This window comes from Dicentrarchus labrax, unplaced genomic scaffold, assembly GCF_905237075.1.
Source record: "Dicentrarchus labrax unplaced genomic scaffold, dlabrax2021, whole genome shotgun sequence".
Classification (NCBI taxonomy): domain Eukaryota; kingdom Metazoa; phylum Chordata; class Actinopteri; family Moronidae; genus Dicentrarchus; species Dicentrarchus labrax.
The window spans coordinates 8,805,313-9,093,670 of NW_026136724.1; the positions used below are offsets into that span (position 1 = coordinate 8,805,313).

Genomic DNA, 288,358 nt, shown 5'->3' on the forward strand with positions numbered 1-288,358 from the left:
TTTTAAAATAATTTAATACACAACAGTTCAGTCTAGGCACTTTAACAGTATGTTATTTCTGCCAGGGTCTTTCATCTCAAAACAGTAACAATAAACTTAGTTTGATGATGTGATGGAGTAATGTGGAATCATGGGAGTTGTTGTCTTTATTGTTAAACAACCAATGAAACCTGAAATCTGAAGTGACTCAGGCAGAAATCATGTTCACAAATGAGATAATGTATTAAAGTTTAATACACGTAACATTTAGTCGTATTAACTGACTTCCTTCTTCACTCTGACATATTCCGTGTTTCCCTGGACGTTTTAGCAACTAGAGGTGGTAAAAGGGTATGACACCATTGACATGCAACCAAATGAAATGCACCATTAACTTGAATCATTTTACAGATTTCTCTGGGTTTGAGCATTGTTGGAAACATTTGAGATTGAACTGAAGCGCTAGTTAGCATTACAATTATCCTGGAAACAGGAGTGGGTGGTTAGTTAGCTTTTAACATGTTGTTATCTAGCATGTTGTGAGCCGATAGGAAGGCAGGTAAATGAGAAAGATTTATTTGGTGGCTTCAGGCAGCATGCAAACAGGAGGTTACAACATGAGAGGTAATCAAATCAAATTTGTTTAATTTGTCAAACAAAGTACCCTCTATGGTACGCATTATGATGCCAGTTAGGAAAAAAGTGTGTTTTTATGTCTTAAAATAGACTAAATAAACATAATATTAAGAAATTTTATGAAAATTATACATTTTGGGGTTTGTTGCCTGTAGGCAACATTGTACCATTATGGTGCTAAAGTGAAAAAGAGAGTTGTTTTTTTTTAATTTGAACATAATTTATTTCATAAACATGTATAAAAGATTCAATAGCTTCAACAGGTCACAATACATGCCATTTTAAATTGAAAAATATTATAAAAGGAACTATTTTAAAGGGTTTCTTGTCTGAACGTTGCCTGTAGGCAACATTGTACCATTGTGGAACAACACACTGAAATGAATGTTTCGAAGAGCCCTAATTCTAAGCGTAAGCGTAATTTTTCAAACTTTAAATGAACTAATTATCAAAACAAAGATCATAACCATTTGCAAAACAAGAAACTTGTGTCAGATTCCAGTGTTTGATCATCACTCCTTAATTTCAATGCATGTTACCTCTCAGTCCCCTGTGTCTTTCCTGACATGCGTTGCCATCATTTGTGGTGTTGCTGCTCAATGCTTATGAAACTCCACAAAGCAGTTTTTTCAGGAGTGAAGCACAGCTCGGTGACACATTTTGTGCACTGCACTTCCACTATACCCTTACATCAGGGTATTTGCACCTGCCCTTTTTCTCCACCCAGATAGGTCAATGGTCAGTGTTGTCTTGACGCACAGGTGATGATGGCACTGCATTCTTTATCACTAATTAATTCTTATTCAACTTCACTATGCTCAACCTGAAGTGTGATTTCTACCCTCTACCTCCTTAAAGGGGTATAGAAGGAGGCTGAATTCATTCTGTAAATGGGGGAAAATGTGTGGAAATTATAAGCAAAGAAGACGAAGTTAAAAGGCTAAATAAGGCAAAGTTCACTATGGCCCACTTTGTTAAATTGTAAAGATCACATGCTTTTGAACATTATATATGCTTTTGAACATTATATATACCTAAACACACACTACCAAAATCTCATGCTGCCATGGTGATTCCATAATGGTTCACTGTTGCCTCAAGGCAATTATGCAATTGTCCATAATGGTACGTTGTTGCCTCTGGGCAACAGTTGCATTTTATCTAGTTTCCATTATTTAATTAGCAAAAAAAATGCATTCAACTATCAGAAATGAAGGGTTAGTCACCTATTAGTGTGAATATATGTTTTTCCAGCTGGAAAAGTTCCCGGAAATGATGTTTTCAGACCCTTTTTGTGGCGCAAAATTGCAAAGCTGTTTCCTTTGAAAATGTCTGCAAAAAAGGGTTTCAATATGGCTCCCTGAACTTCATGTGACAAATTAAAGCATTGTTATTGGTTCCCTATGGTCTTCCCTCTTTTCAAAAGTATAGTATCATTCAAAAAGATGCATTGTGGAGATTTGACAGGCTAAAAATGGGTGTGTTGCCTGAGGGCAACACGGTACCATAGAGGGTTAAAAAAAGAGTAGTGATTTTATGTGCAGGACTATTTTGTGACCTTTGTACAGGGCCATTTATGCTAAGCTAACAGCTATATGACCTCTTCCTGTTTTAGGTTCTTCTTTAACAGTAGAGGTAGAGGAGAGAAATTTGAATGCACAACTTTCAGGGTACATACAGTACAGTATAGTACAGTTTGACTCACTACAACACTCCATTTAAACAATTTTGCAGGAAACAAACAGACTGTACTGGCATTGCAGAGACAAACCGTAACATCACACTGTTGCCACTCTAAAATTGTCCCATTTAACAACCTACCTCTCTATGTGGACTTCTAAAACATTGAGCTATTATGCAGCATATCCTCCAATCTGCAGTCCCGGGATTGTGAATTGTGAACGGAGACACGAATGTCAATAATCCAAGCATGACAAAACTTAACAGCAGCTCCAACAAACTTCACAGCTCTTGTAAGATCATCTCTCATGCTATGAAAACTCCTGATAGCGGTCATTAATCATTGGAGTAATTACGAGACGAGAAAATAAACAGAGGGGGTGTGCAGCTCCTTTGCCCTGTTTTTCTTTCTGCCATTCACTTAATCTCTTGTCATTCCTTTGAATATCAGGTGCACAGGTTTTGCCTTCATCCCTTCTTCTTACTTCTTTAATTTTTTTGGCTCTTTCACTATCACTCTCTTATTCCCTCCATCTCCCGTTCTCTCTGTCTTGCCAGTGCATTGTTTCTGTGTTTGAGAGAAAGAGAAGCCATTGGCAGGTAATTTGAGCGAAAACAGCGCCTCTGTTCTATAGACTGATATGCCAACAGCAATACTCACCAACTCAACCTTCCCTAATTACTTTCCAGCCAGACGTAGACACTTTGTTGTTTACTTGTGTGTGTGTTTTTGTGAGCATCTCTGCTGCATTGTTTGCAGTTGGGCATTTTTCACTAGAATGGGACTTTGTCTCCAGAGCTCACTGGCTAGCTTTGAGCCCGGGCAGTAAAGCCCATTTGGGGGTATTATGGACTGAGCGGGAAAGGTACTGTGAATGGTGGAGTAGATTATGGAGCGATTCCCTTGTGCTCTCCTCCGCCTCTTCATATTACACAGCTAATACTCACATGGGCTCAGTGGCATTGCTTGTCCCTTGGATCAAACCCGATTTTTATTTAGTCAGCTGGGAGCCGGCCAATTCATGCTGCACTCAACACTGTGGCTCGGCAGTCTGTTTTGCCATGCATTTACATTTGTTTGGCTGTCAACCAATTTTGGTACAATATAAGAACAGGTTAGGACTTGGCAAGGTTAGGTTTTGCTGCACTCCAACGGAAATCACAAGGAAATGCTCGCACCCGCAAGCATTGTCGCACCTTTCCAATCGTTTCCACGTGTACTTGCATAAACAAGAAATACCCATCAAAATACCAATTCCTCCTGAATGCTTTCATCCCTCGAGTTTACAGTATATTGCTATTCTAGCTGACTGAGATTGTTAGATAGCTCAGACACATATCCCATATCCCCGGATCTCTTCCGGGGTTATTTTGTATTTAGCCTTCTAGTGGCTGGTCTCGCATGGCTGCACGAGCCTCTTGCTCAACGCTGCGCCGAGAATCCATAAAGCCACCCTGAGGATTCAGGCCTGTCAATTTGTGTTTTTTTCCAAGAATACTGATTTTTGCCCTTCATGCTTCTCCTCTATTCCTCAGTCATAGGGTTGAGGAAAAAGCGATGAAAAGAAAGACACAGAGTAGAATGTGCAAAAGACTGTGCCAAGGCCAGACTGGAGTGTACAGTATGAGTTGTAAAATGCATTTTGGAAGAGAGGCTGGGGTAGAGTTTGACCGAAAGAGAGGTCCTGGGGTTTGACAGAAAATATGAAAGGGTGTGAAGCGGAGGCCAGGGGCTGAGGGAGCGAGTAGAGGATATTAAAATGCTGGAGGGGAAATCTGGGAGCACCAGAATGGAAACAGCCTGAAGGGAATGTATAGTGTGGAGGAAAGAGTCGAGATAGAAGCGGGGCATCGAGGTTGGAAAAACAGTATGGAAAGGGAGTGAGGGAATGACTAAGCACAGTGGTCAGGGAAGTTAAAAAGTTTGCTCAGACTGGAGATGACGGCAAGGGAGAAAGAAGGAGAAGGGAAGGACTAAGGCATGGCTATGACTGGAGGAGAGATTAGACTGCTGCCTGCCTGTCTAGGATTGATCTAATACACAACAAGGTGGCTGTTGCTGATCGAATATGGACCATGAGCTAGCAGAACAGCCCAAAGCATGATAGGAAAATGAAATAGAAAAGCACTTCCTCTTCTCCACATGTAAATCTTTAGCCTCATATTTGTTTATGATCTAATTCATAAAGTTCTTAACCCATTTAGAAATCAATCATGTTTTCAAAAAGGGATTTGTTTTCACTGGGACACAGTCTTATTACAGCAAAACAATACCCGCCAGTTAAGCTTCTGTAAGGAGGCACAGTTTCCCCTTCTATAAATGGCCCTTTTATAGGCTTTAGACTGAGCCAGGCAGATTCAAACCAACGGGAAATTTACACACAATGGCTTTGATTAGAGCCTTGCTTCATGCTCACCTCCTATTCCCAGACTTCTGTTTCCAAGTATCTCGTAGCATTGCTTCCAAAAAGCTCATAAGGGATCATTTCAGATTCCCAGAGAAATATATTCATTACCATGCAAATTAGTTTGGGAGTCGTTGACTTAAAGCATTCGCCATACTTCATTTCAGAGTCTGTAAATGCAATTAATGGGACCTCGTTCACAAGAAAGAGAATTGCCTGCAGATAATTGTCATTGTCGGGATCCTATTAAAAAGTTTTTCCCCCCCGTAAAACATAGCATTGAGAAGAAACGTTAGCCATCACGTCACTCCGACATAGGCTCCATAATGGGATAATAAAACCTCTTTCATCTGCCATGAATAGAGCGATACTCACAACAAAGCAACACAAAATGATTTCCGACATGATTTCTGAGAGCACCCCTTTCAATTACCATTCTTGAACAATCTATGCAAATAGGCTACCTGCAGCGCCCAGCTGCGACTGATGCCGTGTGAAATCCTACTTAGCGGGGATTGGGGAGGAGAAATATTGAGGTGGGGGAGAGACAGAGGACATGTATGCAATTGGAGAAGAGAAGTAATTCAAAAAAGTGAGATGCTGTTACTCTTTTCAAAATACAGCTCGTTTCTGTGTCATAAAATAAGTAGCAAATCTTGAGGAGGAGGCGGCAGCAGAGAAGGAAGAGACAGAGGCTTTGTGTTTAAATCTGGGGCAACCATTCTATCACTATGGCGATAATCTATGATCCAGCATGATAGGGGTCAGAAGCAGGTGACGGACAAACAGCCCAGAGCAAATACAGATGGAGTCATTGGATGCATGTTGTGTATGCTCAAGCTCAGCAAATCTTTGTCATGGAGGGCAAACAGCACATGAGCTGTCATGTTTTTGAACTACTGGCTGGAAAGTTGACTCAGTTGAATTGTTTATGTCAGAACATGTGAAGCTTAAAGCTACAGTATTCTTCATATCATTACTAGACAAAGATTCATCACCTTCATCATCATCATCATCAACTCATTTAGCTCATTAATTTGGTTTTATATAGTACATTTGGTTTGGCCTCTTTTCTTTCAGCAACCCTAGTTTACAGCAGTAACACTGACTTTCTTTGCATAAAGAGTGGAAACAGGGAAGCTATCCTGGCTCTGTCCAAAGGTAAAAAAAGAAATCTGCCTACACTATGGTTTTTGTGTGGATTAAGCAAACAAGATAAAGCATATTAATTAGTGAGCTTTAGAGGTGCTGGTAGGCAGATTTTGTTACCTAAGGACAGAGTCAGGTTAGCTGGTTCCAGTGTTTGTGCTAAGCTAGGCTAACAGTCTGTAGTTTCATATATAACGGGCAGACAAGAGAGTGGTGTAAATCTTCTCCTCTAACTCTCATAAGAAAGACAATTTAAGGTATTTTCCAACATATCAAACTATTTGTTAAAACGATGATTTATTAAGGCTGTGTATTTGTCGGTTTGTTTTGGAGGTGGCCATAAATTGATTATTGCAGTTTTAAGGATTCTATTGTCAGTGTTGTAAGTGTTGATATTTCTATGTCTAAAATGAATTGCTTCAGGCATGAGTTTAACATGGAAAAGCCAATACTCCTAAAACATCATCCACCTATCTACTATGTTTGTATATAGTATTTGCTATAGCACATAGCTCATTTACATGCAGTTTGTTGTTTGTGTTTCCTGTTTTTCAGGGTTGTGCACCTTTTGCTCTGTGGTCTTTCTTTCTCCCTCCTAGGAATTTCAGTTGGGTTTTCACTTTACCTTTCACCTTGGTTTGCATTTATTCAGGTTGGCAATATAATATGTGATGGTAGTTTTAACTGTTGCAGAGGAAACAAGAAAAATCAGGATGCAAGTTGCAGCCAAAGTAATAATAATAAATAATAATAAAGTCTATATTATAAAATTTCCTATCCATACCCCAAAATACTGTCTTTGATCGTTTGGAATTAATTTATATTGTATGTGGCAAAATTTTAATTGTGTATCTGATTTTTAATCTAACTTACACTTTATTTCAATTACAAATGTGACGTTATGTGCTCCTCTTCTCTATTCAGTTTTGTTCTGGCTTTGGGCATGGTGCCAAGCCAGGAGGCAACACAAGCAAATGCACCTGTTATCCATTTGTAAATGACAGCAGAGAGATCGGTGTGTGGAACAGGTGGGTCACTCTGTTCCCACCATGTTGTTTACCTGGGATCAGCATTCACCCCTGCTGCTGGAAGGCATATTATCCCTTAGCTCTGTTTCCATTAGTCAAATGGCTGTGCTGAAATGTTCATTTGCTGCAAGAAGAGAACACTGGCGTCAAGGGGTTCACCAGCTACTGCACTCTGGTCAACTCAACTCATGCAATGTAAGGGGAGCGATGGAGGGTCAAGACATTTATCTCATGCGTATAATCATCACTGTCAGAATCATCATCTGTAATGGTAAAAAGTGATTATTTTCCACGTGTGAGACGATACATGCACATCATCACTCATGCACACGCATTTATCGTATGTGCCCATTCCCTGTGGGATCTCAGGTAATCAGAGATGTCAGCAGAAGGTCCAGGAATGGAACGTATTTTGATTGTAGTCGCACATCTCCATTAGCAGAGCGGATAATTACACTGTATCATCATATCATTTCATAGCTTGATGTTCTTTCGCTGCTGTTTGGGTTGTGGCCAGCTGACAGAAAATGTTAACACTAGATTGAAGAGTGGACAAATTATGTTTCAATTCCACATCATAAAGGCAGTGACGCATTACATGACAAAAATAATTAACGTTTTATTTTTCACAGATTGAGGCAGGATATTGAGTACTGGATTGAAAAGTTAAATTATGGCATTGGCCCCATGAACCATCTGCATGCATCACGCAGCAACACGGTAATAAATTGCACAAAAATATGATGCTGGGTTATTTTTCACATGTACAGTATAAATAGTACATCAGAAGTGGAGGCTGATGTGATATACTGGATTGTAATGTGTGACTTCATCAATGATTTAATATGTTTTCTCATCTCATGTCAACACAGAGATAGATCAGGCAATAAAAATATATTTTTTCTCAGTTATAGATAGGATATTGACATCCACAATGGCATGAGAGACATCATAAATTATTGATGAGTTTGACATCAGTGGGACATATAACATCTTCATTGCACTTTTACTGGCCAGCAAGTAAACACTGAAGGGCCACAGTAACTGCAGGAATTTAAAAGTAGTTTGTTGATACATTCTTTTTAAATACCCAAATGTTGTGCTTTTAAAATGTTTAGATACATTAAAAGATTTAAAGGACCAGTGTCTAACATTTAAGATGACCATTGGCAGAAATGGTTATGTTTTCATTAGTGTATAATCAGCTGATTATAGGACCTTTTGTGTTTTTGTCAACTTGAATGAGCCATTCTTATCTACAGATGCTGCAGGTCACCTTTCATGGAGTCTGCCATGTTGAACTGGCATGTTTCTACAGTAGCCCAGAACGGACAAACCAAACACTGGGTATAGATGGGGCCTTTTGCGAGTTTCGCAGCCACTGTAGTTCTTCACAGCCAGTTCTTATTCCTGGATTAACAAATACAGACGTGAGTGGTGTAAGGTTAGTTGCAATCTGCAACTTTAACGCTAGATGCCACTAAATACTAAGCACTGGCCTTTTCAAATGTTGTCCTAACTCTTTGTGTTAAATAAACCATTTAAGTCCACAATGATTGGATGCATTGCCATGGAATTTACATTCACGTTCACCATTAACCACCATCTACCATAATAAGCCCTAAAAATAAAGGAAAGGGAATGGCATCAGTAAGCTGGGAATAATAATACCCTGCATGTGCACATTACATATTGTTCAGATGGTATTTATGTGCAAAACTGGTCATGTTTGAGTTGTAATTCCAAGTCGGGATATCGGTCATTTCTGAAAGCTGCAATATCTCTTACTTGGTGAAAAACAGGCAATTAAATAAAATCAAATATTAAGAGTAACACAATCAATAATAATAAGCTAATTTATAAGCAGCCACACAGCCTGTTGTGTATCTGGTTTCAATTCTGGAACTGAGCAAAAGTAGCTTATTTGGGCTCTAAATGATGTAACCGCAAAGCTTGCAGTAGCTTGGAATAATTGGAGTCAGAACAATGGCTGGTTTTGATGTTGTTCCCATTCTAACCATTTTGCCTTAATGAACAAACATTGCCATGTTAGTACTGTCACTGTGAGCATGTTAGCACACTGACATTAGTATTTAGCTCAAAGAACTGCAGTGCCTATAAAGTACAGCCTCATAGAGCTGCTACCATGGCTGTGTAGACTCATAGTCTTATTGAAATAAAAATGCATTGTTTATGGAAGAAAATGCTGGGTATTGTGTTACTTGACTTGTTTGGAATTGCACTCGTTCCATTTAAATAAACAATGTCAGCTAGTTGTCAAAAAGCCCAAGACATATTGTATTTATCTGTTCTCAAGCTTTACTGTCACACTGATATTGTCACTGAAACCCAAAATGAGACAATGTTGTTGTTGCTGAGGGCCAAAATAAGCAATGTTACCATTATGCTGACATGTTATCAGCACCGAAATTAACTTGCTGTTTAGCTCCAGTATTAAGTCTGAGATCTCTTTCTTCCTCCTCTCCGTGGTGAACCGCTGTCTCGCAGATATTCAGAAAGCTGAAAAGGCTCTCGGTTTCTTCTTTCTCTTAATCCATGACAGTAAGAGAGAGCCTGCTGTGGCACCAATAAGAAGACTTTGTTCACTTAAATCACTGAGTGGCAAGCTAAGTTCAAAGCCCTCCTCGGTGGCCCAATAAAGAGGAAGTAGCTTGTGTCTGGACGGATCAAAGGGAAAAAGCACAGAGAAAGGTCAGGTCTCAGATGCTCCCACACTGAGAAGCTCAGTGCAGCTCTGAGAGAAGGAGAAGCTCCCCACTAGGTTTTCTATTACTGACACAATGGCTGCTGCTAGGCTCATGCTAGGTGATGTGTTGTTTTACATGTTGGGCCTAATTCATCATTGTTCAAACGAAAGAAAAATACAGTACTTAACAGCAGAGTCTTGGCTTCAAAGGTCCTCTTGATGAAACAAATGTCATTCTTTTTTTATTCTTATGTCAAAATATACAAGTCTCATCAGCCTACAGACCTCCTGTCCTGTTTAATTAGGACCTCAATGTTCACTTGTTTGAACAATGACTTTGTAGACAGCGAACACCCTGACCATCACTCTGCCGCTCATAGTCATACTCAATTTAATTAAGAGAGCAAGCATCATCTTGGAAATCCTCTTATGACATGATTTTAAGTGTATATTGTGTCTTGGCTATACTTGCTTAAGCATTTTTAGGCAATGCATGTTGTATCATCAAATTAAAGACTGATACCATTAAAGCAGATTATTAAAAACCATCAATCAGTCAGTGTCCTGCTCTGGTTCTATAACTTAACACTATACAACTGTGTAAAGATCTTCATGCTTTCTTTTGCCTTATTAAGGTTTTACTGACTTGTAAAATCCTTTCAAAATCAATAAAACATGGTGTTAATTACTGCTAACAATCAGTTACAGAGCTGTAGCAGGAGGGGCTTATCAATGAAAACAGGCCTGAAAACTAAGATGAAGATTGATGTATAGCATTAAAGTATGCAGCACCAAAGTGTTCAATACTGAATAATAAAGTCGAGCTTTAGGTGAATAAGTTGTGTAAAATATATAAATAATATATAAATGAACCAAGAAATTGTGAAATAATTTAACAATAGTTTTATTCTTTTATAATGACATTTTTCCAAAAGACACTTTAATTTCACGTCACCTTGTATTTCATAAGGTCGCTTTTCATGACAGTGGGGTTGTCACCAGTCACCGCCCCCCTCATCTTTCAGCCAACCACATGCCCCCTGCTTCCTTAAGGCAGTCTCAACAACTGCTACCAGATTCAGCCAGATAGCTTGCATTATCTAGAGCAACAATAATGTCAAAATCATTTTCAATCAACCAACTACAGGCTGCTGCTGTAAATAAACAAAGTACACAGCCAAAGCAGCTAACCCCTCCTTTTATTTAACATAACAAGGCTGCACAGGCAATCTCCTCAGCCAGCTAATACAAATAGGTTTTTAAGGAAACATAATGCTGTCCAGATTAAGTTTACTAGCCTTATAATGAGGAAATGTAAATGAATGTATCCAGTTAGCATAACATATGAACATCATTGTTGATACTGAACATATCAGTCACATGTTCATTGAAAATGTATATCTGTTGTGTTCAGCCAAAATATCCAATCTTGCAATAAATTATCCATTCGTAGTGAATACTGCTTTTTTATGGTTATGTTCAGGCATTTGGTTAAGGTTAGGCAAAGATAATTGTCTTGGTTTAATAAAATAATAAGTCCACACAGGGACTTTAATCATGAAACACAGCGTAATTATCCACATTTAATCAAAACCACCATCTTTCCACAACCTAAAAGGCTTTTGTTGCTTAAACCTAACCACAGGTCGCAAACATTGATCTCTTTCATGTACTCTGAACATCTCACAGAAAGCTTCTTTAACCACGCTCTCTGTGATGCCTTTCATGCAGACACCTGGAAAGATTTCACCTGAATTCAGCTGCTGTTGTCAGGTCAGCCAGCACTGATTTGACATCTAGGGGCACTTGAGAGAGCAAACAGGGCTCTTATTCTCCTCAAGAGATGTTCTCCAGGGTTGCTGTGGAGGCAGACCTGAGGACCTCAAGTGGAGGATGAGGACCTGACACCAGAGACACCAGAAATGTATTGTCTCTGTCAACAAATGCCAGGATGATGTTGACGAGACAGATGCAAAAAAGAGCAACAGCTTCTGCAGCTTCTTCTGCAATGTCCTCTCATAGGTCAGAATGAATTCTCAGAGGAGTGGTTAGCACTGTTGCCTCACAGGTCCTGGATTTATATGTCAGCTAGGGCAAGGCCTTTTCATTGTGGGTTTGCATGGGTTTCTTTCTTTGCTCCAGTTTCCCCCACCATCAAAGTCATGTATTCTAGTCTCCTGTTAGTGCCCTTGACCAAGGCACTGGCTTCAGAACCCCACCTTCTCCCTCTTTTTTCCACCTACCACCCTGAAGTGGACACAATCTGGGTAGGATCAGGGCCCCACAGCGGCTAGCACCAACCTCAAAGCAGAGGACTCCTGGCTTTCTATGTTCACTTTCCATGTTCACTTTGTGTCTATGTAAAAAGAAGAAGAAGAAGAGTCACAGGGTACAGTCTTTCAGGCTTTAGTCTTTACTGTCATCTTACACCATTTGTATACATCTCTCTGAATCTGACCCATCATATACTAGGAGCAATGGGCAGCCATGGGCAGCCAGGGAGCAAGTCCGTGTTCAATGTCCTTAAGGATACTTCAACACATGGACAGGGGAGCTTTGGGATCTCACCTCCAACCCTGCAGTTAATGGTCGACCCGTTTGACCCACGGATCCACGGCCGCCTGAAATTAGACTCTCTTTTAAAACCCACAGATGGTTAGTTTGGTTTTGCATAAAGACTTGGACGAGGGGAAAAATACAAGCCTGTCCAAAAGTATAAAAAAATAGGCCTATGAGACTTCCTTATCAACAAGGTACCATGTGTTTAATTTGCAAGAAATACGAAGTGTAAAAAACAACTATTTTTTGTTTTATGTTACATGCCGTACTACTCCTTGGCCAGGACTAGTTGCCAGACAACCAGTGAAGATCACAGGAAGTTCCTATTTATTTAACATTGAACATTTCAGGGCTGTATTAAGAGGGACTGATTGATGTTCACAATCCCGTAGCCAGAAGAAACTTCTTGGACGGGCATCTGATTTCCCCTGGGCGGGGATTTTTTTTTTTTAAAGCATTCATTAATCATTAAAAATTATAATGGGAAATAATGGAAATATTGTTGGATGGAATTCATGGAGGAATAGATTAAGTTAATTTAATTTTGTGAGAGGCTGTTGCATTTTCCAATGCAATGTGATTTTCTTAATTTAATTTGTGAGTTTGCCAATAAAACCACAGTGTTACAATTGGACTGAAATAGACTATTGTGTAAAAGACTTTCATAATGCCCTTGCAAGATGGTAAATGACACCATATGATGTTTGGTCAGCTAAACAATATGACATCGACATAGTCATGGTCATCACTCATGTTAAAACATTTTCTAAGCTCTGCGGTTGGTTGAAAGCTGCATTTGAACAATGTTTGTTTTGTGTTAGAAAGACTGTCTGAATTTGGTCCAAGGCTTCCCGCCACAACAGATCAATAGGCCTACAGACAACACAGGACAATATTCCAAATATTACAGGAAACCATCAGGAAGCTAGCAATAATTAAAACAAAAGATATCACAGGATGTAAAAACAATACACACAACATTCTCAGTGTCTGTGCACTGGTGGCTTCAGGTGTCTACATCACACTTAAGTGTAAGTTGCATACTGGACCAGGATTGATTTCCAAACTATTTATGATGTCACAAATCATACTCAAAGCCACTTCAAATCTGATTTTCAGTGAGCACTGAGAAACTTTCCACTTGGAGCAGATGAATGTGAAAACATCCCTCTAGTGTCAAACTCTGCACATACATCATTCTGCACAGTGAAGCTCAAACATCCAACTGTAGTAACAAAAATGAAAAACCTGTTCTTGAAAGGAAGGGGGGCCTTTAAGGGTTAAGTAAATAAAAAATAAAGGCACAAAATGCAAGTAAATGGTCAGGAAAACTAAAATAAAGTAAGAACTTAGAACCATAAACAAGAGGTTAGCAAATAATTAAAAAAGGCCATTGCATAACATTTTTGTCCATGGTAAATTCTAAGGTCTTGGAAATGACAAATGCCTGATTGCTCCTTATTTGTTTGTGTTTCTCTAAACTTGAATGCAGCTATTGATTAATATTAATTGGTTCACCTACTATTTAGATTGTTTTAGCCTGTGACTTTATTATTCAAGTTCAACTGAGTGACTGGTCCTGGACTAAACTCTCCCTTTTTTACTTTCCTAAATTGCACTAAGATTCATCTGGATTCCAAGGATAGACTGCTTGAACATAATTCTTACATATTTACAATCTGGATCACTGGAAGTACGGTACAGCTAGAAGGTAGAGCCTCAAAGGATTCTGACAAAGTTTATATTCTGTTTTTTCATGTTTTTCATTAATGTTACAGCGGGTTTTTTTCTGGCGCCCATGGGTCACTGTCTAAATGAGTTGGGGAACAATCATTATCTGACTGTACTCAATTGGAATTTCTGAAAAATGTAGGCTGTTTTTTCCCCTACTATTCTTTATTAAACCCCATCTTTTGATTTAATTTGCTGTGAGTACACATTCTGTAAACAGAGGTGGTACTTAATTCAAGCATGACTATTGCCTTTGGAAACAATATCTCTTCAAAAGCATCATTAAGTATCAAGTAAACAAAGAGCAACAGAGGTCCTGTTGTTGCTTTTTCATCTGTCTGTGTCACATTAGTTACAGGTATCATTCACTACTTCCTCTACAGTCAAATCTTCTTCTAGTCTCAGCTACAGAAGTCCTGAGCTTGCTGCTTAGGATCATATTTCTGCAAAAGGAATGTGTTATCTGATTTTTCAGAGCTGTTGCACTTCCAGCTTGTGGATGTTTCACTTGAAACCCTCATCTACTTTTTAAAACACAATTTAAACGCCACAGATATTTGACAAATCTATTTGAACTCCAACAGAGGCCAGACCCCAGTGCTAGGCACCAGCGAACACGCAGAGTCAACAGAAGCAGTGCCACAATGTTGATTCATGTTGAGAGAGAATAAGATAATATTTTATTATGGTTCAGAGCCAAAAGAATGAGTCAGCCAGTATCTTTTTGTTCAACTTTGAAGCTTTTGAAGGAGGGGGTAACATCGTCCAAAATAGCAATATCCGAGTCAGTGTTTTCATGCCTTGTGTGCTTCATTCTGTTTGGAGTTTTAGAAATGTTATGTAAAAGTGAAGGAGGGGGATAACATATGTAGGCCACGGCTCATGCATTATATCCAAGCTGAAAGCAAATGGCTGATTTTGTTGCAGTGAATGTGAGAGAGAAAAGCACAAATACAGCGGAAAACAGTGTATATGTGCTTAATTGCATCATTTCAATTGAAAAACTGTGTGTGTGTGTGTGTGTGTGTGTGTGTGTGTGTGTGTGTGTGTGTGTGTGTGTGTGTGTGTGTGTGTGTGTGTGTGTGTGTGTGTGCTTTCCAAGGAGACTTTGACCTTGCTGTACAGTTAGTGCAGGCGGCAACATGCCAGTGATTCCAACCAGGGCTTTAATTGACGATCTAGAATCAATTGCTTTTAAGATTGGCGCCACATTGGGGAAATGTAAAGAACACATAAAGAGAAAAAGGAGAGTGAAGAGGAGGAGAACAGATGATTTTTTGATTTAAAAAACTGTCCACTATTCCCTTTGTTTCTAATATAAGTTGCAGAATAGAGCAATTACATTCAAATTTAGAGGTTTACAAGGACTGATAGGGACACATACAGCAATTAACCATTTTATTACACCCAGTGTGCTTTACAGTCTGGTTTACAAGAGCTCCAGTCTAGTGCACATTTACTACAGCAAGGCTAAGCAGGGATAACTTGGAACCTCTATAAGGGAACTTGTTGGAAATGATAGACCAGCTGACAGACTATCTCTGTTAGCTTCAAAATAAAAGAGCAACAATTCTGGCTGAGTTATTCATGGCTATTTGTTCCCTAAGGACCAAAAAGATAGTGTGGGCACAGGCTTTAGGTTTCATATGCATGGCAGGGTACGTTGAGGTGAATGCGCAGAGGCCTCCAGAGCCTCACTGCCAGGCACAGCCAGCTCCAGCTTGACAGGAGCAGCCAGAGTGTGGAGCTATCAGTGGCGCTGTCCGTGGTGCTGAGGTTCAGGCACTGGCGCTGTCCACGGTACCGCAACACCATTGTGTCAGTCACGGGGGTGATCATCGGTCCCTGGCACTGTCCGTGGTACCAACTCTCTGTCGTGCTGTCCACAAGGACTGTCGCTGTCCATGGTACTGAAAATACATCGCTCACTGCACTGTCCATTGGGCTGTTATTCACTGGCGCTGTCCACGGTACCAACTCTTTACTGTGCTGTCCATGGAGCTGTCTGTAATGCTGTGGGACAGAGGAGTGGTGCTATTAATGTTACTGAAGCAGTGGGGGAAGAAGAATTTAGATCCTCTACAGAAGAACGATTAACAGCAGTACAATGTGAAATACTCATATATATTTTATTATATGAATAATATTTGAAATAAATCTTACTTAAACCACTGTGATTTATTTGGCAGCTTGGGGGCAGCGGAAACAGGCTGTGAACATTTCCACTGACATATTATCACCTTTTAGGTTGAACTTCTTAGCAAATATTAACACATTCAGCAGTTATGAAGCAACATTGTCAGTCATTTGGAGTTGTGTTTCTGGCCACCTGGTGAGTGTGAGTCTAAAATTCACTCCCTTTTGACTCTCTGTTTTTGGTCTTTGCCAACTCTTGATGGGGATATCTGGCTCTCTATCTGCTAAATGCTCCATTATGTTCGCCAGATAATAACTGTGTCTGTCTGCAGTTTGGTCGTGAGCAGTCTTTTTCACTGAAAACAACTGACTGCTGCCTTGAGGGTGAACCAAAACAGTAAAGTTTTGAGCTGGACAACTAAACAATTAGCTGAAAGTCACCAAATCTCTGACAAAAAGAGGGAAGCAGCTGATTTTGGTGATCATTTTCTGTAGTTTCATCACTAGGAGCGACCTCTTTAACATTGTTTCCACATTGTCATTTGATACATTGTTATTATAATAAATGTCGATTACAGCCACAGTAAGTATGGAAATAGTGTGTCCAATAAGAAATGAATAAAAAATTTATCCTAATGCAGAAATATTTCCCCTGTGAACTATAATTCCCACGACTTTATACTACTATGTCAGTTTAATCCATGATGTATGACAGTATGTGTTTTTTTGTAAGAATCTTAATATTAAAAAGTTACTAAACCTATTAGATAATTGTAGAGAAGACATACAAATATAAGTGACATGTAATGGAAGAAAGTAACAGTACCTCAGAACTCAGTTTAACTATATTCCACCGTTGTCCTGACATACTTTTAATATGGCATCTTTCTGAATTTTTAAAATAATCTTCCAGCATTCGAAAGAGCAATATTAGTAATAAAATATTCATAATTTAGTAACAAATGCGTGACCAACAGCTCAAGCTGGTGATGAAGTCCATTTAGAATTGAATTCAGCGCTCTTCATTATGATTTGAACTATTCAGTGGCATATATTCAGTATGCCTAACAACTCCTGTCCCTCAAAAATGAGCGCTGCGTGAAAACGCACATTACTCCGCTGAGGGGGGCAAACGTCTCTAAAAATAAACAAAAAAAATCACTATCCACACTAATTACCACACATGTGTATGTGTGAATTATATGTGTCTCTTATTAAAGGCATATATGGCTAGTGGGAAAACATCACTCAATCTTTATTGATTCGAAAATCAAACAAACATACACCATACACAACATATGCAATCAATAAAAACATTATACCCCGTGTGTCACACTGATTTTACGATTTATTTGGTGTGCAGCACCCAGCTGCTGTGGAGCCACTGTACACCGCGACCTCAAGTGGCATATTGCTGACGTCATATCGATTATCTGAATGTTTCACTTTGGACAAAATCACTTGGAGTCGCACAGTGCGCACTTTTCCTCTCGCTCTTTTCTCTCACAGTCTCTCTACCCATCCATTCTCCATCCTGCGTTTCCTCCTGCAAGCATGCTGTGAATCTTCATCTATACTTCGTGCCCAAACCGAGAGCTTAAAGGACTTTTTTTTGTCTTTTACGACCAACCCTCCTTCATCCATCCATCCATCCAGGCTTTCACTCCACGGATTATATAGGAGCCCGTTTATTTTTTCAAGCCGGTCTTTGGGCTATGCCGTCGGGGCTGGTGAGGCTGGAGAGAATCGAGGAAAACCTGCTACCACAGGTGAAAGGAGGCTTTACGACGCTGCGGTATAGATGATTGAACACTATTGAGCATTAACTCAACGCAGTCTTCAGGCACAGGCGCGCCGAGCTTCTTTTAATGATTTATTAGACGGAAATTGAGGTTTACACACTTTGGCACAACTAAAAGGGACGTTTACCAACTTGTGTTTCTGGACGAATATGAAAAATACTGCGTTATTTCCCAACTGGGATTGCTAAGGAAGATGTGACCTTTTCTTTTGCGCACCGGCAATCCGACTAACCCAAGGAGCAGATCCCTGCCTTTCCATCAGTTGCTCGATCCTGACATGTCTTTTTGTGGGATTACACGCGGAGATATGAGCATTGTAAGAGGCCGAGCTGGATTGTGAGATTACCACCTTTGCTTTTTATTCGTCTCGTCAAAAAAGGAAGTGCTCTGTTTGTTCAATGGCTTCGGTGTCAAGGTTGTCAAGGCGCAAAGATGCCAGCCGCTGGCCGAGGATGTCGTCAACTTTCTGGGCTGTGGTGCTTCTGACAGCGCTGCTGGTTCTGTACTGCGGTAAGTCCCGCGCTCGTTTCTGACCGCACATATCGGCATTTGGATGCGTTGGACGCAAAACGCTGGTGCGCAGCGGGTGACCGTGTCATGTGGGAACCCTTTGACTACAAAATTATGCAACTGGTTTTGGCAATCGCTCTTAGCCTATTGATCTCACTAGTTGTCGACGTGTCAATTTTTTTCTTCCCTTTTGCTTAACAGTTATTGGAAGACACGCATTTGGACTCACAGCTGCGCTCACACACACTGAAACCCACGTACTCTCTTTATCTTTTTCTCCCTGCATCTCACTCATGCGAACACAGACAGGCATGAGCATACACTTGTGCAGAAAGAGGGCTTAGAGAAGAGGGAGATGTGTCTTTCTGTCAGGTGAAAACACTTTCTTTGGAAAGGAGATTGAACTCAAGCGTCCCAGGGGCCTAATTAAGCCTCTCCTGACTGCCTTTAATTCTGTGTGTGTGTGTCCTGAGGGCTGTGTTGCTGTCAGACTGACTTACTGAGGTCAGACAGTCATGCATCTGTCACATTGTCTCTGGACTAAAGGCTGGTTTCGGGAGCATAAATAAAGAATTCACACGATACACACCGTATGAAAACAGATTTTTTAGTTGGACAAACAATAGGTCTTATTCCAGGCCATAATTCAACTATTGCCTGAGGATAACCTTATTAGGCAAATGTATGCAAGCACATACACACACACACACACACACACACACATGGCCACACAGCCCCACTCTCTTTCTCTCTAAGGCTACTTCTCTGGCCGAGGATGTCTTTTCAGTTCTTCCTCCCTGGCACCCTCACACCTTCCTCTTCTCCCTCTTGCTTCCCTCCTCTGTCTCAAACTGCATCTGACTCACTTGTGAGGAAGGAATCCAGCTGGCACACTGTGCTCCAGTCTGCTACGTGTGAAAAACGGAGGCTATGTGCAATAGCCATGGTAAGCGCATTTAAAAAAAAAAAAAAAAAAAACTGAGCTATTTCATTAGCCGCTGAGCTAATGATGAATAAAATCGTCTTGTCTTCCAGCATATTAGCTATGCTTACATGATCATTTTCTGGAGTTTTCCTTTTAGCTTCCGTAATGCCCCCCCGTTGCTTTCTCTCTCCTTCTGTTTTTCTTTTACAATGGACAGCAGATTGAGTTTGCTTTGTAATCACACCAGCCCCAGGTTAATCAATTGGGGTAGGGGGTGGAGGGGTGGGGGTGGTTGTTAATATGAGTGAAAAGCTTCTGGATAGGTGGGTCTTTTTCTTCTTTTACGGTGCCTTCGGCCATGTCGATTGATCTTCTGTTTGTGTCCAATCAATGGCGCTTGGATGTTTGTTACAGTCAGCAGTCTTTTAGGCCCCCACCCGAACCCCCCAATCCCACCCCTTCTTGGGTAGAAGGACCCCAACCTCCTACCCAGCAACACCTCACCCCCTCTGGAACTTAATAATCTGAGCAATAGTGATTCTTTGATTTCTTGTTCTCTTTTCTCTTCTCATAATCTTTTCACCCCATACTGCTCGGAATTGTTTGAAATGCTATTTCTGCAGCACAGAGGCTGAAATCATCAATCATCTTTTTTTCTTTAAGGGTATTTGAACTCTGGGACAAGCAAGAGTGGCCCAGAACACATAACTAATTTGTATCTTTCTTTTTTGTCACGACCAATATTTGTATATTAGACTAAAGCCCCAGAGCCTCCTTGGTTTCTCCTCTTGGCTCCTCTTTCTTGTCTTTCTTTCCCTGTAGCTTTTGCTTTTGTCTTAGCTTGTGGTCTTTTTGGCAGATAAACCCACAATCGTCTGAACTTGCAGCTCAGAAGATTTCTGTTTTAGCTTTGTCTTCTCATCCGTTTCCATCTTGTTTGACCTTCCTCATCTGTGCTGTCTTTCTGATTTTTTTTCTTTTTTTATATTTATCTCACCCTCTCCTCTACTTTGTTCTTGTGTCCTTCGGTGTCCCGGTCAGCTGTCCAGTCCAGTTCCCCTTCGTTGTGCCTCCTTGTTTTATTTTTTACATTTTTGTCTCCATTTTATGCTCAATTTTCTTCATATTTGATTCTCCTCTTTCTCTTTGTAGCAATTGGTCTTTCATTCTCTTCCTCTCTTTTTCATTTCTTGCACATCCTATCATTTCTGGGTCTCTTTTCTGCTGAAGGTCTGAGCTGAGCTTACCGCTGCAAGTTACTGTACGTTATTCTGACTGAGGTCTCTGCTCTCTCAGCAGTTTATTCCTGCCCCTCTCTCGTCATCTCTCACCTGTTCCACTGCTGACCTCTTCTCTTCTCTTTTAGAAACTAGTATTCCCAAGTCCAAGGAATTATACCAAACATATCCACATTTTTTATAGATGTACAACTTAATGACTATTTTTGTCCTTTTGTCCATTGAAAATTGACACAAAAAGAAAAATCTTCATGATCCAAGGTCTCTGTGTATGTCTTCAGGGCTGCAACTAAGAATTCTTTTCATTATTGATTAATCTGCTAATTATTTTCTCGTTTAAATTATTTGGTGTATAAAACATCAAAAAACAGCAGAAAGACTGGTAATGCCCGTGATTAATGTTATAGATCTGAAGGTGATGTCATTAAATGTCTAATTTTGTCCAACTAGCAGTCCAAAAGACAAAGATAGTTCATACTACATTACTGAATTAGTCTTTACATTCTGACCACTGAGTTGACTATAACATGCTCTATACATACGTACTGTACATGTATGGTGGTTATTCGTGCATATGGCTAGAGAATGGTCCAGAATGTGCAGGGTTTCATACATTTAGGTGCTTTTATGCAAATCTAAACAACTTACATACATTTGCTCTTTTCACTCGTCTGAATGACTCCTTTTCCTGAAGTATTTAAGTGTGTGAGAAAAAAAGTATTGTAAGTATTGTAGAAATTTACATGCATGGTGTTTACTGTAAGGCTATTGTTTGTACCAAGGGCAATTTTGCTTTGCAGTGCTGCTGTGTTGTGCAGCCAAAGAGAGTGGAGGGGGGACTGAGGGGAGCTCTGTGATTATGGCTATGACTCATATGGTGCCTGTCACCTAGAATCAACATCCAACTTCACACGATCTGCCGTCCTCACTCAGGCCCTTCTGAGAGGGAGAGATTGAAGAGGGAGAGGGAGAAATGTGGCGGAAGGAGGGACAGAAGTAGAGGCACTGAAAGAGGTGAGGGCAGGAGGTGGCTCGATATCCTCGCTAATGCTTCGATAAGAAAAGGGAGAGGTGAGGAGAGGAGGGGGAGGCAGGAGAGGAAGGGACTAATGACAGGGAGATTTAGAGGATAGACAGAGGGAAGCGAGAGGAGGACAGAGAGAGGTAGTGAAAGGAGATGGGTGAAAGAAATAGATGCCCTGCTGAGGGTGGAAAAGTGGAAGAAGAAAGTGAAAAGAATCAGAGAGACGGAGACAAACATAGGGCAGAGAGAGAGAGAAGCTCACAAGATAAATGGCAGCAGCTCAACAATTTAACTGCTCATACCGTGTTGGAAACTCTAATCACATGAGAATGCTTCAGTACCCTCTGATTATATTACAAAAGAAAAAATTAAAGCATTGTATTCTGTGCACTAGCTCCCTCCTCTGGAAGCTCTCAGCCATGCATTTGTTTGCCGACAGTGCTATTATGTATTCATGAGGCTGTAGCCCTGTGTGTGAGCCTGGAGGAAGATGCTAGCTAATCAGTATGCTAATCTTAGCTTGGGAGAGCAAAGGAATGAAGCCACGGCTGTGGTCCTGCACTGCGAACGCGGAGAAGGAGGAAGAGAGAGAGAGAGAGAGAGAGAGATAGGGATAGATAGACTAACAGTAAGTGAAAGGGGGAGGAGGAGAAGGTGGAGGAAGTGATTGAGGAAAAGAAGAGAGGTCATGTATAATACCTTTCTTATATCAAAATTCAAAAATATAGTGTTGGCTGTTTCATTCCAGCCTTCAGTATAACCCTGTACACAGACAGATGTAAGCACTCAAGGGCAAACACATACATTAGAGATATAATAGAGATATTAATGAACATAACATTAAAGCAGGCGCACACACACACACACACACACACACACACACACACACACATACATACAAGCAAGCATAATTGTATCAAAGCAGTTACTCTGGGTTATACGGAAAAATGCAAACACCCATGACCTACTTGCACATACATGGACGTCACCCTGCAAGGATTTTGAGAATGCAGAAAGGTCGGACACGTGCACGAACACACATTCCAATGCTGTCGGGGACAACAGCTCTCTGCTGCCGCTAAAAGCCAGTCCCATCAGATTTGTCTCTCAGCGTGGTCTCCTGTGTTTCCTCCTGCTTGTTTGTTTATGACTTGCTGCTGAATCGATGGATTGTTGACTGTTACTGGGAACTGCAGCTTGGGGGCATCCATGGAGAAAAGAGGCAGGCACCTCACCTCAAGAGCTCAAAACACATAATCACACATAGGTGGGGATATGACAGGGCTTGTATGTGTTCACATGACACACACACACACACACACACACACACACACACACAAAATGTCTGTCGTAGGTCGTCTGATTCACAAGCTGAGAAAATGGGACTGGGCTGACCCCGAAAAATGCATGGACTTGTGGGTTAGCGCGTGGACATATTTGAATATCTTATCTTATTTTCAGCATAGCCTCGAGCCTCTTCCTCTGCAGGGAGGGAGACGGAGAGAGGAGCCACAGTCAGGAAGCTGCAGAAAGGGCTGCCGATGGCTTGGGGACGTAGATTCATAAAGGGAGTCAACCTGTTGAGTTTTTCCACAGAGAAAGCAAAGAGCCACATTATGGACCCCCGGAAATGGGGCCAGAGACCGCATACATATTTGAACAGCTTTTTAGAAGGCAGCTTTGCAAAATTTAAAGACCATGATGAGTGTCATTTGAAAAGGGGGGGGGTTGCTTTTACCACATAATGAGTGTGCCACAAATGGAAAGCGTCAAATTTTGTAAGGCAAGGAAAGAATATTAAGAATTTTGCGACATACGTTATGAAATATTAAGCAGCAATGGGATCCTTTTCAGTGTGCGCAGGGACCCATTGACATTAAATGGGAGATGGCAGTGTGGCCACAGGCAGTGTGTTTTCCTCTGCAGCATGCACTCATGTGTCAGCTCGTAGTTGCTTTCTGTTGTCTGGCAGTGAGTGAATAGAACATTTTAGTATTAAGGGGATGCTTGTTGATAGGGATCTTCAGGCATATGGATGCTTCTCTTGGCCCTCTCTGTGAGGCAAAGGGCATCCATCACCCCAAAAATGTGTTGATGTTTGCACACTTTGGACTGTGGATAGGCAATTACATCAAACCAGGGACCCTTTTTGTTGTTTTTTTATAGTGACATAGTGCTAAAGTTGACAAGTAAATTGCTTCCTTTCTGAACAACATATCCCATTTTTTACAATGAACATCTGTTACTGCATAACGAGTTTGCTGACTGAAGTATCTGAACAACTATGGATGGGTTGTCATGAAATTTTGTGCAGACATTAATTGTACTCCAAAAGATGTAGCCTACGGACTTTGTTTATCCCCTGACATTACCTCTAGCACCACCAAAAGGTTGATACTTTAGTTTTTTGGGTAACATTTCTCAACAATGTTTGTACGGATTACCATGACATTTGCAGGCATTATTGCATCTCCCAGGATGAATCACCACATCTAAAGATGAATTTGTCTTACGTAATACTTTGGTTTACAACCAAATTCCTATTTCCTAAGCTAAGCGCGGTTGCATCACCAATCAAATGCACTTCAGTATGTACATCAGTAAGTGAATGCATCATTGCTCGTAGCTAGTCTATTCAGTCTTCAGGGCAGTGGTACATTCAGTCTTTTGCTAGTCTAAGCGACTACATTCACCTCAGTACCAGCCTATACAAGCACTGTAAGGTCAGTAGCTCAGCAGGCTAACAGTGCGTGGAGCTCAGCTGCTAAGAGCTGCTGACTCACTCAGTTACAATGGTGATTCAGTGTAGCGAGTTCAGTTTAAAGATTTGTTGTTAAATTGATTTGTTTGTACATGGACTGAATATATTTTTCTGTTAATTACCAAACAGTAGCAGTAGCAGCTAACAGTCTAAGATGATGAACCTGGTAAACCATGTACCCACTAAGCGGGTTAGCGTGCTGTCATTAGCTTTAGCTCAAAACACTGCAGTGCCACCTCACAGGGCCTAGCATAGCTGTAGGCCCTTAGTCTTGTTCATTAATGGGCCACAGTTACATTGAAGATAAGCAGCTGTGTTCTCTAAAAAGCTAAAAAGAACACTTGATTTACACCGAAACATAGAAGTCAAACAGGATGATTTTGAGATTACATTGACAAGGTGCATTGTTCTCTGCAGCCTCTCACCCAATTACTGAATGTTGGCCTTTTAGTTGACAAGCCTAATACACATAACACGTATAAATGCAGGTATGCAATCAATTATGGCCTCAGTGCTTCTAATTTCAATATTACCACCGTGTGTGTGTCTGTGTGTGTGTGTGTGTGCCTGCCTCTTGTTAAAGCTATTGATTTGAGGTAAGCACACAAGGAAAAAAACTTGCTTAATGAAAGAAGGATGTAATGCCATTTGTTGTGGCAAAGAGCATGTGCACTGCCCATCCTATACACAACCCTCTCTTGGCTAAAAGACAGCGGAGAGCGCTTTGAAAGTATAGCGGGATGTTTGCTGTAGCCACACTGAATCCAACAAGTCAGCTTCATGCCTGTGTTTAGCAGTTTTGTCATCACAGCTTCATCACAGCACACAGTGAAACAGCACACAGCCTGTTCCTCCACAGCTGCTCCATGGCCTCAGAACAGTTAACAGCTACAACAGTTGGTGCACTTGTTTACACTGAGATGCAGTAAAAGTTGCATTAAAGCCGCTTCTCTGTCTCACTGATTCCATTTTTGTCATCCCTTCACCCTCTCCTCCATTGTTTTCGTTTCTCTCTCTCATACTGGGTTTTTAAGCCGTCTCTACCTGCACCTTTGTAACCCGACCCTGCTGTGTAAAAAAAACAAAAAAGGACGCCATAATAGCATGCTAATATGCTGTGACATTTACTTAATGTGAAAACAAATTGTGAAGTGTTTGGTTTTGCAGTTAGGCAAAGTATCGTCGTAGCCGCCTCCATGGCTAATTGCACCTTAAATGCTCCGTGTCCCATCGTGAATTAATTTGGTGTCAGTGTGACTTTAATTACCATTAAAACGGCATGTATAATATTTACATATCATATTTTCAGTGGCGTATGACTGTGGGGCTCAACAGGTTACAGTCAAAGAAAGGCATCGGCCGTTATGGCATGCAAATGTCTGTGTTCAATGCTTTTCCAGCTCTATGATCACAATATAGTTCAGGATTTTCTTATTAAAATTAAAGCAGAAACACAAAATTTAAGATTCAGGAGCCTCATTTGGACCCTTTGACAAAGAAAAAGTGATTAATGTTAAGTCTTTGAAACCAGTCCTGTAAATTGTGCGAGACGGCTTAATTGTGTCGGAATCCGGACAGAGTCTTGCGGTGTGCTCCTGCCCCGAGAGGATTCACGGATGTGCACTTGTGCTTGTTTTGCCTAGGGCCAGTAAGCCCATTCAGAGAGAGATGCTAAAGCTACTCCCCCCTTTATTACTGCAAAAAGCAATTGCTTGGAAGAAAATGCCAGAATGGTGCTTTGAATTCCTGGAGGGGCCCATCACTGAGACGCGGCCCACGGAGCTGAGACAGCTAGCATCTGGAGCAAAGACATGGCGGTAAAGTGGAGAGAGAGAGAGCGGGAAGGAGGTGGGCGGAGAGAGGGAAAGAGGTATTGGGATGGCAGAGAGGCAATGAGAATGAGAGAGTAGGAGAGGGAAGAGAGACAGGACAGAGCACAGCCGAGGCAGAGAAAGAGAAGAGAGTGCGAGACGGGGAAAGGGGTTGACGAGGGAGCAGTAGAAAGAGCTTGAGAGAGAAAAAAGGACGGCGCAGGCAATGAGACAAAAGACAGACAGACGAGAACACTCAGACAGTCCACCAATTGACAGGCGGTTGGGGAATAAAGTCAGCTAACACAATGAAGCAGTCGGCAGACAGACTCGCCGCAGAGTAGCCGAGAGGCTCTCAGAAGTAGAAACAAATATTACATTAGAAGAGACAGAAGCCATTTGTCACAGTGGGAGACCTGAGAGGTAGTTAAGCTGCAGAATATAGGGACCCATGGCCTGGTTGATACATGTCGCTACGAGGAGGAAATTGTGCTGAAGTCAACTCCGTTCAATCAATTGTCTGGTGTCCTTCAATGACTCCGGCACTTAACAAGATAACGCCGGCACAAAGTTTCGCCAGCCCAACTCTCCAGAACTTGTTATGGGGCCTTGAGGGCCTCCCCTCATTCCCTCTCTCGATCCTTTCCTCCTTCTTTTCATCCTCCCTTCTCTTCCTTCCTGCCAGCATGTCAGCCGCACCACCTCCACATCAAGGCCTGGTGACATACATGTTGACAGCCACGATTCAATGTCAATGTTTCTGGAAGATAAATCTGCTGGACATTTATGGCCTAAATGACAGCTGCACTCTCTTTGCACCCAGATGTCAAAGGCGGTTGAGATTCTGAAGCTGTTTCAAGGATTGTTAGAGACAGGCAGACAGACAGACGGCCACCTGGTCAGTTTGCTTTTGGCTCCGTGCCACAAGGTGCATTACCTGGCCCTCAATTTTGGAATGTGCTTCATTAAATAATAGCCAGAGTAGAACAACAAAAGCATATATTTGATCTTTTCTTTCTTTTTCTTTCCTTTCCCTCTTTTTTTCCCCAAGTTAAGCTCCTGACACTATCTGTGATTGATATGGAAATTACAATGCGCTTGCCCTCATTTATCTTGCACTGGTGCTTGTTGCTGCTCCAACAACCATTTTGGGATGCAGGAACGATGAACTGATTTGTGGCTGCTGTTCGAGAGAGCAAAAGGGATATACTGTAAAGATTTGATTTGAGACCCTGCATAGCCCAGAGGATGAGGAAGGTTTCCTGTTTTAATGGAAAAACAACCAGCGTGCCTGCGAACAAGGCCGTAACTCCAATATTTCTAGAAGAACATATGGAGTCCCAGAAGCAACAAAAGTCACTAAACGGATGAGTCAAATGTATCTATGAATACATAAATAAGTAATACAATGCAGTTAAATAATTTAAATGTATGCATGTATGACTATAAAACCTCCTCATTTACCAAACATTTCCCAAAAAGTGATGCCTTTTTCCATTCTTCTATCTCCTCTTTTATGGGTCATAGCACAGGTTTAATCTATTTACTCATATTTCGTTGTTGTTGTTGTTGTTGTTGTATATATTATTACATATTTATCCATTACTTTTTTCATAATAGTTGAGCTACTTCATGGTACTCCTGGTTGGGAATTACTGACATTTCTGTTATTATAGTATGAATATATGTTTGTATAGTTCTAGTATGGAATATTCACCCCTGTATTTGTTCACCGTTAAAAGAAAAAATCTAATTATGAATTCCTTTTTTGATAAACATGTTGTATTGTTTGCCTGATAGCAATTAGCACTATCTCTAACTCCACTAATCCAACAGATGGTGATGCGACATAAGTTCACAGGTTCATAAGAGTATGGCAGGACCAGCTGTAATTGCTGCAACAAGTTTATTACGGCATCAAAGCTTAAAAACTCAGTAAAGTTACTCATGGAAGTTTCTTTTTTGCAGTGAGGATGTTGGAGGAGAAGTTAAGATTCAAAATCCCTGAACTGGATAAGCCTGATCTCACACTACAGCAGCAAAAAAACAAACTCTGACAGAAAACACTGGAGGAAAGAGACGAGGCAGTCAGATGTAATAAGTAGCTGATCTGAACTGTTGCAGCTTTAAGACACCAGGTTTTCTAATATTTTCGTAATATTGCTCGCCACCAGGCTGCTGTTGGTATCAGCTTCTGTGCATACTCTCTGCCCTTGACACTTTTCACACATTCTGCTAGCATGGCTGTAGACTCTTAGTCTTGTTCAATAATGGACCACAGTTATATTGAAGATAAGCAGCTACCCTGCGGTCTTAAACGTTTACATCAAAACATGGAAGTCAGACAGAATTATTTAGAATTTACAGTTATTTACTGGAAGATTATTCACAAGTAGAGTCAACATGATTTTCACAGCATGTAAAGTAAACACCCTCCATGATTTTATGAGTCATCAACTAAATGCAGGCTTCAACTAAATATTTTTGGAAGGACAGTGAAGCATAAATTGCTTTTCTCACAATAAGCCTTTTACCATGAGCCAAAAATGTCTGCATTGCTTAATTCTCCAAAAACCCGGAAAATCTGAAATGTTTGATATACTTAACAGTCTGGTTCAAACAGAGGCAACATAACACTCAAACTTCCCGGCACTGACTGGTTGTTGTGAAGCGTGTTTGCCCATGTTCAAGCTTTTTGTCAATCGTCACCTCTGGGGGTTTGTCTTGTAAAAGGGGGCGAAGCTGATCCCTGTCTGCTCTATTTCTCTTTACCCTCCTGACACAGTCTGAGGGAGAGAGGAACAACATGCAGGAAAAGAGGCAAGGCAGAGATGCAAGAAGAGGGGTGGCACAGAAGGTTAGCTCTGCTGCAAGGGAAACAGTGGCAAATGTACCCTGGAAGTGCTCAGCGAGCTGCAGCAGCGTAATTCCAGCTGATACTCCTCAACATGCTGAAACATGCCTCGGTTACGCATGCACGGCAAGCTGGAGGAGATTTTTTATTTTTTTTATTTTCTCTCATGCTCTCGTGCTATCTCTGTCTCTCGTTGTATACAGCGTTTCCTCCCTCCCCAATCTCCCCAGCGCATCCCGGCTCACACTCTCTCCCCCCAAGCCTTTGGCAGTGATAAACCCCTCCATTGTCACAGTGACAGCAGAACATGCGACTTATGCCTGCCTCTTCAGGGTTGAAGAGCTCATTACGACTTCTCAGCAGGGACCCTATAGGCAACAATATATGTGATGTGCATGTGATGCAATGAGTCAAATTCATGCAAATGCTCTCTGTTATCACTTATATTGTTGGATATTACACTTTGTGCTATACAACACTCATTATTGCTGGCAAAACTCATTTCATGTGGAGACAATTTCACAAAATCTATCTATCTCAGGAGCACTATGTTAAAAAGCCAAACGTGGTTTCTTTTGATTTCATGCCTTTCCCCACATTTTCTCCCCGTTCACATTTCATCTTGGAATATATGCTAATAGTATAAGTGGCTGATTGTAGGTGCCATTTGTGAAAATGACACATTTTTGTTTGATCTGATATTGGATTGTGTAATTTAAAAGAAAACACTATGCCACCTCTGGCATAAAACCAGAACATTATCTGTCTTACTCTCTGAAAAAGAAGCAATCTACATCATTTTAGTATGGTCTCAGACATGATAGACTCGATTATAAAAGCGATAATGAAGTAACTCTCTAGTGCTCAAATTCATATATGTATCTTGTTAAATATCACTTACTCTAAGCAGAAACTTTGAAGGTTCAGTTCACCCAAATGATTAAAACACATTGTTTTGGTTTTTATTTGCTTAGTTTGGGATTTTTCTAACATTGGAATGGAATCTGATTTTTAGTGCATCTACTTATACTGAAGAAAACTGTTGACAATGACATAGAGTAGCAGGGACATTTTTGGAAATGTTGTTGTTGAAATGTTTTTAAATGTCATTTTTGAATGCTTTGAGCACCACAAACAAAATTCTATTCGTCTCAATTCTGTTGGGGTGGTGGCAGAAATCTAAAAAAACTAGGGAAGTTAAAACTATCTGCACATAGATATGATTATAGGCAACCCTTTCTCCTAGAAATCACATCACTGAAGTGAATACTGGAGGAAATGTAATAAGCGGTTTTGATTAAACAGATCCTGTTTCGTGCTTCAAGTCAGCAGAGATATTTCCATTCTTAGAGACCATGATCTTTTCTCTACTTAACACTTAAACTCCGCTCCTTTAAAAGGGAAATATTGTACTTTACTCCACTAAATTCATCAAACACCTGCATTTACTAGTTACTTCACAAATTGACAAAATATATGAAATGTGATGCAGTCTTATAGATTAAACTACCCAACAGTTTATAAAATTAGAGCGAAATGATTAGTTGATTACTCCGCTGCCACAGAATAAATAAAACAATTTTAAATAACTGAGCAGCTCCAGTTTGTCCTTTGCCTTGTCTTACATTACAGTAAATTGAATAAGGTTTGTACGATTGGTTAAAAAAGGCCTCTGAAGATGTGACTTTGGCTCAAAGTCTGAGCGGCATTTCATATCCTTCAAAATCGGAGAAGAGACTGGATTGCATAAGAGGTTAATGAGAAAATGTGGGGTTTATTTGCCTTGATTGCCTTTAATCGATAGTGACAGCTGAAGAGTGACAGGAAAGGTGGGATGACACGTAGCAAAGGGCCACAGGTTGGATTCAAACCCTTGGCCGCTGCAGGAAGGACTCAGCCTTTGTACACTCTACGAGGTGAGCACCCCAAATGTGTTTTGTTATTCATAATTTGGGGGAATTGATCCTTTAAAGACTGGAACATTTGCACTGCAGAACATCTTGTGAACTCTTCATTGACCAGCGTTTGTTTTAACAACTGAAATATCAATGGTGAAATATTTCCACAGATTTTGTATCATGTCTTTCACACTAATTAACAAATAACAGCACATTTCTTGTAACGCCTCAAATTATGAATAGTTTTCATGGATAGAGTTGAACATGCACCAAATTGTTCATTATCGACTCAGCGATGCATTGAATTTTGTACATATTATTTCATTTATAATATAAAAGTGATTTCATTTTGATAAAGAATGATCTGTTATCACAGAAAGACGCATGTGTCACCAGCTCCCCAATTAAATCAGAAGCTCTCGGTAGCGAGCATTGGCTGATGAATCAATCCTACACACTCACATAAATGTAATTACTTCATTTGTCAATGTCTGGGGAGACCACATCGAGCTCCATGCACCCAAAGCTTCCAGCAGAGAAATGAATAGAGAGAACTCCTCGCCATTACGCCCTCCTCTTCATCTCCCGTAGGGTCTGTCCCGTACAACTTAATCACTGCTATAATCCTTCTGTAAGAGCAGAAGTTATCATTTCATCAATTCCCTTTGGCCCATGGAGGACATTACAAGCAGGATACGAGTTTCAAAGTAGATACTACACCCATTGACACACACACACAAATTATTGCTGTACAGTGCTCTCCTGGAGAAGGCCATGCATTATTCAACAACATGCTAACATCAATTAAAGAAGGATCACATAAAAACTGTGTCGTTTTTTACCTCTGGGCCATGGAGGTGGGGGCGGAGGGTGGTTGACATCTGTTGTTATGGGTGCTGTCGCGGATAGGTGATCAGATGATGGGCGTTATTTTTTTTTGTATTCTAATCCCATCTTGCATTGAGAGGACAGATGTTGGCAAGCTAATTAACAAATCCTCGGGCGATGTCGAAGTACGTCTCTGCATTCAGAGGTTCCAGGAGGGGAGGGAGATGTTTTGTTGGATCATACACAGTCAGCCTCTCAATACAAAAGCAGACACATATTACTAGTGTGTGTCCGTGTGTGTGTGTGTGTGTGTGTGTGTGTGTGTGTGTGTGTGTGTGTGTGTGTGTGTGTGTGTGTGTGTGTGTGTGTGCAAGCAGTAGCATTTGGTCTCTGCCTGCACTACAAACCACCACCTAATCCCCTGCTTTTGGAGTGCTACATGATTCTGACTGGAGGTGAAGCCAAAGTGAGAGACACAAAGCGGACAGAAGGTGGAGTGACTTATTTTCCATTTCCTGTTGACACACTGTGTCATCACCAGCCATCAACTGTTGCTATTTTTACGTGCGACGAGACAGAGGCATCATACTATTGCTTTTATAATTCAGATAAAAGTAACTTCTGAATATTCCAAATTTTTTATCATCAGAGGAGTACGTAATAATTATGAATCCCGTTTCTCAGCATTTTAATTGGAACATAATTGCAGATTGAGCATTTTTTTGTGCAATTATTTGTTCCTCTCTATTTATTTTATACTTGTTTTCAGTAGTTCTTTAAAGGGACACTAATGGGGAGAGCTATTGTGTGCAGTTTTGGGAAATGTAGGATCTAGCACTTTTGGAGCTGGACCCATACTGAATAGTAAAAAGTATAATTGGCTTCTGCTGCATCCATTTCAACTATTCTTTTTTGAATGTGTCGATTGCAAGCCTCCCGACTTAGCGGAAATGCAGCACTGCTTGCTTGCTGGAGTACCCTTTTGTCGCATTATTTGTTTTTTAATGGTTCTCTTAATTTTTCTTTTATAGTTGTTTTATTGTAGACTCTCAAAATGTGTCTCAAAATATGTATTTTATTATTACTGGCCAAAAGTTGACAATGAGTTTTGCAATTAACAAGGTAAGAAATACATTTAATACAAGGTTTAACACCTTTTCACTGGTTTCAACTATAAATCATGTAACTAAACTATAAATACTCAGTGTAGTTAGCACCAACCTGCATGTGTCATACAGCACACACTGTGTATCATTACACATTGATGTGAGCTATTATTCTCAGTCTTTAATGGGCTGTGTGTTCATGAATAGTTAACTTAAAACAACTTTTGTTTAATAATACAACTGAAAACATACATTGTCTCTTGAAATGCTCTCTCCCTCTCTCTCACTGTGTGTATGTGCTGATGACTTGACTTGTGGTGCCCTCTGGGCCTCTGGGTCAACACTCGCTTTTAAGCCTGCACTTTGGTTGACTCAGCCTTGAGCGCCTGATCAGAGGGCTGAACGTCCACTCACCCTCACCGGGAACTGGGGCTGCCCTTGTCATGGCGGCGGCTCCCAGGAATGCAGAGCAATAATGGTTAGGTTAGTACACAGGGCGACGGCTCACAGTGTGACAGTATGAGGCTCAAGTGTTTCTCTTGAACACCCACATGAAATACAGATGTATGCATTTATACACTTAATCATTTACACAATTCACCACATTTGCTGACACCCACTTGCTCTCTTCATCTCTTTTTCTCATTTTCACACACACAGAAGTGCACACACACACACATAAGCCTTCTGGTTCTTCTGAGGACATTGTTTGAAATTATATTAATATCCTGGAGGTTTACCTTAACCTGAACCTGAACCCACTTTTAACCCCAGCTACAGTCTTTGTCCTTACAAGTACAGCTAAACGCAACCACACACACACACACACACACACACACCCCGGCACACTCATCCATACACGCACAGTATGCAAATTCATAAGATAGTGGAGAGAGGGTACCAAATAATGAATCCTCTTCCTACTATTGCAGGGAGATGAATGGCCAGGAGGGTGGAAATAGAATTTCTCGATTTCATAACCCTGTTCTTTTGTTGTATTGTCATCCTTCGTAACGAGGTCACCTCAAATCGCTCCTCAGCCACTGGAAATCAGGGAACGGGAGTATGTTAAAAGAGAAAAGAGGAGTGAAAGAGGGCGAAATGTGATGTCAGAAATGTAGGTTTTTCTCAAGGGCCAATCTTAACCATGTAGATTTTGTAGCGAATGTGTTGACACCTTTGAAAAGCCGTGTTTTAACTTGCGTGCTCAGAATGAACAGGAATTGTGCTGCTGATTTCGAACGTCCATCTGGAGTGTGTGTGTGTGTGTGTGTGTGCGTGTGCGTGTGCGTGTGTGTGAAAGCAGATTTGTTAAGGCTTGCTGGTGTGCACTTGGAGACTGAAATGAATTATCAGAAGCTTGCAATTGGACACACCATTGAATACACATACAGGGCACGCACAAACAAGCTTTTGACTCCATCTTTTAACTGCTCTGTCTGTCCCATATAGACACACACACGTACCTCCTCCACCCTCCACCCTCCACCCTCCACCTACAGCTAGAGGAAGGGGCTCTACAAGTTCTTATCCTCTGGGAACCACCAGGAGAGATTAACGTGAAGTATTTGTCTCTCCACGGTGGTTCACTTCTGTAGTGCTGCTTATCTAATGCACACATTATTCAGCAGGGCCCTGCATCTATTAATGGAGACCACAGCCAGATTTATCGCCCAGGTTTAACTGTATGGCAAAATAGCGCATTAAGCAGATGATATCACGGCGTATATGAAATGATTATGCGGGCTAGCAGATAAAAAAAAGAAAGAGGCTGAGGGGACCTGCTTAATTAAATGCAAGGTCCACTGTTATACATCACTGGTTTTCTTGTGCGCAGACCACTTAATGTAAACTGCAAGGAAGGGAGCTGTTTTCCTTTTTGCTTCTCTTTTAATAGTAAAGAGCTGATCTGCAGTGTTTTATCCCTCCTCCGCCCTCTCCTCCTCCTCCTCCTTCTCCTCCTCCTTCTCCTCCTCTTTATTCCTCTCCTCTGCTGTGCCATCTCCAGAAGCCGCTGCGTCCCAAATTATGCCTCAAATTTCCTCCTGCTTTGCCGGATTTTCACAAAAAAGGGGCCAAATGGCTTCCCTCTGTGGCTCATTCCTGCAGCATCTGTAATCTCTTCTTCACCACAAGAGAACATTGTGCTTCAAATCCATTAAAACTCTAGAAATTTGTTGTTTGACATTGTCAAGTTAACAGTTTGTCTTCAGAAGAGCTAAAACTGACACATTATTGGCTAAATTGGAGTAACGAGTGCTCTTACTAGAAAGCTGTGACCTTTGCATAAGGACACACACTCCACCAACCCCTGCCACACTTGTGACGACCACCCGTCCCCTCTTCTAGCAGAAGCATGTAGACCTCAAAATTCAACAAGACATCCCAACAACCGGTGTGTCACTTAACAATGTACAATTTTCTCTGTAAAGCGCAGAAGCTGTTCCCTCATGGGCACGCAAAATTTAGGTCCGGTTTGGGAAAGAAGGATTCGAGCATGATGCAGCTGCCTTTAAATAAGCCATAGATTTCTTTTCTGTTCTTTTTTCAGGGTAAGCACACAAACCCTGGGATAATTCAGGCAGAATTGAATGCTCACTCTTTTTTTTTCTCCGTCCTGCTCCTCTGCGCTCCCAGGAAGTTTCTTTATTGAAAAGCCCTGGATGTTGTAAAGAGGAAAAGTGGGAAGGGACCACCAGTGCTGCCAAAAATGCAGCAGTGGCCCCAGGGTGAAGCAGTCAAAGTATCAGCGTCTGAAAGTGTGTGTGCACTGTAAGAGATGCAGTGCATACATTATATGGCCATGCTTTTTATTATATTATATGTAGAGCATATAGGCATTGTGCGTGAGCAGAAAGGGAATTGTATAAGTTTGATTGCTTGCAGTATATACTGTACTTTCTGTGAAATTTTGTGTAAAGATACACGCAAATTAGCCCCCCCCCCCAAAAAAAAAGAAACAGATGTCCTAGCAGAGAGTAAACAAATATATATCATACTTGGCGTAAATCATTTAATGGTGTTGTGTGTGAATTACATCTATTAAGACATATACACAAAGTGTCTGCTTGTAACAATAATGTGTGTCTGATATGATATTTTCACAAAAACTGTGTAATTTCCACATTAAAACCCTTACAAAGGCATCTACTCCTTCCATAAAAACTTCTGAATCTATGAATATGCTAATTTTGCTCATTTAAAAGGTTTTCCTGCTGGACACAAGATGTCTCCTACTTCACTGTAAAGTCACAAATCATACTCGTTGGCCCCTTAAAATCAGATTTCCAATGAGCACAGAGACAGAACACTTCCCACTCTCAGCAGATGAATGTGAAAACATCCTTCTAGTGTCAAACTCTGCACATACATCATTCTGCACAGTGAAGCTCAAACATCGAAAAAAAGAGAAAAACATATTTTTGAGTAGATGGGGAGTCTCTATATTTAGCATTTATTAGCAGTTTACAAATATTTGTTATAGTTATCAGCAGGTCATTTCAAGCGTTTATCAAAATACAGTGTCAAATATTATAAATGATATTTTCCGATAAAGACACTTCGTTAATAGCTAAATATGGGAGCATTAAGTACATTGATGCAATTCTTTTTCATTCTTTCACTGTGCAAAATTGATGTTAGTACTCATTCTAAAGCAATTAGGGGGTTGGTTTAACAGTGGGGTTAAGGAGAAACACCTAAATATAACTGCAAAGTGTTTCAGGAAACTGTGGACTATGTGATATTACTAAATTGTGAGCCAAAACCTTTTAATGGTTGCATCATAAAAAAAAATAGCAAAAAGGAAGCCTGATCCAAAGTAGACACCCCAGCTGTGAAGAGCCCTTTGAGCTAGCGGGAGACCTTGTGTTTGCTGGCTGTGCTCGTGCCAGGCAGCCCCTTGTGAGTGCTTAGCTGGTCTTTAACTGCTCTCTCTCTCACTCACACACACACACACACACACACACACACACACACACACACACACACACACACACACACACACACACACACACACATACCTTGACTGAAAATGACTGGGAATACAGCCATACATGTGAGCCTGCATTTATGCCGCAGAGGAAATGGAAGCATTTGCAGAAAGACAGACAGACATGACACAACCCCCCTCAACACAAATAACTTCCAGCATGCTTACAACTCCTCTGCAGTGTACACAGCACTATTTGCTCCCTTCAAGAAACACACACGTGTAAGTCACATCCAACACGCTTCATTGTATTAAATAAAAACACATAAGTGGTTCCCCTGGGAGAGTGTAGGTGGAATATATAGGGGGATTTCAAAAGCCCAAGGCACTCTATGTCACTGCACTCTTAGTCAACAGGCTCCTAATAGGCTTTGCCTGAACTCAGTGGGAGTGAGGTTTGAAGAAAAAAAAAAAGGGGTTATGGTGAAAAACAAATTCTCTAATAGCACCCAAGATAGTTTGTTGGCAAGGGACTAAACAGCCAGACTTTGTGAAATAAAAGCTGTAGTATTATAGGTGCTGTCCCCAGGGCTCGGCATATGTGAACAACTATTTGGTTTGTGGCGTTATCTTTAATTTTGTCAGTTACTTTTTACTTCTTTTACATTGGTCTTTTGTCTCCTCTCTTACCTTATCTCCCCCCTCCTATGCCTCGTATCTCTTGTGCTTTTCTTTGGATGTCCATTCTTCTTTTGCATTCCTTAACATATTCCTAACCTCAAGTTCCTCCATTCTTTCCACTTTCTTTTCCTTTTGTCTATGTCCATTCCTTTTCTACTGCTTAACAAGGCACCATCAGCAGTGGCAGAGCTGTGAAGTGCTTTAAGACTTCTGGCCCCAAACAACTCTTGGACAGTTTTGCCTAGTCATGCAGTTAAAATCTGTGTCACAATTGCTGTCCAAAACATCAGTTGCTGTCACAGGCAGCAATTTTGACGTGATTTAAATGGAGAGTAAATGTGTACAAAGGCCAGTTACCGCTGTTATTTTTTTCTTTCTGAAGAACCTCAGGCCTATTCCGTTTGTCTTCTTTGTCTCCATTTATCCCTTTATCCAAGAGGAAGAGGAAGAGGAGTGGAGTAGAGAGGGGAGCGATGGAAAGTGGCGTGGAAAGCAAAGGAAGGCATTGAAAGATAAAGTACTGGAGATGAGAGAATAGAAGAAAAGAGTTGGGACAATACAGCAGAGAGTAACTTTTTGGTTTAAAAAGGAACTTTATAGCTATTTTAATACACTGCAAATATACATGCTGACCAGGATCAGGATGAGCTCATTGAGTGTGGAAACATCATATGCTACACTGAGTTCATCCATGCCTGCAAGACACCATATGGTGATACTTTTGCAGTGTTTTCCAGAATTCACCATATTCTGCTCTCTCTGGTTTACTCACAACCTATATATATATTATGTGTGTAACGCAAAACAACTGTCTGTAGTCTGTTTATATCACAGAAATAACTTAGATGAATTTGGAAAATATTGGTAGTACACTTGGATTATGCCAGAAGTTGTTAGAGAAGTGTTGTTATTTTCTGCATGAAATTGTTTTCTGTTGCCATTTATATTCTGTCACACTTATATATATATAAGTTTAGCTGCCAACAAAATATTAGGATATTTTAACCATGTACCTGAAGAAATCAAATAATCCAACATGATTTGTTTTTCAATCTCAGTTTAGAAAAAGGGTAAGTCTAAACTGGGTCTAAAGTACAAAAGCTGTGTGAGTGTTAATGGTCCAAGGGGGAAACAGAACAGGAGATTAGTGTAAAACTGCAAGTCATAATTGCACTGGGCCAAATTGCACGGTTTTCTTCATAAACTGGAGGTTGTGGAAGTCTGAAAGTATATATGATGAAAGGTGAGAAAGCTACAGACAAAAACAGGGCACAATAGCTCATTTTAGCTCAAGAAGATTACATGTAAATGCAGTGGGAGGTGGTCCAGTTAAAAGTTGAATGTCTCCAGGCTTCAGTATCAGATCATGAGGTAAAAATAACCCCCAAATCAGTCAACCTTCACCCTGAACTTTCCAATAAATTTGGGAAAACAGATGAAAACTTATTAAGAATGAACCTCCCTGAAGGTTTGGATATTGATCTAAAAACTACCTAAACCTCTGTTTTAAACCCAACCTTTTTGCTACCTATCGGAATCTTAACAAGTCATGCTCTTTTGGCTGCTAGCACTCTGTCACCTAGTATGATTTCTAAATTAATTTATAAACATTTATCACTGATGGATCCTGACACCACTTTAAAGACTGAGTTTACGTGGTGAAATGTGTGTGGTTATAAACACAGGTAACATTTAAAAAAATGGTTAAACATTCATTCAAGAACTGGGACTTAATGGCACTTAATAATGTCATTCTGGCCATTCAGAAACTGTCCTTCAGCTGCCTGCCACAGACACAAAAACAATAAGGAATGTAGGGAAGGGAACTCAAATTCATCATCCCAATGTTCAAAAAGAGTACCGTCCTCCCTAAATATTTTGAGGTGTCCTGGCAGAGACTCAGATCTTAGGCGTTGCAAATCAGAGCTGGGCCTAAAGTCCTGGTGGCCTCCAAGTGTCCCAGTTTAACAAAGCCTGCCAAAAACAAAGACCAGGATGGCTGATGTCAGTGTCCCCGAGATAATGCAAGAGCTGAGGTACAGGACACAGGAGGACGGGGCAAGAGAGCACAAGAAAAGAGAAAAGGCTTCATTTTATGGTTTTTGCCTTGAGAGTGTCCTTGTGTGCTTTGCATATTTATGATGGTGAGGGGACAGGTAGAAAATGAGAGACAGGATTTAGAATAATTCCCAATTGACCCCCTTGGCAGTAAAATTGTAATAATCCAGAAGCCATTTGATATTCACAGGTATATTAACTTAGTGACTTCACTGTCTCTCGTCTCAATAGCTGACTGACCATGTTTGACTGTGCTATTGCAACTTTTACCCTTAGTGGAATATTTATTTTTACATATTTTATTTTATTTTATTTTGAGCTTAGAGCTGGTTTTGTTTCCTCCAACTCTAGGCAAATTAAGTTTTTTTTGTATAGAGCCTTTCAACTTCAAGGCAATTCAAAGTGCTTTACATGAGACAGAGAGGCATTTTTTTTAAAACACAAAGCAATAAAAAAAAAGGACAATATAAAAAGACAAACATAAATAGGATTTTAATAAAGTAAAACAAAATAAAAGAGAAGATAAAAAGTAAGCTAAAATAGAATAAACAAGAATAAGAATTATGGTGCAGTGCAGTGCAACATATGAATAAACAAACAGAAAAGTTTTAAGTTCTGATGTAAAAGAACTGAGAGTTGGAGAATATATCCAGTTTTCTGGGAGTTTGTTCCAGATACAGTATGTGGTGCATAAAAACTGAATGCTGCTTCTCAATGTTTAGTTTTGACAGTAAGCAGGCCTGTCCCAGACCATCTGAAAGGTCTGGACAGTACATAAAGCACCAGCAAATCAGAAGTGCATTTTGGCCTGACACCATTAGGTGCTTTATAAACAAACAGTAGTGTTTTACAATCAATCCTAGCAGCAGCATTCTGAATCAGGTGCAATTGATTGACTTGTAAAGTCAATAGTCAACCCTACTGAGGATAAACCCATGGATTTATAAATCCTGCTAAGACATGTAATTTAATCCTTGATATATTCTTAAAATGATAATTGGCTGATTTGAATGTCTTCCTGCAGATTTTAAAATGTAAGTCTCTCTAGTGGGAGCTTGTAGATGTCGAATAGAAGAAGACCGGGAATGGAGCCTTGGGGAACTCCATGTGTCATTTTCTACAAACAGCTATGTAATTACTGATGGACACTAAATAGTCCCTGTCCTTCAAATATGATGCAAGTTAAGCACTGTGGCAGAAAGTCCCACCTAGTTTTCCAGACTGTTTAGTAACATGTTGTGGTCGACCATGTCGAATGCAGCACTGACAAATAATAATACCAAGACGGAAACTTGTCCACTGTCTTGGTTTAAGTGGATTTCAGTCAAGAACAGTCTCAGTGCTATGGTGTGGTTGAAATGCTGACTGGAAAGCATCAAAACAATGATTTAGGGTGAAGCTAAGTTTACTTAAAAATAGGAGGTTTGATATGTAATTGTTCAATTAATGTAAGTATTATTTTTTAAGAGTGGCTTAATAACTGCAGTTTTGAGTGTTGCATGTTAGAAATAGCTTGACAGTAGAGAAGTGTTAATTATTTGCAGAAGATCTGATGCAATAGAGTTGAAACATTTTTGAACAATCCTGAATTTTGTCAGTAACAAATAAACAATAAAGTAAATTCATGGCATGACTTATAGCAAATATATGACATCACATTTCCCGAATTGTTGAGTGCATCCTGTTCATTTTACTACTTGTCAACAGTGACCTTGCTGGCTTTATCAGTCTCGTCAGCCCCGGCGGGAAAGAGCTGTTCTCTTTTTGTCATCTTCGTTATCAGAAAGGTTGGTGTTACAGAATGTGCTTGATTGGGGTGGAGGCAAACGACGTGGCAGTGACCGTGGGGTGAATTTAATGCCACCATTAACCAGCCCTTCTATTTTATCAGTGAATTCCAAAAGGGGTGAGTCAGGGGAGAGTGGAGAGAGTGAAGGGAGGAGGAATTAAGAGACTGATCCATGAGCTGGTTGTCAGCATGCTGACATTGAGGCTGTGGCGTTTTGTCTCTTTGAGGCCAAGCTGATGGGTGTCATGTGCTGAACCAAAACTGGTCCATCAGTATTTTAACTCCAGATCTGCTTGGCTGGATGCCATCTGCCCTGAAAAGATGCTTGCATGCCCGTAACAGATTGAAGTTATCAATGTAGTTGATCCCTTTAGAACCGCAGGTTTTGCTGAGCCATATGTTGAGTCCTACGAGCCTGGCAGTGGTCCACTAATAAAAAACTGGGCTTCCAAGTTTGCATAGACAGTTAAACTGCTTTAGCACTTCTGATTTCTCTCTGCAAACACCATTGACCCCCACATGTAGAATAATTTAATACATTTTGTGGTGTGCATTCATAAGTTGAAGAATTTTCTTTTTACCACAGCAGGTGGGTATGTTTTAATTGTTTTAATGCTTATGTTTATGATAGGGGATTCTCCCACAACCAGCTACAAGCTGAATTGTCTCTTTTGCTGAATTCTTTCCCCTTTGTTCCACAAGACATTTTTGCCCTTTTCTGTTGCCTGCGCTCTTCACAATACTCCCATGTCTAAACTTATCTCCACCTCTGTCTCATAGAGATTTATTGTTTTTCAGTTGTAATGTTGGGGTTGACTGTGGTCTGTGTTTATGCCCACCTTTGGCTTTCTGCCATTTTGCTCTCTGTGGGAGTACAGACATGCACTTCCAATCCAATCAGGTAGAAATCCCCTTCATTGCACATGAATTCACTGGTTTAATGTGAGTCTTTGGAAAGTCATATGGTAGTAAGTTAAAGGTCCAGTCTGTCAAATTTAGGAGGATCTATTGGCAGTTTGCCTTTGAACCTCCATGTTTCTACAGTACCTCAGAACGGATAAACCACTTGCTAGATACAGCCAATTTGCATTTTTCACATGTTGTGCGCCCCCCATAGTTTCTCCCCCATGCTTGGAAAGGTACTTCTCCAGTGCAAATACCCTTGTCTTCAGTATGGCAGTTGCTGCTTTGTTTGTGTTAACATTGTAGGTTGCAGAAGGCAGTTCTCGCAACCCACACTTGTCATCCCAGTGATTTAGTTGTTATACCTTCTTAAATGTGTTGTAGCTCGAAACAGGTAAGAAAAAGTAGCAAAAATAACTACAGTAAAAGAGTAAATCATAAGAGCATCTACACAGTGGCACAAAAGCTACAAGCAGGAAGCAGGGACGACTCTAAGCCCTTATGTGACATTACTGGGTCATGCTATTAATATACACCACAGGGGGCTTCATTGCCTCATTGTATTCTTCTTTTTAAATATTACTGTAATTCAAAGGATCCTATTTTTAAGTTAAGGTGCCAAAAGCTGTCTTTGTCAATGACCAGAATATGGGGAAGACACCCTTGCCTGATGGAGTGGGCCCATCTTTGACAGCTTATGTAACCCTGATAAATGTTTTCTGAATATATTTTTGTGCTACAGTCAAATAAAAGTAGCTGTGAACATTTGTTTTACATTTGTTTTACGCTATCGGAGCGGTATTTCATTTGAGAGGATCCTGAAGCTAAAATGCTCTCCAAAAGTCATTCAATCGTTATTTAAAAAAAAATATATAAAAAAAAAATTGAAACAGTCTGACACATTTACGTCACATCAACATCATTCCCTTGCCTCATCAAAATCCTCTTCAAACTAAGTCCCTCAGCAGGAACCTGTCAAGCAAACCACTGAGGAGTACAAAGTGCGTTGGAGAACCTCTTCCCTAGTACAGATCAATTTTCTTTGTGATCAGCCGAGCTTGATGAGATAAAAGTGTTTCGAAACGTTTTAAAGGCAAAGCTGTTTCCCTCTCTGTCTCCCCAGTCAGCCACTTTGAAGGCTTAGGGCTTTTTTCCCCTCTTTCTTCTTCTTTGTTGACTACACTGAGGGTGTAGAAGTGGGCTGCTAATTTTGCAGGCACTGCATGAAGCAACAAGGGGCCACCATGAAAAATATCATACTTAAGTCATTGTATCAGACGCAAGAATGGACGCCGTCTGATATTTTCATTATTAAACATTCAAACAGAAACCTGATCCACCATTTTCTTTTTGTTTACAAGGTTCAGGTCTTAAATCAAAGCACTGAATCACGAATTATATCCTCTCTAATTCAGACATAAATTTACTGTGAAGAGGGAAGAGGCTGGATTGTGGCATCACAATGTGCTTCAGGATTTAAACCTGCCCGGGTGGTGGAAGTCTGTGTAAGCGCCAGGCTGTGGTGTTAGCCACTGGTCCTGCCAAATGAGGCCCCGCCACATAAACAGGATTTCCCCCTTGGCGGGCAGGCTGGCATAGCAGGCCCCATGGCCCTTTGAAGTGACAGGCCCCCTCAGTCCCCTGGGAGAGGCTTGGGATCTGATCCCTCTGCTCACACACACTTGCCAAGACACAAATACACACATATTCGCATATTCACATTCATGTAGGCACATCCGCACGCACAAACACATAATCTGCTCTCGCTCAATCAAGCACCCAAAAAATATGATCTTCCCGCGTGTCCAGCAAATACACACAAGCTGCAACACACAAACCAGACTTGCATCTCTGTAGCCAGTGCTGATAAAGGGCAAGCAGGAAGCTCCCAGAGTGCACCTGGCTCTGTGTTGATAAAGGAGCAGGTCGCGGCTCCCAGCATGCATCCAGGGTTGGGCCAAGAAAAGAAGGATGAGGTTGACTGACAGAAGGGGAGGGGGATAAGAGCAAGAACAGATTAAAAAAACAACTTTATTTTATCCATTGTTTGTTTTTGGTTTTTGGTTTTTACTATTTTATTATCACTTCTATCACTGCGTCTCTACTATGTGTAATAATCATGACCCAATAGAAATGTCTGCATATTCCACCAATTACATTTTTATTTACTCAGAAAACATATCGAACTTCAAATGGTATCTAGTCATATAGTTTTAGTTTAGGAAATATCACTCATTCTCTGAATTGACCCTGTCATTGTAATTGGGAAAGCAGACATTTTCTGACTTTACTAAATAATTAAATAATTTCATCATGTTTCTACCTCACACCTTGGAGAAAGTAGCCTTCATGACATCCACTTATGGCAACTAAAGCATTTTACTTGCTTAAAGGGGGTGTGATAAATATTTAAATATTAACAGTGGGCCACATGAGTATGTGTAATGTGGAAGGGGTCACTAATAGTGGTAAACCCACAGAGAATTATCAGCAGACTCTACAACGCATTGTATTGCCTTTCAGCTCATTGTTTTTGTCTCACAGCCTACAACTTTACTGTTTTTTCACTGATTCCAGCAACCTTGTTTCCAGCCGCAGCAGCCAGCTGTTTTCAGTAAAAAATAAATTAAAAAACGACTCTAAATCCTGACAGTATATGAGCTGTTCACAACAAACATCTGAAGAGAAAGTTAGTCACTAGCTGTGTGAACATAGTGGTGCATTTAGCAGTTAAAGAGAAGTTTTTATGTGTGTATGTTGTTGTATGTGGCTCTGTATCTGCTGTATGTGTAAACGGACAACTTTTTGCTAACTTTAAAGTTGATAATATTGCAGTGTTGTCAGCACTGACAGTACTTAATTAGTGGACAGATCTTCTGGGTCTGTGTCTTAAACCTGCATTCTTTCTAATGGCTAACAGGGGGCAGCTTCATGGGCTGCTAAAAATAAGTTGGTTAGTATTGAGTCTTAAAGGGAAATTACCCTACTTCTAATTGATTTATTAGCTCAGTAAGTGGTTTTCTAATGAGTTTATGGTCTCAATTGCTAGTTTCAAGTCTTCTTCCATGGAACATGATGTTCATTTTGTAAATTACGGCCCAATTTAGAGTAAAATAGACAATAAAGCAGGGTATGCTTGGCTACCTTGTGACAAGTCATTCTCAGTGAGTCTATCCAGCACACCACATGAAATTCAGATCAAACTGTCAAACTGAGCAGTGCTGCTCAACGATGATTCAAGATTATGTCTGTCATTGCCCTCTTCTTGATCCATTTTTTTTCAGAAACATACTTTCAGTGTACTGTTTATCTGTAATACGGTACTCCAAAAACCAGTGGGTGACGTCACAATAGGTTCAGAGGTCATTTCCGCGGCCCAAATATTGGTTTAATGCTTAAAAGTAAACACTACTTTGTAACCATATTATCTGTAATCAAACAACACGTAAGAATCAAGATGTGAGTCACAGCTTTGTACTACCATCAACCCCGGCCTTTTTCCTATGACCTCTGTCTCTGAGTTTAACAATGTTACATTGAACATTGAGTGCACATAATCCAGAAACAAATGTAAATTTACATACTGTAGATTTAAAATGCATATTTATTCATTTTGACTTTATGATCATAATGTGATGGAGAATAATTTGCCTATGCTGCATCTGCAAATGCAAGCTGGGCTAAGCTCATATTCAAGCACCACACACAAAATATCCTTTCAACTAAAAATGTGCCAAATAAGTTGAAGAAATAGTTTAATTAATTGGCCCTCTCTGTCAAGTGTTTTCCTACATGATTTAAATACTTCTCTGCCTCAGAATGTGCAAATTGACAATTATAATCATTGGATTTTGCCATGGGGGGGAAGCTAATGATTTGAGCTCATTTTATTGGGATTAATTTCATTTATATTTTGAAGATCGTGTGTACTAATTGATTAGCTTTAATCTATCTAATTGTGGGAGTCACTTTGCTCATGGCAGTCTGGATTATGTCATGCTGCTGGGGCTTTGGTTGGGTTATTAGGCTACACACTTCCTCTAAATGTGTTGCATTACTCATCTGCCCACAAACTGATAGGTGTTTGTTATACACATCGGTGGTAGACTCTGAGATTGATTACAACGTGAATGGTTGAAAAGATTAAGAGAGAGGGGAAGACAGAGGACATAAATAAAGACAGAGCTGGGTGGGAAATACAATTGAAAGTGCAAGAGAGTTAAGCAGAAAGATGAAGGGAAAGAGAGAGAGAGAGAGAGGCCAGAAATCAAGAGATAATCAATGAATGGAGAGAGGCTATCAAAAGCTTTCAACTCAACACCGAGCTTTGAAAGGGACTTCATCAAAATTGCCCCCCTCCCCAGCTGCCACCTTTCCTTCTGTTGACTGTGGTGCGCTCCATCAGCCAGGGGCTTGGCAGAAGCGATGGTAATTGAGTTGCCCATTATCGATTAGCTCATGGCAGCCCTCTTTCATTCTATCTGTCACTATTAGCTCTGTGAGTGAGGGGACACTGGGAGTATGAAGGGAATGTAGGGTTTGGATGGTGAGATGTGCGGTATCTGCAGAAGAGAGGATGAGGAAGTAGAGAAATTATACCAAATATGCAATCTGCTTACTGCGTTAGATCCAAAGCTAATAAATTAACAGATTATATTAGTAATGTTCAAAACTGTAAACAGACACCAACTTGTGTCATTTCCCTGGTCAGCAACAAGTTGGCAACATGTGATTATAAACTTACATTACCGATGTTTGATCTCTTTTATATAATGCATCGCACAATGGAAGTAAATTAAATAAAAATATGGGCAAAAACAACAGAAACATCCCCTGCTTTCCCCCAAAAATCTGAATACCCTCACTTTAACAAAAACAAAAAATAAAAACAGGTAGTGATTATGGCAAAGGTTATGTTGGAATGGTGCCATTTTCCCTACATAGTTGATGAGCAGTTTCATTTTTACCTCTCCTTTTTTCTTTATTTTCCTGTCTCCTCAACATTTTCTCTCCTATTTTCCCCTTTTATCTCTTTTTTTTTGCTTTCCCTTCCTTTCTCCCTCTGTCCTCTCCTCTCCTGGCACTCGACAACCTGTCTCTATTCTCTATCTTCTCCTGCTTTGTCAGGTGATTGAGAGGCATGATGTGGAGGAAGAAACAGGAAGGAGGGGGTGGAGGTAATAAACCCAAAGATGAATCGGGGACCAGGCAGTGAAGCCTGCATCTTTTCTTTCTCTCTCTCTCTCTCTCTCTCTCTCTTCAGGCACAGAAGGGTGTGGTGATGAGGTTGGCAGGGTAATAGCAAGAACTGCTGAGGACTCACAAATCCTCGCACCTGTTTTTCTTTTTTTAAAGGCCCTCCACCGTTAAACGCATGTAAATAGTCGTGTCCTGTAAGCAGTCCAGATGACAGGCAGCAGATGTTTACCCCAGGGCTCGGTAAATCACTGGTTAGTTACTTTGATTATGGACCCTCGTCAGTTCCCGAGAGGAATAGCTTGACAGGCTTTAAGGCAAGCTTGTGGCATGAATTATAAACAACACAGTCAATTGGTTACTGCTCTTCGACGGCCGTTCAAGGAAACTGTAAAGGTATTTGCTCCAAGAAATAGAATCACTTTGAAGTAAAAGGTATAAATTTGATTAACTGATACTGTAAGGATATAATTCTTCCATGGGTTAAAACAAATGTCAAATATGTGTGTTTAGCAACACTGTTTCCTACAGAATTTATTTATATACCATTGATTTGTTCAGCTATGTGGCTGCATCAAAGTCATATAGAGGAGGTTGTGTAAGGAAACCCAATGTGTCCTATATTAGATTAATAAAATGTGAAAATAAATAATCAGATGACTAAATAGAGATAGACAATATGACAAGGAAAAAGGTGAAAGAATACAAGAAAATATCGTCTCATTTATAATTACCAGTGCTACTTTTCATCACAACTTTATAGGACAGAGACAGTTAATGTAATTAATTGTTTGTTCAATCAGACAGAAGCAACAGCCAATCACATAACTGGCCTTATGTGATTGGCTGTAAACTGTCTTAATGACGAGTAGAAGTATGAAAAAAAAGGAAATTGGGGTAAAATGCTGTCATGAAATGAAAAATAAATAATAATAATTTAAAAAAAAATTAAATAAAATTCCAATATTTTTAAGAAAAGCAGGATGACATAATATTTCTTAAAACTAGGCTAAGTTTTAAAAATATGTTGGGTTATTTTACAATTTCTTGCTTAAATTATAGATTATAATTTATTATTCATGTTATGACATTTTATTTATTTATCTATCTAATTTTTTAGCACTTTAGGTCTCCATAGTTTGGGTGGATGGTTGGGGGTCAACCAGGGGACTTAATGCTACTAAAATATTTGGTTATGACAAGGAAGAGATTATTTGTCCTGTCTAATGTTTACAATCAACATTGAGTTTTTCAATATTTAACCAAGATCGCAATCTTTCCCAAAGCTTAACCCAGAGCTTTATGCTGCTTAAACATAACGCATTATTTGCTAGGATACTGAAGGGAAAACAACTGAAATCATGAATTGCTGCAGAAATTTTCAGCATGAAGTTTTTGCATTGACTATGAATAATTAATTTCCATCCTTATTATGTTGGTTAAAAAATCTATCTGGATTGCATATAAATGTCATTTTTAAGAGACAGAGTTGGTGTACTAACACTACACTGAACAGAGACAAATGTACCACTTGATCATATATTTTCCAAACAGTCTTTCTGTGTTTGACATGAGACCCTTAGAGAAGCCAGTGTTTTCCTCCTCACAGAAGAGCTTTCCGCTCAATAGGTGGTAGCACATGAAGCCAGCACAAACTGCCCGTGTGTGTGTGTGTGTATGCGGCACTGTGTCTATGTGCATGGGTGTGTGGCAGCCAAGCAGGCAGTCAGGCATCATGCTGCCACTGTATCAAACAACAGCAGTGGATGCCAGCCACACTTCCGTTCCTCACATGAAAGGAGGCAGGATGGAAATGGTTGTGGTTAGGGGGAGAAAATGGGGGAGCAGAGGGTGGGTGAGTGGGGGCGGGGTTGGTCGGGTGGAAGCAGGGAGGGATGGATGGGGCGGATGGATGGCCGAGCGGCCTGAGGAGGCTGCCAGGCACCCAACTTCCCTGCACAGATGGAGCCCAACACTGCCCAGCACCAGCCAAGTAGTCCACAGACTGTGTGTGTGTGTGAAAGATGTATGTGTTGGGAATTTTAAGGTGTGTGGGCTAATGTGTGTTTATGAGCTTGTGTGTGTGAATATGAGATTTTCAGCTCAGCGTTTCTGTGTGCGAGTGTGTGTGCAGGGTTTGCTGAGATATGGGGAGGGGTTATTTGTACAGTACAGTAGGGAGGAGGGGGGGATAGTTGGAATGCAAATGCCCTTCCGAAAGAGAAAACTCAGGCCTCAGCTCATTTTTATGCATTTTTTTACGCTTACTGCGCTCGAATCAATCAATAAATAAAGCAAACGTGGGGGGTGGTGGGGGGAAAGAAGAAAACATGCAATTGTGGCCAGAAAATTGTTGGTGGATAAATATGTAAATGCTCAGTGCTGCTGTGAAACATCGCCATTGCCCTCTAAGCATTTTGGGCCTACTTTAGATGCAAACACATGAGTGATCAGCGTCAGAGCCTTGCTTGATATCGCTCCTTTCAAGGAAGCTTTCATGACGTGGACTCTCTTTCTTCTCCCTCTCTCCCTCTCTCTCTTCTTAATCAGTTTGCCCCTCTCACTTTCAATTAATCAACCTCTCTCTCTCCCTCTTTCGGTCTTCCTCTCTCGCTCTCAATCTGTTCCTCTCTACTTCTTTCATACATTTAATTAACAAACCTCTTTCTTTTTCGGCCTGCAGATTGTAGTCACTCTAACAGTATGTTGTTGTCATCACTCCTGTGGTTCATGTAAACCCTGCACTTTACTGTGTGTGTGTGTGTGTGTGTGTGTGTGTGTGTGTGTGTGTGTGTGTGTGTGTGTGTGTGTGTCTGTGTGTGTGCCATATCAAAGGAAACATTTGACTCCGTTTTGACTCCACCTTGACTCCTTCATGGATCAGTCCCCGCGGTGAAAGCAAGACCAGACATTTGTGCCCTTGGCGGCTACAAAGGGAGATGATTATCAGGGATTGAGGTGATGTGTTTGTGTGTGTGTGTGTGTGTGTGTGTGTGTGTGTGTGTGTGTGTGTGTGTGTGTGTGTGTGTGTCTATAAATACTGTATATACAGGTATGTGTGTAGGAGAGATGTGATGATGAATATGTTAGAGGCTGCCTTTGACTCATGCAGGATGCAACCTTGTGCTCCGCTGCGCCTGTACATCTGGGCGGGAGCGCTGATCTATAAATTCTCATGTGTGTGATAATTTTCTCCTTTTTTTTCCCCACACACACACACATGCAGAGAGATACAGGTTGCAGGGGAGGCAGGCCGGCGAGCAAACATGTGGCACTTGCCAACACCCTGCAAAACTAATCTCATATCTACTCTTGCTGCTGGGAGATTGTTTGTGTGATGGCCCTAAGGAGGACCGAGAAGGCAGAGAGGGGATAAAATCAAATCTAGCTCTTGTCACCAACTCAATTCTCCAAGTGATGTGTGTGTATATGTGTGCGAAGGCGACATATAGTGCATGTGGGAACGAACACGCATGTGTGTGCTCCCATTCCAACACTTTCACATTACTCCTGAGAAAACCAAGGGTTTTTTTTTTTTGTTTTCATTGGTATGCCAAAGTTAGAGAAGATTGTGAATAAGATTGCTGCTCGAAATGAGTGTCACCCGTTTCCGCTCTAGTTCTATTTGCCCTTCAACTAAAGAGCCTCTTGAGCCTATGAGAATGGGTGAGCTTCAATATACTGCGCAGGTGGTGCCATACCCTCTGTGCTGTGGAATAAGAGATGAAGATGGAGCCCTCACATCTCTATAGTCGGGGATAATGGGATTCCAGGCCATATTTTCACGGTGTAAAGAGACAAAGCCTGGTTGGAATCAGGGTTGATCCCCTGTCTTTCTAGTGCTGTCAGAGAGAGTTTGAGCCCTGCAGAGGCCAGAGGATGGGGCTCCATCTTTACAGTGTTTGTCTTCACTCTCATATATTTTCACTTTCTCTGTTATTGCTTTCATTCTCCTTTTTTCTGTCCATGTCTATCTGTTTAACCTTCCTCCATCTCATTGCTTTCTTTTTTGACTCTACCTCCCCCCTTCTCACTATATTCCATCACAGTCTTTTTCTCCCTGTTAGAAAATGTTTTAATGAATTGCCAAAATAACAGTCAACCAGTCAAAATAGGCCTCCATTTCAAGGACCATGCAAGGTTCAGCTCATTACAGTAACTGAAAATCATAGTTAATACACAGTGTTAGCTGATTATTTACCCATGCATGCTATAAAGTTAAAGATTTTTGGATGTATTTTCAACTTTGCGTGACATTAACAGATTTGTATCTTCCCTTTTAATAGAATACAAATCCCAAGCAAGTTGTTTTATGTACTTGCAAGGATAAATAATGTTGCATTGAATCGAATGGAATTACATTTGATATGAATTTAAATTAATGGATGCCTTGAATGGTAGAAAAAAATCCATTAAAATTTCTAAAGCACTGGAAAATAGCAAAATGTGGTTCACTAATGAATATTTTTATATTAACAATTGATCAAATGCAAGGAGTCACACACCAATAGAGAATTAACACACTCTGCAGTTCCTTTTCACCTCTACAAAACATTTTGGTTTTGGTTTTAGGGCTTACAACTTCACCCAGTTTCCAGTAACAGTAGTTGTTGTTTTAAGTGAAATAAACCCATTGTACACTACCTGCAAAGCACCAAATGGAAGACGGACAAAGTTAGCAACTAGCTGGTGAACATAGTGGAGCATTTAGCTGCTAAAGAGCCAAATATTTCCCTCAGGAGTGCAGACTAAAAGCATAGTTATTATTGGACATACATTTTGCTGGTGGCCAGGAACATAATTCCAAATGAATGATAATGTTGGAGAGTATCTATTGGATGTGTAAATAAGCAACTGTTTTGCAATTGCTTGTGGCGAGAAATCCGGTAATGTTGGTTTGAGTGTGTTTTACGTTAAATTGATTAGACTATAAATTACACGTTAAATATATCAACTATCCTCACAAACAACAAAATTGCCATTTAGCTGAATTTCATTTTACGTATGTTGCACTGCAGAGGCTCATTTGCAGGATGGTTGGCCTGTTATTAGCAAAGAAAACAGGCAACATAGTGTACAAGAATAAGCATAAAAAACAAGTGTATTAGTCCTCTTGTCACCATTTTATTGAGCCCACAGTGTGTGCCTTTATCCCAGAACAATCCCTCTGGCTGCTTAACTGAAGGCCATGTGTCTACAGTGAAGAACTGCAACTGAGCAAAGAGGCGGTATATGGATCCAATAATGTGTGTCCATCAGCAGCCTGTGGTGACAGACAGACTGTGTTAGAGTCTGATTCTCTGCTCAAGCGTTGCGACAAAATTGTGAATCATCTCACCCTTCATGTCACTCCATACACTTTACTCCCTGTCTTCCTCATGCCCCAAAAGACAAAAATTAGTTTTTCTGTGTCTGACCCCCCCCCCCCACACACACACACTTTTTCTTCTTCTACTGCTCTCTTGCTCCATTCTACCTCCTTTTTTTCTGTTTCTCCCTCTCTCTCTTCATCCCTTCATCTAATAATCATATTGTTTTTGAATGGCCTTTTCTTTCTTTTCCGCCCATATTAATGCAGACAAGCCAGGGTGAATCAAAGTTACAGCAATCCAGAGAGGAGACTGCTCTTTTCTGCTTCTTCTTCTTTTTTTAACCTTGTACCAGACATTGCTGGTACCAAATATTATCATCATCTGCTTTTGATTTTCACAATTGAATTTTGTTTTGGCCAGAGAGGCCACAGCCTCTCCTGCTTTAAAGCCATTGCTGCTTTTCAATTTCCGTTGTACAGCTTTTCATCTTGTAGCAGGTATACACAGTGCCTGCTGTACATCATTTATTTAGAATGGACTTCAAAGCTACGTTGAAATATATACAAATAGCGCAGTAAATGACCCGCCAAGTGTAAAAAATACAACACGTTTGACATATTTGTTTTAATGTTGAGATTTCACCTGTCAAATTAAGGTATCATCACATTGACTAGATGTACTAGAGAGCACATGAGCAGTTGTTACATATTGTCACTAACAAGTTGACATTTTAATCAACAATTCAGTAAGCAAAATCATGAGCAAATGTATATAGACATTATGGATTGGCTATTTAAAGGAATATGTTTATTCTGTAGAAACATCTATAGCTAGTGTTTGGTATGTCCGTTCTGGACTACTGTAGAAACATGGTGGTTCAACATGGTCGCCTCCATAGAAGGCGACCCTCTCCCTTTGTAGAAAAAAACGTCTCATTCTGGCGTAACGAAAACATAACATTATTTACAGGTGATTATACACTAATGAATACATACCTATGAATATTATATTGCATTTCTGCCAATAGATCCTCCTAAATGTTACACACTGGACCTTTTAAACCGACAATCTTCTCATCTAACAGCAAAACGATAAATAAACGTATTTCCAAAATGTTGAGCAATTGCTTTTTGTAACTTTTACGTTATTGTCCTGTTTATAAAGGAATATATGAAACTATATTTCAACAGTTCTACAGTATGAATCAAGGTACGTGTCAGTTTTCAAGGATCCTTTGCAGCACCTGAAATAGGACTCTTGTGTGTTTACACAAGGCAACCATTGAGCTGAATGTTTCATGACAGTCTTCACTTGACCCATTTTTATTGCTTTCATCGGGGCAAGAGACATGTCATTACCTGGATCAATGTCTCGCTTCTCTTTTCCTCCTTTCCCGCTGCATCCTTTCATTTCTCATTTGAATGCATATGTTTTCCTGCATGCCTTGTATGCACAAACTCTTGTTGCGTTCACCTGTTAGCTCGGAGAGAAGTTCTTCAGTATGCTGAGAGCTTATACGGAAAGGCCAAACATTCTTCTTAAAAGCTTTTTTCTTTGTATGTCTTCCCTCCCTCCCTCCCTCCCTCCCAGTGCTTTCTGAGGCAGCCAGTAGGAGATTTCGACCACATTTAACACCAGCGAGGATCCATACATAGAAGATTGGTATGAAAATTGAGACTCAGGTCAATTAACGCTCTCTCACTTGACTCGAAATAGAAACTGCGGTTCATTTAATGTTGATAGGTTATTGATTTTTAATTACTTCTTAACAGATTGAATATGACATCCCCATTACAAAAGTTAGTCAATATTTAAATGATGAAGTCAGCTTTCTTCCTCAATTGCTTGTATTGGAAGTGAACTGAGAGCCAGCCCTAGTGAGATTTCTATGTTGACACTGATGCAAGGTTGCTTTTGTGGACTCCATAATCAAGGCAATCTATCAGTGATGACAATTTTTGGGCAATAAAAGTAAAACAAAAGCAAAATCGTTAATAATAGTGTTTGTATTGCAATTTGCCTTGACATTAATTGGAAAACACTGCCATTTCATTGCTATATAAGGCATCATTAATATATTATGTACCACCACTTTAATTTAGTTTTCCATCTTATAAGGTTTTAATTTGTTAAGCATGTTGTCACTAAGTAAAATAACATTCACATTAGTCTAGTAAAAAATATAAGGGATTTAAGGTCTGTATTAATAGACTGAGAATATCTGAAGCTTACAGATATTACCTCATTTTCTGACCAGTTCAGGCTGCAAGATGTAAAATGGATTAAGGGGAAGGAGCACAAGCAATTTTTCATACCAACTCTGATTAAACAAACTTGTTTTGCAAAGATTGCAATCTCGAAGACGGCGTTTACGATCTTTACAAACCTGGGAAAGCAAGCGAGGATAAGAGGCAAGAGCAAATAGGCTTGGTTGGTTAAGTTTCCAGTTCATGTTTCATTGGGATTTTATTTTGTACATTTAGACAGTACTTTGTCCTCTGGGTCTCATTACCTACGTTTCTCCCTGAGGATGACTGAAACACTCAGCAGATAAACTTGTGTATGGTGTTGCTGAGACTTGGTTGTTAAATATTTAATTGTCATAGTTGTTCCTTTTTTTGTCTTTTGTCCATTGAGATGGTGATGGCATATAAACTGGCAGTCAGAAACTGCTGCACAGCAAGAGTAGATTTCTTTATTAGCTATCCATTTGAGGCCTTATTTCATCTGAGTGTTTTATTGTTATCTGTATAAAGTTTCCTTATTTGCAGAACAGTATGCAAAATATAGTGCATTCATTTAAGATGTACTGTAAAAATGAGAGTTCAGAAGACTAGACATTTTTAATGGCACAAACTTTAATTTTGAATTCTTTAAGTTAGAATTTAACTCAATCTATTAAGTTTTGCCTTTGAATTTATTCACCTTAGAAATTACCTGAAGTTGTACACATATTCCATCTTCACTACTCTGAATGTTCATTTCTGTTATATAGTTATAGTATAGTAATATAAGGTCCTCGTGTCTGTACATACATACTCACCTATTGTAGAGAATACTAATTTAACTGAGGGTGGGGTTTGCTTTATTAATTGCAAATGCAGTGTTATTGTTAAGTTAGTTATTGTTGTTTGGCCCACTCACCACCAGGGCGGTGCAGCAGCAGTGGCTGTGACACAGAGCTCATGGAGGCAATGAAGGTGACCCGACTGCTGCAATTTGCACTTGAAATCGTACTCGGTCTCTGAGTCATATCCAGTGACGTACTGCGAATGAAAAATGGCCTTGGACTTTTTGACTCAGACCAATCCGCTCGACTAGCAGTTGAACTTTATTGAGGATCTTGAGAAGGATGTGGGCTGCTGCATAATCAAAGTGGGCCGATGACGCATCTCTCTGGCTCTTTTTTTTCTTTTTGTAGAATTGACTGTACAGTTCAAGTGGCCCACAGGGCTGATGATCCATTCTGGGTGGCCCATAGTCGGGTGGCCCTTCTGGCATTTGTCCAATTTCCAGATCCGTGGCTAATCCGTCACCGGTCATATCTCAGTCAAATCTGAACATACAGACATGATACGAATATTTTTAGATTCAATGTCAGTGACACATACGCTTATCTCCGATGTTCGTCGTGAATAAACTATCTATACAATCTATAAATCTGTTAAAAAAGACACTCCTTATGACTCAAAGTCTTTATGTTTTTAACCAATATCATGGATTCACACTGTTGACAAAGCAGTTGTTTCCATACTTTATGTGATACTTGGCTGGTGAAAAGGAAATGAATAATTAATCAAGTAAACTTAAAACAGCCAATAATGCCAATGATTCATGGTGGTACTGTAGCACTTAACTGGTAACTAATGGAATCAGGCGAGGTGAGCCTTCAGTGCCCAGTAATGATGGATGAATAAAGATCAGGCAAATGGAGACTAAATGGAGAGGAAGCTCCCGGATGGGTGAATGTGGGTGCTTGTTTTCCTCCTGACTACAGGAAATATAAGAAGCTTAGTGGGAGACTCAGGAGGATGAGTCTATCACTAGTGTTTGCCAGCTCAATGTATTGCCTTTCCTTTAATAACTCTTAATTAACTGTGCATTGTGTGTGTACAGTAAGTAATTAATGATATAATAACTATGTTGCTTTAGTCAGTGTGAGTGACACTGCTCCCAATTAAAATGAGCTGGGTGTTGTTTAGATTAAACAGTTTGAATATGTCATCACCTGCATGAAATGAACAAAAATAACAACTTCCATATTCCACAACTCTTCTGTGGTTCAATAGAAAGACTGAAATCAAACTGCGTCTTCTGGACTAGGAGATGAAATTCTTTAAGAGGCAACACAAAGGAACAAAAATACACAGCTGAATACCATGCATCTCTGGATGATCACTCATTGGACAATACATATAGAAATTAGGCTAAAAACCCTTCATAATGCACATGTTCTACAAACTTTTTAGATTAGGTACAGTAAGGACCTCATGTTCCCTAAGAATAGAATAGAATAGAATAGAATTAATGTTAATAAAAGTCATTTGTTTTTTCTATAATAATAATAAGCCCTTTGTACAAATAAATGAGCTATAAATGACACTTTATATAAACTAAAAACACAAAAAACTATGTTTAAGCAGAACATTACCTGACATCCCAGCTAACAAATATTTCCTAAATACAAAGACATGAATGTGAAAGATGTCTGAGGTGACGTGTTTTTGATGGATTATTTCCTAGCAGACACTTTGTTTCTTTGCAGTGGTTGTCAGGTGATTGACAGTAAGCAAAAAGAAAAACAATGTGTGCCATATTAAGCACAAGGAAATACTGATTAAACAGAAAGCTTTACAATGCCAAATTAGTGCTTTGTGCTCTCCTGAAGTAAGACTGATCCACGGTATCTCTATGGTAGCTGAGTGCAGAATCTGATGGGGATGATGTAAAGCCACAGGACTGAGCTATCTTGTAGTTTTGTTGGACAGGTGTATTGACATCATGTGGGCCTGCAGTTTATTTCCCCATGTCTGCTTTTGTCTGTTAATGTACAGTGGCTATTGTTGGCTATAGTAAACACCAGTCAGCAGGATCAAAAAGAAAATATTTGATGCAGTAAATGCTTCTATTAGATATCATGAGGGTTACACATGGTAACTCACCTGTTAGAGCATGTGCCCCATAGAGTCCTTGCAGTGAAATCAATAGCATTGATGCTTAAAGTAGCTATAGTCTATATTTTATAATAACAATAGATCAAATTACAAAGTGTCATGTGAGAGGGATTACTCATACCGCAGGGAATTATCACCCTCAGCTCTTTTAGCACCTTTTAGCTCTTTGTTTTGATCTTCCCACCCGCAGCTGTTACTGTTCACTCTCACCTCTATCATCGTATCTTTCCAGCAGCTGCATCTGTTTTTAGTTAAATAACACTAAATAACAACTGTACACTTCCTGCCTAGCACCTCTTGGCAGACAGGAAAAGTTAGCAACTTTGCTAATTTTGCTTTGTATGTGTTGGATGTGTAATTAAGCAACTGTATGCAACTGTAAGTTGGCTTTATCAACTAAAACGGTGATAATATGTCGATGCTGTATTCACAGCTTGTTTCTGCTGCCCCCAAGTGGCTTAGTGGTTTAATGTTTCAGTACAGTCATGCATGTTATTAATGTTTTTTGCATTCTTCACTGTCCTTAACTAATATCTTTTTGTTGGTCAAATTTACTCAACTTTGTAATTTACTATACTTAATTGATAATTATAATTGATAATACAATTTTGAATAATCAGTTTGTTACACAATAATAAGATACATTAAAAGATGGAGGAATTTATTATATTATATATAATATAATAAACCTCATAAGATGTATCAGATGGTACGAAAAGAAGCACTCCCTAAAACGAGTGAGGATAAGATTTGATTGGATTACAAAAACTTTCTGATCCTTAATAAAGTTTAAAAAGTATATGCAAATTCTGTACAGCGTACAGTAATATCCTAACTACATTAAAAACCAAATGATTCTCCACTGTGCACTTTATGAAAGAAAGTCTGTTTTTCTCCAGCTATGGCAGTCCTCTAAATTGGTCAGATGTTTGCTAAAATACAGACACCAGGTAGTCACAAGAAAAACATTCCCACTTTTGGTATTGCGTTGTATAAAATCCTGACAGACATGTTGGACTATCCAGTCCTGTTGTGAAACTTGGATTCTTCATTGGCTAATTCATGGACTATGAAATGTTTATTCAATTATCTGTCTATTAGCTTCTTAAATTAATTTATTTAGAGTCAACCTCATCCCAGAGGCAGCCATTGTTTCCTGATAGACAGCACAAGTGTGTTTGTCTGCCCAAACAATAATGGCTCCACCTGTCAGAAGACAAAGTGGGTCACAAGGGAAACCATATTGGTGGCTGCCACCTCAACTTTTATCTCTGATTAAACTGTAAGAATCTCTGTGTTGGACACCCTACTGGACATGAGCCCTATGTTCCAGCTTTTCCCTCTGATTAAGCCCTCCTTCAAATTTATTGGCCATGGGAAATAATGGGAAACACAGCGAATGTAGAAGTTTTAGGCCATTACTCATGGCTTTTATTGGCATGGGCTCTGTCTGGCACACAGCCAGTGACCTGCACAGAGGACAAAGCAAGTAACGCCTCTCCTGGCTTCTGGCAAGGAAAAGCAGCGGTGTGGGGGTGGCAGTACAGAGGAGGAGAAAGTGAGAGAGGAGACGTAGCAGCAGTGTAGGTGGGTGGTGCGAGGAGAGAGGGGAAGGAAATGGTTTAATAATTTATGGGGAAAAAAATGAAAGAATTCCACAGTGCTCCTGAACTTATCTCAAAACATTTTTGCTATCCCCTTGTAATATAAAAGAGGGGTTAGAAAAAATGCAAACAAACATCTAACAGTGATTTTTAATAGTGTCTAGACAGAATAGTGGGTCCCCAAGACAGCAGTGCAAAACTTTGTGATAAAGTTCATAGATGAACGTGGGATATAAAATACTAACATACAAATATTGATATTTACACCAGATAGCACAAAATGTAATTGTTTTGGGTCCTGGAGACCCAAACCCCTCTTTAACAGCACAAAAAAATAGATTTGTATCAGCTTGATACCTCATGATTTTTCCTAATTTTAGGAGAAATGCTTATGTGATTTTGAACTGATGACATGTTTCAGACATCACACATGTAAACCTTTCTGGAGTCTAATTTGTCCCAAATACGAGTAACGTCACTCTGTAGGATGACATATTGTATATTTGTTGGTGTATGATTGACTTTATGGCAATCAAAAGGAATATATATGTGAATATATATATATATATATATATATATATATTTTTTCACACGTAGCCCAAATTACACATGCACACACTGCATTTGGTGTGACAATGCTTTATGGACATTTCCATATTTTGTCACCTCCATGATGTGCAAGCTCTGTGGCAACAATCATGGTTTTCACTTGAATCACTTTCTACATATTGAGTTTTAATAAGGTCAGAAGAAAAGGGATCAAATATTTAAAGGACCCCTTTTTTTTGTACACATGAAGTTCAGTTCTGATACCTGTAACCAAGCTTATAAAAACAGTTATTAAATATGTGTATAATCTCTTCTGTGGCTTTAAAGGGAGCTTTCCAAAGTTTAAAAGAAATAAACCTGATGATGTAATCAGAGTTATTAAAAGATACTGTTGAGATGGATGTGGAAATGTAGGATAAGCATTTTAAGAGCATGCCCCAAACCAGAGACTAACAGGATATGTCAGACTCTGGTGCTTCAACTTCTTTGGCTGTTTTTATTTTTAATATGCGTCTCTCAAGTCCTCCATATTCATGTCTTTAATAGTAAATGGCTGTAGTATCTGTGCAAAAGAAAACTGGCTGATTCTGCAGTTATTATTTTTCCACATACAACAATGCAGCAACAATGGAGCAGTAAAACCCAATGTAAAAAAACAGACAGGTTAAGGTCTTATAGCCCCTTACTATAACTCACTGAAGTGGACAGTTACAACTCGCTTTATTCAGCTTCATACACCACAAGAATGGAAAAATAACTTGCCTGGTTTGCTTTTGCTTTATTTTTGCTGAAAATACATGGTGACACATGACCTTTAAGGACTAAGCATGGACACGTAAATGGAGAAAAATTCCAGTAAGATTCACCCCGTTTTCTCTCCACATCCCAGTTTATATACTAAGCCATGGGTGCATTGCTTGTGGAGGTTGGGTCGTACTGAGTGAAGCTACAGCTGAAGAGAATGTTGATCCACAAATTCCTACTTTATAAATAGCTTAATTATTTGTAGGTGTAGAAGCTGCAAAGCTGCATCCTTTTCATGTTCTAAATATTTCCTCACAGTTACATAAATGGCTGTTGTCACCTTAAATTGGTGTTAAACATGACGTTCTAAACACTGTACATATGGTTTGGGTGTTTTAGGGTTATTTTACGGGTTCAAGTGCGTCAGGGAGGATGTCAGGACAAAAGCGCATAAAGATGGCAACCTTGTGAATAATTGCAGTTGGGTCCTCGGGCATATCAAAATGTATCATTCATGTCTCAGTGTTTCCAACTGTCTTAATTACGCTTTATGTTCGTGCAGAGTTATATTTAGTTTGCTGCTCTTCCGGTGAGTATAGAGCAGTAGGTATAGTCTCAGCAGATGACAGTGTTAGACATGCACACACACCCACGCAGTCACAAGCACACATACAGTCTGCCCACCCCAAATCCTTGTAGAGGTCAGGTCTCTGTTAATTGCTTTCCATGCAGTAGATGGATGGATCACAGCGTCAGAGAGGAGGCTGGGAGGTGTCAGAAAAAAAAAAAAAAAAAGGCCCTCCCCAACACACATACACTTGCACGCACACACACACGCACGTCCATGCAAACATGATATAAACACACAAACAAAATCCACACCATGCATACAAACACATACACAGTCTGGCATGCATGCCAGCCAACAGAGACTGTTATCAGCTAATTAGTCCTAGTAGCTGCAGGGGCCAGCCTTATTGACACTGCAATGACAGTTCTCTGGTTTGAGTGGCGCCGTCAGTCGTCAGACCATGTCATTCCGATTCAATTATAAATACACAGACGCTGGGATAAAACTCACAAGTACCCCCGAGGAGGAAATGTCGCTTTCAAATGCTGCGATCACTTGAGCAGCCATATGGGTTATTGTGTGCAAACTGACCAGCCTCTTCCAAACGACTGACTGACTTACTGGCTGAATAAATGAATGAATTAATATTTCAGCTTCTGTGTCTTGCTGCATCCCACATCATGTGGGGCTTAATCAGCATACAGATATACATAAAAAGGAAACAATGGCTGTGTTAACACTCAGTGGGAGAGGGGGATTACACAAGCTATTGTTTTGCTACTCAATATTGGTCCTCCTCCAGTGCATTTGCTTTCACTCACAGGATCAAGGTATGTATTTTAACAATCCAACTGAGAACAGAGCAGATGAGGCTTTTTAAGAATTTGCATTGGCATTAATTATTTATGTTTTTAATATGATGAAACTTTAGGCTACATGTGTAGTCTAATAGGTTTCAGGGGGTGTTGAATATTCTTGGAAAATGAGCCTCTGGCTAGGCTACCCAAAGCCTATTGCTTGTATCAATAACCAGGAGGCTTGGCTAATAGGGAGGTGCAGAATTTCCTCAGCACACGTTGTACATGTATTTTTGCAACATCTATGGATGAGGTGCAAGAAATCCACCTAAAAGAAGCAGTTTTTAAACAATACAGGGAGTAGAAGTTACCGCCTCCTTGGCTAGAAATAAGTCTTTATGACACAATTTCAATAAATTGAAGGTCAAAACTGAACATGGAGTACTCTCTCCAAGTTTGACTTATTTTGGTTAGTCTGTTTGGCATATGATGATCACCTGCAGCCCACATTTTGCTCACTTATTTATATCCTTTTATAGCCACACTATCTCATGCTTTGTAGCTGGAGGAGATTATTTGGGGGAGTTGTGACGTAACCTGGAGCTAAGCAGAGAGGGAAAACAGTCGATCCCCTACGAGGAACACACACAGGGATAGAGAGAGAGAGGCATGTGCAGCAATTCACGCCTGCAACTGTTTTGATCCTTATCGATTATCTGATGGGAGAACACACTAGATAGAAAGAACCTGCGCATGCATGGTCTTTGCTCAGTTTGATTTAATTTGCCTCCCAAAGAAAAGTCAGGGGAAATTCTTCCACAGTGCCTCTGGTTTGGGAACAAAAATGTTTTCATGAGCTACGACGCGCAGATGAAGAAGCACGGGGATTATCCAGGAGATGCATAGTTTATGAAACTGGCAGTTCTCGTGCGTAAATGGCAAGAGTTGCATTGGACTGAATCAATAGGGAGAGAGAGAGAGAGAGAGAGAGAGAGAGAGAGAGAGAGAGAGAGAGAGAGGAGAGAGCTGGGGGGACGCGACACCGAGAGGGAAAGTGACGGAACGACAGCAATATAGTGGAGAGAGAGAGAGAGAGAGAGAGAGAGAGAGAGAGAGAAGGAAACGAAACGAAACGAGAGAGAGAGAGAGAGAGGAGGGAGGGGGGCTGCGAGGCGACTTGGTTGGCAGTATTTGCCTCTGCCTCTCCAGCAGTGGGAGAGATGTGCGTAACATGCAGCGGAGAGCGGTGATCATCATCTGCGCGCCGCATCGCCGTGGACCGCCGTGCGCACTCGAAGACGGAGACACACCGAGGGGCGCAGCCCGCTCCGCCGAACCTGTCGCGTGTGAGACGCCCGAAAAGCCGACGACAGACCGTTGAAGGAAAAGAAAGGAAGAGGAGTGGAGTGCGAGGGAAGATGTCAGACCTTCAGACGGTGATTGGGGGTTAATCGCCCTCCAGTTTGGAGCCACTCTGACGCACCGGCGGCGAAGCAAGAGCGCATATTTTTATTCTTATACGGAGTCCCAGCCCTCTTTATCTCACCCAGAACGGACTATAAAGTGAGGATTTTGCGCGAAGGGGATGAATGTTGAATTCCATGGCCAGCAGAATATGAGTCAGTCATCTGTGAGCTGAGGTGGAGTGTGTCTCTCCCGCTGGACGGCTGTCTCGGTCCGCCACAAACCTTCCTACGCCAGGATGCAGCTGCTCAGAGTTGCGTGGGCACTGACCGGAGCGGCGATCTGCTGCTTTCTCATTCTCCTTATCCACTCCCGCCTGCTCAAAGAAGGTAATCACACAGAACTCCGCCTGATTACATGTCACTTTTAGACTGTTTGAATGCGCCGTCGCCTCCCGCGTAGTTCATATGAAGTTTTCCGCAACAGTAATTCCAATGCGCAGTATGTCCGTCGCTTCGGCGCAATCTGCAATCAAATATTTCTTTAAATAAAAATACAGTCAGAACCACTCCGAAGCAGACTAGTTTGCATGAAGCACAGATGGTATTGCTGAGCTGTGATATTCCTCGCCCGCAATTTTCCTTATCAACAAGTCATTCGCCAAAGGATGATCGATTGATCAATTCTATGAAAAAAGTTCAAGCTGTGCAAGGGGGGTGGAAATAAAGCAGCATTAAAAGCAGCAGTTCACTGTTTGTATAGAATACTGATTTGTTGTAAACGTTTTCAATAGATGGCACTAGAGTCTAGCTTTAGGGTAACATTGAGGTCAAGCGGCTCTAATGTCGTTCCATTTACCCTCTATTGGGTTTTCTGCCCCATATATGTTCAAGGCGGGATACGTTTCAATCCCGATCATCGGTCAGACACCTCACAGCGAGGCTGTGCCCCTAATGCACTGTCCACAATGTGTCTATCACCGCTGCCATGCTGTATGGGTGGCACAGCCTGCGGACGTGGCTGCATTGTGGCGAGTGGTGCAGCTTTTTTTTTTTTTTTTTTTTTTTTTGAGGGGGGGTAATTAATTGAGTTTCATTTGCTGACATTCAGCTGAGTGAATGAGGTGTGATTTAATGACTCTGGCAGTCATCAGAAACCAAATCCATCACAACTTAACTGATGTTTCAGCGTGGCAGATTATCCCTTGTAACAAGTCATTAATTCCACCTCCAATGTAGCATAATAAATACAAATCATACCTGTCTGTGGGGAGATCTTCATGCAGAGGTTGAGTACACTTACTGCTCAAACTCCTTATGAAAGTCAAATGGTGTATAACCCAGGGAATTACTGTACTGTATGAACCTGGCACAAAAAACAGCACTTAATATTCCCTTTATACATGTATACCCCGGGGCAGGCAGAGTCTGTTTGGCACTTACGAACTGTCATGGGTTTGCTTTGTGCCGTTTTTTCCGAGAAGCGTGGCTTGGAATGGCCTGCCATCCCCTCCCTGCCTCCGGCCCTGGGCAAATATTCAGGTCAAGCAGTGGCAAACACTCTATTCACCGTAGTGAGCCCATGACTACTGCAGGGTAGGAGAATGTCCAGCCATACTGAAGAGGGTAGCGAGAAAAAAAACTTGTTTGTCAGCCAAATGGGAGACAAGGGGAGTTCAGGATTTTGTACTGGCACATGTCCCGAAGTCTTCCTTTGGAGTTTTAATTTACTGTGGCATGCTAGCCTTTTCCACAGAGGTCAAAAAGAGGATTGTGTGTCCACCTAACAAAATGAAAAAAGTGCTGCTCATGGCTGTGTTAATGCGAGGGACTCTCATTAGATTCGGGCCATCAGCATTGTCGAGCTTGTTGACTGGCAAGGCAATATTTTTGACCTTCACCAGCCGAGTTGTTTGTCTGTATCATGTTGTGCTTTTACACCGAGGTGTTTTTCCCCTAAGCCTGCATTTTCTTCGCTTTCAAACTTGACACCGAATAGCTTTTAACTTTGGGAGGGGGGTGGACACTGCTGGTCACTCTGTGGCAAAAAGATGCAATGTATGGTTTATATGGTCCCTATTGATGGAGGGAGAGAGGCACACAAAAGGAGGGTTGAGACTGTGCTCACTTTAGGCTACCAGAATGGCCAAGGTCAAAGCCAGCTGTAAGGGCTAATAATACGAACTGATAAAATGAATTCAAAGGACTGCATTAGTGACAGTCTTTTGGGGATGAGGATAATGAAAGGCAAGCACAAGGGGCTTTAAAAAGAACAGACCCCTTTTAATCTTGTCTCACATGTTCCTTCATAAGAACATCAGGGTTGTGCAGCACAACCCTCTTCAATGTAAATTACAGAACAAAAGGACGAGGGAAAGAAATAAATGTATTTTTAGCCTCCTCTCTATCATGCCACGGATTGATTGTCTGTACCTGTGTTTACGTGTGTGTGTGTGTGTGTGTGTGTGTGCATGTGTGTGTGTGTTATTGCTGGTGGTGCAGATGTGTATGCAGGTGGTATGTTATCTGAAAGTAGCCCGCCACATATCCTGAGTTATTACCATACTAGTAAAGGTGAGCGTGCTAGCTAGCTAGAGATCTGGGATGGTGATTTTGGCAATGGGAATGCTGGCGAAGAAACAAAATGTCACCCCACTGCCAGCCCGTTGGATAGCCGAACATGCCAGCGAGTGTATTTTTGGGAGTTCTACACCTCATTGTGTCAGCCCTCTTGCATAATGTGACATGGGATCTCATGCAATGAGAAATGAGGATGCGGAGAGGGAGGATTGGGAATGGAAACATATTAAAACATTATGCATAGGGAATGTGGATGAATTTTGCGCCATAAATTTCTCACACTGTCCACTTCAATAATTCAGGCAATGGAGCAAATCCCATTTTGCTCTTCATTGGCCGAGATATTTGTCACATGGCAATAGAGAGTCTGACAGGTTCTTGAAGAGTTTTTGGTGAGGGAATTCCCTGGTGAATTTGATTTAATACAGGATAGGGTAAAATAATGACCAGTTTCATTCCAAAAATGAGACAGCCATATGTTTCTGACTGCTATAACATATTTTGTAGCATGAAATTGAGGCACCCTGTGGGTTACAATTAAAGTTATGAAGAGCAGCTTCTTTAAAACCTCAGTGGCCCATAGTTCTCTCTTTTAATACAGCAGTAAAATTGTGGAATTAGCATTAAAATTAGCATCAGGCAAGATTTCAAGATTTATTGTTAAATTGTTGAAATATAAGAACATTTTCCTCTCAATTAAGAAAAGTCTTTGTAGATAATTATCTTCTTAAGTGCTGTAAATCTTGAGGATGTTTTAGGGCCCATAGCTATATACGAGATAAATTAAATGATTGATCTGTTTCTTGATGCTCATGGCACCATGGCTATAGTGCCATGGCTGAAGTAGTAATCTTCTATCTATCTAAGATAGAATTATCTAGTAGCAATGAACTTTTTGTTTAAAAAAAAAGAAAAACAAAAAGGTGTTTTTGAATAAACACTTGAACACACATTAAACACACATAAATATCTGAGGAAACAGACTTTAAAAGACAGAATACACAATTAGATTTAAAGTAGATTTCAAATAAGCCAACCCTTTTAGACGTGGTGTTATGAAAAGAATCCCATTTTGCTAGTAGCTGTTTCCTACTTCAAAGAGAGGCATATTGCCTAAACTGTCTCTGTGGCAATGACAAGTTGAAGTGGAGTACCGTCGCATATTTTTCTTTTTATTCATTCATAAATCTGTGTGTCTGCTCACCCAAGTGGCCTCTCAATGTCCTCTACCTCCCCAATACAGGCCACCAGTCTGCCTGACGACCGCAGTTATTGATCCTCAGGTAAAACCACAGGGTGAGCCATAATGGGCAAAAGTGACAGAGATATGTGTATTCATACACTGCACCTGACATCAGGCAACCCAAATCAGTTTTCATTTACCACAGACAGACACGCAGTCCAGGGGATTCTCTTTTAAAATGATTCAAATGGCATTCTGTGGTGTGGCAGCTCTGCTTGGGAGCAGCCTCAGGCAGATTTGGGTCAAGCAGTGGCAAACGCTTCGTGTCATGCACGTACATGGCCCGTGGAGGAAGGGAAGCCCTGTCACGTCTTCAGACATGAGTTTAGAAAAGGAAGTCACCTCTGTCTTACACCAGTTCTTGTTTAGCCTGAGCTGTTGTCCCTAAAAAAATAACTAAATCCAATATTTCAAAAGGAAATCCTATAGTTTGTAGGTTTTGTACTTTAAAAGAATATTGTCAGCTTTGTATACACTCCATGATCGGCGATGCAGCTTGTACTGGTAGCCAGTCACACGAGAGGTCATCAGGTGGATTCTTTCTTGACGAGGTCCTTGTGGAACAATGCCTTATCACGTCACCTTTACAAAGCCCTTAACTGAAAGCTCAGGTCATTGCAAGAAAAGGCCAGTGCACTTAACAATGCCCCGAGTGTGGCATGCCCTCGATCGCAGCCTTTAAGATGTCACCCCATTGCCTGCCTATGACCAGTATATTTATCAAGCCTTGTTGGATGAATGAGACTAGTTCTGCAATGGCAAATTCATAGGATAGTTGGCTCTGTGCATCAGAGTTGTCAAACAGTCAATGGTTATGTAAGATACTGAAGGACTGCTACACAACTGTTGTTTATATTGACAGTTGTCAGTGTTTTTCCTCTTTATGCTATATGATTTTGTTTTCCAGTATTTTCTTATTGCAGAATTTTCAGTCCAAGTATTCAATTTCACTACGCCATCTGCAAAAGCTGTGTTTCATTTTTCGATCAGAATATTAATTTGCCCACCATCACCTGCATCTAAATACAAGATGTAGATTAGTTTAATTACAGTCAAGGCCAGAATGAACTGCAGCATGAGCTCTGACTTGAATATGACTTAGAGATACAGCAGCAGAGGTGTAGTCATTAAGTATTACTTCCTTTTTAAGCATGCATTATTAATCTGCCGAAAGGAGGGATTTTAGGGAACTTAGCCCTGAAGCACAGCTTTAGGCTCAATGACGTAAAGATAATATGCATGTATTTAAGGCCGCTGTAATACTCCTTTAGCATACAAAAGCAATGTCACAGTCACCATGTTTTACTTGGCAAATCCGCAGTGATGTCAAATCGCTCACAGCAATGGTGCCCAAAGGTAAGCAGAGCCTTCTTCTGCATATAATATGCTGTAAACTGATGTAAATTAAGCACAATTTATCTTTAATGGTCAGTATCATCTGCAATCCATATGGGTAATGCACAATAATCAATTGCTTAATTGATTCATTACTTAAATGGTTCGTTAATTAATTCACTTCAATGAATCAATCACCTTGCAGCAGGGACCTGTGGTGGTTTATCAAGGTAATCTAACCTTACTCCAAACGACCCCCCTGTGTCCTGTGTCCAGGGGCACTTTTCATCTGTGTGTGTGTGTGTGTGTGTGTGTGTGTGTGTGTGTGTGTGTGTGTGTGTGTGTGTGTGGAATCACCAATATTTACTCATGGCACTGTTTTTCACAGTCCCTATTGATTGTGGGACGGTAAAAAGTGTGCACTATTGCACCCAGTTTTCCTAAAGTCCTATTGATTGCATTTTGGCAGTGCTATGGGACAATAAAAAAAGGCAGTGGTTGGAGTTAGACTCTAATGAAAAGCTGGCTGTGAGGATCCTCTGTGGGTTCCAGTTTTTACTGGAGAGACTCATTGGCCTTTGGAAATAGTGTTGTCAGAAAGACATCGACCTGAACACACTTCATTCCTGCCCTTCCACCCATGAAGTGCCATCTAAAACTCCCCGAGGCCCTACCAATCCAAGCTTGAAGACATAGAATTGAGCTACTCTGTAAAACCTTGAATCAGCAAGGACATCCGATGCTACGTCTTACATCTTCGGGTGCATGAACGTAATACAGATGCTGGTGATAATATGGGTAACGCTTGCAGTAATTTGTGGCATAGATCAGCAAGCTAGCGCAGATTGCTAGATTGAGCTCTTCCTGGATGTAAGACGTGGGAAAATGCATAAAGCGTTGAGTGGTTTTAATAACTGAAGCTGTATCTTTAATTAAAACCTCATGCAGTTGCCAGGGAATGTGTTCTGATCAGTGTGATAGAGCTCAGCTCCATAAATTGGACATGTGAGTGTGTGTGTACACACACATATACAAGAGTGAATGAAGGAGGAGGAGTGTTTGGCAGATGACACACACACACACACACACACACACACACACACACACACACACACACACACACACACACACACACACACACAGTGAGCAGTAGGGCAAGAAGGAGGGCCAGTAGTTTGAGAGGTTAGAGACTAGCGAGGCCATTTGTCTATCGGCTTGTCAGTTTGTGGGAGAAAGATCCTCTCAGATCAGCATTTTCCTCCAAGGAAGGGCGGATTCTTCAGGGCCCATTCTTGCAACACTGGCAACATGTCCATCATGACCATCTCTCAAAGAGAACATTGTCCCTCCCCCTCGGATGATCTAACCCAAGCTTGTACTGTATTCATCAAGATATACAAGCTCAAAGACTGCTGATTTAGGGGAACTGAGCCAGACCCTCCGTCCATTTTATTCATAAGCTAACTCTCCAGACTATCGATTCCATGACCACCAGGGTGCTTCAGTGTGATACATCCACACATTCTGGAGGAAATGATGGGTGAGAAGTGTGCTTACCCTTCTGCGGTTTCAATTTGTGCTTTCCTGCTGTGTCAAAGGTAGAGATGAGGTCACTCCTCCGTTCGATCAATCTCTGTGTCTCTGTTCATCTAGCTGATCAATAGCTCCTTAAGAAGTTTGATCTTCTTTGTGCGTGAGATCACAGTCATTTGAATGGATTTAGGAACAAGAGTTTTCTGCCTTCACAACAGCTTGGCCCCTGAGGCCATTGTGACACAAATGTGGTGGTTTGTGATAACAGGCTTGGTCATGCTTTATGGATCCAGTGCGTTCGAAGCGTTTTTCTGTTTCCATCTGACAGAAATGTAGGTTTAATCTTGCATTAGGCTGGCTATAGTGCATTAGCTTTTTGTGTCAAAGGGGCAGAATATTACCGATGCTATGCTGCTCCACCGAAACAAATTGCATGTTACTCTTTAGAAAACTAATGGAGGCTTTATCGATTCGTACAAGGCCAGCCACTTGCTTTGTCTCGGCTGTCAGATTGTGTCTAAAGCAATTTCATAAAGATCATTATTTTCTTTCTCAGGATGTCTTGCAGCTAAACAAGATCCTCCTTCGCTCGTTCCTGCCTTTTGTACTGCTTACGGCGGCAGCTCTTATGGTCCAATTGAAAATGAATTAGAATAGAATGACACATAATGAAAATCACTACAAAACATTGGCACGTCACATCCCCTTAGCTTGTTGCACCCTTGAATAGATTGCTTGTGGGGTTCCAATTCCTATTCTCAATCCAACGCAGTAAGAGAAAATGGGTTTAGCTCACTGTAAAGGACAAGCCATAACATTATGGGTCATAACAAGCGGTGCCACTCATTTATCTTCTAATGCCATTATGGCGTGCAGAGGGAAAGGTGCTGACATGGATGTTAGTCATGCAACAAAGCGAGATAACTCAACACGTTTGCTGCACTTATGCTGATCATCATTGACATAATTGACGTAGCTGGCAAGCATTGCAGTGTCAAATTGTAATCCAACAGGTTGCTTGAATCACATTATTCAAATGGTTGCATGTTTTTATCTTGTTTACTCATTGGAACCTTTGTCTTATGAAGTTGTGAAGTTTTGTGAATGCAGAGTCTGTGATCCATGAAATTCAAAACACAGAAGTGGAACCTGCTATCACTCCCAAACTGATTGATGTGTCTTGTAGTTCACAGACTAAGACTAACTCAAAGTAAATTTTAAAAGTTTTAGGAGAGAAAAACAAATGTTTTGAATTATGCTCCAGTGAGAAAAGGAAAAATACTGAGTTTTAAGTCTTCATTTTGCTTTGAGATTATACCTTTAAAATGCAATGGCATCGTGCATCTGTTGCGACTGAATAATAGCTTGATTTTGAGCAGAATCTCCTGTCTTGCAGAACTACCCTCTCTGGTTTTACAGTTACATCGTAGCTACATATAGTTTTATGCTTATGTTTACAGCTCTGTCGATGCAACAGCAGGGAGGGGAGAAGAAAAAAAAACAGCCAGCGATTCTGCTTCATCATAATCATTACAGTCCATTCCACATGGGGGAGAGGAACTTCATTATTGTACCTGCAGGGACTGTTAAAACCAAACTCATGAATACAGAAAGCTTTCTTCTGTGCTGCATTGTTTCTTTACATACAGTGCTGCTGCTATGGAATTTTTAAAGCCTTATTCTTCACTTAAAAGTAATACATATAGTATACACACTGTGTCCACAATAAATTTACAAGTTATGCTGGATCCACTGCCATGGGTGCTAAACCAGCCTGGGTTCGCTAGCTGTCTGTTCAAGCTCAAATAGAAGTATGAATAAAGAGGGCAGGTGGGTCATTGCTTTTTCCAACCTAGTGTTTCATCATCTGAGAAGTAATGCACATTTTTCTATTTGGTATGCATTGATGTGCATTGACGGAATCGGACTCTACATCTTTTCCTTTTCATAACATTGACTTAGGTAGCCCCTTCTCCTCACACAGTGTGTACCCAATATTCCACATTTCAGAGGTTATTATCACCAAGAAATTCACACTAAGGGCATGAATCAGATGTACCCTAGATAGCATTTCACCACACAGTGTGAAACACAAAAAAAGGTTTTCAAAAAAATCATATTTTAATAATGATATGTATTCAGCAAATGAAATATGCCAGGCTTGCACATTTGCCTTGCTGAACAGACAATAAATTATACCTTGTGCACTGCCACATAAGCCCAAGGATAATACCACATCCAATGAGTTGAAAGGAAATAGGGCTTCTGGGATGCAGGAAACAATGCCCTTGCTTAAATCAAACGGCGGGGAGAGGAAACATTGACATGTAGGTTCTATTGGTGCAATTTGCCTCCTGTACGCCTTTTCCGGCGCACCTCAGAGCACATCTGTAAGATAAGGTTGGCTTGTAAACACATAGCCTCGCTCTTTCTGCAGATAAATGTCGCGGCCACAAACATCTGTGCATGTCAGGTTAACATACAGAGGTGTAGTGACATACACAAGTGCAGACATATGCATACACACACACAAGCACACCCCTACAAATATACACCACAGCTTGACAGACTGTGTGCGCTATCTCGTGTTTGCGTTAGTACATTGCAAAGCAAATTCCTGTAGCTGCAAGTCTAATTTATCAAACAGACTGTGTGAGTGTGTGGCATGGTGTGTGTGTGAGTGTGAAGTTTCATCATACATTCCAAACACACACACACACACACACACTTCTTCAAGATAGTGAATAAATGCTGCGAGCAAGTGTAGAAGTACACACACATAGGCAGGGAGGTAGCTGGGTATACATATGCATACACAGCCACAAAGGGTCACTTGCCACACACACACACACACACACACACACACACACACACACGCACTCTCACACACAGTGCAGCAGGTTCTTATGGGACTCCGGAGAGAATGAAATATTGCTGCAGAGGCCACACATGCACACAGTCCACATCGAAGAACACACACAGACACACACAACAAAATCAACACACAAACATATCGAGGGATCACTGAAGAGATCTTGTTAAAGATTGTGATGTGTGTGAACCGAAAAATAGCATCTGCTACTTCATCTACATGTCAGCAGCATGACACATAACATGCATACACACGCCCCGTCCACATAATGTTAGCATCATCTGTCACTTGGTTGCCACACATTGACACATGCAGTACATTCCAGTTATCATCTCAAGACTTGACGTGATATCTCTCTCGCACACACATGCACACAAACACACACATAATACACAGCCCATCTGACATGCAGGCAGACAAAAAGGCAGAACTGACATCATGGAGGCAGGGCAGAAGTAAAACCAGTGACATCTCACCCCTAATAGTGTCTGATAGGTAAACAGAGCATAGCCACCCACCTGCCTTTTGGCCCAGGTGGAACCACTTGAGCAAATTGCCTCCTTAATTGATGGACTTGAACTGGTTGCTGTGTGCTAGCTTGTGTGTGTGTGTGTGTGTAGGTGTGTGTGTGTGTGTGTGTGTGTGTGTGTGTGTGTGTGTGTGTGTGTGTGTGTGTGTGTGTGTGAAACTGCTAGGGTTTCTGCTGGTGCCTGTGGCTAGGGGAGCAGTAATAGTGGAAAGAGAAATCTGTCAGCCGGTAATGAAATAATTGGCACAAACGGTTACACATGCGGGCTCCCGCCTGCGCACACACACGTGCGCACAGTTGCACTTTCTAATGCACATAAATACACACACGCGCACACACAGACTTCTTGTAGATTTGCACTATCTTGTGCGCACACATACACAAACACACACACACACACACACACACACACACACAGCTCCAAACATGAGTGCAGATAACAGCCTAGTGAAGGAGCCTGATGCACCATTTCCTCTGGTTGTAGCAACAAATGAAGTAACTCAGTGGCTGAATATGGACAGACTGTGACAGCAAATGAGGCGGGAAGGAACAGACGGATGAAATGTGGAGGTAGAGGAAGACGAGAGGAAGAAGAAAAGGACACTGTATATACATATCGGGACAAGAGTAGAAAAAAGTGCATGTAAGGAGTAAAAGAGTAGAATGATGACGGAGGAAGAGGGAAGAGAGAATGAGACAGACAGGGAGAGTCACAGGTTGTTGCCGATGGGTTGCTTCCTGAAATAAATTCTTTTTGGGGGGAGGGTTACCATGGCAACTCAGGTAACGGCAAACAGGGATTGGTTGTGCTAGTAACCTGCACCAGCGCTGTGAAAGAGAGAGAGGATATCATCCAAATTCTGTGTACAGTTTCCATCCATGTAAGATTTAGTTCGACTGTATTAGGATTATCCAGCACTGTACTTCATCAGAAGGATAAAAATGATTAGTCAAATTTCTCTCATTTTCTATGTGCAAAAAAAAAAAAAGTATATTCAAGAATATTCTGACTGTGCTAAGAGATAATCGGTACTTAAGATGCTTATCGTTGTCATTATCTTGAGAATGACATGGTAGAGGTCATAGGTTTTGTTCTGTTTGCGATGTTAATTTGCTCACTGTCAGAATTACTGCAGACTGCCAAGAGTCAAACTCTATAACCCCAAATGTCTGAAAAAGAGGTCTGACTGTGGCAAATTTTAGGCTGGAGCCGTTAGCTTAAGATTGATTAAATCCACTGTGCTTTACCGTTAAACAGAAGTGTTCAGATCCTTACTTACTATAGTAGCAATATAAAGGTACTCCATTACAAGTAAAAGTTCTGCATTAAAAATGTCACTTCAGTAAAAGTACATAAATATTATTAGTAGGGCTGCACAATTAATCTAAATGTTATCAAAATTGCAAAATGGCCAAGTGCAATATGCAAATCACAGAAGCATTAAGCAAATTGCATGAGCTGCAATGTTTTGATAAAGGTAAAAAGTACTGTGGTGCTGCAGAGCTGCCCTCGCCTAGAAATCTTTTTCTACGGATTTAAGAAAGCATGTTCGTTTGAGACAGACCCCCCCCCCAAAAAAAAGTGCCCTCAGTATGATTTTAATTCCTAATTTATTTTTTGTGAAAATTCAATTTGTGATGCAATCATTCCCACACCAATCGTGAATCATTTTGCAAAGCTGTCAAAATAATCACAATGTGATGTTGATGCAAGATATACTTAAACTAAAACTGTGATTAAACTATTATATGTCATATTATTGGATATTTTAGTATTTTATAAAATGTATAAAAATGAGAAAACTTCAATTCGTAAAGTAACTTATAAAAAAGTGTAGCATTAAATTAAAATATTCAAGTATAAGTTTGCATTCAAGAACAGTACTTGAGTCAATTAGTTGCAATGAGTGCGCAGAGAGTTTAATTTTTAGAAATGTGTAGCTTTAATGCATATATTAATGCGAACGTGAATTGTCTGTCCTTTGCAGAGGTTTGTAAAAGAGGCTCTCTTGAGAAATAGTTCACATTTCCATTAGTGCTCATACTTAATTTATACAAAGTATAACCCCTATAATTTAGGAGTTCTAACAAAAACACAATAAGTGGTGTTGTTTCAAAATCAAACAATATCTAATCCTAAAATACACATCTTTATTATCATGAATCTTGAAGGGCATCTTGTATTGATCTTTTTTTGAGTAATAAATCCCAGTCAAACATGATATCCATTGTACCTAAATTCATTGTTATGTGGACTGTTGAACGTCCCGAGCTCCCGCTAGGAGCAGAAAAACATCCTGCTCCACTGGGGTCAAAGGTGAAATATGTTAATGTTGCATTGCTCCTGGTGCCTGTCTGCATCATTTCCATCAGTCTCGGCCTCATCATTTGAAAACCTAATGAGGAAAAAGTCAAGCTGGGTAACATGCAAATCTAAGATGAAAGGTTTGACATTATTTTTTATGCACTTGTGACATTTCTGTGTTGACAAGCTTTTTTTTTTTTAATTGTCTTTTTTATCTGTTTTGTCATTAACCTCTGGCTCCCCCCCTTTTTTTTTGTGTTCCTGGTCACTGATTGCGCCTTCTATATCCTTACTTGCTCTACTTTAAAAGCTAACGTATAAATAGTTGCCTTCTTTAATTCTCATTCATGCTGTCATTAAATTTTACAGTACGTGGGGATCCAGCAGTTTGAGTCGAGAGCTGGTCGCATTTTGCACAACGTCCTCAAAATAGCTCCGTAATGGTGCTGCTGCGAGTACATGTGTCTTGTAGTGTAGCCCTCTGGAACTGAGAGAAGATAGAAGAGAGGACACAGTGAGACAGTGGAGAGGCTGTGTGTGTGTGTGTGTGTGTGTGTGTGTGTGTGTGTGTGTGTGTGTGCGTAATAAGCGTGTTAGATGCAGATATGGGGAAGCTGCGCCAGTGAAAGCCTCCGCAGGGGGCTGTACACGGTTGTGTAATGTCTGTGCAAATGTATGTGCATGCAGGCAGGTGTTCTTCCATGCTTCCCTGTGCATATGTGTGCCTATATGCAGTTGTGTGTCATTACAGTCTCTAGTAAATGTGTGCAATCCTATTGTGTGTGTGTGTGTGTGTGTGTGTGTGTGTGTGTGTGTGTGTGTGTGAGACCTTCAGAGCCTGCAACACAGCCAGTCAATAATTAGCACAGACAGCAGGGGGAGGACGATGAGAGAAAACAAGAGGGAAAACAAGACTAAAAAAATGAAAGAAAAATAATAAGAGCAGCAAGTGTAGCTGAGTCCCCCACCCACCCACCCTCTGGTTACCGTGGAAATCCAGATAAGGATGTTTCCTCTCTTATTCTGCTAACAGGGCTCTGCATTGGCTCTGACAGAGCCTGAATACCAATTACACTGCCCTGGCACCTCGTCCAGTGGAGATAGACACAGAAATAGGGGTTGTGGGAGCAAGACAGAGTGACGGTGGGGTGGAGGGGGCAGAGAGGGACAGAGGGAGAGATGAATGCAAGGACAGAGGGGGAACACAGTGGATAGTACATAAATCGATGACAAATGGGAGTGGGAAAGGAGTGCAGAATAAGGGACTGCATGTGTCTTTTGGCAGAACGGGTGAGAGGAGACGGATAAAAGGAGGAAAACAGGAAGTATGTGGGAGTTTTGGGAGCAGTAAACAACAGGCTCTTAACTCTATCAACACACAACTTTTCATTCTCTAAGGTGATCAAGGCAGCAGAACATCTTTTACCATCCAGGACCAGCTTTTATTAAGTTTTTTGTGCGTCTTAAAGCGACAGCTGACCGTCGGCTGGTAATAACAGCGGAGGCCTGACGATAGCTCTGGTGTTGAAGCCAATGAATAATTTATCATTCACGCCGCGCCGCAGTGAGCACATAGTCTCCTTTAAAGCACATTGACTGTCTGTGCTCCCGCTCTAGCCCCTGGCTTTATTACTAATGCACACTCATGTGGACATGCACACACATATTTTAATGCACGCGCACTCAAATTTACAAAAGGACATGCTTGTATCTCTCCTGAGTTTTTTTCTGCTTCCCTGTTTCCTGCTCTTTTGTTACACAAAACGCTGTCGCTGTAGTCAGCAGTGCCGCTTCCTCTGTAGGAGCAGAGTGGGTTGTGTTGTTGGGATGAGAATTCACGTTTTGATGAACTGGTAGAAAAAAGGGGGAAAAAAATGGACGTGGATATGCACAAGTCCTCAGAGAGGAGCTACAATGAAGGAAGCAGTGCACTCTTAAACCCCCAAAGCACTAACATTGTGTCACTCCTTACTGTGATACAAAATTCCAACCGGTATCTCTATTTCCTCCCTCGCCTCCTTCTCTCAATGGCAGCAGCAGTGTTTGTATTTGGTGCTTTGAAAAGCACCCACTGTGCCGAGCCATCAGCTCCTGCTCATCCAGTTATTGTGACGCCGTGTGTACGGGGCACATAGTTCTCTGCAGTATTGAAAGTTATTGTCCTCCTCACATGCATTTGACTGCATTACATTTGGCACTTGGTGTATTACTGAATGAAATGATGTGTTTTTCTGCAATAAGCAGGTTTACAGTAACTTCATGTTGACATGTGGGATTAAGTTTGTTCTGTCAGATAAATGACTTCCACCATCACTCTGCACTCAGACTGTTTATAGCTCCCTGTAGAGTTTCACTATCTACATATCTGTGGCTGTAGAAATGGACATGACAGTTAATTGGCTGTAAAATAATTACTGCACAAACTTAAGCCAGCCATCATTATTTTTAATTAATAGCACATTTCAGACAAGATCCTTATTTACCAAAAAATACGAAATGGTTATGGTAAGGGCTTATTTCTTGTAGGCCTGAAGTTAAAGGTCCACAGTTTAACATTTAGGAGGATCTATTGGTAGAAATGGAATATAATATTCATGGGTATGTTTTCATTAGTGTGATTTAAGACTGAGCCTAAATGAGGACGACTTCGAATCAAAACCAGGTTGTAGGTACCACTGAGGCACCAAGGTCATCTCCTCTGGTTCACATTCTGCTCTTGCACATAAATTGCACATACTGGGTTTAAAAGGCTGATTATAATAGGAATTAATACTATATGAATTCATATTCTTGACTCAGTATCTTTAATTTAGACTTCTTTTGCAATAATTTGCATGTTTACTGTCTTGTCTTGTTTGATTCTAGGATCGTGTTGGGACTACATTAACTTTAAATATCAATATTACCCAAAACCTTTTTATCAGAAGCAGCTTTGCTTGCTAACGCTGGCATTACTAGAGAAGTCTGTGATCCTGAAAACATATCTCAAAAACTAAGACCGGACACGAGTGCTACAGCCCTAATTCCTGGTTGTACTTCTACTAGCAGAAGTGATTTTGCATAGCTGCCATGTTTGATCAGCAGTCTTAAAAAGATTGGGGGTTTTTTGAAAGTCAAATTTTAATTCCTCTGACATTTTTGGAGGAGGGGTCACATCAGCTGCCTCTAACAAGGTTGCATAAGCTAAGTAAAATAATTTCACAGTGATTCACATGCATGAGAAATGAAGTTGAGCAGTTTTTTTCTCCCAAGCTGCCATGGTAGGAGTTTAATGAGCTCTGTCACATATTTTGCAGTGATTTTTATTGGGGCCCTATGGAGTATATCCAAATGCATAACCTTAATATTTAGCATGGTGGAAGTGAATATTAAGGTAACAGCATATCTGTCACAGTGCTTGTAACAGTGACAAATAATTCTCATGTTTGTAAAATGAGCATTTTGTTTATTTTAAGTGACACACCCAGTTTGCGCAGTTTGAATGTATTTGCCAGTAACTGCAGCACTTTGGCTGCCCAGAAAATTATAACTGTACGCAACAAAACCCTTCCCTTTAAAATGAAATTGTATCCCGGAGGTTCCAGCATGGTGTCCATGCCAATCTGCACCTCTTTCCTGCAGGGAATATTCCAAACTATTTCAGTATTTTTCTGTGTGCGTCTCTTCTTCTTCCTGGCTTTCCTGCACCTGAGGCACAAGATTGTGATATCTCTGCAACCACGGGGTGGGCAGTAAGGTGTGTTATCACTGTTGACACACTTTAAGAGGCACCACACATGCACAAATGACACACACATACAGGTACTGCATTGCACAGATAAAAAAGATCGTGACACTCTCCTTCTCGGTGTACCTCGGGGGCAGAGGAGAGACAATCCAAACAGTCACACCCTGAAAACGACAGAAATACCATTTCATATTATTTCCCACTGGCAGTTCAGCTCTGTTTGCTTTTGTTTTTGTTCAAATTTACTATGTTCTATACTCATCTTTTAAAATGTTTTTTTTCCATTTTACCATGTATCTAACAGATGGTGGATTTAAGTTTAACAAAAGTCATAGTCAGTTCGTATACGCCCTTTGCACATACATGCGTTCGCTTCTGTTTTGCTTCGTGCATTCTGTTCATCATACCAGTAGCCAGGTTATCTCCTCCTTTATCATTATCTCCTACACTAGCTCATAAATCTGTGTGCTGATAGCGCTGCTCTAGCGTCCTAATGCATATTCATAACGCCTTCACCTAAATATTCATGAGCAAATGTCTGGCCAAACAGCTTCCCCCGCCAGAATAGTGAAATATAAGACACAGTTTGCCTTTTTATGTGCTTGTTTTTGCTGCTGTTTGTGGCAATGGGTGGGAGCTTTGGAGGAGATGATGTATTTGCATGTCTCAAGGAGAATTATGGGTGCAGAACTTTCCCCCCCAACTATGCAGACGACTTCACTGAGGTAGGTCCCTCTTGAGTTTTTCTTTTTTCTTTGCTCAAAATTGTCCAGGGGCTGGTGGTTGAAGGTGAAAAATGAGCGGAGTAACAACTTTTGATAGGTTTATTTTGCCGAGATGGTGCACATTCATCACGGTTACAACAATAAATGACATATTACCATGCAAATTAGAGATGCATCACTACCACTTTTTTTTTTTTACAACCAAAACTGAATGTATTTTATCAGTTGGAATCAAGTGCCCCTCTGATACCTTTCAGAGTTTTTATTGAACAGAGTTGTAGCTCTAAGTCAAATCTACTTTCTTCTTTGGAGATCTAACCTCTTTTTGATGCTTTCTGTTACCACTCTTGTTCATTCCTGTTGCAAACGCCTCCCTATCGCATCTATTTTTTTAAATCAAAAACAGTGCAATCAAAAGTAAATGTGAGGACTGACCCTTGTTGAGACTCTTCTTACTGATTCTCATGTAGACAGTGGAAATTTGACAAAGGAGAAAGCCGTGCTCAGAGATGTCATCAGATCGAAAAAAAAAAAAAAAAACTAAGACAGTGTGAAAAGTTGTTTTTTTTTTTCTTTCATGTATTTACTTCAGTTATTCTCCGGATGAATAACTTGATATCAGATTGATGGCAGACGTAGAGAATGGGAGATGAGGAATGCCAGGTTGTCATACACAGGAAGAGCTTGTCAGAATCCTGTCATTTTCCCCATTGGTTACAAGTGTTTGCTGCAGTATATTTGCAAAAAAAATACCACAAAGTCAGTCCTAGCGCACAGACATTTAAATGACATTTAAATATGATGCCCACAGTGACATTTAAACCATACTTTGAGCAATACTCCACTTTATCTTCATGACTTTAACATTAGGAGTAATGGTCAGTACAAGGTGTAAAGTTTGTCCCTGTCCTATTCCCTGTGTTACCAAGGGAGCCAACAAAGATTGGTCTTGAAGTACTGTAATCCTGGAAACATCAAAAACTACAATAATAATGGTCATCTTATCTTGTTTAGCACGTAAAGTTCTACCTTATTACAATACAGAGGACAGTTACATTCTGGCTATTGATAAATGAGTGCCTTTTAGCAAACCTGATGATTCAAGCTTAGCTGAACAAAATGGCTGGGTTTATAAGATTGGGGTAACTGCTAAGTAACCCAATTATATGTGCTGTGCAAAAAAAAAGGCCTCGAGGGAATTCCTCTATTAATGGCCTCTTCCCTACTGATGTTTAATATGCCGTGAGTTTTCCATTTCTTGCACTTTCATTTAACTCCAGACTCTAACATAAAGTACAGTCATTTACCATGTTTAGGATTCATTACATTACTGCAACATCTTAAGAATAACACTGCAACTTCTACAAGTCGCTAGTTAAGTCTTTACACAAGTGGTTGCAAGTCCACATGGGGTTCTGCTTGATAAACTGCATCACAGGTAGCATCCTCAGTACTTCATTGCAGTCTTTGTGTGTGATTGCAGGCTATTGATACCACAGCCAGTACTTGTCACTTCTCAAAGTAACATGCAGTGAGATGGAACAAGAGCCTGAGTTACAATAACCAGTCAAAATAAAGGTTTTTTTGTTTAGTGTCAGAAATCTCACAGTTGATTAAGTCATATGCTGACTTTAAAGTTCCCCTCCACTCAAAGGTGTGTTTTGCTTATTGTTACTTCACTGTCACTGTGCAGAATTATGCATGTGCATTGTTTGACACCAGAAGCCTGTTTTCACATTCATCTGCTGAAGGTAGAACGTGTATTTTGTGACAGCACATCTAGGTTGGAAGCCATATTCAGAGATTTCATCAAGGCAGAAGAAGTTCCAAATCTTTAACAAAGTAATTTAACTTTTTGTGGGGAAAACACGACACAAATTACGATTCAAAGCAAATTATTTTTGGCTCTAAAAACGTGTGGTAGGAATCTTTAGAAGTTAGGTGTAAGGTGTACAACTAATCTAACAATTTATTGTTCCAAAGAAGTTATGAGCACATTTATAGTTTGCTTTTTATTTTTCAAGCAAAAACTCCATTTAGCATATAATTAAAAAATTTAAAAAAATGTGTGTGGAAGTCTCAGCTCTATATTATATTCCATTATTCTGTTAAATTAAATACTTATTTTAACATTACGCAAATACCTGATAGTGGTTTTGTGGATTATATTGTGCAAATCTGGATTGCATTAGTCTGATTTGTATCCAAGTTAGTTTTTTTTATATATTGGTTGTAGCTCATATTGATGGACTCTCTACAAAACACTGTGGGCAGGTATGAGATCATGTAAAGTAGCTGTTGCCAGAATGAAATGTGACCTTCCTGTAAAAAGTCACTTGACAGTCGCTCTCACCGCTAGGCCACATGGGCTAATTTTGTTATTGCACCAGCAGAAATGCAGCTCCTCTTCGGAAATTAAGATATGGGACTGTTGTGTGACTATGACAAAATGACAGTGTCTGACAGCTTTTCCCTACATCTGACAGCCAACCGTCCCTCACATCGCATTCCCCCCAAGCAGGCATCATACGGACGCCAAATTATTCATCTGTGGAACATTTGAAATGGAGGCAAAAGCAGAGGAACAAATTTCTTTCTTCCCCTCTTTTGCATGTTTCAATCAGATGCCATTCCTGAGTCTGGGTAATTCACTTTTCCAACCAGCCAAGAACTGTCGCAGTCACTGACACGCAGCTCTGAGGGAGCGTAGCATGTGCGAGTGTGTGTATGAAAGCCACCCTTAACAATGGTCCGACATGAGATGAGCTGTGTGCTTCATGCTCTGCGTGGTTGTCTCATTGTCAGTCAGTCAGCTGTCAGCGGCATTATTGCGATGATTAGGAAGAGGCCTTTTGTTCAGACGAGAGAATCATCTCTATTCAGCTCATTTAGAAGGGAGGGGAGGTAGAGAGGAGAGGAGAAGTAAGGACTGATAAATCTGACTGAATAACGTAGGTCATGGCATCGACCACACACTTATTTTTCACTGGGTTTTCTGTCTCTCCCTCCCTCACTTTGTTCCTCTCATCTGCCTTTGCTCGATCTCCCCCTCGTTTTCCTCCGCTACATCTCTAACTTGTCTCCTCTGTCCATCATCTCTTTTTTTCCCCCTGCTCTTCCTCTCAGATACAGTGACATTCCACACATAGAAACACAAATTGCAAACTTTGAAGTCTGAATGAAGTGACAGCTGTGTGCTTTCTCGCTGTCTACCGGGCTTCTGTTGGTGACCAACTTTGTGCGATGGTAATTGGGTGAGCTGCTAATCAGGCACAGCATAGATTTTTTTTTTTTTGGTACTATGGCTATTTTCCAGCTTGAAACATCTGAAGGCGTCGGATAATTGACTGTTCACTAAACCCCGCCCCCAGCCCCCCTTACTTATTGTGGTTATGCCTGTCAAGCGTTCGAAAATTCTCAGAACCCTTCCTAACAATGGGCTGTTGATTTCAGGCAAAGGTAGACAAAAGCAGGCTTCAGTTGATGATCCATGTAGAAGATGCGGAGATAGAGAAACTGCACTGTTTTTGTATTGCAGCACAGAGCTAACTAGTCCTTGTATCGGCATAATAACGAAAAATGGAAGATTATACTGTTATTTCATTCTAACATTACTATATTTGGATGCTTGGCTTGCTTATTGTATGTTTTCACAGCATTACAAAAGAAAAGGGGTTTTATCCGATGTATATGGCAAATGTCACTAACGCTCTCTCATATAACAATGGTGGATGTTGCTTGAGTTTAAACTTCCTCAAATCCAAAAAAAGTGAGTTGCTAATGTTATTTTAAACTCTGACAGTATCCAGGACCTGCTTCCAACCACACAGTGGATGTTTTAGTCATGAATAAGGGTTATCATCGTAACCTGTAACCCCACATGCTAATGTTGGTAGTTAATGATGTGCTTCTTGGCTTTGGAAGTACTGCTAGTTTACTGTAGTTATGGTGACATGGTAACGCATCTTGCAGCCAATGTAAGAGCAGAAAAAAACATTGCTTGATTCCTTAATTACACTTCTGCTTTTGTGGTTCTAGTTGAGGAAAGGCTGCAAAAAGGCAGCCCCCTCCAAACTCTTTAAACGCAGAGTATCGCTCTTGCTACAGCCCCAGTCCTTGTTTGACATAATGTGTTGCATGCAGATTAGCCACAAAGTATATTCCAAGCATTTCAAAATAGCAAGCCCTTCTAAAAATGTTATGCAGCAATCAACTTCACCCTCAGTTTCATTGCTTATCAATGCAGGCACTGCTGGAACGGTGCACCTGAAAAGCAGCCAAAAGCCGAGACCCATCAGCGAGAGTGGAGGTTCTGATGGGTCCCGTCTCTCTGTTTTCATCTCCTGTGTCCCAAGTTGTGCTTACAGCCTCTTTTTCCCTCCGGGACACAAAAATATTAACTTTCAGCCTGGCATGGTTGCCAACTTCCCTGCACCTAACGGCGCATTCTGCCCATCACAGGGACTGCTTTAGACGGGGCTCTGGCAGCGTTAGCAAAAGCAAAGAGTTGTTGCTTCTGTTTTTTTGGAGGTCGTTCACCTTATGGACTAATTTTAACATGTTACGCTGAACAGGTAAAATTGTCCAGTGTTTCCTTAGACTATGCAGATGTAGAGGGTTTTTCTTTTTCTAAAAACGGGGGACCACTCTTCCGTTCACTGTGTTATTGCCTTATAATGTAGGTCTCTACTCCCTCTCTTTCTAAGACTGCAGTTGTATTCTAGAAAATTAAAGAAACACTTTGCATCTACACTGGCTGTGGTAGCTGTTTTCTTCTTTGTGGGCAAGAAGTTCAGGGTTGCTGCTTCATATATTGACTCTCTGCCTTTAAATAATTAAATGCTCAAGAACCATTATCCTCTCCCTCTGCTTGCATGGGTCATCATCTTCAGCAAACTGGATTTTCCCAGACAGCCTTTTTCACACTGAAAAGGCCTTGAGAGGGAAATCGTCTTCGTTACACTGATCTAAAAGTGTTTTCTGAATCGCATTTTTACCTTGACTATAACCTCACCTTTACTTGCACACACATGTCTACCATGTACAGAGAGAGAGTCTTGAAACCTGAAAAAATCCATGTTGTTCCATTTTGGAGATTCAGTTTGTCAGCTGTGTCAAAAATGTACAAATAGAGCTGAATAAGGCCCCAGCATTTTGTCAATGTTGTCGACCCACCACAATGAATCAGGTTCCGCAGTTAATGGGATTTGCCAACTTCAACATACAAAAATAAAGAGCTACCTGTAGGTCGGCAGAAATTAAATAGAGGAGCAGGAAGCTGCAGATACATAAAAGATGCTTTTTTATCTTCTCGACTCACACTAAAATAAGGACAGAAGCAGTCACACACACACAGAATTGGCTTTCTACTGCAGCAGTTTTTTTGGGGGGGTTTTGTGTCGATTGTAATTCCTTTTTAGGATCCTCATTATGAAAGCTGACAACACTCACAGCAATATTTAGAGGAAGAGACTGATTGGTACAGTTGTAACACATTTCTCCTTCTTTCCTCATATCACCCCAAAGGTCTAATGCAGAACGCGCCAGCAGGGGCGACTCCTGCACCAGGATGAAGAGTTCATTTTAAAGGCGTAGAAAATGATGAGATTTCAGGAGCCTGTATACGGCAATAAGACGATCTCTAAATCCTATAAAAGAGCGCTTTATTGCTAAAGATAACTGTAACTACAACCCAACCCAAACCACACCACTGATCTTATTATATGCAGTCTGCAATTTTCCCCTTTGGCTAATAAAATAAAATAGATCATGCTCTGAAATTGGCATTGATATGTACTTAAGCCACATAATACCTTGAAGGAAAACCCTACCCTCCATGACAGTTTGATGCTTGTTCTTTTCCAGTTTAATGTTTATTTTCTTGGATATATTCAGGTTTACTTATGCAGCAGAAGACAGAGGACAAACAGACACATAAAGCACCAAAAAGCGGATGAAAAAGAGAAGTAGCCAATCGGAGAGAGACGGAGAGATGGGGACACACACCAACAGAAAGACAGACAGATCAGGAGACAGATAGAACGGGGAGAGGCTGGCAGACGGAGCGATGCGTATGTGTGTGTGTCTTTATGCCCCAGCTGAGCCTCGGCAGAGCAGCAGCACAGAGGCCAAGTTAAATGGGGAGGGGAGATTAAAGGCAGTGCCGGGGCCTGCAGCCTCTGTATTCAATCACCACTCTCCCCCACACCTCAGCCTGCATGCTGATCAAGCTGCAGTGAAAGGAGCCATGCACCCTGCCACTCCCATACACAAGTGCACAGACTACGCACTTGTGCCGTCATGATATCGGATTCTTACTTATCAAGCAATATCAGATTAACAACAGCAGTGTGTTAGTAATGTTAAATATTCATCATCAAGGTTGTTTATGGTGCTGTTAGTGTTTCATTGCCAGGTTTAAAAGCATATCTTCTGTGGAAGAAATGCCAGCCTGGTTAATGTCACAAGCACTGTAGCTTCACTTCAAAACAAACTGCAGCTGAAGTTGGGTGTATGCTTCTTTGTCAAGGTGTTCAAGTGGCATAAGAACAGATTTATTTATCATTCAGTGTAAAATTTCACCTGTTGATTGTTGCAGCTCCACGGCAACAGTAGATGGATGTGTAGATGGGGTTGAAGGTGTCCCTTGATTTTAAACAGATTATTTCTAAATATAAACTGAGGGCTTCTTGCCAGGAATGGAGTTTGATTTTAAAAGCATATTGCAGATTATTAATAATAAAAAGACGTCTACTCTAATTATCAGGATCAAGCATATCTTCAGCTTTATATCCTGGCAGTTTATGTGGGAGAGACTTTATAGTATTGACCCAAGTTTATTACTGCTACAGTGACAGGCATACATGTTATTTTGGTGGTGTGAGGAACTGGAGCATTGCTCATTGACATTTAAGTGTAACGTCAGTTCAATCTTCTGCTCTCCATGCCTCATCTGTTTAATGCTGCTCTGAAATCTGGCCTGCTGTTCGGGTTTCTTGTTCAACTACCTGTGTGGTTTACATGTACAGGGTTTGCCCTCACATTTGTTTGTTTAACCTAAACAACATTTTGACAGCCGAACTGTAAACTGTTTATTACTGCTATTACAGCAGTAATAAACAGCAGTAATCTGCTATTACAGCAATTTGGGTACCGCAGTTGTGTGGAAGCATTAATTAAGTGTGGAGAGGGCATCATTGTTTTAGTACATGTGATATTCTACAGTACCTGCACACATAAACCGATACCGAGTCCCAATCCTATACTTTTATAATATAATGCACATGAGACACTTCGAGTTATTAAAATCAATCCAGTGCTTGACAATTGAATAGCTCTGCATTGCATTAAGAAACAAAATGCTTGCATCGAAGCTGTTCCTTAATGGGTTTTTTCCCCTCTGTAATCTTTTTGTGTTGTTGCTGTCTGGAGGGAGTTTCTCTCTCGAGTGTTTGGTGCTTCAGTTCAGCCTTTGCCTGACTTACCTGTCTGTATTCAGTTGAGCATTTATTTCCTCGTCTGTACATCTTTTGTGCAGATTACATTCAGTAATTGCTCTAATTGGCTTTTTGTTTGCTGGACTTTTGTTGTACTTGCGATGACATGTCGAATGTGGTTGAGAGAGGTGAAAGTTTGCACTGGAAATGGTTTCGCAAGACACAAAAAATCAATATATTTTATCATATTACATTCATATTATTTATGTCTAGCAAGAAAAAGAAAAAATACCTGAGCCTTTCTTCAAGTTGTTCCATTTATTATCTTCCCTACCTGCAATCTCTGCTGGAGAGAAGCTCAACCTGACCAGTCACAGTTATCGTGGTCCCTGCGTCTGTAGACCTCATTGCCCCAAGCTGCAGTTACATCTTTGAAGAGTTGCACCTCAGCTCTGGCACTCCCTCCAGCTGAGCTGAAAAGCCTCTGTGACACCCTACAGCAGAGACGCAGGTCCATTACTCTTTCTATGTTGGTGACTGTGAGCTGTGTTTCCTCCTGGCCATCACTGTTGCTCTTCATTCTTTTTCACGTCACGTTGGAGAATATGTCAGGCCCCTTTAAAGAATCCAAAATATGCTCACAACGAGCGAACCTTTCTGAGGTAGGGATAAAGAGCTTCCTTCTCAAAAAAATGCAAAAGAGAAAAAAAGCTTTGTTCAACTGATATTTTGTTGGCAAAGAGCCGGAGAGGTTGTAAATAGTGAATATCCCGCCCCCTGCTGAGTGCCTCTTTGAGTATGTGTGTGTGCTTGTGTCAAAGAAAAAATGAAAGTGGAGAGAGGGCAGGAAAGAAGAAAAAAAATGCAGAAAACAAAGAGAAAGCAAGTTTTAAAGGTAAAATGGTGACTGCAGTTCCGCCGCTGTCTCCTACACAAGCATGAAAGAATCTGGCCGCACAGCATACACAAGTAAGTTCACACACACACACAACCTCAAACACACTTACAGATGCTTCATTATAGATTTTCACACATTCAAGCCTGATCAAAAGCCTAACACTGTCTGACATACATTGCTTCTGTCCCCCAAGGGTGTAGAAAGAGAGAAATTATTGGACTTTCACATGTTCACCCAGGGGTCTTTAGTCTGCGAAATCATAGCAACATTTAAGGGACTTCACCTTATCATCAGTGCCCTGTTGTGACGTATCCTCTGGGGGAGGAAAATGTGCTTAATTGCAGGAGTGAAGTGGCACTGGTTTTCATGTGTGTGTGTGCACGTAAGCTTTCCTGTGTTACCAAGGGTTACCGGGGTCATTTGTTTTCCCTTCTCTCCCGCCGTTTTAATTGATGATCATTCATTGTTTCACGCCAACACCCTGTTATTAAGCAGAGTTCATTATTCTAAAACAGTAACGCTGGGGAAAAGAGGGCGTCTCATGGGAAAACACCATTCTTTGCGTGCTTTACACAAGGTCACAGTAGGAAAAAGGGGCCCTAGCTTCATTATGAAAACCCTATTAAGCTACACGGGGACTCAGTTGAATTTATGTTAATCATAAGGCAATGCAATGAAAAAAAAAAACATGCATTAGGTTGATAAGAATGTGTCTCTAAGCCTCTTTATCCATAAATGCAGTTGAACAGTACCTTAGGATCTTGGTAAGCTGGTAAGGTCTCCCATCTGGACCTGCTAGTGATTCATCTTTTGATTATTTTTGCTATTATTAAAAAATATGAGAAATCCGTAAATAAGAAAAGGTCCATTGAAAGTCCAAGGTAATGTCCTGAAATTGCTTGTTATGTGACTGTCCAGAACACAAACATTCACAAGGTAATACAACAGAAAAACGTGGCACATCCCTACTATCATACTTACTGTGGGTTTATATACATCTTAATGCAGATAGAAAATGGCACAAAATAGGTTTTAATTAAGAGTCTTACAAAACTAAGAGTCTACAGCAATGCTAGCATTTCTGTAATGCTGTAGCTATAGATGCTACCATCACTATGCTAACATCTTAGTTTTGTGAATGTCATTCATTTTGCTGGTATTTGGTCCCGCTTTATTTCCCCCCACATTATGAAATATCAAAATCTGCCCACCCACTATACTTATTAGGAACGGTATATCACTATTTGAGCTAGAGACAAGCAAACACACATGCAGTCAGGAGAGAAGCCTCTTCCCGCAGACCATCGCAACACGGTCCTTTTTACTTCATTGCTGCAGAAGAAGCAACATCCCGCTCATCCATGAACACATAATTCATGAGGTTATTATAAAGATCAGCTGTGCCCGTAATTAGAAATGAGCATAGGGGCAGAATGGCTTGTTGACCGGTGAGAAATGCGCCTCTGGTGTGCGCAGCCAGGCTCGCACTCGCATGTTTGTAGTGTAGCCGTCTCCTGTGCCTCCCTGGCGTAACACAAAACCTCTGTATACCTGTATGTTTATTGTCTTCTGTCTGTGGTCTTTTGAGAGCATGATAGGAGCAGAGAATTATGTTCATGAAACGTGTAGGAAGCAGAAGAAGCTTAGCTTTGGTTGCGTGGCAACATTCACTTCTCTAATATGCAAGTATGTGTGTGTATGTGTGTGTGTGTGTGTGTGTGCAAATGTATGAGACAGAGGGAGAGAGGCCGAGGTCTATCTTGTGGTTACTTTTGGCATTTATATGCTGCATTTGTGCTTATATTCTTTTATAAGGGCATGTGTTTATGTTTTAGTGTGTATGTGTGTTTGCGATGCTGTGCGACTGCTGCTTGCCCAAGCATTTTAGGAAAAAAGGGCAGAAAAAAGGAAAATCAAATCACTTTTCAGAGTGGCTCCACAAAGCAAGCAGAGCGCTCAGACAAGCTTGCTTCACCCAAAATAGATCAGCCAGACCACAGTTCTCTCTTTCTCTTTCTCTCTCTCCCTCGTCATGATGAGAGAGTGCTCCCAATGAGAATTGTCTGCAGAACTTTCTCTGACTCATGGCAGCATAGGCAGGGTATTAATAATTTCAAGGCTAGCTTTATGATGAGTTTTTGGTCACTCTATCAGTGTTGGAGGGGAAAATGAATCTAAGTCGAGGCAGTTTGGAGAGAGTTCAATACTTTCTAACCGCAATCTACCGCATGATACGTGATTATCTGTAGCTTTTTTTTTCTTTCAAATAATCTTTTTTTTTTTTCCAGTGTAGGTTTTGGCATTGTTTAAATGTAGGCATCAGAGTCAGTTAAAGAGTAAAGGTCAAGACATCTGCAGCCCTCAAGTAAGAAGTAAGAAGTTATTTTATGCTTTAAAGGGATGGGAAGTACACTTAAATGAGAGGATCAGCGTCACTCTCGTAGTTCAATATAAAGCTGGAGACAGCACCCGGTTAGGGGAAACAGCAAGCCTGGCTCTTTTCTAAGGTCACAAAATCAGCATCCTACCCAACCCCCTGGTCTCACTTAATACTACACTAATTAACACATTATATCTCATTTGTTTGATGTTTGATAGGAAAGCTGTTGAATGTGAAACTATCTCTTCAAAACTATAAATGGATGTTGCAGGAAACTTGAGGCCCTCCTGCTCAGTGATAATCATTCATCTGTTGTAACCTGATCAAAATTTATTCAAATCAATTCTATTCATCCTGCTGTTGCTCTGAACTGGAACATCATTTTTCACACCTGTAAAAATCAAGGACATACTGTATGCTTTTCAGAATGATTCCATTGATCGTCAAGGTCCAGACTTCAAGTAATTTGAAGTCTAAGTAAGTGGCTGGCCTCATTGTTTCTGAACCTCAGCCTCCTCCTGCTCAAGTGCAGGTCGCTCTGGAGATTTTGTTAAGGCCCTACATCATCCGACTGCTCTTTTACCTAAAGCTGTAATTTTGTCTGCTGCGCTCTCCTTTCCGTTACGCCGCATGCTGTTCAGCTGGCTCTTCCAGCCTCTGATTAGGCTTGTTAAAAGGATTCATTTAAAAACTAGCCCGCCAGGCCTCAGGGTAGAGGGATGACATCAAGGTTCTACTAATGCAGCGTTTGGATCCAAAATGGGATTTCAGACTCACAGTCTTGGCGCCGGACTCTCCTCTCTCATTCTGAACAGCTGTAGCGTGCTGGAGTGATATAGCATTTTAGTCTGGCAATGTCTAACATGTACACACACACACACACACACACGCACATACACACGCATATGCACTCTGTCCTCTCCAGCAGAACAGATGCGATGCTAGTTTCCAACCCCATCAAGCTGCCATGTAGTGTTTCTGGGTTAAGTGGAGAATATGTGGAAAAGAAAATCTTTGTTAGCAAGGCTTTAGCCATTACATGCATCGTACTGATGTTTAGAAAAGAGCATGTCTCTGTGTTGGCATCCTTATATTTCATATTGCCTCACAGCCAAACACACACACACACACACACGCACACAAGTCAGTCGGCTCCTCCAGAGACACCATGACAACATTGTTTGCTTAATACACAAATCAATATGTTATATTTCAGCATTTAATGTTCTTCACCTTACACTGCATATTTTTAGCCCTGCTAGCGAGATCACAGTGCTCTAAGGATGCCGATGTTAGTCGCTTGGTTGGCTTAAACTGGTCTGGCTGAGTGTAAGACGCAGCAAGGGCCCCCATGGCCTGCTGGCATGTTTGTTTTAACCATTTGTCTTTTTTACTAAATTGTCCCCCATATGTTCACTGTCAAATCTTTCAGAAATTAAGATTTTATCAAGCATTTCTTAGAAGAAGCCCATGTGTCGGAATGTTTTCACTTTCTTATGAACTGGTGACCTAGTAGCCTTTTTTTCTAAGACATGACAAGACAAGACTAAAATCACACATAGTAGTAGTAGTAGTATAGTAAGTATATAGTATAGTGTATAGTAAAAAAAATAATATATATCATATCATGTAATGCCAAAAAACAATTTCTTCTACTTTTCTTCTGGATTTAATCTACTTGTTACACTAATACACAGCATCTTGCATTTCAGTACCGTTAAGCTAGTAATGTTAGCTAATGTTACATAATATTAACAATTTTCTACCGTCTCAGTGAAGCAGAAACACAACAGCTCAGACAAACTAGGAAAACGTGCAGGAGACAAAATGGTTAGCTAACTTTAATCCTACTGCAGAGAGTTTTTAACTGGTTATGAAACACTATCAATTTAAACCGATGCCTCTATATGACTTACATAAGCACACCAGACCATATATGAGAACATTGGTTATTTCTGTATAGTTATTCTTAATGCCTGTCACCGTCTTGGGTTCGTTTGGATTCCCCTTGAAATCAATGAAAGGAGGCAGTAAAAACTGCATTTGTCCACAGGGGCCGCCAAAATCAACAAAAGATTCCTTGGTGCTGTTTTAACATATTATCAACAGCAATACAGTGTGTTAGGTGTAACATTAACTTTACTTTCAATTTAAATGTTTATAGGCTATCAGTATGAAAGATGTCGGCTGTCAATTCTCTATAACTTCCCCTAAATGTTCACCAGAGGAACATTTTGGCATTATTATTATCCAACATTCACACATCTCAAAATAAACCCGGCAGCCTCCTTTTTTGGTGTACTTAGAAGACAGAGATTCTGCTAGTGTTTTTTTTTTTTTGTCTAAATTAAAATGTCTTGTTATAAGATAATAAAATGTGACTAAAACTAATATGTATTTTAATCAGAAAACTGATCTAAAACTAAATCAGAAAATAACACTGCCTGGTAGTTACTCAGCCAGTATTATATGAAAGCAAATATATTACTCCCACTCAAAGTAAAATACTATAATTTACAGCTTAGGACCCATGGTGTTGATTTACCATCAACAAACATTTCTTTGCAATTTTTATGGATGGGAGCCCTCATCTTTCTTATGTATGCTGCCACGAGTATTGCTGTAAAAATGAGGGCTAATTAAAAACTCATTCTCTTAGACTGCACTTCAGTATCTTCAGTAAATTTCATGGCAGAACGCATTTTTGTGTTGAATTTAGAAGGACACTCAAATACTTACTGGAAATAGCTTGTGCAGCACAGAATGCAATCCCAGTATGAGTCCAGCAAGCTGCAGAATTTCAAATGACAAAAGAAAACATAAAATATCTAAGAATTTGATTCTGTAGATTGAGAGTCTCAGAAGCAACTTTTGTTTTTTTGAGATCTCTTGAGCAGCAAAAAGAATAATAATTTTAAAAAAAAGTTAAATTAAAGAGCATCTTGAAAAAAATCATGCTCTCAGACGGATACAAGGAGTAGACGAGAAAAAAATTTCATCTCCCTGCATTGTATCTGTGCTGGACATTTGTCAAATGGCCGTGTATGGCAGAGCAATTGTAATGTGCTGAGGAGCGGGAGGAGAAATAATAAAGCATAGGAGCATGTCAATAACATTACGTTGTATTAAGCCGTACGCTCTGCCACATGAATCCATCTTCTGCCACAGTCAGAGCTTTCATTTCACTCTAGGGTGGCCACACATACATTTTAATCAGCCATTTGGCTGGCCAAGCTGACAACTGCTCGACAACAGAAGCTGATAAGGGTGATGATAAATCATAGCGCTACTGGTACAAGCATTGGGTTTGTTTCTGAGGACACCTGCCAGTTTTAGATTTTTCCCACTATTCATGAGGCTATTCCAGGAAACAGGATTACTGTTTCCTCTCTTCACAGTCCAATTTCTTCACGGGATGACAGTGAAGAGATTGGACTACATCTTACATATATGCATGTATAAAAACTGTCTAAAAAATCCTATGCAATTTTTATTCTGAGCAAAAGTACAGATGTTAGTTTTTGGACGAAATGTATAGTTGTGCTTGTTGGAAACTTCCTTGTCGGAGCTGTGAATCCTGTAATATTTTCTAACCTTTTCTGCAGATCCCTCCAGGCCAAATCAAAGAGGAATATTTTCTTGTGTTAAAGAGGTTTGGTTCGGTTTGGTTTTTGCTTTGCTTAGTTTTGCTGTGTTTAAGAGTGGCAATGTACGTGGTACCCCTGGCACTGCACTCTGGAGGCTAAGCCACAGGGACGCTTGGAGCAATTTGTTTTAGAATAGAAGGAAAGGAGTCGACTCCTGCTTTATTGGGGGGACTGAGACCACCATGTCCTCAAGTTCTCTCACATAATATTTGGAAAGACAGCAAAAACACCTAGAATACTTGCAGCTGAAACCAACTTGTTTAAAACTCTGATACTCTTTAGCAATGCTCTACGGACTAGTGTGTCTATCATTTTAAATACTTGAGATTCATATCCCAATATTAAACATAGGAAGTGCACAATTTGTTCATTCTGTGTGGGGAACTTGAATTGAGAGTCAAGACTAGATAAACTCATTCCTCAGGGTAATACCACTGATACATTTAGTACTAGCTTCTTTTTTTTTGCCACGCTAGCGTTATGGCTCCAGAGATGGCAATGTTGGTCTGATAGGGTCATCAGCCGGTCCACCACTAAACTATCTCAACAGCGTTTGGATGGATTGCTATGAAATTTGGTCTAGAATTCATGTTCCTCTGACATTTCCTTTAGAACCACCAGCAGATCTGAATTTTCATTTTCAACACTGACTGGATGATTTGGAACCAACATTTTCTACAGATCGCTAGGGTTCCCTGGGGATGTAATGGCTCTTGAGATCCTCTTACTTTTCCTCGGGCCATCCATCTTCCATCCTAAGTTTGACATTTGTCATGAGCATTGCTGTAGACTCTTCTTGTCGAATTATCATCACTTTTACCAAACTATATGAAGCAGCTCAAGAACACGTTGCGCTTGTTACACAAATATGAAATGATTTCAGCTTTATCAGTATCAGTATATCAACTATTGCAAAGTAGTACTAGTAACACAATTGAGATCAACATTTTGAAGTTGAAGTGATTAAAAGCAGAAGTAGCATAAAGACTACACTATATGGCCATCACTATGGGTGTCACATTTAAATTAAACTTAACAACTTTCTTAAGTCATATCCTCGACAAGGACCTACACACACAATGCCGGCACAGATGTTGCAACTGCAATATTTCATGAGGCAGAGCACAATTATTTTATTTTTATACTGGTTTAAAAAAAGAATATTCTTTATCGTCCCCATAAAGAAGTCAGTGCAGCTGTATAGAAGACAATACACATGACAATGCTAGACAACAACATGAAAATGAAATTAATTCACTCTCCCGGCAGCTACAGCTGTGACAGTAAAAGCAAGGCCCCTGTTTGATGAAATGTAGGCAATTAATGAGCTCCATCAACTCAAGAAAGAAGAACAACAGAGAATCGCAACGTCAAATCAGCCTCAGTCTTTGAGCTAGTTGACTTCACACATGATACCTCGGCGCCACAGTGATCCGCACAATTACATAAGACATCCAAACAGTCTTTTCAGCTTCTTGCAATGGAAGCGTTCCAAAGGAGAGAGAACTGTCAAAGAGAGGAAGCAGGAAGAAGGCAGCGAGGACATGATCTGCAGAGATGGTGGGTGGGGTAGGACGCAGGAAGTAAAACGCACGCACATCCACACATGAACAGATTCACGTACACACATGGTAGCTTACATGACAAGTCATTATCTGGCATCACCCAGAGGAGACAGAAGATTTGCAAAAGGGAGGAGGGAGTTAAGTTAGAAGGCATGGAGGAGAAAAGAGCAAGAAATGTAAAGGAGGATGGAGGAAGAGGAAGAGAGCAGTGGAAAGGGGTGGTGACGGTGGGGGTTTTGGTCTTGATCTCGCAAGTGCAAAAGACATGACGGATTTAATTTTGTTGGCATGCATTTCGAGCAAAGGCAACTTGGAGATCTTTTTGCACATTTATAATCACTTCTCCCGTCTTCAGCAGAGTTGTATTTATAGTTACACGCATACCCATACCAGTGATGTATGGCTACTGGCTTTGGAGTAGTCACACTACAGCAGAGCCAGAGGTGGCTAAAGATAAGTGGTCTTGAACATTGTGAACACATCTGTGGTTGAATTAACAATCTATTTTCAGCTCTCAAACCTTAATTTAATTTTTTTTTAACAAAAAAAGAATGAATTAATTTGAATTAATAAAAAAGAAAAATCAACAATCACAATAAGCACTGTCTTATTTTCACTGTCTAAAAGAAGTGTTGCTTTCTTAAGAAAGGGATTGCTGCTTTATCCTATTTATTAAGCTAAATAAACCATTTTAAAACCCACTGGATTATCTGAAAATGACTCATCGCAAAGCTTAAAACTGTGCTGCTTTACCCAAAATTGACATTTTGAAGATGGTTTTCACAGGCCAGCAATGTGATGTAAGTTTAGGTTGGGTTGGGGAAGAAAAGGAGTCCATATATTCATATACGTGTAAGTGTTTGTGTGTTTGTGTGCGTGTGTCTGCAATGAGTCTATGTGTGGCGAAAGAACAAAAAAATTTGGTTTGTGTGTTTTTTTCTTTTCTTCACTTTTCTTTATTTTTTTTTGAGTCTGTACTTGAAATAGTTTTGGAACGTGCTGCCCTTACAGTTATTGTAGACTGTCTAATCACCAGTACAGATAATCAACTAAATATTATGTTTTATTATATGGTACTGTACTGTAGTTGTGTCCCTTTTTACCCCGCTTATCCCTACCTACCGCCTATGTTATCCTTTTTCATAATATTAATATATTATATGAATTAAATCAGATTAGGGGTAAAATAATAATAAATATGGATGGGATGTTAGAGCATGCATGTAAACTCATGTTACTGAAGTTTATAATTCTTAAAGATAAAAAATAGACATACTGTATTCACACAGACATTTTCTGTCTGTGGCCATGGCCACCACAGGTAGCAGTGTGTGTGGATGAATCCTGATAGATCCCCATTACCCTGGGTGTGACCCCTCGCAGCTCAGTTCATTAAGCCAGCCACCCAAGTGTTCGGGACTCAAGTCCAGATTTAATCACAACTTCCATCCTCTTGCCAATCACAATTAGATCCTGATAAGCCTCTCCAGGATGGCACCCGAGGGCCTCCACACACAGACAAAGGTTAATTTGCGAGCAGCAAGGGCCCGGCTACAAGGCCAAAGGTCACCTGATTGAATACATGGAGGATGTGTGTGTATAAGATTGGGGGGTGTGGGGGGGGCGGACTTGGCAGCAATTACGAAGTTCATCAGTATTCATGCATTTCATTCATGGCTAATGGGTACATTACCTTCAAAGAGGTGTGCTGATAGGATGTGGCCCTTAATGGGAAATAGCTGGTGGGTAGTCTTTAGGTGGCTGAAATTTAAAAGTAATTTCTTCACCATTTTCTTCTAAAGGCTCTTCACACATGCAGCTACATCTGCGAGCTGTTCAGTACCACCACAGTGTTCCTCTGTTGGCCTCTGAGCAGTTCCACTGGAACTGTTCAGGGTCTGTCAAACCTTACAGAATCTTTTGTCATAATGTGATCCAATTTGCAATCTTCATGACTCTACTGTTACACCACATTTTAGCATGTCAGATAAACAATTCAGTCATTTCAGACTCAAGGGAATCTTGAAAAATGAAGAGAGATGAAGTGTAGCTGCTCAGCAAATGTTAGTTTGCTTTAAATGGATAGGCTGTGTCTAAATTGTTATATAATATATATATTAAAAATTAGAATGAAAAGTCTAAAAACACATGGAAAACGCCAGCCAGGTAGCTTTCATCCTTTTATCCAAGGCGCTTAGGAGGTTGTGCTCCTGTTGCGTCTGCCTTTACTAAGAAACCAAACCTGCGGGTTGCATGACAATGATGATGTAGTGGCGGTAATTTAGCAGTAAGCCTCACTGACTAAACTAACTGAACTAATTAAAACTCAAACAAAGATGTATGGATTTCCAGCACCGTAAATCGCTCCTAGTAGCTTTACTGCTCGAATTTGTGTGTGGAAACGAAAAAAAAACCTTAAATTAACTTGACAGGTCGTACAGCTCCACGCATCCCAGGACGAATATAATCAGCTGATCTTCAGTTTGGCTGACCTTTCAAATGCATGTTGCTTCGTCCTTGTACAGCAAGTCCCGTGGAGCAGATGGGTTAATTCTTGTTACATGACCTGTGGTGCACTCACTGCCTTTGAAAAACTTTGGTTTGTGTGCCATGTGTTTAAGACTTGCTGTAGCCAAATACATGCACAACTACAGTACACAGACTTGTGTTACTGGTTCCACTGAAACCCCCTCCTTTGAATTTGGTCATGTCTGTGCCGTGCCCAGCAAATTGAACTACAAAGGATTATGAAAAATAACCTGAACGTGTGACAGAATCCAAATTTAACAGAAGAGACAGACTAGTTCATTTTGCCCTGTTTATGATTTCATCTCTCTGACCTCGCATTCTGTGGTGCAATGTCATTTCCAGGCCAGCTGGCAGCGGGGACATGTGAGATTGTGACGCTGGACAGGGACAGCAGCCAACCACGGCGGACCATCGCCAGGCAGACGGCCCGCTGCGCCTGTAAGAAGGGCCAGATCGCTGGAACTACAAGAGCCAGACCTGCCTGTGTGGACGGTAAGAGAAAGGGGGGATCCCGGCTTAGCTTACTTTCTGTAAGGGGCCACTTCAGTGAAAAGCAGTCAAACGTGAGCCATCAGCAATTCTTTTTCCTCAGGCATGTCTGACTTTTACATTGAATCATGTTGGTGCTGAAGCGCATGAAGACCATTTTAAAATTCTGCCATATCAAAGCGTTGAATCACAGGGCAGTGGCGGTTTTTAAATAGGGGCTTAAGGTGGATAAACCTACAATGTGGAGCAAAGTGGATCACAGGGCTGTTTTTGTGATGTGAAGCCTGTAACAAATCAATTTACAGTTGAATCATTTTTAAAAAGTGCCCGCGGGGGGGTTTCTAAATCCCCCACCAACAGATGGGCTTATGGTTCATGGAATAGTGACACTATTTTTGGCATAGTGTCTGTTTCAGCACTGTTTGGATGCGTTAGTGTTATTATTATCATTGACAGAAGATTAATTTGAACAATTTTGACAATCGATTCATCATTTGTCGAAGTTAAAATGCCAAAATCTTACTGCTTCCATCCTCGTAAAGGTGAATATTTGCTTGTTTTCTGAGCCGTCTATGATCATAATTTACATACTGTACCTTTGGGTTTTGAAACAAGCAACTTAAAATGATCACCTTGGGCCTATTATTCACAAGGTTTTTATTAAATTTTATAGACCGAACAATTTCTAAAATAATTAATCTGCTGAATGATTGTAAAGATTTGCAGTAAATAAAGCCAAATTCATGTTGAAATGATAATTTGCCATGCACATTTACTCTCAGAATACACTTTAACATTCACTTAATCAATCTTTCTTTGAGTCTTCAATAGCAAAAATCAGCTTCCCCACTAATTAATAATAATAATTTGAAAATAATTTTGAAAAAGTGAATTTTTGGTAATTGAATACATTACATATTCTACACACCTGTCTAAATACAGGTCTGTAAAGATCTCTTTTACGGTATAAAGTGTAAATATTGTCACTGTCCTGTGAAAACCATCTATCTCAGCTACATCAGCTTTGTGACAGTGATTCTTTCAGTTTCGGAGCAACATGGTTTTCACAGGACAGCAATGAAGAGAGAAACGAGAATTCAAAAATGTATATATAATACTGTTGTACCTTGTGTACAATGGCGTGTAAGCCAGTGGAGTCTTATTAGTTGGTTGCCGTGGCTTCCTCACATCTAAAGGGGAAGAAGCTTTAAGCCATTTCTGTGGTCACCATTCAGTTTCCATGACAGCTCAATGAATTTCAAGGAATCTTCAGATGGGGTTGAACGATGGTGTGACTGGCTTTTCTTACATCTCTTCATGACATCTTCATTGCCGTCCCACTGCCTCCCAGTGTGCCTGTCACCGAGCCTCTATCTCACACAAGGTGGCCTCTGGCCTGATGAGGGAGGGGAGAGTATGTGCACAGGTGAAGGCAGATAAACAGCTCTGTTAGTTAGTGCAGTGAACTGTACCTTTGGATGTCTTATTTTTGCCTGTGATTCAGCTGTGGCTTCACAGTTGTGTCTCCGTTTGGAGGAGCTGCCTATCCTCAGTGCGCTGTGTGACTGGTTTTACCTGCTGATTATGTGAGGAGGCTTTCCTCCATGTGTAAGAGGACGGAGGCTTATAACTATTTGTGTGGCAGGCACAGATGAACATGACACTGGAGATTTGACCTTTCTCCAAATTCAATTTCTTCCTTTGGCTAAACTGCTTCACACAGAGATTTGCGCGCTTCGTCTGAGTCCTAGAAAGAAAAATCTGATCCTGTAGACATGACCACATGCCCACCTGCTCTGCAGAATGACTTTGCCAGTGAATAAGTTGTATGGATGTTGCATAAATCCACAGTATCCCGATAATATCAGAAGGTATTTGTCACAACCTGGGCTCCATGGAGCACTGTGGCATTTCGTGTAGGCTAGATACCCTCTTTCTCTGAAGAGAGCTTAGGCTTATCAGCTGACTTTTTAGAGAGACCTGCACAGGTGGGTGGCAGTAAATAAATAAAGAAAATGACATTTTACATTTTACAGTTCTTATTTCAATTTAGAGATGTATATATATAAAATAATGACAATAAAATGTACTAGTGCTGTCATAAACTTGGCAAGGCAAGCTTATCTGTGTACATTTCATACACACAAGCAACTTTAAGTACTTGCCACAAAGAAGATGCAGCATAAAACATTAAAATGCTAATCAAGATGTTAACCATTTTTAGGAAATTAAAAAATTAAAACAGATAAATAGATAGTAGACAGGTGCATGTGTAAGTGAAACATGAATAATGATGATGGCGAAAATAAAAGCTTTTAATCTGAAACGAAATGTAGTCGAAGCTTGTCTAATATCTTCTGTAAGTTTGTCCTAGTTGTGTGGTGTATATTACCAAAATGCTCCTTCTCCATGAAAATTTGGACGCTAAGAACCTTTAGCAGACTGCTACCAGGCAACCTCATAGACCAGATGTATTTTGTTTATATAGGGTTTTGAGATATTTATAGAAAAGCGGCAGTTATTTAAAAAGCCAGTGGGAAGACTGTGTTTGCACGACTATGAGTGATCGTAAATTACATATACATTATATATTGTGGCTGAAGTCTTGGAACATTTTTGAATTGCTTTTAATTGATTATAAGTACACCTTTATTTAACATTAAATTACAAAATAATCACAGAATACAGGGAACTCAAAATCTGACACGCAGTTACAGCAATTGCTTATAATCATTCCCAATTAATAATTAATTTTGAACTTAAGAACAAGTGTTGGGCATAAGGGGCTTGATGGTTATTGCACTGCTGCTGTCAGCGAGGAAGTGCTAGGATTGAATTTCGACCTGTGTGGACTAGGTTTACCATGAGTGTTACTGTTTACTCCCACAGTTGAAAGACATAAGTCGACTGTACATAGATCAATCATAGGTGTGAATGTAAGCAGGACTACTATCGGCCTCCTGTCCAGCTTCAAACACTATAAAGAGAGAAATAAATATACTGTGAAATAAGAGTGTATATTTAAGGTTAAATAAAGTTATATATTTGACACTGTATATATTCTAATGCCATAATTAGACCTGTAGTAATGCATATATGCAGTTATACAGCGTATGCACACCTATTGGCAAGGGGATCTGCATTATATACTTGAAAAAATTTGCATCAAATCATGTTCAATCAATCAAGTGCAAATCTGAGACTTTTGTTCCCCTGACAGAGAAGAGCTGTCTTAAGGATAAATTTGAGGAACAAAAGCCTCTTCCTGTGCTGTTGTTCCATAACCAGTAAGCATGAAATGGATGAAATACCAATAGCTAGCTAATGGTGCACACACACACAACTACAACTATGAATGGAACGCACTAAAAAGTATTAAACTTAACAAGCAAGCTGATCTGCCTCTGTGTTTTGCTCTGTAGAAACAGAGTTATAGATAATACTAAGTTAATTTAGCCACTGTACTTAAACGCACTACACTACAAGGAGTTGTAGCTGGTTATGAAACAGTCTCAGTTCATTACTGCTGCCTCTATATGATCAGCTATTTTTATGTACTTATTCTTAATGCCTGCCACCTGGTCGGATTTGGTCGGATTGCCCCCGAAATCAATGAAATGTTGCGACAGAAACACTACCACTTTTGTTCACAGGGGCCGCCAGAATCAACAAAAAAATCCATGTTCCTTGTTGCTGCTTTAAGTTGAATTTTAAGGTACTTTTACTTGAGTATTTTCATTTTTTGCTGCTTACAGAAAGAGAGACAGACAGACAGACAGACAGACAGACAGACAGACAGACAGACAGACAGACAGACAGGTGCACAGCAACAACAGTAGCAACAACTACACTAATAGTAGTGACTGATGATGATGTACATGACAATATATACATATATATATACATAACAACATATACACCAACTCACAGATACACAAAGGCACTGCACATTATTTTTGGACTGCACATTGTGATTCACCATTTCCTTCCATATTGTCACATTGCTCAAAAAAAGAGACACACGTCCACGCACACACACCTTTATTGCTGTTCATATTACAAAATCTGATGTTATTGCCATGCAAATCTGAGAAATCTGTCTCCACAAACACGATCTTATTTGTTTATTCAGACTCAGGCTCTGCTCACTTTAGAGACATTGAAAGAGAGCGAGCGAGATAGCTGACATAAAGGACCCCAAACGCCACAAATGGGATTTCAATCACTTTTAATCTACTTGAGTCCTTGAGGTCGGCTCTCTGTTGTAATATGCCTTTGCCTTGGCTGACACGAGCTGTGTCCTTCATGCTTCAGACTCTGCATCCCATCCATGCAGGATAATCCATAGCTCCATCAGCGGTCTCACCTGGCTTCCAGGACAGTATGTAGTAATGAAAACAGAGAGAGTGCTGTAGTGCCGTTGATCCCAAAGAGTCAACTCTTTGTTGTTGTGCATTTCCCATCTTCCACTTGCTCTGTGTGTGTTTATTGCTTCGAGGAGGTGAAAATAGGAGATAAGCCGTCGACATGATAAGGTTTCCGTAGCAGCGCTGTTTGACGCGCGTGTCCATGAGAAGAAAAAAAGAAAACAAAACCTTCCAGAGTTACATCTCTGCGGCATGAGATACTGTCTCTGTCTGACCCTTTCTCTTTCACCATAGCTTATTTTTTCCTCTCTGCTTCTGCTCTTTGCCTTTTTTCCCTTTTTCTCTCATGCACATTCTCACTCTAATAGTCATTTTCTCTCTCTCTCTCTCTCTCTCTCTCTCTCTCTCTTTACTGTATGCCTTCAATGGCTCTACCCATTCGAGGCCTGTATGGCAGCCTAGTGTTGCATAAGTACCCTCTCTCCCATCTGCAATTTCATGCTCTTGAGCCTTTTTACCTCTGTGCTTGATGACTTTTAAGAGAGCCGATATTGATTCTTATTAGGAGGGTGAGAGACCGAGAGAGACTATTAGAGAGAAAGGGAGAGTTGCCTGCTCGTGCTGGCCTGGAGGAAAGAGTGACAGAGCTGCAGAAGGGGGCAACTCTAGAGACTTAGAGGAGCTTGTTGAGGGTCACTGGTTGTGGCGGTGATAGCTCAGCAGGGAGTCGCTGAGTGCCTGAGGTGAATGTGTTTGTATTTGGTCTCCTTTTGCTGGGATGCTGACATTGATGAAAGCCTCAAAGTTGACCAGTTCTGAGAAAAGTTCTGTAATTGAGTCCTTAAACCTGCGATGACTGATTTTTTAGTCACTTGGAGACAGCGGAAACAAGTTGTGAACACAACATCGACGTATCTTCACCTTGTGAGCCAACACTCGCATATTTACACATCTAGCAATTAAGGAGAAACATTATCATTCATTTGGATTTGTGTCCAATATTCACTCTCTTTTAGCTCTGTGTTTGGTAAAATATGGCTTTAGCTGCTAAATGCTCCACTATGTTCAGCAGTTAGTTGCTAACTTTGTCTGAGGAGGTGAGAGTGAACGAACCCATTAACGTTGTGGGTTGGAAAAACAAAATAATGAGCTTAAAGATGCTAAAATGCCCTTTAAAGCCTGAAAATGTTTCAATTTTCAATTCAAGTATTTTCTAAAACAGTTGAATTTTTCATAATGCTTGTGCAGCAACCTGCCTCATTATTTCTTGTATTTCTTGCTTCAAGCTACAGTCTCTCCTTTTCAGAGCTTTTCATACACAAATTATTAAAAAACTATTTTACTTATGGCATGGCCTTTTTCACTTGAACAAAATAAGGTTGTTAGGACTTCATTTTATCAAGATCATGAAGAGAAATCTTGCTCCTCGTCCACCAACTACAACAGTAAAAGGATACTGACACATTAATGCATCAGTATTAATAATCCTATAATATGGTATATATATTTGAATGGATAATACAACATCATCAAAGGATGCTGTCTGCGAGGGAACTTTAACTTTTGGTACTTTAAGTACATCTTAATGACAATACTTTTGTAGGCTTTTGAAGGAAATACTTTTACTTGTAATGGAGTATTTGCACAGTGTGATATTGCTACTTTTACTAAAGCATCTGAGTACTTCTCCCACCACTGCTAACACATAACTTGCATTGTCATATCTGTAAAGCTGCATTGCAAACTATAAAGATTACTCTCATCCTGCTAGATGCACATCCCTTGGTAGCTTGCATATGAGGAATTGTTCCAGTGAATCAGGCAGTGATAGAGACAACAGTATGCGTCAGGCTCAGTCTCTGGGCTATTAGACAGTACCAGAGCTCCGATCATACTGCATCAGCCCAGTGGTTTGATTTGATCCAGGGAGGGAAGGAGGGGGCCACGGTCTGTTGGGGAAACATGTCATGTCAGCTCCGGCAGCCAGTTAGCAAGCTAGCTGCTACCGCGGCGCTGTCCAGAGGGACCGGGACTGGAAAAGATGGTCCAGTAGTGAATCTGTAATGTCGCGCCTTCTCCTCATTTTCTCTTTCTCCTGGCCCTTTTCCCTCTTTCACATACACACATGCAGACTGAAGACTGATGACCACGGGCTCTGGCCTTGTCAAAGGAAGAGAGGATGGGGGGGGGGAGAGGGCAGGCAGATGGGAACCGCAGCCTGAGGTGGGTTGCTTCTCCTTGGGTGTGCTGGTTTGGAGGCTGTAGCCTCTAAACTGGAGCGGGACACAAATCACATGGCGCTTTTATATATTTTATATATGGATCACACCCAGAATGCACAACTCCTCTCTTTTTGCATCCTTTCTTTTCTTATGTACACAAATATCCAATTTAGAATGATGATAGATATTTCAGATGCATTTTGATTGCTTTTCTGGTGTTAAAATAGACTATATCTTCCACTTTAAGCTTAGAATTATGTGTAAAACATTTTTGCTAGCTAAAGTCTTTGTTCAGTTTTTTTCCCATATCAAAAATAATTTTCTAAAAAGTGCAATTGTGTCCAAATAGTATATTTTTCATTTGGGCGTCAGTCTGGTGTAAAATGAGTCAGTATCTATATTTTGTTATGGGAAGTGTGAATCCATGGTGAATCATCCATCAGCATCCTGTTGTCTGTGCTTTGGGGAAATGCATTCACCAAGCAACATCTACTGAAATAACAGCAGTTATTTTGTATAGAAGCAAAAAACAAAACAAGACAGATCAATATGATAGTAGACATGATAACAAAACAGGGTCATTTCACATGGCTGCAACTGACTGATTTGGGGGTTATACTGAAGGCAAAACTAAAAATGTTATTGGTATTTTATAACCCCTTTGTGAATTAGGTCAGAGAATAAAGAGTTAGAGTAAGATGAAGAAAGGGCAGTGATATTTAAAGATTTAATTTTTACTTTGAGAACTTTAAGAACTCTAAGTACTCAAGTTATAATGCAAAAAATTCCAAGATTTTTTCAACTCAACTTTTTTATAATCAGCTGCTTTTTACATGAAGGTTTTTGCCAAATTCCAGTTGTGGGCATTTAATTTTGAAGGTCCAGTGTGTAACATTTAGGAGGATCTATTGGCAGAAATGGAATATTCAAAGGTATGTTTGCATTAGTGTATAATCACCTAAATATAGGAATCATTGTGTTTTCATTACCTTAGAGTGAGCTTTCTACAGTAGCCCAGCTGCTACCAAACACTTTGCTTTTTCCACGCATTTCATGGCCACTGCAGTTTCTCCTTCATGCTTGGAAGGGGAAGGTGAGGCAAGGGAGTTGCAATCTGCAACTATACCACTAGAAGCCACTAAATAACGTAATAATTATGTGGGGTATTTAATATAATTTTAGGGGGAAAAAAACGTTTAATTATTTATTCTTTTTTTCTTTTTTTCACTTTTACATCAGGACGTAAGAAAGTAATTTATCAACATCCCTTTCCACTGGTGTTTCTTTTATTTGCTTTAAAGCAACAGGAGCTCTCAGAAATTCAGAATAAAAAGTACTGGTGGTTAGAAAAAGCGTTTTCCGTTGCTGTTTCTCAGAACTCTTCTCTCCTTCTCCATACACTCGCTGAACATTATTGAGGCAACTTGCTACAACTGTCAAGCCACCGCCTGTACACAATATGAGAGAAAGTGAGAACCAAAGTCCCAAACGAGTGTCTCTGTTTTATTTTTTATTTTATTTTTTTTTTATTCTTTTCTGAATTTTTGGAAATATTAATGCACAGTTCTCCCTCCAGAGTAACTGGTATCAAACAGCTTCTTTGTGGGTTTACACAGACAGAAATACTGAGCCAGTTTGTGTTTTTCAGTATGACAAGCAGAAATATAATACAAAGAATGCTTGTGTTTTCCCCGTAGGGGGAAAAAGCTGAAGAGTGCTGTACATTAGCATAAAAATAATGCAAAGTGTTGTGCTCTGGCTTTCATTCTGTGGCAGAGTTACAGTAAGTTTTCCATCCATTAACCTTGCATTATGTTACTTTGTAGCCTCGCTCCCTGCTGAATTCCTCAATAAGACAAATCCATTTTCATGCTTCTTTAAATTAAAAATATATGTATGTATTGAATGACATGTTGTTTTTAAATCAAATACATTAAGCAAAGACATGTAGGTTAGATTTATTTGGAAATTCCCTTTCACATCAACATACACAAATAAAATTGAGTTTATGTAAGCCTCAAATTGTTGCCACTAAGCCAGCACAGATTTTTAATGGCTGATAACTGAAGTAGTTCATCATGTCTTGCTGATCATTTTAGCAAAAACAGACTGCTGCCATTTCCTTTTTTCTCCAAATGACTGATGTTAATGTGGCCAAAGATGAATAAGTAGTCCACCAGATGTGAGTGTGCAGGAGTTATTCCATATGCATACATTGACTGTAAATATTTAATATAGATGATATAGCTCATACAGATGCCGTAATGCATTCAGGCTTGCCGTTATGCTCTCTCTTAATGAAGCTGCATTATCCACATATCCCTTCTGCCCGGAAGCCATTGCACTCTGCGTTCATAAATCTGCAGGCGCAAGGTGATGAAGTGGACCCAGGTGTTCCAAGGTTCTGAGTTGATGATAACGTCAGAGGTTATTGATGCCCCATTGTTGTGCATCGTGCTCTCTGTGTTTTATTATAATTAATCCGGGTTGAATGAGAAAGGGGCCAGTAAAGTTCTTCTTGAGAAGTGCTTGATAAGCATATGTGGATATAATGAAAGGCAGACACATTAAAAATGCAACCTGCGTTTACCTGAAGCTTTCAGACACTTTGGGTCTTTTTCCTGCTATTTTCATGCTCTGCTTTTATTCTGATGCGGAAAGTTGGTGTTACCTAAGCAACTGTGAGTCACCAGTGATTTTTTTTTTTAGTACGGATGGAGAGTGAAGAATTTATTTCATTTATGTATAATTTTTGTCCAGTTCTGTGCTGATTCAATGCCAAATCATTCAGATGAAGATCAACTCTGTACTAAGTGTTTATGAAGAGGGATGTTTGCTCAGTAGATTGACTTCATGCGCTGCGACTGGCTTTCAAATGAGCCATCAGGCTCTCGTGTTGAAGTATTACGGAGCTCTTCATAGAACGGGATTCTTAGCAAGGCCAGCACACCAATCACTTGGTAAGCCTATCAGAGTCATCCTAACATCTCAGCCTTATAAATCTTCAAGAGCTAATATGTCTCCGCTCAGCTGTCACTCACTCCCGCCGTGTCTTTTACATCCTCTTAGAACACAGACTACACAAATTGAGACGTTACATATATGCACTTACACATAAAGCGCACAGATGAAATAAATCAGCATGTGTGAATATATATATATATATATATATATATAAAGGCAGCTTCTCTTCCGTTTGCTCTCATTTTCTTTAAGTCTTCCTTCTCTGATACCGCCCTCGTCAGCAGCCAAGGGGTGGCGAGGAGGCCAGTGCAGCCTTTAGGCTCTTCCTAAATGACTGCCGCATGTCCTCCCTGTTTCCCACAAGTCCACTCACCGGCGCTGTCGTGGTTGATGGTCCATGCCGTCGCCCTCTCCACCTCGCTGGTCTAATTGGAAGAGAAAAGTTCCTCCGCCGTGAGCACGTGTCCAAGGGGCTATGTCTGTTCACAAGACTACGGGCTATGAACAATTAATTAATAATTACTGCTTCTGTGGGACCCCCTCAGGGCCGAGGCCACAATTTACAGCCGGAGGAGGGCATCAAGAGAGTCTGTAGTCTTCCCCTATTGCTGAAAAATTGTGATTGCATAACGGTTCATTTGTCCATCTGTAAGATCCCTTTCTTCAGCTTGGTGACAAGGTGCTTAATCCAACAGCGTGGCCACTATGATGTGTCTTTCTTTGACTACCTATTAATGGAGTTTTTGTGTCATGGTGGCTGCACTATTTCTTTTCTACATCTACACACAAAAGAAGACACATCATGTTGAATAAACAAAAATAAAATATAATAATAAATTTAGTTTTAATACGGTGTCATACATACAACTAGGCCTGGCCCACATGGGCTTAAAAGCCATCACAAAGAGAGAAACAGAGAAAATCACAGAGAAAATACTAGATAAATAACAGAAAAAATACAAATACGTCTATCTTGTTTTCTTTTCTAGGCGTTTGAGACAAGTTTAACCCACATAAAAACTGTAAGGGCAAACTCTGCTGGCCCTGTTCCATATCGAGTCAGAAATTTTAGATCCTTTAAAGCCTCAAACCCCTGTAAAGTTAATATCACTTTATATTGGGGAGGTCACGGATTACCACAGTGTAATTAATCAAATCGTTCGTAGCTCAACAGTGCAATGTGCAATGTGCAACAATTAATATGTAATAATCACTTAACAAAACATAGCATGCAGCAGTAATTAACATTCCTGTTTACATGGTTAATTAAGTGACCATAAATATTCTATAAATCTGTGGTCAGAACAAGGCTGTAGAAGGCTTATGTTATCTAAGTTACCTTCTGTTCATTAACTACAATTTAAATCCTAGTATTTTTGCTATCAGCATTGGTTCTGGCTGTAAGCATACTGAGTGATACTACTGAGACACCGAAAAAAAAACGAGAATATTAAATGAAAAAAAGTCCAACAATTCTGAATAAAAAGGGGAGAATGTGTAATGAAATGTGTGCAGCTTCTGCCTGTGCCATGCAGGTCATCCACAACAGCAACTACTTTTTTAATGATAAAATGTTTGTGTATAACAAACCAAATCCAGCAGGCGTCTGCTTTTGGAGTGGGTTAGTCTAACATCTTTATGAATCTTTATGCATCTTTTTGCTATCATGTTATATATAAAAAATTCCTTAATATTGTCAAGAAACATAAAGATGTTGCTATGAAGCATGCGCTATTTATTTAATTCTTCAGTTTTTCCAATCATTTCCTTGAAGTCACCTCAGGAAAGACTGAAATCACTTCGTCATCTACAAGCATTTCAAACATTATCAAGGACTCTTGACAATGTCACAATCTCTTAGCGCCAAACACAGATGTAAATTTTTCCCCCTTCTGGCAAACATCGAGATGCGATATGTAAAAAGACAGCTTGTTCTTCAGTAATTCCCTTATTCGTCTAAATGTCGGGCCTGTGACAACGTCAATGTAACATGTTCATGCTGGATTATAAAGTGTTTTTTATTGCCAGATCTTGATGGAAGCTCAGACGAGGTAGGCCAATCATCTCTGGAGTGCCCACCCACCCAACCCCCCGTGCCGTTTGATTTTTCTTGTCGAGGGAGGGGCTGCCAAGAAGTGCTGATCGTGTTCACTCATTCATTCGCTCACCCACTCACTCACTCGCAGTTCCGATCCCAACACACACAAGCCCATCTGGCACTGAGAGAGAAAGCGCTCTCCCTTTTTAACCCCCATTACTCACAAGGTGCTGATTCCATATGATGTGTGTCAGAGCCCTGCAGTGTACATCTCCTCCTGCACTCTCATGCACCCACTTATCTTCCTTTCATCTCTTCCTTGTGATTACAGTTACTTTTTTCCTTCTTCTTTTTTTAAGAGCCCAAGGGAATCAGACTGGTTTGGGCCCCATTTTTTTTTTGTGGGATGTATAGCCGGACGGATGTATGGATGGATGGATGGATGCGAGGGATACATCCTGATGGACCGGCAACAAGATATTACAGCTCTGCCGGGAGTCAAAGATCTGTGCTAGCTTTGACTGCCAGGGACGTGAGGGGAAAGTCAATAGGAGAGGGAAAAGGGGAGGTGATCTGCACTAGTCGCAGTGTCAAAACACAAGCAACAACACAGTGAATGCAATTACCCGTTGATTTGTATCATGCTATTAAACTCATGTTGATGATGTAATGATGGACAGAAACAAGCCGAGCTGCATTGTTTTTACACATTTTTCTATGTCGTTGTTTAAAGAATGAGGAGACTGTGACTATGTGGCCTTCACATGATTGGGAGGTGGTGTGTGTGCGTGTGTGATGCGGCGCTAGGAAGTAATTTGGTGGTCGGTAGATGTAAATATAACATGGTTGTGATTATTCTTTATCTTCCTCATTAAAGCGGCGGAGGAACAGCTGCACGAGTACACTGGGCGACTAAAGAAGGGAGGCACTCTATTGTGACTGAAATGATAAAATGCATAATTAGGTAGTCAATGTTGTGTTCCATCTCTCTCTCTTTCTCTCTCTCTCTCTCTCTCTCTTCCCCTCGCTCTGTCTTGCGCTGATAGGTGCAACTCCGTGTTTCCTCTCCGTTTTCAGAAATGATGTTGTTCATTAATGCAATGCAATTTCGGGCAGGGCCCTCTCTCTTTCTAGCCGCCGCATTTTGTCTTTGGTAATTTACCTTTATTGGCTGGCTTAGCAATTTCATCTGAACATGGGTTCATTTAATAATGTATGCGTCTTGTTGTTGTGTACCGTTCCACACCCCACCTGTAATTGCCATGCAGCTGGGTGCACTCGGCTGTATGGATGCACCAGCTGAATGGGAGGACTCGCTGTGGAAGACAGGAGAACAAAGAAGAAAGAGGGAATAAAAGTAGAAGGAGGGATAGGAGCTGAGCACATTATTGTGATCTAAAGTTGGGCCAGGCAGCATATTACAAATAATTTTATTAATTCTCATTTGTGTTGTTGCACACGTGTAAAAAACTAAAACTGTGACGTGAATTGTTACACTATGCACACCTGCCACAGTTTACGGGACTGTTGTCATGACTCCAGGTGGCTAGCTCTTGCTGTCTGTCTACTAGAGGGACAGATTGAAAAGGATTCTGCACACCGATCTGTGGTCTCAGTTTTGTGTTTGTTGATGAGACGCTACCACTTGTTAGGAGAAGTGAAGCCACGGGAGTCGACCATGTAGCCATATAGCTAACACTAGGCTCAGGCCGGTCTTGTCAGAAACAGACAGCCGGAGCAGATTAATTAGTGGGTGGACTGCTTTGCTCTATGTGCTGAAACAGATTATTAAACTGTGCTCTGCTTAGTTGGTGCTGGTACTTGACAGTGCATAGCTGCATGGGAAAACCTGAATTTTGTTATAGTTATAGTTATCCATTTTTTTGCATATTTACCATGTCAGTATGGTGAATATGAAGCTGCTTTACTTAGCTTGGCACAAAGGCTGGAAACTGGGGGAAACAGCTAGCTAATAACTAATAACACTAACACATTATATCTTGTTAATCCGTATGATAGTACTAAAGTATAAAAAAATTACCATTCACATTTTTTGGTCAGGACAAGTAACTACCTGGTGTCTGGCTGGTCGCACCTCTGTATATAAATCTGCAAATTATTTGTAAATTTTCCCTATGGACAGAGCCAGGCTAGCTGTTTCCCTCTGTTTTCAGTCTTTATGCTAAGCTAAGCTAATTGTCTGCTGGCTCCAGCGACATATTCACTGTGCAGATATGAGAGTTGTGTCAATCTTTTCATCTAGCTCTTGGCAAAAAAGCGAATACACATATTTCTCAAAAATGTCGAACAATTTCTTTAACGTGCGTTGTGCATCGTATATGTCTACTTCGATTTATACATGCCCTCTGTCCTCGTCTGTGCTGTGTGTTTGTATGCGTGTGTGCGTACTGTCCTAAAACACAACTGCAGTCACCCTCCGCTCTCATCTAATTGTTCTGCAAAGCCCCGCGAGGAGGATTGTGGTCACAGTTGTCTTTGTCCTTGGGTTGGAGCACCACTGGCTCACCTTGCCAGTAATAAAAAAAAAAAAAAAAAAAAGGCCAGGCCTTCTATTAAGTGCGCACGCACATAAAAATGTGTACGTGCACATGCGTTACTGTTAGCGTGTCCCTCGGTAGGAGGACAGACATCATTATCCCCACCCTTCACACCATCCTGTCCAAGGGAACCTTTTAATCTCCCTGTAAAAAAATAGAACAAAATCAGATGAATGGAGTAAAATAGATCCCCTCCCCCTGGTCCCGGTGCATCATCCTCTCCTGTCGCACGGGGCCAATTTTTATAAGAGCCAGTTATGGGACATCACATGGCCAAAATAATATTAGTATGGTGGTGACAGGCATGTGAAGGCAAGATGAATCTAGGATAAAAATAAAGGCAAATGAATACAAATGGTGTCTCCTTCACCTAGAGGGGGGAATAAATCATATGTGGACTAATGTGGTGTGTTCTCTCTCTCCCCCCTCTCTCTCTCTTTGTCGCTTTTTCGCATCACACACAGACACTCTCTCTCTCTCTCTCTCTCTCTCTTTTTCGTTGCTTTTCATTCTCCGACTCACTTCATCTGATTAAGTTAGCGACAAAGTGTCCTTCTGTATTAATAATCCGTTCAGAGAGGAGAGGGGGAAAGCAGAGGTATTTACTGTACGTAGGTGTCAGAAATGTCACTGTGGAGAAATGCAACAGACCTTGGCATCTCACTTATGTAAGTGGGATGTCTATGTGTGATGCTGGTCTCCTCTCTAATTCTGTACTTATGAGGTCAGCCTGTAACTAAAGAACACACACACACACACACACACACACACACACACACACACACAACACACACACACACAAACAAACCTCCCAAATCACCGATGTCTGCTGAAGTGCTCTCCTGCTGTTGTACTATTTGCACTAGTGGGATAGTGTGAGTGATTCACTGCTTTTCAAAAGAATTCAAACAGCAGTTTCCATTTTGACAACACAGCTGCCATCTTGACCTGACCATCTACCAGAAGCTGGGTTTTGACTCTTATAGTGTGTATCTTTGAGGTTTTAGGGGTAATATCAATTGTGGGGCCATGTCTAAGACTTACAGTAGTACCAGTTAAATTGTTCAAAGCGTCCATGGATTCATAAACCTGATTAAACCTTTTAACATTAGACTCTTTCACATTAATATTAGTTGCAAGTATGCAATCCTTCAATATTTGTCAGCCCCATGATCTAAATGAAAGCTAGCTGGGGAGATAGCCCATACCTAACTTAACCCTAAGCTTTACTTACTGATTTTCCCTAGCTGTAACCTTTAATTAAACAATATTCACTTGTTTATGAACCAACATCTTATTTTAGGTTGTTATTTCACATAACTAGCTAAAGATCGCTAGCTTAGCAGAGTAGCAGTAATGCTAACTGCCATCTCAGCTTTTGAATCAAGTTCAAGTAAAGTTACCTTTAATTTACATATTGAAAAAGTCCAGTGTGTAACATTTAAGAGGGTTTATTGGCATAAATGGAATATAATAATCATAGGTATATGTTCATTAATGTGTATTCACCTGAAAAGAAGAATCGTTGTTACTTTAATTGAGCTGTTTTTTCTTCCATGGAGTCCGCCACGTTGAACTGCCATGCTTTCAGCTCTTTGACTGTAAATAATCTGAATAAAGTTAGTTTTTTTAAGATAGGAAAACATCAAAAGATTGTCTAAAGGCAGAGTGCAGTATCTACATTTTATTTTGTAGGTCTTATAGGTTCTTAATCAATGTCACTGCTTCTGTAGTTACAGCTCTTTAGGTTTAGAGAGCACAACATAACTGTCTCCTTCAGGTTCACTCACTGGCACATGTTGGACAACATGATGGTTCACTTTTGCCACGAGTAATCCATGTAGTATAATCCACATTATTCTCCATGTCCATCTGTGTTTGATTAATTCCATTAATTCCTTAACTCCATTCAGCTGTCCATCTTGATGATAGTGTGGATTAAAAATCTCCTGACACCACTTTGAACATGCAAACATGGAGCTAAGCCAAAACATGCCATCTGGAGAGGAAACAGCTGTGAGGCTACGTAAGGACAGACTGGACATGTTGTCTTATGACAGGTGACACTGACGGGATCTTGGGATATCTGTGGTTACCACATGGGACGAACATGGATTGCTTTAGGCTAGTGTGTCAGTTTAGCAATTTTTGAACCCCCAAATCCCATCCAAACCAGGTTGCTGCAGCAGTGGGCTAATAATTCTGTGCCGTCTGCATTTAAAGCTTCCAACATTGTAAAAAGGTTTAGTGTTCAAACAGCAGTCTAAGCAAAAGTCTGAATATTTGATGCACAAAATTGCCCATTTCATGCCCAGCCCCAGCTGTAACCGACATTCAACCCATATCGGCATGTCGGCTACAAAAACCAGTGCAACCCCTCTGGATGGCATATACGTTTCAACTGTAATAGCTCAAAAAATATTTATTACATCAAAGGTTACAAATTGTGTTTCAAAGTTTTGAAACATTTCTCCTCAGAACAACATAAAAATGGTGCAACTGCTACCTTTTCCCTCCCTGAAAAATGGATAAACTGTGGTGTAATGGGACCAGGCTAGACTGATTTGAGGGTGCAGAGGGCACGTCCCGATTGATAGATGGAAGAGGAAAAGGTAAAGCCTCCCATCAGGTGATTGTGTGTTGCATGCACACCCGCAGGCAAGCAAACCTTGCTCCCCTCAAATCTCTCTGAGTCTAAACTGAGGCCAGAGGTTTGGTCCCAAGGGGAACAACACTTTGTATGAGCACTTACCGTGGATACAGCACTTTAAAGGCCAGAGCTTTTGAAATGTGTTGTGTACCAAAATGGATTTTTGCCAAATACTAGTTCTATATTCTCTGGGTTTGTAACAGACCACTGCTGTGAAACTAATTATAATGTCAAGTTGTACACTGAAGCTGCAGCCAGCCAGAATTAGATACTTTCGAAGTATATGAATGTGCTTTTATAACACTTTTAAACATTAATATTTCAGTGTCAGTGTTTCAATGAAACTGAGTACATATCAGTATATATGAGCTCATGGTTTTATCAGGGCGTGCATAGTCCTAATGGCAAACTCTGCATTCATTTTTTCTCTTTTACAGTACTTTACTCAAGAGTACAAACATATTGAAAAGTATGGCTTTCACTGCAGCCATTCAGGGAAAAAAAGTCTTTGTTTGTGCTCAAAGACAGCCACACTCTTTCTATTTTGTGGTATAAAACAATCTGCAGAAGAGCAGTCACTCTAAATTGCAGGCCTCGGGACACAGTCCTGCTGGTTTTGATTCTAGCCACCCTATCAGAGACTGTTTTACACCTGGGATGTCAGGTGAATGCAATTAACTATTATAAGATAGAAAATTAGCAGTTCTCTGTATCCTGAAGGCTAGGATTGAAAGGCATAATTGCCATAAAGTGAACAGACTCCCCTTGAAATTCTAGCTGGTGCCTCTAACGTAGATATAAAAACAGTATACAGAAAGGCTGCCAATTCTCTCGGCAGTGGCCTTGTAATTATACCAGTTTCTCAAAAATTCTGTGGTAATAATTTATTGATGTCAACCACTAAAAATAAAGGTTAGCAGAACAAATCATTGCCAAAAAAAAAAAAGAAAACTTGTGAACAAAGCCAGAAGTGTCAGCTACTAGTCGAGAAAATATGCCAAGGTTACAATTCACTTTCTAGTTGTTGAAAAGTCTCCTCTCCTCTCTGTATTTTTTCTTCAAATGAAGGAATAGCAGCACCAGCATTCCAATCGGCTCTTAAAAAGGAACGCCATCTCAATAGGTCTTCAGTCTATAAGTGGTGGGGAAGTGAATCACACTCCGCAAATCAGCTTTCAACCTGAAGAGCTCCAAGACAGCATAGACAGAGTATTCACCGAGCCCTGCACAATTAGAAAATGGATCAATAACTCTTGCATCTCCTCTTATCTATCCAAAATAGCCTCCCATTCCACAGCTATATAAGTAACATTACCTATAGAGAATGCTAATGCATGGACACACATATTCCTGTGTTTCTACCCTTATGAGGACCATCTCTTTTGCCCTAACCCTTTTATCACCACTGCCTGCCCTCTCTATTTTAAACATAACATAATCCCAAATAACCTCAAACCCAAGACTTACTTCATGTGTAAATTAAAAATGATGTTACCACATATACTCACTGCAAACACTGCTGCAGAAACGGGTGATGTTGGTTGTCAATAGTTTTTGTGTACTGTATTTGTCCATCATGTGATTTTTCTTCAAATATTAAAATAAATGTAGGTTCTTTGAGTGAAACACCAGCAATTTAACGTAATGTACAGCTAAGAAATGCTGGGAATCATCAATCAGTATAATATAACTCATATTTATACTTAAGTTATTTCATCTCATGCCTGTAAATAGCCCCTTGACAATGCGAGAAGCAGCAGAAATAATCAGACTTGGCAAAAATATATTCCGTTTGAAGATCTGAAAATAAAAAAAAAGGTTCTCACAAGAATAGAAGTGCACAAAGGTCTATCAGTAAACAGGCCTTATATTATTACACGGAGTCCAGCTGTGTTGGATGGAGCTAATGAGTGAGGCAGTGGTCCTACCCCCTCATCATTGGCACTAATTACACTCATTAATATTAACGAGCCAATTTGCATGGCGACAGAATGTATGCTATTTATGAGCTATGTGTCCATGTTGGAGGTGGTGGAGCGGCTAAGAGAGGAAAGCCACTGAAGCTAAAAACAAAAGATGTTTGCACACGCAAGTATACACACAGCAATTACTCACAATATCCATTCTTTCAGTGTTATAAAATGATTAAATTGTGTTCATTATTATGTTATTTTTCTCTGTAATAGGTTGGTAGTTCATGTTTCTTTTTTTAAATAAGTCGAGTGTTAATTTAATTTATGAAATTTTAAGGGACAATATTCCCTTAAAACAGTTGGCAAAATGGAGAGAGGCACACAGGGAACAGGGAAATCAATGAATTCCAATGGAATTACCACAATCAGAAGATGCACTGGAGGAGCCAACTTTGGCAAATTCAGTCCATTGACCAATAGCAAGCTGTCTTGACAGTGCTGACCTTTGAAGGGGCTGAGAGTCCAAAATAGAGGAAGCTGTCATAGTGCATTAGCTGTGTTGCAACGTTCGCTTTTATTTAACCTCCTCTGTCTAAGTAAAAACTGTTTGCAGACGTTTATGAGACAGGAGTCGATGGTACAAATATGCAGTATGAATAAACTGTGTGTCCCCTCTGTGCCCCTCAGTAAACGCTGCTTCATGGTGAATGCACCTGTTGAATAAATAACACCCACCTTTGTGTGGCTTTGTAAATTTGATGTTCTGTGTTTTGCTCAGGGGCACTCAGTAGAGGAATGCTTGCTGAAAAGCTAGCAGGACCTAAAACTGGCTACTACTGCAAGTGAAGAATTTGTACTAACTGCTTTAGTTTGTAGTCCATTCCTAACTGTCCGGCCTCACTGTTAATGGATTTGTTTGTTTTGGCTGATACAGATATTAATATTTGAAAGTTTTAAAGAATCCTCATCATATATCATTTGGTATTTTTAACATACAACACAAACAGTTTTTGGATCCCTTAAATGTGGTTATTTGGTTAGTGTGACCAAGATACTGTATGTACTCAGTGGTCCACCAATAAATCTGTGACAATAATATCAACCATGTCCAGGCAGGCTATATAGATATAGATATATTTTGGGCATTTTATGCTTTTATTTTAATAGGACTGATGAAGATAGACAGGAAAGGAGGGAGGGCGACATGCAGCAAAGGGCTGCAGGTTGGAATCGAGCCTGGGCTGCTCAACCTACATGGGACACGTGCTCTACCGGGTGAACTATTGTGCACTCCAGGCTATAATTTTTCATTAACATATGCAATAGTTACAATATCATGTTGGAGAATTGTGGCTCTGATATTAGACTAAACTTCATGTTAAGTGATTACGTGATAATACAGGTTATTCGCTAAAACTAAACACTGTGGTTTTAAAAATATTGTAATACTGTGAGGTGGTATGTGGTCGAATCCACCAGGAATTTACAGTTCCCTTAGTGTGGGTGTGTGTCTGTTTTGCATTATGTGCATGGGTACATGTGGATGTGCATAAAAAGTGGGATTCCTGTGGGACACAAGATCATCTCCTGAGACAGGACAAAGTCAATATGGAGAGTTAGACAGAGCCCACAGGGAGCAGGCCACCAGAGGCTGGACTTATGCCAACGGATAAAGATAGAGGGGGAGAGAGAAGAGATTTCACTGTATATATGTGTGTGTGTGTGTGTGTGTGTGTGTGTGTGTGTGTGTGTGTGTGTGTGGGGAGAGAGAGAGAGAGAGAGAGAGAGAGAGAATGCAAGGACGAGAGAGTAAGAGCAGGGCAAAAATTGTTTTGTTTACTGTATATCCGGTTCACACAGCTGTTGGTTTGCAAAAACCCAACACACACACACACACAGGTACGGGAGTGATAAATTCTCCTTTGCAGTTGAGTTGTCATGCATTTAATCAAGCATTTGAAGCCATCTTTTTTCCAAAAACTTCTGTTACCCATTGGGAACTGACTCTTTGGAAAGATATCATTACAGTATGTGTGTGTACTGCTGTAAGTGTGTATGTGCATAGTGAGAGTTCCAGTTTTCTACTTGTGTTTGTGTTCTGAATAAGAATTTTTTAATGGTTATAGCAGAATATTGACACAAAAAGTTTTAATTAAATGTAATACATTGTGGACTTGCAGATTCACAAGCACTTAGAAACTACTACATTAGCAGTTTCACATTAATGGCAAATTATTGAAAGTAAAAGCATCATTTAAGTGTGGTAGGCATTTCATTTATGCATTCATCTCATGATTTGCACACACTTAAAGCAACCTCTTTGCAGCTCATTATGCCTAAGAACAGAAACGGTACTGTAACCTATTATGTCATAGTTGGGGGTGTTTTTAACTGAATGTAGGAATTTATTTCTTACCTTTTTGGATTCCTTTTAAATTGTAAAGCAGTTAAAGTTTTCATTCATGTCTTCTAATTTGTGTGTGCATCATCACTAAACCCTCCTGCCCAATGATATAATGTGCGTGTCAGTGGGTTGTACAAATGTGTTTTTTTAATTTTTTCTTTTCTATAATCACTCTGCGCTTTGACACTTAAAAGCCTCTTGTTTAGGCAATTCACTCTGAGTGACCCATTATCTCTGCCTCACTATGACTAATCTACAATGCTAAAAGAAAACGTACTTGCCCTTGTGTGCCTGGCAATACACATAACAGTTATTAATTTAGTTATAACTGTTTATTATACCACAATCATACCACTGAATTGTGGTTTTCTTAAATTAGATTTTAAGTTTTAAGTTACAGGAGACATTTATAGTTAACATAGTTTGTTGTGATATTTATGTTCTCACTTGAGCTAATCACATGCTTTTGGGCTGGAAAAAATAAAAATTAATAAAATCTGTGACCTGTAAATGCAACTTCATAAAAATCATCAAAATGTGATTTTTTTTTTAAGTTTAGACATTTCATCACTGAGTTAGTGGTTAAACTTTCAGTTCTGGCTAATTTGGAAACACCTATGATTAACAAGTGCTAAATACTACAACAAACACGCTGCTTATCAGCTACTTTGTCAGAATTACAACAAAAGAACAACAATCACAAGTGGCGGACCCCACCACTAACCACAGACTGTAATTACAGAATGTAAATACATTGAATGACTATTGCAGAAAGCCACCGGCCATAAATAGTATCAAAGATGGAATTTGGTTTCATGAAAATACACTTATAACAGCCTGAATGTTCAAGTTCCACATGGTTCCCAAAATATTCCATGCTGAAGAATCACAAAAAGCGCTAAAATTACAGGAATTGTTTCATCTCACTATAATGGCCTGAATTTCTGAGTATCTTTGGATGTTAGTAATGTTTAACACTTGATGAATGGTACTTGTGTCTGAAGAGCACTAAAAGTGTTTCGGCTTATCTTTGCTCGTCACTATCATGTTCATGCGCTGCTACTTGATCTCAGCCCCCACAAGCACTCATGTAGATAGCCAAGCAGATGCTCAGAACAGAGTAGAGAGTGGAGTCTCGTGTATTTTTACGAACACAGAAGTTAGCATTTTGTACCTGGAAAGAGAGTTTAAGCAGGAAGTGAAACTAGACGAGCTGTTTAATCGTCTGTGTATATAGTATGAAGGTGGACATACGTTTTTTTAAAAAGACCACAGAACTTGTGATAAAAGTTGCATGGTCTGCATGGACGAAGGATTGAAGAGGGAGACAGACCAACCCTCCCTCGTAGCTACTTTCTCCCATGGTGCCTGGTTGTTGGGCTGCCTTTAAATTTGTCCAGGGACAAAGCGGTACAAGGTATAATCCACCTGCCAGTCCCGTTCAGCATCAGCAGCACTCTGGCAGGAACATTCTGCCCCTCACTTAAACACAAAATACCATCAGTGCGGAACAGTAGAACCCATTCTCCTCTCCACTCTTTCTCCTCCTCCCCCTCCTCCTCCTCCTCCTTCCCTTCTCTTCTCTGGATTACAAATGCACCACAGGAAAGCAACGTGGGTGGTGTTGTAGAAAGACGGGAGAAAGAGACAAACTCGGAGAAGGAAAACAGACAGAAAGATGCTTTAGAGGCAGAACAAGTATTAGTGAGAGTGGGAAAGAGATGAGCAAGGAAAGTAGATAAGACGTGGGGAAAGAAATGAGTGAGAAAAGGGAGACAGAGCACTTTTTACCGCTCCTTCCCCACCCTGCTCACTGGCGGGGAGGCCCCAGGAGAGAGCCGAGATTGATCGGTTCATTTGGATTGGAAAAGTGGATCTCTCCCCCCAAAAAACTTGTTTCCTTCCAAACCAAATGACAAATGAGCCTATCGATTTGTTGTTTACAATTCGGGGTGCACAATGCCCCCTCAGCGCGCATGATGGACCTCATAATGGCCGGGTCTCCGAGGTTTACCATCACCGCTCGACACCAACTGACAGCTCTCCAGGCCGCAGAACGCCCACAACAGTACTGTATGTGCAACCTGGTTGTTATGTCGAGCACTCAGATGCTTCTTCCCTGCTCCACATAAAATGACAAACAAAGTCGATTCTGATAGGAACTCGACTTGTACTCGGGGTAAAAAATGGAAGTGAGGAAGTGGCACAAACACTTGTGGCCTGTAGGTAATAGTCCCTCTTCTTCTTTCTCTATTCTCAGAAATCAAATAGACCTTGCTTGCGCCCTGCGAGTGTTTTGCCATTTTCAGTGAATACAAGGAAGATGTCAGGATCAAAACATCCTCCATTTCTGTCGCCACCAAATACGCTATAGTTCTTGATCGACACAGACGGAAAATAATACTGTAAAGGCGTCAGGCAATCGGCGGTGCAGCCATGGGCAGACTTCCTGTAAAGAGCGCCACAACAAACTGGAGGTTATTGTTTCCCTGACCTTTGCTATTGATCCTTGCTGATCCTTGAAAATGTCAAGTTAAAAACTCCACAAGCCTCAGCCACACTTACTAAATACAGTGCCCACACACAAACATGCAAGACAAACACACACATACAGGGGGAAGGAACAAAAGAGGGATTTTTTTTAACCTAATTTCATTGTGAAATGTAATTATAAGACAACATTATTATACGCCAAGTACGTCTAATTATGATAGTTATTGGTGTATTGCATGATGTCTGCAGATGTGAAATAATGCATAAGCCTCGTAATCATCAGTCTATTCTTCTGTGTCTTCAGAACACTGTTCATTACCATCAATGGGCTTTTTGCGAAGGAGATTACTTCATTGGCCGTTTTACACAAGACTGTGTGAAATGGTCTTGATTTGTATTCCTCCTACATGCACACACATACAACATTGCCTCATTTGCATACCGGTCTCTCAAAAGGGTTTTATATGGAGGGGTGTACACTGTGCCATTTAAGTGCCTGGCTCAAAGGCAGTGTGTCAGTCAGGATTCCACCCAAAGTTAGTGCTAATTTCAAACTAATCTGCAGAAAATCGACTTGAGAAAATGCCTTTTCATCCAGTTGGGCGATAAACAGCTTGTGGTGCTAATTCTCCATTGCCATTAAAAGGATGTGGAAAACCTGATGGAAATATGGAATTTCAGCATTTCATGTATTCATTTTAGATAGGTTTGAGTCTCCTGACTGGTCCTCACAAATCTGATGATTTTATCTGCTGCTACTTTTTATTGCTTCAGTGGAGTCGAAGCTTTAGTGAAAGTTTAGGTCACATGCTGGCTCTGCATGATGTGATTTAGTCTGTTTCCAGTACAGTGCATTTGCAATTTTATTTAGACTTTTTTTTATTTCCAGCATTTCCATTCAGGTTTTGTGTGCAAATTGAAAATGTGCATAAAAATTTGGATGAAATAATTTCAATGAAAGACAGAAAGTGAAAATACTCAAGTAAAGTACCTCACAATTTTACTTAAGTAGAGTACTTGAGTAAATTATTTTCCACGACTGCAAATATGTCCTGCTCATTTCACTTGAGACCAGACAACATCTAATTCCCCCTCTCTGCTCTGGGCTACCTGCAGGACAAAGACAATGACGGGCCATATGAGGTAAAAATGCATCAAAATTGGGAACGGAGAAAGTTCTGCCGTTAATCTAAACTTGGCAGTTTGATATAGAAAAGAAAAAGATAGAATCAAGACTAGAGGCAGATTGGCCAGATTCTGATCTGTAACTCAGCACTTTTCTGGCAAGGAGTGAGGGTGAGGGTGCGGGGGTGGAGAAATTGTGTAGGAGTGAGAACTAGATTGCTTCCTGATGCAGCTGCCATGCCAGGTTGGGAGGAAATGACATCAGAAGTCAGCGAAGAGAAGAGGAGAGAGGGGCGGAGGATAGGTAGAGGAGGGAAGGGAGCAAAGGATAGAGGCGAGGCATGGGGACAAGAGGAGGGAGGTGGAGGATTGATACAGAGCCCAGCCAAGCAGTACTCTAAATACATAACTAATGTTCCTTGCGGTGCAACTAGAGTCCCGGCTCATTTATTGTCTCAATAAAGCTTGTCTGACGGCCTCTGCATCGGTTATCAGTCACAGAACCGTCTTAACTGGGTCAAGACCGCTGGGGTGGGGGTGGAGAGGGGGGGTGTAGGGGGGCGGGCGGGGGGGAGGAGGATCGGTTCACCCTCTTTCTACCTCTGTCTTTGGAGCAGTGGTGGTGGCAGAAAGCACAGCTGGGGCCCCGTTATCGCTCACACTTAATGGAGAGAGAGGTCTTGGAAATTCAGAGTAGCAGGACAGATATATTTGGACCGTTTATCCTTTGAAATACACACAAAAGCGGTCGAATGAAGGTCACCTGGTGCATACGGGATGTACTTGAGTCAATACCCTCCACTTGAGTTACTGTGCTGTATGATATTAACTTCTAAAAATTGCAGTTGAATATGTATTTGAATATGTGACACAATATTAGGAGTATTTTACATTAAAAGTGGCCTGGCAGTTTATGGCAATGAAATTATACTCCTAAAAAGTCCTTAACAGCTGCTGTTCCTCAGCTCTTTTTATCTTCAGTGTGCTCTTCAAGTATAAGCGCTCTTTTTTTTTTCTGGCCTAACATCTGTCAAAGGAAATTAATAACACAGACTGCTGTATTGAGTGAAGGGGGGAGTGCAATTTTGAAAGTACGTAGGATAATGAAGCCTGATAAGTCTTATAAGTCTTTGTTATTACAGAAGGAAAAGTGCCTTTAAAAACTGAAATGAATCATCAGCAAAGGCAACATGCAAAAGTACACTCAGAGGCAACATTAAGTAAATCCAATAACAATAACAACAGCTAGAGTGCTGAGAAAAAGAACCTTTTCTTAAACACAGCGAGTTAGGGAAAATGGAAAATAATTTGTTGTCCTTTTGAAAACACAAAACAGAGTATAGCTGCAATCTTTAAATACCAGTACATCCATTCAATAGAGTGCACAATCCTTAATAATATGCAATATTTCAGCAGAAGAAATAGAAAATTACAGCATCCAAACAGCGGTTTATGATGTAAAATAAATACTTTATTACCTAAACTGAGTACAAAAGTTCAAAAGACAAACTCCTAAAATATCTTTGTTCTCAAACTTTTTTCAATTACTTATTGCCTTTTTTGTGAGCTTTGTTTCCTGATTACATTTAGGTCACCTGAATCCTGATATGACTGTTCACACTGAGGTCACACTGCAAGAAAATCCACCCTGTATCTCATATGGACCACATATCAAAGTGGCCCAAATCAGAATTAAAAAGATCAGATTCCATGTGGTTTATGCTGTTCACACTGTCATGAAAATATCTGAGTCACATAAGAGCAAAACACTGCAATTTGGCTTGCAGTCAGAACTTAGCCTTAGATTCACTGCTGCTCTTGGTATTTTTCTAAACCAAAGCTTAAGATTATTATAAGCTTGACACATTGTGAGCTTCCTCATTACTAGCAAGGTAATTATCTAAAGCTCGGAAGTGTTTTGGCTCAAAATATCACATATTCCATTACTATTTCATTTTGTTTTCTTGCTCTAATTATTAAATTATCATACACTGTAGCAGCTGAATAGGCAATGAGTTCTTAGCTGGTGGAAAAAAAAAAAAAACTGAAGGCACCACCCAGCCTGCAGCACGCAGAATTAAAATGACACCACAAGCTTCAGGCAGAGCTTTAAAATTTTGTATAGGATTATCTATAATAAATACTGTGCTCTATAAATATTTTACATTCCATTTATGGCATTTAGTTGAGATCAATAGGCAGTGAGTGAACACTTTTGGAGAGATTTAGAAGCGATCAGACTTTGTGGTGGAAGTATACAAACGAAGATAAAGGAGGGGTAGTCTTACTTTTTTTTGGGGAGAGCAACGAATGGTGTTTTAATTGTTTCTCGTCTGAAATTAATATGTCTGTCTCATCTTCTGTTTTAATTTAAAAAAGAATCCAATAGATGCAAATGAAGGCTTAAGTGTGTGCTGTGATTCAGACCAATTCTGACTCAGGTATTTATTTTTCCAATTACCGTCAGCCAGTAAATAGGACCAATTTTTCAGTTCTGTGAATACCCTCGGATCTGTATGCACATTACCTCAAAAGCCGTTCCCTAATTCCTATTAGTCTGACTCATAACAAAAAAGAAAGTTCGAGATGAGAGGTGTTCATTCTGAAACGTTTTCCATAAATTTGGAAATCCATATCCAATTATGCTTATGTGAAAATAATTTTTAAAATAATTTTCCATTTTTTATGTGTAGCCCCTTTTTTAAGAGTGAAACAAGTTAGGGGAAGGGTCTAAAGAGAACATTAATAAATCTGGGGAGAGCTGTGCTTTAATAAATAGAAATAGAAGATTGAACCCGCCTCCTGACCCCAATAACTTTCTACGATTTTCATGAAGTTTTTATACTAATTCAGCCCATTCTCACGCCAAAGCATGTGATAGACCTGCCAATCCACTTGAGGATAGTGGTGAAAAGAACACTTATGTATGAAGGTTCAGTATAAAGAGCCATGCAGGGGGTAGGATAGGTCAAATAATTACAGGAGTTCCAGTCCCATGTGACACCAAAAGCCAACACTGACTTATTTTAGGTTGCATACACAAGTTAACTTAATAGGTGAATAAGTTAACACAATGCAACACAATGTAACCAAGCTGTTTTGGTGCCTAAACTCTGAAATGTAGAGTGGAAATCAAATCAAATTCATCAAACTGAAATACCTCTAACCCTGCATTACAAGGCATCCTGTTTGACCACACACAACCATAGACTCCTATACATACTCATGCAGTAAACTCATTGTGGATATATTGGTATCAACATGCATGTTAGCCGATAAATTACATGAAATTGAAGCACAGAAATGTCACCAGTGTCACGTTCAATAGTTAAATCACCAGAGATAAAAATACGTTTATTTTCCAACTGTAAAATGAAATGTTTGTGATATATATAAAACAAATTAAGGGAACCTTATCAAAAATATTTCTTAATGTAATGGATTGTGTAAAAATTATTTGTAGTACCCAATTTATCCTTAACTGAGTTTTTAAAACTCTAATATTAATTGATATCAACCTCAAATATAATATATAATATAACATGCAGTAGGTCAACATGCACAAACGGTGCTCATACATGGACCTGGATGCATAAACAGGGACACACACACACACACACTCACTGCCAAGCATTCGCAAAGACCAAATGACCTGAAAATAAGAAACATTAACCAGATTTGAGGGAAACCGAACAGTCTTTTATAAGCTGCCTTACACATAACAGCAATGATTATGCTCTTATCTGCTTTGGGGACTGTACTGAGTTGAATTATCATTCATGCTGTATTGCTGTTTTGCTTAATTGGAATTTGTTTAGCGGGCTTTGTAAGGGAGCAAACAGGGAATAAACAGATTTATGGGGAGCTGTGCCAAGTAAAAGGTTATGCATAATTTAAGGCGGATTAGTTTGGATGTAGAGGTCAATAAGGCTAAATAGACAAGAATCATCAACATCCAGGAAGGAGAAGGGGTGTCTTGAGGGTCTGGGCCTCCACCAGCTGTACAAACTCTTTATTAACAGATACTAAGGCACGCTCACATGCATCCAGGAGCCTGCATTAAGCTCACAGTAACACACTTACACACAGGCACCTTACACACCGTAAATCAGTACACACGAGCAGTTCACAGAAGGCATACTATAGCCTACGTGTGCAAACAAATTATATCAGTCTGTTTATTTCTGTTTGCACCCTGAAGGCATTGTTCTACTTTAGTCTAAGTATGTCACTATGTCATTTATCATCAGCTTCAACGTAGTCACCTTCATTACCGCCGGCCACATCATGATCACAACTGTCATCATAACCCATCATTATACCATCCCGCTGCAGTGCATGTCCATTTGTCACATCCCCTCGCTCTTTGCATTGTTTATGAGTTGTTCACTCGGCTGCTGATAATGGCAGTGTAAGCAAACGCTGTTTTGTTTTTGTTTTTTTGTTTTTTTTTCTCTTAATATAAGTTGTCAGACAGCACTTCATTCTGGGCACATCACGCTAGGCAGGGAGTCTCTGAGAGGTTGAGACTGAGAGGATGATAGTGAGGATGTGGTGATGGGCTGAAGTCTTCACGTAACATTTTGTGCACCGTGTTAGAATGGAACACCTTTACACTCTCAAGTTTCATAGAGCGACTTCAGCCCCCCCACTGTTTTAGATGCATTAAAGCCCAGACTTACAACCCCACCCTGTCTGCCCCTGTGCTTACCCCCCCTGCCTCACTCACAGCTCGGTCAGACTGTTGCTCCAGTGAGTCACTATCTTTCTTCCTGACTACCTACACTGACATGTTTCACCGATTTGATGCTTAGATATTATATGTCTATCTATTCATAGAACCATAGTTACATCTAACTTCTGTTTTAACATCTACCAGCCTGTAACACTTTCACTCGCACAAGCTAAAATATACATTTTTTTTTACTGGTTGAAACTGAAAAAAAGTGAGTTCAAAATCTAAAATAAACAAGCCAAAAACCTATTTTTTTGGTCTGCATGACTGTGAGTGATGTATACACGCCTGCCTGTGCGTGTGAGAAAAGTTGTAAGAGTAAGTCAATATGTGAATGTCTGTTGTGGAGGCGTGTATGCATGTACTTGTGACAGACTATCAGACTGTGCTGCCCATGAGTGTGACACGCAGAGTAAGTGTGCATTTTGCTGCTCTTGAAGTAGCTTTTTCGCTGCTTTCTCGTTACTAAAGGGGTTTTGGCATCCTCATATGTGGATCTTTTACAATTATTAATTTGTACAGAATTGGTCTTTTTACCATATTTGGCACGGATTGTGACATTATCCTTCTAACTTTAAATCGATTTCTAATTTTTGTATTTTCATTTAATCTGTTAACCAACAACCAGAATCAGATGGTTGAAATATAATATAAAACGTAATGCAAATATTTTTTCTATGTAGGAGTCAAATAGGTACATTTGTGTGTCGCCAGCTGCTTCCAGGTGTTCATGTCAGGGGTTTACCGTTCACTGCTGATGTACTGGTGTCTCTGTAGACGCTGGTGTAAAGTGATCTCTACCCACAGACTCCTGTTCACGCCGACATTTCCTCCTCTGGCTCACAATGCCTTTGGGCTCTCCTTCTTTCTGTGTGTGTACATCCACAAATCAGGGGTTGCTGTTGGCGTTCAGCTGTAAGGAAATGTCAGAGCACATCTGCGAATGAACGATATCAGCGGTACCTGGTGGCCTGCTCACACACACATACACACACACACTGAAGAAAAACAAGCCCGGAGCAATGGCACGCCAAACAACCTGCCAGTTATGCACCACAATGGCACCTAGCATGAATAGTATGCAGGGGAAAAAGGATGTTGCTTGAAGCAGCAATGTGGCATCTGGACTTCAGATTGGACGTTTGGACATGGGGGGAACAAAGGAAGACATACATAGACTTTCATAATTAAATTCTTAATCCAAACGTATTATTCTGTATATTAGTATACAACAGATATGGTACATGAACTGCACTTACATATAGCTTTTACCTTGATGGACAAAGTGCTTTACAAATGGTCACACATTCACATACACGCACCCTGATGCCAATATGGATATTTTTGCCATATTTTATTCATTTCAAACATTACATTTCTGATTATGTTCTATTATACAGTAAGTATAAAACTCAAATATATCCCAAATTGTCAAATTCCAGTGTGAATGAAGACAATAACTGCAAGACTGTATAGACATAATGTTCTTTGTCTTACAGTATAAGTTAGCGTAGATAAAGAAAATGTAAAAGTGCATTACAGACAGAAGGGTTAGATGAGAGGACTGATATTATACATGTCATGCTTTAAGTATGGAGCCAGAGACAGGGGACCATTAGCTCAACTTAGCAAGCAGCTAGCTGGCTCTGACTGAAAGTGATGAAAACCCAACTACCAGAACTTCACTCACTAATTAACACATTATATCTTGTTTGCTTAATCTGTACCGTAAGGTTGCTTGGAAACCAGCCAAGATTCCAGGAAGTCACTGTACCTGGCCAAGAAATAGTCCTGCAAGCAGCCCCCAAGATCTCAATAATTAACCAGTTAATTATTGAGCTTTGGAAGTTCTTGTTGGCAGATTTTGTTTTTACTTTGGGACAGAGTCAGGCAAGCTCTTTCACCTGTTTGCAGCTAATGGTCTCCTGTCTCTAGCTCCATAGTGAAGGGGCAGATATGAGAGAATGCTCTCGAAGAAAGAAAGAAAGAAAGAAAGCTATACCTTCAGTGCCAATTCCATCATCAGGAGTAATCACCCTATACTGAGCCATTTCATAGCAAAATGCTATGCCAAATTGTTGCATTTTAATTTAGTGGACAGCAGTTTTTAGCCAGGATTAAAGGAGAAAGGGAAGGAATGAGAGACAGATATAGAGCAATAATCTGTACTTTAATTTGAAAATTGAGAACTTTAATTTCAGTCTTGTCTTTTAAAGTGCACCCAGTTGTAAAGAATGACTGTCTTTTCCCATTAAAGATGTTCATTTAGTACATCAAACGATTGAGAAGAAGCAGTTATCTCTGTTTTGGAAAAATTTGAGCAATGAATATCGCATTAAAGCTTCTGTTTCCTTTTTCATTGTTTTTTCAAAATGAAAAAGTCTGTTTCATGTTTGTCATATCAAAGTTTTTTAACAGCGTACACACATGAAGGACGTATATAACACATAACAACTCATGTGTTCATTATCATAGATGTTGTGTTCGTGGTGGTAAAAGATTATTAGGTGACTCTCTCTTGTGCACACACATTCACACAAAACTCGAGACACCCACACAAGCATACATGCCTGCGCACAGACACAGGGCTGAGGTCTGGAAATGTCAGTCAGCATGCTATCTCATTATTTCTGCCTCTTGAAGTTTCATGAGTGCAGAGGAGCTATTTGGGACACAAATTCACTTCACCAAAAACCTCAGGCTTTTTTTCTTTTTTTTTAAAAGGGGGCTTGACAGCTTTTAGTGTGCAGATACTCATCAAGGCCGCCAAACGGGTGGAATAATCTTATGAAAATCAGGCAAGGCAGTAGACTGGAAAGAAACAAGCATGGGGAAGGAAAAAGAGGTGATGAGAAAAAAAACATAAGAGATGAAATGAAGAGGGGAAGACAGTAGAAATAGAGGGCAGACATAGAAGTGCAGAAAGAGAAAATAGTGGTTGTGGGGAAGGTGGGGGCAAGACAAGGGGAAATTAGCTGAGAGGGGATGAGCTGAGAGAAGAGGAAAGGGGATAGAGAGCTAGTGGCTAATTACAAAGCGCAGGGATTTATTTCTTTGCGTTGGGTTTTTCTCTCACATTCCGCTGAGCCTCCTCCTAATTCCTGCTAGGCTCGATTCAGGTTTAGGGAACGTCTGCCTACCACGGCAGGTCAGATAGTGCAGTTAATTATCCAGATAGTAGATCCACTGTAAAAGGAGACATGGGAGGGGATTTCCATGATGAAAGCAAATCTTGGAGTCTTAATGGCACTCAGTTGGGCTTTTTCAAGCCGTCTTTTGTTTGACTTTGTTGCCTGACATGTCAGTGAAGAGATTATTCTGTGTGTATGTGTGTGTGTCTCTGTGGGTGCGTGTGTCTCTGTGGGTGTGTTTTCACATGTACGCTGCAAACGCTGGTTACATGTGTGTGTGTGTTTTAGATGTTCTTTTTCCCACCTATTTAAATTAAGTGCAGTGTAGAGTAATCTTAAATTGCCAGATCACTAACAATAAAAGCAACCAGTAATAGAGAGAATGCTTTTTTTTTTTGTGTGCGCATATGTGCACGTGTCCATGTGCTACCGGGGAATTTAGAGTAAGAAGAAGTACATGGAGAGACAATTCTGACAGATTCATAGTACTCCTTTGTGAAATGAAGACACAGTGAATTTGCTTAAAAGGCTATTTGACTCGCCATTACTGGAGATGGGGAGACCTGAGCACCACGGCGATGCATTAGAGAGGCGAAGGTGAGCAGAAGTGGCAGCGAATTTGACAAACAGCAGAAAGAAAATGCATATGAATGCTTATGTGTATGAGGAGTGTGTGTGTGTGTGTGTGTGTGTGTGAGAGAGAGAGAGAGAGAGAGAGAGAGAGAGAGAGAGAGAGAGCTCCATTTTGCAGCCAGCTCATTGTAGTGAATCAGGAGTGATGTTGATTTGCCTCTGTCTGACAGCATTTCAGCCTTTGCAGAGGCATGCAGAGTGTACACCACTATATTAACTAATGTGAGTGTGAGACAAAAACACAGCCTTGGAAGGATCCTGCACATGGTTGAAATAAACAAATAGAAGGAATAATAACATTTGTTCTTTTCACTGATTGCACTTAAACTAATGAGTTCCTCTGCATGTGAATGTTCTGTGAGTGCACGCATTTTAATTCAGATAAATGTGATAAAATGTGACTCTTTTTTTTAAATAATCATGCAGTCCAACCATATCTGTTGTCCAACATCAGCTGCCCTTGACACACTGCTGATTCTGCTACCTGCCCAGGCCATATCTGATCTGTACAGTTTGTAATTATCTTAGCACATCTACTTATCTTAGCACCATCTCTTGAAAAGTGCTGCACTGCATTTATTACACCAGATCTGATCTGTCTTTAGGTCTACTTTCTTTCTTTCTTTCTTTCTTTCTTTCTTTCTTTCTTTCTCTTTCTTGTCTGCTTACTATCTTCATGCCAACTTTCTTCCTCGTGCACTCTCTCTTACACACACACACACACACACACACACACACACACACACACACACACACACACACACACACACACACAAAAGCTCATCTTTCTCCTGCCATCGCAAGCTTGGCATGGCATTAGACAGAATTTATTAGGCCAAGATGCTGGCTGTTGACATGAGTGTGATCTACCATTTGGTGGGAAGATAAGTATCCCATGGAGGGTGTAATAATGTTCTCTCCCTCTCTACTCCTTATCTCCTGCTGATGAAACCACGGCTGATACCTTCCCTTACACGTAGCATCGAACCTGTGTGTGTGTTCATTTCTGTCCATGCCTGTCTGTGCTTACTGGTGTGTTTGTGCTTGGCTGCCTGTGTGTGTGTGTGTGGGTGTGTGGGTGTGTGGGCATGTTTATGGGGTGTTTTTATTTCATATCACCCTTGAATCTTATATGTTTCAACACAAGCCACTGCCCTCACACCAGCACAGCAGTGATATGGTCGAATGGTAACAGATAGTGTCACTATCAGCCAAGATGTTGCTGGGAGATGAGTTTAGTTAGTGGTGCGAATCCAAATGTGAGAGATTAGGGCTGTGTCTTAACTTGTCTTTACGGTTTCTGGGTGCTCACATTATAAATCACACTTAATGGACTAGTCGCCTGTTAGAAATTCTTTTCAATTCATATGGTTATTTCAAATTGGAGAGTCAATACAGTCTGCTGCATTTTCAATCACTTATCTGGCTATAAAGTCCAAAGCAATATAAACAAACATTTCATTGATATATAAAATGGTGGAGAATCAAGTAGTTCGATTGATAGATACTGTAATCTTGCAACCAATAGTAGCTTTACCATCTGTTGAAGCTAATAAATTGTGTTCCACTTCTTTAGTTTTGGGGTATGCTGTACAAAACTGTATCTGAGCTTGATCCAAGAACCACCATATCTGAAAATTAAAGCCCCACTATACAGAAATATTGTTAAATGCACAGTTTTTATTTGTCACTAGAGCAGTTAGCTGTATATAGTCATGTAATTTAGCCATAACTTGGTTACAAGTGAGTGGAAATACTGAACATACAGATGTTTAGCACAGAAGAAGATTATGCTGCAGAAGTAGTTTGATAAGTTTCTTTGGATTTTGATACTTTTATTTCACTGTGAAACTGGGTCACTTTGAATCCTTTGTAACTGCTGCGAATCCAAGCTAACTACAGCTGACATTATTCACAAAGGAGCAAGCTACAAACTTTTCAGAGCTACCTTTCAAGTCTACAGGTGGTGAACGTTTCATACTCAAAATATGGGTTTTTGCTGGAGTATTCCTTTTAAAATCATTAAAATTAAGTGTGATGTTTTACAATAACCAAGTCAAGTTAGGGTTTGATTATTAGCTTTAATTACGGATTACAGGAACTAGCATTAGGCCGATTTGATTTTTTTGTCCACTTGTGAGCAGTGCAACAAGCTATAAACTCTCCTTGATCTCCACCAACTCCTTAGGGAAATACATATATGTGTGTGTATATATATACACACACACATATCCTTAGAGCTGAGGGAAACAGCAGAGATGGATAATAATTATTTGCGGGTTTCTCATAATGAACGGCACCTTTTATGTAGTGTTATAATTGTTATAACTTTACAATGTCAGCATTTTAGATCTCCATGAATCATCTCCCAAACCACATGGAAATCTGTTTACATGAGATGTCTGTGTAATTATAATTTATCATTTATCATAACTTCAAGTCTCAATAGCAGCTTAAATGGGATTTAAAAAAATTACATGATGCTTGTTTTATTATGGGATTGTTTCACCACACATTCTTTCAGTCAAAAATGACACGCATGCAGAGAGGAGAAATTGTACACACACTTAGGAATTTACTCAGCATAAATTCCCTCATTACTATTATTTACCCAATGGCGCTATACATCTATACATCTCTAATTCAGAAGTGAAACAAAACCTGTTAGTGAATTATGTAAGTGACCTTGCTGACAACATTCATTAGATACATTTACAGTAATGGATTAAATAAGAAAAGGAAGTAAAGAAAATATTGAGAACACTGCCAGACCTCACATCTGACAAGTTATTTCCTTTCACCTCAGTGAATGTGCGTTTTCAATATGTCCTCTAATTTTCTCTTCAACTCCCTTGCTTCCGTTTTCGATTTACAAAGCCTGCTTAACATCCTGTCCACAACGCTACACTTGCTGCTGCTGTGGTAGTGGCAGTTGTAGATGCAGATTCAGAACACTTTCTTGTCCTCTAGATTTACATAAAATGGAAATTTGTTTTTGGCAAAGGCATACTTCACACAATACATCAGGACAACCCACACAAAAGACACAGCACAAATGATACATACATATGTGATAAAATAAAATAAAAAAACACCAAACAAAAGAAATACGTTCTTTGAAAAGGAAAAAAGATGAGGCCTAGAGGAGCCATAGCATGTATGTGTGTTTGGGGGAGTTCTAAAAAGACACTAGTCCACAAATAGTCCACAGTAAGGCATGACATAAAGGGTTTCTTGCACTTAAAGTGTGTGGATTGGAGGCAGCTTCTGGTGTGCTAATTTTGATGGGTGGTTTAACCAAAAAACTGGATTGCTTCTTTGATTTCAGATTAGTGCTACAGTTGAAGAAAAACATGCTTACTTAATGATCTATGGTCAAATTGGGAAATTTGAATTTCAGATTTGTAAATTATATCAACACTGACTCAAAAGGTTTATTCTCAGTTACTTTTGCCAGTGCTAGCTCTGTTTTTTACCCTTCTATGTTGATTGGCTTGTACTGTAGGTAGAACCTACGCTATTTATCCTCATTTGTCTTCTTTCTTTCTTATCTTTGGGGTCTACAAAGGCTAACAATGTCTTGAGAGTAGGAGGTTTAGTCTACGCCCCACAGGCAACCAAGATAATATCATCAGCATACATAATGAGGCAGAGATCACTGCTTTTACAATGCACATCATTCTTGTGTATGGAGAAAAGCAGGGTAGATATCCCTGACGAACACCTGCAGGGACAAGCGGTCAAAAAAAGGTGTTAAGGTCAGAGTTAGCTTGAAACAAAGTAATTGTAAGTGTTATCTGACCGTTGTCAAACATTTTTGTAGCTGTTTCCTATTGCAGTACTGGAAGGTGGGGTTAAAAGCCATCAACCATAGAGGGGTGACTCAATAATCGTTCAAATGGGAATAATGGAGCACACTTTTGGAAGATCTTTCTTTGAAAGCATTCACGTTGTTGCAATCAGTTGTAAACACAAAACTGACGGAAGGACTTATGTGTAGAATCAAAAAAGAGAACTTGCCTTCCTTCTCACCTTTGCCCACTTGGCCAGAACCTCTGTGAAGTGGGCATGCTTTTCAGATTGTTAGTTTGGGAAAATAACAAAAATTGTCCGGCGCAGCTCTGCGGTCCTGAGGATAGAAAGGTGTGAAGGTAGGGGGTTTCAGGCACTTGTTGATTTTAAAGCATACCAAAGTCCTTAGGAATGCAAACTTGATGGATGTGTAATCCAAAGGACCAGATGGGGACTGCCTCTCAGTACAGACAAGTAATTAGCATTTCTGGATATCCACAAATGGACAACCAATAATTGGCAGTATCTGGCAGTGCTATGTCTAACTTCATCGCTGACAACACTTAATACTTTTCAAATATTTGAGCTATTTGAAATTGGATTGTTCCCCACATGTGACTTTGTCCCCAAAGTGGAAATGTTCAAGTCACATGTTTTAGATTGTTTCAGTGCAGCTAGCCTTGAGGCGAACTACAGTAGCGTCAAGTAATTCAACCTCAAGCAACATGTCAGCAAAATGCACTCAACAATAATAATGCTTTACAACAGTGTCAATTTCAAGCTCACTCTTTACTGTGCTGACACAGTGTTCATAGTACTTTCATTATTTGGCCATGTAGTGCTTGAGAAGGTATACATATTTCATAGCATGATTGATATATAGATATTGTTTACGGTGAACAGATATTAGCATTGGGTACAGTGCTCACTGATGATCTACACGCATGGTTATGACAGCTACTGAAGGTGCCCTTAGAGCAAATTTATAGATATGGAACAGAGCACAATTCCCTTATGTTTTATAAGAGAGCCAGCATGCCATGAATGCCATGGCATAAGAATATGATGTATGTATGCCATATAATTCATTCTGAGTTTCACTCTTATCCATTAAAGAATGCTATTTTCTATCCATAAATGCATGCGAATGTGAGCATAAATGTATGCATCCGTCTTCCTTTATCTTTCCCATATTCTGTAATGGTCAAGAATGTTATCTAGATATGCTTATCCTTCACTTTGTCTTCATCCTCCCTCCTTATACCTCAGTTCAGTGGACTTTTGGATTTACATATTCAGGTGCTTTGCTTATTTTTTTATTCTTGAATCCTTTTTGTAATGCACTTTTTGATTTGCAAAAATTGTGAGCCAACCTGAGACACAGGGCTGTGATTAGACACCTTATCTTCAGAGGCCTTTTCTTATTACAACAAAAAGCACCTTGTTACACCACGTACATAATGCCCCTTAAATTCACTTCAACATCTTTCTTTTGTCACCCATTGATTTTTATAAACTCTGTTTTTGCAGAGCAAAATAATATTTGCTTGCAAAAATAGTGTTTGTTTACAATGAAATCTCCACAGGGTACCTTTAATGTCTCGGAAGAGGCAAGGAGATTGTTTTTACATTTTGAGTGGCGTCTTCAATCTGGCTGTTATTATGTAGCCCAGTGCTGATGTGTTATTATAGAGGCACTATTTCAAAAGCCATACATTTAATGTAACTGTATAATCCTCTGACATCTTTTTTTAAATGTTCATTGGTGATTCATTCTGCCTGTACTGTATATATTGTGTCTGATTTTCTTTTACTAGCTGTTGTTTGCGCTGTTGCACAAGAGTATACTGAAGTTATTGCTGATATCTTAGTAGGACTTTAAGATAGTGACAGGGAAGATGAATGACAAACCACAAAATGCAAGTTTTTGATAAAATACAGTAAAATGTTTAACCTGAGATTTTAAAAAAGATTTTAAAATTGTTTCCTACCTACTGTACCTTGACCATTTTTGCTGGGTGGCACAACATTTTTTTTCCATTACTATGGATGGCAAGCCAAACTATGACAATGTTATAAAGAGGGTAATGTTTTTATGTAATGTTTGATAACTCATTTTAGGTACAGTACTCAGACTAACCTATCCTGAGCATGGGACACTTTCTAAGCTTACTTTTAACAGTCCCGAAGTATGAATCCATAAAAGCCACATATTTAGCTTGGCCGTGTGCTCCATCAAACACAACTGGTAGCATTCACAAGAGGCAGTAAGAGGTTTTGTCATTGTCCTTGCTCTTATGACTCCTACTGATTGGTTCCAGTGCTTTTTCAGTTGGGCAAAGGGACAGGCAACAAACTCCTTGCTGTTAGGTGAAAAGATGCTCCGGCTCAGATTTATAGGAGGAATCACATGGCAGCGTGCAACCTTCCAACACCAACAGTGGAGGTTGGCATAGGGACAAAAACACAGGGACATTTTTGTGACAAAAATGCACAAGAAAAGGGGCACAGGTTATCCAACATAAGAAGCCTAAAACAATTTGTTGAATTGAAAGATTGCTGCAACCTCACTTTCCTCAAAGTGAAAAAAACACTTGACATTTTCCAATTGTCACTATATTTATCATCGGTATCATTATGGCTTGGTCTATAAGTGAAGCCTACAGTACGAGTGAGTGTAATAAGCTCCAGCCTGCGGCTGTTCTGGGAAATGTAGAAACTCACTAACTGAAGTCTAGAAGTGAAAAACAGCAGAGCAGGTTGAGAACATTCATACTCAAAAAAGTACAAATTACAACATGGTACCACAAAGTCTTGTGGAATGCATTAAATATCACAGAATTTTAAAACTTGTGGTAGAAGCTTATTTTATAGGCCTTACAAAAATACTTCATCCCGTTTGAAATGTTGCAGAATGCAAGAAGGGCTGTAAACCAGCTAAATGTCATTTGTGATGTTTGATTTTATTTACCTGACTGATCACAGCTCTCTCCATCTCTCTCCATCTGTCTGATTCTCTCCATCTTTCCCTCATCTCTCACTGTCATCCCCTGCTCTCATATCTCTCAATTGTGTCTTTACTTCATTGCTCTTCATCTACCTGCATATATCCCATCTCTCTTCCAATCCACCCAACTACGTCTCTCCATCTTTTTCACTCCATTTAAATGTATTTCAAATTTTTTTTTCATATACCCCCTTTTCCATCATTTTCCATCGTGTTAAATCTTTGCCCATATCTGTCTCACTCCATCTGTCATCCCTCAACCCACTCTCTCTATTTTAATCGTTACATCTCTGCATCCACGTCTCTCTATCGTTTCTCCTAATCTGTTTATTCCTCCTATTTTCTTTCTCACCTCTCTAATCGTTCTTTCTTTCCCTCTCTTCCTGCAGCCGGAATTGTTCGGAAAAAGCAGTGGTGTGAGATGGTGCCATGTTTGGAGGACGAAGGCTGTGACCTGTTAGTCAATAAATCTGGCTGGACTTGTACACAGCCCGGAGGCCGAGTCAAAACCACCACGGTAAGTTCAGGCTCTCTTTAAGCCCCCCCAGCCCCCCGGTTACACAATCCACTCACAAACCAGTAGGTGTGTGCAAAACGTGTGTACTTAACTGCACCAGTGGCACTGAGAACAACATGACTGTGAGAGCTGATAAATGAAGCATTTGCATGGAAAATCGATTGTGGTGTAAATCAAAACTAAGATCACATTTTATGTAATTTCTGTAAATGAAACAATGATGATTAAACTGTTTTGCTCGCCAAACATTACAGTTTAGAGGTCAATTTAACAAGCTGAATCATTGCAGAGGATGACAGAAACACTTTTGAGTATTAGCTCTCGTAAAAAGCTCTGATCTAAAGCATATATTCAGTATAAAAGCCGATTTGAAAGGTTTCTGGCTACTGATTTTGTGGCTCTACTTATTCGGTTCAAAGCTTTTCATACTCAAACTTCCTGCTGGGACAGCTGTTACATAAACATGCAAAAATAAAATAAATCCTGTACACATTAGTTGAATATTGTTTAAACCACCTAAAGTGAGATTTAATGTATTTACCTTGTGAAAGATAAAAAATAACGTCTGCCTCTGCCTAAATAGTTACAATTCTAAGCACTAAAACGCACCCTTGCTTAGTGCAATACACTTAGGGGTTTTGCTGGTACTGCCCTATTTGGTCTGGTATGACAGGTACAGTAGCTTATGGTAGCTAATGTTAGCTAATGCTTGCAAAATGTAGATATGGCTGTGCTGAAATGACTGAGTCAAACTGCTGACTCTTTTCTACTTGCGGTGAATGTTACACAAAATTGAGCGTGTCAGCATTAAACATTTCACTGGAAAAAGTAGTAAACACACCGTAGCTCACTAAGAGACATGTTTAATCCCGCTTTTGGACATCCCATTCCAGTCACATGCAACCTGGTCTCCTCTTGATAATGATGACTCAGTTAGAAATCAACTTACGCAGAGCAGACACAGAGCAATAACTGTTTCGGCCTCCACCAAATCCTAGGTGAAAATACAACACTTTACCTGTTTTACCAATTTTGGGCATTAAAACTAAAAAACAATGAAAAAATAAAATTCTCCCTTTAACTAAGGGGGAACTACCGAGTCTGAAGATGCTTTGTGACTAAGAACCCTTTCACATAACCCATTATTAATACAAAAACTATTGGCTGTAGTGCAGCTTTAAACAACCTACTCGGGAGAATCTCGGGCAATACAAGGAAATAGAATGTACTATACTTGCTACTTGTGCTGTTTTGCAAAGATGATGTAGTCTTACTTCAATAAACTACACTATTTTGAAATATGTGAAATGTATTGCACCTTTTTCCACCTACTGTCTCCCAACTGTTGCCATATTACTGTACTTCAGGCCAGCTTGCACACTGCCAGCAACAAGTACAGCAGAAACCCATTTAAGCATTCACTGCACAATCCCCTGAAAATGTTCCTCTCCCCCCCCTCGTCTTCGGCTCATCTCCGCAAACTGTACGCGGTTTGTTTACTTCCTCGTTGCCAGCAATTAGCCTGAATTAGGGACGCTCTTAATGTTAATGATGGCAGCAGATGGGGAGCCACCGCTTGTATTCGCTAAGATGCCACCCATTCATTCACCCGCCCGTCCTTCATACCCTATCTCCAGCTCTCCAAGCCTCCTCATCTCCACTTCATCCCCAACAAACACACGCTAACACACGCAGACACCTTCCTACCGCCTTACACCCTCCCACTGCTTTCGCCCCAACACCCGCTTTACAAGATATGTAAACACTGTATGTATGTAAATGCTTGTATTCACAGCCTGTACTGTACTACAATTATAGAAGTCTCCGTTGAGAAACATGTTACACAACACAGCTGCCCTATCTGTGAATGTCAATGGGTGAACACTGAGGACCGGTGGGGCATCATTAATGCATCTGTCATGATTTAGTCATCAGCTGACTAACTTGTTTATGCATTCCTGCTGAAAGACAAGACACACACACACATAGCACATACACACACTGAATGCTGAACCCAGATGATATGGTTTGTTATCAGTCAGCTGCTGCCCCTGTCTCACAGCGGCCTGACACCAAACTGAATATACCTGTTTGTTGAGACTGAGGTGACAGCCATTACATGTTCCACCTACATTGTAATTTGTTATCTGGGCTGGCAGATAGCCCACACACACACAATCATAGGCAACATATAGCTGGATCCATTTATTATATTTGACACATATAGGAGTTAGTGTGTTTGTGTGTGTGTGTGTGTGTGTGTGTGTGTGTGTTGAGGGGGTTGAGCATGCAAACGTGTTGGTCACAGTGTGTGTGAAGGCTAATAGATCTGATGCATGTGCATTCTTATGTGTATGTTAACACGCTGATGTCTGTTGGTGTGTGTTTTCAACCGTTTGCATATTCATAGCTATGCGTATGTGTCCCTGCTTTCCCGGGAACAGTGGCCCTGTACACTTTGGCCTACTTGTACATTTCATATCCTGCTTAGGATGTCAGTCAATGTACCTCTCATCGGCTTATGCTGACACTATGTGGGACGTGACAGGTATTCCTCGCTTGCTTCATTGGCTACTTTAAGCTTGGTGACAGCTAGTCAAATGGCCGGACAGCTATGTGCACTCATCTGTGCCAGTCCGTGTGTGTGTGTGTGTGTGTGTGTGTTTAAGCAGCCTTTCACTGTCAAGGACTCTAATACACAATGCTTGCGACTTGGGTCATTGTTTAAAATTCTTCTAAAAATATTCATTCATGTGATGGATGAACTGGCCCGACGTGACCGCTACCTCTAATCTCAGGCAAGCTGAGGAAAGTCGGGAAGGTTTTAGGACAATGCTTCACAACCATGCGTGTAACCTAAAATTACCTAAAATGCATTAAAGGTTAAGGCCAATTCTCCAGAGCAAAAATTACATAAACCTCTTGTTATCTGCAGACCTAAGGGAGAATCACGGACAAAAAACAAAACAAACAATTTGCTCCTCATCCTCCCTCTGGTTAACTTTGAACAAATGGCCCCTTCCCTAAGGCTTTTCAAGGTTAAACCCAAACTGCAGCCATCCCAATACTGCCTAAGGATGACTGTTGGCTGTGCACAGTCCAGTGAGCATGTCCGACCTGTCTGTCAGGTGTTTGTGCGAAAACATCAATGCAGACAAACAGACATGTCCCTCAGGGCATTTGACTAAGCCAAGTCAATCTGACTCAGCCCCATATCCCCATAAAGGGTTATTTTGGACAAATGTCAGTAGGCGGTTTCCGTGTATTGGTCAAATGTTTGAGAGTTTTCTCTGTCAAACAGAAGAAGATTGTTGTTCAGGATGACACCGCTGACCTCTTCTCTACCTGTAGTCGGGGAACGCGGCTCGGTATGATTTGCAGATTGGATGTATGCTGTGCGTTTTCCCTCAACCTACAGAATGTCACTCATCTCAGCGGCCACCATTTGATGTGCTTCTGTGTAAAAATAACTTCCTCGCATACTTGTTTTCCTGCTGCTTGACTCCTTCTCAGACCTTTTTTTCTCTTTGTTGCTTTTACTCGCTATCCTTTTTTCACATATTCTCCCTCCCTTCCTTCCCTTCTCTCTGTCCCCCCTCTCCAATGCATTTATCTTAGTCTGACCCTGCTTTGAAGAGTACATGTTGTTCCTGTCAATAAAAACGCAATATGGATTTTTCTACGGCTGGCTCCAGAAGAAACATATGAAGATTGATATGTACTTTGCTTATTGTTGACAGCGACGTTTTGAGCGAGGTTACTTTTATTAGCAGCACCCAACAACCGCAGCTGAAAAGGACACATATCAAATAGAGGTGCACTTGTGAAGCTATAGCACATAATTTATTTCAGTATCAAGAGTCTCCCTGATACAGTGACAAGTTTCTCCTCTAAAGGATTGACCTAACAGAAAATGGAATTCCTCAGATGAACCATATCAAGCTCTGAGACTGTAAATGGGCTCCTTGGGTTCACTTAAGTGTATTAATGAAATAATAAAATGCACTTGGACACTCAACTGCGTGTCCATCAGTAACCACTTTATTTTCTAGTACATAAGAGAGTACATAAAACCAGATATCTGCCAAAATGCGTTCCTTATGGCAACCCATAAAAATGAGAAATACTCACTTACAGAAAGATATGTCAAAACGTAACTGATGCAGCCATGTGGTCAAGTGGCAATTGACCCTGAATAGCAAATGTCCAGTCATAGCTTAGCAACTGTGGCCCAGCAGGCCCTGTCACTCTGTACTGTGCTTGTGTTTCAAGAGTTGGATGGTGGTACTTTTTTTTTTTTTTTTTTTAAACTTTCCAAAACCAAAAACATAAGACTTAACATGTGTGGAGTGGATTCAACTTAAGTTTTCTGTTATTAGGCAGTGAACGTTAGCATCTCTGGCTAACCAGCTTACTGTTACAGTAGTAACCTACTAGCGTTATTTCTAAATGCAAGGATGATTGCATTAGCATCATTCAGTACATTATTCAGGTTACAGTGGGAAACTGCTTTCAGTTAGAAATGTTTTTTTTAATTTTGATTTCTATTACTGTCCTGTAAAAAAAAAAACTACACAGCTTTAAAATGGAAAACATGGACAAGGTTTCTACATGGATCATCAGCTGGTGACGATGTCGGCTGCCTGAGACATTTAGCATTATAGCACATCATTTAACGTTAGCATTAGCTTTCACTAGAACACAGCTACACCTTATTAAATCTACTTGCTACAGTCCTTGCGGCTGTTGGCTAGAAATCAAGAGCATGCTTTTGTTTCTGTGTAAAATCTTAATACCCATTCAAAGATTACTCCAAATTCCCAGTGGCAAATCTGCCATGGATATCATCGTAAAACTGCGGATGTGAGAACGGACAGTGTGTGACAGGTGTAGCAAATGTAACTGAGGTAGAGGAGGATGGAGAACATCCTCTTTACAGCAACATGGACGCAATGTAGAATTTATTATAAATTGAATGATTAAAACACTTCAGCTTTAGTTAGGAACCCAAGCTGCATAATTTGCAGTTAGTGTGAATTCTTTAGTGCAAACCAGAGGACATATAAACTGAGGCAATGTGCTGTTTTCTAACCTACAGTACAATAACCATATTTACATGTTAGTGTCGGGGTAATAGTCACATCATCCTCACCAAACATTACGCCATGGTCCATGGAAAGCTAATTAGCAAAGAATCACCAGATAAAGAAGCACTTATACGCAGCAAGCAGGGGTTCATTTCCTGCTCCCAATATACTTTCCTCCCCTCCATGATGCTAAATGATTTGAATATACTTTTTATCACACAGTTACCACAGTCAAAGCGCTCTCTTTTGGCAAAGCGATATGTAGTCTCAGCAGTCATCTCCTATACCTCCTTCTCTCAGTGAAAGGCTTACTGCTGTCTCTCTCCAGAGAGGAGGATGCTCTGCGTTGTGCCCTCCACCATTTTAGACTGGCAGATGAAACGGCGCAAGGAGCTTTCTCTCTCTGCGTGTGCCGACGCGGGGAGCTCGGCGAGAAAGAGGGAGAGTGAGTGCACCATTAGAGGAGAAAAGCGAAATCACCTCAGGTTATCTGACGGCTTTTGTGACAGCCTGATAAGACGAAATTCAAAACAGAGGCAGAAAAGCGGTGTGGGAGAAGAAAAGAGCAGTGTGAGTGAAAGACACAGGAAGAGATTTGAGCCAGTTAGACGTATAGCATCGTAAAACATTAAGTCATTTTCAGTTGCCGCGCATCAAGCAGCGGCTCTTGTTGTTAGGCCTTTAAGTGCCCGCTAAGTTCGTATAAAAGGACATTCTTTTCAAAAGTCGTTTTTTTTTCTCTCACATTTCAACTTAGAATTGCAGAAAATTCCAACTGCAGCAGTAAACTTTCAAGAAAATACTTTTTTGATGGCTGCCATGCTGTTTACACAGCACCCAGCGGAGTACACATGGTTTAGCCATTGTTTTCAAATGAGTTATGCACGGCAACTCATTGAAGAAGAGCATTTGTTATCTTGCAATCTTGCAATCCACTTGTTTTGTTGAGTACTGTACTTTTCACCACACTATCATTTTCAGACATTGCAGGAAACAGTGACGCAGAATGTACAAAACACTCCCGAAACAGGTAACATTACTAGAAATCCCTAAATGTCTTACTAGGTGTTAATCATACGTTCCATTAGGTCGGTTCTGATTGGGCTATTTAGGCTGTGAACAGAGTGCTACCAGCCGAAATGGCACATACCGAGAGAAGGACTGTGATTACTGTAATCAAGACTTTTTCAATGAGGAGAGAAAAGAAGAGGAGAAGAGATTAGTAGACAGAGGAAGGAGGAAAGAAAAAGACGAGGAGTTAGGAAGGGGATTTGGGTGGAAGGAAGCAGGTTGAAGTTGAGAGTAGAGGAGGAACAATCCATTCTGGTACCTCTGCAACTGGAGGAAACATGTTTGAACATGAGTGTTATACTTGATAATATGAGCTCATGTGTATCCACATACATATTTTATACACTCTGGAGGTATATGCATGGGGATAAAGGCTGTGTAATCCTCACACAAACAGCCTTTTTCTACAAAGGTTGCAGTTTACACATGACAATCCCCAGGCCAGCCTGTGCCTCCTTGTAAGCTTCCAAAGTATTTACGCATTTATACATCTGCCAGTGACAGCATGTGTTCGGCAGAGTATGAAAAAGCTCTTTCGATTGGGGGTTTGTAAGCCACTGCTGAGGGCCTCCCTCCTATACCCCCACAGCCACCCCCCTCCCATCACATCCTTTCTGTTTCTTCCTCTCTCTGTGGAGACGCTGGGCCTGATGGGATCATGCACAGCCCCACCATCACCACATCCCCCCCTGTGGTTCTGGGTCGGTACCGGCCTTGGTAATTGATCCCTCTGGGACCTCCAGGCACATGCAACAGTGGGTTGAACAGAATCACCACTAAGAAGACAGCTGCTTGGCCACCCCAGACAGGCCGAGAGAAAGGGAGGAAGAGAAAGAGGCCCTGTTGCTGCTAACCATTAGCTCTGTCTGCCAGCTTCCTCCTAGAGGGAGCCAAGTCAGCACATTGTCTCAGCTTGGAAAATACCAAGCCCTCCATTTTGGGAAGCTGGGAAAGTCTGTCTCTTTGGGTTCTTATCGACAGCCTAAGAGCTTGCGGGATTGATCTGCTAAGTGAGCAGTGTTGCTTAAACCCAAAGCCTCTGCTAGCCAACGAAGGCACCCCTACCTGTGTTTCATCCCTCAAGTGTCAACATCTCCCAGATACAGACCTTCAGCCATTTCCATGTGGCCAAAAGAGCCAACTGATTTCATAAAGCAGGGAGTGATTACTGGCTTGTGCTCGCACTGCCAGCAGCTCCCAGTTGGAAGAGCTACAGGTTTATTCCAACAAGCAGGCAGCACCAAATGCACACATGCCAGGACAACGAGCACACACACATACACACATGTAAATACGTTGTTGCTGCTGAAAACCACGTATCTCCAAAATGTCAACTTTTCAGGAGCTGTAAGTAACAGCACAATATCTTATATTTTCAGATAATCTAATGGTTTTTAAATTGTGTATATATTGTAGGAAGTGGAAGAATTTTGTCAACCCAGTTTTGGATGTATCTCCAAAACTGGGTTTGACAAAATTGTCCTACTTGTTGCTGGAGGGATGCCATTTAATGACATAACGAGGGTCTACAGCCATGCCATGTATGTATTGTGAGGCTGCCCCCGTGCACATGCTCACATTGACAATGCTGATGTTTAGCAGGTATAATGCATACAATGTTGACCATCTTAGTTTAGTGTGTTAGCATGCTAACATTTGCTAATTAGCACTGAACACACAGTACAGCTGAGGCTAATGGCGATGTCATTTTCCAGGTATTCGGTCATAGTAGTTGAGTCGGTAAATTGCAAATGAGTTTAAAATAAAGAATGATTTAATGATTTTCTGGCCATTCTATTTTATTGTATCGCTTATCAAGTAAATGGTTATTTAAAGAAGTCAATGGAAAAACATCTTTTTTTTTTTTTTTTTTTTCATTTTTCTTCTATCAGGGCGCTGAATCAGACCTTGTTTTACTCACAGTCTACTATATTTAACAGAACACTTTCCTTGTGACAAACACAAGCACGGAACAGCTCATCAGGTTTGTACAAAGCCAAGTAGGCACGTTTTCAAGACACCTTAGTGAGACAAATTGATAATGGTGGTGGTGGTGATGGTAGTGTGACTGTGTTTAAATCCGAAAATAAATAAAACCTTAAAAATAAAAGACTGCATCCTCATTAATGAGCTTGATAACCATACCTCCTCCCCGTCTCCCCTCCCTCTTTCCCCCCAGGCTCTATGACGCGACAAGAGTCCCCCTCGACACTCTTGCACTATGGAGAGCATTGATGACCCCTTGACAGACAGCCAAAAACCATCTACCAACACAACCAACACCACCCTACCACCACCAACATCACAACAACTCCACCCAAACCCTGGTCCCGCAAAGGCAGGAAGCAACACAAGCAGCTACAGAGCACCAAGGGCCTCATGGAGGCAGCAAGGTACAGCAGAAAGCCCCTTCCCTCAAGAAATCTTCGAATTTGTTACAGTGAGGCTTGTTTTGTTATTTTTATTATTTTATAATACAAAAATAATGAAAGTGACCACGTTCCGATTGTTATATTATTCACCATGAACTGCACTTTACTGCACGTATACAATTGATCCAAAATCAATTTTCCTTATGTGTAACAGTTGATGAACTGGGTAAGTGGTGGGGAGTTATATCCTTCCAGTAATTTCAGTATCTGATGAAAATGATTACAAGCAGTATTATAGTTTTATTACTGTAGATCGCATAGACATCTTCCTTGTGTAGTGCAACATGCAAACAGCAGGAAACATGCAAGCACACACTGTAAATCCAGATACAACCGTCTGTTTGTTTGATATCTTTATTTGGCTTAGTCATTTTTCCATAAGCTCACCAGTTCCCCAGTGTGCGTTTAACCAGAGAAAATCCATGTGTGCAGCAATACCAGTAAAACCCATCGGTTTATTTCCAGCTTGTTTTTGCTGTTTTATTGGCATGCCTTGTATATTGTCTTTAAAATATTGTGTCAGATGGTGTCTGTGTGCTCAAATAAAACAAGGCGCCAGGCAGACTCTGATATTAATGCATGTGATTGGGAAATAGAGAGTAGCCATGTTGTAAATTTAACTTACAGTGCAGTAAAAAGGGATGAGGCCAAAATCATAAAATGCACAGTCTCATAGAGTTTCTGAAAACCAGGCTCTTCTGTCGGTCAATACTGTCAGCATTTATGGCCCGTGTTATGATTTGCTTTTGGGGAAGAAAATAAATAAATGTGATCCAGCTGTTTTTTTTTCAGTCCAGACAGCAAGTCTTCAGTAGATTTAAAAATATAAATAGACACAGGGTGGAACGCATGCCATGAAGTCACATCCTCTCACAGTGCATCATATAGAAGATTATTGTCTACTTTCTAACACAGAAGGCTATCTAAGATTGGATTTAAACATTTGATCCCATAACATCATGTATAAAGGAAGACACTACCCGCCTGAAATCATCTGATCTCACCCAGCATGCAATTTAGATATAATCTATACATTTCGGTGTATTGAGCGATATGTTGTCTGTATCTAAAACAAATCAATGACACTTTTTTATCCCTTTCTGAAGCCACCCTTGTAGGATGTTAAATGTGTTCTAATGTTCCCTCTTGAGCATTAAAGTTCTGATCATATTGTAGAATGCAGATAGTGAGCTGTGTTTGCTTTGAAGTTCTGAGGAAATGCAGTATGAAAGGGTTGATAATGACATAACACCCCAGATAGCTTTGAACTCTCTTAATGTGGAATGGGGGCTAGTGTCTGGAGGCCCGTGCATACATGTTCATGTGTTTTGATCTCAGCATCTGCTTCAGGCATTATCCAACTTCACAGCATGTAATGAGCAATTTCCTTTCCCTTATTAACCTGTGGATCATTCCTCACCTACAAGTTCACTTATGAATATTCATCTGGCAGGCTATTGTGCGGCTTGCGTGCTCTGATCCAAAAGGGAGCGTACTCAACTGCACAAGGCTTAACATTAAACAGCGAGGGCAGGAACGAGTATTAGAAACAAGTATAGCGAGCTGATGCAAAAAAGCAGGAGCACTTTAGAATGACGGAGAAGCAGACAAGGCTTTATTCCACTAGGTGATGTTTTAGCACCATCTTGCAAAGCTTCCAGCGAATGTACAAAACCATTCAATCATACGTCAATTTATCAACTACATACTCCTGAGATTCTTTGTTATTCACATCTACCAGGGTCTCAATAAAGAGTTTGGAGAGGCAAGGTCGATCAGTTTTTTTTCATGCGTGCCCATTCACACGTTCACCGTGGGTCACAGCGTTGTGACATTTTGAAGGGAGTCAGCGAGAGTTCACCCAGAGATAAAATGTCAAGCCGGGGCCATGTGTTCGGGCACATTTGCTTTAAATCCTCCAACTCCCAGCTGGAAAGCAACTCCATATGTATTGTGTATAATTTTCTTTAGCTCTAGCAGATGTGGCTCCCTTTGCTTTCACTTGAATGCACATACGAAATGCATACGAAAGCCAGCACAAATGTATATTCTCATTCCTACATCAAAGCACTTCATCTTTGCCCAGAGACAGGAAACTCTATGCAACGTCCCTAAAATCCAATGTTTTTCTCGTCCTCTATTGAGCGCTGCTGGGTACATATCAATACGTATTGAGTGGGTCACCTGCTCGCTCCATAACAAGAGAAATCTGCACAAATTAGACATTAACACAGATGGATACTGTCCATGACTTTCCCTTCTGTTACTATGACACCTGCAGCAGTTATCAGTCTCACTCGGATTCATCTAATTCTCTTTCTTTTTTTGTTTGAACAGCCAGACCCCACTTTACTCAAAGTTTGTCCATGTGTTCAAGAGCCAGACGGGCTCTGCAGCACATTTCTCTCAACTCTGCATTCCTCTGGCACAAAAATGTAAAATATTCTCTCACTGTTATAAGATATAAAATAGAGTAATATGGTCGTTTCCTGATAAACCCGAGGTAATAATCACCTAGGGTCTGTGAATTTTATTCATAGGGCAAATTCATCTCATATTCATCTGACATTCGTTCCTTTTTTTAATAGAAGGCTTGCATTTCCCTGAGATGAGATTTGTGTGTGAGATTTATGGGGAATCATTTGCCACAGTGTGGGTGTGAGAAAAAAGGGAGAGAGAATATAAGAAAATTACCATGGTAGACACAGACCATGTGATAGCTTACATAAACAAGGCCGTCTTTATGCCTGCTATCTATTTAAATTCATTTGAGTTTCATTTCTCTTGAGATTCCTGTTTTCGGTGCAGTGATTCTGTCCTCTTTACATTTCATCTGTGGCTCCTTGCGCACTCAGTGGCGATGCAATCTCAGTATGCCCACTAGGAGGCACCGACAACAGGGGCTGCGCTTACACAGCGATTAAACACCTGTTTGGGCAGCGGTAACAGTCGAGCAGTTAGCACAGTCATGCCCCTGCTTTAAGCTGTTACACCTCTGGGTCATTTCATGCCCAGCTCCAACAAAACCATGACATTACCTCCATTAAGCCCCCGAGCTCATTGAGATGTTTATTATTCCCAGAGCATCAGACATTGTCATCTGTGATACATGCAAGTACTCTATCCAACACCTGCCCCTTTCATGGCAATTTGCACCCTGTGAAATCATCAAGAGTTCATTATTATGAATTAAGCTTCAGTGGCAAATGCAGCAGTCTTGTAAGGCATCAGCGCCTCTATCAAGTTGGCTGTGTGACTGGCGGGGGCCAGATGGTGAGGAGGCTTCCAGATTTGTCTTTCTGTGGTGGATTAATTGTTTCTCAGTCTCTGCACTGTGAGACTGGCTTTGTTATTGGGTTACACCAGCGGAAGAAATTTTAAATATTTGACTGGCAAAACACTCAATTTGACTAAGCTGTTGACTTTTTGTTTTTTCCTCTTGCGATGCGATCAGAGTGCTGTAATTAACACCTCCATTTGCTAAAGAGCAATGGGTATACACAATGCTTATAGCAACACAAAATGTATGTAATGATTTCCTGAAATGTAGCATTTCTCTCTTTTAGAAGCATGGCTTATAATTTTGGGAAGGATTCTTATTTAGTGTCTTTCCAAGAACTAGATGAGAAGATTGAAACTATTATTATATTTGGTCTAAATATGAAGCTACCGCCAGCAACCAGTTAGCTTAGCATAAAGACTGAAAACAGGAGGGAACTGTTAGAGGCTGCATTTTGGGGTTTTGTACGGATTAAACAAAGAAGATATACAGTCGGACAATTTGTATAGCTTTAGACAGAGCCTCTAACTCTTGGCAAGAGAGCAAAGTTCAGTTTTAGGACGGCTTCTTTGCCGTCTGGCTGTGAGTTAGATGACGGTTAGCTTTGCGTAAAGACTGGAAACAAGAGGAAACAGCTGTTTCATCCTGTTTCCTGTCTTTATGCTAAGCTATGCTAACTGACCCCTGACTCTAGATTCGTATTTAACAGACAGACATGAGAGTGGCATCGATCTTCAAGCAAGGTTGAAAGATCACTTTATACTCAAAAGAGGAAGAACGAATACTCATAAGAGCGAACAGGTGCATTTATACTGCAAAGACAAACTTTAATTCCAAAGACTTAGGTAAATGTCAAAATTCTGAATCGTTAAACAAAAGATGTGCTGTGCTGCTGCATGTTAGATGACAGGGCATGTTCATATTTTCATTTCACTTCATTCATACGGTGTATTTCAAAACACAGTGTGCTCAGTATAAAGGTAGTGCAAAGAAAATACCAAACGTTGAACTATTGAAATGCTTTTTTGCATAAATACACCTTCAGAAGTGATTTACGTTCTTTCAAGAGCAGAGAACTCAGTGACAATGACTGTGCGCTAGAACAATCATCTCATGTTTGCTCTGTTCTTGTTGATTCACAGGTCTCATAACACAGCCAGAGATGGGACAACCAGGGAGTGACTGTTTGAGGGATCAAACTCTCCCATGGACATTGAACAAACCACTCGCTGTAAAACACTGTCTGTTTCCTGTGACCGGCTCCTCTGGGTTTGTGACTGCTCCCTCCTGCTATCTGTCGTTGGGTCAAAATGTTGCGTTCACCTCCTCTCCACTCTATCTGCCTGCTCTGTGAAGTTAGCAGTGCCCGCTCATGCCACGGAGGATCGGACACCTTAAAAATCCCATGAATGGTTTTTGCCTCATCAGGAAGTCTCCTGTTTTAAACTGCTAACTGCTTTGAATAAGGGATTTCCCACATCACACCCTAGCCTCTAGAGCAGGAGCTCCGGAGCAAGGAAGGGATCATTACAGACCAGACCCTGTTGCTTCTCGGACCACCTCACGAGGCCGTTAAAAACCGAACTGAGCGCGCTCTGCTGTGAATAGGCCTTCTGCTGGAGTAAAACCTCCCATATTTTTATAGACCAAAGAGCAAAACAACAAATAAGATCATTATGACGGAGCGGACCATCTGGCAAAGACACACAGAGACGTTGTGAGCTTGATGTTTTGTGTCGGCATCGACTAACGACTGCCCCACCCCCCACAGAGACAAGGTGCACAAGTGGGCCGATGCAAACCGAACCTCGCGTCTGGTGGCATATTTACCGTACACAATCAAAGGAGTACTTTTAAAACCTTTCCAGACATTTTTTTCTCAGACTAAGCCCACCACTGTATTTTGGAACTGGAGATATAGGTACTACATACGTATAACTGTGTATCAAAAAAAAAAAAAAAATCTGATTTGCATTTTTCAGTAGCTACGGTTGGGACAGCTTGCAGGATTGACGTGTTGGTGACGGATAAGAAGTGCAAATCATATCAAAGAGATGATAAATATCTACAGAGAGTATAAATGCTGTTGAGTCTGAAAAGAAGGAGTAAAGAAATGTCATTAAATGTATTTTGAAAGGCCCTAAAAAGTTATATATTTAACAGTTTTATATGTTGTACCTTTGTAGAGAAGCTTATTGGACTTAAAATGTGGTCACAATGGCAGTTTAGTAGGATGTGAACAAATGCTGTTGTTCTCATTACTGCTGGCTCGTAGTCCCAGGTTTTCTGTTCACACCTCAGTAGCCGCTTTCTTTTCATGGTCATCTACAAGTCACTGTCTATCAGAACCATAAATGGAAAAAAAAGGAAAGTGACAATTTATTGAGGACTGATCTGCAGCCAACTGAACATTGTAAATCTATGGTAGTCAGTGGAAGCCATTGAAATCTGCTAATTTGCTATGATATTGTATTGTACACGGTGTGGAATACTGACTCATTTCCTCTCTATGGGTTTTGATCTCTTAATTTATTTTTGTGCTTGTGTTTGTTCGCACAAATCTGGCCTCTCTCCGATGGCGGTGAATACAACGAGGAGAGGGAGAGAAAGAGAAAGCCGAGGAAGCATTGCAAAAGTATTAGAGTCATTTACATACATTTTTTTATCATGAAATATTTTAAGAATAAATTAAATACAAGAAAAGAAACGTCCCCTGCAAATTTAGATGGTCTTGGTGTTCAAGGTCATCAAAGTAGAAATTCAAATGATCTCATTCTCATCTTACTTTTAATGACTGTTATGTGTTCTGTCACCAAGAAAGTGACTAAACATAAAAGTTTCCTTTTCTTCAGGTGGGTTGATAACAAGATCATTTCTGTCTTCAGAAGCTCAGTGGGGTATACATGTGGGGAAAGGCATCAAGGCCCCTCAGTCAGCTAGTACTGAGCAGTGCAATAAAAGCTCCTTATTTCTTAGCTGCACCAGTGACTAACTGGTGGTTTTACTGGTGTCAGGAAGGGCATAACTTTGAAACCAGAGGTTATTGGAAAAGAATAATACAATCATCCATTCTTTAACCCTTTAATACTCCCACTGCCCAGTAAATGCATTCCTTATTTCTTACTAAGGGCAAAATCTTTTGCCTTTTTAAGGTCTCCATATACCTGTTGAAATGTCCATTTGCAGCAAACATGTACTTTCAACAACCTGCATACATTTGTCTCCATTAAAGTGAAATAAAATACACATCTTCATATGAACAAGAGCATAACAAAAAGTCACATAATATGCAGTGTGAACTGTATACAACTAGCTCTTTTTGGGGTTTTCTACAAAACATTACTGACTTGAATTCAAACACGAAGAAACACAAGAATCCTTCCTGTTCACTTCCATGGTAATATACAGCTTTGCAAAAATAACTAAATACTTATATATAATAAATACTTTTTCTAGGGGTATTTATATACATAATTATCTTCTATAAACAAAACTACACCAGAAACTTACAATTACATTTTATAACACCATCATGTCACATGATCACAGAGTGATGGAAGTCTGTCACCTAAAAAGGTCTCGTTCTGGTTAAAGAGAGTGGTAGAGATGTCTCAGTTAGGTTGAGGTAAGTACAACAATTTTTTGACAAAATCAAAATTTGCTCTACCAAACAGTAGAGAAGAACAATAGAGGGTTAAATGGCTCATCATGTTGTGGGTCACGAAGGTTTGAGCCAATCCTGGTACATAGAAGAGAGACAGACATCTGGACAAAAAGATACACATTATATATTTCCAAGGGAAATTAATGTTCAAAAAACATGACAGAAAACTTCTGTACAAGGTATCAACAAAATTTGCCTTTCAGAGTAAGTAAAGGAAGCTTTATTTGTGTAGTCCAATGCCACAAAAAGGCTTCAATGTGCTTTATTGCCCCAGCACAATGGAAATATATGAAAATCTTTGTGAGAGTCGATTTAAAGAAAGATTCCTCTTTTTTGCTTGTTTTGGTGACATGGGTGAGAAATGTCAATTATAAAAATAAAAGAAAGCTGTAAAAGTCATTTAATATACAAATTCAAACATCTATAAAAAGTGATTAAACTATGAAAAGAGCTCCCATCATTACTGAGAGGAGTTCCACACAATAGCAGGTCATAATAATGAAAGAAAATGTCATTTCAAGGCATTAATCCATATAAGCATGCAATTATTCATCCCACAGAACTGTTTGTACAATGATGAATGCTGTCATGTGGTTTTCCAATACAGTTTTCAAGGGCTATTGAGTTGACTTCAGTGGATGACACTTACGCAATAATAATGACTGCACGACTATAGCAAAGGCTCCATTGTTGAGGGTGGCTCATTACAACTTTGTTTTCAATGCAGCTTAGAAAACAAGGAAGCAAGAAATTTTGTTGCAATGTGATACAATTGAATTGGTATATTTCATATAAAATCACATATTGTGCAGCAGCCACATTTCTCAGATACCTTTTAGCACTGTAAGGTCGATGCAGGGTCCACGTGTTCCACAAAAAAATTAAATAAGTAATTAAGTAAGTAATACTGGTGTAATGTAAAACCACGTATCTCCAAAATGTCAGCTTTTCATGAGCCAAGAGGAGCAGCCCTATTCTCACCTCTGTGATAATGCATTTTTTTTTAGATACTCCCAGAAAGTAAAGTTTAATTATTTAACACAGAGTATTTCTATATGCCTTTCAAAATGTGAAGAGGGGATCTTTAAAGGAATTTAAATCATCACCTTTTAATACAATGGAGAAACCATTAGTGGAAAAAAATGGCTTTCTATAAAACACAAAAACATTTTTGAATCTTCTTTGTGAAGATAAACCATTATAACATGGTAGGTGAGTTCATGCGGAAGTAATTATTTAATAAATGTATTTGGGTTAGGGTATTCTGTTTTCATATGGTACAGTAGCTTAATGTCATCACCCCGCTGTTTATGGTAATTTAGACCTAAAGTACTAGAGACTGACATTCAAGAAAAAAGGGTTTTATCCACATTAAAATGATATTCAAATTAACTTTTAAATAATTAATTGTCACATCTAGCTCAAGAAACAGAGGTAAGATGGACTTTAAATTTATATTTAAAAGGTGAAAATGTGTGTTGCTCTTCCTCATACTTTGTCATTTTGGTCTTCTGTATTTATTTATTTGGTCATTTATACCTCAAAACCTGACATGACTGGTTATTCAGAGTCTCCTAGTACTGTAAACTGAACTTGATAATTAAAAAAATAATGGGGCAAGGCTCTGACAATATGGGGGCCAGGATGATAAGTCACTTTTCAGTACAATGGGTAACGCAGATGCACACTGTATAAAACTTCCTGTTGTCAGGCAGCTCTGAAGTTGCCTGTTCCCTCTCTTTGACCTGGCAGACACCCCAAAGACTGAGGACCAACGTCTGTATCACGAAGCGATGTTGGAGCAGATATACTGTACACATCAGTGGTTCTTCAGAAGTAAGTACACACACTGCACACTGGAAATAAAATGACAATAGGCACTTGCAGGTATATGCAAGTATTTGCTGCACGTATTTGTTATATCCTACATTACACCAATGGGAATATTTATGAATCTCCTCAAACAAGAAGTAGAAAATCCGTCTGAATCCTATCTGACTTTATGCAGGAAACAAAGTCTTTTGATTCCTATACAAACACAGAGAAGCAAAGGTCTTAACCCCAGCTTCCCTCACTAAATCCCAGTTTGAACCATTACGCTTGACTTAGCTAACACAGCGATCTGGCGGGATCATCCTGCGCTCCACCCTCTAGACTCTGTGTACAGAGGAATATCTGGAGTCGGAAATGAGACCTCAGAGTAACCAAGGGGCTTTTTTTTCTCCTTCCGTAAGAGACTGATTGTCGGACGGGGGAGGAAGGGAAAAGGGGGAGTGTTTAATTACATCAGATTGAATTCCAATAATCTGCTCCATATCCTTGAGGTTTTTTTGACAGTGTTTGGAGTCATGCCTTTACACGTTTTAATTTGATTAGAACAGGACAACGTGGGGTTTCCTGGAGCTACGACTATAAGCAGGTACAGTCAAAAAGGAAGCCTGCAGAGTATGACGACACAATTATGGAGTCAGATCGGGGCAACTATGAGTAGATTTGTGCCTTAGGTGGGTTTTTCCCCCATTTTTTTAGCTTCAAAGCCACGTGTATTCCTCTTTTCTAGGGAAGGATGGGAGAGCAGGCCTGTGTGCTTGCATTGCTGTATGTTTCTGTTTATTTGCCGGTCGATGTGTCTGTCACTGAGCAACGCCTGCGGAGACGTTGGAAACAGTACGCAGGCCGCATGCAGCTCTACAGCCTGCAGTAAACCCTGAGGGTAGAAGATTCTGCCTCCTTTTACAGCCCAGATAAATCTCCAAAATACCAATAATGCATCACACTGCACAAAATATTATTATTTGCTTTGATGGATAACATTTACCTGCTAATTCAAATTTCATACTGTGAGTCTTTGTTTACAATATAAATCTAATTAAGTGCAGCCATCACGGCACAAGGTGGATCGATACGCAATATGGCCAGCACAGCTGCTTACCTCACAAGGATGCCTTCCCCTGCCAATATTTTCAACCTATAAAACGGTCCAGGTTTTCTCAGCGCGGCCAATAATCTGTCAAGGTTAGGGCAACGAGAGACAAAACATTACCTCAGTGGGTGACACACTGGCTACATAAGAACAAATGACTAAACCAGAGTCATGTGGCATTAAGACAGGGTTTATGCATCTTTTCCTTTAATGGCGTTTAATGTGTTATTTTTTATTTTTGTTTTTATGCTTGTTTTTACTTTATAATTACTGCTAATTATTTATTAATACTAATTAACAGTAACATTTGAGCTTTAAAGCTGCTATAATCAATATTTTTTTATTATCAATGGACCAAATAACTACGAGTGAGGTGAAAGGGGTAGCTCGTAGTAACAGTCCTACAGATATTTATCAGCCAACTCCGCACTTCTAGTCAGCTCTATGAAGCGTTTTGCCTCCTTTCAGCAGTTTGTGCTTTGTTTTCGTTTTACAGCCAGCAGCTTTACTGTCTTGGTTCACTCTAATCAGTCTCTGTTTCGGAAAAGCTCTGATAAACCCACTGTACACTACCTGCCCAGCACCAAACAGCAGACATTCAATGCTAGCAACATAGGAATGATGAGCAGAGCCACATATTTCCCTCAGGACTTAGTGAACACCAAAAACAGAGCTAAAAGGAGAGTGAATATTGGATTTACATTCATCAGCTAGCTAGAAACACCACTCCAAATCAATGCTAATGTTACTTCTTATCTGCAGGATGTGTAATAGTTTAATGCTCAATGCATGTTTTCCGATGCAGATACATCAGACAACATGCACTGAGTGATGATACTGTCATACAAAAATTCAAATTCACACATTTTTAAATGGATAAACCACCGAGATAGGGCCATTAATGCACAACACTAAAACCTACAGTATATAAAATGTTATTAACTTGAAAAGGAATAGTATCATGTGAATATCACGTCAGATAAAACCTTATAATTCTGAGGTCACAATTTGCCTTCGGATGCCCAATCTGCAGCAAGTACATTATGTATGCTGCAAATGCCGATCATGATCAGATTCATCTAAATACATTTTATCAAACATAAAACTAAAATACTGTAACTGGGTGGTTTACTAACAAGAATATTTCAATCCAAGCCTGACACACTTGGCATCAGAAGCTTAATTAGTGTATATATCCAGCAGTAGTGCTGTCCTCACCTTTTGCTCCATTGCGCGCCTTGGAACTGTGTGGAGTTTGACACGTGAAGTCTCAGGTTAAGCTCCAGAGCACCAAGCCTGAGCTCTGCCTTTACTCCCCCTGATCAACCTCTCTGTGGTAGACGGTTCATTGTCAGCTGGGTGTTCAAGCTCCATTTAACTCTAACTAACTGCCTTTAGTCATTATCGCTGCTCATTAATGCTGCACTGGCACTGCTGAGCAGCCCTGAGAGCATCTGGGTGAGGTGACTGCACCATGTATAACTGTTAAGACCATGCAGGAGTTGTGTATTTGCTTTTTTGATCGTTTTATTGTTACACAATTAATGGCATTAACATAATCCTAATAGTGTGTTATATTGAGGTTATTTGCAAACATAAACCTTCATTATAATGAGGACTCCTGTAATCATCTTAGGAGCCAATGTTTATTTTGCACTAAATAGGACAGGAACAAATCTTTGAAGCCTGACAACAAAATCCTCTATCCCAGTAATAAGTAATAATAATTCCCAACCAGGGGTACTTTTACCCAAGGGGGTTCTTTTTGCAGTTGCCAAGGTGTATAACTCAACGAACCGGACTAAGAATAGAAATATTAATTTGATTAAAAAACTATATCCACACATTTGTCTTAAGGACAAAAAAAAAAAAAGTACAATTTTCTCATTACTCCCAGGCTGGAAACATTCCTTCAACTCCCAAGACCTGCCATCCTCTAAATGTTCCCCAGATGTTCTCAGAATTTCACAGGGGGTGGACAAATTGGCAAAAGAAGTATTCAAAACACTAATTGTTGAATTCAATATAAAATGATGTGAAGAAAACAAATCAAGGTAAATCAACAGTGGCAAAAGAATTGGGATAATGCAAAAACAAAACAAGTTACAATAAGCTTGCTGAGAAATATACAGCAATCGTATTTGCAATGGATGCCATGAAGCTAAGACAGTTAAGCATATCCTTATATCAAAAGGGAATTTATACAGGAAGGACAATAAATGATGACACAATTATGGAAAATAGGGCGTGTAGAGGACAACGTTAAAAAGTGTGGGGTCAATCTTGAGGCAGTGTGAAGGGGAGGAAATGGATATTTCGTTTTTTTAGGACAACAGGACTGGAAAGACGGCTTTAAAACGATTGGACACTGATAGAGAATAAAACCTGAAAATGGCAGTAATGCAACATCTTGGATGTCAACTGCCATAACAAGAAGACGAAGAAGAAGAAAACCTGAAACCAGCCTGTTTTTTTTACCTTTTTGTCGCATTATTGGATTTTGGATGCTTCTTATGGACTTGTTTGCCCATGTTGGATTGCTGCCTTTTGGTTCTGACACTTGCCTGCCTCTCAATCTTGTAAACATATGTACCCCCGCCTATTTAATATTAAATCACTAAACTGCACTCTATTGTCTGCATTTGGGTCCACCCTGCTACCACCACCCATGACCAGTTTATATAGACTAGTTAGCTTAGCATAATGAATGCTAAGCTAACTAGTCTATATAAACACTTGGAATAGTTGGCTAAAAGTAATAATTGTATGTTTGTTATCAGAAAAAAATATTGTAATAATATACACACAGTTAAATAACTTCTAGTGTATAATCCATTCATAAGAACATTTGGGTGGTATTGATAGGGTACTTGAGTTAAAGCTAGCAAGTACATCATACAAGAAAGAATGTAAACCAATGCTGCTTTCTACTCGACACAGAACACGAAGAAAGAAAATGAATAATGAATGACTGAAGAAAAACATAGAAAGAGTGAAATGCATCTGCCACCCTACATGGCATTAGCAATCAAGGTATGCTACTGTATGCTGAGTGCCCCTCCGTATCCCCGGAAAGGCAGGGATGCAGGGTGACAGCTGGGGACCTGGCCAACACACTGGACCACTAAATGAGAAAAATGACCAGCTTTCACCAGCTCTTTTAAAAACTCATTTACATCCTGTCAGATTCCATTATGGCCGGGGACCTGCACCGAAGCTGCAGGACAGGACTGAGCCTGAGTGCACAGACCGTGCTGGCCAAGCTCCTATCAGCCTGACCCGGCTCACCGGTCCAGTAGACAGCTGATTCTCCTGTGTCAAGGTTTTTTGGCTTCTCTCCTTCTTTTTTCTTCCCCTCCATTTTCCACACTACCTTTGGTGTGCTCTTGGCAAAGAGTAGGTGATTATCAGAGTGCCTGAAACCCAACTTTTACTCTTTTATACAATTACTGTACAGTATGTGGACCTAAAAGCATCAGCAGAGAGGATTAGGCCTGCTAAATGCTGAGCCTTGAATAAATTATCTGCTGGGGGGTTAGCATTAAAAGAAAGAAGTAAAAAAAGAGGGTGAAAGTGAAAAGCAAGTGGATTCAGCTTTTCAAAATAAAAAATACTGTATATTTAAATAAAACTTGTTCAGCTAATTTTACGAAGCACCAGTAAAAGTGTTTCCCATTATCATCCCCATTAATATTCACCCCAGCATCCATCACTTACTGTTTGTGTGCTAATCCTTTACAGTCACCATTACATTTTCTTTGCCCCTACATATGGTAACAAAATTCACAAGTTTCACCACTGTGGGAAGCTGGTCAATTTACTGAGTATGGTTCGAAGGCTGATTCGGGAGCGGCCAAAATAAATGTCTGTTCTGTTAGCTTTACAGCATGACTGTGGAGAATCTCCAGGACCTCAATGATGAATAACACAACCTTCAATTCAGGTGGGACAGTTTTTCAATTCCATCAAATGTCCATTTGAATCGGTGCCTCTTTGGAACCATGAAACTGCAGCTGTATATGAGCAATTCATAAGTGTACCAATTAAATTATTGTTAACACTGAGATGTGGAAGGCCAACATTCAAATCTACTGTGGTTCATTTATTTTGTTTATTTAAATAATCAGAATATTGAGAGTGAAAGTTCATATTCTCCATCTCTAAAAGAGCTAGGTCAACGCAGTAGCTGGACCTTTCAATCATATCACAGTTTGATATTCTCAAAGTCAATATTAGATTCAGTTCAATCTAAACTGGTAAAATAAAGTGGATTAAAAGTGCTTAGAAGAACATTGGTGAAAAAACTGAAATTTTGCCATCTACACTTCCATGACAGCTTGGCAACTCCATCTGCAGAAGCTCATATGATAAACATAAAAGCTCCAGAACAGCCACTGAATTGACCTTGGGGTGAGATTGTTTTTGTAGACATTATATTGTTAATTTGAATACATTTATGAATTATAGAGTTGTTCTAGCATCATTTTCTATTATTATCATATTATTTGTGTCAAATTACTTATGAAATAATCTTAATAATACATGTTATGTATGTTAACAATATATTGCAATAATTTAACATGAAGGTTCATTCATTCAAACTACATCACCCTGAGGTGAGTATGCGAGAGGTGAAAGCCTGGGAAAAAGCTATTTATTTTGTCAAAAATACTTAATTCCATTACTTAATTGTTTCAATTGTGGTTTTTATGATGACAAAAACACCCTGCTTTACTTCCCCTATCACTCCACATATATTCCACATTTAGGACTCTTTGTCTTTGCAAATATTAACAGCACCTACAACACAGCATGAGCGAGTACGTAATTCAAAAAATACAGCTATTCAAACATTCTGCAAGTGCACTTTAGGTGTAAGAGCTCTGCACTAACAGCAGTTAAACTCACAGGGGTCACAGTCTGTGGTCATGCACTAAGTCACTTGTATGTCTCATTCAAACTCCGAGCATGTCTGTAACTCTGTGATCTGATGCATACATCAAAGCCATGGAGAGTTCCTCAGCGCACACTAGGAGCTCCATCAATCCCCTCCGGCCCACGGAAGCTGCCTTTTCCTACACAGTCGGCCTTCAAGGGTGACATCCTTGAGGAGGCAATACAAACAGCGTCTAATGAATTTTTAACGACGAACGTTGCGAGCGGCAAAGGGAAGGGGAGCGGAGAAACAGAGAGAGACCCCTGCTGAATGCATTACAGTGATTTGTGGGCTCACCTTTGAGCGGGAGTAAGAGGACTCCCGCCTCAGATCATCAGGGTGTTAAGTGTGCTCGGTGGGGGAGCCTCTCTGCACCACATCGCGGGCCAAATGATGTTTGAAATGTTTTAATCAAATCCTGTCTGTTCATTAGACTAACAATAGGCTTCATGGGGTGAGCGCTCAGTGGTTCAGCTTCTTACTGCCCCCAGGGGAACCCTCCTGATAAAGTAACTTCCCTAACCTCCCGGCGACAAATTTTAACATGACGCCCTTCCATACATTTAAATGGGCCTTTATCAGTGGTGGTAGCTTGTCATGCAGTGTGATTTATATGAAATAAACGTGTCAGGTTCCAGTCTCAATCTGTCTTCTTGAGTGACACTTACATCTATGTGAGATTACGTGTTAACGTAATGTCGCCTGGAATGTATATGTTGAATTGATCAAGAAGACATTGATGAAAGACCGCTTGTTACTAATAGCCTCAGACCACCTCCTCAGATAATCTCTTTGGTTTTCTGTCACAGAGGAAAGGCTTGTGTGACACTCAAGAATATTGTTTGCGGGATTGTTTAGGATTAAGCCACAACATCGGTTCAAGTGTCTTAAAGCCCTTGGACTTTCCTGTAGGGCTGCAGCTCAAATCTCATGTGCGTCAAGGAGGTTTAAGTAACAGTGTAGAAAGATATAAAGCTACATCATGTAACCCTTTTTTATTTATTTGTACAGGACCAAGTGCAATATTAAACATAAATGTTAAAATGTACAATTTTAATGAGAGTAATACTAAGTGAATATTGCAGTTACTCAGGTTTAGTCAGGTCAGGTTACTCAGAACAAGTAATAAGGTAATCCAGTGCATTTAACTAAAATATTTTATAATGCACCAAATATAATGCTGATACCATAGGTGAGTGGATGTTTCTTTTCTTATTTTTTTTTCTTAGAGTGAGCCTGCAATGTTAGTGGTAACTAAGAGTGACCACAACCAGGCCATTGGGCCGTCATGATGTTTAATGTGAACATGTTCAGATATAAACTCTCACTAGAGGCCGGTTGGACATGGTGGCAGATTATAATTTAAGACTGATTCTCATAAGCACCATAGGATTTTATCCGAAGGAGAAAGAAAAACGACAAACCAGCCTAATTTTTAACAACAATGACCACATGCTTTTACCAAAATGGCTTGTTTGGGACATGTCTGCGCCTAAATAGGACATTTCCATGCTTCATTTTTGAATTTCACACCAGATTTGCCCATTTGATTGGACCAATTTTCTCTCTGATCAACCCAAGAGACACTCTGGTGTCACCTTAGGGCAGAAATACTCTTGCACATAAAAGAGGCATTCCGTTAACATTATCACCCTTCTCTCAACTGCCTTATTCCCTGACAGATTTTTTACACAAATGAATCCCATAAATTCAGAAAATGTGCTAGCATTAATCAGCCAAAGTACGCAATTACAAATTATATGACAGAAATCTCATACAGATTTATTCATTATGTTGCTGTCTCTATAATAATGGCCTTACAAAACACATTTGTAACGTAAATGTACCATATAGCAAGACATGATAGAATATGTTATGTAAATATAATTACGTCCAAGACAAATGGAAAAATATTTGTTTTAAAAATAAGGTTGTGTGGGATCCCATTTTCGAACCTGTTCTCATTGCTAGGTTGTCAAATACCTGTGTTTTATCATGTTTCTCTGTGTCTCATAGGAAGCCTTTATAAAGTCAGATGACATAGTATAAAGAGCAGCAAACACAGAACTTTCACTCAGGAGACCAGGTCCTGTGTCAATGTTGTTTTTTTAAGTTATGTAACATAACTTAACATCACATTTATTTACGTATGTAACTTAAGTGACGTACTTATTTGAACCAAAACCATGATTTTCCTAAACCTAACAACGCTGTTTTGTTGTCTTATTCTAACCAAACTGCAACCATTTAACAACACTAACCATGTGTGAGAATAAGTATAAGACACCAGAGGCGTGACAAAGCCTAAAAACCTGCAAATTAGAACAGGTTGCATTATCCCATCTCTGCTGTGCCACATATTTGCTGGGTAGAACTAAGAATTGCTTCAATATATAAAGTTGAATTTTGCTTTGCAGTATAATACAAACAAGGATCTTTAAATGATTATCTTAATAGAAGTAAATATAATGGTTTAATACACAAATATCATGTTTTCTTCTTTGATGATATTCGATTCATCATTTTGTTAAAGAAGATCCTTTCACATGGGGACTTAATTCAGCGTGTTGTCGATAGCTGAGACAGTGTTTCACCTCTTCTTTCAGAGCACGATGCACCAGCCTTTAATCTGAAGTATGAAATGTCCCCACATTGCTAGACCACTAAATCTACTTTATTGTGTTATTTCAACCTGTCAGACCTATCGATCAGTGGATTAAGACAAAGATGATGTTTTAAAGCTTTGACTGAGGGTTTCATAGCTGTCCTGAAATCCAATACCAATAGGGGTTCATAGATCCTGGCCAGGATTTAGTGCTGTAGGCAGGATTGATGACATGGAGCCGGGGTATAATAGTGGAGGTGCATGAGCCCCATCTTTCAACATAACTCGAGATAACAGTCTGCTTTTTATTTGGGTATTAGAGTCATTCAGTTGTTCAGTTATTTAAAACATCTAGCATGGCACACTGTGGTGTGTGTCTGTCATAAATAATGCCATGGTGTCTTCTTGTGGGGAGCATATATTTGTTCTAAAACTTCTCCTAATACTTGGGTGGTTTTACTGATTACTGGAAAACTGCAACCAGTATAAGCCATATTACTCAGAGTCAGTGAGATAATCAAATTATTATTTTAGGCTCAAGACAACATTTGTCAGTGGCACCAGCACAGGATTTATCACCACCCTAGACTTGGTGTAGCCACCTACAGCTTTTCAATATACACAATATTAAATTTCAAGATGAGTGTGGCTTCTTTATTTGGTCTTTCAACTGTAATCAATTGACACTGTAATGTATACCGATGTAAGACAGAAATGCAACATTCACTAATGGCAAAAAGTAGCAGAAAACCTATTGCTGGACTGACATTTTAACTTGATAAATACCAACAATACAGAAGAATATTGGGAAAACAAAACAATAGAAAAATAAAATAAAAACAATAGGAGCTGAATAAGAGCTGCCTGATGAATCTCCTTTGTAAAGAGCAAATAATATTTATAGGCCTGCACGCTAACGCAACTTAGCGAGAAAGCTGGAGGCGTTTTGACGAGATTCCATCTTGACAGGTTTCAAGCTATTCGCTTGTGTCCGACCACAGTTGTTCAGCGTCCTTGGAGGAACTACTGGCAGCTACGGCACGAGCTATTGGCATGGTTTACGCCAAGTGTGCGTAACGACTGTTTGCTCGAAAACAACAATGGTGACTTTGAATTTCTTAATTTAAAGAAAAGCAAAGAACAGCACTGAAGGCTTTTCTCCATAAAAAAATAATTAAGAAAGGTTTTTACTCTCTCCCTGATTGGCTTTGGTAAGAGTCTGACAACATTATATGGTTCGGTGATAGACAGATGGTTCATCCAGTCACCTGCCAAGTATTTATTGAAAGTACCTGCCTTTTTCCAAACAGTTTCCAATGACTTCAGAGATGGTTCTGTGTAACAAACCATCGGGCGCAGTCAGGTGGATTAACTGTAAAAACATACAACCCAAATTCTGCTTGATTTTATGACAATGCAGCCACCTTGGACTGTCTGATCATTTGCTGTGAGTTTAAGTATAGGTAATGACTGCTTCTGAGGCAAAATAGAGCTAAAAAGGAGGCAGTGAATATTTATTTTACCCCAAAGCAACACTGCTGGCTTCCCTCACTGATGCACACTTAGTTAGTGTAGATTGTATCTTCACTGAAGCTGCTGGCTGCTTTTTGTGTGAGCTATTTAATATATTAGTGCTTCTTCACATTTTAGCCGCTGGACATGCTGTGTTACAATAAGGGTTGAGACCAAAGAGCTACTGTGACAGTAACTACAATTTGGAAACAAAGATACTATCATGCTGTTTAAACGGTATTTGGTGTGGCCTTGGCCTGTGTTATAAAGAATCTTAATTCCCCTTATCTGCCAAAAATGGAAATTTGTCACATTGTTGTGCTACCTTACATCTGCATGTGCTTATGTGCTGGAAGATGCTCTAAATCAGTGGGACCTGACTGGTTCTTGGCAGTGGTGATCACAGTGCTGTTCTTATAGTCTTCTTGAATCCTACATCTAAAGCAATATATTCTATATAAGGTAGTAACACCAGGTTTTTAAGATGCTTTGTGTGCTGTTATTGATGTCATGTTGTCATTTTACAACCGTAGTATTTTGCCTTAGCTGCGCCCTCCTCCCTGTCAGTATCGATGAGTTATACAAAGCTTTTTTACAGGATAAAATGTTAAACTATTTACAGGAAGGCTTCAATATATTAATCTATCAAGTTGCCAATCTGATTTCATGTTGTTAGTGTGCTCAATAGTCTCCAATAGACTCTATTATAATGAACATGTGTTTACAAGGTTAGTTTTTTTGTTTGTTTTGTTTTTTTATCTTATGGACTCAGCTTTTAAATTTGTAATAGGAAGTTACATAGGCTTACACATTTGCTGACTGTGCGTTCCAGTGGGTTTGCACTATAGTGTTAAAGCCTCAGAGCATCCCAGTTAATGTTAAAAGGCTTTTAGTCTTAAGATGTACCTGCAGTCTTGTATTGGTATAATTAGGCGAACCGCAGTTACAACAATGAAAAATTATCCACCAGGTTTTTAAGTAACATTACATTAAATTTAAAAAGCCTTTCACTTATATGAACAATGGTCCATTTTTCCTCCATCCTATGGAGATGCAATATTGTTACTAAAACAAGCCAGTTAATGGTAAATGTGTTAGCCCTTTAATTATGAAACAGATCTATTGTTTCTATTGATTCACATATTCATTAGTTGGTACATAGTTTTCACGCTTTTTGTCTTTCATTAAATTGACTCCGGTGTTTGGAGGAGCTCCATCCATGTTCCATGCTAGGTCACCTTCTAGAACAGTTCTAGAATCAGTTCTAATGTCACAGCAGTCCAGAGAACATCAGACTTGTGTATGTTCACTATTTCCAAACGTTCGACCTGTGTGTCCATACAAGAGAGAGCTCTTTGTTCGACTGAATCGTCAGGGTGTTGAACAAGCATGTTTAGAAGTGACCAGAATTACTCAAGTGACGACATGGTATGTTGTATTGTATTGTTGATTTGTTTCAGTGGTGGAAAACATATTCAGATATTTTACTTAAGTATAAGTAGCAATGGCAGACTGAAAATTCACACAAGTAAACATCATGTATTGAAAATATTAAGTAAAAGTTCCTAAGTATTATCAGTAAAATGTACTCATTCTGCAGAAAAATTGTGCTTCACTATTATAAACTGGATTATTGAAATATTATTACTGATGCATTCATGTGTAAGCAACATTTTACTGCTCTTGTTGGTCAAGATGGAGCTGATTATTTAATTTAATTTACTACTTGATGAGAAATACTTAAGTCAAGTACAAGTATCTCAAATTTGTACTTAAGTATTACAGTATTTGAGTAAATGTACTACGTTGCATTCCACTACTGATTAGTTTGTAATAAAAAAAAATAGTCTTCTCTCAAAAGTAAGTGATCCTAAACTGCTGATTGACATTAAATAAGTTGATGAGTTGACTGATATTGAGTGCACAAAAAAAAACATGATTTGGGGGAAATAAATTAAATTAAATCTGTTTTTTAAGAATTTTAGAACTAAGTTAGTTTACATTTCAGTCACATGTATTGCCAAAAGCAATAAGGGTGGATATACACACAAGCAGATATACAACTGTATAAGCAGATACAGATGCCTCACATCCCTGCACTTACTGTTTCTAGTTAAATTTATTTACTGTCTGCTAAGAAAATGACATTTGAACAGGAAGTCGTTGTCAGTGTCAGTTCAGGTATCAGTATGTTTGTTTGTTTTTTTTTTTGTTTAATATTTACTTTGTTAGTTTTACTTCAACTTGCATTCCTACATATTTTATATGGTGATAAAGTTTGTAAGTTGGTGTTTTTTTTCTTTCTTTGAGGTAAAATGACAAAACATCCAAACCTGTTCTTTTTTAAAGGACTGTCATCATGGTAACATGGATCCTATTGAAGAATTTGCTGCTGCCATGGCCGGACTGTCCATAAGTGAACAGTGCTGTCCACCTGTACGTGCAGCCTGCATCAAGGATCCACAAAAAACCACTGACGTCCCTCTGTCCAGCCTCCCTGGGACCAGCAGTGGGATGTCCACTGGTGCCCAGATAAAGCAACCAAAAAGACAGGTCTCATCAGAGGAGGACATCTGGTAGGTGTTTCATCACTTCCCTTTATTTACCATTAATGATTAGGTTTTAATATTCAAGAGATTTAAACATTTTAACTTTGGGGAAACCAAAAAGGCACCTTGGAAGCCAGCTTAAACATCTCAAAGTCGCACAAAAGGTAAAGCAGACTGCATGTGAAAGGGCAGTGGAGGCGCTTGAGGTAGCCAAGCCAAAGCCCAGACGGGGTGGAGTAATGCACAGGTAGGCTCTCTAGCAGCAACACTCCTAATTTAATCATACATCAACTTATATTGAATGAGTTACCAAGTGAATTAGAGCTTAAACTTACATTTTGACCTGTAATGGAACTGGCCAACAGAAGTGTGAATAATTGCTGCCCCTTCCTGCCATCAAGTCGCCCTCTTCCCCGGAGCAACAGGGACCTGCAGATGGAGGACATTCAAGCTGCGGGCATGACCCTCTAGATCCTATTGGCTGTAGTGGTTGAAGATGCTCCGCCCATTTTGGCCATAAATGAATTGTGCCAAATAAATGCATAATAATCAATATGACTGATTTTTAAATATTAAACATCTTCAAATGAATCATCGACTCAACCTTTGAACTTGTCACCTCACTGTGATGGTTGCTACTTAAGGTCACTAAGTCTGGGCTGCTTAATGTCGTAGTGTGTGTTGAGGCAACATCTTCCCTTTAGTAAAATAAACCAATTTTAACACAAGATTTTTAGTAATTTTCCAGTGTGATACTTTCAAGTAAGCTCAATACTTCTTCTTTTATGTATCTCTTTAAATGGCTGTATTAGAGTGATGTTATCTGCGGGGTCTCAGTTTTCATGGAAAGAGGAATGTATTATTATTTTACAAAAAGTTTTAAATGAGCATAACCTCTGCTTGGCAACTGCAGATCACACGTTTCTGTGTCTTTCTGTTTTATCTGTCAGGTGACTGCACATGCATAAATAAAGACTTAATTGAGGGTCATAACCGCTTTCTGCTAAAGGAAGCTAACATAAGACCCTTAATCAAACATTTTATCATTCATACAGCCATCTGATAACAGACACTCATTTTTTATTGGTGACCTGATTAGGCATTGTTCTAATTGGATCTCATTAAGTGACAACCTTTTATGAATAGTGCCGGTTTAAATGTCACACTGCAAAACCTCTGTAGCTGATATGATTGTGTCTTTGAGATAACTGCAACACTGTCACATACATTGGTTTTACCTCTTTATAGTGGCCTTACATATTTGCAAGTACAGACACACTGAGGATCTCATCCAAGACTTCACAAATCTGACACACACAGACTACACATTTTTATGACCCACTGTTACTTTACACAAGAGAGCAACATGAAAGTGAAAATGGAAGGAGAAGCTCAATGAAAGCAGACCTGGAGCTACAGCCTGAGTGCTTTACTTCAATGGAAGTCTGTAAATTCAAGCTTCAACCATTGTCAATAGTCCCCATGAGCAAGGGCAGAGCGTTTTAAATCATTGTCATTCTTCAGTGTTTCCAAAGGATTAAAGTTTGTTAAGAAATTTCAAGCCATAATGGGGTCAAGGGCTTGACAACTCTATTTCAGCATTGTCAAACCACCATAATTACTTCAAAAGCACGCCTTCGCATCATTCTCACCAGTTCCACAGCAACATAGAAGCCTTGTGTCAGTGAATCTCTGCATTCTGTCTTGGTAATGGCTTGTGGAAAAGAATAGCCCATCAGCTCGACTTTAATGGCTGTTTTCTGTCTTTGACAAGACTGACAGTCTGTCCGTGTTCCTCTTTGCCTCAGTAATCTTAGTAATTCCATATACATTTCTCCATCTTGTTTTGCCATGCAGGAAATTTCATATTAGACTGTAATTCACTCAGTTGTCGTGATGGCTTGTGCGAAAGCTACAAGCTCTCCACCCTATGGACGTTTGGTAGTTAACTGCTCATTCAGTGCAATATATGTTTTTCAGCTAAATTTGATAGGAGAACGCCACAGGGTTTGGAGTATTCATTTGACAAAATAACAGAGCACAGAGATCCAATATCATTATTATTATCATCGTCATCAAATTCCTCTCTGCTGGAGACTGACAGTGATGCAGTAAAACACAGGCCTATATGTAAGACTATGTTCATGCCTCTCCTGAAGTATACTTTTCAATCACTTTGACTTCTGATTGCTTTCTGCTTTAATGGATATATGACTGTAATTCCATTTGGGTAAAATGATAAAGCAGAGTCGAGCTGGGCCTGCATGCTCAAATGTCATTTATGGTATTTTCATATATGCAATCAGAGGAAGGCAGAGTGGGCAGGTCAGCTGGGCTTTTTTATCTGAAGCATTTGAATAAGTGTCCAAGTTAAGCAGCTTTTTAAATTAATCTTCCCTGACATGCAATATGACATAAGTAAAGGGAAAAAAAGTTAAAGGATAGGGTCACATGCCCATATGTACACTAAAAGGGCTTTTATTTGCAACCATCATAATGGGAATGAATGGTAAATGGACTGTACTTTAATGGCACCTTTCTAGTCTTCCGACCACTCAAAGCGCCATGTTCACCCATTCACGCACACATTAAAACACTGATGACACAGCATTGGGAGCAATTTGGGGTTCAGTATCTTGCTCAAGGACACTTGACATGCAGCGGGAGGAGCCGGACATCGAATCACCAACCTTCTGATTGTAGCCATTGTTGTGGAAATTTCTCTGCTGTTGAAATAGAGAACTTCTGCCGGCCGACAAGGTTTTATTTTCTTTGCAAAGAAAAGGTCAATCAACACGCGAGCGGTCAAAGATGAAGAAAGACCCCGAACATGGGGAGATCTAAACATTTATACCTGAGGACCACCTCTTTCACACCCCTTTGTCTGCTGTAGGGGTCTGGCCCTCCAGGAAGTGCTTTCACAGCGCCGACCCCCTGCTGGTGTGTTTTACATATGAGGTGTCCTGCAGGATCTTGCATTCAGGTGCAAAGCCAAGTCCAGACATCACCATCTACAAAACACAAAAGGACCTGGCATCTTGTGTTAGGAAGGGGGAGGTTGGGCATCTGCAGTGGCTGAAACAAAGAAACTGAATCTAACATTACACCAATCCTTCCTAACATGCTTCCAATGGAAGAGATGGGGGATTCAAAGTCTGTTAAAAGTTTATCTGAAGTTAAATATCCATTGTGTAACATTTAGGAGGATCTAATGGCATAAATGGAAAATAATATTAATAGGTTAGTGTACCTGAAAATAAGAATTTTTGTTTTGTTTCGTATTGTTTTTGTTACCTTAGAAAGAGCTGTTTTCAGCTGCAGATGCTGCTAGTTGCATGTTTTGCATGTTCTGCACTTTTGCTTGGAAAGGGAGGGTGAAGTGCGTTGCCACTAAATCCTACACACTGGACCTTTAATATAAGGTTTGAACAGTCAACGTTAATCAAATCAAGTGGATATCTTCCAAAGTTACTCTATAGAATTAGTTTTTTGTGTATCTTCGGAAAATGTTTCTGTGATAAGCTGTGATGAAGAGACAGTAACACACATTCAGAATATGTAATACACCAGTAACACTAAACACTAAAGCTATATTAATACTTTAATTTGGAAGGTGTGCACTTCGACTCCCCTGAGAGCCTCTGCAACCTACAGTTACCCATGATACCCTTCAGGTTTGTTGTTATATTTACGAGCATCTTTGGAGAAAAATAATTCTAGCATAAGACTCAAGCCATGCTAGCAGCTCTTTGTGATATTAAGTAGGTATGAGGCTTACCAATTGACAATTTATATAATGGACAGAGCTTCTGGGTCTGAAAAGTGAAGCCAACATGTGAGTGTCTTAAACCTGCATTCTTTGTAAAGACCAGCAGGGGGAGCTCAATTGGCTGCAATAAAAAACAATACCGTTCACTGTGATGGAGAAATGACCAGACTTTTCACTTGATTTATTAGCACAGTAAACTGTTTCCTAATGAGTTTATGGTCTCAATCACTTGTTTTAAGTCTTCTTCCATACAGCATAATTTTCATTTATTAAATTATGGTCCAATTTAGACGATAAAGACGATGCTTTTGGGTGGGGCTACCTAATGATTGACAGGTCATTCTCAGTGAGTCTGTCCAGCACAACGCACAAAACTCATCAAACTGGGTAGTGCTGATCAAATACGAAGAAGATACAAAGAAACATATTTTAGTGTGCTGTTTAGCTGTAATAAGAGGCTGTGTGTGACCAGGTGAGCCGCCATTGTTTCCAAAACTGCTCACCCAATAAGAGCAGCTCAACTCATAGTACGTCACCTCCGCTGGCTCCATCTAACTGTCATGGCGACGGCCAAAACGCCAAACTCGAGGCTTCAAAATGGTACTCCACAAACCAATGGGTGACGTTAGGATTTACCATTTTAGTTTAGCATATGCTCATGCTAACATTTGCTTAGGATTAAACACACAGTACAGCTGAGGCTAATTGTGATTAGTTCTGCATGTATTTGGTTATAGAACAACATTTTGAAGGAATTCAAATCTCAAGATGGTGGTGCAATATGAAAAGTTAATGGTTCACCAAAGTCATCCTGAGGGGAACATGAATGCCTGGAAGAAATGTCAAAGCAATCCATCCAGTACTTATCTAGTTATTTCATTCAAAACCTCAGATGAGTACTTCATATTGACACTGGAGGAAAAGCCAGGGAATCACCAAAGTCATTAGGATTCACACTCTAGCTACCATGAATAATGCTGCAAAATTTTGTCATAATCCATTTAATAGTGGTTGAGATATTTCAGTCTGGACCAAAGTGGTGGAATGGCCAATATTTCCATCCATAGAGCATAAGACAAACTGCTGCTACACCATCTTTACTCCACTGTGAGTAAGCAAAACTTATTTTTCTTATTAAAATGATTAGTAGGATGCTGCTGTTTATGTGCACAGCATGGATGATTCAGCAGGTTGGTGTCTTTGCGTTATGACGGTCACAACTCTTCTAGGCTTTCCTGCAGCCCTTATCAACTTATTCAAACAGTCCCCTGAAGACCAGGTGAGAAGTGAGGGGCTGCACTTCCACCAAGAACACTGCACCTTGATAATGGAGTGGGGCTGGAGCGATTAGCACACTAACAGCTTCACACAGGAAGGAGGGGAATTCTCTTAGGGAGGACGACGGGAGACAGAGAGACCGAGAGACTGAATGGAGGAGGACATGACCCCCCGCCAACACAATTCACAGCATGAGTGCCGGTGGTGCCGTGGCACCCTGACACCTTCTGAAGGACTTGGTGCCCTCAAACTAGAGGGGGAGGTGCAGCCAAGTCTGAACTTTTTCTAAGAAAAGATCTCGATTTTAAAATTGATGCATCCAGGTAGCTATTATCTGTAGCGTACGTGCAGCAGGCATCCACACACACACTACACACAAAAGGGCAGGAAAAGTGGAATATAAACACATGGGTGTTGCGTTTAATCATTGTCTCCTTAGCCAGTCACATTACTCACCTCTTACCTTATTAACAGACGTGTCAATCACTGTGACACATGATGAAAATGGCCCCGCAAATGAAAAGAAAAATAACCTTGCTAACTAGGAGATGTGAAGTGGCAAATATTTATGGCACTATACTAATACTACTAATAGAGGCGATGTGTGCTTTTATTTTTCAGACAGTATCTCTGTACTAATAAACTAAGTACTTAGTACTAAAGTATTTTCCCTGTTGCCTTTAATTTGTGTTACTTAAATTGTTATCAGTGTTGTATTCAATTAGATTTCTTAGCACTGGGCAACCCATTGTGCAACTATAGTTTGAATAAGCCATTTTTTAAAAAAGAAATCCTATTACACAATATAGAGTATATAGAGAGGAATACAAAAACGTATTTTCTTTGTGTGTTCCCTGGGATATCATGCAAGCAGAATATCAAGTTAAAACAACTTATTTGATAGCAGGTTGGTGTCTATGCGTTACGACGGTCACAACTCTTCTAGGCTTTCCTGCAGCCATCAACTTATTCTGCTCAAAATGACAATGCTAACATGCTTATTGAAACTGAAACAGTTGGGTGCCACTCTTGATTAGCTATTGCATGCATCTCCTATCCTGTGAGACCCTGCTGACTGTACTGTAAAACACTGCACTGAAGCTCAAAGCATCCTAACATCTGAAAAAAGCTCAGAGGCGCTGTTAGCTAGCTGTTAGTGTGCCACACTAACCACCAGTCGAGGCTCATGTCTTCTTTGCCTGCAGTGCCTTTAGGATGGAATAAAAAGCCATATTACCAAGGGAGGAGATTGTATTGCATGTCGATGTTTGCATTAAGCACAAAGCTCTTTTTTGTTTCTAAGAGTGCTAGCTTTACTGATTTTCAACTAGATCTTAAAATATAGAGAAATTATACTCTAGTTAAAGCAAACAAGTGGGTACAAGACTTGATTTATTTTGGCCACTTGAGAAGAAGCAGTACAAGAAGGGAACAGTACAATTAAATATTATTACTTTTTAAAATAGTTACGGCAAATGCATAAGCAAATAGTTTCCTATTCATTCATCCAGTGGAGATGGCCCAACCTCAGTATTCATTTGGAAATGCATTTCTGGTTTTCCAATGAATGTAAGTACCTGTTTGTCTTTTTGGTGCTGGGAAAGTTGTCGTTGGTTTTATCAGAGCTTTTTTACTGCTGTTGCATTAATTATAGCAGCAAGACTGAATGGAAAGTAAAGTAAGTCAAGTTTTGGTCAGTAAAACCAAAACAATGAGCTCAAAGAGTCTAAAACGCCCTAATACCGGTAATACTAATAATCACTTATTTTATCCATTTCTAATAAAAAAAATAAATGAATGCAGCTTTTTAGAATATTATTTCCTTAACATTTAAAATATTAAACCAGCTGTCTTTGAGATACCAACCCTCACTTCACCCAGAGGGACTATTTAACCGAACACTGGCACAGCTGAGAGCTGAACATAAAAGCATGCTGACCATTTAGAAGGGCTGCTGCAATGAGCATTTTTGTTTTATAACTGTGCATGTTGATCAGATTAAAAGCTTAAAATAATGACACACACTGGTTGCTAATTTGAACAAACTAAGAGCCCCATTTATGAGTCATTCATAAATCTCATGCAAGACATTTCTGGACACTCATTGCATCTCTCTCAGGGACCTTTCCAATTGTCAACGCATTCCCATACTCTCTCCCTCTCTTTCATACTCACTCTGCTCCTGTCAGCCATGAATAATTGATAATCCAATGCGATCTTGGGCTTTAAGAGTTTGAGTGCTGTGTATCTGTCTCATAATGATTAGTGAAAGGGTCACACTGCTGAAACCCCTCAGTCGCCAGCATCCGCCCTTAATCCTCCTTAATCCCCAAAACAATGGGCTCCTCCATGCAGGGGACTGTGACAGATTTTTATCATCCTGCTCAGAGGGATCAGTGTGCCTTCACACTGCCAACACAACAATGATAGCAGTTTAGAACTACCTGCCCTTATGAGTGCCAAGTCCAACCTTTAACATAGCACAAACCACAGAAAGGGTATAGGTAAAGGGCGTGCAGACAAGAAGACTCTATTTGATGTGTGTTACTGTATATAGGGCCTCTGCATTGCTCACTCCTCCGTGTGATTTGTGTTTCAGGGCTAAGATGTTTACCCTATCCGACTGCCTCTCTACTGCCAGCCACCTCTCATCGTGTTTCATATGGAAGGATCAAGGCTGGCTTGTCTGTATAGCCAGAAGGGCTGGCTTTGCTCTTGGCTTTGGATTATGACCAAAGAGCTAAGGTGATTCAGACAGAGAGGAAATACCAGACATGCAACACAGCAACTGGATGACCAAAATAGGAACACAGGTACATGTAGGCCTACACAAAGTGAGAGGAGATACGGACCGACAATAGCCCTGCTTCAGAAAACACACACTGTGAATTTGTGCATTGGTTTTGGTACTTTGGGGCAGTTAACATTCTATAATGAAAAACCAACAAGTAGTGAGTATTTTATAAGCTGATTCAAGTAGTTTTAGTCTCAGTGTTTAAATTTGACTAGTTTGAGCCTACAAAATAATACATAAAAAAAGGCTTTCTCCACCAGAACCTTTATTCCCTGGCAGTGTGGAGAAGGTTTTTAAAAACCATTAAAGGTGCAATTTAATGTATTTGAGGTTGCAAACTATAGGAGTTAAACCAAAATGTCGGACATATGATAAACGGTACCTTGGGCTACAAAAATAAAATGGGCACTAGCTAATGATAGCATGCAACCTGCAAAATTACACGACCACTTACACAAAATAATACATGCTACATTAAAAACCCTGGAGAAGAGAGAGTGGATGTGTTTCAAACAGAACATTTTCCCTCATACTACTGGGGAAACTAAGTAAGGTTAAAGATAAAATGGTAATTGTATGGCACTATGTCAGACTTTAAAAACCCTGATTATAATGTTGGTGACTAGCATTCATCAATATCTTGCTACAGCTAGAATTGAAAAGATTAAAAAATAAAAAAAAACAGCTGTAAAACCCTGTCTCACTGTATTATAAACTGCAGTGCAGCATTTTGCATTATTCAAATCCACAGATGTTTTACTCAAACTGGCCTTCCTGGACCTTATTTAATCGCCCCAGTAGTACCTGTAGCAACACAAAAACACAAGCGCATAGCTGCTTGCATATTTTTCCCGCAGTGCTGTTATTAGTCTGAACACCCACTAATGATGCAACTGACCCACAACTAAAAGAACTAGATGAGCGAAATAAAATTAAATCAGTGTACAAAACCTCAATCTATGGATTTCATATTTTCTAAACAATTATTATGCTTCATACAACAATAATTCCAGTCAATGCATTCATGCAGAGTTTACAAAGTCATTATGATTACTTCCCACATGCCTAAATTATACAACACCTATTGCCTGGCCTTTTGACCCACCTGGAGACATACTGTGAATACTCTAACACTGTATTTCAGATTCATAACAGCTTCCACCCTTGAGCTTTATGATAATCTTTCCAACTAGCCATATAGCTTAAAATGGTCTATCACACACGCACGCACGCACATACAAAAAATCCCCCATTATGTCTGTATCTGAAAGTGCACATACATACAAAAAAGCAATGGATGCATCCATAAGAAAACAGCAGCACTGAGACGTACAATAACAGCCGTTATTACTTGGCATTTGGCAGTGACATCAATCAGAGCCAGCCATTCTAAGCACTGTGATGGCACATAACTGCTCAGCCAGAGAGCTGATTTAATAGAGCATGGTCTGATAAAGTCCCTGCAGAGATCACTTCATGGCCAATAGGTTGTTCAGGCAGCTAATTGGTCAAAAAATAAAACCTCTCTCAGGAATTGGATCCAATGTTATCACGGAGAGTCTGGCACACTATTAATGAGTTGCATTGGCTCCCTTTAGCCTTCTAACTATATTTCTGCTCAGGCTGTGCATGGGGACTTGTACTTGGGCATAATTATGGTGATGATGACCAAATGTTTACCTTATAAGCACAGCCTGTACACAGGAGGATTTCTGCAGACTCCGTACAGTTGTAATAACAGTGAGAGTAATGGTGCAGCCGCCCAGCCTCAGCTGCTCGGTTATTTCAGAGCAGAAAATCCAACACTTCTATTGATTCACATTCACCTATACCTATAGAGATATTTGTAAAAATCTAGGGGACAGAACTGTCTAATACCAGTGGTTTTCAGTTCAGTAAAGCAACCAATATTTAGTGTTTTCTGGACATGATGTTGCTAAAGGGAGTCAAGGCCTTATGTTAGTTTGATATGCGGGTACAATTTCTGTGTAGAATTGAGATGCACAATTAGTTGCATTGAGATCCTATCTGAAGTCAAGCATTTATGCAATCTTACTTTTATGGGACAACAATTCTGTTTGAATTAGTCTGGAGATCCATTGCATCAAGCCAAGCCTCCAAATTTCTCCCTAAGCTGTGATAACAAATGGCAAGTGTCAATCAAAGTGTTATCGTCAAGGCTGTTGCTAGCCTGTGAGCCATCAGCCATGACGCCTTTTCAGTGGCTCTTTCTAACAGAACCTGTCACTATGCGATTAGATGTCATGCAGAAGAAGAAATCTGTCTTTTCTAAAGAGCCTCGGGACGCTTACTCCTTCATAAAGCAATGGAAATGCTGCGTCCATTGCATCCATGGTATTGGATTCAGTGCTCGAATTGTCCCTCATCCTGATAAAAATGCCTATGGTGCATACGCGTGCGCATGCATGAACATGCGGTACACTTAAGGGTCCCTGTTTGGGAGCTTGAAAATATGGTCACCCTAGGCTAGCAGCAGAATTCCTCAGCATATTATATTGAACAAGGAAGCATTTTACTGCATATAAATTCAATCTTACACAGCCTGCAGACTGTTGTCTTCGTGGATCACACAGGACAGAAGGAGCGTTGGACCTGCTGGACTTCGGAGGTGAAAATGGTTTGCCAAATGCTTTGGGGGCAGTCTCCCTTCATAACTGGACTAGGTCTCAGTCTTGTAGGCCACAGGTTACAGCTGGTTCTAGGTAACTGTATTAGTAATATCTGTTTTAAAAACATTTGTTTAAGGTTCAAAGAAGAGAATTAGTCGATTATTCTTAAATCTAGTATAATGGGCTTATTGTTGAGTGTCAAATTTTCAATATAATTTGGTGTTTTACCTCCACTTACTACCTTGCCATCACATTGTAGCTTGTAATTAATCATGTATGCAGGCAGATAATGAAAGTATTTTCGTTCAAAATTATGTAGAGTTGAATTGATTAGTTTAATTAAAAAAACAGTGTTTCCTTCACGTGCCACTAGAGGCAGCTTGTGTATGCTACACATGCTATAGTTTGAGAACCATGGAAGAAAATCCGAATCACAATTCTCAGTGGAAAAAATTTTCATTTTGACCAGACTCATGCGGCCCTATCTGTCCATCCGTATATCCTTCCAGTCGCCCAGACACATATCTGTACCACAATAACATATTTTTATGGTATATTGGCTTGCGTGGAGTATCCATGCACGCTATATCTACTGATCGGCAGCAGCAGTGAATGTCTGACATTTCACCGACAGCATCATCCTCGTCTGCCTCTCCCCTCGGCATATCATCTCTCCCCTCTATCTTTGTCTCCACCCGCAGCTCCTCCCTCTCCTCTCCTTTCCTCTCCTGTCTTCTCCTCTCGTCTCTCCTCTCCCCGTGCCTACCGTGGCGTGACAGGTGACTGGCGACGCTAACAATAGTGGGTGCGGCAGCCCCTGCTCAGCAAAGCACAAGCCGCATGATAAATTACCCTCATCAGTTTGTTTTGCCAACAGCCCACACAGGTCACCACCAAGGCCGGTCGTGACATTTTGTTGCATACTGTATATGCAAATACCTGCCAATCAATTAGCACGCTGCTCCCATGCGCTGCCCATTGTGATTAAAATGAATTGATTGTGGGCTAAAATCAACACCGGCCAGCCTGCCAAAAGCCCAGGGGTCAATGGGACGCAACAGAGGAAATGGGGGGGAAAAATTTGAAGTAATGTTGTTGTTTCTTCGCTCTTCTGTTCACTTTATTCTTTATCACCACCTCATAACTGCAGGCATAAAACACAGTGAAATTTGCTGAAAATGAGAAAACGGCACTGTAAACAGACTGAGTAATAAATCTGAGGAAGGCTGTCACGGCTTTCTGAAGATCGGGTTGATATGTGATGGGAAAACGATGGTGGCAGCAATATTGGGAGCAGCCTGAAGCCTTTGGGTTATCTAAGCTCTCATGTGAGCTCTGTTATGCGCGAGCGTTTCTTTTACATGTGTGTAACTGGCTGGAGAGGCAGGTGTACGAGCTCAGGGTTGTTAGTTAGCAACGACAAGACTGATGGACAACGAGCAAGCGCTTTGCAGGAGTCACAAGGAAAAAATACAACCAGCTTTTGATTTAGTATCAAGGGCTTAAAAGGCGAGGTAAACAACCCGCTGATGGTTTACGGAGAGACTGATTAAAGGAAGCACTTATCATTCAAAACCATGCCTGCTTACATAAACAATGTTTGCACAGGAAGAGCGAGGCAATAGAGGGTGCAATTCGAAAATGACAGCTTCCTTCAAAACCGCTATTTTCTGCGAATTTGGAGTGATTTACACATTTCCTCTTTTTTCATACAGCACGCAGTTGTGTTACAAAGGTTTTTCAGGTGATGAGGTGAATGGATGCTTTTTATGGAGATAGCTTTAAACATACATAAATACATATCTGAGCCAAATTTAATAGGCATGGTCACTCAAACTGTGTGTTATTGACCTGGTCAGCTTTTACTGTTACAATTGCAAGTACGCAAACAGATATAGAATGCTATTATAAGATGAGGTTTTAGCTGAAAACAGCTACCTGCCAAAAATGGGCACTGATGAGAGACTGAACCAAAATTGTAAACTGTGTCACCAAAACAATCAGCTGAAAGGGGCTAAAATGTTCTGCAGAGCTGGGGGAAACACAGTAACTCTTTTTGGGTTCATCACTATTAGACACTTATTTTTTTAAAGCAGTAGTCATGTGATCCATAGTTATCATAAATACACTGATTTTAGTCTTTTAAAGACTAAAATATTTTATGAGTTACATGACTTGCATTGCAGGTCCTCTGTTGTTTTTTATTGCATGTAGATTTCAATGTAGGAAATGTTTGTGTATACTGTAGTACAGCTGTTCAGATGCCACTGTTTTTAAATGAATCAGTGCCTCGTTTGGGTTTAGTCATAGTCATAGACGTGTCTGAGTCCCTGTTTTTTTCTATACATGCTAAATGTGACTGCTGATAATCCTCTCCCCCCAACTAACCTGAAAGGTTCATACAGGTATTTAAGCATCTTTTCAGGATTATGGCTTCATTCAGTTTAGTCTCTCAGTGGTGGATTATTGTGTGTGGGGCATGTTTAATGAAAAGAGGTCACTCATTTTAGATGAACACCTGGAACGCACTCATTAGTAGGAGACAGGAACCTCCTCTTCGTCATTATCATCATCCCTCATCTGTTTCATGAAACTTAGCATCACAGTGTTTGGTTAAGGGGACAAACACAACACCTGTTTTTCTGGGGGTTTTTTTTGTCTTTTATCGTTGTTAAAGTTCAGAGCCAAACAATCTTTCTTCTCCTTTATTATTTGGCATGTGTAACTTCATTACAGTTATGGCTGGCATTGTCTTTGAATTGGTTTTCACTAATAATGCTGGTTCTGTCATGTCCACCATCTGCTGTGGGGATCTAAATGTCATTAAACAGACAGACCTCCAGCCACAGTAAATATCCTGCCATTTGCTCGCAGCACTGTATGCAACAGCAGTTGGACAACCTTTGAGATCACACTCCTGCCAAAACATTTTTAATCACTCTAAAGTTCAGTTAAACAAAAAATATGTAAATGTGCAAGAAACAAAACTTAAAGTGGGGATCAAATGGAAAGCAAATGTTAATCATCCATGATCCATCTCTTATTAATCCTACCTCCTCCACATAAACCTTAAAGAGTTGAAAACATATTTCTAACAAACTTTATTTTACTTTTATTTTAAAGCACTCTAGACAGGGTTGTGAGATTCCAAGATAAAATTCAGTGCTGTGGAGAGACGTATGACCTTAAGGGTTATTCCCTGTGTTGCAACCCTGAACATAGAAACATATCCATTATCCCAGTTCTTTTTTTCACTTAGACTTAAACTCAATTTTAATATTTATGCCAATATATGACCTACATAAACAAATGAGACCCTTAGCGAGAAGACTGGCTACTTCTATGGTTATTCTTAATGCATGCCACTGGGTCAGATTCGGTCAGATTCCCCTTGAAATCAATTAAACAAGGTGACGGAAACACTAACTTTTTGCCCACATGGTCCACCAGAATCATCCAAAAATGCAAATGCAAATTAGTTAAATTAATTAACATCCACATTAGTGAATTTTCTATATTTTTTATTCTTGTTGTGATGAAACTGCCTCTGTTTATGAAAGCAGACTCAAGTTCGGCCAACATATAACTGCTTTCCAAGTGATACTACCTCGGTAGATTCTTCTACCTGAGCACCTGACCAGAGTCTACAAATAAGACTCAAGGCAGAATGAAGGTTTACATCATCAAAAAGGTGCAGGAGGTAAAGCAAGAGTGATGGTTCACAGTATGACTGGGCAGAAAGGGCCTGTGAGAGTGAATCAGCGACTGCTTTGATTGCACTTTTTGGGGTGAAACATGTCTTTGCGTTCCGTGTGTATTTGTGAGCCAACAAGTATCACTAATTTGAATGTCTGTGCATTCATTGCGTGTGTGTTTGAGCAATACTCTGTGGGTGTGTTCCTCATGTTAGGATGAACGGGGAAATTGGGGAGGGGGTGCACGGCGTGCCACAGTGCATAGCCCATGCATAATTCATAGCTCTGCATTGAGCCATAATCTTTGCTCTGTGCACTAATGAAAGCTGCAGTACTGCATTTTTACTGCATGTAAGTCAGCTGGACTTGATAATGTGGCAGGGAAGAGAACATCGCATCATGACTGGGTAGACTGACTTCCCACTCCTGCTGCTGCTATTTTCTCCCTCCAGACACTTGCAGACGCTTTAATCCAACAGTCCATCAAATGTCACTGGAGGCTGACGATACAACACACCACACTTTTATGGTTTTCAAAGCTGGAAGAGGGGGCAGACAATACCCTTAAAAAAAAAAAAAGGTAGGAGGCTTGTGTGGGCCAGAGAGAGGAGTGTAGTAATACAGTGGGCTGTTGTTATAATGAACGAGTTCTAGCAGGTAGAAGGAGCTCCAGCTGACAGCCGGTAGAGGTGTTTTCTTTTAGCTCGACAGCTACACTTTTCACATTTCCCATCCAGGACTGCGAACGGGCCAACAAAGCCACATCTCACACCCCCCTACTCTATTTTCAAAGAATCTTGATGTTTATGTGATGGAATAATGTGCATTAGCGAGTGCGGCACATAATTCGCTCTCCCCCCTCTCTCTCCTCCTTTCTCCTATTTCCCTCCCATTGCCCATCAATTCCATGGGTTTGGCTCATTGAGTGCAGTGGAGTGAGACCGATGCGCATGGTCGCGCTCAATAGCACCACGCTGCTCAGCATGGGGATATTAGTGTACTCTGCCAGACGGTTTGGATACAGTCCTCTGACCTCACTTGTAAAGAATCAGTTTTCTATCTGTCAGCCCCTCCGCATGTTTTTGTGTGCTGTGTCCAGAGGTGTCCAGACGGGGTACATCTAGGAGCTGTAAGTGGCAGATAAACGCTGACAGTGGAGAAGACACTGAAATTATTGAGTTGAGAGAAAAATGACAGCGAGGGACAGTTTGTATAGGACGACTCATGCTGTAAACGTAAGATAGAGAAAACGAGCGAGGAGCATGACAGCTTTACTGCGTAACACTTCCAGTTGTTCCATTCTAGCATATAATTTCCTGATTGAGTTTTTCTCTATTTACAAGACAAGCAAAGGGACATTGTTGTGCTTAAGAATTTCAGGGATGAATGTTAGTAAAACCGATCAGCAATTCTTCCCCTCAGGAGACTGAATGTGAATCAGTAGAAACAGCTCAAGGCAGAAGGCAACTGTGAGTCTCGTAGGCGTGCTGGTGCTTCCACATTGGTCTCACTGCAGGCTTCACATGGCTGGTGTGATTCTGAAGAAAAGTAGGCATGTGTTTGGTGTCATCAAAAATAGGAGCACGTTATTGATTTTTACCAGAGCGAACCAACGATTTAAGCTTTCGGTTCTAAATTTTAGATCTAGAAAATGAATTTTCTCTGTGTCTGTGTCTGAGCTTATGCGACTGTGGGAGATGGCCTCATTATTACAGGCAACGGCTTTAAAGGCTCGCCTAACACCTCGCCACCTGAGGTTCCCTCTTGGGTGGTTCATGTCAATCGCCTTGCCGTCTATAAGGTAGACAGACTTCTGAGGCAGGAGCCTCCTGTCCGTCGCCCACAATGAGCTCATGCATTATTCTAAGGCAAATTCCCTTTCCATTTGAAGAGAAAGCAGGAGGCCTTGAAACATGAAGAAGACAGCTCATGGACAGAGTCTTCTGGACTTGAAATGCAGTGAGAGATGACTGACTATTGAATTTTCCACTTCACTCCAAGTCTGTATTTTCCTTTATTTTTCTGTTCCTCCCTCTTCATATGTTTTTGTTTCTCCCTCTCAGCTTGACTTATTCCTCCAGCTTGAAAAGCTAAAATACAGCACACTCCTTTTTCAACTAATCGTGTGTTCATCTGAACTCATGTCATGCCATGCTGCATTGACATCAGCACTTGTAATGAAAAATAAACTTAAAATCTAAGAAAAGGCTTAAGAAGCTGTCAAAATACTCAAGCTTGGCTGGTGATTCAGTAACATCCTCCTCCAAGAATATCTCCTTAAAGAAAAAAGAATAAAGATGGAAGTACATGCTGCCGAGTCATAGCCTAAATGGAAAGCAGAGGGGGGGGGTTGCTTCATTTTTGTGTAAATCTTTAGAAAGTTGCTGAAGGTTTTTAGAAGCACATCTGTCTTTGTGTTGGTATATCCAAATGAGACAAATGACTCCCCACAAATTGTTGCTAATGACCTTTGTCAGTTTTGTGCTTAAACACTGTAGACTGAAACATTGCAATATTTATCTTAAAGGGATAAATCAACATTTTGGAAAAATATGCTGTGTCACTTACTTGTTGAGAGTTACACGAGAAGATTGATACCACTCATGTCTGCACGCTAAATATGAAGCTACAGCCAGGAGACAGATAGCTTAGCTTAGCACAAAGACAGGAAACAGAGGTAAAGAGCTAGTACATAAAAATCTACCTACCTGAAACTCTAAAGCGGATTAAAAATGGATAGTGAAAATGCTACACACTTTAGAAAACGAGAAAAAGAAACTTAGATAAATGTTGTTCAGTACAATATCTACATTATAATATGTCAAATTAAATGTCAAATAAAACAGCTCATATTTTTTACCTGACAAACAAACAGTTGATGGGATATTTTGGACATTTTGGGGAATGCACTATGGAGCTATAGCTAGGAGATGGTTAGCTTAAAGACGTAAGCTAAAGACAGAGCTAGGGGGAAACACATCGATATATATACTGACTAGATGTCGCCTTGGGCTTCTCAGCATACGTCAACACCGCCGCCATCTTGGAGCGGGGTTCTGATGCGCCAAAGTAGTTTTCCTGCATTCAGATCAGCTCTAAAGATGTCGGACTTTTGTGCTGCTTATGGATGTTGGAACGAAAGAAATTAAAAAAACAAACAGCAAGGGATAACATTTCACAGGTGAGAATGTGTTTTATGATATTGAATGTTACAAGTATATTTCTGGTGATGAAATTATATTGTTTCAGTTTCATCTTTCAGTATGTATATCTATGGTTGGTTCGGCGACGTTTTCAAAATAAAAGCACGGACGTCAAAAAGGATTTTTTTTTGTGATTGTCATTAGATATGAGTACAATACAGATGTAAAAGCAAATACACATACTATTAAGTGGAAGAATAATAAAACTACACCTACTAGTACTTGGCATTACATTTTGAAGTAGATTATATTAATATCAAAAGCTTAAATTTTCTCTGGACTCGATCATAAATACATGTCTGTCAGTTGGAACAAACTAAAAAACTAAAAAATCGTTCGAGATTTTGACGATTTATGGTGATTTTATTTTCGTTAGATCTTTGCCTAGATTGACGCTAATGCATTAAAGGGGGGTGGATCCCGGCTGCAAGACGGCGTCTCTATTGACGCATTCGTTCCAATGAACAGCAGTAGTCAAGGCGACATCTAGTCAGTATATATATCTATGGGGGAAACAGCTAGCCTTGCACTGTACGTAAGGTTGGAAAATATGCCTCCCAGTACTTTAAAGCTAACTAATTACATACATTATAAAAAAATAACCCTTTGGTGCCTTTACAGCAACGTTATTGCTTTAGAGGTGCTGTAGGCAGATGGTTTTACCTTTAGACATAGCTGCTAAGCTAAGCAAACAGTTTTCCGGCTGTAGTTCGGACTGAACAAAAAACTCTCAGCATAAAGCAAATAAACATATTTTAAAGATTTAGAACTATACATTTAACTGTTAGTTTAAAAAGGTAAAACAATACAGACACTAATCATTATCCTGACTTATTACTTACACTTAATTTGATATACTATGATGCAGATGTCTTGCCATTAACTGTAGGTTTCTTTGTTCTTTTAAAGTGTTTCCCTTCCTGTGGATTCCACCAGCCATTTTAGGCCAAGTATTTTGAGCTGCACACAGAGAGAGAACCTGACCTGATCACGGTGACCCACTGGTTCCTCTGCTTCTGCAGCGCTTCATGGGATACTTGGTCCCTGCAGCAGCTGTGTTCCAATTAGAGAGCCCTGACTTATGTGGCCTGTATTAGCATTTCATTTAGGCTCCCCTGCTCCTCACCTGGCTCCTGTGGTGTGGTGGTCCACCGCAAACTGTCACCGGCTCGGACTGTTTGGCCGAGACTGCCCACCAATCCCACTAATTGACTCCTGATCTTCCCACAGCGCACAGGTGAGCCCACAACGCATTAGCTTGGATTTAACGCACAATATGGAGTGGAATATCATCTTAACAGTCTTAGGTAGCTTCCCCTCTATTGGTGAGGTAATAAGGAGCAGACCTATGATAAATTGAAAAGGCAAGCTTGTATGGAGGCTATTCATGAAGTTAATCTGCAGTGCTTTAGATTATCGTCCTTTATTCCTATCACTCCAAAACCGTGGGGTCTTAATGGCAAAATTATGTTCGTAATACTTTTCTAACAGCTAAGGAGTTGCTCAAAATCTTATTTTAAAGCAAGATAAAATCACCTACCACAGGTCCTTTGTACCTCGGTGTGAACATTAAGGGTGTCATGCTGCTGGCTGTGACTGCAGAGGGGTGCCCTGCAGAGAATAAGAGATTCCTCTAATCACCGTTTGCCTGGGGTGAAGGCTGCAGTCTTATCTCTAGGAAACACGCCACGGCGAGTCACACAAACACACGCAAGAACATACATGCACGTGTGATTCCTTGGATGCAGGGAAGAAGTCCCTCAGCTGCTGAGATATTCAAAGGGAGGCAGATAGAAGGCACTCACGCTGTGTACTGAATTATCTCAAGTATTCAAATAATATTATATGCTACCTTTTTATATAAAAGGGATCCCAGGGCTGCCATTGTTGAGAAGATTTTGAAAGCAGTGATTCCTAAGTTTATTTCCCAGGCTGCTACCGGATATCAAAAGATTTGAAAAGATCTTAGAAAAATAATATATAGGTGCATAACAAGACATGACTCGATTTCCATTCCGGTTTACGTAAGTTATTGAAAATGTGTTAATAACAGAGGGGAAGTTTATAGCGTAGAGCCACTGGGTATCGAGACAGAGAATGCATTCTCTCATTTCATTAGTGGAGTTTCAATTGAGACAACCATCAACAGTTATCTCACTAGACAATTGGTTTTATTTTTCAAATTCACCAGTGGAATTGCCGGTGGCTTATCAATTAGAACATACAAGAATTACACTACCAAATATTGGATACTGAAGCATCTATATGGATAGATAAATGGATACCCAATCCCACTGGGAAATTGTGTAAATGTCTGTGCATGTTTAAGCCCATTTACTGTATTGCAAAAAAGGTCCATATTATCAATTTCTGTCTTAAATTAAACCCTAAAACCCTATTTTCTTACAAATAGTGAAAAAAACTAAAAACAATCTGGCAGTGTAGGGAGACTATTTCAATCTATTTGCAATGTGAATAAACCTATTTTAAGTTTTAGAAAAGAAAACCCCCAGAAAGAATAAGGCATGTCTCTGCATTAGACAAATTCTTAAAACTGTTTTCCCCTTGTTTTAAGAAAATATGACTTTCCATTTAGTTCTTTACAATATGAGCTAGATTAATTAAAACCTCAATTGAGTTATGTAATCCATCACAGTGACAAGTGATACAGTTTATGTGGAGAATGTTTGGAAAAAAAGATATGATACATCAAGGAGCATGACAGCTACACTAATGAAGCTATGATAGTTTGTCTTTTAACTTCCTGTCTATACCGTCCCACGTTGTGCAGGTGGATATCAGCTGTTCATCACCTCAATGCACCTGCCTTTTAGCAAATATTTGACCAATTGTGCAATAGAACATACAGCATTAAGGACTGCCATAGCTGGAAGGAAATGAGAGGCTTTCCTCCAGTTTTATAAACAACAGCTGCTATTAGTGTTTGTAGCAGTTAATTAGATGAGTTCTGCTGCACATACGCTAGTGTTCAACAGTAGTCATGGTGACTGTTCAGAATTTGTCGGTATTTGTGTTTTCCTATGGTGTGTGTTTGGTATCACTGCATTAGTTGCCTAAGATATGTGTGATAATACAATTTTTATTCTAAAAGACAAAGTGCACAGTGGACAGTTTTTAGACCAACAAAGCAAAAAAATTTGCTACTTTATTGATGGGTTTTTAAAGAATGTGAATAATGTCAATAATGTCAATAACTTGCATAACTTGCATCATTGCACTAAGATGTGCATCAGTGCTCTTTCATGCTTTTCTGTGACATAACACATTAAGCTGCTGCTAAAATACAAACTAAGCTACACTGTAATCAGACAAAAACAATGAATTGTACACAATTATTCATTATTACGCAGCTTTTACTAGTAATTTTAAGTGACACCAACTTAGTTTTGTAAATTACAGAAACATTGCTAATTAGGTACTTTCTACTCTGTATTTTGTTTTCAAGGTTCACAATTAAGTCAATACCTACTAAAGCTACTTAATCAAGGATGATTTTTAACTTATAAAATTGAGTTAGTTTTACTTACATTTTTCTATGTAATCACAACAATTTGAGTTCAATGAACTTATCTGGTTTAACAGTGTACTTGAAGGTAATGCTGAAAGTAGCTTCATGAAATTCGGATCAGAATCTGTTGACTTTTGTTTATGTTTCCTAGCAATGGGAATTAAGACTTAAGATCAATAGCACACTTTTTATAATTATTCAACTTATGTTGAGTCTACACAATTTTCACATATGAAGATAAAACTTGTAAAAATACTTTTATGGGTCTTAATTTTCCATATTTAGCTCTATAATTTAATATATATACTTGCTAATCAAGTACAATTTTAAAATCTGATTTTGAACAAAGAAAACGATCTTATTAATTTCATGTTAATTCAAATTATGTTGGTCGTATTGTTGCAAACTCGTCTGTTGCTCCTAAGCTTTGAAACTCCCCAAACCACAGTACATATTTATCACCGCCTCCGTCTTACAATACTCCCCAAAGCTGCGCCTGTCCAAGTTTTTGTTGCATCCGCGAGACACCCTGACAAGAAATGGATTGCGGTGCTTTCCCGCCCCAGTAAACAGGCTTCCTGCTTGTGAAGGTATAGATGGGTTTGATATAGGATGCTGTTTAACCCAGAAACGACGCCGTGGCCCTCGGGACGGCCCATTCCTCACACTGCACATCCATCATGTAGGGCAATCGAATGAATGGGATACAGGGCTTCCCCGAGGGAGGGTGAGGAGAAAAGGAGAGAGGAGATGTAGAGGGAGTGAGAGGAGAAGAGGGTGTCAGATTTCACCCATGCATGTGGGTGGAGGTAACAATAGGCCCGCCTACCACATTTTCCCACTTAGGGTGTTCAATTTTTAACAGCCTCTTTTGTCAGGCTCCATCATGTTCTGACTGCTAAACAGGAGAGAGAGGATCCATGGGGAAGCCAGGTGAAGCACTGGGGAAATCTTCTGTTTAGGCTTGAAACACAGGATCTAGATTGGTGTAGTCGTGCTGGATTGGCGGTGGCTGTGAGGAATCTTCTGTGTTTACCAGCTCATTTTGATGTGCCAGACCTTGTAACAGCTTTTAGGTGCCACAAACCCCACCGGAACTATATTAAAAGGCACACAACAGCGCTTTGCCCATCACGGCGTGACAGCCACATACTTATCAAGCCTGGTAGCTTGAGTGGAGGAGCTGAGAATGAGAATCATTAAAAAGTCACCTCTAAATTCACTCCTTTCACACTGATATTTAGTCAGATTAAAACTTTAATTTTAATTCAATAATTTTTTTTTTTTAATTAGCACATACGTCATTGATGTTTTTATTGACTTGTATCCTTATTTTGTCAGAAATGTATGTATAAAAATATTTCTGCTGTGGTGGGTTTTTTTCTTCTGACTAGCTACTATAATTTAATTGCTCCAGTATCTGTGGAGGTGGGCACTAAAAATGGGTCTTCATATGAACCATTTTATTTTATTAACTATTTTTCAGACTATCACAACAGTCAACAGGCCACACAGGCAGATAGCCAGCTGAGGGGTTCACATTTGTTGCTGCTTTTTACTGTTAGCCCCATCTGTGATTTGAGCACTTGCTACATTACTCTGTGACTTCGCGTGACCTCTGCACGTTAGTCGGTGTGATTTGAATCACAGATTAATGTACGAAGTGCTAACTGTTTTGAGTTTTTTGACGGTCTGGCTAATTGCCGCCACCGTGACTGGATCCATAGCTTGTTGAGTTGAAGCTAGTTTTCAGCTAGCTTGCCCAGCTTGCTAGCTTTCACTTTCTGAGTAAAATACAAACTTAGTAGCATTATGTGTTATCCCAAAGGTTGTAAAGGGTAAATTACTAACAGTACAACACTATTCAGGCTTGTTGAAAAAGGGAAAACTGTCTTGTATCAATATTCAATATGGAATATTCATAGGTTACAGTGCCAGCCCTCAAATATCAGTCAAAGCCATTGAAAGCTTAGACACTGTTTAGTCAAATAGAACCAAAAATAGTTTATTCTCCTTTTAACAATGGACAATTATGTACAATATATGCAGTATAATTTACGGTTATATTTCTTTACGCAAAAAACATAAAAAAAAAAACACCAGATCGTCTTTAAATGCCATTTTTGTTCCTGCCTCTTTACAGGATTTTTATTGACTCGTTCCATCAATTTCAGTAATTACAATACTTTGTCTCATAATCTAATTTCACTCAACAGAAAAGATTATAAACGCACTCATTTCATTGAACAGGTGACATCTCATTCCAGCAGGGAGCGACTGTAATAGCACATCTGATTGGCTGAGACATTAATTATGCACTTGGCTTCCCTTGACCGTCTCCGTGTCCCCTTCGGTCCCGACTCTCCGCTGAGTGCTCATTAGTGAAATGGATTACTAATGGATTATTAATCTAAGAGGAGGGAGTCCGCTGCGACCCAGCTCTGAACACCTGGAAAGCAAACAGTAAATATCAGTTTACACACACAAGCACACACACACACGTACAAAAATGCAGCGCATAAACACAAACATACCCTCATCAGCATATTCACACACACACACACACACACACACACACACACACACACACACACACACGTGTACACGCTTGCTGGGTGTTAGTTACAAGTCTTTTAGGACAAAAATAGCTTGACCATTTGATTTATTGTTGGCCCAGTAAATATAACGGATACATCTAATTAGCCATAATTAATTGTTGCACCATCTTTGTTTCTCCAGGTTTTGGCCTCCAAATGTACGGCCTCTGCTACGTCCTCTCCTCCTATCCTTACCACCGGCAAACAAATGGCAGTGCACGCTGAACCACACACAAGACATAACATATATCTTTTTCTGTAGCCGAGGCACCATTACGTTTGCTTTTGTCACCTAATTATTCCTCTGGAGAGGCAATTAGCCACCACACAGCAGCTAAGGCTGCATGATTTGAAACATACTACACACATACACGTGCATACGCAGGTACACACAAACACTGCTGTACATGTGAATGAGTTAATGCTAACACGCGCAACACACACATACTGCGCCTGAGGTTCACACATGTTGCAAAGTAGAAACACACACATACACACACACACACACACCGGGCATAATCACTCAGGAGCGCAGGTCCAGGGAGAGCACAGTGCACTTCGCAGATAAAAGAATCTCTGAAACAAACCGAGGCGTGTATATTTAGACGTTTAATTGAATTAGATAAATGTTTTTATTTTATATGCAGAGATGGCCGTAAATATAAATCTATGTGATTATTCTCCATATCAAAGACAGACTTCAAAAGAAAAGAAGTGCTGTTCCTTCTACAGTTTTAGCATGTCCATTTGGGGTTTGTTCTTTTAAAAATAATCACTGGCCTAAGCAAACAAAGGAAAAAGACATAAGAAAGTGTAAAAGCTGCAGACTTCTTATTACGGAAGTTTGCGGTGCCAAATGAGTTGCTCTCCGGGACAATGGACCAACGGCACCTTTTTTTGTGTTTTGCCCTAAATATGTCACGTATATGTCAGCTGACTCACAACTGGCCTGGGCTTCGCATAAACACTCAGCGCTTATCAAATCTCCCAGCTACTCGGTGGGATGTCACGTCTAATCAGAGGCCAATTAGAAGTTCCAAATGGGACCAATCCAGTAAAAACTGACATCCCGCAGTCTAAGTTTGACTGTGTTCTTCATTAAAAATGAAGCAAATAGAGTGAAAGCTCTGACAGGCTCGTTGATAATAAGCCTTAAAAATACCTCTGAGGATTTGGCTTTGGAGACTCTGTTAGTCCCAAGTAGCATTGTTTGTCCCATTTAAGCGATGCCATAATTATTTTATTAGGAATTTTGTACACATGACGTACATGACATTTATTTCCTGAATGATCTTATTACTGAGAAATGGCTCAATCTTCTGCTTCTTCTGTTTCCGATTGTTACTGTCTTGGGAGCTGATTAATTCAGTTGGCCTCTCCATGTCTAGAAGAGATACAAGTTTAGAAAGATACGAGGGAGGTCTATAGCTCTCCATTTTCTCTGATTGCTTACAAAGGTCTCCCTCTCACTGCTGCTATGCTGGCCAAGATACTTGGCCAAGATAATTTGGCACTCACACACAAACTACGTACCAGCACGTAGCCGTACACACTGATGCGGCGAGGGTACGTGGTGACAGCCTCCCGGTACACTTAATTTGGCTTAACACACACACACACATGCGAGCAAATACACACACATTCCACCCCCATACTCTGCACACAATGTTGATTATTAGGGCCCAGTGTTTTAGGGATGCAAGGGAGAGCAGATAAAGAATTTGAATTCCTGGCAGGACTATCAGTAAAGGTTATTAAGCCGTTGTTGATGCATCCATTTGTCGTGGCTGTATCCAGCAGTGTGACATTTATCAAGTATGTCCAGCTAAATGTCACAGAGAGAGGTAGCTCGCTGTCCTGTCCCTAATTAGGACCCTGAAAGTCATACTGAAAGTCCCTCTCATCCACTCTTCTACTTTGGGACAACATTGATCTCTTTCTCTTTCCCTTTCTCACTCTCGCCTCTTCCGCACCCTCCCTTTTTTTCTTTTCCTCTGGCATAGCAGGGAGTGCATGTTAAGCAAACTTTGGGGTTTAACAATTGATTCTGAGATGGGGATAAAGCGCAGACAAATGGGGAGGGATGTAGGCCATCCGTCACAGACACAGGACTCATTGTTTGCAGATTTTAACCTATGGGAGAGCTAGCTTCTTCCCCAGTGGGCTCCACAAATCATAGGCAGGCAGGGGAGTGCAGCACAGTAGGCAGGCCTGGCCTGGGAATAGCCTGAAAGCAGGACGGAGACTCAGCTGTAGTGAACAAAATGCATAGCTTGTACTACTCGCTCCCTCTCCCAGCTTACCAGCCCCAGTTTTACTGGCCAGACTTTGAAATTGATTTAAGGCTCAGGGTTAGGAAGATTATTAAGTATAAAGAAATGTATAGAGAAATGTGTTTGTATACAAATATGTATTCAACAGTTTTAATGGTGCCTCGCCATACCTTTCATAATGTATGTAACTGTTATAACAAAATATATTTACTTCTGCATTTTTCTACTAATCAGTCCCCATTATCAGTTTTGTAAATAGATGTGAATATTAGTGTCTGCTGTTGTTTATACAGAATATACATGTGCATACGCATATTAAGTACACAACAACTTTGATTTGAAATTTTAATAATGCAATCTTATATCTTATAATCTTATATTAAAAGTTATCTTTAATATAATTTCAAATTGAACCTATTTACAACATTTGTGTAAAATCAGTGATACACTGGCTACTTCCCCACAAATAAGATGTCTCATTTCATAACAATTATGACTTATTATAATTATAATATTATAACTAAAGCATCCATAACTGAAAATTAATGAATAGCTGATAAAACAGTAATAAATAGCTGTAATTGTATTTGATGATATGTGATTACACGTGTGACTGAATCCTTTCTGTTTGTTATTATTTATTAACTTTTTATACACATGTACAAATCACCCACAGGCAGATTTGAAACTCATTATAAATTCATTCAAAAATTACAAAGACGTTTTCATTCTTTCTTGCCCTTAGAAATAGTAATATAACCAAGAAATTCTTAACTCATGGTCTGCTTACTAGATTCTCCTCTGGAGCTTTCATTTGCGCATCATGACCTACAGACTTGTAGTGTGTTATAAGCCATTTATTAATTGTTTATACACCCCCTATACACGCTGATGAGGGGTGTTTTAGATGAAACTGGAGTTTGCTTGCATGATATGCATTGATTATTATATATGGAGAAATCTTTGTGAAAGATTAATACATATTTAGTGAGTAACTATTTAGTTGGTGCTAATTTTACCGACCTACAGGATGGCAGTGCAGTTGGTAAAGCAGTGACCAGAATTAACTGACAAACTTCTGCACTTCCTCAATTGATTTCCTGAAATAGTGAAATGATATCATCAAGTGTCCTTGCTTGACTTCCGGGCCGCCATAGATAGCCTCTGACATGCTGTGGCTTAAAGCAGACCAAATAGTGAGTTAACCAACCTGAAATGCAGTTTCTGAAAAAAAATTAGATCATCATAAGAGACCATTTGCTGAAAAAAACAACCCTCTTAGTCTGCGAGGAAATTAAATTCTGGACCCTGGAAGATTTTAGTTAAGATAAATCATCTATTGGATGGGACTGACTCTGAGCATTTGGCTCAATTGGTCCACACTACAACATGAAATCTGATTTGAACTACATGGTAATTCTTAGTTAACTATATCAGTTTTATTTTAACAAAAAGCCACTTAATAATTGTCTTACAGCTTATACATTATGCAATTTAAGTTACTAAAAAGTTACTGGGAAAGAAAAGTTTCTTCTTGTCCTTAGTTGGACAGGAAAGTGCAGCGGCGAAGGAGGGTCTGATCTGGGAATAGTCTACTGAAAGCAGGACGAAGCCTCAGCTGTGGAGAACAAAGTGCCAAGCTTGTACTACACCCTTTACTACTCACCGGCCCCATTTCCTCTGGACCCTGTTTTACTCTGAAGGTGAGGAAAAAGAAAAGGAAGAGAAAAAAAAGAAAGAAATCGCAGTCGTGCAGTGAGCAGGAGAGCAGCTTTTGAATCAAGTGTTCTGGGGTTCAGGTGTTCAGGCTGGCAAACACCTGCCCTGCTGGAGAGTTTACCTCCTCCATGACCTTCCTGTGGAGGCTGTGTAGTGAAAAGAGAGTTTCACAACTGGTATTAATTAAGTTGCGGACACTTAAACATTTCCTAAGTGTCACTGAAAGCATAAAAGAAGCTCAGTTTCCCCTTTGACACGTTTTATCATTACTGAAAAGCAGATTTATAAAAGGAAATTTCCCCATCCAGCAAGTCAGATGGGGGGAGTCAGATGGGGAAATTAATATATATGAATTTCAATCACTGGGTCACATTTTTACTAGAAAAAAATATAGATAGAAAAGAGAAAAAATATAGATAGAAAAAAGAAAAAATATAGGTAGAAAAAAAACTTGCTTTGATTTATTTTTGTTCAGTAGAAAGTGACAGCATAATATAGCATTAACGTCTTTAGATTAGAAGAGAAAAACATATCTTGTGGTTTAATGTGCTGACCAAATGGCCCTGTGTTTGTAACAGCTGTGGGCAATTTAACAACTTACTTCATTTAAGATGCTACTTTTAATGTTAAAAATAGAATTTCTGCATTAAAAACAAATGTAGCCACAGTACAAATGAGGCCACCTGCTGCACACAACTGTGCCACTTTAAGTCTGAAGCGGGCATGATTATGAGTCATACTGCTAACAATTACATGTCTTTCTGCAGTAGTGCTCTGGAATAAAGTTTCAGTCAAAAATAGCACCTAAATGTTTTTCTACTTTATATTTGCAACCTAAAATGTTCAGGAATACAAAAGTATAACAAGAGTAATTTATATTTATGGAATACCTTTTAACTCAGTGGTGGTAGAAGTCATTAGATTTTACTTAAACATACTACAGGGACTTTTTACCTCTACTTTACTGGTGCCTCCATATGACCTACATAAACAAACAAGACCATCAGTGACAAGATTTACTATTTCTATATAGTAATTCTTAATACCTGCCATGAGTCGGATTCAGTCGGCCTCCAACCAATCAGATGAAACGTGGTTGTGGAAACACTACCGCTTTTGTCCACAGGAGTTGCAAGAATCAACAAAATAAATGAGCGTTCCTAGCTTTAAGCAAACTAGCAATACCACAATGTAAAAATACTGTGTTACAAGTAAAAGTTCTGCATTCATAATCCTCCTGGGGCCACATGTAAAAGCTCTATGCAGATTCCTGATTAAAACTGGGTGCACACGCACAAGCCTCATTTCCACTCCCACGCTTCGCCATAAATGTATGTAGAACCGCCCTTAAGACTGGATATAACATTTGCATGGCATCTCTTTGTATATAATTCGATACAGCCAATAAAGAGAGGCAAAGAAGAAGTGCAGTTTCACCGACTGTGTCACGTCGGCGAGGTTCTCCAACAGGCCGTTATGCTCAGCTGTGGCTATTTATAGCGCCCTTGTCACTAAATCATCCCATGTACCTGTAAACCATCATAAGCTGTAATATCTCAGTCATCTTTATTAAACGTCAGGAGGATGATCAATGAGTAATCTATAGAGTTTATACTGAAGCTGTGAAGTGCTTCACAATTCAGAAGAAAATGAAAAGATCATTAACGGGAAAATTATGGATCGAATACAAATAAAAAGAATGAAATAATCATAAATAATTAACTATTACTGTTTAATACTTCTGAAATCTTATTGGTACATGGACTCACATAAATCCTATAGCTGTGCACGACTCCCACCTGAGCTTGTCTAATCAGCTACAATGAAAGAGTGAAAACGTGTGTGAGTATGCAGGGCCTTTAATCTGTAACAATGCATCATATTTTAGATGTACATTATATGTTTTGTATTGTATTTAGTAAGTATAGCAGTTGAAGTGAAAAGAATAAAATATTCCTCTGAAATATATTTAAGTAGAAGTATGGAATATCAAAAAGAAAGACACATTTACCTCAAAATTATACTTAAGGACAGTACTTTAGTAAATGCACGTACCCTAACCCTTACACTACATATATTGTAGGTATTCATTCACTAGCCTGATTAGCATAAGTGTTTGCTGTATCAGTCTGTGTTTCTGTCACTACATGCTGTGGACAGATTTGGGTAATGAATCTGAGGATGCTGAAATGTCGCTCATTTAGCCGCCTGATGAACTTGGCACTGAGTCAATTTTTAAATAGTTTTTTTGCTACATTTAATTACTTCATTAATTTGGCACAATACAGACTTCAATGTGTATCTCTCTCAAACATTCGCATGCTGTTTCATGTCCTGATTTCATTGAAAAACGCAAGCAAACAACGCAGGTCACCTTGTTTTTGAGAGTGGCCCAAATAGGTTATCATAAGTTTCTCTCTATTTTGCTTTGATAGGAATTGGTGCAACCCCCCTGTCCATTCCCCCTATTTGAATTTCTGATGTTTGTTTTAGCTGTGAGAGCTTTGAAGATAGGCCAGCGGTGTAAAGAACCCTGCACAGAAAGGAAAAGAAACCCCTTGAACAATCCCACAGGGATATCAAGTGTGGTCCTGGAACATGGAACGGGCTTCCACTGGCTTCTGAGTCGGTCCGCATTTAGATGAAAACACAGCACCGTCACAAACAATACATCAGATATCTTATTAAAAAAAAAAAAAACATGATATTTTAGGCATACCTGTACACACGGAGATTGGAAGGAATTTTATAGGTGGACTGGGAAGTAAAGGAAGAGCAGCACATATAGGGTTCTTAATGGGGGAGTGTGTTGCATTAATGTGTAGTGAGCTAACCCAGTGGTGAGTATCAGGAGACCTCCTACTTGCATGGAGACGGAGCCAAAAACAGAGCCATGGACTCGAGGGGGGAACGGCTCTGAAGCCTGAGATTGATGATAGTTGGGGTGTGCGTGTGCATGAGCGTGTGTGGAATCCAGCAACTTATTATATATATTCTTACATATCTGTTTATGTGTGTTAGGTGTGTATGTTTACAGGAAATGTGCGTGAATCAGTGACGAGGGTCTTGTAAATGTGTATTCCTTTGTGACTCAATCTGTGTGTGTGTGTGGTAAATGCTTGTATGAACGTACACACATTCAACAAATCTGTGTATGAATGTGTGCTCCATTCCCCTGATCCTACACCTCCTTTCTGTTTTTTGTCATTTAATTTCCCCTTGCTCGTTACCTCGGGATCCCAACCGATTCCCCCTGGTTCCTCATCTGGCCCTTGGCCTCAAGGTTCCCTAACTGAATCCTGTGTTGTTCAGTCTTGGAGCTGTCTAGGGGCCCGCCTGGTGTAACGTAAATAATTCATTGAATTCCTATGCTTTGGCAGAAAGGTGATAATGCCTTTCTGGGTCTGTCTCATCCCCCAGGAGCAAAGCAGCCCGTCGCAGAGAGTATCAAGCAACAGCAGCATGTGGGGGAAGTTTGCATAACCTCTTGATAAGCACGCACAACTGTAAACACACGTGTGTGTTCATACCTGCGCAAGTCCAGAGCCCACACATTCTCTACTGTGATGTTTTAGTTATGATGTTATAAATGCGAGCAGGGTAAGTAAGACATCAACGACAAAGAAAAACACTTGAGCAGGGTCTCACCGTTCAGTCAAAGGAATAAAAAATATATAACTGCTTACATAATGCAAAGAAAGATGATAGAATGCCAATAGTTCAAAGAAAATAAGTGAGTTTACCTTTAAAACATTTAAAGGCTATTGTACGTTCAAGGTAATAAGGTGATTTCAACAGTTACTGCCCAAAAGGAAAAATGTATTTTCAAACTTACGAACAGTAGCGCGATGTCTGAGAGGAGTGTCTTGCTCTTTTAGGTTTCCTTTATAAATAGATGTTATTTTGTGCGAAGGGTTTGCAAAAAAGAGTAATGTGTTAGTGCATGGAGAATAAAATGCTGTTCAATGGTTCAACCAGACTGACAACTGAAAGGGCAGAAAGAGACAAAGATACCTCTGAGCAACAGCTAAATGAGAATGTAGTGAAATTGGAAGCAGATGTTTGTAGATTTAAATAGAAACAGGTTCCTGTTTCAGTGTCAATTGCACAATAATGCCTGTAACAAGCACAGAATTAACAGGTGCATTGCTTTAGAAGAGCTATTCCTAAAACTTAACAATATAGATGTAGAAGGTTACTGTGAGGGGATTAGATCACAGAATATGGACTGACAAATAACGGTTAAAACCCATTCAATCTGACCACTGGGCAGACTGCAGAGCACTGTTGTGGTTCAGTAATCATCTAGGGTTACTTGTTCTTTATTGAACTGAATAATTCAAAATGGTTTTGAAGGTAGACGTCAAAGTATTCTGACCTGCTGTTTGCACTACATGACACACTAGCACACCACTGATTTAGCATTGAGCTCTTTCAACGCTGTTGGACTCACTGCGCAGATGCAGCAGAACCGGAGATACCATGTTTTTTTCATTCCATGCATTCTTCCTTGACACAACATGTCCACAATGCAACTTGACTGTTGATAATTTAGCACCAAAGTCATTGGGGTTTATCCTCTGCTGAATATTACAATCTGCACCACAGTACTGGACGCACCGACTGAGTGCCTGTCCCTGCCTCCCTAGAGTCAAGCTGCTAGCACAAACAGATTGTATGTGTAATATGCTGCACTTCACCTTTAGCTAGAGATTATCTGATAAAACCAGTGCAAATTAATTCAGTTTTGCTAATGTAAAGCTGAAAATATTTGTCTAAAGCTTCTGTGGTAGTATTTTGGCTTTTTCCCTTACTGCGATTACTATGACTGCTGTAGCTCAGGTATGTGTGTATAACAGATAAACCGTTAATTCCCTCAGTGATCAACACTTAATAGAATATCATCTTGCGTCTCCGTTTCAGTTTTCAGTCAATATGTTCTTTTGGGATGCCAGCAGGATCAAGAAGTAAAGCGGTCTGAATAAATGGGCCGCAGATGGAACAAAGTCAGTGGATTTTCTCTGCAGCTGAAAGATGCAGATCTATGTGTAACAATGACAAAAAAATGTAACGTCTGCAAAATTATGCCTGTTTAAAGGCCACGTACATTCTACAGAGAAAGTAGTCACCTACTTTGCTGACTTCACATCCTATTTTGATGATTTTGCAACAGAGTGCACGCAGGATTGGAATCTGTTCATGTTGAAAGAGGACTTTTCACTGCGGGACAAAAAAATATATATACTGCATGTCAAAGAACAACACACTGCTGGCTGTATGGCCGAGCAGATATACTGGATATACACACACACAGAGGGGTGATAACGAAAAATGTGAAGGTAATTTGAAAAGAAGGATGAGGGTCTAAAAATATTATTTTACCAGCTACTTCGGGCATTTAATTTAATTGGTTGACTGGATAGTAATTATCCAATGATGGTAGGACTGTCAAGCTGCTCTAAATGCCAAAGCGGTGTGAATGGGGCTGTAAGTAAAAGAGATACGCAAGTGTATTTTGTTTTACCTTTTTATCCCCATCTGATAAGATTTAGTTATTCAATAACTGTCTATGCTGTAGGTTGCCAGACATTGAAGAGTGTGAAACATATAAACAGAATAGTCATTCTTATACATTCTCGCATTGTTCTAACTTGTAACTCCTCGCATGTTAAACACATTGGCTAGTCCAAATCATAAAAAGCTGAAGAACAGTGCCGTTTATTTATCTTATACATGGGTCATCAACTGGAGAAGATGGTGACTTTTTGCCCGGGACATACAACTTTATCCTCAGACTTTTTATTATGGCCATCAAGTGCATAGTCAATCAAAATCTGCCAGCAACAGTTGATAGTCCACACACAGACATTTGACGCTGGCTAGAAACAACACAACTGCTTTTGTCAACCTAAGTCGGAATTAAAGGGCACACTGTTCTATAAATTGTTGAGAAATTTAAAAGAATAAATTCTCTATCGTTATTATAAAAGGCTTAGGTTTTAACAGTTGATTCATTGTAGGCCATCCGCTAATCAGAAGGTTGGCGGTTCAATCCCCGGCTCCTCCTGCAGCATGTCGAAGTGTCCTCGAGCACAAATTGCTCCCAATGCATGTGATGATATGAGCGAGTTAGTTTCTGTTTGTATGTATCATCTTCAGTGTATGAATGTGTGTGAATGGGTGCAGTGTAAAAGCACTTGAGTGGTCAGAAGACAAGAAAGGCGCTCGCCAAGTACAGTCCATTTACCATTTACACCCATCCACAGATTGTAGGCTTACTAAAGGTCACATTGTAAGACAGTGGCCTCTATGAATTACTACAATAGCACAAAAAACTGGAAAGAGCAACAAGTCCTACCCAAAAAATAAAGAAATAAAATACAATCAATCTACCACAGGGCTGATAATCAGTTCTGTGAAGCTGCGCTCTATTCTTGTCTCTGCTTATATGAAAGATTCCCTACATGTAAGCCAACTACAGACTGTACACCCTTTGTGGTAACAGAGAAATAAATGTGCACATGCTTACATGGACACACACACACACACACACACACACACACACAAACACACAGACTGTCTTCATCAGTAGCCTCTGATGAATGAAGCACAGCATCAAAGATGACAGAAGGTATAGTCCCACCAAAGTTTTTAACCTAATCAATGTTTTCTGAGCGTTTGATCATTTAGGCGTGTGTGTGTGTGTGTGTGTGTGTGTTCGTGTTTCTTTTCCATTCAGATATGAAGCTCAGCAGGGAGTCTGTGTTAATAGAGCAAGAGAAAGAGACAGCGAGGGAAGAGGCGAGATGGAGACAAAGATCGGTGTTGATATGAAAGGAACAAGATGAGACTCAACCCAAATAGCACTGATCAATCAGCTCTTCGAATGATGCATGCTGGGAACATGCCGGTGTGCTTGCTTGTGGCGCGTCCTAGCTTCACCGAAGTTCAATAGGCACAGGGAAGCTCCGTCACTACTTTCTTTTTTCCACTCTCTCGGTCGGTCTCTTCTTCTCTTTTTGTCTGGCTTTCCCTCACGTACACTGGAAGCTCCCTAATCCTCTCTTTGCAAATTTACCCTCCAGTATTTTCATTAGTTATTAAAAGCTGTCAGGCCGAGGTTGGCCTTCACTCCATCATCCCCAGGAGTTCCCACATTTGGTGCAGTCCTGAGGAGAGCAGGCATAACACACACCATCTATTAAGCGCAAAGTATGTGGGGGAATTCTGCAGAATATTCACTCAGTCTCACTCTGTGCCTTTTATAAATTATCATATTACTAAAGAGGCACATTTGCTATGTATGGTTTGTTGCCTGGGAGCTCATTCTAATAGCCCTCTATAAAGCAGGAGGGGGGCTTTGGACTCTTGATGTATGCTGGCCAGAGCCCACTGTCAGCGGTGGGCCCGGCCATCATTTATCAGATTTTTTAAGAGATCTCCAGATGGGGAATATTAACAAGCATATTTGGGGGGAGCTAAAGTCTATAAGAATCTTAGCACCATACTTTCCTGACACTATACAGAGAGGCAGGGCGGGGTGCTGAGGGGGTCAGGAGGCGGTTGGGTGGATGGGGGGTTGGGGGGTGTCGGTTGAGTCTGGGATTGGTATTCAAGATCTTGAGTGGATGAGTGGAGAAAATATCCACACAATATGCCTCAGTCAATTAGCGTGTGCCATGCTGCCGCGTTGCATTCATACATCATCTGAGAGGGTTTAAATCGAAAAACTGACGTTGCCAAAGTGATGACATTTTCAAGCAGCTGAAAATGTATTCCCACTTACAATGTTCCCCAGAATAAATCCTCTGCATTGTCAAGATATAAAGCAACTCCACTAATGTATTATTCTAACATATGCATATTCTTGTGTTTTTTCATGATAGCCATTTGTATCGAGTGCTATAGTGTATAATACCATATAGACCATTAACACCAGTCTGAAAATATATTTTCATGGTTAAAAACTGGATGTGGTGTAACAGGCAACCTCAAAGCTTTTACTCTATTAACACACGGTACTGTATGTGCATGAATATCAGTCATATGCAAAAAGTCACACCCTTTCTTAGAAAATGATTGATAGCTTGAATTACAGAGGACTTTATAACCAGTGGCGTCAGCTAGTAATGACAGGCCCCAGTGCCTTTTAGGTTTTTTTATGGGCCATACTTAACTTTGAGACGCACACAATGATTGCAGACAACTCGGAATTTATTGGTGAAAAATCTCATGCAAGAGGACAGAACATTTGATTAAAGTAGATAAACTACTGTAATAGTGTACAAAGCCAGTTTGAGTTTTGTTTAAAGATTATGTAAGGCTTCAGTTTAGCCATACAGCTGTGAGTGATAAAGGTAAAACAACACTTTTAGAGTAATAAATTCAACTGAATGTAATAAATTCAATTATAAAGAGGGTTATTAACCATGATTAATTAAGTGGTCCAGAAAGATGATGAGGTGCAGACAGCAATAAACTATTGGAATATTATAAGACTATGTTATGCAGTTTCTCCGCAGAGCTGGAGGTGCAGACAAAACACAAACAGCACTATGAAGGTCTGTGGTAGGTCAGTCTACTTTGCGGCCAATGGATTTTTGTTTTTAAATGAGAAAACCAAAATCAGGAAATGCTTTCTGGACTTTGTTCTGAAAATAAAAAAACAGATCATGAAAAATGACCCATTTTGTTCCCCATACTTATAAATGACAGCACTGTGAAGGTAATGTGATAGGTCAGTGTACTTTGCAGTTTTGGTTTTCTCATTTCAAATTGAAAATCTTTTGGCCATGAAGGTAGACTGACTGTGCTTATAATATATATTTAACTTTGGAACATGTCTGTCTAAAGTGGAAATAATAATAAGAGTTACGATAAAAAAATGTTCAGACAAAATACAAGTACATACATTTGGGTATTTGCCAATACCGGCATTGGTACTTAACCCATTCACACATAGTGGTCACTACAGTGGACAGCTACTCAAAAGCCATCTTCTTGTATATGCATAGGTATTGATGGTGTAGATGTCGGTGCATTATCCTATTCACTGCCACCCAAACAATGATAATGAGGGATAATCATTACAGGAACTAAGCATTCAGTGGTTGCCTTTCAGTGGTCAGCTCAACATGTTTTTTACCATCTTTTTTCATTTTCAAGGAAACACACAATGTCATTTTGAAAGCGGTGTGCACAGTCCTGTTCAGGAGTCTGGCCCAGCGTCATTGAACACGAATGTTTGGCAAGCTGAAGTCTACTCAGACAACAATAGGCTCAGCTCAAATTAAAAAGAGAACAGTAGTGAGGCCAAGTGTGAGGCCGCTGCGGCTCCCACAGCTGTAGGAATCTGTTCTGGATTTATTGGTTTCAATTTCACACCTCTTCTCTTTTAATGCCCGCTGTTTCGCTCCGCTCCTCCTCTCCTGTGCGCGTTCCTCTCGGCTTCTCCTCTCCTCTCCAACCTGCTGCTGAGCTCCTTCCAAACTCTTCTCCTTTAATTCCTGCTGGTTTTTGGCTCATTTTCTCCTCCTCGGCTATTCCCCTTACCCCTTACCCCTTATACCTCTCTTTTGTGCTGCTTGTTCTTCTTCTTCAATTTTTTCATCCTAAAGTACCATGCTTTGGTTTCTCTTTTTTTTATCTCGTCTGAAATGATCACTTTCACTCTTTTCTGCTTGTTATTCTCAGTATTTTAAAGTTTCATATCCTTGATTTGTATTGCGCCATTGCACAGAAAGCTGCAAAACCACTGAACTACAACTTTAGATCGGTGGGGAGAGTTTAGTTAGGGAGTGTGTGAAAATTACGGGGAGGGTTGTGTAGTTTTTCTTTCAGATGATGGAATGTACTCTGACTTTTTTGTGAAAGCATGGGAGGGTCTTTTAACTTTTTCTGATCAAATTTATATTCTGTTTCTGCGTTGTGAGATATACTGTATAGAAAATAAAATAGTTAAAACCATGTCTCTTTATCGGGGATTTACTTTTCTCATCAAAATCACTAGGTAGAACAAAATGTTTGTTTAGAAAAACAAAATATACATGGGTCTCACCTTAAAGCCCCTATAGGAACTTTCATTTTGTGTTGGTTCTGGCAGACCCTGTGGACAAAAGCCATAAGGGTTTTCACCGTGTTGTTTCGTCGGATTCAAGGATATCCAACCGAATCTGACCCGGTGGCAGGCATTAAGTATAAAGAATTATCCAATCTTCTCGCTGATGGTCTGATTGTTTATGAAGGCCATATAGAGGCATTAGTATTCAATTGAGACTGTAGTAGGTTTAATAATGTTACTGTTCTAGTGTACTGGTTTTTGAGCAGCTCTTCATTCGAAATTAGGGAGTTGCTCTATTTTCGCCATTTTGTAATGTTTGCCATCATATGCAGTATTGCAGTCCCACATGCATCAAACATGTACCTAATGTTAGCATAAGGGTGTGGTCATGTGTTTAACAAAACCCAAACCATTTGCCGCAAATAAAAATTTCACTCACAATTCCGAGCTTTCTCATATATTAGCGACTGAATCTGGGTCATCCAAATTAATACAAATGTATCCAGCCCCGTTTACTCTCCACTTCATTATTTCAATGTCAAACTACCACCTGTCTCAGCCATGTGACTGCACCTTCTGTTTCATTTTAACACCCAGAATTTGTCCACCTTCCTTTTTTTAAAAACTATAATTAAGAATTTCAGGCTGCATTTTCTCCTGTTGCAGTCGTGCCCTCCCTCTCTCTCCTCCCCCCGCCAGGGTTTTTACTTGCCCTTCCTCCATGGTGGTGTCTGTCGTCCCACCGCAGAGGCAGAATGACCCGCAGGCTGTGAATTTAAACGAGGCTGAGAGCTGGGCAGGCCTGGGCCGCACCCGGCCATATGGCTCTGTCTCTGATAGAGGGATGAGGAGGGTAGGAAGGAGAGACTTTGGAAGGGGGCAAGGATGAAGGGGTAGGACAGAACAAGGGAGAGGATGAGGAAAGCTTACTTGGCAGAATGGAAAAGAACAAAAGGGGAGTTACAACTGAGAACCGAGCAACTCAAGTAGCTGGGGGAGAGAAAAAAAGAGAGTAAACGTGGCTCTCACCTGGAAGAGGGAGGAGGAGGAGGAACACAGAGGTGCACGGCGAGGAGCAAATTACCTGGCATTAATCTGGAGGTAACAGCAAGGAGGATGGAGTGTGGTGGGTGGAGGGAGGGAAGGCTGGTCGCAGGTGCCGACGAGGCACTGGTTCACCTGGCAGAGGACTGGAACTCAAAAGAACAAGCGAAAGGAGAGAGGGACGAAAGGAAAAAGAGTAGAGAGAGGGATCGATGCCAGCTCACTGGGGTAAAAAAAATAAAGAAAGCTCTCTACCAACATTTGGCATTAATGTGGAGAAGAAGGGAAGAGGGTATGCACTGAACAAAATTTAACCTTGACTCAAAAGAATGAGTAATAATAACCACACTAAATATTTTTAAGTTGAGTGAACATCATTCCTTTTATCTAACTGAAACTTTTCAATAGGGATCGGCGGATTGATCCCCAAAGTATCAATACTACATAATACAATAATGTCAGATCATACTCTCTGCACATGCATAAAGGGATCACCTCATTATTTGAGAGAATTTACGAAAGAAACATTTGTTATTTATTTTGTGGTGTTTTACCATGTGGTTAAGTAATGTGATCTTGGCTCTGGTATTACTTGAAAGCAGATAAAAAAAAAAACACATTTTGTGGTACCTAATTTTTATGTCAAAGTAAACAGTTTCACTACAGTGGGGTAAACTATTTATTTTAACTGTAATCAGTTATATTAGCATGCTTTGCCAAGTCTGGCATATTAATCAAGATCAACTTGACGTTCAGTGTCCTGCCCGCCACTAATGCTGAGTAATTTATTGGGTATTAATAATAACAATAATAATAATAATAATAATAGTGCACAACTTACTCACTATCTAACCACATTTATTTTTACAGTGCAAATTGTAAGTTGAAACCAATAAGAATTCTTAGTATTCATCCTCCACTACCAACTTAATTTAATAAAAATAAGGAATAACACTTTGTAAATAAAAATCTTGAAAAGAAATATTGCTGGAATTACAAAATATACTATGTATTAAATGAACAACAAAATTACTCCTTTTTTTCGGTGTACAGGAGGAGGAAAATGGACAAGAGAGAAGAAAAGTGGAAAAAGCAATTTTCTGAGGAAGAGAATAGAAACTGAAAGATGAAAAGCTAGACAACGCTAGAGAGGAAAGGATACATAGAGTACAGTGGGCCAGATGGAAGGAGGGGGTGGGGGGGGGGGTAAGGAGAGACATGAGAATATAAGAGAGGACAAGAAGGAGGGAGGGAGGGAGGGGGGAGGGAAGACATACTGGCCTGGTGCGGAGCCGGCTGTGGAGGCGGGGTGTCGGGCTAGTCTCTGCGGGCCCAAGGGTGCAGACGGACAGAGGGAGGGAGACGAGGAAACAGAGATCAATTCTGTCAGAACTGGGTTCATACCCCCGGGGCCACAGAACTGGGCTGGCCCGGGGAGAGAGTCGGGGGGGGGGCAGCACTGCTATTTATATCATTTTATTCTGCTCTTAAATGTTACACAGAAAGAGAAAAAGAGATATATGTGGGCATGAGACACAGATATTTGTGCACATGTTTGAACATCTGTGCCTGTGCAAGTACTGCATATGCATATCTGCACTCATAAATCAGTCAATAAAGGGTTGTTGCCTCTAGAAGGACACAGACACAGAGAGCTAAGCTATCCTTTTGTCATTGCAGGGGGAGAGTCATACATCCGAGAGAGCAATGGAAGCAAGACGGAGACAAAGACGGAGCGAAGTAGTGAAGTAACCCTGCCTTGTCCCCAGCACCGGGGGAAATCTCCAACTCCAAGGTTAATTAAGCACTGGAAATTAGATCAAGAAGCTTTCCCTTTCCGACTCATTAACCAATCACAACGCTTCTTCAAAACAGTTCAGCACTCATCTCAGAGTGCAGAATAATTGTCTGTCAATGCAGATCAAAAATCAAATCACGCGATAGACCAGGACTAGCTCCGGCAACAGCCAGAGGCGTATGTGTGGACATCCTACCAACAGGGACAAATTACTGTAGAGCATGCTCGAAAATGATACGGCCTTATTGTGAAAGTACTTGTTAGTGTGTATTTATTGTACTATCCATGAAGCAAGAGGGATTACTTAGGAATGAAGACAACAGTTTTAGTTTCAGAGTTTAAGATTAAAAAGTGTGAGTGAACTCAAAAGCACAAGATGTCAGCAGGACAAAGTAATTTCAATAAAAAGAATCGATACCCCTTGAAGGTTCTGACAACAGCTGGAAGAAAATGGAAACCTTGTAAGAGCCGATGTCTCATAGGGGCTGAGGCTATCCGGCCCTTCTCTAAAAGAGCTTCTTTGAATGCTCCTCCAGCATAATCTGAGGGAAAAGACTTTTAAATAAGACATTTGTATTTTTTTTTGTCCATGTTTTTTTAATAAAAAGTACCATTTGAAAGTCAACCAATCTCCTTCGCCTTTTCAATTCAAATTACCAGATATTCTAAAGATGAAAATCAAAACCATATTCCCATTCTCAGCATGGTGTTTGATTTGCATTATGAGTTGCATACAGCTCTGCCCTTTCTGTATAAACATTTTGAATTACATCTCCTTTCAAGGTTCATGCAGAAAAGGGTAGGTGGTTTAAGTCACATCGAGACTCGTCCAAAGCTGAACCTAGCACGCCTCTAGACCTGCACCCCAATGTAACCACCAGGGAACAAACCTACCGCTTTTGACCCCAGATCAGTAATTCTATCACATTCACACAGCCGCAGGGCGTTTTACCAACATACACTGTGCTACTGACAAGGTCACTGCATGGAATTCTTTTATAGAGGAGCAGAGATCAAGGTCTCATAGTCACATCACTCCAGTGTACCAGCATGTTACACATACTGAACATGGCCGACACTGTAAAAGGGGGGGGAAAAAGACAAAGAGGATTGGTTGAGCATCAGATTTGTGCTTAGTCATGATTGGTGTTATGTCTTACAAAGAACTTGTGCTGCCCTTGAACACAGAGTGTATCCAGACGCAAAGTCATTATTAACATAACTGCAGGTATGGAAAACCACCCGGTCATTTGATACAGTTGAATTGTCATGTTTAGGTCTGTCCAGTCAGGTTTGCTGTCATATTACCACTCAGAATGGCAGATGCTGGATGTTTCAACCATTTATCCATTAAGAGTTTATTCAATACTTTTAAACCATGGGGGAGAAAAAGGTGCTTAGAAACCGGTGAAGAGTACAGCGGCCAGGGAACCCTGCATTGATCGGTACCTCTCAGGAAGTCAATCAACACAGACAGACAGTCCAGCGACAAGTTAATAACAAGTTCACAGGATACCAGCATCCCTTGCACTGAGGAGGGAGCAGAAGGTAGCGCCGAGCGGCAGGGCCGAGGGGAGCGGTGAGAGAGTAGGCGGCCGAGGGAAGGGAGGAGTGATGGGCAAAAACCCAAAAGTGAATTGGCCTGGGGTTTGTGAGAAGGGCAACTGTTAATTCAGATCCGATAGGTGCACTGGAAGGGCTGAAAGGGACAGCTGAGAAGAAGTTCAAGAACATTTTTTTAAGTTTAATTTATGAATATGGCGTGTAAAGGTTTGGGGGTGAGAGCAGGAAAAAGTTAAAGTATAGTCAAGGCGTTAGCAGGAGATTGATAGAGCTGTTTGAGAACAAAGGCAACTCTGAAGGCAGTGGAGGAAGTCTACAGATAGAAAGAAGCAGGGCTTAGGTCAAAACATCATTTAAAATGAATACTTAGCTTCCAAAGGAATGCTGGTACACACTGTGTATTGATAACTGGAGCTATTTTAACCACTCAACCAACTATTTCAACTAGGGATGTCCTATCAATATTTTATTCCCCAATCATTTAATACTGAGAAACAGTATTTTTTTTTTTACAAAATACAGGATAAAAAGAAAAAACTTTTCATTCTTTTGGCTTTGCCACTGTCTCAAGGAAAATTCTCTTTGTGTGACAGCTGACGTCAAACAAAGGATTGGATTGGGCTCAATTTAGCTCAATATAGCCGATACTGATAAATACTTTGATCGGCCCCCGATAACGGTCTTTTGGGATTGGATTGGGACATCCCTAATAAAAAACTTTGGCCAACTATTTCACCCTTTGCTGGACTATCCAAACCGTTTGTTTATTAGTTTTAGCTGCCTATTTAAAACCAAAATAGTTAATTCAGTAATAGTTTCCGTAGTTGCAGTGGGTGAATATCTTATTTCCAAACAAAACTGGGCTTTGTGGGCTACTGCAGCATTTTGGCTCCATCCACAAGAGTCAGTGTTTAGAAAAAAATCAATTTCCGCATTTATCACACTGTCAGAAATTACAAGGCATGGCTTTGTAACTACTTGGCTGAGAGACACTGAGTTTTGTGCAATAAACTAATTTTGTTTGCACTGTATAATACTTAAGAAAGAACTCCCTCTAGTATCAGTGTGTGACATGCAGAATAAATGGAAGAAGCGAGAATTTCACAATGACTTCTATTGTATAACCTCATTTAACAATGAGGTTTGCCATACATGATTTATAGATTCTAAATGTATGAGAATAGGGAGATGGGAAGTGCTCTATATTGTTATTCAGACTAAAAAAGCTATGTATGAGTAAAACAGGATGTGGATTTGAATAAAAAGAGAAAAAAACAGAGAGGTAAAAGGGCAAAAGTTGGACTAGATAAATTCACTGTCCTCTCTCTCACACACCTCTCTGCTGTTGTTCATTTGTCTCAATTAGTGAGCATCCATTCAGGTTGTACAGTCTGTAAATTCATCCCACCCAGCCATCTATTTGCTTTAGCATTTCAATTTTTCCCCTATTGGCCCCTTTCTTCATTTATTTTGTTTTAATTTTCAAGTTGAGTGGCATAAATGTTTCACATTGCCTGAACACAATTACTGAGATAATCACAGCAATGTAAAAAAAAAAAGGGCTAATATTATGATTAGCGAATGAAAGTCAAAACATCTAGTGAATACTCTGATTTAAAAATGACTAACTCATACAGTGGGAACTATCAGATATCACAGGGCTGTGGCTGAATGAATGCACCTCAGGAGATGGCAGTCTGCCACATTCTGCAGCTAAAATAAGAATCACCTTAATCTTCAAGTACAATAACTGCAGCAATTTGACTTGGTGACATTGATGCAGAAACATATTGACACAGTTCACTACGAATGGACTCGCATGGAACCGGGGCACCAAGTCCTCACATAAAGCGCAAGAGGGACACAGCCTTTAATGTTCCACTGACATTTGCATTTCGCTGTGAATTGTAACTGTAAAAAGTAATGGTAGATCTGAGCTGTGTGGTGCACAGTATGACTGCAGCTGTGGTGCAGGGAGCGGCCATTAAACCCAAAAAAACGAGCTACTCTCCTGAATAGGCAGCAAATCTTTATTTTCTTTTTTAAATGTTTCATGAGATCTGTCATGTGTTTGGTGGTGATGGTTTTAAATTGTGTGCCTGAGCAATCACAGACAAAATGTTCTGCTGCTGGTTCTCTCTCGCGTGCTCTTTTTTTTTTCTGTAATGAAAAACAGAAGCAGTAGCAGCTGGGTGGTCAACTGTTGTCCTTCACATCCCAGTGACCAGCTCACACTGATCACCGTGCATTACTTTATCAAGGCTTGACGCAAGCACACACATGCACGCAAACCGTAACCCTGCAAATTTATAACTACAAAAACATAACACTACATACAGTACATCACAAAAGGTTGCATTTGCTGCATTGCCTTATATTTAACAGGCTTTGGCCTCACATCAACATCCAACACTGTAGACCTTTGTCACTGGAGACATTTTGACCTGTCAAAGCAGGAAAAGCACAGGTGCAATTGATAACAATAATGGTGGCTGTATTCCATTAAGGTGAGCCGGTTCCAGGGTTTAGTATTGTACATGCTGGCTCCCTGGAAAGGCTTCCTTGGACATTAATGGAGCGGAGTCATTGTTAATGTTAGTAGGTCAACCTGTTCTTTTTCCTGTCGAGTTAAAATGTTTGCTGTGAAAAGTGTATGCCAGACAAGAACCTTGATGATGGATGTTTTTTTTTTTGTTGTCTTTTTCTTGTTTTTTAAATTCTCACTTTCTACAATAACAAATACATTAAGGTTAAAGCTGCTATTATCTATATTTTCACATTAACAATGGATACATTGAGTATGTGTAATGTGAAAGGAGCCACTCATAGTGACGAACCCACAGATAATTATCACCCAACTATGCATTTTTGCGTCTCTTACAGCTCAGTGATTTGTTTTTTACGGCCCAATACTCCCCTATCTCATCAACAGCCAAAGCAGACAGCTGTACACTTCCTGCCCAGCACTATACAAAGTTAGCAACTAGCTTGTGAGCATGATGGAGCATGTAGAAGGGATGTTTGCCTAAATAGTTGCTAGAGGCCAGAATAAGACCAAAACAGAGGTAAAAGTAGAATGAATATTGGACTTATTTTCATCAGGTGGGCAGAAACAGGCTTGTTTCTGCTGCCCCCAATTGGCCACAAAAAGATTTAAGATGAGGGAAAGACTATGTTATAGCAAATACATTTACAATACAAAAATTCATGGGGACTTTAACACATATGTATACACACTATACATCACCGATATGTCATTATCTGGCTCAACAATGACCAGAACTTTAGGTAGGTTTTAAAGATTTTCTTTTCCTGAAAAATGATAAAAACTTGTTGATGTCTCATCCTGCGCTCATGGACGTATTCTAATTTTACATCCAATGAAATGCACAGTCTTTTCTAAGGGCTGATATATTACCTACATCTATGGTTCTGATTACTGTACAGAAGCACAATTTTATTACCTAATTTTCGTCCACTAATCGGAAGGTTGTTGGTTGGTAGGGTGTGTGTTAAAGCAGTTTGAGTGGTCGGATGACTAGAAAGGTGCTATACAAGTAAGGTCCATTTGCCATTGAGAGTTGCTAATTCTCTGAAGAAATTACAGACCCAGTGTGATGAATCACTTCTCTTTACTTCATGCAGATAAGAACTCAGACTTTCAGAATGCTTTGCCTTATATATCATCAACTACACAGAGGAACAATTGGTGACATTCTGACAATTGAAGTGTTAATTATATGTTAATGCATTAGGCCTTTGGCAGTACAATGGTCTTTTAATCTTACAGTGTAACTCGGAGTTGACTGAAGCAGATTCTCACATGACTTCCTCACACCACGAAAAACACATCTACAATGTTCATTTCCCACAGAACCACAGACTACTTGAAACATTGACTTTGCTTTGGTATCTTGGTATAAATATGGAAAAATGTGCAGTAATTTCTCAACACTATTTGGAATGATCAATGTGTGACTTTGCCCAGTGTAACTGATTTCAACAGGTGTCACCGCATTCCATTTTTCTGGCCATGATATAATTGTAAATGAGATAAACATAATTGTCCCTCCAGGCACACAGTGAAGTTGAATGTTTATATTAATGTCCTGTGGGGAAATGAGTGTGTTTATGCATATGGGGGTGTTTCTCCCCCTGCAGATTATTCACATTCCTCTCACCCCATTTCTCCCCTTACACACTATTGTAGTCCCTCCAGCAAAGACCATTTTATTGTTTGTTTGTTTGTGTGTGTGTGTGTGTGTGTCTAGTGTGATATTGGTCATTAATATTTCATGCTCTGTCTGGGTGGTTCCATACATGTCCACAGACTTTGTGTATGTTTGTGTGTGTGTATAAATGTGTGAGGGGACTGTGTTTTTAGTGTGAAACTGATGTCTTGGTCTGTTGTCACATCATTTGAGTTCCAACCTGACCTTTCATGTCCCCATTGGACGAAGCCCTCCGGGGATTAACCAATCACAGAGCCCCCGCTGAGCGGAGATTAAATCAAACTCCCTGAGCTGCCAAGTGATCAGAGAGGATCTCTCTCTCTCTCTCTCTCCTCTCACTCACACACACACACACACAAAGTGATAAAGCTGTTCGAACCTACTGCATGTCTGTGTGTGTGTGTGTGTGTGTGATGTGTAAGAAGGAGAATGACAAAAGGGCCCAGTAAAGACAACATTTCCCCTGCAGTGCATACTGTCACACTGTGTGCAGTTTGTTACTTTTTCTCTCATTCCCTCCCGTCTCTCTGAAATCTGTCTTTCTGAAATCATGAACTGCATTTCCTTTTTCCAGTTTTTATTTGCAGTTTCAATTTGTCGTAAAAAAAAATCCTAAAATTCAAAGTGAATTTATCAATAATAACAAAATACGTGCAATGGAAAAGAGACTTAACAAAGCTTTTGCTCAACTAAAAAAATAGAGATGAAAACATATATATATATATTAATACATGAAACATGCGGAAACGTCATATTTCCATTATGTTCTCGATATAATATCCACCACTGTCCCTCGAGGATTAGCACCACCAACTGTATAAACCCAACTCCTAACACTCAGATAGCAGTGTGAGTGTTAGGAGTGAATGTTTCGAATCATCAGTCGAGAAGACCCCGACTCGACTTTTGTTATTTTGCTGTGTCATTGTACACAGAGCGACTGCAAGGCAGGCTCTAAACTTTACAGTCTCAAAATGACCACAAACCACAAAACTAACGGTGGAAGCAGAGAGGGATGATAATTAACAAAGGGACAGCGGGGCATCTAAAAAAGAAAATTGCTTTGGTATTGTTCATAAAACTCGGGTATCAGTCTGGTACCACTTGAAGATTTTCAAAAGACACCCGTCCCTACAGAGCACAAAATGTTTGGACAGCAGCCACATTTATTTGTATGACTAATGGTACGTGATGAAGTCATACTGCCACACTGTTCCAGGAAATAACAGTTAAGTTAGGGGATTCAAAAATAGGAACTGCAAGGGTATTTAAGCAACATTGCATTTGTTGTTAAAAAGGAACACGAGATAAAACTGAGCCTCAGGCAATCACCTCTCCTCTGGCTCATTTCGTTGCTTTCCCTCTTTCTCTTCCTCTCCCATCCTCCCGGTTCTAATCCCTGTTATCTATTTGATTGACCAAACCCTTTAATCACATAGCTATCTCGAGGATGGAAATGGCAGTGGCTAGATAATTAGCTGCTAGATAATGGATGCCTTTTTTTCCAACAGCCATCCTCTCCTCCCTCATTCGCTGGTCATTCCTGGAACAAGTTTATAGTTAATTGACTATTCATCACAAGCCATCTGATGCTTGCCGAGAGTTGCTTTCGCCAACATTCCCCACTTTTACCTCCCTGCATACAGATACCCAATCACACAAAGGCGGGAATGAGGGAGCACGCTCACAGTGAGTATTAAACACACACATGCACAAATACATGATTGTGTACACAAACACAGAAACTGACATGTGTGTGCATTAGCATAAGCATTCCTGTATAAGCCGGCTCATCTACATTCATACTGAAGGTAGCTGCCAATTTAGTCAGTTTAGAGCTTGATTATGTGGTAAACAATGCAGAATTAATCAAAAACAAGGCGGCGCTACGTGACACGTGTAAAGGTGTGTGACCTTTGACAAACAGACAGATTGCGTGACCTTTATCGAAGACACAAAGTAAACTATAAAACATACTGTGAAAGCTAATGGGTAGGTTTGTTGGAGCACAGCTCTATAGGCTCCTATTTTCTGTGTCTAACAGTCGACTACCTGCAAGATTTTCTTTCTGCCCGAAGAAGAATCAATAAGGAAAAACTAACCATCAATTAACCTATTTTCATAATGAGCAGTAGACATATGTTTAAGTTCAATTTCTATCATTGGTCTTCTTTAAGTTCACTTGAAGTTTCTCCTTGTCCACTCGAGGGGGATGACTTTAATGTTAGGGGTTGACGTGACCTGACTTTTTTTTTTTGGAGAGCACTTTGTAGATTAAGTTTGAGTGCAACATTAAGAGCCCTTTTATTAGAGCTTGAAGATTATTTTGGTTGTTTTTTGTTCGTTTTATGTTGTTATGGTTTGTTTTATGTTGGTTTTGGCTTGGTTTGTGTTGTGTTGCAATATTATACAGTAAATAATCCAAAAACTGTTAAAGATTGTTTAAGATATGAACACAACAGAAAATAAATAAGAATTAATTGAAATGAATTAAAATTATGTAAGAAATGTATTTATAGTTGTCTGGCTTTTAGTGTTCATCAAATGTTTTCTGTCCGTGGCTGCAATCCACCACACGTAGCAGGATTGTGGTGCACCAATGCACGCTAAGAAGGAAAAAAATAAGTACCCAGCATTTCCCACCATCCTGGGGGGGAACAGGTCACACATTTTGCAGCATGGCAGTATCTGCTGGGTTGTTGCACATGCACTTATCACATTTGTGGAGTGATTCTGGAGTCTATATTATGGTCTTGCATTATAAATCAGTTAGAAGAGGGGAAATTAATTATTTACGTACAGACCATAAATTCAGTAAGGTAAAGCCCCCTAAAATAGGTCTGGCTATGCTACTGGGTTACAGGAAGTATTTTTTTCTCATGAGGGGACCACAGTATTGCCCGGTGATCCTTCATCAAGAACCTGCGGTTTCTGCCATCAGGCAAACAGAATGACATTCACATTTTTCCCCCAATTAAAGTATGAGACTCTGTGGAAAGCTACGGGATAAATTGCCTCCTAATCGGGCAGGTGGGCTGCGAGGACTCTGGGCGTCAGAAGGCTTTAGATCATTCCATTTATTACCAAGTTGATTTAATCAGCACTGCCCGCTGATTTGATGAATTGCTCTAATAAGCCACTTGGTGAATTGTTCATCTTTGGGGAAAGACACAGCGTTCAAAAAGTCTTTTAATACTGCCAACACAGATAAATAATTGTGGGTATTAAATGTGAAAGCAACATATGGAAAGAGAAAGCAGAGAAACAAGTGTGATTATGAAAGAGAGAGAGGTGTGAATATGTGAAAGAGTGAACTAAAGAATGGGGAAAGTGAGAAATGGACCTCCTGGCAAAACATAAAATCTGCAGTTTCTTTTGCAAAGTGGAAACTTGTTGTGAGTTACAGTAATTGGTTACATTGATCTGTCATTATAATATAATATAATAATATATTACATATATTATTTACTGTATGTTTTCTAAAGAGGAAATCAGCACTACAATGATGCATTTTACACTCCTTCAAGAACTTTTAACCAACAGGAAACCCATTTTTTTGGGAGTATTTTTTCATTTTAACTTCAGTGAGGTTGTTGTGATCAAAACCATACCAGGACAGCGGCTCGTTAACTTCACGCCATCATCCAATTTATTACCACGGAACACAGTAGAGGACAGTATGTCCAAGGGTTTATGCTCCAAATACTCTTTTTTCATGCCTAATTTACACATACAGATGATTAATGAAACAGTAGTTGTTGTCACATGAGCTTCTGTGTGCGTGCCTGTGTGTGTGTGTGTGTGTGTGTGTGTGTGAGATGCTCTGGCACTAACACGACCCACAGACTGCGGTGAGAACTCATGCAGAGAGAAAGTAGTGTGGAGTGGTGGAGGTCTGTCCCATCCGTCTCCCTCAAGAGCACAGCAAACACACGCACACACAGACACGCAAACACACGCACACACAGACACACACATATAAATAAGTTATTTATTTGATGCAAAGCTTTGTTTTGGAGTTAATACCTGTGTTTATCTAGTATCCATTGTTTCTTTTAAGTCAAAGTGTGTGACAAGTTGACGAAATACATTTTCCATTTGATCTTTTTTCTTTAGCAAATATAATTGGAGTCGCAGCCTTTATTTACAGTAATTAATTATGCATGTGCTTTTTCCTCTTTGAAACAATGAATTCTGTCAATTTCTGTTCACATGAGAACAGTTTAGATTTGTTATTTGTCCCACTTAATCAGACTGATGTAGGTTTTGCAGGATTATTGTTACTTAGAAATAAATTGACATTGGTGTGTGCGTGCGTGCGTGTGTGTGTGTGTGTGTGTGCGTGCATGCATGCTGTTTTGTGTTATTAAGAACCTTTCAATGATTGGGAAAACCGGTTTTTGTCTTGTTTAATTGTAATGAAATTTTATATTAAAATACGATACCTGTAAACCTCTACAAAAACGACAATCTTAATAACCTGTTACCCGTTATGTTGATGGTATTCTGTGTGCAGTGACAAAACCTACTGCTCCTGAAACCCTTTCTAGAGTAATTCGGTCCTCTTAGGTTGCCGTCACACCTAGTGTCAGTGTAGTAGTATTTTCTGTCGAAGTTTGGATTATTTCAGATGAGTGATTTCTGTATTTTTCCTTTTTCTGTCCTTTTTCTACTGGTTTGACGTGGGCACAGTTCAGTTGCAAAAAGGTGATGTCACCTACTCCGAGACACACCTACACCGATCAGGATTTGAATTTGATTTGACTCTGAAGAGGCTATACCTGTTAAATAGTACCTCAAAATTGTACTATTAGTTTATTTAGTTAAATTTAGTCAAGATTCTAAAGATTTGAATCCAAGCTTTAAGTATGGTTAAAGATGTCAGATGGCAGAGTATATTTACTTCATGTGTATGTTGTTGATCAGGATAAAAACAAATTGGATGTTGCAACCAAAAATAAATTAATATAATAAATAAAATCTAACAAGCATTAAATATTCAAAAAGAAAGAAACATTTAGCTTCTTCTGAAGTTGAACTAAAAATGACATTAAACGGTCAGTTTTATTGTTAGTATTACATAATTCCAGTCAAATGTACTTACTTGTATTTAGTATGTAGTAAACACTGTCGATTAAAACTATGCTGAAACACAGGTACAGTCTTTGACTTTGATTTGAAAGACTTTAAAAGGTAATTTCTTTATATGAATTGATTTGCTCTGCAGTTTTCTGTACTTGTACTTATTTTACAGGTTAAAAAAAAAAGGCGACAGTTCTAAGGAAGGGGCCGAACGTTGCTTTTCGATGCACCACTTTCAGTGTGTTGCCACTGCCCCTGGGCCAAACAAGCCAAAGTAGTTAAGCTCACTTTGGATGCTCAGTTAAACAGCAACATTTCAAGTTACAGCAACCACAAACATTCTCAATACAAACATGAGGTCAAGCAGGGTCCTACCTAACTACACAGTGAACAATGTTTGCGTGTCCTGCACATAATCACATATATTCTATACTTGGCATATGATGTTAATACAGGCGACGTTTACACAATGTGTGTAACAGCCGGGGTTTTATTTGCTCTAAATTAGCATGCATTTGTCCATTTGGATTTGAAAGTTCAGTTCAGCAGAACTCTGTGACCCCCTCCTTACCCGTGACATATAGACTAAGACTCGGAAGTCTATTACGCATTCTAGCAGAATTTGAGGCCGGGTGTCACATTTTTCATTCAGAACCACAAATTTCACCAAAAGGCGTCAAGTTTGCCTCTATCATTTTAATTGGGCTTCCACATCAACAGTGCAGCCTTGTTGTTCATAAAATGTTGAAATACATACTGCAGACTCAGGCAGTATTTCACAGGACAATGCACATGATTGCTGCTTGGTTTTTGTTTCATTTAAACTGTGTCATTTTATCACTGTAGAGAAAATGTGTCATCAGTCCAATTGTATTTGACTTGTTTCAGAATTCCATGTAAAGATAACTGATGTAAACAGCATGGTAAATGTATATTCTTATGCAGACAAGATAAGGAACAAGAAGGAACTGAACAGTTCTAAGGAGTGTGATGACTGGATGAATGCACACGCTGTATCAATGCATGGTGAAGAAGATAATACGCTCCGTGCAACAGATTCACCCTTTGTTCTTCAATAGAGGGAGCACAATCAAGAATTAAAAAAATGACATTCATTATCATGGAGTCTCATTAATAATGAACACCACACTGATTTAAAAAGGGAAATGGATTTTGATGCCATCTCACATGCTCTATTGATACTATCTTCACACAACACAGAGTAGCTTCAGATAAAGGTTTTTAAGCAGTGTTTAAGCCAGGATTGTCTGGGAAGGAGGGAAAATGTAGTAGTAGTAAAAGTAGTACTCTACTGGGGTCAATTCTCTATCCAAGGGGGGGGCGATAAACAGTACTGTGAAAACACCCAGTGAGTCCTACAAAAACACTTTTAAATGATACGTAATATTAGATACACCAATCATCCATAGCATTATGAACACTGAATAACACTGATTATCTGGTTATCATGGTTTTTACCCCTCAAAGTTGATGTGTTAGAAGCAGGAAAAATGGGCAGCATGAAGAGTTGAGCAAATTGTGATGGCTAGACGAGTGGGTCAGAGCAACTCCAATACTGCTGCCATTGTGGGTGGTTCCTGGTCTGCAGAGGTCAGTATCTACCAGGCTGGTTCAACTAAACAAAACAGGATTTTTTGGAAATTGGAATAACACGGATCAAAATAAGGTGATCAAGTATCATCCGTATTCAGAAACCCAGACTACTTTACTGTAGCTCACATTAAGAGATATTACTTATATTGCAATGCTGTGATGTGTCTAATCATTACATTAAAAAGTGGAATTACATTTAGTGGCAAATGCTATATAGATTTCCACACTGGTAAGTGACATCTTAAGCTGAAGATATCAGATATGATCTAAATGGATGCTGTTGATAGCTCTGTCTCCCCTTACTAGCTAAAAAACGTTATTGCTACAAAGACTGACAAATTAATTTGATCTTCCTAAAAGCATAACTGAGGGGATCCAGTTATTGTATGCTATCAGCTAGCTTTAGCCGGGGGTCGGTACTCGACTGCTGCAATATTCTTGGCGTACAAAAACATGCAATGTTTTGTGAGTGTGCATATATCGGTTTACAATGCACGTTTACCAGCCAACAATTCATTCTGCGGTTAGGCTAAGTCATAAAATAAATCTTGATAGAGCGTGTAAAATCTAAAAATAAGAAGCCGGCTAACAGCTTTGATTCTGCCCTTGGTTTTATTGGGGTCAGCGCAGGGAGGTTGCAGTGACGGGACAATTCATGTTTTAAGGGGGGCACTGTCATAATGGCACGCTCTGGAATAAACCCTGTGTGAGGATTACAATTTGGTCAAAAGTCTATAAAAAAAATATATGGCTGATATGTTGACTGTGACATCATGACCCTGTGGAATAAACAACCCTCCTGTGAATGTAAATGTGGGTGTGTGACCTTGTCTCCGAGACGCAATGAGACAGTAACTTCCTGTTTTAGCGCATGGAGCAAATACACCGAAGTCATAATGTCACAGACGTTGCTGACCTTTCGTGCCCACCCAGACATCCTCGCTCTCACATGTCCACAGGCTTATGTGGAAGCATGCAATCACATCCCTGCATGGATATGTACACACGTGTAAACAAACACACATGTGGGCTCCCGTCCCTCTGTTTCACTGTCTCTCCTTTTCTTCATTCAGTTTAGTACACCATGAGGCCTGACGTCCCCTGAACTCTCCATAGCCTCTGAGTGACACTACACACAGACAGACACACACCTTCAGGTACATGAACACACTATCACAGTGTGAAGTGACCTGAGTCACACAGGGAAGGCGGCATCGGCATCAGAGGGTTGTGATGGGGGTTCTTGTCAGAGAGCCTGTTCTCACATCTGTCTCTGTATTGACCTCTCCCTATGCTCTGATCTCCTCATTGTCCGTGTACACACACACACACACACACACACACACACACACACACACAAACCATGCAGCTAGCTGGCAGCTGAACCTATTAGAAGGACTGTTTGGCACAGTCATGAAACTGTGCCCGAATGAATCGTGCGTATGTATGTGTGCATGTGACCGTGCACGCTGCCACATGCACACATACATACGCACGATTCGTCTTCTTTGGACAAATTCAAGAGCAATTAGTCCAGCCACGCCACCAGGGTTAGGCAGCGTATTCGAGTGTGGCTCGGAACCAGAGGAGAAACACTGCTAGCTAATGATGTGAAGCTCGGGGAAGGGCCGCCCATGACTTTGGTCAAGACTCGCTTAACATGCTTTCTCTCTCCTTTTATTCAAATGCAGGCTGAAGGTTTGTATTCATGCCTAATTGACTCAACTCTTCACGCTGGCTGTGTCTTGTCCACTGTTATATTATGTGTAATGTACATTACTAAAAGTCAAGCCTTTTGTTTCACTCATTATACTGAAAAAAAGCGTAAAAAAACCCCACGGTAATAATGCATATGTTGACATGAAACATCTTGTATAAATCTAAGACTAAAAGAACAAACAAAATTTGCCTTCAAAAAATTCAGATTCCATGCCATTAGTAACTGGTTTGAAGCAGCAAGTCTGGCCTATTAACTTTAATGGCTGGAAGTCACTGACAACATCACTGACAACAGGGATAGACAAAGTTCAGGTACATCATTACAGCATCAGAGACATATGACAGCAAACCTGGGAAAGAAACTTGAAAGAAAGAAAAAAGCCTTCCACTACATCTTTGTGCCTTAAAAGCAAATTGGTTGAAAAGGGGGGCCAGGAAAAAAATTATAAACCTGGTTTTAATTAAGTTGATCAGATGTACTGTAAGTCTGTGATAAGAGAGTAGCAGTAGAGGACCATTATACCTGCTGTACCTGCAAGTGTTTAAGTCATGAAATAGTAAGGTTACTGATAGAATCACTTTGGTTAAAACTGCAAGAAAAATAGGATCTGACACAGGAAATCTTAAAATGTCCATGTTTTAGCTACATGACACACAATTTAACCAGAACAGAATAACAGAATAATGCATTCACACATTCTTTAACAGACCAGTGTCTCCTTCGCTTCACCCTCCCCTTCCGGACGCGAAGGAGAAACTACAAAGGCTGCGAAACACGCCAAAAAAAAAGTGAACGCCCCTATACTGAACCAGTGTTTGGTTTGTTCCTTCTGGACAACTGTAGAACTATGGCAGTTCAACATGGCAGACCCATGGATGGATTGCCATGACACTTGGTACACACATTCGACTTCCCCTCTGGATCAGTTTTATTAACTTAGGTGACCTCTCTCATCTAGCCCCATCATCAGGACAAAGTCTTAAATCGTTCAGTACTTTGGTTTCTGACTAAATATGTCACATTCCCATCAGCCTCAGCTATAGCATTTAGTTCAAGGCATCACTGAGCCTAAGCACAGCCTCACAGAGACGGCTGTAGACTTATTAGTCTAGTTTATAAGACATTATTTAAAAAGGTAAAATCTTATTTTCCACTGTTAACTTGCCACCAAAGACTCTGTGAGGGCCAAGAAGGGAGATGGTTGGAGGCCTGCAACCCCCCACATCCCACCCTATTGCACACGAGATATTAAAAAGAAATGTTTTGAAAATAATTCACAATGTAAAAAAAATAAAAAAATTTGAATTATATTTTTTTAATTTTTATTTTTTTTCCCCGGGGGGGCCCCCCCCCCCCGGGGCGCCCCCCCCCCCGGGGGAACATTTTCATTAAAAAATTTTAACTTTTTTTTTTTTTCTTTTCCCTCTCCCCTCTCCCCTCTTTCTTCTCCCTCCCCCCCCCCCCCCCCCTCCTTTTATTTTCCCCCCCCCCCTTTTCCCCCCCCCTCCCCCCCCCCCCCTTCCTTTTTTTTTTTCCCCCCCCCCCCTCAAAACCCCCCTCCCCCCCCTTACTTTTTTTTTTTTTTTTTTCCCTCTCTCTTTTTTTTTTTTTTTTTCAATTTTTTTTTTTTTTTTTTTTCCCCCCCCCTTTCCCCCCCCCTTTTCTTTTTTTTATTTTTTCTTCCTTTTTCTTTTTTTTTTTCCCCCCCCCCCCCCCCCCCCCCCCCCCCCCCTCCCTTCCCCCCCCCCCCCCCCCCCCCCCCCCCCCCCCCCCCCCCCCCCCCCCCCCCTCCCCCCCTCCCCCCCCCCCCCTTTTTCCCCCCCCCCTCCCCCCCCCCTCCCCCCTCTTTTTTTCCTCCTCCCCCCCCCTTCTTCTCCCCCTTTTTTTTTTTTCTTTTTTCCCCCCCTTCTCCCCCCCCTCTCCCTCCCTCCCCCTCCCCCCCCCCCCCCCCCCCCCCCCCCCCCCCCCCCCCCCCTTTTTTTTTTTTTTTTCCTTCTTTCTTTTTCCTCTCCCTTCTCCCCCCTTTCTCCCCCCCCCCCCCCCCCCCTTCCCCCCCTCCCTTTTTTTCCCCCTCTCCCCCCTTTTTTTTCTCCCCCCCCCCCCCCCCCCCCCCCCCCCCCCCCCCCCCCCCCCCCCCCCCCCCCCCCCCACCTTCATTTTTTTTTTTCTTTTTTTTTTTTTTTTTTTAATTTTTTTTTTTTATTCTTTTTTTTTCCCTCCCCCCCCCCCCCCCCCCCCCCCCCCCCCCCCCCCCCCCCCCCCCCCCCCCCCCCCCCCCCCCCCCCCCCCCCCCCCCCCCCCCCCCTTTTTTTTTTTTTTCCTTTCCCCCTTTTTTTTTTCTCTATTATCTTTTTTATTTTTTTTCTTCTTTTTTTTTTCTTTCCTTTTCCCCCCTTTCCCCCCCCCCCCCCCTTCTTCTCCTCCTCCCCCCCCCCCCCCCCCCCCCCCCCCCCCCCTCTCCTCTCCCCCCCCCCCCCCCCCTCCCCCCCCCCCCCCCCCCATAAATATTTTTATATTACTTAACCTCCCCCCCCCCCCCCCTCCCCCCCCCCCCCCCCCCCCCCCCCCCCCCCCCCCCCCCCCCCCCCCCCCCCCCCCCCCCCCCCCCCCCCCCCCCCCCCTTTTTTTTTCCCCCCCCCCCCCCCCCCCCCCCCCCCCCCCCCCCCCCCCCCCCCTCCCCCCCCCCCCCCCTCCCCCCCCCCCCCCCCCCCCCCCCCCCCCCCCCCCCCTCACCCCCCCCCCCCCCCCCCCCCCCCCCCCCCCCCCCCCCCCCCCCCCGGGGGGGGGGGGGTTTTTTTTTTTCCCTCCCCCCCCCCCCTTCCCCCCCCCCCCCCCCCCCCCCTTTTTCTCCCCCCCCCCCCAAAATTTAAATAACTAAAAAAAACTCCCTTTTTTTTTTTTTTTTTTTTTTTTTTTTTTTTTTTTTTTTTTTTTTTTTTTTTTTTTTTTTTTTTTTTTTTTTTTTTTTTTTTTTTTTTTTTTTTTTTTTTTTTTTTTTTGTAAAGTTTCTTGAGTTTTTAAAAAACGCTTATAAATAAAATGTATTATGTTTAATAAATTATCTAATAGTTATCTAAATGATCTAAAATATTAAACAAAACATGAATTATAAATCTGATGAGGTTATACATATAATTATGTTCTAATATGATTGATGCTCGGCTGGAGACCAGGCAAGAAGGGATTCACATGAGGGACCTAAAGCTCAATACTTTCAATTACTTTATGTTTTATACACTTTCCTCGATCCGCCCCGTTTATTTGCAGTCTGGCGAAGGCAACCATTGCTTATTTGGCACCACCTGAGAAATCCCACCAAGCTAAAAAACATTTTATTAAAAATTTACATACTAATTGAAGCGGCATAAAAGGGTTGACAGACACCTCAGCCCTTAGTGGGGGATTGGAGATTAAGACCTTAGGAAGCGAGCCGTGGAAAGTCTGCTCTCCCTTCTCCCTGATGTGTGTGGTTACCACTTGTTGTGTCACATAACTCACATACCGGCTTCACATGACAAAAGCCTTGGCACATATGGGGCAACATGGCGGCTGTCTGAAAAAACAAGCAGATGAGGACACAAGATGAAAAGCTTGGAGGAAGAAGAAAAAGGCACACGGCTCAACATGTGGCGAGCTGAAAAATGAACAAGTGAGTGGCACAACAGCGTGAACCCAAAGGAAGTTTTGGGAGCGGCAGGCAGATCAGTGGCTTTCCCCCCGTGGCAGATTACACAGAATACACACAATGAGAGACAGGAATATGGCAGTGGCTCACTTTTTCTCCCCTAATTATCAGACGCCATATTGGCTCTCTTCAGGAAGAGAGGAGGTAATTTTGTTTCTGAGTCCTTTTGGGAAATTAATTCATTTTACTAAAGTGACTTGGTAATTACAGTGACATCAAGGTTAATTGCCAAATCTGTATTGCTTTGGTGCCGTCAACGTCAAAGAAATCTGTTCTCTAAACACTCACCAGTAGACAACAGACCACACAAGCACACAGACAAACACACACACATGCCCCATTTGGGTTGTGTGTGCTTTTTGTCTGAACAAAAGGCTGCAGCCGTGCGCAAGCGAACGAGCACGAATGCACACACAAAAAAAAAATACCGCATTATAAAAGCTTTAAAGATGCTAGTGCTTCATGACTGAAAGAAAAACAGTAAACAAACCAAAAGGTCAAAAGACTGAAAAATACCAGAGGAAGAGAGATACAAATATACTCGCCAATACCCATTTTTAACTTTAAATATACAAGTGATGGACCGCATGTGATAAAGCATTCATTTCCGTCTTTTATCCGCTGATGACAATCCGCTCTTTCTTTGACGTCGAGCTTTGCCCACAGCCCACTGTTTTGCTGAGGTTGGCCATAAATTCGCACGGAAAAGTTTCCAAACAAAACAAGGCAAAGTCATCGAGGTGAAAACTTGGTAATAATTATTACGAAACAGAATACATTTGTTCTCCAGGGGCTAAGTCAACAAAAAAAAAAAAAAAAAAGACGTTGTCCTCATTAATGGATCAGAATAAGGTGCCAACTGCGGTTGTTATGAAATATGTTTATTGAAAGTTGAGTGGAAAGCCCAAGTACAGCATGCTCCACAAATATAACTGCTGATTTGCAATCCTCCTTCTTACCCTTTTATCCTTGAATAATTTGAATTAAATTATTTTGCTTAATGTTGGTGCCCCTGTGCTGCTGCACCCTAATCAACGTACACTTTGATGTCTTCTTTAATGTGCGTGGAGTTTTTGGTTTGTTTCTGTTTCTTGCCGAGCTGGTCGGACAGTTTCCTCTAGACAATACTGCCCGTTCTGACATCAGTGGATAAGTAGGGGATGCAACAAAAGAAACAAAAACAGAAACAAAAAGATGACTTTATCCACAAGTCCATTTCTTTTTCTTGTGCAGCAGAAACAGCATGACTTGCACTCGCTTCACTTTCATGTCTGCTAAGAAATGCCAAAAGTATCAAATACAATTAAAGGTAATTTAGCAATCCCTGACAACTTCACAAAACAACATGTCCTGCTATAATATGCTTTTTAAGGCCTCTTCAAAGAACGTAGCACAAGCAGGGTAAACAGAGGGTTCCAAGAAATAATTTGAATGTGCTGAATTTAATGGAGGCCCAGTGCATCCAAATATTAGATCCCACAGCCAACACCCGTCCCATGTTACTGCGGCTCGTGTTTGTGCATATGCCTTTTCCATCCTGACAACAGGTGCTGCATCAGCCAGACAGGATGTTCCTGGATGTTGTGGGAATCCCTTAGGCCTCAGTCTCCTCCTGCCTGGTGCAGCTGCCAACAAGCAGACGTACAAAAGAATATATTGACCAGACAATGACACACAAGATTCCACTGTGTCTATTTGCAAACAAAAAAACAAGTCAGCAGTGCCGTGAAATACAGGAGAAACCAGAAAATAACTATTTTTGACAATGCTTGTTTGTACAAATGGATACAGCTTCAAGGCTTTATGTAAGGATTTTACACCAGAAATCATCTGATACGTGAAGATATAAAAACAGTTTTTCTTTCAGCTATATGCAAAAATGCTTGTAGTTTTTACATTCCTATGTTTAGCAATTTATTTTGTTTTGATTTATTCTTTATTTTACTAGTGTTGATTGCTATAATTTGTTGAAAATGTAGCCTATGTGTTGAATTATTTCACATGTGTCATGGATTGCATTTTCAAGTTTAGTTTAAGAAAGCAGCCTTCTGAGTACCTTTGCATTCTGGTGCAAAATCGGTCTATTTTCATCTTAGCAAAAAAATTCACTATATCGGCCACCACATCTAAAATCGGTATCAGTCTCAGTAAAATCAATCAGGCTCTGATCAACAGCTTCCCAAGATGTCAAAGTGATTTGTTCTGATCCTTACCTCAAAATAGTGATGAACAAATCAATATCCACTATGGGAAGGATGATTAGAAGTTACAGTGACAACACTCCCAAAAATACCCACAATACAACCCATTGTTACTAAGTTAAAATCTTTAGATCAATCATTTCTAAATATAGCTAGAAAACCTTACCAAACCCTTTGACCAAGGAGGCCTGAAGCCCGTCACTTTTTCCAATATTTTCTTGCAAACCAACTTCAGGAGGATGTCCAAGTCAAAATTGAGACAACTGCCCCCTTCCACAACAACAAACAATCTTTATTGCCTTTATTGGTTTACAATTTGGCAAACTGGCACAGTTAAAAGTATACCATATTATCTATAAGCTGTTCCCGTTTGCAATGTACCCATGAATGTACAGGCAATACTGGATTACTTTGGTACTGAAGAAAACTTGAAAATGGGAGGATTATTAGGCAAGGGCTACAGTTTTATTAGGATTCCTAGATGGATTTAAGAGTTTTTTCAAAATGGAAATCAGAGAACAGCATTCTTTGAAAGTGTAAGTCACATGGAATCTGAAAATATCTGTATCATGTCTGTGTTCAGATTTGATTGATTTAAGACTTTAAGCAATTTTTTGATCCAAATACAGCAAGAGGCAGTGAGGGTTTTCCTGTACCCTTCTGACTCCATGAGCTATGTATCATAGCCACTGCTGCAATTATCTGTGTTTGTAAGTAGTCCAAATCAGTCGGTTAAACTACAATAACAAACTTCCCGTTTTCAACTCAATAAAAAAGAAAAACGGAACATTTCTCTATTGCTCTTGTATTGAAAAGGAGTATAACCCATCTCGGACACATTAAGAATAATACCCTGGCATCATTCCCAGACTTGGTCCAGAAGTATGGCATTGGGAATAAACACTTTCTGGAATATCTGAAATAACTCAATATAAGGTAACTCAAAATCAAATTTTTATTCTGTTTTGTTTTTTTTTCTTAAAATTTATTTTTTCTAATGTTAGTATTTTCATTTAGTCTTTTTAACACAACCACATTGCATTTAACTATGTATATTACTTATATATGTGTATGTATATGAGAAACCCTTAAATCCTTTTTGTTGGAAGACATTATAATGCAACCTAATATTGATATTGACAATGTGTTATCATGATACAGCCCAATATTTCATCTTGCACTCACATTACCCTAGATATAGGGTATAAAATTAATCAAATTTGCTGTTAATTTGTCAAACTTTAGTGGTTCTTTTTAGTGTCTCGACACTTACCTGATCACATTGTATTCCTTTTATTTAAACAAAGTGGTCCTCTGTGTGCATATTCAAATTAATGTCATAAAATGCAAACTATTATCTAGGCAGTAAAGATGCTTTTACATTGTTGAGTTCATCTTTTTCTTTGTTGCTTACAAATCCATAATGAATCCAGTTATCATGTGGATTCATGCTGAGTCTTCTAAATAATTAGTTAAGTCTGCAATACTTAACCCAGGAGTTCACAGCATTTGTGCAGCTCTTAACCAATCAGAGAACAGCTCAAGGCCAGTTGATCCTTGATCAATGATGGGTCTTGATTTGCTCATTAGGCCCAGATGTGAAGTCTAATTAGGCTCACCAGTCTCAATTGGTGGTGTATCAAAACACACACACACACACACATACACACAACTACCACAACCCCCCAGCCACCCCCGGACAACCTGAGCTTCCTGAGTGATCAATGTCTCTGTCATCCAGGGCTGTGTCCGGGGCGCCAGGCAGGGCCGGTGAGCTGCTGCGGCCAGGCTCTGGGCTGACATTAGCGGACACAGGGTGAGTGATGTCAGCCTGCTACTCCCGGGGGGAAGCGGAGGCAGGGGATCTGGCTTGGCCCAAAGCAGTGGGCTCGGAGAAAGGTCACTGCTCAGCCTGGTGTGATTAATAAGACAAGAAGCTGAGTGTCCCCAATGCCATTATCAATATCCGTGGCCACCAGCCGCCCTAACTGCATATGCAGTAGGAGTCCCACACATGCACAGGGAAGCTAAAAAAAAACATGGGTGCAATGATTCGGATACACAAACAAACATAGTTAAGCCTTACTGGCGTGCATGGGTTTTGGTCCCATTTGCTCGTTAATGTGAGAGGTCAGCTATCAATTAGATCATATTTATTCACAACAACAGCCCTGACTCAACCTGATTCTGGTAATGACTCACAACGAACAAATCCGAGAGGTGAAAGTCTGGGACTAAAATGTCAGCACAGCCTCGGCGACAAACATGACATTTAAACAGACATCTGTTTCGCTGTTCTGTTTCCCCACCAACCAAAAATATTTATCCTAACAACAGTTATCCCATGTAAATCAGGGAATGAAAAAAAAAAAAAATTCCCATTTGTATGAGAAAAGACTGCAAGCCATTAAAATAGTTCTGAATCCTTCCCATGCACTGCACTGCGTCTCCCCAAGCTCGGGCAAATTCGAAACAAACTGATTTTGACATCAAAGCATGTGAAAGAAATCAAAAGTTCACAAAGACAGCCAAAACTCCCCTCTGCAGAACGAGCACTTGTTTTCACTCCTATCCATCCGTTCCTGCTCTCCATCCTCCTATATTAGCTTTTACTTAAACCCATCAGCGCCAACAAGCAAATCTTGCTTCCTTAAATCAATTAGCCTCTGCATGTTGAGTGTAACTAATAGCCCTGCTGAATCCTAGATTAAATATGCTAGATACAAGCCGAGTATGAAGCGGGATAGTTAAGATAATTAAGAGTGATAAATCCTTGAAAGCGAGAGAGGGCAGGAGGAGGAGGAGGACGAGAGGGGGGTAGAGAATTTCAGGGCCAAGTGTAAGCGAGAAGAGGAAAGACAGCTTGAGAAAGACACAGGAGGTCAAGATGGGGTGGTTTAATGGGATGAGAGGCCCAAAGAGCAAAAAAAAAAAAAAAAAAAAAGTAGAGAAAAATCAAAACGATGTGTGAATGTGAGCTGGAGAGCCAGTGATGGAGCGGGAGTTGTTTTCAGCCTCGCCTCGAGCAGCCCAGATGGCAAGGGCTCGTCTTCGTCTAGCCCTCGGTGCATTTGGCAGCAGCTACTCTTCACTGCTGGCTACTGTACATCTCTCTCTGTCTCTCTCTCTCTCTCTCTCTCTCGTTGGAAAGCCGCATTAGCACGGGCCGTGAAAGATTACCCCACATTTTCACACTCCACAAAGTCTTCCGTTTTGAACGTTCTGACCTGCCTTCACATTTCTCTTGCATCCAGATGTACAGCATGGCACACTATGTTGATGTCTCCTTCAGCGCTTTGTGTTCCACTTATTTATAGACATTGTATATGGATGCACTTGAAGAAAGCATTTCCCAAACGTATGCAACTGAAGCCTTAAGACAACAGTATGCTGAGCTCTTAACACACTCGTAGAAGTCAGCTGTCAGACACACACTTTCAATTTTTAAAGACGGTGGAAGTAAAATACAGATTTCCAAGCTCACTGTGTTAAATGTCACATATATGTTGATTAAAAAGCCTTTGGTATTTTTTATTTTACTTATCAGAATCTCTCTCCTTTCCAGTAAAATATTTTTAATGACTCATCCTGCACTCGGAGGCACGCACATAAATTTATCTGGTAGCACTGCATGGGTCAGTAAATTCATATTAATTTCCTAATAAACTCCTGTGAAGGTTCTTGGAAAGAACCACGCAATTTGGCACCAATTATAGGTAAAATGGAGACGACTGGTACACCTCCAATCAGTTAATTCCAATTAAATGCTAGCTTAGAGAGAGTCAGAAGGTCAGCTGAACATTTGTGTGTAGGCAAGTTACAATTCCGCATTTATAAAGAATACATATCCAATAATAAGTTAAGGATCAATGAATATTCACTTGCGTTTAAATGGAGCATTTCTTTCAGGGAAGTTTCTCTGAAAATCAACCTACAAATCAAAACTTTGTCTACATTTTCTAGTAATTGCATACTTTTTTCCAGTGAACTTTCTAGGAAGTTGTTAGGACATTGAAATAATAGGAATTATTTATCCAAACAATTTTGATTTGGCGTGATCAGCTTACCTCTACAATACAAACTGCTACTGATTGTTATAGGTGGACGTTTGCGGTCATCTGCAACCATATAGCATGTGGTAGCTGGCTTCAAATTGCTGCAGTTCTCCAGCAAATAAGCTAAGCTAGGTCATGTTATGCAATCAAATGAAATGCCTGAAAGATCTTTATTTAAATAGCTTTAGATCTAACCTGCCTACATAGTCTTTTCATGTAGAAATACGTCACATTACAGAACCTAAAGACGCACTAACTGCCATTACATTTTAATGGTTTTAGTTAAAAGTATGCTGCTACTTCAAATCACATATCAGAGTATGAAATCATCTGAAAAACTAATCTGTTCATGATTACTTGTCTTCAGTATTAAATAAGCTTAATAGTAAAGAGTGCCTGAAATAGAAAGTATTACAGCTTCACGCACAGATGGATTCACACACCAGAACCATATGAGAGCTGTCTTTTCCACCAAGCTAATAAAATCCTTGGGAGCTCTCCATCACTGGGAGAGATGCTTTATATTTTCCTCTGTCATCCCCGACAGAAGCAGGCCTCTGATTTAGAGCGAGCCACACAACAATGACTTTTATTAGGGAGGTAAATATTAGTGTTGGGAGAGCGAGATTCACAGCTGGGGCTGAGATGTGCTGCGTTGACTGTGTGTAGACAGTAGTACGATCGTCTGAGGGATGTTGAATTTCAGTCTTTTGTCACTTCCCAGAGTCCAATCAATTGTTCTCATCAATAGCTTTGTTCTGTTGGACTGTGTCCTCATTTTAATGAGATAACAGGAAATAAAGGCACTTTCTAACTTTTAGAACTTTAAAAACTTTGTACGTGAAGTTTTTTCAAACAAACACCCACACAAAACCCTCGAGATTAATCTGTGGAAATGTTAGTGTTATTTCATACTGGTGCTGTGCAGAGGTGGACACACGCACATGTTGATTGCTCATTATTCCCACCATGGAATTACACAGAAAAAACAAGTAAATGTATGCAAGCTCACCAAACATACGGCACGGAGATTGTACAATATGCTGGTTCCACTCGAAAAAAGCTCAGTGGTGCTTTTGAAGCAGCGCAGCAGGATATGAGAGCGACTCCGTGGCTAAGCGGCACATCATATTTTATAAGACATCTCCTCTCCTCCCATGGGTTTCCCTGGCTCATGCCAAAGCCATCAGTTGTCAGCTGCAGAGGCTGACAGCCAGACCACAACAAGACAAGTAAAGCTAGAAAGTGCTACGGTAAACTGAAAATGATGAAAATGGCTTGAGGCCTTTTCAAGTGCAATTTAACATGACATGTAAACAAGATGCTTTACTTCTTTGCAGCAAACTGAACAGTGGAAGAGGATTACCATTAATATCTAATATCTAACCCACATTGCTCACATTGTCACCAGCGACCACCCACCATCTACGCTTCAACGACTCTCCGTCGTGAAGGTGAGGGGTTTTCCGAATGACATCCTTGGAAGTGCCCTCCCACTCGTTCTTCCCTTTGTAATGGCTGCCGTGACGGCTTTGAGATTAGCCTAGATAAATATAAAGACCGGTGGTTTTACTACATGGCTCACTGGTGTGGCAGATGACAGTTATTATATGCTGCGGGTTAAGAGGAGAAATCTGTAGAAGAGAGCAGGGAGAAATGGCAAAGGCAGATGGATGATAATGGCAGAGCAGATGTTTTTCTTTTCTTTTTTTAAGGTTGAATTTTGATGACATTTGCTTAATGATTTTTGAGCAGATTTTTGAATAAAAGAGCACCAGCTATTCCCACAGAAAACTATGATAAGGAGGAAGGTGAGGGAAGGTACACTTTCTGTCATCTCCCTTGTTTAGAAATTTTAATATTTCTGGATGCATCCGAAGCTGATATTTCTCTTTATTATCATATGTAGCACTATGAAATAATAAATGGAACAATGCTTCTGTGTATAAAAGGAATTTCTGATATTGATGCTTTGCTTTTACCTACGGTGGAGTGGAGAAGAAACAAACACACAGCCTTAAGGGATTTGTAAAATAACTCTGATTGGGTGAATATCTGGATACATTTCAGCCAGGCAGGGTTAAGAAAGTGTAAAGCCAGACTGTGGGCTGAGACAGGGGTGCAGACTGGCTCCAGTGGTTCCTGTTGGCTGTCTAGGTTTTGTCAAGAGCAATCCAGCAGTCACTCAGAATGTGTTCACCACAATGCAGGACTTTCTGTCTGACACGTCTAACAGCTGGAGTTTGATATAGGACTTTTGTGTCTTCACTGAACATGCAATATCTTCGCACTGTTTAAATTGTAAAAACCCGCTCTCTATCATTTGACAGGAAAGCAGCTAATAACCTTGGTATTTTTAGATTTTATTATTATTATAATTATCGATTTTTATTATTATCTGTGAATTGGCTGATTGTTGCCCCAATAAGGCTGCAGTGATGTCAGGTGCGTCCATGCTCTGCTGCATGTGCTGAATTTTAAAGCTGCAGTAGATAGCTTTTTAAAAATATTTTTTCATATTTGCTGAAATTTTCACTGTACAGTAGTACATAAAACAGATAATCTGTAAATAAATCTCATTCATAGTCTCATTACCCAGGTCCTGAAGTGTCTGTATGTGATGGGAATGCTTTCGTTCAGGCCCCCTATAGGTTCTATTCTTAAGTGTCATTAGGAGCAGATTATCAGTCTCATGTACTAGTGTCGGATATAGTGAAAGTTATATGGGGGAAAATATATAAAAAATTACCTACTGTAAGAAAAAAACATACACAAAATATGTGAAAGACAACCAAAAATTAAAAGTAAAAATGGATGATTCAGTCAAATAAAGCATTTTGTCTGTTTCTCCGTTTGCCGTGTATTATTTTATCACAGAAAACCAATTTCAACCCTATATTCCAGCTGGACTTTCTTTAAAAAGCATTAGATGTCACTAAGTATTAGATGTTAATGACATATAAAAGTGTTTTTATAATATATAGAATTCCTGCATTAATTATATATTGACAGCATGACTGACTTAATTTAGCATTCAAGCTAAAAGCAGCAAGAAACCACTACCCTTACGCTTGGACAGACCCAGGCAAGCCGTTTCCCTATTTTCATTCTTTATGCTAGTCCAAGCTAACTGTCTCCTACCTGTAGCTTCATATGTAGCATAAGGACATCAAAGTGCTATTGATCTCATCTAACTAGAGAGAGTATTTCCTTAAAATTGACTTAGAATTAACGAACCACGTATGTAAGGTAATTTAAAATTGTAGTGTAAACACTGTTTTCTGCACAGGGATTAATGGGAATAGTTCTTGCATATCTCTAATGCATACCATAGGGCCGCTTATCAGCTTCCAGACAGGAGATGGACACGACAGGATGCTACTGTGCTTGTTTGGGTTAATGTTAGTGCAGGTCTGCTGTGAGTTTCATGGCCTGTCTACAGGCAGCCTGTTCAAACACATCCTGAAAACAGAAGGCTTTGGCTGGCACCCATGATCTTTCCAGCATTATGGACAAGACATAAAATGTTCTACTGGTGGGAGCTGCTGGGTTTTTAAACCAGTCAGTGAACCCTTCATAGGATATGATCTTTTTGACAGCCAAGCAGAGCACAAGCAATATTTTTAGATTCACTCAAAACACTGAGACAACGCAAGATGTAACAGCTCAGGTGCATTTGAGAGTACAGACTTTCTACCTGTGTACTCGCAACTTGTTTGTGTCTAACCTAACAAGATCTGTACAAGACTCCCTGCTCTGTGGCTGTTGTGCGGATTAGAGCTGACTGCAAATTCTTTGTAGGTATTCAACTGAAGTTCACCTCATTTGCACTAAACTTTATCAAAACAAATTAAAAATGTGCTGTAAAACAGTTAAAGATGAAAAACTGAAAACATGCAAATATAGAAGTGTGTCCCAGCAACTAAGCTAATAACTACCATATAAGAAATTTTATTTTTACTATAATAACTATAAAAATAACAGAAAGCAGTAATATCAGTTTCTGGAGTTTATTTATAAGGCAAACACAATTCTATATCTTGACCTCGAAATATGTATGGCTTCCACAAAAAACCCTCTCAAGTGTACTAATTAAGAAAAAAGAATGAATCTTTTTATAGCTCTATCCACCACCTCTGTGTAGGTTTCTTGAAAGCAGCTTTAACAAACCAACATGTCAGGTTTCCTCTCTATTTCCCTGGCTTATTCTGAAAAGTAATTGGGGATAATGAGCTGTAATCCATTTAAAGCCTGAGCACACTTGTTCAAAAACACGTACTACGGTACTTGCATCGTCCCCTGACAGATATTGCATACGCCTGTACCTTTCAGTCTCTGTGACAAGGATTCCAAAAGATACAGCGTGACTTGCCAAAAAAAATGAGGACTGTCATCTTTGGATGATGCTGGGACTGAAAGTGACTGCAGTCTTTTAAATGATTTTAGTACGGACCTAAATAGCTAAAAGTTTGTGTTCTTGACTTTGTAGCCTCAGCAGGTTGTCATTCAACTCATACACTATCCATTGATACATTCGCCTGCCATATCTTCCCTCACCCCCTGCAAAGTGTTGCAAAGCTGCAAGTCTGTTCACTCAATGCAACAATCAGAAATGACCTTAATGTTGACAACAAGGACACCAGCAATGGATTACTTGTCAATTTGACTGCATAACAGAATCATGGAGTTGGAAGATGAATTACCCTGCAAACCAGGCAAGACAAGTGGTGTGTGTGTTCATTTAAACCCGATTTATGTATTTAACGGCTTACGACGGGGTGTACGTGACAGAGTGCCACCAGGCGCTTAATTCAGATGTATTACAGCTAACGCAGAGCGCTTCTGACTGACAGGCAAAGCATAACGCTTGGAAACAATTATTCATGAGCTCTGCAGAATTCTGGGTTAGGTGACCACTCAGTTTGATGATAAATGCTTTGTTTTTTGGCTCAAATTAATTTCCTCCATCAGCTTCCATGAATGTATATTTGTAAATGTGTGCAGTGGTGGTAAGCTATTGGCCCTTTTCCTTTGATAAGTGCCCTCAGTGCTATCATCATTGTCGTCAACAATGCTGCCACTGTAACTGATTTAATCATAGGCTGTCAATGTGTCTGCGTTGCTTGAAGCTTTGTGTTCCACGTTGATCATTAAGTGTTGCAGACGGTCTGCACAAGAGGAGGGCTACTCTTGATCAATATGTCAACAACGATGACATGCTGGTCCCTGAGAGATGTCCGCAGTGTTTGGCTACGTTTGCATGTGAGACATTCTCCTTTACAAATTTGCTTCCCTCTGTGAGCGTGTGTTTGTGTGTGTGTGTATGCCTGTTTTTGCCTCACATGGAAGGACGAGGCTAGAGGGGTATCCGTGGGAAGGCATGGGCCCCTCCTGAGGTTAAAGGTAGTTGGCTTTTTAGTATCATGGTTGGATCATTGAATGGGTCTTCCAGGTACAAGCCCAGGGCCTCTGGACCAGAACCTCTGTATGGAGTGACTACAAAGGACCACAAAGACACAAAATGACGACAAAGAGATGCCAAGCGACAACAAAGGGACGGAAAACAACCGCAAAGAGACACTAAATGACTACAAAGAGACACTCAATGACCACAAAGAGATGAAAGAAATAACACAGAGACACAAAATGACCACCAAGAGATAATACATACCACAAAAAAAAACACAAAATGACAACAAAGGGACGGGAAACAACCAGAAAGAGACACAAAACAACTGCAAAAAGATGACAAATGACTACAAAGAGACACAAGAAGACCACAAAAAGACACAAAAACAACAACAAAGGGTTGAAAATAACCACAAAGAACCAAATGACCAGAAAGATTCACAGCTATAGTGACAACAAGGGTGTGTTGCTCTTGTGTTGGAGGTGCGGGGGGCACCTTTTACATGTATCTGTCCTGGAGCACATATCCTCGTTATCCTCCCATAGCTGTAAGCTATTTGGATGTACAAACATAAGCTGTTTATTGATATAATTTCATATTCGAATATTTAAAGTTGTTAATTTGGCATGAATTTATTACAGTAAATAAACAATGTATTGAGTCTATTACTGCCAACAACCAGTGCTTTAAATGTGAACACATTTTAAAGCTGTTTAAACTGTGCCTGCTGTCCGGCCCTCCCATTCAAAAGTGTCTAAACCCGCCCGTGGTCACATCTATGTAAATAAGCCTTAACTTTGTGCACACACACACATCCGGATTCTGTCATGTTTGTGTGTCTGCGTGGCCCTCACTATTTTCCGCATGGCCACTTATCAGCTGAATATGCTCCACTCACCTTTTGATTCTGTCCCTGTGCTCCACCACAGCCTGTCACTTCATTCCCGGTGGTTGCACACTCCACTTGCCTCCACGCCACCTTGTAATGTGATATCTTTCTTCCTCTTTACGCCCGATCTTCTGGAACCTTCATCAAGCAGAGGGAAAGAAATGCACAAACAAAAACAACATCATTAAACTCTGAAATTCTTTCTTATTCATTTGAGCATTCAGGCTCCACGCATCACATCTATTTAGAGGAGGCAAATTGATTCAATTTGCCGTGTTTGCATCACGCTTAATCCAGCGGCATTTCGGTGAGCTGTAAAACATGCAAAGTCAGGGAGATGGTTTTATTTGTACTTCTTTTTTTTTTTTTTTTTTTTGCACTTTAACCGCAGATGTGTGTTCCTATGAAATCTCATTTATTAATGTAACTCAACAGATGAAAGCAGTGGGGGAAAAAAAGCATCAACAAATGAAGCCTAATGATGAAAAGCTGTAGATTAGGTTGTCACATAGCTACAGTACTGATTTATCTGATATTATGATTGTTTAAACTAATCAGTAGATTTATCTCTCAGTAAATTAACAACAGTCCTTGGGAACTGCTGTTAAATAAGTACGATAAGGATACATCATTTAAAACCATTTAGCAGCTATGCCACAGTTAACCATACAGCCAGACTACCAATTAGACAGAGCCGGAGCAGTGCAAAAACTGCTAAATTATAGATCTCTTTATTGGCGATTCAGGGCTGTGATATTGTCAAGTCATTTCAAAACAAAATATTTATTTTAACCTCAGCTATGCACAAAGCACAGTTACTGCTAAGTTAAAACAGAATCCTATAAATGTATGTCAGTGTGTGAAAAAAAAAAGAACCAAACCCAGGAATTGATTCAGTAAAAGAACACATTTTTGGTGTTAGACCTGATTTAATGGGGGTCACTGAATTCTTCCAGCTACCCTAAATTAAAAATTGAAGACTCGACCAGGCCTGTTGCAATGTGTAATCTCAGCACACTTTAATACTTGAGTGTGGGCCAAGGTAAAGCTGAAACAATTACTGTACTTATTAGTCAATCGACAGAAAATGACTCAGCACTTATTTTGATAACTAATTAGCCAAATATGACTAAGTATCAACTTCTAAATTTAAAGTATTTGCTGCTTTTCTTTGTCTTATGTGATAGTAAACTTTATATCTTTCTGTTGTTTGGACATAAGAGCCAATTAAAGAAGTCACCTTCGGTCTTTAGGAAGTAGGATGAGCCCATTGACTATTTTTCAGACATTTTAGGCCGAACAATTAATGAATTAATTAGATGCAGCGGTGGACTGAGGTTTCATCGGTTGTTAATTAACGCAGCCTTGCTATCGATGACGAATCCTTCTGAACTGTGGATCAACTGCCAAACGAGCATCCATGGAAACAGCACACTGGTCACCTCCATGATCTCGTTTGAAAGTAGGGTTACGTCAGCATTTTGTTGTTTTTCTTTCTCTCTTTTTACCCAACATACCGAAGTCTTTAGTATAAAAAACTCTGCAATCCGCCCAAGTTCCGCTGTGAACTGGATGGCAGCCCCCACCCAGCATTGTTTGCTTCACCTAGACCAGCTAGTGAAATATTTGGGTCTAGAAGCTTTGGTGATATAGTGACTCCTCGAAAGGCTAGTTGGAGAACTAAATAGTTCACCGCTAACACGCTAGCCAGACAGGAATGTGCTAGTTGAATAGCTCACCGAAGTTCTCGCTATTTTCACTGTACTGTGCCGTTTGCTTCCTCCCGGCGTATATTTCACTCAATGAATAGTTCCAAAAGACCTCCAAACTAACAAGCTTGCTAACTGACAGGTATCAAGCAGTTAGCAAGGTCGCTAATGGGATTATAAATGCAGTTTATTCAAAAGGTGAATTTGTACCATTGACTCTTGCCTGCAAACCAATCCTCTTTCTTGGAAACAAAATTGAATGGTGCAACAGAGCTAATAAGCTAGGAACCCTCCTCCATTTTGGACACTTCAATCCCTCAAAGGTCGGCGCGGTCAAGGCGTCTTCCTATTGTTTAACAGAAAAAATGTCCACATCTATGTTTAGCAAAGTTGAATATGACATGAAAAAATTGTGTGGATATACTTTGCCCCCCACAAATGAAGTCAGCAGTGGAGTGACAAGGCCTTTACTCAGACGATAAACAGTAGACTCAATGTTGAATATAGATTTGCAGGGCAACAGTGCATCAGCCAGCACTCAGGTCTCAGTTCTTCTACTGCTTGAAGCCAGTCTGAGTGCTAGTAAACACTAAACTTTGATTTCCTAGAATATCAGAACCCCAACGTTCACTTTCCCCCGAAGAATCCGCTGAAGCACCTAAAGCAAGGCTAAATCAATAGCATGTACAGGTTAATAGCAGTCGTGTTTTTGTAAGCCGGCACATCAACTATTAATTAGCTGGTGATTAGAGTCAGCTGGCAAGAATGATTCACAGCCTGAGGAGGCTATCGTCCTTGTGCTCCACCAGGATAAATCAGCCAGTATTACAGAGGGAGATAAAGGTTCTTTCTCAATATGTGTCTTTGTATCCTTTATGGAAGCACAATCACAAAACGGTAGAACAAAAGAACACAGAATTACCATCAAACGCCGCACAAAACAGATAAATGTTCATGTGTGTCTGACCAAGCATACGTTTCACACGGCAAAGGCTTGATCTCTGAGCTCGCATTCTGGAGAAGTTTTCTTTTCCAAGACAACTTAGGGAGAAATGTTTTACACAAGGACACGAACATGGACTTGGCATTGATTTTCACATCATCCAAAGAGACTGAGGCAGGAATAAATATGTAAGAATAGGGGAAAACAGAGGGCAGAAATCATGTAGGTGGCTGCTTTGATAAATGGATTGAAAGAGCTTGGACCTGAATAAATGAGAAAAAGAGTTGTTTGCTAAATTTCAGAGTCCAATTCTTGTGTGGATGCCGATGACATGGCCGCTACACACCCACCACAAGACAGCAGGCACGTTTGATTGGTCCCTTTCCGTCCTCTGCTCTCCAATTCCTCCCTCAGATATATTCTAAATGAATCCCAAGCAGCTGAGAGACAAATTCTTTTTCTTTTTTTCTTGTTTTAGGATATTGTTTTCACTCTTTGGCATTCATGTTTCAACGAAGGATAATTGGAATGCACACCTCCATATTCAAGATCCAAAGTGGAGAAAAACAGAGAGGATATTGGATTGCAATTCAAGTGTTTATAGTGTCTGGCTCTTGTGTGTTTGTGTGGTTCAGCGTTTGGTATGATTACAAAGGGTTTGTTAGAAAGGAGGGTGCTGTAACTTCACAGGAAGAATTGATCTTTTTTTTTATTATTATTCTTTTATAGTGAAAGGTTTTTTGGAAGTTAATTTCAGTGACTTAAACTTATAAATCTGTGTGTGTGGGGGAAAATATTTGTAAAAATGCACTTGTTAAAGTGTGTAGATCAAGCATAAAAAGCCCCAGATAGAAACTAAAAAATAATGCTGTGTTTTAAATCAATCTGCCCTCCCCGAGGGAGTCAAACTCAAAAGCAATGTCAACCCCAAATAAACATCATCGCAAAGACTGCTCAGACATAAAAGGAGATGAAAAGAGGACATGTGTCAAATACAAATCATGTTTCCGGCTTTGGAAAGCAGAGTGCAGTGTAAATGGATAAGGGACCCCTCAAAAGCAATTACTGCTATGATTCCCAGAGTGAAAAACAGGTGTCAAAAGATCCAAACCTCAGAGGTCAGATTTCATATTCTATCTGTTGTTTGAGTCTGCAATAAAACAAGTTTGAAACAGATAAACGTTCACGATGACCGAGGTGTCGTTTTGTTTTGTTTTGCGAGAAAACACTGACGTGCTATGTGCTGCTGACCTTATATCTCCATAGAAGCACAACGCGACGCTCCAGTGGGCAGAATTCAATTGCATTTACAACTTTAAATGAATACAGCTTTGCTTCACACACATTTAATATATAATACTATATATAAGTAATTCCTTCTAATAAACTAACTGATTTTTTGAGAGGTTATTTGCTGACCTCTTATTCAGGCAATAATGATGTAACCTTATATGCAGTACTGCATGGCAAAATAATACGTGCAAAAGATAAGGAGGGTCACACACTGCTTGGCTGCAGTGAGTGCAAGGACATACATTAAAGACAATGTTGTGTCTGATAAAAGGCTGTGTACTTATAGTATGTAGCTCCTGTATAAAACCCTGCAAACTCTCTCCTGTCTCTGTTCTTGCCTCAGGATGCAAGTACATTTTGCCAGGCAAAATCCAGTCTAACCGTGTTCCATTCATTTGCTGTGCCTCTGCTTGCCTCACTTGAGTGACAAGCTAACGTTAGAGGCAGTTGCACTTCACAATGTCAGCAAACAGACAGACAGTGCATTTAAGGAATGCCCCCCCGCTGGAGTACAAGGCATAGCCTGTTGTGCCTTTGAATTCAAACAGTTGATTACAGATCAAATATTACTTCTATTGTTTTTTGTTTTTTGTACAGGAGTTCAAATTTTGATTAAAAAGTGACAGCCCTAATATACAAAAACACAAAATGGCAACTTTTCACAGTTTTAAGCTTTGAGCATTTTAGACAGTTCCTTCAGTTAGGAGGAGGAGAACTGTCTAAACTCATAAACGTCCCTCCCAATATAATCTAAATAAGGCGATACATGCTTGAAACTAAAATGATGAGAGTCTTGAGGCAGCTCCTTCATTTTTAACTAAACTTGATGCCCTTTCTTGAAGAGCGCCCTGTGTCGCAAGGTCGTTTTGATCCCTTTATCGTTTCAGTTCATTGTATACTTAGAGTGCATATTTTAAATATACTTGTGTTTAATAAATTCACTACTACATAGTAGGAGGGTTAGTTAGAGTCTGGGGCTAGATGGGAATATAATACAGTTATAATGTAGACTGCCTTGAGTTTTGTACCTGATGTGTACCTAAAGGAAATGAGGGGCCCGTAGCTAGCAGGTAGCACCCTGTCTTTAGGAGGTCTCTTGGGTGCCTATCATACACAACTGGTGTATCAGTATAAATCTAATGCACAACCTGACAGTTTTTTCATTAGACAGATGAGATGGTTTTACACCTCTGATGGATGTGAGATCTGTGGCTTGGTTATAGGGCAGCAATAATGACCAACAAACAGCGTGCACTGTTCCGGGCCACAGCTTTTGATTCCCTGTACAATCCCACAGCGACATTACGTTCCCCGTGTGCAAAGTTGCATCAAGGTCGTTTCAAATCACCCCCGTCGCCATCAAAGCGACAAGTTCAAACCTGATGCATCCCTGCGCTGAAGAAGGCGACAATAAATAAGCTCGGTTGACGAGTGAATATAAAGCTTCTGAGTGGGTGGAGGGAAAAGAAAATATTTTTTCACCCCTTAATGGAGCCGTCAACAATCACTTTTCAGCAGAGAGATGGAGTCACAAGGCGGATGGCGGTTTTGTGGGCTAAGGCAGAGGGGAAGCATCATTACCATAGAAAACATTACAGCAAACGATGGACATCCAGGCCATCAAAGATGATCATCTCATAAATTCCATGCACTGTATAATAGGCCTGTCACTCTTGAAGGCTGAAGGGAAAATAATGCCCACGGCTGATTTTTATCTTCCACAGTGCTTCTGCTGATTACTGCTAAATAGGCCTCAGCTTGTTTAGCTAATAGTCACTGCGGCTGCAGAACCACATTGTGGTGGACAACCTTTTGATGGCCACTGTCCGAATCCATATGTCCCTTTCAATCTTCCATGTCTTATCATTAAGCCAATAATTTGATGAGCAATTAAAAGCAAGGCCGCTATAAACAACCACTCAGCCAGCTTGATGTGTGGCATGTCCAAGTGGGAGTGCCCGTGGTCCTGCAACCGCTGGCATTTAAGGGTGGGTAATCAGCCATCAGCAGAGACCCTGCATGGCCAATCGTGACAGTGGGTGATGTGTAAACACACACACATACGCACTGTAGATGTTTATGGCTTCGCAAATCCACGCACAGCCACGTGCGCTTGCACACACACACAAGCATGGACCCGAATAACAATAAGACGTTAATTTAGAACAGGGCCAGGCTAAATAAAAGACTAATGCCTTAGGTAGCAAACCCTCTCCTTGTCTTAAAGGTCACAAATGATGTCTTTGTCTCCGAAAACATGGAGTCTAGACAATGTTTTGGAGGGAATATTTCTAGCGGGAGTGTACCATTAGACTGTCAGTTTCCCCCTTCTCGTTAATTACATGATTAAGCTCTGCTAAGGTTAAAGACCCATTCAAAGCCCTGAATTGCTAATTGGGACACAAGTGATGCCGCTGTCCAGACTTCATCTCCTCCTTGTATTCCACACACACACACACACCAACAAATTTAATAGGTTACATCATGTGAAGGCACGAGTCGTTTCACATTTTAATTTTGTGAGCCAGGAAACACCCTGTTGTGGCACCGCATTTAACACAAATAAGCATTTAGCTAATGCACTTACCCAGCAGTGAGTGCAGCAGTGGAATAATAAACCCCCGTTTTAAGCAACCAATACTATGAGGATCTAACAAACAAAATATCCCTTTGATTCAAACACTTGTGCAAGGGTGTGGGTTAGGCTTCGGAAGTGGGGGAGTCAAAATGATGTCAGCAAAGCATTCATGTATACTGCATAGTATGTATACATAATAAACTGGTTGCTGTGCTCGCTTTCCATTATTAACACCATGTTCAGTTGCCTAGACTGATGATAAATAATGTAAGCTTATTAGTATCTTTAATACAAAGAGCACCGTTATGTTATGTTTCATTAATGTTGATTTAAACTGTCTTTTGAGAGGTTTTTTTTTTTGTTGTTGTTGCAAAAAACATGCAAATAAGGTGAAATACTTTTTTTCACCCGGAGTTGTAACTGAACTCCTCCTCATACGCTGCCTCAACAGCCCCCACCGATAACATAAGGCAGTATGTGTGTGTGTGTGTGTGTGTGTGTGTGTGTGTGTTGCCTGGGAGGCGAAACATGGGGCACTTGCTGCTGCTCATTAAGCTCATTGCTGCGAGCCCCTGGTAATAATTGAATGTAATTGGATGTAACTCATATGATTATATTAACATATTCATCCACTCCAATCAATCTAGATTTCGGTGTCCGAAAATATTTGAGTAAGAAAATGAAACTGAAAGAATAAAAGCGGAGGGAGCAAATGAGACCAAGAGTCATGGTAGCGTACTTAAGCACAGCAGCGCTTTGAGCTAAATGTCAGCATGCCAACATATTTATTTATATGTATTTACCTGATGCTAAGGAGGTATAAAGTTTACCATGTTCACTGTCTTAGTTTAACTTGGCATGCTAGCATTTGCTAATCAGTACTAAACACAAAGCTAAGGGGTGATGGGAATGTCATATGTTTAGTCTTTTAGTCATATTTAGTCTTAAAAAACACATTTTTGACCAGCTGCTAGCGCTAAGAGAAATATCTGGGGATCACCAAATTCAGCAGGATTCAGCCTATGAACAGCATGAATGTCTGGGCAAAGTTTCATGGCAATCCATCCAATAGTTGTTGAGCTATTTCAGTTTGGACCCCCAAGACCGAAGCAGTGCAGGGAAAAACTTAATTTGACTTGAAAATAAGTGCATGGTAGGGGACTGGGTAAGCATTAAGGGTGAGGAAGAGAACTGAGCAGCTTCCCTCTTGTAAAAAAATCCACAGCGAATGTGCACATTAAATAAAAAAAGAAGGGAAAAAAAGCCTGCTCTCATACAAACGGCTACTTCCACCTTAAAAAATCGTTTTCACACATTTGGTGGAGGTCTTTTAAGATCTGTGATCTCTTCACGACACTTTTGTTACTAAAATGTCTTTTGCACGCACTGCAGAGCAATCCAGAAATTTCAAACACAGATGAATGGCTTGTGGGAGTGGGTGTGCAACGGAGAGGTATACGGACTCTCTTAGGACTGAACTGTAATGAGCACCATGAAAGGCCCATGAGGCCCGGCAGAGCTAGCAACTAGCTGCGCAGGGTGGAGGCCCTCTGCTGTGAGGGCTAACTTTCTTCATTAAAAACGGAGTAATGAAAGAAAAATCACACGTGCTGTCAGTTAATGAGTTACGAATGGAGACTTCAGCAACCCCCCCCCCCCCCTCCTCCCGGAACCCCTTCTGCTTCTGCTGCTTCACTTGCGTCCTAGACAGAGACAAATAAACTTAGCTTGTGTAAATGGAGCAGAAAGCATTCAGAGGGGGGAAGACGAATAGGGCACACACTCACAGTTTGGGAATCCACTTTTATCCCTCACTATATAGAAATAGTCCCCCCCCGCCCCCTCCCCTCTCTCCCTCTTGCCTTCCCTCTCTCGGGCGAACTGAGAGATGGTGATCTTTTCAAAGGTCATTTGAACCATTTGTCTTATCTCAGAGTTCCTTCACAGAGATGGCAAGCACAACAGAGAAACTTTGCCTCGGGCTTTTGGCTTTGTACATTTCATAACCAGCCGGCAAGGGCCCGAGCAACATGACTTCTCTTAGCAATAAAGTCTTCGTCCTGTTATGAAATTATGATGCACAAAATATCATCGATTTTTTTATTTTTTTTCCCCCTCAACAAGCAATCAACGAAAGGAAGGTTGTAAACAATACTATAAACTACCTTATTAATAATTCATGCAGACCCCCGATGGTTGACTGCACTCGTGTTTCTGCCCGTGTACTTCGACCCGAGTTTGAATCCGGCTTTCACTATGCTGCCTTGACTTTGCCCTTTTCATTTCTGCTGTTGTGTCGGTAAACACTAACAAGCCACAGAGAACAGCCCCAGTGTTCACTTAATAAAAATAAGTGAAAAATTATTGTGGACCACTGCTGCTGCCAGTGTCCTACTGCGAGGACTACTGCGACCGTTGCTTGAGTATTTACCTGCTATTATGACAAACGAGGGCTGATTATTACCCAGGGTGCACTAGGGACAGCAGTCATTATGGCAACTTCCTGTTTCTGCTGCAGTTAGCCTGTCGTCCTCCGTGTTATTCACAACACCTGTGCTGGACGCCTCAGGCTTTGGCAAAGAAAGATGAGAAAATTAATATTTATAAAGAGGAACAGCTTCCGACTAATTACCGGAGCAGAATGAGCTACATGCTGGAACAATATGGAGGATATAAAAACACTATTTCACAAATATAAAGTTAAAAAAAAATTACATGTTTTAATCAATCAGTCTAACATCTTTATCACATCATCGTACTTTGTTGACAGTGTAACATTTGAAATGAAATACAAATAATGACAGTATCAGTCGTACTGACAGCTGCATGGAAGGATTTTATTATGCTCTGACTCTGAAGAACTGTCAGTAGTGATTGCATTAATGGATTACAGGCCAGAACACACTGACTGCAGTGGAAAAACATTAGCCCTACTGGTAATTTGTTTAGAATTTAAATGACTGTTACATTTGTTTTACACTGATTTGTTGTTTAAAGTCTTCCACATGCCCACATTTACGAGTATTTTCAGAATCTAGTGTATAGAGACAAAGCAAATTCATCATTTAACTTTTACTTGCAAATGCAAGTGAGATTATTCTGTATTAAGGGCCGCCACATACAGATCTTTAAGTATTTAGGAATGACAGATTGGATTAAGGCTGCAACTAGTGATTATTTTCAGTATTGACTCATCTATTGATTATTATCTCGATTGATCCTCTAATTGTTTAGTCTATAAAATGTCAGAAAACACTTAAAGCAAAAGTTCCCAGATCAAAAGGTGACATCTTGATTACTATTTTTTTTTTTTTTTATAATAGATAAGAATCCAAAACCCAAAGATTTTCACTTAGCAGTGATATTAACTAGAGAAAAAACAGCATAACCTCACATGCCATTTTTTGCTTAATAAATCACTTAAAGCTTCCCTCCAGACATGGATTAGGACTTCAAATAAATATAAAATAATAATGTGTGTGATATATTGTTGATAAATATGCACATTTTCTTTTCAAAAGTTTCACCACCGGATGCAAGATATTTATTGGTATCGTTAATTACCTTCATTTACATTGTCTGTATTCAGTTTGTTGTACTCCGCCTCCGTGATAATAATGAATATGCCCTGATTATTATTGAACAGCACAGCAGGAAGGTGAGAATAGCATGCATGTGTGTGGGAGGGTATGTGAGTGTTAAGAGGCGGAGGTGCGGGCCTAGCCAATCAGATTTGAAGACGGGTCAACCCCTCTCCCCCCCCCGGATCCCTCCCCTCTCTCCCAGTACTATCTCAGCGAAGCAGGCCATCATGACAAGACGCCTTCAATTAACCTGCTGCACTCTGGCCAATGACATTTAGGCTCAAGCATGGCCTGAATCACAAACCAGCCTCCCCTCCGTCCTCAGAGGTGTTTCACTTCTAATTGCCACCTCACCAGTAACAAGAGCCTGATAGTGAAAGGAGCACTGGCACACAAAGGGCTTTTTTTATCAGTTGCATTTACTGCATGCGCTCCCTATCTCACTACCCTATCTCACATGAAGTTACCCACAGTGTTTCTGGCAGAACTTACTGCTCTCACAGCGGCCCCAAAATTGAAATATTCATCTTTAATAAGATGTTTACAGCCCATGATTTATTTTGATATTCCTATGCCTGCTGTTGCGAATATTCATAGCTGATGCCATGTTATGGAAGCAGAATATTCATACAGCTCTATCTGTTATATCCAGACACATTCCCTTCTGTTTTCTCTCATTGATTTTGGCTGCTAGTGCCACCAAGTGGCTGGACGGTCTTGGTTTACAGAGGATTCCAACACTGCAGTCTCCACTCTCTCCTTTTCATCTCGGCCGGCTTGGTCTATCTGCTGGACTAAATGGACTCGATATGCCTTTCTAAATGTTCAAGGCAGCTCAGTGGCTGTCATCTACAATTCATCTATAACATAGGGGCTGAGGATACACGTGTATGTACGTGTACGTGTGTCAGTTGGTTTAAAATTACTTTCAGGGCTGGTGATAGATGTGTTCCTGATTGTTGAGTAGCTGCTAGATTGAAGAGCAGTCCACTTGGATCACCGGAGCTCTTCCTCTCAGTCTCTCAGACCTCCGTCTCCCGGGATGGAGAGGTGGGCAAGAGCTGTGAGTGATATATGAGGCAGCCTGAGAGAGATGAGAAGGACCTGCCATTCCCTGTCAAGAGGGGACGTTGCAAGGCGAGAGGTTACGCACATTGAAATGCCATTTTCTGCAGTTCACTACTCAACTCTCGCCCCCTACCTTGCAGACGGCGATGAGAAATGCGCCTTATGAAAAATGGCTCCCATTACAGGCTTGACCCCAGCTGATCTTTGCTGTTGACCCCCACATCTTATGAGCGTGACCCTGTTTCAGTGTCTCAACCTTTTCGTCCTCCACACACACACGTACACGCACGCAGAAACACTCACACCCATCCACTCCGTTTTTTTTCCTCCCGCGGGTGCCTTTAGATTAGTAATGACCATCTAGCTAGCTGCCAATAGGACCGTAGTGAGTATCTACTGCTTGCCCTTTTCTAAATCAGTGTAAATGGATCTGCTTCACACCAAGGAACAAGAAATTAATCTAGCACTAATCACTAGTATGGACCACTTACCAGGTGCAGTACATCAGCTGGAACTGATGTATGCTGATGAATGAATGACATATTACCACTGGAACTGCATGTTTACCACTGCTGGGGAAGGTTACTGTAAAAAGTAATTCATAAAAGTAATTCACGTTGCTTCACTGACTTATTTTGCGGAAGTTAAAAGTATCTAATGAGGTACTTGCTGTAGCAATATGGTTCGTACTCCCGGGTGTGTTGTTACTGTTGTAAAAATCCCATTCAAGGATATTGCTGTTTGGAACACAAGAAGCCAATTTTAATCGTACCAAAATACAGATGAATGGATTTATTTTTTATTTTTTAGAATAAGGAACATCATGACAGTCCCAGGTGCCATTTTAACTTTCTTTTCTCTTTTTTTAATCTACACTAAAAAGTGAAACATTGTTTTTGTTTATCCCGACACCCAGATACAAAAGTGCATATTCGGAAATTAAAGTAGTTATATAATATATATAATAATAAATATACATTTACAGTCAGATCAGGTCATATCTTACATACAGTATCTTTATGCTATTTACTTTGAATGTCTTTAACTCTGTAGCTCCTACAGACATTGATCTGTATTACCAACTTACAATGACATCTTCCTTCTTCACTTTAACCAGGACATAACTAATAAATTAAAAACAGAAAATATAAAATAAATATATATGATTTTAAAAAAGAGAACAATAATGGATTACAAAAATTACAACAAACAACAAGCAGTGCAACCTTTATTATTTACTTACTTTGGTAATGTCAGACAATAAGACATTTGTATTGTCAGCACAGGATACTGAAACACCAGACCAAAAATAATATAAGAAAATAACCTTTCATAAAGGCGGATCTGTTAAAAAGGGAGCCTTGGTGTTTTCATCCAACACATGCACGATAAAACCTCAAAATAAATGGATTTTCTAATAACAGCAACTTTTATCACACAACTCAATTATTTTTAGTTTGATTATATTGTTCCTATCAACATAGCTGTTTACACCTCCATACGATCCAATTTGGATGTTTTGTAAGTCGGCAGTGTTTTTTAAAAATTGTTAATTAAGGGGACAAATGTGTCTACGTTAATATAAGTTGAATGTTTCCCATTTTGTCCTGACCACAAGGTTATTTTCCTGTTAAAAGAGCCTGTATCTCAGTGCCCACCTGCCTCCATGTAGCAGTATACATTGTGGGTGGGATTTTTAACTTTCAACACTAACAGGGGTCCAGCTTGGAGGGAATCGGCATAAGCTCTTTATATCGTCCACCTACTTAAAGAAAAGGCCATTTTTCTGCATTTCAAACACAGTAACAACTGCCTGTACTATTACAATAGACAAGATATAAAAGACAACTGCCATGTATGTGTGATAGGGGTCAGGAGAGACAATGTCCATCCCATATTAGCGCTAGTTTAGTGCTATTGATAAAGCTACGCAACGACTCGAACACCCCAAAAATTCTTGGGTACTCAATTTCAGGCTACTTTTAGTTTGGAGTAATGTTAGTTTTTAATGTTTAATGTTTTGAGTCATTTTAACTTGTTTTTAAGGGTTGTAAGAGGTTCTTAAATAAACAGCTGATGGCTACATGCATAATGTGCTTCTAAAAAACAGATGTCGACTACTGCTTTTCCTATTTAGACCATCTAAAAGTTAAATTATTTTGACTTTAACAATGAATTATGTTTGTATTGTTCTTGCTTCCTCCATCTTTCTATAAACAGGTCTATGACTTTAAGAATTCAGACTTCTTCTTGGTTAATCAAGTCCTAATCAGACTTCAATATATATGAATAAATTTGATCTGAATGAGTCTGCCAACTGACTTTAAATGATTGTGTTAATCGATGCCATTTAGAACATTATTATCACATATGATGTGTGGAAGAAGACATGCTCTGCAGAGACAGTCGGTAAATAGGAGAGGAACTGTTTTACATATTTAACATATTAGTGATTGTTTATAACAGACACGCCATTATTAGTGGAGACGGAGACAGCAGTCATACTGAGAAATCAAGGATGCAGCACATTTATGCAAAACAAATCTGATCAGAAGTAACCTCCAGGCAATGATACAAAAGAAAACGTGTTATGGGAGGAAGGCAAGCAAATATTTGATCAAAGTTAAGAGGAATGTCTGTGTGTTACGCGTTTCATCTACATCCAACTTTGCAGCCTGGCAACAACATCCACCAATCAAATATATTCAAATTTGTATGTACAGTAGCACATTCTGTTCTGCCAGAAATAGATGATAGATGTCATCATCACTGTAGAGGAATGCAACACTGCTGAGGAGGCAAAGAAAATAATTTAACCATTTGATTACAGTTGGACTGATAAAATATAAAACATTGTTTATTTTCATTTTATCAGCAAATATTAAAACGTATTAAAGAGTGGGTAGCTGCTAAAAAAATGTTTTTGCTGGAAGATTACATGAAGGACACTTATAAAACAGGGAGCCTGTGTAGAGCTAACAGTGGATAAACATAGGTAGGTAGAGCGAGTGGTGTAATCCATAATCTTAAATTTAAGTAACAGTGTGTTATGACACTTTATGTCACCACAAAAGGGTTTTATACACCATCGTATCTGCTATTTTGAGTGAGTGCGCCCAACCCAACTTGGCTCTCTCATTAGATTTTCCAATGGAATAGTTATTAAAATTACCTTTTGCAATTCAAATCTACAATCTAGAACCCTAGAGAGATAATTTTATCATCTCCATATTCATCCGCAGCAGTGTCAACAACACTATTCTCCCCCATGGATGTTATTAAATACATAAGTTCCCATGGCAATCCAAAGACAAGTGCTGAGGCACAAACCCTACAACTCAAAGACAAAAGGTTAGAATGATCATTTTCCACCATGCTTTTGTATTAAAATAGTCAGAACTGGTCAGGGTGACCCCTGCTAGACAGATTTTCAAATTAACCATTTGACCTAAAATCTCAAAGGAGTATAACATAACCAGTAGATGAAAATACTTTCAATATGCACGTTTTTGTAATAATTTCCCTTTTTATTCCGTGAAATCAGTTAAAGGAGAGAATTTGTATTAAATTTCATCAAGCAATGGACATTTTTAAAAGACCAGATTATGTGTTTCAAGCGAGAGTAAAGGTCAGTTTCGAAAATTAGGTGGAACAAATCATTGACTTAATTTGTTTTTTAAAGAAAATCAGCACATCAGGCAGCAACATGCGGGTCTGGTGATGAAGAAAACAAATGATCTTTTCTAAAAGTGCAAACTGGAGAGATAGTTATCTGTGGAGCAGCATCAGCTCTTAGCCTCATCCCCTCATTGTCAACAAGCAAGACTCTCTCTTTCCACACTAACCAATGTGTAATTACTGTAATACATTGGGCGATCAGCTTGTTTGCTGTCATACCAGGGGATGATATCAGTTTGGTATCTTTGCGTTCAGTTGATAGACAGGTCCCTGATACATTGTGCGGAGTCTCAATGACTCATTCTAGAGTAATGGAAACAAAACAATTATCACATTCTGGTGATTATACACTAATGAAACCTACAAATATTATATTCAGCTTCTGCCAATACATCCTCCTAGATTTGACGCACTGAACCTTTAAATATAGAAAATGTGATATTTTTTTCCCAACCCCTCTCATTTTGTCACAAAACAATGATACAAGAAAACATTTGCCATAAATAAGGGAAATATATATATGTCTCAATCAATTGTAGGCTCACTACAACTCTAGGAATCCACCACACAACACAAACTGATGATATCTCACATATGAAAAGGTCTTTGCACACAACTTGATTAAAATGCCCTCCTTAATCCCCAGCCTCCAGGCTCCTCGACCTGCCACTAACACCCCTCTTGTCTCTTGCTGTTCCCTCGTTATCACAGCCAGCTTGCCTGTCCCAAATGCCCTTCCTCCATTCTCCATGTGGTTTTTAATACACCACCTGCCTCCAAATGCCCACCTTGCATCTCATTACAACTTGAGAAAACACTTCACCACCCAGCCTCACTCCTGAGGGTTTACTCTCATATTTTGGGGATTTAGCAGATTCTCTTATCCAGAATGACTTAGTGGCTGTAACAAGAGAATAAGCTTCTTAGATCATTGAAATAACAAGCAATCAATAGTAACACTTGTGTGGATTGGGACCTACAATATTCATGTGACCACAGATTGGTCATATGAGAGGGGAGAGTAAGTAGATGAGCACATGGGGCAGATTAAAAAAACATTTTGGAGCGTAATTAGAGTAAGTAGGGGAGAGAGGACATCAGTCAGTGGGAAAAGATGTGTATATCTGGATCTGCAGTCTGTTACTGAGAACCTAAACAAGTCTTATTGAGAGGAATGTAAATTATAATTGGAAAAATAAAAATATATTATCTGTAATATCAGTGCAGTTAAAATAAGCATCATTCTCCTTTTGGCAGTTGCCGTGGTGATTACAGTAGACCCTTGACTTTGTTATATTTAATAATGTTATTTTGAAGTTTAAAGGTTCCCCATGAAGTTTTCGACCACTAGTAGCGCTCTAGAGCAACATTTTAACAAATAAGTCCCGCCGGTTTGACACTATTGTTCTGAATGACAGTTGGAGAAGCAAGCTAGCATCTATGCTTGAGATTAGTGCCTCGGGGCTACATTAACCGCTACTAGCGTCACACCTGAATGTCAGACCGAGCTGTAGGCTGCCAAGGACAGGTGATTATGAAAATGTCATGTTTTCTCCAACCAACAGTCCAAAACACAAATGCATTCAGTTAACTGCCAAAGATGACAAAGAAAAACATGAAATCCTCACGTCTGAGAAGCTGGAACATGCTAAATGTGGCATTTTTGCTTGAATTCAATTATTAAAATACTTGGTGACTTGATGCTTGATGTTGACTAATCGATCAATCAACTGTTTCAGCCTTCAACACTTTTTTATAATACAAAACTAATGGCAGCATTAACGTATGACTATTTTAAACATTATCTTAAAGAACAAATATATATGTGTGTGTGTGTGTTAGAGAGCCAATGCTGTTTATTGTTAAGTTCTACCTGAAATGGAGCTATTTTTGCATTGAGAAGAGAAAAAACTTTTTACCCCTTATAGGAGAGATAATTTTTCTCCTATTCTAGGTCATTCTCAAAAGGTGGTCAAGAGAGAAATAAAATCCCTCTCCTCCTACATCATCTATCCCTGGCCTTGAGGTACATCATGCTGTTCATCTTCCTCTGCTACCTCACATTTTTCTTCATTTCAGTTACAGGCATTCACCTGTCCACAGTGCAAATATGCAATCTGGGGTCAGTACACAGATGCAGGAACTTTTTTCAGTCTTTGTTAGGGTGTGAAATTAACTCAGAAATATTTTCCACTATTTAATATGTCTCCCTGTTCAGTCTCTTCTATGATGCTCATGCTGATCCAAAATCTGATTTTAAAAGCAAACAAACATGAACTGGAACTGCTTGAAAGTGGGCCTTTTTGAATATCATTCACTAGACCTCCCATTGTCTGAGTGGGATGAGACTCAGAGCCATGAGACAAGAGTCTGACAACACTTCTGACAACTAAATCCAGTATGTGGGGGCCTGTAAATCTTAAGTCTAAATTTGGAGATACTTCAGACTTGTTCGAGTCTTTTTTGTTGTTTTTTTGTTTCTGACTCCTTCCTAATAATCTCTTTTTTTCCTTTGCATTCATTACTCCCACAAACAAACGTCTCCTCTCTGGCAGATTTGTGACTCTGATCCAGGGGCGTAATCTGTGAACGGCTTTGTCAACATCACTGGCTGCCTATTCATGTTACTGTTTATCACTGCATTCCAGGAAGACAGGGAGCGAAGACGAAGAAGTTGGAACAGAGACGGAGGTGAGAGGGAAGGACAGACATGAACGGTGAATGAAAGGGGGAGAGAGAAGCCTCGAAGAAGAGAGAAGTGGGGTACAGAGCGACGGGGAGAGGAGGGAATCACTCAGTCGTTTCTGCGGAAGGAAAGGAGGTATGAATATTCCAATTTTACCCTGCTCATTAGAGACGGCTGCCTCTTCCTTTGGGGGAAAGCACTGCTTGTGTTTGTTTCCAGCCTGATTATTTGCATGATGTATTCCACAGCTTTATATTCAGTGATGGGAGAAAGATGACGTTCTGGCAGGCTGACAATGAGGCCTAAGGGGCGCCGAGGCAGGCACAGTCAGCTTTATTCAGTGCAAAGATCAAAGGCCACGCTTCTTTACCCCAAATTAGTCACCATTTCACAGTCGCTAAAGCTCCCTTCCAACAACTCTACTCTACTTGCACTGCTCCTAAAACAAGGCTATTTTCTGAAAGGCTGGCCACGCTGACGGGAAAACTGCTGTTTTGGGACAACAGCTTCTAACTAACCATGAGTCCATACTGAAAACAACCTGAAAAGCAGGTCTACGCATTTCATTTTGGATGACCCAAGAAAGTCACAGCATTTCCTTGTGTTTTAACAGGGAGAAGATGGCTCGTCTGAACTCTTTGCACAAAATCAACTATCAGCAGCCAATCACGCACTGGCATTGAAATACATCCTGTGATCACATCATCATTAGTGCTGGAGCTACCACTGAGTTTCAACTGGGCAAATTTGCTGCAAAGCTGCAAAATGCAACACAATCAGGCTTTGTATCATCTAATATAACAATACAGTTACAGGTACAGTTAGGAACTTTAATTTCTGAAGTTTTGCCTTTAAGAACAGAAGTCTCACATTGTTTTGAACCACAGCTAAAGATTATCACTATCAGGGTACACTTGTGTTAAAACGAGAGAATAGCAAAAAAAAGTATATAAAGATGGATAACATGACGGCTCCTCAAAAGTGAAGCCAAAACATCTTGATCGCCCCCTGGTGGCTGACCCCGCCACCCCGGCATGTTAGCAGAGGGAAATGGCCAAACAAAAAAAAGTCACAGTACACATCCAATAGAGATTTTTCCCAAAGATGTTTTTGTTATTTTTAGTCTGGTTCCCATGTATGGATGTGAAGTGTTAATTTTTCTGATAAGTTTGGTTTTAATTTATTATTTAGGGTTTTATTTAGGGGCATTATGATCAACAGCTGAGCCCTGCTCGCGATTGTATGGGTGGGACCTCAATACCGTGGCTCCCACCTCAATCACTAATAAACAGACTCTGCTCCAAATTATGTCACCAGTGCAAGATGGCAGCGGCCTTATCCAGGATATTTTGGCTTCATTGTTGTAAAGTAGGAGTAAGTGGAGACGTGTCATCCATCTTTATATACAGTCATTAGTTTATTGGCACAACTTCAAATTTTAATTTAAATGGTGATAATTTAAAAGTCTAAAAAGTAGTAAAACCTTATTTATGGCAAATAATATTGGTGTTTTTACAGTTGCCATTTTCGTTTTACTGCAGATACATTTATCAATGTGACCTCTTTCTCACATAAATAAGACATTAAAAATAGTCATATATAGTTGTCAATGACTTGTTGTCAATAAATTATATTTATTGAGAGCTGAAACGTTCCAGCTTCTGCAATTTGAGGATTTGCTACTTTTCTTTATCTTTGTAAACTGATATGGGTTTTAGACAGTGGTCTGACAAAACAAGACAATCTGAAGACCACATCTTGAAAATAGCAATGTTTCACCTTTTCTGACATTTTAGGGACCAAAATATAATCGACTACACAAGAAAATAATCAGAATAATCAATGAGGAAATCATTTTGTTAGTTGTAGCCATGAACTGCATTATGCAAGCCAGAAACTTAATTTTTAATGTGACCACAATGTAGTGGACAATTCACAGTTTCTATACATTTTGTACCTTATATAATGTTTGCAATGTTCCTTTTTGTTCTTTAGATTTTTCTATCCTATCATATGACTTCACTTTCTTACTCACTTACTCTTTGCATTTGTGTGATCAGGTGCTTTTGCTGACAGCATGCCGGCACATTCTTATGACTCCTATACTGTTTATGACTTACAGCCAGGTCAACATAAACAGAATGAGGGAACGCTCACCCTCTGCAACAGATGTTGCTGATGTTTGTGCTTCTCTGTTCTCACATTTGTGTTACAAAAATTTCCTGGAGCCACTTCTACACCTCCTAGCACCATTTCATCAACTCCACTGGATACCTTTAATGTGCTGCATAATGAAATGCAGCAACGAGCGTGCAACAGCTTTAATTCTAAATAAATACAAAATACGCAGTCAAGATGCACATTGCATCATAGTGAAGCAGATTGTGCCTGATTAGACTTCACACATGAGTGTGATGCCTTCTCAGCATGACATCCACCTTCCCTCGCCTACTCAACTCGCCACTCTCTTTTTGCCTTTCCTCCCTCCACTCAGCTCCCCTCCCTTACTTTGCAGGAGAGCCTGCAGTCACATTAGCTCAGAGCAGTGACTTGAAACTGAGAAACCCCCCCCGTGGTGCATCAGCTATCTATAGATTTCAGCAGATACACAAACTTTATCTGTTTGTCTGGGTTTCTGAGAGGGAGGCAGATACACACTTCTGCACATATCCCCCTGCTAAATCCACACTTGACATGTGAACATAACAGCAACACAAGATATAGTGGTGCGGTTTCATTTGGTGGCTTGATGGCAGTTTATAAGTGACAGGCTATAAATCAGGGGAGACCAAGAAAATAGACAGAGCAAGACATAAAGAAGAGGTAGAGGTTGAGAGGAGAGGAGAGGGAGCTGTGAAGGTGAGAAGGAGAATCAAGAAAGAGAGGAGGCAAGACTGAGAGGTGAAAGAAAAACTGAAAAACAGAGTCCAGTGGAGAAGGGAAAGTACAAGAAAGAAAATGATAATACGATAAGATTATGTTATCCTGATATAACGTGGCCAAAAGTATAAATACAATCAATAAATGATACATTCCCAGCCTACAGTATGTACACAATAAGCTTGGTGATAACCACAAAGAAAGGAGGGACCCCTATTAGACCTCTTTTCATGCTACGCTGAGATACAGAATTGAACATTACATTACAGCAAGCGGAGTGGCTGTAGGGATGGAAACATCTGTTAGTCCAAATATTTGGTGAATTGTTATGAATGGTGTTACATTCGTGTTCCCCAGGTCAGATTTTTTTTAAATGTCCAGTACAACACATTACATTCCCATTAGACTCTGCTCTACTCTCTTTTTAGAGCTAAAAATAAAACGTTATCATGCTAACATACAATGTGGGAAACATTATACACGGTAACCTTTCACCTGTTAGCACTGCATTTTAGGATGCTGATGATAGCATTTAGCTCAAAGTTCCACAGTATAGCCTTACAGAGGTGCTAGCGTGGCTGTAGACTGTGTGTTTCATTAATGGTTTTTTTTTCACGCCAGTCTTTTGCTTGGCACACAACATACACTTTAAAACCAGATAAGTTAATTTAACTCAAAAAATGGTTTAAACTGCTTACATCATCAATTTTTAAGTCACAAAAACTCATGTGTAATACATTTTTTAAGGTTAGAAATAACCACAATCAGCCACTTTTATTTGTAATTTTAAGTCGCACTAACTTAGTTTAATGTACTGTAGTTGTACATTACAGCAACAATCCTGATTAATAACTTTTTACTAGGTATTTTGTTTTCACAGTAGAAGGAAAAAGGACAAAATAAAGTAATTGTCACTTAATATGATGCATGCAAATACCCCCAAGAAGTTCTGAACACAACCTCATTTCTCAGGTGTGTGTGCATGGGAGTGTGCAATTAGGTTAAAGCCATTTAAGGCAATGACGTACATTAAGCGTATCTGACGTACAGCTGTCAACCTGACTCTCTATTATCCCACACTAAACACTCTTCACACACACACATACACACAGAGGCCTAGTGGTGAACTCACCTGATCAAAGTCACTCATTCATGTCTCTTCCTCAGTCTCTCTCTCTCTCCTACCCTCTGTCACTTACACTCTTGGGAATCAGAAGGGGACACACACCTGCGGCTGTAGATGGCCTCACTAAACAGGCTATTAGGATGCATTCAGGGACGACGGGGACGGCTTGTAATGCCTCTATAATCACAAAGGCTGTGCTTAGATCGACAGATTGCTTGAGATGACTGCATTCGAGCCACATTCAAATCCAAATTTAAAATTACTGGTCTGTTTTTCAATTAAAAAACTGAATGAATATTTGTTGATTTGTATGATAATCTTTATCTAGAGATGAGCCTGATTGAGGCTATTTTCCCCAGTCACTGTCAGTTTAAATCATGTTCAACGCTAACTAAATTTGAGATGCACCTTAATTTCAACATTTGGCATTTCACTGTTGGGGGGGGGAGGGAACTAATCAGTTGAAGGAGATGCTGCACTAGCTGAGAATGACATGTACAAGACAGCAATGTCTCGATCTAGGGGGGCTTCTGTAGAGTTTAACTGAGCAAGGCGGACGACAAGCCTAAAGACTCTGAAGAGTTACAGCCATGAAACCACGTAGCTCTCACAGTATCAAATTCAAAATTGAATTTTCTGCTCTGTCGCATGTTGCTTGTTGAGATGGAGACAGCGCAAGCGGGGAAGGGAAGAGGGAGCGTTCTTTGAATCTCTTAACCTTTACGGCTTGTTGCGGTATCAAGCCCTGCGGACAAGATCGGACGCTGACACGTTTGTCGAGGGATGACAAATTAGCTGTCCTTCCAGATGCCTGATTGCCTGACCTTTATTCACTAAGTGGTGGTGGTGGTGAGAGGGGGTGGTGACAGCAGTAAATGGTGCCTGTGTCAATGAGGGGCCTGCACTGGAAATGCTCATTTCACCCTGTCTATTAGCATTCCCGATGAGCATGATGAAAATCCAATCCAGAGCTGAGCATCTTCCTAAATTTCGTATTCTCTTTGACCATGTTTGTGAAGATTTTTTTATCTTAACCAGTTGTTTGGAAAACTGTATAATGATTGCTGTGAGGCTTTACTGTATTATAGGCTTAACGGATAGTGCTTTAGAGCATTTCATGCAAAAAAAAAAAAAAAAACGACTTGAAATCAAGAACAAGAAAACATGGAAAGTACTCGGACCGCAGATAAATTTAACAAAAGCACACCAGTGCCAAGTTGCCTTTGAGAAACAGGTCATGCAGTTTGTCTTGTTGTGCTCTTAAATCTTCGTAACAGAATAAAACTATCACACAATCGACAGCTCTGTATCGCCCTGAGTTTGGCAGAAGTGATATCAACCGTCTTTAGAGCACATTTTAAGTTGCAATCCCTTATTGAAATGTTGTTTTATTCAACTCAATCTGATTGAGCCATCTTTCATGCTTGTTTGAAGTTTGTTCTCAAAGAAACTCCCCACAGGGTGCTGCTGTTTTCAAGATCAGACCTTTTAGGTTGTTCAGAAAAATCACTCCTGGAATGAGGCAGGTTGAGTCTTCAAAGGTAATAACATTTTATATAGTAAATAGTAGTTTCAGAGGGTTTATTGAACAGAATTATGTACATGCATAACCAAAAGTGTGATGATGAAATGGTGATAGTATTTTAAAAGCAAAAGATGATGAAATGTCCAATAATCGTATTACATTATTGATAACAACTTTAAAAAAAAAAAAAACATTTTCTGTTGTCAAAAACTCTTGAATAAAAGTTGTGCTTTTGTAGAATACCACAAGAAGATCAATTGCCTAATGGCTGTTGCATCACCACACAGATCAGCAAGTCTGGTTTAGTTCTACTTTTGTAATCCTGGATTTTATATATATGTTTGTTATTTTTATCATCATTATTTGTTGTTTTTGTATCCATTCATATTTACAAAATGTTTCATTGTAATGTTATATGTAGGGATGTCCTAATACCAAACTCAACAATCTGTATCAGTGCCAATCAAGGGATTTTTTACCTGATCGGTATCGGCTATGAAAAGCTTCATTGAACCAAACTGATCTTTTGTTATATGTCAGCTATCATACATCTGTTTGTCAACTCTCTCGCTGTTTGTTTCTTTCCTCCACTCTGCTCTGCGTGTGTGTGTGTGTGTGTGTGTGTGTGTGAGAGCAGGAGCAGCCTCGCCCGCAAGGGAGTTTAACCACGGGCGGGGCTGCCTGTGCTCCGAGGAGAGAGCAGTAGATATCCGACACAACCACACTCAACACGCAAGTGCAACAAAACGTACCGCGAACAAAAAGCCAATAAGATTTATAATTAATGTAATCAGTGCAAAAGATGTAGAGACACAAATACAGTTCATTCAGGTAACTCAGGTAAAAAGCTGCACTAAAGCAACAAACACTGGAGGGAGAAACCCCCTCAGGACAGCAATAAGACCCAAAAGATTACAGAGGCTTTGTTATTTTATACTTTATTGTGTTAAAAAATTAATTAAAAAAACATCAAGAAACAGCTGCAATGGGGGCGTTTTGTTTGTTAATGCAATGCAGAGCTATTTAATTTCCAAGCATATACATTGAATTGATTTTAATAACTTTAATGTACTTGAAGTGCATACTGTGCACTGTATTATCGGCTCTGTGTCGGCAGGTACTCAATATTAAAGGACTCGGATTTGGGGCTGAAAAAAACTTGATTGGTACATCCCTAGTTATGTAAAAATTTTGGATTTCTTGGGTTTTACACCTTGTCTAGTCCTTAAAAAGAGATGTGCAGTGAAGAAAATAACTACTATATACTTCAATTAAAAGTCCGGTGTGCAAGACTTTGGAAGGGGAGGGAGAAGACACTGCTAGATGCCACCAAATCCTAAACACTAGCTGGAATTGGACAGCTCCACTGTTTGGTAGAGCACAAATAAACTGAGATATGGACAAATAAAACTTCTACTGCTTTTCACTTGGTGTGGGCTAAAGTAAATTATCCTATTAGATAGTAAGATGGGAAGCAATAACGTACTTAAGAACTATAAAAAACACACTTGCTATAAATGCTACACTGAAATACCTGTACCATAAAGATAGCCTATAAGTTTGTTTACCACTGCATCACCTCTTACACACGCACACACGCACGCACACAGAAAATGCCAGCTTTAATCTCGATCATGCTGATCATGCTCACTCATCCAACATCATGGAGTCATCTCTCCATCTGATGGCCATGAGTGACATGAATGCTCTCCAGGTGTATCTGAGCGTAACATTAGCTACCAAACGTACACACACACACACAAACAGACCCACACACATACACACAAACAACCTTCTATGTATTTGCATATCAAAGGGGTTTTTTCCTTGTAGGTTTTATATGGTTTTTATTCAGGAAATGAATAATTATGATGATAATGATTTTAATGAATATCTAAGAGACGCTTTAAAATGAGCCACAGTTTCAGAAGTTACAATTTCAGACTTGTTTGTCGATTCGCAGACAGATTTTGTTCTTTGGAAAGATGTAAACTGAACATTTGGTCTCAGAAACCAAATTGGGATATTTTTATACCTCTACCAGCAGCTATTGACCAGGATGATGGAGACTACATATCATGGGAGCATTTATTCATTTAATTATTTTAACGACAGAACAAATATCTCCGTGTTGGTGCTTGAGAGAAGATGGACAGCTGCAGCGGAGGTGTTTAGTGGAAGGACAGTGAGGTGTTAGACCACATAATTATTTGGCAGGTTGCTTCAACACAATAAAAAACTCAAGATTATGTAACCAGTGCGTGTTTGTAAGCGAATATAAAATGTGATGAGGGCACAGGGGAATGTTACTAAAATGTCACTGAGTTAGGAGTCACCAAAACACCATTTATTTATCTGATCCAAGAAAACAACTCACTTGTAATTCTAATGAACTGTTCCGGCAAACAAATACAAAAGCCTTGATATTTACAAACGTAATGGTTGGCATTATGCTAAATATGCATGTTTTAAACACAGGCTTAGATTTGGGTATGAATAAATGTCAAGGTGCTCTTAAATGGCCCCTTCAAATATTTTGAAGCAGCCTATTTTAATTGATAATTATAATCTAATAATAATATAAATTGATTATAATCTTATGGAACAGCATGTAAATCTCTCAAAGCAGTTCAAATGTAAATGCCATGATTTATCACATATATTGTGTTGTGTTAATGGTAACACTTTTTTTGGATAGCCCGTAGAGTATTTGTCTGTAGATGTTTAACAGATTATACAGTATATGTAACAATTCATGAACATCACCTAGCCAATATGTTTTTTGTGCCTAAACCTAACCAACTCTTTATTTGTACAATTATTGAATCTGAACTAATAAGCTGTTGGTATGGTGGCCGGAGAGGTATCAGCAAAAGCCACAGCACAACAGAAGCTTCGTAATAGCCTAACGTTAGATGGCAGAGGACATTAATATGAAAATATAAGGACATCATTTGTAACAAATTCCATAGCAATAATAATCATAGTTTTCAAACGAACAACGCTTCAATTACTTCTCAAACGGGCAAGAACTTTCCTCTTCCACACATCAGTAGACAAGTCTAAGCTGCTAATAATAGTCCACCCTGTTTCGTTGTCAACCTCCGCTGTCACTCACCTCCGTTGTGTTCTGGCTTTTGGATTTGTGTTGTGGCTTTTGCCGTTCGCTGATACCTCTCGGCCACCGTATGTTACAAATACTCTACAAACTATCTGTGGACTCTCCAAAATAAAGTGGAACTTTAATTTTTGACATTAAACTGCTTTTTTTTAAACCAGTTTAAAGTTTTTATTAGCTGCTGAAAACAGAGCATCCAGAATTTACCTACCGATTATCTTGTATTCTTTATCTTATAAATTATATATTCATTTTAGTCTCTGATTTACATTAACAAAATAAAATGTCTATTTAAAATCACAAAAAAAGAAGTATGTGATACAAGTCCTGTTTTGGGGTAGTTATACAAACAAATACATAAACATTTTACTAACCAAAGCTATGCTCTTGTTCTTACAGATATTTTATACTCCAAATGATGGATTTCATTACTTTCATATACTGAGTGGTCAAAGTTGGTTTAATGGCTGACTGGTGGTCTTGGTATTCATCGTTGGATGAAAATCTTTGAAAGAGACTTGGATTTCTAATTTCAGTATTCAGTGAGCATGAATACCTTGTAAAGTTTTAAGGTTCCATTCTTCATCTTGGCGTACAATCCAGTCTGCCAAGTAGCATTTGAAAAAATCTCATCAAGCTTGTTTGAGGAGACATTTTTTGCCACCACCCTCTCTTTCAGAGAAATAAGAGAAGAAACTCGGTTAAAAGTAAACCAGTTAAAACTTTCAATTCGTACAGAAAACACAGTTCTTGATGGATTGCAGGAATCCAGTTTTAACAGAAGTCTGAGGTTATGTTTGCCCGTGAGCAAGAACACATTAAGCTGTCAAATTCTCCCATACAAACACAACGTGGAACAGATCGGGGCCATCCTTAACCTTGACTTTTCTCTGTCCTTTCCTTGTAGAAGTGTAAAGGTTTCACTACGTGCTCCTACGCTGCATGTTAAGCAGTTCCATCCAGAATAAACTTTACCCAAGTGCATCTTCTGCTACCTAATTGAGTTAGAGGATGCTATCTCCTCTGAGAACAGGACATTAAGCTTCCCTCTCAGGGAATGGCGGGGAAAGTAAATCACTTTTAATTAGAATAAACCTTAAGATTAGATCTGGCCTTTCCTTCCCAGTCATTTGCATAGCTCGTCTCAATACGATCCAGGCGCCGGTGGCTGATAAGTGGGATTTGGAGATGAGAGAAGAGGAGAGGTTCTGGGGTTAGAGCCAAAACTGCTCAACAGGTGATTTGGAAATGCCTGAGAGTGATCCCATTTGTTTTTATTGTGGGGGTGGATTTTATGGGTTACACTACATTTATGAATCGAATATCGGAAAAAAAAAAAAAATGAATGCTATGACTTAGGAACAGAAAAGTAAAACAAAACTGGTTGAAAACTCTTCCTCATGCATACTGGTCCATGATTTGCTTCCAAACTAGTTGTGATGTCACAAAATCCTCTGCACATGCATCCCTCTGTGCAGTGAAGCTCAAACAGTACGCAAAACACATTTTTGAGTGGAGGGGGGCACTTTAATCTTCACCCTCCTTCAATTAGAAATGAAAAGCAAAATGTACCCTCGCCTCGGTACTTTGAATTGTTCTGCGCACTACACTATTCACACACACTGACTCACACTTAACAACAGGGAGGAACTGACCGCTGCATTATAAACGCCTTCATCATGAACTACCTCACACTCTGAACCTCTCTATCACTCCGCCTGCCTCTCGAGTAACAGAGAGGGGACTCAGCCAGTACCCCCCTCCTGCCTTTACTTAATTGAATGAAGAAAGCCAGTCAAGTATTTTTAGGTGAAAATGTTCCCTCTGTTCCTTTATGTATTTGATCTTCAGGAACATCTCAAACAGGCTTAGAGGTTTAGTGTCTGTAAATGACTGTTGGCAGCTGCAGAGATTTAACCTGCAACCTTTCGGTTATGGGATGGACTCTTCTCTCTATAGGTCTGTAGTACGGGGAGAGGAAGAGGAATGACAATGGAGCAAGGCAGGTGTATAAAGAGAGAAAGGAAGGACAGATGAAGCGACACACGCAGAGGCGAACAGAACAGAGGCACTGGCTGAACCCCACTGAGGGATATGTGAGGGGACGTCTCCCAATCTCCTCTCATTCAGAGGTGACAGTCCATCTGTCACCGCCATAGAAGTCCGCAGGGGGATCAATGTCTGCTGAGGTGGCCAAACCAAAAGCTATATGCATCCCCATTAGTATTCCTCCGCGGTGGGGCCCCGGGCCGTCTACTGCATCGGCCTCCTAGAGCAACCGGCAGCACAGGTGCCACGTCGATAGATTGATAAGACAAGCCAGACATGGCCCTGGATAGCCCGCAACTAGACAAGTGATTTAACCCCCTCTGGGATAAACTTTTAAGATCTCACACAGGCAGCAGGCGAGCACTTTCATACATATATAACGCATGCAAATGTACACGGGGAGGACACACACGAGGAGACACACATGAGCGCACGTATGCGCCCACACTGAGAGCAGATATGGACATCTTACAAGGATGAATGGCCAGCCTGCGAAGGACGGCAGGACAGCATAATAAAAGCCAGACGAGGCATTAATCCTCCTTGTGGGGTTCGCTGATGTTTGCAGCATTATGGCAGGCCACTAACATTTTTCACGTCTCTACTGTGTGTGTGTGTGTGTGTGTGTGTGTGTGTGTGTGGAGGGGGGTGCTGGTATTAGAGGGCCACCAGTAAGTGTAATGGTAAATCACAACTATGTGCTTGGCATGTACTGTCATCATTATGATACAGTAGCTCTGAGGTAGTGGGTGTTTGCTTGAACACAGCACAGGTGATTTTTTTTTTTAAAGTCACATGCAGTCCATTTGTTTAAAGGAATTAACATGAAGAGTGGGAACACTGGGAAAGTAGCCTGGACACTCTCCGGTGGTCATGTGCCAGACTATTTCTTTTCCAGAGCAGTAATGTCCAGTAGTCCCAACCAAGACATAGTTGACCAGATAACCTCCCATAAAATAGTGAATGGTTGCTGTTACACATTGTTTTTTTTATAAGCATTAAACAAATGCAATATAATGTGTTAATTAGTTAGATTTAGGGGTGTTGGTCTCCTGGCTATAGCTTTATATTTAAAGGGAAAGACATGTTTTGTGAAATATGCTTATTCACTTGCAGAGTGTCAAATAAGAAGTTCAATCATATTCTCCATTAAATATGAAACTACAGCGAGCGGCTAGCCGTGGTGACAGTTTAGGCAGATTTTGTTACTTTTGGACAGAGCAAGGCTAGCTCTTGCCCCATGCCTCCAGTCCTTATGCTAAGCTAAGCTAATCATCTCCTTTTTGTAGCTTCATATCAATTAGTGAAATAAAAGGCACTTCCCTCCTTAATGCGTACACTACGCTTTCACATGCCGGGAATGAAATGAGTCATAATAAAAAGAAACAAGTTTCATGAGACATAGCAGAGAAGTCTTGAAATCTAAATTTGTGAAAGAGGATAACACCTAGAATGACAGGCAAGTTGTGTGTCATTTAATGTCAGTTTTTTTTTAATGTTGGCAAATAGCTCCAGCTCAAGTCTGCCCATAAAAATAAAAGATGCTGTCCAAGCGGGCCACGAGAGGATCAGTTCTGTCAGTGGGAATGAGCCACTGTGGACTGTCCAACCTGTTAGATCATTCAGCAGGGGACTACTACGTCCGACAAGCACAAGGGCAGAGGAGTTCTTTGGCAGACAAAATATCAGATCATAGACATTGGAAAAAAGTTTGGATTCTTTATAGCCTTGTGCTTTACTCTTATTGTCTCTTTATATCCTTTACACTCATGTTGACAGTAGCAGAGGACTTTTAAAATTGGTGCTAAAAATTCACCAGAATGCAGGAAATGAAGTGTCTGACACTCAATATCCCATGGGGAGCACCCCCACACCCCACCGCTTGGTTTGTGTGGCCTGGGGCCGCTGACAAGGTGTCCCTTATTTTTCCACATTGAAGGCGGAAACCCTATATTTAGTGTACAGACATGTGAGTGGTATGAATCTTTTCATGCAATTTTAAAAAAAGGAAGCGGATGTGTATTTTTGAAAATGCTGAAATATTCCTTTAATATTTTAGAGTAGAGTATATTCCTGAACACTGATGGTTATTCAAGCAACAAAAGACAAGGAGAACTAAAAACCAACCTTTGTGACTTAAACAGGGCCACAGGGCAACAATACCTCAGTGCAATTTTTATTTGATTTTCTGGGCCAAGTCTGTCTGCCTGGTTAATAAAAAAAAAAAAACCAAGTGAGCACTTCATTTTATGAGTAAAGATGACCTTTACAGAGCTCGGGCTACACTGACGGGATTTCAAGCCACCAATTAGCACTCTGGTTTCTGCTCTAGTGCGATCTCGGGTCTCAGAGAGGGACCATCAACAACATCAGCATGTAAAGCAGGCGGCAGGACACATACGCGTACGACTCGGTCAACAACAAATGGATACAAAAGGGGCTCTTCAAGTAGAGGTCACGTTGTATTAGACTGTATTGCAATGTGGTGGTTTTACAATGGGTTAGGTTTGAACTACATTAGCATTTTAGCTTTAACATTACAGTAAAATAGTAATGCTATTCAAATTTGTGGTTTAAAATGCTAATAGCAAAGGACTACAAAAAAAAGTAGGTCTTCGAGTCTGATTTACTACATCTATGAAAAATCAACCAATGCATGCACGCACTTGGAGGATTATGCCCCAGTAAGCACACTAACAATGTGGTCAAGGGCAGGCATAATAATGAATTGATTGTCCTCTGAGAGTGTCATAATGAATGTGAATCAGACTATGCAGTGTGCTTTTAACAATCAATAAGGCTATGAATTGCCACCACCGTCCGAGTGATTGATTATATTCATTTCTGTTTAAGCATAATGCAGGGTGAGATCAATTATGAATATCTTCTATAGTGCCATAAATAAAACAAACATCGAAGGTAAAAATTAAGGTCTAAAAAACAATTACTCTATCATTGTTGTTTTGAAAATGAAGGGAGAGGAGATGAGAGAAAGAAAAAAAAGCTATTTTGAAATTAATTTCCAAAGAGTTGTCAATATTCCTGAAGTGTGGCACATGCAGCGCCCAGCTATGGTGCTGCATTAAGCTTTCATGAAAGTGAAAGTTAATTAGATATGATGACTGAACTCCCGGGATCGTAATTAGCCGAACTGCGTGACTGCTCTCCTGTAATTAAATGTCATTTTCCCTCAGTTCACTGAGCCTGAAAAAAAAGAAGAAGAGAAAGACCACTGCAGAAAATGTCAGTTACAACAAATGCACCTGTGCCCTGTGGCCTGATCCCGGACGTTTCTGAAACATGGGCAAGCCAGGATGACAAAAAAGTAGGTTTAAGATAGCAGTTCACGCTTAACTAATAAAAATGAGCCTCTGCTTGGTGGTCTCGAACTAGTCTAGTTTCATAGCTCTCTCTGTCATTTGGATTGTGTTTTTGGGGGTCGAACGATGGACAAGGTTAAGGTGGGAAAGGAGAGGAGGTCATATCTGCAGGTGAGAATAAAATGTCAGATTCCTTCTACAGTGCCGTCCTGGCAGGTGTCACATGTGGACAACCCCGGGATGAGAGAAAAGAGCGCGGAGAGTGGGGAGAGAGGAGAGGAGAAGGGAGCCAGTCCAACAGAGTACGCGGCAGGCCTCTTGTCATGTGTTAGAGGAGAAGAGTCAAACCTGCAGGAACCGAACTATTGACTGACACCAGAGGACACGCTGTAAGGACGACCATGACAACAACAGCAACCACAACCACAACCCCTGCTGGAGGGTGTGCCGCGATTGTATGCAAGCACCCTTTCTTGCAAGTCTATTTTAGTACCCCTGCTATTTGTAGAAGTAAAATCATGTATTTTTAGGATGCTGCATAGAATGTAAAGCTTACACCAGAAAAGATGCATAATAGATGTTGTTTTGCACGTTTCGTTCCTGTGACCTTCTAGACTTGTTTTGGAAATCTGTTGTCTATATCTATAGTTAAATCATTGACTTTGTTAATTAGGTACTACTACACAAGATAGTTGTAATTCATATGACAAAATATATATTGATCTAGCACTTATGGCAGTTGGAAATGCATTGCTATTCACTAGAGATCCATTATTTATCAAAATGCTTCCCAGCGGTTGTTTGAGCTTTCAAATTCCGTGATGTTTGGCAAGATTTATAGAGATTATAGCATCAAAGGGAAAGATCTGCCATGTGAGTTTTCATTTTCAGAAACATTTAGATACAAAAGAAATCTCTATATATATAAACACCTGTAACGCCTTGTATATTTTAGTCCATGTTATCAATGCTTTGAATGGATGATCATTCCTTAATAAGCTCAATGGGTATACTACCTTTTTTAGTGTAGGGTACGTGCTTCTTCCCTGCTACTCCAATTGGGGTGCTACATTAACTGACCTTTAATTGAGACTGAGTCCGAAATCATCTCTTCGGTATGCGTCTTGAACTTTTCAATATAACAGTGTGATTCTCCTGTATGTCTATTTCTGAGTACGCTGGGTACGTCTCTGAGGACGCATTCGTGAACAAATGCATGAATGCATGGATGGTGGATGTCATTGATAGGAACACCCACAGGCTATGTTCTCTCTAACAATTACTAATTTTACTGTCTCTATATAGCATGCTCGCTCTGATGAGATATCATAGACAACGAAAGAGTCAGTGTGAGTGGGGGACCTAATTAACTCTGCCCGATGGACAGAAAATGATCACTGTGAATGTAATAAGGCTTTAACATGTTTGGCTGAGAAAACGACCTGGGGTTCCCCGCTGTGTTTTGAATTAGAAAAACTTCAGGTTAAAAACCCCACCTGTGTCTCTGCCTCAGTCACAAATGTGGAGTCACTCCACTTCTCATCTCTGCTCTGCTCCTCCCTGTAAAATGATCTGCATCGGTCCTGGTATGAAAAACAGATTCATGTCAAACAACCCCAGACATGCTCTAACTCCATACAACCCTGACTTGAATGAATTTTTGTCGCCTAAACAACACTTTGGTCATCCATTAGTTGTATTTTAGGCAAGATAACTGAGGACAAACGGAGACCTCCAATCAGCAAGTCTCTCTACAAAGTCCATCACAACCATAATTTGGGGTGTTTTCAAGTAGGTAAACAATGTATCAGCTCAAAATTGCAAAAGAAAATTTGAGCAATGAGCATCTCATACAACTGAGATGGTATATTGTGTATATATGTATATATGGTGTCTAACCTTGTATATTATTACAGGGAGTGTTGATTGAGCTGCCACAGTGAGGTGGCTTGTGTGGTAGACTATGGATGATAAAAAAAAAGATGGATGGATTATTGATTGATTTCTTTATTAAAAGAATGTGAGTTTGTTTGGCAGCACTGCAAACATATACACGCATTGAGTGTTGTAGTGTCAAACCACACTGTAACCGCAGGTGCTGACAAATCAACCAAGACTAAAATCTTAAGGATTATAACTTGAATGTTCATTTAGATTCTAGATGGATTAGATTCTTTCTTTTTTTTTTTTTTCATTTAAAAGTAGCATAGCAACAGGGCGCCCGATTAGCTCAGTTGGTAGACCTGGGGACCCATATATGGAGTTGCTGCAGCGGTCCGGGTTTAAGTTCGACCTGCGGCCCTTTGCTGCGTGTCATCCCCTCTCTCCACCCACCCTTCCTGTCTCTCTACAGCTGTCGCTATAAAAATAAAGCCAACAAAAGGCCAAAAAAATAACTTAAAAAAAATAAAATAAATAGCATAACAACAATGGAAGAAGATGGGATTTTAAAAAAACAGCGAAAAGGAAGGAACCATTGAGCTATAGGGCAAGTATTAAGGAGCCATCATCTGAATATTATTCCAGGAGGAGTCTTTTATGGGTGCTTTAAATTGGGTGATTTTATGACTGCAGCAGTCTATGTAATATAATCACATTAAACTCCCTAAAAGAGCCTCCTAAATTCTCCTTATGTTCACCTGATCCCTTATCACCATAGACCTGAAGTGGAAAACAAACTGTGGTGATTTTTCTGACTAAATCATTCCCCTGTCATTACGAACAACGGCGGCATGCCAACCACATTTTTACAAACTGTCACCATAACAACTCAACACAGTCTACATGAAGTCCCACTGAACAACAGTTGTCTGCGTTGACCTTTCCTCTTCGCCACAGCTTTCGATGGCAGCATCTGTCCTCTAGCTATACTGCGGCTTTACATCCTGCCTGCCTATCTGACTGCCCGAGGGCACTTAAGGTGTCTACTGCTAATTCCACCTGAGCCCTTAATTACCTCATTAATTTAGGCTGACAGGGTAGGTTAAAACCCCTCTGTGATCCCCAGGCTCCGTACACGGACATTAGCCGCTGAATGAGAGGCCATAACCTGGTCCCCTTTTTTGAGACCCTTAAGTGTTTAACAAGGTTTATACCTAATCCACAACTTTATCTTTATGGATCCTGGCCTGGTTTTCCAAAGGCAGCTTAATTGGCTTACAGTTGAACCAACATCATCTTAGTGCTTGGCTATGGTGGAAAGTTGTGTCTGAAAATGGGTTTTAGGCACATTACGACCAATGTGGCAGCTAAGCTAGGATAGCCCCCCTTATGAAACCATCAGTTGAGGATTTCCACTGTGGCTTTAGCTAAGCCATCTCCCATCCGGATCCATTCTATAAAGACGGTCACTGAAGGACAGAGAGCGAGAGGAATACAATGGCTTGAAGCCTCCTGGAGATTCTATCTAGACAGAGGAGTAATAAGGAGAGGGCTGAGGGGAGGGTTATATTGGTCTAGCTGGATGGCATGGAGGAGAAAGGAGGGCCATCACATATGTCCAGCCTTGACTGAAGATGGGATTACAGAGGGATGGGGGAGGGGGGGACAGACAGACAGAGATAGAGAACAGACACACAGGATGTGATAGTGAAGGAGAGCAGGAGAGGGTGAACGAAGGAATGGCGGAGAGGAAGATTGATGGCTGACTCGTTCTCGCTAGGTGATTTTTTTTTTCCATCTCTCCAGACGAAGCTGGCGTCCAGGAGCCTCCACTTCTGCCACAGAGGAGAGAAACGGGCAGATGGTGACGGAGAAGAAGACGGCGATAAAATCAGACGAGTGTTGAGCAGATAGAAAAAGGAATAGGGAGGGGAGGGGATGGTTGAATAGACAGTTGAGGGGGCAATTATTTCTATTAGATTAGGGAAAAGTAGTAAAAGAAATAGATTTTATTTTTTAAGTACCTAGTTTATCTGTTTGTTTAAAGGGATGGTCACTCACTGCTCCTCTGTTTTCCTAGCCCTTTACACAGAGACACTGAAATACACTGAAACATGATACAAGTGAAATTCATTCAGCAACAGCTGGGGCTCTTGGCCACATGTGCAGGAAAGAGCAGAAAACTGAGCTAAATGGCATCATTCCATTTAACATGTAAAGCAGACATTTGTATGGTTTGCCATAGTTGTGGTATTTTGGGGTAAATTGATTATTCAATTACAACTACAAGAACAGAACAATAGAGCTGACAGTTTCATTGTCAAAACGGCCATTATATTCAGCTAGAGTATCATTGAGTGCACTCAGCAACATTCAGGAAGTTAATCTATTAATTGATCAGTTTTGACATAATTACATAAACTCTGCACTGACTGTAAATTGTCTGGATTTCTGTTCTGTAAAAACTGCTTTGAAATTGTCAAATTATCAAAATGCATGAAACATTTATTGAATAATTGAAAGTTACACACCCTAAGATTCATTAACTTGAAGCCCATTTTGATATTATTTATGGTCAATGTTTTTACTGCAATAACCATTCAATTTATTTATATTCTGTAATTACCTCACTATGTGGTTGTTTATATTGGTAGTGGCAGAGTCCACCATTCAGGTGCTGGATTCATATTGCCTACCTAAGCCTGTGGGATTCACAGGAAACAATGCAGCATAGAATCCCATGTAATTTTACCTCATTTATATCAGCCTCACTGTGTACTGCTGATGCAAACAGAACGTGTTTATAAAAGGAAACACACACATAGGTTCTTGCATACAACTACTATATACAGTATACAAGCAGTATATGCACACAATCAGAAACATGCGAACATACTTCTTCACTATCGACTAACGTAATTGTATCTGCACTGAAAGATGTTTATGCTGCATGATAACACATAAAGAATGGAACAACAGTTTTAATATGGATACAGTATATGGAGTGACTATAACTGCTATACAAATGAATTCCTGTTGTTAGCTACAATGCAGTTTTTGTTATCACAACTTTACAGAGTCCCATGACCCCAGGCTACAAAGGCTGCAGCATGGATCAGCAAAGTCAATGTACCATAAACCATGTATGATGTATGATGCGAGTCCTTTATTTTGTTCAGCTCTAGTGTGCTTTTGTATAAAGGGAGTGCTACATTTATAGCACAAAGAACTGGATATGGATTTCGCTCTCGAACGTCGTGTCAGATCGTTTGACTTTGGTGGAGAGTTCATTGATTTGCAAGAATAGATATTAGCCACTTGAGCGACCCTGTCAATTAATTTTATTGTGCTCTGTTCAAAATATATCAATTAATGAAATAGATGAGACATTATGTCCTTTAGGAAACATTTTAGAGGCAAACTGGGACCAAGTCTTGGCACTATTTGAATATTTATGAAGTCACAGTACTATGTATTTCTGTAATCTTATAGACTACAAATTAAGAATTTGCAGATACCATACTTTTTAAAACTTGTGAAACATTTAAGAAAACTTTCTTCAGACAAAGCATCAAAAACTTGTTACCAGACACTACATTAGCTATACAATAACTTGTTCAAACGTGACCCTAAAACTTTCAGAAACACTCTCAACACAAAATACCTAGAGGCGACAGGAAATAAAATAAATGGAAAAAGATGATAAGAGATATGAAAACTTTTCCTATACCGGCTTTGCTAAACTAGGCTGAAACTAACACCAAGCAATAAATCATAGCAATTTCCAACAAATAACTTGATAATAGTCAAGGCTACCATATGAAAGCAGCCCTGTATGTCCTTCCCATCCCTGCAGGCTCACTCCCAATCCTTTAAAAAGCATTGAATAAACTATACTTGCAGTTTACAGGTCCATTAAATCAACTGGGATAGTGGCGGAGAGCGGAGGGGAGAGGTATTACATTTGTGTTATTGGTCAAATATCGCTGGCCTGTGAAGGAAAAAAGGTGATATCCAGCATGGGCCTGGCAAATGGAGAAAGTCAGAGGGAGTGGGTGTGGGGATGGGGAGGCTATGTCACAGCTATGTCCTTTCTGATAAGTGAGTTTTCACTTGCCTTCAACCCCCTCCCCGCTGTAATAAGAGTTGACACCTATTTGTGACATATGACTGTATCTCTGATTGCCTCGGGCGTGATAGCATCCCGACGCCCCGCTCAGCCAGCGATGGAGGGATAGCGGGAGTGAGCGATGGAGAAATAGAAGGGTTTGTGGCTCAAATGCGCTGGCCACTGCGGTACTATATCTGTGGTAGATACAGAGGCTGTGTGTGTGTGCTGTGGCGGGGGCAGAAAAAATGTAATGCATACAAGCTCATGTGTTGAGATGTGTTGGATAACATGGAGGAGTAAATGGATGGTTGTATGGATGGATGGCAAATTATTAGGGTACCTCAGGGATACCCATTTATTCACATCTCCATTTGCTAGCCGCTAGTACAATTCAATGTTGCAGGGCAGAGCAGACATGTTTCTGCAGGGCAACTTCCACCAACGGTGGGATCCCCTGGTGTCCCCAGGCCAGCTGCGAGGTATATTCCCTCCATCACATCTTTGGTCAACCCTGGGGTTCCTTCACAGGTGGCCATGCCCATTACACCTCCAGTGGGAGACACACTTACTACTGGATGACTGAACCACCTAAACTGGGTCCTCTCCAGATGGAAGAGGAAATGGCACAGTTCCACGGTCCTCCTGGATTGCAGAGCTTTTTACCATAATTTAGCAAATAACATTAGGTCCCACATGGCCCACAGACTTATACATTGGGGTTGAATAATGAACATAAAAAGTGCTTTTCTAGGCTCTGGGAAAAGTCTTCAAATAGAAATTCTTCGTGGTTAAAAATTCATAGTACAAAGAGTAAAAACTGACCTTGCTGGCAGTTTGAGGTGTCCTTTGAATAGTTTTACAGTCGTCTCTTGTATAACGTTTGGCCGCAGAGGGTTTATGCAAGTGGCCAATGGGGCAAATAACCAGCATTGGCCGCATCATATTTGGCTTTCTTAATACATTCATGGGCAAAGCTGTTTTGCAATGCAGACATGTTTTGTTGAAAAGTTGGAAAAATCCAGGGAAACAATCGGTATTCCTGCTAAATTCTTCATTGTTGCCAGTCACTAACTGCTGTCTCTTTCCCTGTGCTTTGCATTCTGCCTTCCCAGGTGTTCAGGAAACAGCTTTAAGTTAACAAAACCACAGTGGTTTCAAATATGATGAGGGATTTTACAAGCGGTCACAGCTGCAATCATTTTATCACCACAATCACAAGGTAACCAGTAGAAAAGCACCATTCAAGTTACACAGTAATCTACACAGCCTTACTGACTGAGAGCTATACTTCCTTTCTCCATTGATGGAGCAAGCCACCTTTTCACATATAAAATAAAAACATAGATTTAAGTTTGGGGGCCACAAACCTCAATGCCATCCACTCCACATTCAGCAGTCCACCATTCAAGTGCAAAAGACATCATAAAGGAAAGCCAGTGAAGAAGTAATGGTCAAGCCAGATGTTGTCTATATCAAAATCCTCTCCCTTGAAAATCAGGAAGAGGACAAGAGACAAGGCAGAAACCCTGTCAACACACTGACCTTGAACCATTTGACAATTTCCGAGCATGCATAGTAAAAGGCCCTTGGATCCCATACATCATCTCACACCAACATAAATGACAGAACCTAGTTGTGAGGGTATTTTACTGGTCTGAACTCTGGGATGAGGCTTTATTACAGTATCACCATGCACCACTGACTGGTACAACTTTTTAATAGGTATGGGATGAGAAGTGTGACTGGCGGATAACAATGCTTATGCATCACACACTCAAGTTTACAGTTCATGTCACCCAACCCTTATGTGCATTGTACAGTGTATATATAGAGGCAGTGAAAAGTAAAACATTTTAATGCAGTATTTAAACCTTTAGGATCAAAAATTTTCCATTTACGTGCAGCCTTGAAAGTCAACACACCGTTCACAGAGCAGAGGTTTGACACCACAGATCAATGGCCTCTCCTCTGCAGTGTCTCTGGCATGGTAAAACACTCCTCACTCTGTATGCTTACTGAGTCTGGGCTACATCTAATGTGCCTGGCTAAGAAGGTCACCAAGGTTAGATAAAAAAAACATATGTACTGGTGTGTTTTTTTTTAAAAATCAATAAATGTAGAGGTTCTTACAATTACAAATGCAGAAGGTATAGAAAAGATAAGCACACATTCTATGAATTGTGTCGAATCTGAACAAATAAGTACTTCCTACTGCTTTTGAAGAACACTCAGTATGCTCTCGTACTGTGGTTGCCAACCGTTTTTGTCTGATATACCCACACAGCCCTGTCAGTTGAACTAAAGTACCCCTTCATCAACTCTACCCACCATGTTAAAAATGTGTTAATTTGAATGGGTTTTAAATTTGAACTGTAAATGTTAAGTTATTTTGCTCATTTTTACTGCTACTCCCACTTGAAGCTGGATATTTCAACCATTTACCCATTACATTTAGCTAACCTAACCAAATAATCCAATATCTTACTAATGTAACCGTTTAGTATTTTCTATGACTTTTATCTGTTTCAACAATTTCTCTACTACCTTTAGCTATTTAACCTTGTATGAATATTTTTAGGGAACTATATGTGAACTGTTTATCCATTATTTAAGCCATTTCAATTGTCAGTTACTTTTTGCAAACTCTTCAGACTTCTCTGCTCGCTTGATAGCTGTCACACACTCTCATTCACAACATGTAGTGTTAAAGCTGACTCAATACATGGATATATCTTTTAATCCATTTTTTTGAATTAGTTGATCTACTCCACAATCTTTTCACATAGCAACTGTACAAGTACTCCTTGTATGGAGCCCGCGCTTTAGTATATTGCTATTCGTCGTTTCCAAAAGCAGACTGCATTTTTGTTGGCCTATTTAACTTATGGGGTTTCTAAGAATAAATGGAACTGACAAGATAACAGTACATGAAATTATTCTTTAATTGAACATACAGAACCATTTGTAAAGTCAGTAAAACCTCTTGTGTTTCTATAAAATCTTTATGGATTCTTCCGAGAATATTTTGAGCCACAAGAGCCGGTAAAAGAACCCATTTCGTGTAATAACTTTATGTCATTCCTTTTCATTAACCTCAAACTCTGATAAAGCTCTAAAACTTTGAGCTAATAACCTTTGCAGCTAATGGCGTAAGACTGAATAATGTGAAGTCATCAGGCATAGAAGTCGATGCTGCCTCCTGACCTTACAACCTGTAATGAAATGCATCTTCAGCCTAATGTAAAAAGGATTGCCACAATTACATACGAGTCTTCCATTTTCTTTGAAGTAAAGCGGTGAGTCGGTTCAGCTGCAGTATATTCTTTTTCATAGCACGAAGGGAGGAAAAAGTCCTGATCCTGTTGGGGCACAGGTGGTGTCAGAGGTGTCAGACAGCAACAATTCTTGGACTCTCTTTTACAATACTGACCTTTATCAACATGAGACAGTGTGCTGTATATTTTTATTGTGTTGTTAGTCTCCCTAAGGTTCTAAAATGTGTTATGTGTGTCATTCTGTCTGTAAAGAATGATGAAGTTTCCTTAAAAAAAAAATGGTGTCAATATTAAGGTTTTCAACCCAAAACCAACCTCTCTATTCAGGTTTGGGAAATGCGCTTTAGTCCACCTCCAGCCATTGTTCATAGCAAGTTAATCACTGTTTGTGGAGCAGTATGAAACCTCTGTAGCAACTGTTCCAAATTACAGGTTACTGTAATACGTCTCCAGACTGTTGGAATTGTCACAGTCCTGATCGGGATTCATCAAAGGCTTCTCAATTAGGAGACATCTCCGTTGACATCGGAGAGCATTTTCATCTAATGAAGTACCTCACATTATTGCCCTGCTAGTAAATTATTCAACTGAAACTCCTGACGGGGGGTGGAATGGGAAGACAGAGAGAAAAAAAAAAATGAAAGAAGTCTCCTCATCATTTTCAATTCATCACCTTTCTTCCATATTGCCCTCCAGATCACACAGAATATTCAGCTAATCAGATTTATGATTTATCCCATTTAAATTCCGTCGACTTTCTCAAACGCTGAGAGATGGTGGGTGGAGAAAGAGAGACTCAGAGAGACAGACATACAGAGAGAAGCAATTTATAATCTACAGAAGAAAGACACCTAGTGTGGGTGACCTCTATTTGAATGAATAAAGATTGGCTCTTTATGTGTCCCACTATTGTGCCATTTCTAATGAGCATAAATTATTAACAGTTAGTGTCTCAAACTGGAAAAAAGCAGGGCAGCTTTCCCTAATATGTCTTATTATAGTCAAAATATGGGTATTTCAGAGTCAGTAATGGTAGCACAAATGTACAGCTATCACTATTATGTTCTAATGCTATATTTGACCACTTATGAGCATGAGTGTGTATACTAATCCCCTTATTTTACTGTATGTTGGACTGTGCTAGAGGAAAAATCTCAGTTTATATTTACTTATTTCTTTAATTGTTATGATTATATATGCTGTTATCTGTATGTATGGCTAGATACCATTAGGACTACATTACTAAATGTTTGTGATTTGGGTGACACAATCCTTTCAGCAAATTCAAGTAGGAAAGGTTGAATGAGCAACAGCATCTGCTTTAATTCAACAAATGCTTCAAGCTCTGTTAAGTCACGTTAATTAAAATACCTCAAAGTCTAATCATAATAATAATTATTATTAAAATAATATGCCAAAGAAGAAAAAACATATTTGTCTACAATTTAATAAACTGAGAGTGCACATGCTATTACATGTGCATGGCAGCACTTGATTTATTCCTCACATTCAATTTCCTTTAAGTGATCATTTCTTCATATCTGTTAATTAAATTGATTAACATGTGCATGCAATTCAATAAAATGTATCCACTCATTTTTTAAAGATCTCACGTATATATCATAATTAGTTAGCCATGACGGCGTTGATTTATTTGGTTTAATTACCTTAATATTTAGTTGAATCAAAGTACATTTACTACAGTTAATTGCAGATTTTATCATTTATTATGGACAGATAACTTAATTGTGTTTAACTGTAGCTGAAAAAGAATTGCATTATTGAAGAGCTGCTTGCTAAAAAAGTTTGAAAAACAACTACTGTAATTTTTACTTATTTCTTTTTAAATAATTTTGGGGACTTTCATTGCCTTTTATTTGACAGTGACAGGTGAAGAGTGACAGGAAAAGGGGTGAGAGAGAGGGGATGACACGCAGAAAAGGGCCACAGTTCGGATTCGAACCCTCGGCGGCTGCTGCAAGGACTCAGCCTTGGTACATGGGGCGTCGGGATGGCTCACCTGGTGGAGGTTACCTGTACTTTAAAGGTAACCTCCATGGTCGTCCTCATGTAGGTTGAGTATTACTCAGGCTTATGACAACAGTTCTATATTTTTTAAGTATGAAAAAATCTAATTTTTGAATTTGACTTGAGTTGGACATGACACTTTAAATACTTGAAAGAAAACCAGTGTTATAAATTGGGATTATGGAGCTGAAAGATGAGGATATTTAACAGGCAGGGAGGGACCTAATCAAAGTTGCTATTGAGTTGCACTGTGGGATCAAGTATTTTTGAAGTTTAACTCATACTGGAGACTAAAAGTCGGGATATCTCAACCTTTGCTGCTTTGATTTTGGCCATTTTTTTCCATCTCTCAAGAAATGTAATACAAAATAGCTGGAGTACCTAAGTTTAAGCAAAATGAAGCTTACAGCCTCTCTCTGGCATTAATCAAAATGCTACGAGTTAATCCAAGCTTGCAGGAGAGGCAAGGGTCCAAAGGCACAAGATGTATTAAGTGAGGTGATTTCTCTAGCAAATGTGAGAGGGTTTAGAAGTGGAGTGCATGTTGATCATACCATAGTCTTAGTAAATAAGTCATGCATCATTTTGTGCAAAATGAAGTGGATTAGGCTAAGGAGTAACCAAGGTGGGATTCCTTCAGTGACAAAGCTTATTTTACTTGCTTATTTTACATAAGATGAATCAGCAAGAGGTAGGAAGGTGACCTAGAGGTGAAATGCTTACCGAAGGCACTTGACAGAGAGGAACTCTGGCAGTAATGACAACAGAGACCATTTAATTTTGGCAAAATGTATGACTGCCCGGCCTAAATCATAAACAAGAGCGCAGGCCAAAGCCGTGTGGGCAGAGCACATCAAGCCAGACAGGACTCCTTTGGCTGGTGCCAAGGAGACCACGATGCAATTGTGAATTGGAAGAGCTTTTTTTGTATGGGACTGTGCACAAGCTGACGGCTGAAGTCACTCAGACGCTGCAGAACATCAAAGCCCACTCCGGAGTTTCTGTCCTGCCTCGGTCTCGCAGGAGTTTACTTCACATTTCTCAAACAGATCACAAGCTTATTTCTCCCACTCTTCCACTGGCCCAAACAATAACTGATAAAAGTACTGCAGAGTGTTTTTTTTCCCTCTAATAGTTCGGTAATCAATAACTGGAGAAAGTGAATCACCCATTAAAAGTTTAAACTCTGTCTTTGCAAATACGTGAATAATTGCAAAGATAAAATCACTCACTTCATCATCACTCACTGGAAAAGCAAAGCAGCCACATCCCTACTGTAGTTTAGCATTCATGTTTTCTGTGCAAGCACTGGTATAAAGACACTGGCAGGTATATCAACTAACTGGATGAACGCTGTTGTGTATTTCTGCAGCTTGTCACTGAGAACGTGCCGGAAAAACACTCCCTGCGTACATTAACTGTTAAAATACGCTAAACCTATAAAGCCATCTTTTATGTTCAGGGGAGACAAACCAATATGATCAGATTGCATGTTGTTTTTCCATTCTGGCTACAGCTGTGCAATCTGTGACATACTACTTTATTTTACAGATAAGACGTACGCGAACACCGATGTATCCGCGCCTTCCCACATGACAACACACAAACACTTATCTAAAATCATTGATGGCTCCGCTATGGATCCACCGCACTCTCTGATGAAATGGACAGGTGGTTAACAGGATGTATCCATGTAACCATGACATTTACCCTCGACTCATATGATCACTTACACAGGAGCCTTTAAAAGATCTTGACAGCACAACGAGCCCTTAAGTGATGTTTGTTTGACCCCGGCAGGTTATTTGCGCGACCCTGTCAATGATTTAAAACACCCTCTCAACCTTCTTTCCCTTTCATCAAATTGGTTGGTTTGCCTGTCAATCTCCTCATCTTAAGCAAAGAAGACACAGAAAATACATTTAGTACCACTTTTCTTTTTGATGACTATTCCAAAATTTAAAAAAGATATTAAGCTTTGGCACAGCATTCGTAGTATAGACAGAGAGTGGCGCGGCATGACAGACATCTTTTCCCCAGCTCTAAATTGGATTAGCAAAAAGGTTCTCCCACTGAGTGTGAAAAGAGGAGCAGGCGTGTGGGAAATGTTCTTCACCGAGAGGAATCTTCTGGGTGACACAAATCACGCTGAGAGGCGTAACTGCCTTTATCGATGGCCACCTTGGCAGGACGGCAGGCCTAAACACACCAGAGCGCACACGCAGGGGACATATGTGCGGTCCACGCAGAGAAAAGGCAAACACAGACACTGACACAGAAATGCGAGTGAGCCGGTACACACAAACAACTAAATATCAAACTCAAATGTACACACACACACACACACATGGCTGGGCTCCCTTCACAATGAAAAGGGTGTGAAATGAGTCCAGGGCGTGTTGCGCTGTTGGAAGGCTTTTAACACATGCCTGGACACTGGCGTGCAGTCACAGCCCCTTACTGTGAGCTGGTCAACGCGGTTTGCGAGGCTGGCGGAAAACAATTAGCTGCATCATCTCTCACTCAGAACTGAGTCTCACTGGAGCTTCAGTTCTACGGCCTGAAGCTCTGAGCACAACAGGGAGCGACAGCATCTTTTAAATGCTTTGTTTTCCCAGATCTGTCATCTACCCTGTCCAAATATTTTGTCAGTTTGGGGGGGTTGTAAGTGACTAGATGAATAACCAAGATAGACCAATGGCCCGCACTTATATTTTAAAATGAGTAGAAGGAATGATAAGCCAGGTTTCCATCCAAATGTAGCACAAATTTAAACAAACTTCCAAAAAATGGTTACTACTGTTGCATTGACTCAGGAATGTGATAAACAGTTGGTGGCGCCAATTCTCCAATCGGGTACTATTAAAGAGCGTCAGCCGAAGCTCAAATGTTGGATGGATGGAAAAAAGGATATCTATGTTTGTTTCGTGTATTCATTAGAGGAAGGTTACAGCCTCCTTACTGATGCACGCAGATCTAACGTTTTCGTCTAATTCGTCTATTTTGTGCCAATTGAAAATGTGTGCAAAAACAGGTTGCTAGAAACATATTTACTATGTGTTTGTTTCAAATATGTGTCATCGACTAGTTTGTTTAATTAGTCCTTCTTCATTTCATATGTATAACTAAAAATATCTTCAGTACATTGTTATGTAACACACGTACTGCTTATTTGTTACATCACCTGTTTATGTGCTGTGTTTATATATTACTATTAGAGTATATGGCTTATTTATGGATGCGATACACTGATTACTTTACTTACTGTTAAATGATACTGTAATAGCAGCAGTGTTGGGGGTTTAAAAGTTGCACAGGTGGATTAACAAGAGATAGAACTCCTTTACCTTTTGTTACAATGTGTCCAACCCCATCCAAGGTATTGTGCACGACATCCATGTGAATACCCGGTATTGTTGTACGGCTTCACTTCGGCTAATCAGTGTAATTTGGTAAATGCCACAATGAAGCAATGACAGTCATCAGCCGGTCCAACCAAGCAAAGATTTATTAAAATCCAATCACTGGCATCCCAGATATTGCGTGTGACATTTGGATGGACGAACCGGGGTCGATCCATAGTCTCTCTCCTGATTTCATTGCGAGGGACAATTATAAACGTGCTCTAATCGCATTTCATGTCTCAGCTTATTGCACGTTCGCTAGGTTTAACTTCTGCCAGGTGTCCTAGAGGAATGTTTTCAGCATTTAGCTTTGGGATTCTCCACAGGTAAAATGGTACTATCAACAAATAAAATGTAAATCCACATGGGTTACTCGGTGCATGAACTCCGTACCTACCTCATGTGTGAAAGACTCAGCACACAGCTTTGAAGTTCAGACAACTCAGAATCACCTTTGTTGTGTGAAGGTTATCTACTCATCTTTGAGTGTGACTGTCTATCCTATTATTCACTTGGCAGAAGTGTTGGCTTGTAACTATTGAACTCCTACAAAGGAGCTGAGTCAAGGTTCAGATAAAACCAGCAACCTAGAAAGAAAAAAAAGGTGGATAAAAAGAATATTTCATACAAAAAAACTAAACAACTTGGAAGGTCTGAAATAGTCTCAGTTAAGAGAAACCAAGTTCTATGAGCATTTGGTTTTGGATCAATAATTTTCCATTTGATTTAATACAATGACTTAATTTGGTATGATAGTGACTAGAGATTTTCAGGAACAAACTGCAGTTTTAGTGGGTAGAACTATTGCTTTTTGGTACACCATTTAAAGTGGGCTAATGGAACTTTTTAATGGGTAAATGGCACATTGTGAAACAAACGAGACATTTCTTTGTTTTTAAATTTAGCTGATTTAGTTTTAGCTTAGTGTCAATAGTTTAGTTTTAGGTATTTCACCTTTCATAAACAATAAAAAGCACCCATCTCAAATTTTCTACACTCAGATATAATCTTGTGGCTAAATTGTGTTCTGTCATTTTACTTTAGGAGCTGTTTCTATTTGTGCTACTGTTACACTATGTCATAGATAAACATTCCAGTGTGTTCTCCAGGCTAAAACAAGAAGAAGCAATAATACATCAGTTGTTTCCTGCTTTTGTGCCACTTCCTGATCGCCAATGAGCTCTGATGCATTTCAAAATGGTCGCAGGTGACAGACAAGAGCAGCAAACAAAATCTGCATCCTTGCGGCTACACGTGCACAGCGAGATAACCTTGCCTGTAGCAATAGTTGGACATTTTGGGAAATATGCTCATTTGTTTTCAAGATCAATACCAAGAAGCTACAGCCAGCAGACAGTTAGCTTAGCTTGTTACAAACACTG

The 288,358-nt window shown here is 40.1% G+C and overlaps 1 protein-coding gene across 3 annotated transcripts; it reads left to right on the plus strand.

The window, feature by feature from the left end:
- Nucleotides 1-17,476: 17,476 nt before the first annotated feature.
- On the plus strand, nucleotides 17,477-154,199 carry LOC127358654 (chemokine-like protein TAFA-5). 3 transcript variants are annotated; one of them, XM_051391912.1, is made up of 5 exons: nucleotides 17,477-18,322; nucleotides 99,126-99,275; nucleotides 139,694-139,821; nucleotides 148,159-148,372; nucleotides 152,834-154,199. In XM_051391912.1, exons 1-4 carry the CDS (start codon nucleotides 18,211-18,213, stop codon nucleotides 148,165-148,167), a joined length of 399 nt encoding a protein of 132 aa, XP_051247872.1. In that variant the 5' UTR covers nucleotides 17,477-18,210; the 3' UTR covers nucleotides 148,168-148,372; nucleotides 152,834-154,199. The 3 variants fall into 3 exon arrangements, with proteins under 3 accessions (XP_051247872.1, XP_051247873.1, XP_051247874.1); XM_051391914.1 differs by lacking the exon at nucleotides 17,477-18,322 and adding an exon at nucleotides 63,114-63,869; XM_051391913.1 differs by lacking the exon at nucleotides 148,159-148,372.
- The last annotated feature ends 134,159 nt before the right edge of the window (nucleotides 154,200-288,358 follow it).

Bases quoted from the DNA above. Each gene is read 5' to 3' on its own strand.
- LOC127358654 (XM_051391912.1), top strand. From the start codon at position 18,211: ATGGCTTCGGTGTCAAGGTTGTCAAGGCGCAAAGATGCCAGCCGCTGG. The intron at 18,323-99,125 runs GTAAGTCCCGCG...TGTCATTTCCAG, and splicing joins GCTGCTGGTTCTGTACTGCG to GCCAGCTGGCAGCGGGGACA. The intron at 99,276-139,693 runs GTAAGAGAAAGG...CTCTTCCTGCAG, and splicing joins CAGACCTGCCTGTGTGGACG to CCGGAATTGTTCGGAAAAAG.